General features: G+C 46.8%; 1 protein-coding gene across 6 annotated transcripts; it reads right to left on the bottom strand.

The window, feature by feature from the left end:
* Nucleotides 1-68,144: 68,144 nt before the first annotated feature.
* On the bottom strand, nt 68,145-200,049 carry IPO13 (importin 13). Of its 6 annotated transcripts, none has more exons than XM_063939367.1 (21): nt 199,858-199,943; nt 197,495-197,646; nt 180,764-181,500; nt 157,556-157,696; nt 156,515-156,656; nt 154,515-154,681; nt 118,046-118,166; nt 110,009-110,156; nt 106,795-106,976; nt 104,639-104,665; nt 102,816-102,950; nt 95,568-95,711; nt 95,331-95,411; nt 94,911-95,048; nt 88,996-89,092; nt 82,103-82,155; nt 73,755-73,821; nt 72,117-72,175; nt 70,898-70,987; nt 69,363-69,544; nt 68,145-69,142 (listed from the first exon to the last, which is right to left on the bottom strand). In XM_063939367.1, the coding sequence occupies exons 2-21, from the start codon at nt 197,549-197,551 to the stop codon at nt 69,046-69,048; spliced, it is 2,865 nt and encodes a 954-aa protein (XP_063795437.1). In that variant the 5' UTR covers nt 197,552-197,646; nt 199,858-199,943; the 3' UTR covers nt 68,145-69,045. The 6 variants fall into 6 exon arrangements, with proteins under 6 accessions (XP_063795437.1, XP_063795439.1, XP_063795438.1 ...); XM_063939369.1 differs by lacking the exon at nt 199,858-199,943 and adding an exon at nt 199,765-199,841; XM_063939368.1 differs by lacking the exon at nt 199,858-199,943 and adding an exon at nt 198,133-199,758.
* Between the last annotated feature and the right edge of the window lie 88,309 nt (nt 200,050-288,358).

Here is a 288,358-nt window from a genome sequence, read left to right as displayed (position 1 = left end):
AGTAAAATGGCCCCGAGTAGAATCGTTGGCCCTGACACATCACAATCTCAAGTTAACTCTCTCATCCCCACTAAGGGGTGTTTCCCATGCTCAAGGTGCATATGCTGTAAACATATGGAACGTAAACCTTTTGAACATAAGTTAGATACAGGAAGAACATATAAATTACATAATTTGGTTAATTGCAACACGGAATTTGTGATATACAGGATTACCTGTAGTTGCAATATGTCTTATGTAGGGAAGACTAAGAGAGCAGCCAAGATCAGGGCACAAGAACATATGAGAAATATAAAAAACAAGATGACCACTCACAGTCTGGCAAGACACTATGGAGAAAAACACAACTCTTTAGTCAATAGGGAGAATTTTTCTTTTACTGTTTTGGAGTTTATACCAGTGGATGTAAGAGGTAGTAGTCGAGAACTTACCTTGTCTAAACGCGAAACGTTCTGGATCTATACCCTAAATACACAGTCCCCCACCGGCCATAATGAGGGCATAGATATTGTTTCTTTCCTATAGTTCTTGACAGACCATCAATCACCATCTAAGTCCATGCTTATTATTTAAGGCACTTAAAAACTCTTTTTCTTCTCACTCCCCTTGATATTAAAGGGGTATGCTTTGGTAAAGAATTTAGGGTCCTTCACGACTCCTCAGTAAACTGTCAGGATTAGTGATTACTTGCACTACGAACCTTTGTATGTAAAATGCATTATATTGTAAATAATGGACCATGAGAATATGTGCCATGTTTTCTATAGGTATCTGTTTGTACTATCAATTTTTATATGTGAAATACAATGTGTTGTAAATGAAGGACCATAAGATTATATGCCAGGTACTCTATATGTATTTATTTTTATTGATTTATGTATATGCATATAAGCGCTCTAGAATATCAGTGCTTTATTTCCATGACTTTTGGATAAAATAGATTAAATTGAGTTGGGATAAGTTGGCCATCACAGGTTTAATAATAATGGTTAGGTTAGCACTTCCTATAGAACAGGGTCAGTAATGACCTTCACTAATAATTAGTTTTACACCTAGGAGTATAAAGGGGCGTAAAATGGATTTGAATACCCATTAGTCACGTTTAATGTTATGTACCAATGTAGGTGGTTAAGTATAGTGGTATAGGAGTATCACTACCACTTTTAGCCATTAACTCTACATATTTCACATTCTAGTCCATTTATGAGAATGTATTCACTTAATTGATCACATTTTTTAAAATCAGACATGTCAATATAAGGGGTTTAATAGAGTAGCATATGAGCTATCTTGGGCACTTTTGATATTTTCACTTTCGAGATAATTTATAAGGAAATATTCATAAAATGTGATTCATTTATCAATAATATATATAGGGTTTATTGCAATTTAATTAAATAATAATTTCATACGAGATTGGTACGAATAAATAGATTTAATAACAGTATATATAAAGGTCATTAATAGAATTGTGCAGATTCAGTTGGGCTAATATACAGTAGGTCCTAATACCATAACCAGTGCCTTGTAACTTTAGTCCGCCCCGCTCTTAGGGATAGTAGTTTGCTAATGCAAATAGTGGAATGCTAACATCATAGCTAGATATTATATGACATCTGCTCGTCGGATATGTGAAGTCCGCGAGCGTTGAAACGCATGATGTGACGGATGCAGGAAGTCCCAGAGCCCTGAGGCGCATGACGCGCCGGAAGGCGGAAGCGCGTCATGAAAATATGTGGTTGCTATGGCGCGTCGAGCATTGGAGCTGGGCCGGTGGGCGCGGTCTCCTAGGAGATTGTAAGGTAACAGGAAGCCCTAATGTGACGGTGGAACGCACGCCAATGGGGCTATGGAACGCAATTTTTAAATTAACTCCCTCACCATCCTGAACGTTCAGTGTTATAGGTTTAACCCCGCAGCAACAAGGGCCCAATTAAGCCCATGACACCTTTATATGTTTTATAAGAATTATAAGGATAAATAATTAGGTTAAATTCAATATTAAGGAAATTAATTCACAGGAAATGATGTCACTCACAGTGGGGTTTAAAAACCCTGTGGTTTCAGTTCCCAATTGACACAGCAGCCAGGAGTATTGCTAAATGTGGAGAGGTAAGCATATTGATCTTATGGTCTTTTATGTCTTCTTGGTGTGTAATCACTAATAATGTTAAGAATGGAAGCGGATTATTGATGGTAAAAATGTTTTGGGTTTAATACCAGCCCCAAAAAATCCATTTTTATGGATGATATGGTTACATATATATAAAAAAATCCCAATTTTTTCAGATAATAATTTTTTTCAGTTAATCTAGATTATTACTTTCCCATATAATAGATAGTTCTTAAATATCAATATAATAAATATATCTCATTATATCTTATGTCCATCAGGATTGCTAGTACCGATGTATTTTATGATCATTTATATCACCCTGTTATATCACCTACATTGCAGTGAGCCAAAGCAGTATAAATACAAAAAATATCTTATTACAACATATATGCGTGTGACATTATAGTTGTGAAATTGCCCTTGAGTATAAGACAGCCAATGTCCATCAGGAGTGTCAGTTTACTAAAATATTATCCCGGCTTGTTATTATTATTAATATTTTTAGTAAAAGTGTTTCTCTCCATCTCCAGCTTTATTAAAGCTAGGTAGTATAGATATTAATTATTGGCAAACCCTTATTTAATTTTAGTTATTGATATTATAGTGATGGACACCATCTAAAAACAGATTGTTTTTTATATATCTGTTAATGATTCTGACATAGCTAATTCTGACCAGAATTAGCAATATAATTGCACTAGTATTTATCATATATTTATATAATCTTTTCCATCATAGGTACTTTTACGATTATCTGCCCTGTGTTAATCCACGCTTTGATGTGATTTAGTGAAAAGCTGCTCTATGAGCCAGTTTCAATATAATTGGTATGTATGAAAAACAAAATATGGGCCAGAATTGACAATCTGTACTGTACCCATATAGTATTAGGAATTTATCTTCTATTATAGGTTTGAATTTAATTTACCTTTGGAAATCTCCAAACCAAGTTTGGCTTAGTGGGAAATCATAGAATGGGTTACATCCAATAAATGTGGATTCGGTATGTATAATTGGATTATTTACATATCATTACGAAATTATCATAATGAGTTTATTTATGTCCCTGATACCATCTAGATGTTTTGGTGTAAATATGATGTTCTGACGATGTGACCATGTGGCTATATATTAATAATAATGTTAATGGTAGTATAAATTGATTAAATTATTTTTTGGGTCCATCAAGGAAAACCTCACTATTTCTCAATCAGTTCTTTACTCCTCCATTCCTCCTCATACACTATATCCTGCCATAATATATGTTATAATTTTACAGATATCCCATGTGGTGAAATCTGGTTCGATATCACTTTTAAGTGTTTTTATTTGTCTTTTGAAGACACGCTAAGTTGCTTGTCCATATTGTGATTCCTTGGTATGTATACATTATATCTGCAATTGACATGAGCACATTGTAGACAGATAAAACAAGATGTTTATAAATGTTTTCCGCATTGTTTAGATTATAATAAACCCCTGATGAAGTTTGTAAGACGATACGCGTTGGGTTGAGACAGCGATTTTGTCATTCCTTCAAGGAGGATGAATCATCATGTCGATATGTGACTGAAATTAATTGTTATCAACATATGTATTTGTATGAAACATCATTTATTGTCATTTTGGACACATTGCAATACAGCCTTTTTTATTGTATTTTATAAAATAAATAAGTCTATCTCTTATGACTGTTTTATTGTACAATTGAAAACTTTTTGACATACCAAAGAACATCATTAGCTCCCTGGGGAAACCTTTCCTTTATTGTTCATAACCAGTGTACCCCGTCTAACAGGGGGTACTTCCCCTAAGGTGTAGCTTTATATATTATTAGCGCGAGAAAGGTCTTATATTTCTTCTATAATATATATATATATACAACAATAGGAGAATCGGCGCCAGTGGGTCGTATTATCACCCAATTTTTTAACCCTTGAATGGTTAACGATGTCTAAAACAAAGTAATAACATGTTCCAGATAGGGTTATCTGTATTGTGATGTTATCTCCGAACCAACTATGGGGGTGATTCCGAGTTGATCACTATTGTTTTTGCTCGCACAACATATTCGCAAAATTGCGAACACGTTGCACAATAGCGAATATCCGCCCCCAAAGTATTTTTGCTATTTCGTACGCAGTATTACACAAAGTAGGCATATGCCAAATGACATCGCACTAATGCGAACCCATCACATTACTACAAGCCTCATCGTAAAAATACAAACTTCTCGTAGATTTACACATTCTTCTTAACATTGCACACGCTTTTGCTGAAAAACGCACAGCAATGGGGTTTTATTCAAGTTATATTACACCTTTCAATTCAAACTCAACAAGCCTTCCTCAATTACGAATCCAATTAGTGTAATGAATGATTGTGGTCATGACCAATTAAGTCTTCAAAGAATACCTACAGAACACTTTGTAGGCATTATTGGCCATTACCATGTTTGTTTATAAATAAGTGAAATAGATGTGCAAACTGTGCCTGGGCTAATGTTAAATAGCATATTTTTGTGTGGAGGTGTAGTGTGTGAATATATGTGTTTACATGTTTTTCTAAACAATAAGCTCCTAACTGACATAATTTGTTTGTTTGTAAATAATAAGATTAATAATCGTAAGTTTGATGTGTGTTTTTTGTAAGGTAACCAATTTCTGCTAGGCAATATGCTGTTCCTTTATTGCATTAAAAAAACACAACAACCGCTTAACTGTAAACAATTTTTTTTTACATAATTTTTTTTTTAACAAATAAAAAATATTTTTCAATTAAAAAAATTGTTGCCGCCGGTCAACATCGGCCAGCATGGCCTGCAAATTTGCCTTTAGGCTGGCAAGGATGCCAGGCAGGCTTGTGGGATCTCCAACTGCACCATCTGAAATGAAGAGCAAAAATAAAAATAAAAAACTTACTCACATTACCTATTACACAAGCAAGCCACAAAGCACACTTTAATGGCAAAGGGACTACATCATGGATGTTTGAATGTTAAAACAGTAGCATACCAACACACAAGCATGCTCAGCAATGTTTGTTATTGTTAAAAGAAAAATTTAAAAAGTGTACCACACCATGATGTACATTTACTAAGATGGGAGTTCTATTTAAGATGGGACGTTGCCCATAGCTACCAATCAGATTCCACATATCTTCTAGAAGGTGCTAAATAAATGAGAAGTTGAATCTGATTGGTTGCTATGGGCAACATCCCATCTTGAATAAAACTCCCATCTTAGTAAATGTAACCCCATGCTGGGATTCATTCACATCTGGAGTGAAGCAGACTTGTCTTTTTTGGTGTTTGCCCTGCATCATCACACTGCATATCAACATCTTCAGAAGGACAACATATCCTAGCATACCCACACTCCCTGAAAGCCTGCCTTACTACATAAGGTGAAACAGGTTGTTGTTTTTTAAAAATAATCATTTTTTGAGTGTAACTTTCAAAACACAAATCATTGTGTCCTTAGCCTGGCTAACAAATAGACTCCTGCGACTTTAATGTGCAAATATTGCATTAACCAGGCACTATTCTAAAATTTTAACCACACAAAAAATTCCACTCAGGTCTAAATGTTTTCCATATAATGTTTCACATGCAAACCATGTTGTGCATGCAAACCTGTCCACATAAGCATTTAACCTTGTCAAAAGATTGGCCACAGTACAACAATGCAATTATTTTAATGTGTCGTTCAATACTATTTAACCATTTGTAAAAATGTGTTTGAACTTACTTTCCTCTGCCACTTCACCACCTCCCTGAAGTTGGTCCGGGGCCTCTGTTGCCCATTCAGATGGGGGTGAAGGGGTTTGGCTGGGGGATGGCGACTGGATGGGGGTGGTTGGCTGCATGGGGGATGGGGGCTGGATGGTGGAAGGAGTCAGGATGGGGGAAGGAGGGTCCATTTGGGAAAGAGGATGGAAGGGGGAGTAGGTTACAGAGGGTGTTTGTGAAAGATAGGGTGAGGGTGGTGGAGAGATGGTTTGGGACACAGAGGGGGAGGGGGGCAGAGAGGGGAATTGGGAATAGGAGGGGTATTGGGCCGGAGAGGGGGTTTGGGCTGGAGAGGGGGATTGGGACGGAGAGTGGGATTGGGCTGGAGAGGGGGATTGGGCCGGAGAGGGGGATTGGGCTGAAGAGGGGGATTGGGCCAGAGAGGGGGAGTGGGCTGGAGAGGGGGAGTGGGCTGGAGAGGGAGAGGTGGCCGGAGAGGGGGAGTGGGCTGGAGAGGGGGAGTGGGCTGGAGAGGGGGAGGTGGCTGGAGAGGGGGATTGGGCCGGAGAGGGGGAGTGGGCTGGAGAGGGGGAGTGGGCTGGAAAGGGGGAGGTGGCCGGAGAGGGGGATTGGGCTGGAGAGGGGGATTGGGTCGGAGAGGGGGATTGGGCTGAAGAGGGGGATTGGGCCAGAGAGGGGGAGTGGGCTGGAGAGGGGGAGTGGGGTGGAGAGGGGGAGGTGGCCGGAGAGGGGGAGTGGGCTGGAGAGGGGGAGTGGGCAGGAGAGGGGGAGGTGGCCGGAGAGGGGGAGTGGGCTGGAGAGGGGGAGTGGTCCGGAGAGGGGGAGTGGGCCGGAGAAGGGTGTTGTCCTCTTCTGCCAGCCACTGCTCGCCGTTGGGCTTGCCCTAGAATGACATATGTCATAATTAGTTTATTAGGTTGTATTGTTTTCAAAACATAATGTTTATCAAACATTGTTAGTGAGCATGTTAAATAGACATATAAAGTGATTAGGTCCAGCCGCTAGCATGTGTACCAACTCAGTAAACCGACATCAGTTTCACAAGCACTTTGCTACACAGTCAGTACTGCTTGCCATAACCACACACACTGTGTCATGTTTGCTCTACAATAGTACATTGACAGTCTGCTAATTTACACACTATGGCCCTCATTCCGAGTTGTTCGCTCGGTATTTTTCATCGCATCGCAATGAAAATTCGCTTAGTACGCATGCGCAATGTTCGCACTGCGACTGCGCCAAGTAACTTTGCTATGTTGAAAGTAATTTTACTCACGGCTTTTTCTTCGCTCCGGCGAACGTAATGTGATTGACAGGAAATGGGTGTTACTGGGCGGAAACACGGCGTTTCAGGGGCGTGTGGCTGAAAACGCTACCGTTTCCGGAAAAAACGCAGGAGTGGCCGGAGAAACGGTGGGAGTGCCCGGGCGAACGCTGGGTGTGTTTGTGACGTCAACCAGGAACGACAAGCACTGAACTGATCGCACAGGCAGAGTAAGTCTGGAGCTACTCTGAAACTGCTAAGTAGTTAGTAATCGCAATATTGCGAATACATCGGTCGCAATTTTAAGAAGCTAAGATTCACTCCCAGTAGGCGGCGGCTTAGCGTGTGTAACTCTGCTAAATTCGCCTTGCGACCGATCAACTCGGAATGAGGGCCTATATAACTTATTAGTGAAAATATGCAGTCTTTACATTAAAAGATTCTGCTAACATTCTCTGTTATTTAATGTAATGTGAAACTTACTGCGTCTTCGTCTATTGCGGATTTGTTGGCGTATCTCCACCAACAGGTCCGGCGTGCGCCTGCGGAGGTCGCTCCAGCGCCTCTCTAGCTGGATAATGCTCCTCCTGCTCCAGGCGCGGGTTCGCAATAAGCGGCAGACCTCCGCGTAGGCCTCGCGCTTTACCCTATTTGGGATAAAAGGCCCTACGCAGCCTACGCGGCCTACGCGGCAGTCCATTATCGCGACCAGCAGGCGCAGCTCCTGTCGGGTAAAAGCAGCTGCGCGCATGGTGCCAATGGCGTTTTCCATACATGGGCATATATTTATAGTGTATGCTGCCATTTGATTGGTTGTCAATTGATGGTGTCATCTGTAATAAACTTTATTGATATGTGTGCATTAATGTGAAATACAGTGGGTACAGTTCGCATTAGCGGTAATTCGCACCAGCGGAAGGGAAAAAAACACACACACACACACACAATCACACTCACACACACTCACACACACACAAACACACACTCACAATCACACTCACACACACTCACATGTATTATTGGGACAAAACAAGTTAATTATATAATGTTTAGTGTCAAAATGGTCAGGAGAATGTGTGGAATTTGATATCTATGGGTAAATTGTAGCACATTGCGACAATTAGTTATGATCAAATGTAGGATTATAAAGTCACATTCTATGAGAATAAAGGACTTCCTGCACAAGCATGTGGACAGAAACCCAGTGGTTAACACCTGTACCTGCATCTTAAAACTGGACATTGCTTTCATATGAACTGACCAATAACACACAATGAATGAGAAACCTCCCTCTCCTGGACCAATAGCAGAAGACCCAGCCCCAGACGTATATCTTCTCCAATACACAGTATATAATACTTTCCCTTGCCCAGGTATATCTTCTCCAATACACAGTATATAATACTTTCCCCTGCTGATTCTTACTGGCGATGACTATCCACTGAGCTAAGGGTGATGTATACTGGCTGTAACTGTTTCCCATGTAACTGTAACTCTGTACCACTTACTTAGGATTATATATGTTATACTGAATGATATACTGTACACATGTTATTTATTTTGTATGCATACCTTTTAATATCAAATACATATATATATATATATATATATATATGAGCATTGGACCTCAGTATACCATATGTGCGACTACTTGCTTTCTCTTAAGGGACATAGTGCTGCGACATTTAGCGCACTATTATCATATATGGTAATAAGACACAACTTGCGTCCGCAGTATATAATAACACTGCTATGTAAATGTTTATTTAAGTTAATGGAATTTCACAATATTTACTTTAGTATTGAGTGAGTTGTGGGCTAATCAGGACCTGGAGGCGTGGCTTCATGGGTGTTGGGGGGCGAGGCTATGCTCTCCCTGGAGTGAAAAATATATATATTCTATAACTCTTTATCGTCGATGGCGTGTAACCATTTTGTTCTCCCCCATCGATGGTAAAAGTAGTTACCATTGGTCATAGACCACATAGGCACCAATTCCTTGGGTGCTCCCGGGCCCAAGCACCCACAGACACTCAGGTGCACCAACGGAACCAGCCTTGCTGCCCCAGTTGCTGCTAGCCGCTGCAACCCCCGCAATGCATTGAGACGTGCTGGGGGCTGCGGAGTTCCGTACAGTCACAGTGCAGTGTAAAATTAATCCCCACCAAAAATGGCCACTGTCTTCCCGGCTGCAGGCATTTTAAGGTGTTTTTTTTTAAACTGCACTGTGACTGTACGGAACTCCACAGCCCCCAGCACTTCTCAATGCAGCAGCTAGTGGCATACTATCACCAAGGCCCCCCTCCCCCCAGGACTCAGTGTTTGTGACACCAGGCCCCCCCTCCCCCAGGACCCACTGTATGTATGCATGTGTGTGTGTGCGTATGACACCATGCCGCCCTCCCACAGGACCCACTGTATGTATGTGTGTGTGACACAAGGCCCCCTCCCCCAAGACCCATTGTGTGTGTTTGTGTCACCATGCATTATCACCTTCCACTTTATCACTTCTCCAGGCTAAATACATCTGCCCCAGAGCCCCGGGGTATATCGCTGTATCGCTTCGGAAAATCCATTCTCCCTAGGGGTCCACCAGTGTTATGCCAATACCGTGGAACGGGTTTGGGGATAGAGATCGGGAGACATGGGTGACTAAAATAGGGATGGACATTGGAAGGCCGGCATGGAATGGTTGTCTGGCCTCCAACATCAAATCCAGGGCTGTGATGGCTACTAGCATCGCAACTATAAGATGGTGTAACCATGGGCACATTAGTTGCCTGATGGCTGGCCGCTTCTGTGCAGCTGTGGCCACCCAGTGGAGCAGAGGTAATAATTGCCCGTGCCTCTTACCTGTCAGTGGTTTCTGTCTGTCAGCCCAGCACACAGCAGTCTTCTTTGGTTGTGCAGGGAAAATGATTGAGATTACGAACTGATTGCACCCTCACTAATCTTCTTCTGGCTGAGGGACACAATGGCTCTCCCTGTGGAGCTTGCAACGCCGCAAATACTATTTTTGTCTAAGGTTTTTATTTACATACATTTGCTCCCCCCCTTCATCCTTCAAGTACCTGGGTCCGGCTCCACTCTCTATATCACCCTGCGGAAACCCGGGAGTGGTGTCCGCAGCTGCACAGAAGCAGCCAGCTATCAGATGGGCATCAGACAGCTGTATCTGATGGCTGCCAACCATTGAATACACGCAATTCAATGGAGAAAAAGTATATCCATTGAATTGGGAACATTGATGTTTGTCAACCATCGGCTACCGATGTCCATCCCTCTTCAGAACCCTCTCTATCTTACAGGCATCTACTTTTCAATCACTGATTGATTTTTTTTCTTAAAAAAAGGAGTGATCAGTGCCCCTCATTCCGAGTTGTTCGCTCGCAAGCTGCTTTTAGCAGCTTTGCACACGCTAAGCCGTCGCCTACTGGGAGTGAATCTTAGTTTATCAAAATTGCGAACGAAAGATTAGCAGAATGGCGAATAGACAGTTCTTAGCAGTTTCTGAGTAGCTCCACACTTACTCGGCAACTGCGATCAGTTCAGTCAGTTTCGTTCCTGGTTTGACGTCACAAACACTCCCAGCGTTCGGCCAGACACTCCTCCGTTTCTCCAGCCACTCCCGCGTTTTTCCCAGAAACGGTAGCGTTTTTTTGCACACACCCATAAAACGGCCAGTTTCCGCCCAGAAACACCCACTTCCTGTCAATCACACTCCGATCACCAGAACAAAGAAAAAACCTCGTAATGCCGTGAGTAAAATACCTAACTGCATAGCAAATTTACTTGGCGCAGTCGCACTGCGGACATTGCGCATGCGCATTAGCGACTAATCACTCCGTTGCAAGAAAAATATAACGAACGAACAACTCGGAATGACCCCCAGTGTCTCTACCTGTTTAAGAAGAAGGGACCTGCATGTAAATCACAGATCTCTCCTGCGGTCCCTCTAATTGCGCATTGCATCACAGCTACATAGTCTGCTATGGAAACTTCAATGTAGAATTATTTTTTTAAGCAGCGATATACATAAAATCTGGGGAGGGCGGAGTTTGCAAGAGAGGGGTTTTCAAGATCCCTCTCCTGTGAGAATGCCTCTATGGCAGGGTTGGACTGGCCCACAGGAGCACAGGGGATACCCCCGGCCCTCCTCCTCCTCCTCCTCTAGGTATCAGGTTCCATACTGTGCACTTGTATTACATTATACATATGTTACCTCATGTTGCACAGGACTATGGTGTATTATCTACAGTGCATGGCTAGTATTAATCTGGTACATTATCATGCAAGCACTAGCAGTATTTACTGTATATATTTATCAAGGGGCCCTGGCCATGCACTCTCTAAAAGTTAGCCAAACCTCTGTGGTGGCTGGCCACACCCCCTCTGGACACTGGACACCCCCCCCCCCCCCCCCAAAAAAAAACATGGGCCTCTGTCACAGCATCCCCCCTAATACTAGAGGGTGCCGTGATTAAAAAAAAAAGATTGGGAACCATTTCTTTAAACGTTTGCCTGCACAGTCGCATATCGGAGCAGTTGTGAGTACTGTGAGGAGCTGAACCAAAACTGGACCCAAGTTACCACAAATGGCGATAATACATTTTGTTCTTTTAGTTTTGATGCATATCTCTGCTGTTTAATAAATATAAACCCAAGAGACGATAGGTGAGGGAAATAATGATGTGATAAGACAACCAAAGTGGGGAGGTGGAGACCCGGGTATGACGAACATAATGGGGGATGGGGGGGAACTGGAGGGGAGCAAAAGCCTAGGTGAAAGGAGATCCTCAATGTGGGATGAAGGGCAAGAGGGGGGGGGGGGTGTTTAAGAAGAGTGGACCCAGTGGCGTAAGTTCGTCCCAGACGCCCGGAGGCAAGATAAATATTGGTCCCCCCCACCCCTATATTTAGACAAATATATATATAGAGAGAGAGACAGAGAAGGTTAAAGGTGGCACCCAGGAGGCTGGATAATTCAGTATATTTTTAATGCATACAGTGCATTATAGGGGTGGGGAGCACCAATAGTGATCTTGCTAACTATATATATGTACCGCCATTCTTCGAGAGCATAACGGCGTATGATTGAAGAAAATTCCAAAGGGCAGTGGTAAGAGCTTTTCTTTGCGATGATAGGACTTCTGGGTTAATGACCCGGAATCCTATCTGCGTATGCATGGGCTGACGCACACTGCTGGGGGGTGCTGGGAGAGATCCAATTGGGCAGAAGGTCTGAGCAAAGGGGGGCAGATGGAGCAACGGAGGTCAGAGCAGTGGAGGCGGGGGGCAGGCCAGAGTGAAGAGGATGGGATGAGCAGAAAGGGGTTCATTGGTGAATAATGTGTATATGTATTTGCATACATACATATACTGTGTATACATATACATATACGGTATATCACATTGCAATTATTATAATCTTTAGTGACACCTCATTCCTCACCTCCTTCGACTTCTCCTCTCCCCTAGAGAAAGAAGGCTCTTCTCTCCCCAATTAGTGCAAATACAGTAGTGAGTGGAATCCGAGGCGAGCGCGGTCCCGCCTCTTCTAATCACACCACCTCCTCGCAGGGGCAAACGCAGGATTTTTATGTGTGTGATTATGTATGCAGTATATATACAGTACATACATACACACACACACACACACACACACACACACACACACACACACACACACACACCACACATGCATATGTCCCCCACATACATATGCACCACAGAAAATATAGGCTGCTGCAATAATTATAGCCCCCCCAGCAAACATTGGCCTGTGCAGTCATCTATTGTAGACCCCACCGCTCCATATACACACTTACCTAACCCACCCATACCCCCCCTTCCCCTAGCAAATAACGGCACCTCTGCATGTGCCATACACAGTGTGGGCGCCGTCTTACCTGTGGTGCGGGAGCAGCGGTTCCCGTCACAGAGCCCCCCGGTCCCGACAGGGAGACGCTATTTCCGCCATTGCGGTTCTTGGTGCAGGAGAGTGACCTCAGCCCCGTGTCCCGGGTAGTGAGGGGGGGACGCGGTGCAGCTGCGCACCTGGGAGCCACACTCTGCCAGGCGGCGGCTTCCCGGCACTGAGGTCCTGTCACTGCGTGCTGCCGCTTCGGCTCCCCCTGCAGTAGATTAACGGATCGGCGGCGGCGGGCGGGCGGAGGGGAGTGTTTGTAGGTACTCAAAACACCCCCTCCCTGCTTGCGCGTATGCCGCCTCACACGTGTGTGTCTCCCGCAGCAGCACCTTCTCTTGTAGGTGTTCTGCAATCACAGCAGTGCAGCCACACTCACTGGGTGGAGGGGCTTACAGGCACGGAACTGGAGACAAAGGAGGTGAGGTGCCCCCTTGAGGCCAGGAGCCCGGCGGCAGCCGACTCCGTTGCCTCCCAGAGTTCCGCCACTGAGTGGACCACTAAAGAGAAAAGAGGGGGGGGGGGGGGAGTGAATCAGATGGGTGACAGGGCGAAAGAAAACAGTGATGGATGGGTAACAAGTAGAGGAGATGAGAAAGGATAGACAGACACAATAATAGAAGTACCAATTTACACACCCCCTCCAATGGTCCAGGTGTGGTTTCCTGAAGGACTGTCTCAGTGTTCCAGATTTGCACATGTATGTTCGGGATGCAGTCAGTTTACCTCCAATCAAAATCCCGACGTTCAAAATCCCGACACCAATTGACCGATGGTCAAAATCCCGACAAGGTCAAAATCCCGACATGGACAAAATACCGACATTTAAAATACTGACAAGGTCAAAATACCGACATGTAAAATGCCGACAGGTCAAAATACCGACATGAGTTTTTCATGATTTTTTTCATTGAAACCGACTTGTTCATACTTTACCATCCCAGTGGACCTGGAGGGGGAATATAATAGTGTGCGCTCGGCAGCGAGCCATGCGAGGGGACGCGACCGCAGCGAGCCATGCGAGGGGACGCGGTACACTTTATATGGTGTCCATGTTGACTTATGTCGACATACACACAAAAAACAAAACGCATGTCGGTATTTTGACCTGTCGGCATTTTACATGTCGGTATTTTGACCTTGTCGGTATTTTAAATGTCGGTATTTTGTCCATGTCGGGATTTTGACCTTGTCGGGATTTTGACCATCGGTCAATTGGTGTCGGGATTTTGAACGTCGGGATTTTGATTGGAGGTATTTCATACCGATCCCGTATGTTCTATTCAGTTACTAGGCATACAAATGTGACAGAATGAGGCAAAAATTTACATAAGCGACACGGGGTAATTCCATACTTGCCTACCTGACCCTCTCCATGAGGGAGAAAATGCTCTGTTCCTGGACTTTCCTGGTAATGTATGATTGCCATCACCTGTGGTGAGCTAGTTAATTGATAAGAAAGGTGTTTCACCACAGGTGATGGCAATCATACATTACCAGGAAAGTCCAGGAACAGAGCGTTTTCTCCCTCATGGAGAGGGTCAGGTAGGCAAGTATGCGCCTAGCTGCTACTACCCGGGTCACTGAGCCCAGGGTTTTTTTTTTCAAGGAGCCATTTCCACTAACAAGAATCCGAGGCTGATGCGCGTTCACATGCAAAAACTCAGGATTTTGATATCAGTGGAAAAGGGGTATAAATGTTCATAGTGTGGAAGAGAACATGTCAAGAAATTGACAGTCACAGCCATTGTTGTCAGTGATATGTAGTGCGCCACAGCGGGGAAAAGAGAGCACAGTACACAAAATAAATGCACATAGAGGGTAATTCAGAGTTGATTGTAGATGCGCTAAATTTAGCACATCTACGATCATTTACTCTGACATGCGGGGGGACGCCCAGCACAGGGCTAGTCCGTCGCGCCCCGCCCCCTCCCCACAGTCCGGATACGCCTGCATTGTCCGGACCACGCCACCAAAACGGCGTCCGAACGCCGCAGGCCTGCCCCCTACCGCCCAGCGGACGCCTCTGCCTGTCATTCAGGCAGAGGGGATCGCTGGACTGAGATGCCGTACGCATCTCTGACATGCACATGTGCACTGTGGCGCATGCGCAGTTCAGACCGGATTGCCCGCTGTGCGAAAACGCACAGCAGCGATCAGGTCTGAATTAGCCCCATAGAGGATTATTTAGAGTTGTTATCAAACCAAACAAGTTAGCAGTTGGGCAAAACCATGTGCACTGCAGGGGGGGGGGCAGATGTAACATGTGCAGAGAGAGTTAGGTTTGGGCGGGGTGTGTTCAAACTGAAATCTAAATTGCAGTGTAAAAATAAAGCAGCCAGTATTTACCCTGCACAGAAACAATATAACCCACCCAAATCTAACTCTCTCTGCACATGTTATATCTGCCTCCCCTGCAGTGCACATGGTTTTACCCGATTGATAACTTTTTTGGTTTGCTAACAACTCAGAATAACCCCCATAGCCAGAGAGGAGGGAGAGAGACCTTACAGACTGCAGCCACTGCAGCAGAGTTGCCTACAGTCCCTCATTCTGCAGGAGACTCCCTGAAATAGCAGCAATCTCCCTCACTCCCTGAATAGACCAGCAATCTCCTTGATATTACCTTACCCTCATTATATAGCTGTTACATTCTTGGGGAAAAGATAAATTAGAGATATATACATATACATTCAAATGGGATCATCAGCGCCATTTCCCTGTATTGGTTATAAGGCACAATGATCCCTATGGCTACATTCATTTTAAATAAGGTTTCTCATGGCCACTTACAGTATATGTGTATACAGTATACTAACTTTGGAGCTCATTTACGTTTTGATGTAAGTAATTTTCATGACACGACTCTCAGATGTAGCCGTGCACGTCCGCGCTTATAGGTGTTAATTTCACAATCTCCCTGAAATGCTTTTTCAAAAGTAGGCAAGTATGCACTGCAGTGATTCTCTCAAGGCCCGTACACACTGGCCGATATATCGCGGGTCCATCGGCCAGTGTGTACGGCCGATACGTCTGTGAACTCCGTCGTTCACAGACGTATCGCGTCGGCCACGCAGCACAGCTGACGGTCAATATATCTACCGATATATTGGCGCGTCGCTGTGTGTGTACGGACGGTACGCCGACCGCCCGTACACATGCTGCGGCGGCCGGCGGTGATTGACAGCTGAACTGGGCGGGCGAGTGTACACGCCCGCCCAGTTCATGACGTCAGTCCCCCACGGATCGGGCAGTGTGTATGCTCAACACACTGCCCGATCCGTCCATAGATATATCTGCCGACCATTTGATCGGCAGATATATCTTCCAGTGTGTACCCACCTTTACTCACACCAGCAATAGATTTCCTATAGCACAATAAGATGTAGTGATCAGTGAGCTGTACTCGCCTCTGCACAGATCAGAGACAGATCAGATACTGTATCATCGCTGTAAAATGTCCTTAATTGTACTGACGTGATCACGCTAAGGGCCTAATTCAGAACTGATCGCTGTTATGCGAATTCGCACAGCGACCGATTATCGAATGACTGCGTATGCACCGCAATGCGCAGGCGTGAGCCCAAACAGCGACAGAGTGGTGCAAAAATTTCGATCACTAGGCGTACGTAAGGTGATTAACAGGAAGCAGGCATTGGGGGGTGGTAACTGGCCGTTTTCTGGGCGTGTCAGGTGTTCCTAAGCATTTTCTGGGCGGGTGTGTGACGTCAGCTCCGGCCCTGATCAGCCTGTTTGTATCGCACTGTAGGAGTAAGTCCTGGGCTACACACAGACTGCACAGACTGTAAAATCATTAAATGGTGACTGAGTTGCATACGGATTTGCAGCTGTCTGTCGCCGCCCACTGGGGAGTGTATATTTGCTAGAGATGAGCGCCGGAAATTTTTCGGGTTTTGTGTTTTGGTTTTGGGTTCGGTTCCGCGGCCGTGTTTTGGGTTCGAACGCGTTTTGGCAAAACCTCACCGAATTTTTTTTGTCGGATTCGGGTGTGTTTTGGATTCGGGTGTTTTTTTCAAAAAACCCTAAAAAACAGCTTAAATCATAGAATTTGGGGGTCATTTTGATCCCAAAGTATTATTAACCTCAAAAACCATAATTTACACTCATTTTCAGTCTATTCTGAATACCTCACACCTCACAATAGTATTTTTAGTCCTAAAATTTGCACCGAGGTAGCTGTGTGAGTAAGATAAGCGACCCTAGTGGCCGACACAAACACCGGGCCCATCTAGGAGTGGCACTGCAGTGTCACGCAGGATGGCCCTTCCAAAAAACCCTCCCCAAACAGCACATGACGCAAAGAAAAAAAGAGGCGCAATGAGGTAGCTGACTGTGTGAGTAAGATAAGCGACCCTAGTGGCCGACACAAACACCGGGCCCATCTAGGAGTGGCACTGCAGTGTCACGCAGGATGGCCCTTCCAAAAAACCCTCCCCAAACAGCACATGACGCAAAGAAAAAAAGAGGCGCAATGAGGTAGCTGACTGTGTGAGTAAGATAAGCGACCCTAGTGGCCGACACAAACACCGGGCCCATCTAGGAGTGGCACTGCAGTGTCACGCAGGATGGCCCTTCCAAAAAACCCTCCCCAAACAGCACATGACGCAAAGAAAAAAAGAGGCGCAATGAGGTAGCTGACTGTGTGAGTAAGATAAGCGACCCTAGTGGCCGACACAAACACCGGGCCCATCTAGGAGTGTCACTGCAGTGTCACGCAGGATGTCCCTTCCAAAAAACCCTCCCAAAACAGCACATGACGCAAAGAAAAAAAGAGGCGCAATGAGGTAGCTGACTGTGTGAGTAAGATAAGCGACCCTAGTGGCCGACACAAACACCGGGCCCATCTAGGAGTGTCACTGCAGTGTCACGCAGGATGGCCCTTCCAAAAAACCCTCCCCAAACAGCACATGACGCAAAGAAAAAAAGAGGCGCAATGAGGTAGCTGACTGTGTGAGTAAGATAAGCGACCCTAGTGGCCGACACAAACACCGGGCCCATCTAGGAGTGGCACTGCAGTGTCACGCAGGATGTCCCTTCCAAAAAACCCTCCCCAAACAGCACATGACGCAAAGAAAAAAAGAGGCGCAATGAGGTAGCTGACTGTGTGAGTAAGATAAGCGACCCTAGTGGCCGACACAAACACCGGGCCCATCTAGGAGTGGCACTGCAGTGTCACGCAGGATGGCCCTTTCAAAAAACCCTCCCCAAACAGCACATGACGCAAAGAAAAAAAGAGGCGCAATGAGGTAGCTGACTGTGTGAGTAAGATAAGCGACCCTAGTGGCCGACACAAACACCGGGCCCATCTAGGAGTGGACTGCCGAGTGCCGACACAGAGGTAGCTACAGCCGTGGACTACCGTACTGTGTCTGCTGCTAATATAGACTGGTTGATAATGAGATGTAGTATGTATAAAGAAGAAAGAAAAAAAAACCACGGGTAGGTGGTATACAATTATGGACGGACTGCCGAGTGCCGACACAGAGGTAGCTTCAGCCGTGGACTACCGTACTGTACTGTGTCTGCTGCTAATATAGACTGGATGATAATGAGATGTAGTATGTATAAAGAAGGAAAAAAAAACCACGGGTAGGTGGTATACAATTATGGACGGACTGCCGAGTGCCGACACAGAGGTAGCTACAGCCGTGGACTACCGTACTGTACTGTGTCTGCTGCTAATATAGACTGGATGATAATGAGATGTAGTATGTATAAAGAAGAAAGAAAAAAAAACCACGGGTAGGTGGTATACAATTATGGACGGACTGCCGAGTGCCGACACAGAGGTAGCTACAGCCGTGGACTACCGTACTGTACTGTGTCTGCTGCTAATATAGACTGGATGATAATGAGATGTAGTATGTATGTATAAAGAAGAAAGAAAAAAAAACCACGGGTAGGTGGTATACAATTATGGACGGACTGCCGAGTGCCGACACAGAGGTAGCTACAGCCGTGGACTACCGTACTGTACTGTGTCTGCTGCTAATATAGACTGGATGATAATGAGATGTAGTATGTATAAAGAAGAAAGAAAAAAAAAACACGGGTAGGTGGTATACAATTATGGACGGACTGCCGAGTGCCGACACAGAGGTAGCTACAGCCGTGGACTACCGTACTGTACTGTGTCTGCTGCTAATATAGACTGGATGATAATGAGATGTAGTATGTATGTATAAAGAAGAAAGAAAAAAAAACCACGGGTAGGTGGTATACAATTATGGATGGACTGCCGAGTGCCGACACAGAGGTAGCTACAGCCGTGGACTACCGTACTGTGTCTGCTGCTAATATAGACTGGTTGATAATGAGATGTAGTATGTATAAAGAAGAAAGGAAAAAAAAACCACGGGTAGGTGGTATACAATTATGGACGGACTGCCGAGTGCCGACACAGAGGTAGCTACAGCCGTGGACTACCGTACTGTACTGTGTCTGCTGCTAATATAGACTGGATGATAATGAGATGTAGTATGTATAAAGAAGAAAGAAAAAAAAAACCACGGGTAGGTGGTATACAATTATGGATGGACTGCCGAGTGCCGACACAGAGGTAGCTACAGCCGTGAACTACCGTACTGTGTCTGCTGCGACTGGATGATAAATAATGATATAAAAAATATATATATATCACTACTGCAGCCGGACAGGTATATATTATATAATGACGGACCTGCTGGACACTGTCTGTCAGCAGAATGAGTTTTTTATTTTATAGAATAAAAAAACACCACACAAGTCACACGACGTGTGTTTAACTTTTACAGGCAGACATTCTTTCACAATACAATATAGTATACTATATACTGGTGGTCAGGTCACTGGTCAGTCACACTGGCAGTGGCACTCCTGCAGAAAAAAAGTGTGCACTGTTTAATTTTAATATGTACTCCTGGCTCCTGCTATAACCTAACTGCTCCCCAGTCTCCCCCACAATTAAGCTGTGTGAGCACAGTCAGATATTATACATAGATGATGCAGCAGCACACTGGGCTGAGCACAGATATGGTATGTGACTGAGTCACTGTGTATCGTTTTTTCAGGCAGAGAACGGATTATATTAAATAATATAAAACTGCACTGGTGGTCACTGGTCAGTCACTAGTATAACTAACTAATACTATCAGCAAAATTCTGCACTCTCTGTCTGAGTACTCCTCCTAAGCTCCAGTAAATGAAGTGTCACTGTCTCACTCTGTCACTAGTATAACTAACTAATACTATCAGCAAAATTCTGCACTCTCTGTCTGAGTACTCCTCCTAAGCTCCAGTAAATGAAGTGTCACTGTCTCACTCTGTCACTAGTATAACTAACTAATACTATCAGCAAAATTCTGCACTCTCTGTCTGAGTACTCCTCCTAAGCTCCAGTAAATGAAGTGTCACTGTCTCACTCTCACTCTCCTATCTATTTCTTCTCTAAACGGAGAGGACGCCAGCCACGTCCTCTCACTATCAATCTCAATGCACGTGTAAAATGGCGGCGACGCGCGGCTCCTTATATAGAATCCGAGTCTCGCGATAGAATCCGAGCCTCGCGAGAATCCGACAGCGTCATGATGACGTTCGGGCGCGCTCGGGTTAACCGAGCAAGGCGGGAAGATCCGAGTTGCTCGGATCCGTGTAAAAAAAGCTGAAGTTCGGGCGGGTTCGGATTCCGAGGAACCGAACCCGCTCATCTCTAATATTTGCTGTGCAAGGGTGCGATCGTATGTACAGCTCAGAACTTACTCAGCCGCTGCGATCACTTCAGCCTGTCCGGTCCCGGAATTGACGTCAGGAACCCTCCCTGCAAGTGCATGGAAACGCCTGGGTTTTTCCAAACACTCCCAGACAACGGTCAGTTGACACCCACAAACACCTTCTTCCTGTCAATCACCTTGCAATCGGCTGTGCGAATGGATTCTTTGTTAAATCCATCGCACAGCAACTATCCGCTTTGTACCCGTATGACGTGCCTACGCATTGCGGTGCATACGCATGCGCAGTAGTGACCTGATTGCTGCACTGCGAAAAACGTCAGCTTGCGATCAGGTCGGAATGACCCCCTTTTTATCTTATTAAAGTGAAACTTTGGAAATTAAGTGTATGTGCAAAGTAGTACTAATATACCATTATTAATTACTGTAGGAACTTACACACTCCTTTTGCAAAATTGAGAGTATACCCATATTGGAAATCCTGCTCTAGAACCGGAGAACATTAACTATACTGTAGAAGATTCATCATGGGCTAGATGTAATGACGTCCAAGTTGGCCGGAGGTGCGGGTTCCCGGACAAACTCAGACATTTTTTTTAAAGCGGCAATTATTTAGAAGGCATGGTTTTGCCTTGTAAATGATTGCCGCGATTATCGTATGACCGCGTATGCGTCTGAGTTGCACTGTGCATGTGTCGCGATGGAGGTCGCAGAGAGGATTTATTCCCAAAATAATTGACAGCGACTATTTGGGGCGGTAATGGGAGAGGTGGCAAAAACTCAGGTGTGTCTTAGCCTACATCTGTGATCACATACACAGTCTCACTACCTGCGGACATGCTTTGCGCCCGTAGGCAGTGGCGGATTTGCCACTGCCATAAGCGGTTGCCTAGGGCCCGGCGGGTCGCAAGGGGCCCGAAGCGGGCCCCCCGCTTGTGTCACTGAGACACGCTGCCGCTCAGTCCGGCGGCAGCGTGTCTCAGCTATCAGGAGAGGAGAACGCGGGCGCGTGGCTATGTCTGGCGGCGTGTAGGGACTTCAAACCAGCCGCCGGTTCGTGAGTCAATCAGAGCTCGCGGACCGGCAGCCAATCAGGAGCCGCCGGTCCGCGAGCTCTGATTGGCTCACGAACCGGCGGCTAGTTTGAAGTCCCTACACGCCGCCAGACATAGCCGCACGCCCGCGTTCTGAGCAGCTTCAGCCCCAGCAGCAGCGCAGCAGCGGTAAGTAGCTGCAGCACTGCTGTGGGAGTATTTCTATACCTGGCACTGTGGGGGCAATTGGCTACCACTGTGGGGCATTTGTATACCTGTCACTGTGGGCATTTGTATACCTGGCACTGTGGGGGCAATTGGCTGGCACTGTGGGGCATTTGTATACCTGGCACTGTGGGGGCAATTGGCTGGCACTGTGGGGCATTTGTATACCTGCCACTGTGGGGGCAATTGTTCACCTGACACTGTGGGGGCATTTGTATACCTGGCACTGTGGGGGCATTTGTATACCTGTCAGGTATACAATTGCCCCCACAGTGCCAGATCCACAATTGCCCCCACAGTGTCAGGTATTACCTGACACTGTGGGGGCAATTGTGGATCTGGCACTGTGGGGGCATTCGTGGATCTGGCAATGTGGGGGCATTTGTAGATCTGGCACTGTGGGGGCATTTGTGGATCTGGCACTGTGGGGGCATTTGTGGATCTGGCACTGTGGGGGCATTTATGGATCTGGTACTGTGGGGGCATTTGTATACCTGGCACTGTGGGGGCATTTGTATACCTGGCACTGTGGGGGCATTTGTATACCTGGCACTGTGGGGGCACTGTGGGTGCAATTGTGGATCTGGCACTGTGGGTGCAATTGTGGATCTGGCACTGCACTATTGGGGGCATATGTCTGTGTATCACGTCCCAATTTAATTGGCCACACCCATTTTTTGGGGGGCACTCTCTGTCTGATTGGTCGCCACTTAGCCCCACCGGGAGTGCACACAGACGCTCTCATTCTAGTGAATGGGGCGCATGCGTGTCACGGATACGTGCGCACCCCAGACGCGGTGATAGGCCCAGGCACAGACGGAACTCCATCTGTAATGTATGGGGGCATAAGTCAGAACAAAAATATAGTGCTATGGATTGTTTGAGGTAGGGGGGGGCCCCAAATCGGTATTTCGCTTAGGGCCCCAAGAGGTCTAAATCCGCCTCTGCCCACAGGTCTGATCAGAAGTTGGATAATCGACTGATGTGCGGCTGATGCAGGCGCTGGAACTCACAAAGCCGCTGATAGGTGTCTCCATACAAATCCTGGCGGCTGCGGCATTTGCATATTTTCGCTCATTCCCACATTCGCAGCTGTGGCGACATTAGCTTACAACTCTGAATTGGGCACTCAGACAATAGATCAGTAAGTACTGCAACATCTAATATGTCATTTTCAAAGAGTTGCTTGGATTCTATGTAGGGACCAAAATGCCATAGTAACTACAGCAGATTATGGGAACCTGTGATACTCAGGAACACTTAGATAAGCACAAGAACGGTCATAAAACAGATTGCAGAAGACCAGGGAGAGAATTGGCACCAGGTAAATGGCACTAGACCAGCGCCTGGAAAGATTGCACCAGAAATGCGACCCGGCTGAGACCCCTTTCAGACTGGCGGTCCAACCCAGGTTATTACCGGGCTGGCGACGTCACCGCTGAGGCAACGTTGATGAGATGATGTCCAAGCACCACCTCTTCCTATGCAGTGAACGGTTTCCAGGTCGCATCGATCCGGCTTACCTGCTCACACTGCACTACGAGCCTCATTGAACCCATGTTCAACCCTGCTCGTTATCCGGGCTGACATATGGGGGGTCATTCCGAGCTGTTCGCTCATTGCCGATTTTCGTAATGGAGCGATTAAGGCAAAAATGCGCATGCGCATGGTTCGCAGTGCGCATGCTGTTAGTATTTTACCACAAAATTTAGTAGATTTACTCACGCGCGAATTAAGATTTTTCATCGTTGAAGTGATCGTAGTGTGATTGACAGGAAGTGGGTGTTTCTGGGCGGAAACTGGCCGTTTTCTGGGAGTGTGCGGAAAAACGCAGGCGTGCCAGGGAAAAACATGGGAGTGTCTGGAGAAACGGGGGAGTGGCTGGCCGGACGCTGGGCGTGTTTGTGACGTCAAACCAGGAACGAAACGGCCTGAGCTGATCGCTATTTGTGAGTAAGTCTGGAGCTACTCAGAAACTGCTAAGAAATTTCTATTCGCTATTCTGCGAATCTTTCGTTCGCAATTCTGCTATGCTAAGATACACTCCCAGAGGGCGGCGGCTTAGTGTGTACAATGCTGGTAAAAGCAGCTAGCGAGTGAACAACTCGGAATCACCCCCATAGGGACGCTCAACCCGGGTTATTTCAACTGGCCCCTTTAAGATTGCGCTGCAGCCCGGGTTGCTGCGCATTCACGTGTAATAACCCTGGTTATTGCTAGCGGTCTGAAAGGGGTATAAGTGTTTCTGAAGTCTATATTTTCTTTATTTCAGCGTCCAGAAAAACAACTGGGTTAAAGTTAAAATGTTTACATTTTTTTTTCTATTAAAAGAAAATGCTGTCGTCTCTTATCCCTGTACCTAACGTCCCGTGCCAAATAGCAGAAGTAAACACAAAGTGTAGTGGCGGCAATAGAACATATAGGGGAGGGGGGTTCCTACGCAGGAGCCATGCTGTCCCAGTGTTATGAGACGTACATCTGTTCCCTATTTGCTTAAAAAAAATGCATAGGCTAATTAACACATTTATGGGCAAGAAGCTTCTGGAATGTTTTTATGACATATACAACACCCGCATCGTGTACCCAGAAACCGGCTGCAGAAGCCACACAGTAAACACAAGCAATGGCTGGAAAGCAACATTATGGGCCCCATTTAACAACGAGACATAACCCCTTTAGCACTTGCTATAGGGATTACGTCCTCCTTACTAGGGTTTAAAGTGGTCCTGGATAGGTGGTGGAACTCATTATTTACCCCCCCCCCCCCCCCTCACATTAGGCGGGGCCAGGGCCAGTGCTAGTGTTTTCGGCAACACCTGCAGACTATGAATTAGTGCCCTACTTTCCATACTTTATAATGGGACCTTGATCTCGCAAAGATGCAGCACGGTCACATAATAGAACCCCCAAATTACATCACTCAGTAGCACAATCTCATTCACATTACACCGCATGTAGTGCCCCTGATTCATATTACACCCCATAGTAATGCCCTTCTATGCATGTTATGCCACACAGTAGTGCCCCTTATATCCAATGCTTACAGTAGTGCCCCTTATAAACAGTTCCCACAGAAATAGTGCCCCTTACACAGAATGCCCACATTTGTAGTTCCCCTTACACATAATGTTGTGCCGGAAAAGGAAGCCACTGGGCTCTGAGGAGGGGAGGAATACTGTCCAACAGCCACAGCGTGTGTGAGTACCAGGAGGGGTGAGCTGTAGATGGAGGAGGACCATGGAGCCCCAGGACCTGAGGAAGGGGGAGGTGGCTGCAGCTGATCAGTAACACTAGCGCCGCCTGCATCTTCTATTGATGTGGGTGATGGGGCAGGTTTTTCTGTTAGAATTATTGTGCAGGGCAATGGAGGTGGTGGAACTAGTTCCCCCTACCATTACAGGTGGTGGAACTCAGTTCCACCTCGTTCCCCCCCACTTTAACCCTTGCTCCTTACAGTAACAAACAGCTGTAAACTAAGATCACTGTACCGCTTATACCATCTACAGATGGCGATAGTGATACGGTCCCCACGCCGGCAACAGGGACCCAGTAACAGCCCTTTCAGATTCCTGGAGGCCTTCCGGGCATTACAGAGTCCCCGCTGGGTGTCGTGCGTATGTACAGATTGGCTGCCTCGCTGCGCATGACATGCCAGTGGTTGGCTACCAGCAACAGCGAGGAGGTTGCCACGAGGAGGGGGTGTTGCTGGACCTCACCGGATGGTAAGTAATGTTAAATACCAACGGCATATTCATTATGCCTGCATTACTAGTGTTAAGATTCATTGTTAAGTGTGGCCCTATGAGCTACAGAATGGGGTCTGAAAGGGGACATATGGCGAACGCAGCAAGCCCGCGAGAGGACTCGCTGAGATTCCACTATACTGACAACCAGCATCCCGTCTGCCGTTATCTTACCGGATCCTCTGTAAAGGTTATTTTTTTTTGTGTGTGATCCTGATAAACACTAATACAGTATGGGGGTCATTCCGAGTTGATCGCTCGCTGCCGTTTTTTGCAGTGCAGCGAACAGGTTACTACTGCGCATGCGTATGCACCGCAATGCGCAGGCGCGTCGTACGGGTACAAAGCGAATCGTTGCTGGGCGATGGATTTAACGAAGAATCCATTCGCACAGCCGATCGCAAGGAGATTGACAGGAAGAAAGCGTTTGTGGGTGTCAACTGACCGTTTTTGGAAAAACGCAGGCGTGTCCGGGCGTTTGCAGGGTGGGTGTCTGACGTAAATTCCGGGACCAAAACGACTGAAATGATCGCAGCGGCTGAGTAAGTCCAGAGCTACTCAGACACTGCACAAAACTTTTTCGTCCCGCTCGGCTGCACATGCGATCGCACACTTGCAAAGCGAAAATACACTCCCCCGTGGGCGGCGACTATGCATTTGCACGGCTGCTAAAAGTAGCTAGCGAGCGATCAACTCAGAATGACCCCCAATATACAGTGAGATTTTTAACGCAAAGTGATTGACAGGAAGGGACCGTTTGGGGAGGTTTCTTGCCCATTTTCGGGGGGAGTGTATCTGCTTTCAGCTGCGATCACGTACATAGAGAAAGATGGCGCCAGCGTCGCTACTGCCACGGACAATTTGTGTAGCGAGAGACTCACTCGATCAGTCGATGTTCCTCGTTACTACGTCGGTGCTGCGTATGCAGTTGCGATGGCTCCGGTAGGCATCTGTATCGTTTTCTGGGTGGCAGCTTCACCTTTGATGTTTAGCAAGTCTGCAGCCTGAAAATTCCCTTCATCTGAGAGGAACCTAATATATATGCTGTGGACCTGTCCACCGTGCACACCTGAGGCTGGTCACACATTTATTAGTGGTGAGCTATATAGCGTAAGTTCACCCCAGTCGCCCGGAGGCATGATAAATGTTGGTGCCCCCCCTACATACTGTATACATACACACCCTTCATATGTAGCTATCCGGCACTCATGTTGAACAGTAGTAGCGTGCTCAGGTGCCTTTCCAAATAGTAATATAGATACACATACAAAGTGGACGGCACTCCAAGTCAGTCATCACAATAAAATAGACACCAGAATACCTTTATAGCACACCTACAGTACTCCCTCACCCAACAGTGGGGTATATTTACTAAGGTCCCGATTTTGACCGAGATGCCGTTTTTTCTTCAAAGTGTCATCTCGGTAATTTACTAAACTCAAATCACAGCAGTGATGAGGGCATTCGTATTTTTTGGGTAGTCCATGAAAATAATTACGAATGAATACACCATCGGTCAAAATGCGGCTGTTTAAGTATGAATCTCGGTCATTTACTAAGAAGTGCAAAGCAAAAAAAATAAAAACACTGCCGTGAAAAATTACAACTCGTAAAAAAGTGCTAAAAAAAAACAGACCTGCTTTTTTAATCCATGATTGTATAGGCATGCAGGGATCCATGAGATCCGTGCATGTATATCAGTGGGAAGGGGTGGGAAAGTGGTTATTTTCTAAAAAAAAATTGCGTGGGGTCCCCCCTCCTAAGCATAACCAGCCTCGGGCTCTTTGAGCCGATCCTGGTTGCAGAAATATGGGAAAAAAATTGACAGGGGTTCCCCCATATTTAAGCAACCAGCATCGGGCTCTGCGCCTGGTCCTGGTTCCAAAAATACGGGGGACAAAAAGAGTAGGGGTCCCCCGTATTTTTAAAACCAGCACCGGGCTCCACTAGCTGGACAGATAATGCCACAGCCGGGGGTCACTTTTATATAGTGCCCTGCGGCCGTGGCATCAAATATCCAACTAGTCACCCCTGGCCGGGGTACCCTGGGGGAGTGGGGACCCCTTCAATCAAGGGGTCCCCCCCCCAGCCACCCAAGGGCCAGGGGTGAAGCCCGAGGCTGTCCCCCCCATCCAATTGGCTGCGGATGGGGGGCTGATAGCCTTTTGTGAAAATGAAAAGATATTGTTTTTAGTAGCAGTACTACAAGGCCCAGCAAGACTCCCCGCATGCTGGTACTTGGAGAACCACAAGTACCAGCATGCGGCGGAAAAACGGGCCCGCTGGTACCTGTAGTACTACTACTAAAAAAATACCCAAAAAAAGACAACACACACACACCTTGAAAGTAAAGATTTATTACATACATCCACACAAACATACAAACATACTTACCTATGGCCCCACGCAGGTCGGTCCTCTTCTCCAGTAGAATCCAAGGGGTACCTGTTGAATAAATTATACTCACCAGCTCCAGGGTCCCAGGCTCCTCGTAGCATCCATTTGTAATCCACGTACTTGAATAAAATAAAAAAACGGACACCCGAGCCACGCACTGAAAGGGGACCCATGTTTGCACATGGGTCCCCTTTCCCCGACTGCCAGAAACCCACTCTGACTTCTGTCTAAGTGGGTTTCTTCAGCCAATCAGGGAGCGCCACGTTGTAGCACCCTCCTGATCGGCTGTGTGCTCCTGTACTGACTGACAGGCGGCACACGGCAGTGTTACAATGTAGCGCCTATGCGCTCCATTGTAACCAATGGTGGGAACTTTCTGCTCAGCGGTGAGGTCACTTTCGGTCAACCGGTGTCCGTTTTTTTATTTTATTCAAGTACGTGGATTACAAATGGATGCTACGAGGACCCTGGGACCCTGGAGCTGGTGAGTATAATTTATTCAACAGGTACCCCTTGGATTCTACTGGAGAAGAGGACCGACCTGCGTGGGGCCATAGGTAAGTATGTTTGTATGTTTGTGTGGATGTATGTAATAAATCTTTACTTTCAAGGTGTGTGTGTCTTGTCTTTTTTTTGGTATTTTTTTAGTAGTAGTACTACAGGTACCAGCGGGCCCGTTTTTCCGCCGCATGCTGGTACTTGTGGTTCTCCAAGTACCAGCATGCGGGGGAGGCTTGCTGGGCCTTGTAGTACTGCTACTAAAAACAATATCTTTTCATTTTCACAAAAGGCTATCAGCCCCCCATCCGCAGCCATTTGGATGGGGGGGACAGCCTCGGGCTTCACCCCTGGCCCTTGGGTGGCTGGGGGGGGGACCCCTTGATTGAAGGGGTCCCCACTCCCCCAGGGTACCCCGGCCAGGGGTGACTAGTTGGATATTTGATGCCACGGCCGCAGGGCACTATATAAAAGTGACCCCCGGCTGTGGCATTATCTGTCCAGCTAGTGGAGCCCGGTGCTGGTTTTAAAAATACGGGGGACCCCTACTCTTTTTGTCCCCCGTATTTTTGGAACCAGGACCAGGCGCAGAGCCCGATGCTGGTTGCTTAAATATGGGGGAACCCCTGTCAATTTTTTCCCCATATTTCTGCAACCAGGATCGGCTCAAAGAGCCCGAGGCTGGTTATGCTTAGGAGGGGGGACCCCACGCAATTTTTTTTTAAGTTTTACAGTGTTTATTTAAAAAAAAAAAAAAAAAAATGAACCCCAGCACGGATCACACAGATCCGGCCGAGATTCATTTTGAAAAAGTCGGCAGTGTTTTGCTAATCACTGCCGTAAAAAACAGAAAAAAAACACGAATGACATCGACATCGGAAAACCCGAAAAGGCAAAATACGGCAGCTTAGTAAATTAGTCGTAATCAATTCAAAAAGTTGCAATTTTACTAGAGATGAGCGCCTGAAATTTTTCGGGTTTTGTGTTTTGGTTTTGGGTTCGGTTCCGCGGCCGTGTTTTGGGTTCGACCGCGTTTTGGCAAAACCTCACCGAATTTTTTTTGTCGGATTCGGGTGTGTTTTGGATTCGGGTGTTTTTTTTAAAAAACACTAAAAAACAGCTTAAATCATAGTATTTGGGGGTCATTTTGATCCCATATTATTATTAACCTCAAAAACCATAATTTCCACTAATTTTCAGTCTATTCTGAATACCTCACACCTCACAATATTATTTTTAGTCCTAAAATTTGCACCAAGGTCGCTGGATGACTAAGCTAAGCGACACTAGTGGCCGACACAAACACCTGGCCCATTTAGGAGTGGCACTGCAGTGTCACGCAGGATGTCCCTTCCAAAAAACCCTCCCCAATCAGCACATGACGCAAAGAAAAAAAGAGGCGCAATGAGGTAGCTGACTGTGTGAGTAAGATTAGCGACCCTAGTGGCCGACACAAACACCGGGCCCATTTAGGAGTGGCACTGCGGATACCGGACGCACGTCTAACACCAACATAGTTGTCAAGGCCTCAGTTATCCGCTTTGCAGCAGGATGACTGCTGTGATATTTCATCTTCCTCGCAAAGGACTGTTGAACAGTCAATTGCTTACTGGAAGTAGTACAAGTGGGCTTACGACTTCACCTCTGGGATGACCATCGACTCCCAGCAGCAACAACAGCAGCAGTAGGCGTTACACGCAAGGATGCATCGGAGGAAACCCAGGCAGGAGAGGACTCGTCAGAATTGCCAGTGACATTGCCTGCAGGACTATTGGCATTCCTGGGGAAGGAGGAAATTGACACTGAGGGAGTTGGTGGGGTGGTTTGCGTGAGCTTGGTTACAAGAGGAAGGGATTTACTGGTCAGTGGACTGCTTCCGCTGTCACCCAAAGTTTTTGAACTTGTCACTGACTTATTATGAATGCGCTGCAGGTGACGTATAAGGGAGGATGTTCCGAGGTGGTTAACGTCCTTACCCCTACTTATTACAGCTTGACAAAGGGAACACACGGCTTGACACCTGTTGTCCGCATTTCTGTTTAAATAGTTCCACACCGAAGAGCTGATTTTTTTGGTATTTTCACCAGGCATGTCAACGGCCATATTCCTCCCACGGACAACAGGTGTCTCCCCGGGTGCCTGACTTAAACAAACCACCTCACCATCAGAATCCTCCTGGTCAATTTCCTCCCCAGCGCCAGCAACACCCATATCCTCCTCATCCTGGTGTACTTCAACACTGACATCTTCAATCTGACTATCAGGAACTGGACTGCGGGTGCTCCTTCCAGCACTTGCAGGGGGCGTGCAAATGGTGGAAGGCGCATGCTCTTCACGTCCAGTGTTGGGAAGGTCAGGCATCGCAACCGACACAATTGGACTCTCCTTGTGGATTTGGGATTTCGAAGAACGCACAGTTCTTTGCGGTGCTACTGCTTTTGCCAGCTTGAGTCTTTTCATTTTTCTAGCGAGAGGCTGAGTGCCTCCATCCTCATGTGAAGCTGAACCACTAGCCATGAACATAGGCCAGGGCCTCAGCCGTTCCTTGCCACTCCGTGTGGTAAATGGCATATTGGCAAGTTTACGCTTCTCCTCCGACAATTTTATTTTAGGTTTTGGAGTCCTTTTTTTACTGATATTTGGTGTTTTGGATTTGACATGCTCTGTACTATGACATTGGGCATCGGCCTTGGCAGACGACGTTGCTGGCATTTCATCGTCTCGGCCATGACTAGTGGCAGCAGCTTCAGCACGAAGTGGAAGTGGATCTTGATCTTTCCCTAATTTTGGAACCTCAACATTTTTGTTCTCCATATTTTAATAGGCACAACTAAAAGGCACCTCAGGTAAACAATGGAGATGGATGGATACTAGTATACAATTATGGACGGACTGCCGAGTGCCGACACAGAGGTAGCTACAGCCGTGAACTACCGTACTGTGTCTGCTGCTAATATAGACTGGTTGATAAAGAGATGTCGTAGTATGTATGTATGAAGAAGAAAGAAAAAAAAACCACGGTTAGGTGGTATACAATTATGGACGGACTGCCGAGTGCCGACACAGAGGTAGCCACAGCCGTGAACTACCGTACTGTACTGTGTCTGCTGCTAATATAGACTGGTTGATAAAGAGATGTCGTAGTATGTATGTATGAAGAAGAAAGAAAAAAAAACCACGGTTAGGTGGTATGCAATTATGGATGGACTGCCAAGTGCCGACACAGAGGTAGCCACAGCCGTGAACTACCGTACTGTACTGTGTCTGCTGCTAATATAGACTGGTTGATAAAGAGATGTCGTAGTATGTATGTATAAAGAAGAAAGAAAAAAAAACACGGGTAGGTGGTATACAATTATGGACGGACTGCCGAGTGCCGACACAGAGGTAGCTACAGCCGTGAACTACCGTACTGTACTGTGTCTGCTGCTAATATAGACTGGTTGATAAAGAGATGTCGTAGTATGTATGTATGAAGAAGAAAGAAAAAAAAACCACGGTTAGGTGGTATACAATTATGGACGGACTGCCGAGTGCCGACACAGAGGTAGCCACAGCCGTGAACTACCGTACTGTACTGTGTCTGCTGCTAATATAGACTGGTTGATAAAGAGATGTCGTAGTATGTATGTATAAAGAAGAAAGAAAAAAAAACCACGGTTAGGTGGTATACAATTATGGACGGACTGCCGAGTGCCGACACAGAGGTAGCCACAGCCGTGAACTACCGTACTGTACTGTGTCTGCTGCTAATATAGACTGGTTGATAAAGAGATGTCGTAGTATGTATGTATGAAGAAGAAAGAAAAAAAAACCACGGTTAGGTGGTATACAATTATGGACGGACTGCCGAGTGCCGACACAGAGGTAGCCACAGCCGTGAACTACCGTACTGTACTGTGTCTGCTGCTAATATAGACTGGTTGATAAAGAGATGTCGTAGTATGTATGTATAAAGAAGAAAGAAAAAAAAACCACGGTTAGGTGGTATACAATTATGGACGGACTGCCGAGTGCCGACACAGAGGTAGCCACAGCCGTGAACTACCGTACTGTACTGTGTCTGCTGCTAATATAGACTGGTTGATAAAGAGATGTAGTAGTATGTATGTATAAAGAAGAAAGAAAAAAAAACCACGGGTAGGTGGTATACAATTATGGATGGACTGCCGAGTGCCGACACAGAGGTAGCTACAGCCGTGAACTACCGTACTGTGTCTGCTGCGACTGGATGATAAATAATGATATAAAAAATATATATATATCACTACTGCAGCCGGACAGGTATATATATTATATAATGACGGACCTGCTGGACACTGTCTGTCAGCAGAATTAGTTTTTTATAGAATAAAAAAAAAAACACCACACAAGTGAAGTCACACGACGAGTGTTTAACTTTTTCAGGCAATCACAATATAGTATACTACTAACTATACTGGTGGTCAGTGTGGTCAGGTCACTGGTCAGTCACACTGGCAGTGGCACTCCTGCAGCAAAAGTGTGCACTGTTTAATTTTAATATAATATGTACTCCTGGCTCCTGCTATAACCTATAACTGGCACTGCAGTGCTCCCCAGTCTCCCCCACAATTATAAGCTGTGTGAGCTGAGCACAGTCAGATATATAATATATACATAGATGATGCAGCACACTGGGCTGAGCAGTGCACACAGATATGGTATGTGACTGTCTTGTACTCCTGGCTCCTGCTATAACCTATAACTGGCACTGCAGTGCTCCCCAGTCTCCCCCACAATTATAAGCTGTGTGAGCTGAGCACAGTCAGATATATAATATATACATAGATGATGCAGCACACTGGGCTGAGCAGTGCACACAGATATGGTATGTGACTGAGTCACTGTGTGTACCGTTTTTTTCAGGCAGAGAACGGATATATTAAATAAAACAACTGCACTGCTGGTGGTCACTGTGGTCAGTCACTAAACTCTGCACTCTCTTCTACAGTATCAGCCTCAGGTCAATCTCTCTCTCTCTCTCCTAATCTAAATGGAGAGGACGCCAGCCACGTCCTCTCCCTATCAATCTCAATGCACGTGTGAAAATGGCGGCGACGCGCGGCTCCTTATATAGAATCCGAGTCTCGCGAGAATCCGACAGCGTCATGATGACGTTCGGGCGCGCTCAGGTTAACCGAGCAAGGCGGGAAGATCCGAGTCGCTCGGACCCGTGAAAAAAAACATGAAGTTCGTGCGGGTTCGGATTCAGAGAAACCGAACCCGCTCATCTCTAAATTTTACACTGTCGATGTCATTCGTGATTGAACTTTGACCTTTTTCCGAAAATTACGAATGTTAGTAAATATACCCCAGTGTGTCACAATGTAGATGCTTTGGCGCAGTGGTGTGCCGATATACAGTATATATATATATATATATATATATATATATATATATATAAACAACACACAAACGCCTCTTTCACTTAAACACACACACCTCTCACTTACACTCACACCTCTTACTTACACACGCCTCCTTAGCTTAAACACACACATGCCTCCTTCGCTTAAACACACACAATCCTCACTTACACACACGCCTCTCACTTACACACACACCCGCTCACACACACGCCTCTCACTTACACATGCTTCCTTCACTTAAAATCACACACACGCCTCCTTCATTTAAACACACACACACTTCCTTCACTTAAACACACAAACATGCCTCTTTCACTTACACACACATGCCTCTCTCACACATACACATACACACACACGTCTCCCTTACACGTACACATGCCTCTTTCACTTAAAAACACACACACACAAAAACAAACACATGCTTCCTTCACTTACACACACACACACACACACACACACACACACACACACACACACACACACACACACACACCTCGCTTAAACATGCACACATAAAACACAGTGCTGCCAACATTCACTAAAGACCCCCCAGCACCCCTCCCCTTTCCAACTACACACACCCCCACAGTGCAGCTTGAGGCAAGTGCTGCCAGTGCCTACCTGCTGCTATCAGCCCAACGGAAGAACAGAGAGCATCACTTGGCCAGCTCATCTGGAAGGGCCTGGCAGGAGCTGCGTTCTGGAGCTCCCCCTAGCTGTAGCCACAGCCAGCTCTCTGTATATACTAGGACAGGGGTGGCCAACCAGTCAGATGCAAAGAGCCAGAAAAGATCTGTAGTCAAGGGCAAGAGCCAGTATTATGCGCGCGCCGAAGGCGTGTGTGCAAAAATGGGGGCATGATCTAGTTTTCACAAAGCCACACCCCATTTTGTGCGCACACCTTTCGTTATAACGTTTGTAGGAGTATGACCTTGTGTCATAACTCCGTTTTTAGTCATGTTGTACAGTGCCAAATACATATAATGCCCGGGTGAGGTATGGTATGCCGGCGGCCGGGCTCCAGGCGACCAGCATACCGGCGCCGGAAGCCCGACCGCCGGCATACCGACAGCATGGCGAGCGCAAATGAGCCCCTTGCGGGCTCGCTACGCGCGCCATGCTATTTATTCTCCCTCCAGGGGGGTCGTGGACCCCCACGAGGGAGAAAAACTGTCGGTATGCCGGCTGTCAGGATTCCGGCGCCGGTATACTGTGCGCCGGGATCCCGACAGTTGGCAACCTGAAGACCACCCATAATGCCCCTGTACAGTGCCACATACATATAAAAATGTCAAAAAATGGGTGCCTCCACACTGCCAGAAACATATGTCCTCACAGTGCCAGATACATATATGCCTCAGTGCCAGATACATATATGCCTCACAGTGCCAGATACACATGACCCCCCAGTGCCAGATATACATGTCCCCCCAGTGCCAGATATGCCCCCAGTGCCAGATATATATGTCCCCACAGTGCCAGCTATGCCCCTAGTGCCAGATATATATGCCCCCACAGTGCCAGCTATGCCCCTAGTGCCAGATATATATGTCCCCAAAGTGCCAGCTATGCCCCCAGTGCCAGATATGCCCCCAGTGCCAAATATATATGTCCCCACAGTGCCAGCTATGCCCCCAATGCCAGTGTTCCCAGTGCCAGATATGCCCCCCAGTGCCAGATATATATGTCCCCACAGTGCAAGCTATGCCCCCAATGCCAGTGTCCCCACAGTGCCAGATATGCCCCCCAGTGCCAGATATATATGTCCCCACAGTGCCAGCTATGCCCCCAATGCCAGTGTCCCCACAGTACCAGATATGCCCCCCAGTGCCAGATATATATGTCCCCACAGTGCCAGCTATGCCCCCAATGCAGTGTCCCCACAGTGCCAGCAATGCCCCCAGTGCCAGGTATACATGTCCCCACAGTGCCAGCAATGCCCCCAGTGCCAGATATACATGACCCCCCCCCCCCCCATCCCTTGTGCTGCTCACCGCGCTGCTGTTGTCTGTGAGGGGAGGAGAGTGCAGCGTGCGCCTCTCCTGCCCCTCACTCTCCGGCGGCTGTGTCACTCTTCAATTATGCACCGGTCCATGAGCCAATCAAAGCTCGCGGACCGGCAGCCTTAGCTGTCGGTCCGCGAGCTCTGAATGGCTCACGGATCGGCGCTGAATTGAAGCGCGCCGCCGCTGGAGAGTGAGGGGCAGAGGAGGCGCACGCTGCGCTCTCCTCCACTCACAGACAGCAGCAGCAGCGCAGTGAGCGGCAGTGGGAGACAGTGGAGGAGATGTGCCCCCTTGAGGCCAGGAGCCCGGCGGCAGCCGACTCCACTGCCTCCCAGAGTTCTGCCCCTGAGCGTACACATATTCCGCAGTCGCTCACATCAGTCCCTGCACCAGTGGAGCTTACAGTCTATACTCCCTATCACATACACGCTAGGGGGTACATTTACTTAGATGGGAGTTCTATTAAAGATGGGATGTTGTCCATAGCAACCAATCAGATTCTACTTCTCATTTATCTAGCAGCTTCTAGAAGATAATACCTGGAATCTTATTGGTTGCTATAGGCAACATCCCATCTCAAATAGAACTCACATCTTAGTAAATTTACCCCTAAGAATCATTTTTGCCAGAAGCTAATTAAGCTATGGGGGGGGGGGGGGGGGGAGGAGGGAGGGGGGGAGGGGGGGGAGGTTATTGCGGGAGGAAATCAGAGCAACCAAATGAAAACCCAAGCAAGCACTGGGAGAAAATACAAACTCCACACAGATACTGCCTTTTCATGATGTGGACTCATGACATGAGCACTGCAAACTGGTAATGCTAACCACAACACCAACCGCGTGGTATTTGTGATAGTCTGTCCAGTGAGACCTACATTCAGTTTGCACACATATTACCTGGAGTCAACAGAAGGAAAAAAAAATGTCTGGCTATATTTCTTCTTAGTATTGAATGTATTAACAAATCATGGACGGCGTTAAACCCAAAGAGCTTATTTATCCACAAGTGATAAAACTCGCTGTGCATGATTTTTTTGTTGTTGCGTATGATAAATGGTTCTCCAGCCAATCAGCTCACCACTGTCATTTTTCAAACACGATAGGAGACAAACACATGACAATTTAGAGCTGATTAGCTGGGACATCATTCATCATACAAAACAAGTTTTATCATTCACAGTGAGTTTTATCACTCGTTGATAAATGAGCCCCCAAATCTGTTTAATCTGCAGTTCATCGCAGCATACTATAAAGAGGAAATATGAAGTTTCCATAATAAGATAAAGGCATAAGTGGTTACCACTAGCTGCAGATGTGTATGGCGGAGCAGGGAGTATTGTCCAAGAATCAGCCATATCATTGGGCCTAATTCAGATCTTTTCGCTCGCTAGCTATTTTTTGCAGCGCTGCGAACAGATAGTCGCCACCTATAGGGGAGTGTATTTTCGCTTTGCAAGTGTGCGAACGCGTGTGCAGCCACCCTGTACAAAAACAGCTTGTGCAGTTTCTGAGTAGCTCTGACCTTACTCAGCCGCTGCGATCACTTCAGCCTATTCGAGCCCGGAATTGACGTCAGACATCCGCCCTGCAAACGCTTTGACACGTCTGCGTTTTTCCAACCACTCCCAGAATGTGGTCAGTTGCCACCCACTAACGCCCTCTTTCTGTCAATCTCCTTGCGAATGGCTGTGCGAATGGTTTCTTCGCTATGAACCAGTGCAAAACAACAATACGCTTTGTAACCGTACGGCGCGCCTGCACATTGCAATGCATACGCATGCGCAGAAGTTACCTGATCGCGAACAGATCTGAATTAGGCCCATTGTCCGGAGGAGAAGCTTCTGTGGCGGCATTTCACCAAATGGTTTAGTTCACAGCGTTATCTTTCAACACATAAAATATATGGAAAATTTCATAAGTGTGGTTTTCATACGCCCTGCAAATATCCAGCGATTTGCTGCAGAATTAATATGGCGAACTGGAGGCTGAATATGCAAATTCGCTGGCATTTTGCGGCGGGTTTAAAGGCTAAACCGGCAATTTATGCCAAAAAAGTGTCCTGCCCACATGCAGACTGAGCTGTCTGCCTAGCCAGAGTATGTTTCCCGTGCCTCTTACAGTGTGTTCTGGCTGGACAGCTCAAACGACCTCTTTTTGGCAAAGTTAGTGCGGTTTGGGAAACTGCAGTTGAATCAAATGACTTGTATTCAGAACATTGAAAAAACGGAGATGACTAGTTGTGTTGGGAAAAATAAATGTGGATTTGACCAGATCGCACTCTATTAAATTTCCTGTTGAGTTAAATTTCCCCTTGTGTTAGTGTAATAATTGGTGAAGAAGCAGCAGACACGGCTGTCTCAGACTTCAGAGATCTGGGAAAATATTTAATCAAGGAGAGAATTGAAATTGCAGAATTACAGGGACGGCAATTTGGGGAAATTCAAATTCTCAGTAATGTGTTAAATGCAATGTCACCTTTTCTTTAAAACAATTGAAAGAGCAGTAATTAAGTTCATAGAAATACATTTCTGGAAATCTGTAATGTAAAATTTTATTTTTTGGATATTTCAGTCGCTCTTCTATGAAAATCTGAAACAACAGCGCCATCTAGTGGATGTTTCACTTATCAACCTTGACAATCGTCTATGCACCGTTTTGTCTTAAATTGTAAGTAGCATCAGAGCCGTCTTAACAGCAGTGTAGTCCCCTGGGCAAAGCAATGCACTGGGGCCCCTACCGATCCGTCAGCAGTTGGGGTGGGGGGTGCTATCAGTGGCAGCTTTGATGCCCTCAGGCGGTAGGGGGTATTCTATCTTCCGCTCAGCATGTAGGATCTGGTGCAGTCATTTCTGCTAATTACTCCTTTACTGCACAGAAGGTGGGAGATGGGGCGGGAGGGAGAACACCAAACTGCAGAAGGGGGCATTGGGCTAAATGAAGGGGGCTTGATACATGACTTCCAGGGTGGTAGGGGGTGTTTAATATGCAGGGAAGGGGTGGATAGTGGAGTGGGCTTAATATTCATCATTTTCCGGTGGGAGGACAGCTTGCTTGACTGCAGATATCTCCTGTTCCTGGAAATAGATTTCTTAGCTTTCAATGGGATAAAAAAAAAAAAAAGTGTGTCCAACTTTTCAGGAGATACTGGAGACCCCTTTAAGGAGGTACTGGGGACTTGGGGATCAGAGTTCAGGAGAGAGAGTAATCCTCCAATGAAAGTATAAAACTGTATACCAGGCGTGTGGAGCTGGAGCAGGGACCAGCTGCTGGAAGGCTGATATCTCTGGTTCTGGGCATAGTAGAGACAAGCTGCCAGTATCCACCGAAAGGGGAGAGTCCCAGCTTTTAGGACTCTGATACCCCTTTTCCATCTACGATGCGGGTCGCAGCCAGGAGTCTGACACGGGTGCTACCCAGCTGCGACCCGCATCGGCCCCTTTCCCATCAGCAGTCACCATCCCGGCATACTGACGGGTTGGTGACGCTGCTGGTGATGCGGCAGGGGTGGCGCTGGGAGATCCATACAGTGTAAACGGGAGCCGTGTCGCATCAACACAGCTTCCGTTTACACTACACCTTACCCGGAACATTCCCGTGTCCTACCCAGGTAGCTACCTGGGTAGGATTCCCGGGTCACTTGATCTGGGTTTTTCCTGAGGGAGCCGGTTCCACTAGCAAAAAAGACAGGTAAATGTGCGCCCCTGTGCATTTACCCATGTTTTTTGAGTTAGTGGAAAAGGGGAATAAGTCAGACAGAACCTGAGATACCAGACTGGGAAGAGCAATTAACAGTCTCGGATGGGGACCATTGCTTTGAAGTCAGATATCTCCGGTTCCCAGGGCCGATTTTCACAAATCTGGTACCCCTAAAAAAAGGGGACCATCAGCTATCAGCCTAGGGCCCTTATACTCCTGGGGCCCTTGGGCAACTGCCCATTGAGTTCATAGGAAAAGACGGCCCTGAATACCATGGGGATATTTTTTTTTACAATGACGCGGCTGTGACTGATGGATTTATGGCTAAGTATTTATTTATTTTGCCGTTTTAAAACATCTAGCCAAAGTTGCCAATGATCGGTGGCTTTGACAATCCTTAGTAAGTATACTCAAGGACTTTATTTGTACAAAGCCTATGCACCTTGTGGATCTGCAGTTACTGCAAATGTACAAGTCCCTGGCTCAGTCCTGCAGGATATGCTTGGGGTTTAATGACAGCCACGGTGTTGCCCAATTAAAATCTACAGAACTAGTACCACAGTGATGAGGTGTTGCTATCAGACTTCAATTTCAGCTTTTTTTTTTGTCAATTTTTGGAAAGTAAAATCCAAAACCACGGGCAGAATCCAAAACCGGCGTCCCGCACTTGTTTTGAATTCGGACAGTGAATTAGAACCAAAACCAGCTAAATGATCCAGCGCATATCTCCAATAGTAATGTGCAAGCATCCAATGTTAAAGAGGTAATCCATTTTTGGTGAAACTCCCTAGCCTAATATAAACCCAAACGCAACCCCATTGTCACGTGACGCCCAGATGCATTTCAGTTTAGCTACATTTTCCATGCAGAACAAGCAGAGAACTATAGTCCATCCACGTATCTTCAGAGCAGCTCTGTGGGGGTAGGGATCTGGACAAAATGAGTTTCTCCACTGATAGGAGGGGCAGCACTATGAAACGTGGGGACACTGCATGGACGTTTAATACTAGAATACTGTATTTTTCACTGGAATATGGGATAAAGAGCTGGCTGTAGTAGCCTGGACATGTTAATATGTTCTCATTGTAATCCTGGTTCCTCTCCCTCTATATCCTATTGTCTGGAGTCAGTCAGTGCCCATAGGAGCAGGCCTCTTATTGTGTTGTCTACTGCATCAATTATTATTATAGCATGTTATTTACTTAACGTCTGCCACTGTTACAGCTGCTGACAGGCAGCGGAGTGCACACACTGGGGCAGATGTATTAACCTGGAGACGGCATAAGGAAGTGATAAACCAGTGATATGTGCAAGGTGATAAACGCACCAGCCAATCAGCTCCTAACTGTTAATTTACATATTGGAGCCGATTGGTTGGTGTGTTTATCACCTTGCACCTATCACTGGTTTATCACTTCCTTATGCCTTCTCCAGGTTACTACATCTGCCCCACTGTGAGGGGAATGGGTGGTCTTCTGTATGCCGGCGGTCGGGCTCCCGGCGCTCAGTATACCGGCGCCGGGAGCCCGACAGCCGGCATACCGACACTTATTTTCCCTCGTGGGGGTCCACGACCCCCATAGAGGGAGAATAAAATAGTGTGGCGCGCGTAGCGCGCCACCGTGCCCGTAGCGTGGCGAGCGCAGCGAGCCCGCAAGGGGCTCATTTGCGCTCGCCACGCTGTCGGTAAGCCGGCGGTCGGGCTCCCGGCGCCGGGATGCTGGTCGCCGGAAGCCCGACCGCCGGCCAGCCGTAGTGAACCCGAGGGGAATAGCTGATGGAACGCACCTAATACTGCCAACCACCGTTCCTGCGCTGATCAGTGACCCGGCCACTACCACCACATGCAATGATGAGCATAGTCCCTGTACGGCTTTCTGCATGAGGCCACGCTCCTCTCACCCCACACTGGAGGTAGAGACTGGCAAGCTGAGGTTTGTGGCCGGACAGACAGAAGTATCCAATATCAAGCACCGGCTATGAAGTGGTGATGGGTGGTTCCAGTCAGCTCCCTCTCTAGGCATTGGTAGGAAGCCATTCATTGTACGGCTGTAGCCTAATTCCTTTCAGAGTCCACAGTATAGTCAGTATTGGTGCTGAGGAGGAGCCTCATTTCTGCCATTGGGCCTGAATCAGATGTGGACGGAGTGCTGCCCTGCGCCACAAAGTGCCAATTGTTGATACATTACGCATGTGCGAACGGGTTCTGTGACACAGGGCGGTAGCAGACTGTCACTGAGTGATGGTCTGCTGTCATTTGGGGGGTGGGGAGAGGGCGGCGATGGCCTCCATTTCCCACAAGGAAGGTGTGTCAATGCTGTCCGGGGAAGGGAAGATGCCAGACATAGGCGGATCCAGGGGGAGGGCACTTGGGCCCGTGCCCCCCCCCCCCCCTCCCCCACTGTCGTTTCTGACTTCTTTTTTTCAAAAGGAGAACAGCAGCAGCACTACTGCTATTTCTGTCATTCAGATTTGATAAAAGAGCCAGTAGGCACTAGGACCCGCCGCGGCTCTAACAGCAAGTCTGTGTGGTAACCAATGGGGAGGCTGGAGCTGCAGCTGCTCCAGCTCACACCACAACCTACCTCCCCCACTGCCAGCCAGCCAGAGTCCAGCCCAGGCGCGGGGTTCAAATGCCAGCATCGAGTTAGACTGTTACTTATGAAGGCGCAGAAGGCTTCATCAGCCCTCACTGCACCACACAATAATCCCAGCGCTTCCTCCTCCACTTCCTTTACCACCATGCTAGGTGCAGTCAAACTCAGCTCAGCTTTGAGAAGGCGGCCCGTGTGATTGTGACAGGGCTGTCCTGCAGATGTCTTATGCTGCTTGTTGGAGGTCCAGCAGGCTGCTGCTGCTGCTAATCAAAGATGGGCAGTTCCTGTCCTGCAGTCTGAGTCTCAAAACAAGGTATGCTGCACCTGCCACCACTAACTAAAAACTTTAATAATTATATTGTGCTGGGGTGCCTTCCAGGCTCCCATAACTAATGGAACAGGTGACTAACATTTCAAGGCCCAATCAGCCTTTTCATCAGGGTGAAACATTGGCAATAAGCCAGGGTGCGCTCCTACAGCCAATCATTACCTGATGGTGTATTCTGTGAGGCCACGCCCCCTGTGATACCACACCCCTTATCTGGGTGCACACGTGCCTTAGGTGCATGTAAATATAACTATTACCGTTCCCCTATCATGGTGCACCCCCTTTCATTTTCTTCTGGATCCGCCCATGATGCCAGATATCTCCGTGGTTGCACAGAGTTTTGCTGGCATCTGCGAAGGCCAGCTTGTTCGTCCCCTTGGGTGCCCCAAGCCACCCAATGGTAAATGATCCGATGCTGCTTCCAAGGATGCATCTCGGATCACTACTGCAGCAGGAGGCGCCTGCTTTTAATAGACACCTCCTGCTGCATTACCAATCAGAGCTAGCAGCAGATAGCTACTCCACATCTGAATTATCCCTATTGCTTGTAGTATAGTCAGTGCTGGCGCCGAGGGGTGGAGCCTAATTCCTGTCATTGCTTGTAGTATAGCCAGTGCTGGGCCTGAAGAAGGGGAGGATCCTAATTCCTGCCATTGCTTTTAGTATAGTCAGTGCTGGGCCTGTGGAGGGGATAGAGCCTAATTCCTGCAATTGCTTGTAGTATAGTTAGGCGGGGCCCGAGGAAGGGGAGGAGCCTAATTCCTGTCAATGCTTGTAGTATAGTCTGCGCTGGGCCTGAGGAAGGGGAGAAGCCTAATTCCTGTCATTGCTTGTAGTATAGTCAGTGCTGGGCCTGTGGAGGGGATAGAGCCTAATTCCTGCAATTGCTTGTAGTATAGTTAGGCGGGGCCTGAGGAAGGGGAGGAGCCTAATTCCTGTCAATGCTTGTAGTATAGTCTGCGCTGGGCCTGAGGAAGGGGAGAAGCCTAATTCCTGTCATTGCTTGTAGTATAGTCAGTGCTGGGCCTGTGGAGGGGAAGGAGCCTATTTCCTGTCATTGCTTGTAGTATAGCATATCTCCCAACTGTCCCGACTTTCGCGGGACAGTCCCGTTTTTTTGGGACTGTCCCGCTGTCCCACCCGCGGGCCTCAGTGTCCCGCGGTGGGGGAAGGGGCAGTTGGGAGGCCCTGTCTCTCGCTGCCCTGCTTAGCAGAGCAGCGGTGAATAGACGCTGTGCGCACGTCTATTCACTGGAGTCAGAGGGAGAGGGGGCATGCCAGCGTCTCACAGAGTGCTGGGCATGCCCCCTCCGTGACGAAAACAGGGGCGTGGCTTGTGATCGCGGGTCCCCCCGCGAAGCCACACCCCTTTTTCTTAGGTCACACCCCTTTGCGGGAGCGCGCAGCTTCGCCGCGCATGTGTCCCTCTTCATAGAAGTTAAAAGTTGGGAGGTATGGTATAGTCTGTGCTGGTGCTGAGGGGTGGAGCCTAATTCCTTCTATTGCTTGTAGGCTAATCAGTGCTGGGCCTGATGAGGGGTTAGGAACCTAATTCCTGCCAGAGGTTGAATCTCCTCCATAAAGGTGAGATTTTCCCCTCACAGTGAAGCTGCCTTTAGCTGCCAGGCACAGTAATGTCTATCTCTCGGTCTCCTAAACAAAGGAAGTCATATAGTGCAAGAAAGGAAGTAATAGTAGTTTGGTGTTATTCCTTATTTATGTTATGAGGTACTTTTGGTGGGATACAGCAATGCTAAAACTGCGGCAAACCCTCAGAAAATGCAATTTTCTGAAGTTTGGCCACTTTTCTCATGTGCACCATGCATCCGGAATGCGATAAATTCTGGGGCTTGGATGCGATGTTGCCCAATAGAAGCCTATGGGCTTCTTTTCATGTTTCCCCCTGAGAGTGAGCCAGTTGGTTCCCTCCCAGCACTCCTCGTGATACACGAGTCACTCGATGAATGCGCAGAAGGACTCCAGGGTCCTAAATCCAGAGGTCCTTACATCGCAAAGGACAATTGTGATTTTCTTCAAGCATACAGCGTTAATAAACAGCATTATGCTTGCAATGAGTGGTGGGATGCATCATATTCATGCATCCCCCTCTTTGTCTCTGTTGTATGGGTTGTACTCGACTTTGCTCTCACTTTGTTCTCTCATGTCGGACACAAGGAGCAGTACCAGATCCTCCTTTGACAGTTTTGACAGGAAAATATACGTTATGGTAAGAACATACCGTTGATAACAGTATTTCTCCTATGTCCACAGGTTCCACAGGATAACAATGGGATATGATAGAGCGATAGCGGATTGGCACCAAACATTCACAAGCTTTCAGTCCTCCCAGGATGCAACAGGCCCGTCCATATATCCCCGCCCACTGGCTTAGGCAAATCAGTTGGATTCCAAAGCATTTAGGCAGGAGCATCATGTAGAGCCCTATTCAGGCGAGAAGAACACACATGCACACCCTTCCATACAAGAAGGAAGAGGTTTAGTGAGTAGAAAGATCCTCAAATCAGGTGCGTCAGGGTGGGATCCCTGTGGAACCTGTGGACATAGAAGAAATACTGTTATCAACGGTAAGTTCTTACCATAACGTATATTTCTCCGGCTGGGTCCACAGGTTATCCACAGGATAACAATGGGATTTCCCAAAGCAATTTTTTGTGATGGGGACGCTCCTGATTGGACAGGAAAACCTTACGCCCGAATTCAGTGTCATGAGAAGCAAAAGTATCCAAGGCATAATGTCTAATGAATGATTTAATGGAAGACCATGTGGCTGCCTTACATATCTGTTCTGCTGAAGCACCATGTTGTGCTGCCCATGAAGGACCTACCTTACGTGTAGAGTGAGCAGAGACATTAGCCGGAGCAGGGAGATCAGCTCGAGAATATGCTTCTGAAATCGTCATTCGAAGCCATCTTGCCAGCGTCTGTTTAGTAGCAGGCCATCCTCTCTTGTGAAATCCGTAGAGAATGAAGAATCTGTCTTTCTGATGGCACTGGTATGATCCACGTAGATCCTTAATACCCGGACTACATCCAGCGATACTTCTCCCGTAGAAAGTCCCGATACCTGAAGAACCGGGACTACAATTTCTTCATTAAGGTGGAATTTAGATAGTCGTAGTTCTGAGAACTGCTTTATCTGGATAAAAAATCAGAAAAGGAGATTTACATGACCGCGCTGACACTCTTCTAGCTGATGCCATAGTCAGTAGAAAGAGAACTTTAGCTGTCAACCATTTAAGATCCACTTTATTAAGTGGTTCAAACGGAGCAACTTGAAGAGCTTTGAGAACTAGACTTAAGTCCCAAGGCACTATAGGAGGAACAAAAGGCGGTTGGAAAAAAGTAGAGATGAGCGGGTTTGGTTCGTCGAGATCCGAACCCCCCCGAACTTCACCTATTTTACACGGGTCCAAGGCAGCCTCGGTTCTTCCCGCCTTGTTCGGTTAACCCGAACGCGGCCGAACGTCATCATCCCGCTGTCGGATTCTCGCGAGATTCATATTCTATATATAGAGCCGCGCGTCGCCGCCATTTTCACGTGTGCATTGGAGATTGAATGGAGAGGACGTGGCTACGTTCTCTGCCTGAAAAGCTCCATATCTGTGCTCAGTGTGCTGCAAATATAAGTGCACAGTATAGTTGCACAGTACAGTAGGCCATTGCTGTATCTTGCAGCTCCGTGTCACTGCAAGTATCCATTCCATATCTGTGCTGCATTTTTGTGAGCAGTATATATAGTAGTACAGTGCAGCATTTTGGTGACCAACAGTATATAGTTGTACAGTACAGTAGGCCACTGCTATTGATATAGTAATATTACTGGCATATAATTCCACACATTAAAAAATGGAGAACAAAAATGTGGAGGGTGAAATAGGGAAAGATCAAGATCCACTTCCACCTAGTGCTGAAGCTGCTGCCACTAGTCATGGCAGAGACGATTCAATGCCATCAACGTCGTCTGCCAAGGCCGATGCCCAATGTCATAGTAGAGAGCATGTAAAATCCAAAAAACTAAAGTTCAGTAAAATGACCCAAAAATCTAAATTAAAAGCGTCTGAGGAGAAGCGTAAACTTGCCAATATGCCATTTACGACACGGAGTGGCAAGGAACGGCTGAGGCCCTGGCCTATGTTCATGGCTAGTGGTTCAGCTTCACATGAGGATGGAAGCACTCATCCTCCCGCTAGAAAACTGAAAAGAGTTAAGATGGCAAAAGCACAGCAAAGAACTGTGTGTTCTTCTAAATCACAAATCCCCAAGGAGAGTCCAATTGTGTCGGTTGCGATGCCTGACCTTCCCAACACTGGACGGGAAGAGGTGGCTCCTTCCACCATTTGCACGCCCCCTGCAAGTGCTGGAAGGAGCACCCACAGTCCAGTTCCTGATAGTCAAATTGAAGATGTCACTGTTGAAGTACACCAGGATGAGGATATGGGTGTTGCTGGCGCTGAGGAGGAAATTGACAAGGAGGATTCTGATGATGAGGTGGTTTGTTTAAGTCAGGCACCCGGGGAGACACCTGTTGTCCGTGGGATGAATAAGGCCATTGACATGCCTGGTCAAAATACCCCAAAAAATCACCTCTTCGGAATTATTTCAACAGAAATGCGGACAACTGGTGTCAAGCCGTGTGTTGCCTTTGTCAAGCTGTAATAAGTAGGGGTAAGGATGTTAACCACCTAAAAACATCATCCCTTATACGTCACCTGGAGCGCATTCATCTGCAGTCATTGACAAGTTCAAAAACTTTGGGTGACAGCGGAAGCAGTCCACTGACAACTAAATCCCTTCCTCTTGTACACAAGCTCCTGCAGACCACACCACCAACTCCCTCAGTGTCAATTTCCTCCTTAGACAGGAAAGCCAATAGTCCTGCAGGCCATGTCACTGGCAAGTCTGACGAGTCCTCTCCTGACTGGGATTCCTCCGATGGATCCTTGAGTGTAACGTCTACTGCTGCTGGCGCTGGTGCTGCTGGGAGTCGATCATCATCCCAGAGGGGAAGTCGAAAGACCACTTGTACTACTTCCAGTAAGCAATTGACTGTCCAACAGTCCTTTGCGAGGAAGATGAAATATCACAGCAGTCATCCTGTTGCAAAGCGGATAACTCTGACCTTGGCAGCTGTGTTGGTGTTAGACGTGCATCCGGTATCCGGCGTCAGTTCACAGGGACTTAGAGAATTTCTTGAGGTAGTGTGTCCCCGGTACCAAATACCATCTAGGTTCCACTTCTCTAGGCAGGCGATACCAAGAATGTACGCAGACGTCAGAAAAAGACTCACCAGTATCCTAAAAAATGCAGTTGTACCCAATGTCCACTTAACCACGGACATGTGGACAAGTGGAGCAGGGCAGACTCAGGACTATATGACTGTGACAGCCCACTGGGTAGATGTATTGCCTCCCGCAGCAAGAACAGCAGCGGCAGCACCAGTAGCAGCATCTCACAAATGCCAACTCGTTCCTAGGCCTGCTACGCTTTGTATCACCGCTTTCCATAAGAGGCACACAGCTGACAACCTCTTACGGAAACTGAGGAACATCATCGCAGAATGGCTTACCCCAATTGGACTCTCCTGGGGATTTGTGACATCGGACAACGCCAGCAATATTGTGCGTGCATTACATCTGGGCAAATTCCATCACGTCCCATGTTTTGCACATACCTTGAATTTGGTGGTGCAGAATTATTTAAAAAACGACAGGGGCGTGCAAGAGATGCTGTCGGTGGCCCGAAGAATTGTGGGCCACTTTCGGCATTCAGCCACCACGTGCCGAAGACTGGAGCACCAGCAAACACTCCTGAACCTGCCCCGCCATCATCTGAAGCAAGAAGTGGTAACGAGGTGGAATTCAACCCTCTATATGCTTCAGAGGATGGAGGAGCAGCAAAAGGCCATTCAAGCCTACACATCTGCCTACGATATAGGCAAAGGAGGGGGAATGCACCTGACTCAAGCGCAGTGGAGAATGATTTCAACGTTGTGCAAGGTTCTGCAACCCTTTGAACTTTCCACACGTGAAGGCAGTTCAGACAAGCCTGAGTCAGGTCATTCCTCTCATCAGGCTTTTGCAGAAGCAGCTGGAGAGATTGAAGGAGTAAAATGGAGCGATTCCGCTAGGCATGTGGGACTTGTGGATGGAGCCCTTCATTCGCTTAACCAGGATTCACGGGTGGTCAATCTGTTGAAATCAGAGCACTACATTTTGGCCACCGTGCTCGATCCTAGGTTTAAAGCCTACGTTGTATCTCTCTTTCCGGCAGACAAGTCTGCAGAGGTTCAAAGGCCTGCTGGTGAGAAAATTGTCAAGTCAAGCGGAACGTGACCCGTCAACAGCTCCTCCTTCACATTCTCCCGCAACTGGGGCTGCGAGGAAAAGGCTAAGAATTCCGAGCCCACCCGCTGGCGGTGATGCAGGGCAGTCTGGAGCGAGTGCTGACATCTGGTCCGGACTGAAGGACCTGCCAACGATTACTGACATGTTGTCTACTGTCACTGCATGATTCTGTCACCATTGAAAGAATGGTGGAGGATTATATGTTTAACAGCATCCAAGTAGGCACGTCAGACAGTCCGTACCTATACTGGCAGGAAAAGAGGCAATTTGGAGGCCATTGCACAAACTGGCTTTATTTTACCTAAGTTGCCCCCCGTCCAGTGTGTACTCCGAAAGAGTGTTTAGTGCAGCCGGTCACCTTGTCAGCGATCGGCGTACGAGGATACTTCCACAAAATGTGGAGAAGATGATGTTCATCAAAATTAATTATAATCAATTCCTCCGTGGAGACATTCACCATCAATTGCCTCCAGAAAGTACACAGGGACCTGAGATGGTGGATTCCAGTGGGGACGAATTAATACTCTGCGAGGAGGGGGATGTACACAGTGAAAGGGCTGAGGAACCGGAGGATGATGAGGTGGACATCTTGCCTCTATAGAGCCAGTTTGAGCAAGGAGAGATTGACTGCTTCTTTTTTTGGTGGGGGCCCAAACCAACCAGTCATTTCAGCCACAGTCGTGTGGCAGACCCTGTGGCTGAAATGATGGGTTTGTTAAAGTGTGCATGTCCTGTTTATACAACATAAGGGTGGGTGGGAGGGCCCAAGGACAATTCCATCTTGCACCTCTTTTTTATTTTTTTTATTTATATTTGCATCACGTGATGTTTGGGGCCAATTTTTATAAGTGCCATCTTGTCTGCCACTGCAGTGCCACTCCTAGATGGGCCAGGTGTTTGTGCCGGCCACTTGGGTCGCTTAGCTTAGTCATCCAGCGACCTCGGTGCAAATTTTAGGACTAAAAATAATATTGTGAGGTGTGAGGTGTTCAGAATAGACTGGAAATGAGTGGAAATTATGGTTATTGAGGTTAATAATACTGTAGGATCAAAATTACCCCCAAATTCTATGATTTAAGCTGTTTAAAAAAAAACCCACCAGAATCCAAAACACACCCGAATCAGACAAAAAAATTTCAGGGAGATTTTGCCAAAACGCGTCCGAATCCAAAACACGGCCGCGGAACCGAATCCAAAACACAAAACCCGAAAAATTTCCGGTGCACATCTCTAGAAAAAATACGCACATCCTGTAAATTGGCAGTTTTCTTTTGGAACCACACAGTTAATGCTGATATTTGCACTCTCAAGGAAGCCACCTTCAAACCCTTATCCATTCCTGCTTGAAGGAAATCTAAGACCCTGGAAACTTGGAAAGATTTTGGGTCTATATTTATTTCACTGCACCAATGAATATAGGCCTGCCATATTCAGTGATAAATGCAAGCTGAGGAAGGTTTCCTTGCTCTGAGCATAGTTTGAATTACCTGTTGTGAGAATCCTCTTGAGTTCAGGATAGAGGTTTCAAGAGCCACGCCGTCAATGACAGTCGATCCAGATGCCTGTGATAACAAGGACCCTGCATCAGTAGATCTGGACGTTGAGGGAGCAGAATTGGAGCATCCATCGACATCCTCTGCGGATCTATGTACCAATGCCTTCTGGGCCAAGCCGGAGCTATTAGAATCAAGGCACCCTTTGTTTGTTTTAATTTTCCTCACCACCCTGGGTAGCAGGATGAAAGTCCCATTTCACTGACAAGGCGTACACAAAGATCGCTCCGGAATCCTTTGTTCAGATCTATCTCTGGCAAACCCCACTTGTCTACCAGAGTCTGAAATACTTCCGGGTGTAGAGCCCATCCTTGCTTGAATGGTGTGTCGACTGAGAAAGTCCACTTCCCAGTTTAGGACTCCTGGAACGAACACTGCGGAAAAGGCTGGAAGATAGAGTTTTGCCCACTTTAGTATGTGACTTACCTCCTTCATTGCTTTTTGGCTGCAAGTTTCTCCCTAATGGTTGAGGTACGCTACTGCCGTTGCATTGTCCGAGCGGATCTGGACTGGTTTTCCTTGCAGAGTGTCCTTTGCCTGAATTAGTGCCATGTATATGGCCTGAAGTTCCAACAGGTTTATTGGCAGACAACTTTCTTCTTTGGTCCATTGTCCCTGGAACCATAATTTTCCGGAGACTGCTCCCCAGCCCTGAAGACTGGCATCTGTTGTCAGGATCTCCCAATCTGATATCCAAAAGGGTCTCCCTTTGTCTAGATGGGATGTCTGCAGCCACCAGACTAATGACTTTCTTACCTTTTCTGAAAGTACTATGGTCTGTTTCTTTATTGTCTGATGGACTACATTCCATCTGGCCAGAATCAGACGCTGCAGAGGTCTTGAGTGGAATTGTGCATACTCCACCATATCGAATGTTGACACCATCAAACCCATCATTCGCATTGCTGCATGAATTGATATTGTTTGACTGTGTAACAACTCCTGAATCCTTAACTGCACTTTGGATATCTTGTTCCGAGGTAAAAATATTTTCTGCCGACTTGAATCTAATACAGCCCCCAAGTGAATCATCCGTTGTGACGGAATCAGAGATGACTTTGTCCAATTTATGAGCCATCCGTGCTCCTGTAGACAAGTTATTGTCTGTTGGAGATGGCCCAAGAGCAATTCCTGGGATTGTCCTAGGATTAAAAGGTCGTCGATGTATGGAAAAATTCTTATCCCCTGCTTGCGAAGATAAGCTGCCATAACCACCATAATCTTGGTAAATACTCTGGGAGCCGTGGCTAACCCAACGGGTAAGGCCTGGAACTGAAAATGTTGCTGGAAGATGGTGAATCTGAGATAACACTGATGAGACATTGCTATAGGAACATGTAGGTAAGCATCCTGTATATCCAGGGATACCATATAATCCCCTGGTTCCATGGCCAAAACTATGGAGCGTAATGTCTCCATGTGGAACCGTGGTACCCAAATGTATTTGTTTAGCATTTTGAGATTGAGAATGGGCTGAAACGACCCATTTGGCTTCTGAACCAAAAACAGGTTGGAGTAAAAACCCTGTCCCCGCTGTGCAGGGGGTACTGGAATAATTACTCCTGACTGAAGCAGTTTCTGAACTGCTTCTTGCAGGGCTCTGGCCTTTGCCCCTACCCGAGATGGGCTGGTGCAGAAGAACCTTCGAGGAGGCTGCTTCTTGAAAGGGAAACCATAACCCAGAGATACCGCTTCTTGCACCCAGGCATCTGTTGTAGACTGCTGCCATATCTGTGCAAAATGAAGAAGTCGGCCCCCTACCCTGGGGTCCCCCAGGCGGAGGCCCGCACTATCAGGCTCATGGCTTATCTTCTGGTTTGGAAGCTGGCCCTCTGGTTGCCCAGTGCTTCTTTGCCTTACCAAACTTATTGTATTGGGGCTGCTTACGATCACTTTTTCCTTTTGTTTTTCCTCGTGACCGAAATGGCCGAAAAACCGGACCCTTAGGCATGGGGTTATATGTGGCAGGAAATCTGACCTTTTTGGATACTGTTTCCTATTCCAGAATATTTGTCAATTCCTTACCAAACAGAATATTCCCAGCAAAAGGCAAAGATTCCAGAACCTTTTTTGATTCTGAATCAGCTTTCCATGTACGTAACCAAACTGCTCTGCGAGCAGCTACTGTTAAGGCTGATGCTTTAGAAGCAATAGTACCCATATCTATTGCCGCTTCTTCCAAGAATATTGCAGCCTGTTTCATGTGAGCTATATGGGATTCTTGGAGCTGCCCCCGACAGAGAAAATATGGTTTTCAAAAACCCATCCACTCTCCCGTCTGTGACATCATCTAAGGACGTTGACAGCGAAGGCAATATAGATTTTCGCACTAATCAAATGACATGCTTATCTACTTTAGGAAGCATTTCCCTTTTTAAACAGTCACCAGTTGGAAAAGGATAACTGGAATCCCATTTTCTGGGAATTCTGCATTTTTTATTGGGTGTAGCCCAAGCTTCTTCCATGATATCCATCAGCTGATCTGATCCTGGAAACTCTATCCTAACTGTTTTGGGACGTTTAAACACAGGTGCCTTAGTTTTTAACACCGGCTCTGCTGAATCCTCTAAGGACAGAATAGCCTTCATTGCTCTAATTAATTCAGCTACATCCACTGAGCTGATACCTTCTACCTGTTCTGTGTACGCTGAAGCAGAGTATATAGAGCTATCATCATCTGATGTATCATCCTGTGTAGCCTGTGAATTTGATGATTTATTTACACTCGGTTTATCAGCGGTTTATCAGCTTGTTTCATTGGAGAAGCTGTTGGGGCTATACCGTAGGAAGGGAGCTGCATGTATGGGTTAATAGTGTACCCTGCTCCTGGTATTGAAGCTGTAGGAATTACCCGTTCAGCTATACTGGACAAGGTCTGTGCAAACATTGCCCAAGGTGGATCTACCGGACGTTGAACAGGGACTTGCCTTGTAATCTGCTGAAAAGCAAAACAATTTGCACATAAACCATCCTGTACCAGATCCTGGGAGGATAATACCGTTTTGCAGGACAAACATGATGATATGAGTGTTGGTGCTACTGTCAGTGTCGTCACTTGTGCCGCTCTTAGACACGATAAATAATCAGCACTTGCACAGTGTACTACACAATTTGTGACTGTAATCACTTTACTTTTTCAAAGTGATATCAGTCTGACCCTACCCATGCACCAGCATTGAGGCTCAGAAGAAACCACTGACAAACATATATAAAGTCAGCAATCACACTAGCAGTCAGTCACATGTTATATATTAGTCATATGAGCATATTATTAACTACAAACACATTTCAAAGTATGTAGGAGTACATATTACTGAATTCTGTTCTATACAGATCTTAACGTATTCAGATGCAAATGCCAAGAAAACAACAGTAATGTACACAGACTCATATGCAATGGGCACTAAACTTAACTATTTACCTCACTTCCAAGATCGATCAATATTAGTGAACGCTGAGTGGATCCAGACGCTACTAGTGTACACTGTCGCTCCGGGAACTATTAGTGAACACAGACGCTCCGGTCACACAGACGCCTGTACTGCGACTGGGTCTCCTCACGGTAGCTTTTTAGTGAACACAGACACAGCGGCCTATGCTGCGACTGAGACACCTCGTGGTAACGTCTGAGACGGAAGTGAGGCAACAGTTCATGGCGGGAGACCGACGGAAACTGGTCATGAACTGAGGGGAGCGGCGACCAGGAGAGCGTCTGACTCCCCACCGCTGACATCAACCCTAGGGATCGCAGCCTCATACTATTCCTGGTGCCTTATGATCCCTAAGGCCTAGCGCTGGAGCACCCGCGGCGGCGGCACGCCAGCTACTCTTTGGCAGTCTCCTCCCAAAACAGTTTAGCTGTGTCCGTATTCCCCTTCTAAGTGGAACCGAAGCCTTACCTTCTCCCCGTGCTCGGGCTACAGCCTGGTAACATCTGCTGGACCTGCTAGTATATCCGACACAGACGCAAGCACTGTACCGTGGGTAAGCATTATTGCGACCCGGCGAAGAGTTGTTGGAGCGACTCTTTCCAATATGCGTATATGACGCTGTTAGGAAAGATCACTCAAAAACATAGTAAGACTATAAAAATAAAATAAGAAAGCTTAGGGCTGCCAAAAACAGCAGCCATGTGACCATGGTCCGGCTGCTGCCACACCAAACGAAAAACTGATTTGCCTAAGCCAGTGGGCGGGGATATATGGACGGGCCCGTTTTATCCTGGGAGGACTGAAAGCTTGTGATCGTTTGGTGCCAATCCGCTGTCGCTCCATCATATCCCATTGTTATCCTGTCGATAACCTGTGGACCCAGCCGAAGAAAGTATCACATAATATTGTGTCACCTCAGCATCATAAGATATCACTATATTGTGCCCAACAAAGTTATGGCTGCAAGAAACTTCAAACCCCACAATGCATTGGGGCAATAAGGCAGAGAATGCCATGGCAGCTGAGTAGCAACTAGATCCTCTTCGCAGAAAGGACCTTTCCTGTCAGGCTCTGGGGCAATTCATAATCTACCGGGAATCTCATAAGGCCTCGTAAGGCCTATCGTAACCCACATTATAACAGCACCCCTGGATGGGTGTTTCTTCACCACACATTGCAAGACTGTGAGTGCCGCCTTTTCTTCTGTTTGTATCATGGTGGGACAGCTTCCACAAGGAAGGCACCACAGCTGGTAAAGAGCCGCTCGAGTGCCGGAGCTCACTATTGGCATATTTGGCACAGAGCACCGCTGCGGTGGATAAGTTCGTTGAGCCAGCCCAGGGCACCCAGCATTGGACTATTTATCTCCTCCCAAAGATTGTCACTTTGGTCACAGCACTTTAGCACTTTGCACCTGACAGTACACGTGGCCATATAGCCAGTGACATTGGCAGAACTTTGCACAGCAGATTGTTCCCAGAGGGCTGCTGCGGAGAGAGAAGGTGAGTTTACAGCATTCTTATTTGAGTGTGACAATTATGAGATCCTTAGCTTCTCCGATATTGATGCTGAGAAAATATTACACAAAGATTCAGCTTTATCAGATGACCCTATCGACTCATGTGCAGACATTTATCGGGAGCTGTTTAAATTAAAGAAAAGGGAATTGGATTTCCTCTACCACAGCAGAACCTTATCAGATTACTACTGAGCAAAACAGATACCAAGGGGCTTCCGTGTGCATAACACACCGACCATCGGCCGTCACAACACCGCATTCTGTAAACGCTGGATTTCCATCTTAAACAAATGCTCCATGGACCTTATTCTACTGGTCATCGAGGAGTTTACAAGAGAGCTAAATCTTACTACAGAGAACATCAACTGGTTTGAAAGTGAACACCACACAACTATCAGGGCTGATCTATCAACTGATTGGCTAGCCAAACTCCAGGAACAAGTTTGTATTTACAAAAACGACTTGTTGAAATACAAAAGGGAAAAGCACAAAAAGGTCGTATCTGATTATGCGCAACATCGGGTATACACTTGGTTAAACCAGACGGCCTCCTCTAACAGGAGAGGTCGAGGTGCATACATATACAGACGCCCTTAAAGAGTCCGCTTTTCCAGTACGTCCGCAAGTGAAAATGAGGACCCTGCTGAAACGAAACTTGAAACCAGACACGCAACAACCCCTTTAGGGGTGAGCACCCGGGCTGGCCTCGCCGCCCGGGGACGAGGAAAACGAGACGTGGAGGCCAAGCGAGGAGGAAGAACAGCAGGAAGACCTCCCAAAAGCAGGACAACCTAATTTTCAATTTGTCTTCTTACACACTTAGTGACCCAGAAAAGCAATTGTTAAGTAAGGGTCTTTCCTTTATACCTACAAATTATCCAGAAAAGTTTAAATGGAAGGTTGATACTTTCAAATTGTCCCGTTCACTTAAAATTAAAAAACACTTTGCCAAATAACCGGTGATGTCCACCACTCCGGGGTTACCCCCTAGGATAGCTAAACTTGGAGCTCGATCCAGGTTTGATCCACCATCTACAAATGCTACTCTGAAAACCTTCCATCGTCTAATGGAGAACTCCATCAATAAGACTGTTGGACCTGTCAGACACAACTTATCCCAGGATGAACGACAGGCCTTACGAGATTTATAAAATAGGAGCGACATCATCATAAAAGCAGCAGATAAGGGGGGTTCTATAGTCATCCGGGATACTGAGGCTTACATTGAGGAATGTGAGAGACTGCTGAGTGATACAGCAACCTACTGTGCACTGGATCAGGATCCAACCTTTGTGTATAAACAAAAGTTGGATTCTATACTGAAACATGCTGTGAGGGATTTATTTCACAGACCATATGTGATAAATTGACCACTTTGTGGCCGGTAGTACCTCTCATGTACACTCTTCCAAAGATCCACAAGGACGCACAGAGGCCCCCGGGGAGACCGATTATCTCGGCCCGGGGGTCCCTCTGTGAGCCTATTGCTATATTCCTGGATCACTATTTACAACCTTGCGTCAGGACACGTTCACGTACCTTAAGGACACCGGCATGTTGTTGGAGAAATTGGCTCTTGTAGGGCAGGTTCCCAGTGATGCGTCGATGGTAACTTTAAATGTTACCAGCCTCTATACCTGCATTCCTCATCAAGCAGGGCTGGCAGCAGTTGGGACGGCTCTTCACTGGTAACAAGCTATATGAGGGGCCGGATGTTGGTTTTTCATGGATTTATTGGCATTCACATTGGAGCACAATTTCTTTCTGTTCAATGGTCGTTTCTTTAAACAACTAACTGGCTGCTCTATGGGATCGCCAGTAGCGCCGTCTTTTGCTAACTGTTATATGTGGGGGGTGGAGAGGGGCCTGTTTTTTGAAAATGCTGGCATAACTGGAGCCATGTTATTGTGTTACAGGTACATTGATGATCTCCTGATACTATGGACTGATGATCTGTCCAGGTTGACGGAGATCATCAATGGTCAGAATAGCTCATCCAGCACGATCAAACTCACCCTAACAGTGAGTAAGACAGAAGTGTGTTATCTTGATGTTCCAATCCAATTAAGGGATGGTAGAATATTCACTTCTCTATATAAAAAGCCCACAGACAGGAACACCATTCTCCACTCAGATAGTTTTCACCCTAAGGCCATGATACGCAGTTTGCCATACTCACAGCTTTTAAGGGTATGCAGAAACAATTCAGACCCAGTCATGAGGGACACACAATGAAATGGTGAACAAATTCTGTGAAAGAGGATATTCCCTGGCTGAGTTAAATAAAGCACGTGAGAAAGCCAAGAACACCACTGCACGCAAAGAAAGGAGGAAAGCGAAGGTTTTAGCCAAGGAAGTCATGCCTTGGGTTAATGAGTACAACACAAGCAGCCCTGAGACATCTAGACAAGCCAGGAATCTGTGGCAGATGGTGACCTCAGATCCAGATCTGAAGTGTTTCCATAATCATAAACTGATGCCCAGCTACACCCGTGGCAGAAATAATAAGAATTTACTCACCGGTAATTCTATTTCTCGTAGTCCGTAGTGGATGCTGGGAACTCCGTAAGGACCATGGGGAATAGACGGGCTCCGCAGGAGACTGGGCACTCTTAAAAGAAAGATTAGGTACTATATCTGGTGTGCACTGGCTCCTCCCTCTATGCCCCTCCTCCAGACCTCAGTTAGGGAAACTGTGCCCGGAAGAGCTGACATTACCAGGAAAGGATTTGGAATCCAGGGTAAGACTCATACCAGCCACACCAATCACACTGTACAACTTGTGATAACCATACCCAGTTAACAGTATGAACAAACAACTGAGCCTCAGTAACAGATTTAGTTAAGCAATAACTATATACATGTATTGCAGAGAGTCCGCACTTGGGACGGGCACCCAGCATCCACTACGGACTACGAGAAATAGAATTACTGGTGAGTAAATTTTTATTTTCTCTGACGTCCTAGTGGATGCTGGGAACTTTGTAAGGACCATGGGGATTATACCAAAGCTCCCAAACGGGCGGGAGAGTGCGGATGACTCTGCAGCACCGAATGAGCAAAGGCAAGGTCCTCCTCAGCCAGGGTATCAAACTTGTAGAATTTAGCAAATGTGTTTGAACCCGACCAAGTAGCAGCTCGGCAAAGCTGTAAAGCCGAGACCCCTCGGGCAGCCGCCCAAGAAGAGCCCACCTTCCTTGTGGAATGGGCTTTTACTGATTTAGGATGCGGCAATCCTGCAGAATGAACTTGCTGAATCGTGCTACAGATCCAGCGCGCAATAGTTTGCTTTGAAGCAGCAGCACCCAGCTTGTTGGGCGCATGCAGGATAAACAGCGAGTCAGTTTTCCTGACTCCAGCCGTCCTGGCTACATAGATTTTCAAAGCCCTGACTACATCTAGTAACTTGGAGTCCTCCAAGTCCCTAGTAGCCGCAGGCACCACAATAGGTTGGTTCAAAGGAAACGCTGATACCACCTTAGAGAGAAATTGGGGACGAGTCCTCAATTCTGCCCTGTCCATATGGAAGATCAGATAAGGGCTTTTACACGACAAAGCCGCCAATTCTGACACACGCCTAGCCGAAGCTAAGGCCAATAGCATGACCACTTTCCACGTGAGATATTTTAGCTCCACGGTCTTAAGTGGGTCAAACCAGTGGGATTTCAGGAAATCCAACACAACGTCAAGATCCCAAGGTGCCACTGGAGGCACAAAAGGGGGCTGAATATGCAGCACTCCCTTAACAAACGTCTGAACTTCAGGCAGTGAAGCCAGTTCTTTTTGAAAGAAAATAGATAGGGCCGAAATCTGGACCTTTATGGATCCTAATTTTAGGCCCATAGTCACTCCTGACTGTAGGAAGTGCAGGAATCGACCCAGCTGGAATTCCTCAGTAGGGGCCTTCCTGGCCTCACACCAAGCAACATATTTTCGCCATATACGGTGATAATGCTGTGCTGTCACGTCTTTCCTAGCCTTTATCAGCGTAGGAATCACTTCATCTGGAATGCCCTTTTCCGTAAGGATCCGGCGTTCAACCGCCATGCCGTCAAACGCAGCCGCGGTAAGTCTTGGAACAGACAGGGCCCCTGCTGTAACAGGTCCTGTCTGAGAGGCTATGGGTCCTCTGAGATCATTTCTTGTAGTTCTGGGTACCAAGATCTTCTTGGCCAATCCGGAACGATGAGTATAGTTCTTACTCCTCTCTTTCTTACAATCCTCAGTACCTTGGGTATGAGAGGAAGAGGAGGGAACACATAAACCGACTGGTACACCCACGGTGTCACTAGTGCGTCCACAGCTATCGCCTGAGGGTCCCTTGACCTGGCGCAATATTTTTTTAGCTTTTTGTTGAGACGGGACGCCATCATATCTACCTGTGGCCGTTCCCAACGATTTACAATCAGCGTGAAGACTTCTGGATGAAGTCCCCACTCTCCCGGAAGGAAGTCTGCTGAGGAAGTCTGCTTCCCAGTTGTCCACTCCCGGAATGAACACTGCTGACAGTGCTAGCACGTGATTCTCCGCCCATCGAAGAATCCTTGTGGCTTCTGCTTGACTCAGGGCATTGTAAATGGCCCTTAGTTCCAGAATATTTATGTGAAGGGAAGTCTCCTGACTTGACCACTGTCCTTGGAAGTTCCTTCCCTGAGTGACTGCCCCCCAACCTCGTAGGCTTGCATCCGTGGTCACCAGGACCCAGTCCTGTATGCCGAATCTGCGGCCCTCGAGAAGATGAGCACTCTGCAGCCACCACAGCAGAGACACCCTGGCCCTCGGGGACAGGGTGATCAGCCGATGCATCTGAAGATGCGATCCGGACCACTTGTCTAACAGATCCCACTGAAAGATCCTTGCATGGAACCTGCCGAAGCGAATTGCCTCGTAAGAAGCTACCATCTTTCCCAGGACTCGCGTGCAGTGATGCACCGACACCTGTTTTGGTTTCAGGAGGTCCCTGACCAGAGATGACAATTCCTGGGCCTTCTCCACCGGGAGAAACACCTTCTTCTGTTCTGTGTCCAGAATCATGCCCAAGAACAGCAGACGCATCGCAGGAATCAGCTGCGACTTTTGGATATTCAGAATCCAGCCGTGCTGTTGCAGCACTTCCCGAGATAGTGCTACGTTGACTAACAACTGCTCCTTGGACCTCGCCTTTATAGGGAGATCGTCCAAGTACGGGATAATTATAACTCCCTTCTTCCGAAGGAGTATCATAATTTCGGCCATTACCTTGGTAAATACCCTCGGTGCCGTGGAAAGACCAAACGGCAACTTCTGGAATTGGTAATGACAGTCCTGTACCACAAACCTGAGGTACTCCTGGTGAGGTGGGTAAATGCGGACATGCAGATAGGCGTCCTTGATGTCTAGCGACACCATAAAATCCCCCTCTTCCAGGCTTGCAATAACCTCCCTGAGCGATTCCATTTTGAACTTGAACTTCCTTACATAAGTGTTCAAGGATTTTAAATTTAGAATGGGTCTCACCGAACAGTCTGGTTTCGGTACCACAAACATTGTGGAATAGTAACCCCGTCCCTGTTGAAGGAGGGGAACCTTGATTATCACCTGCTGAAGGTACAGCTTGTGAATAGCCGCCAGCACTACCTCCCTTTCCCTGGGAGCCGCTGGCAAGGCTGATTTGAGGTAACGGCGAGGGGGAGTCGCCTCGAACTCCAGCATGTATCCCTGAGATACCACTTGTAGAACCCAGAGATCCACCTGTGAGCGAACCCACTGGTCGCTGAAGTTCCGGAGACCCGCCCCCACCGCACCTGGCTCCACCGGTGGAGCTCCAGCATCATGCGGTGGACTTAGTGGAAGCAGGGGAGGATTTTTTTCCTGGGAACTGGCTGTCTGGTGCAGCTTTTTTCCTCTACCCCTGCCTCTGGGCAGAAAGGATGTGCCTCTGACCCGCTTGCCTTTCTGAGGCCGAAAGGACTGTACTTGATAATACGGTGCTTTCTTAGGCTGTGAGGGAACCTGAGGTAAAAAAGTCGACTTCCCAGCTGTTGCTGTGGATACGAGGTCCGAGAGACCGTCCCCAAACAATTCCTCACCCTTATAAGGCAAAACCTCCATGTGCCTTTTAGAATCAGCATCACCTGTCCACTGCAGAGTCCATAATACTCTCCTGGCAGAAATGGACATTGCATTAATTCTAGATGCCAGCCGGCAAATGTCCCTCTGTGCATCCCTCATATACAAGACTACGTCCTTTATATGCTCTATGGTTAGCAAAATAGCATCCCTGTCGAGGGTATCAATGTTGTCTGACAGGGTATCAGACCATGCTGCTGCAGCACTACACATCCATGCTGAAGCAATAGCAGGTCTCAGTATAGTACCTGAGTGTGTATATACAGACTTCAGGATAGCCTCCTGCTTTCTATCTGCAGGTTCCTTTAGGGCGGCCGTATCCTGAGACGGCAGTGCCACCCTTTTAGATAATCGTGTGAGCGCCTTGTCCACCCTAGGGGATGTCTCCCAGCGTAACCTATCCGTTGGCGGGAAAGGGTACGCCGTCAGTAACCTCTTAGAAATCACTAGTTTCTTATCAGGGGAACACCACGCTTCTTCACACAATTCATTTAATTCATCAGATGGGGGAAAAGTCACTGGCTGCTTTTTCTCCCCAAACATAATACCCTTTTTAGTGGTAACCGGGTTAATGTCAGAAATGTGCAACACATTTTTCATTGCCGTAATCATGCATCGGATGGCCCTTGTGGACTGTACATTTGTCTCATCCTCATCTACACTGGAGTCAGACTCCGTGTCGACATCTGTGTCTGCCATCTGAGCTAGCGGGCGTTTTTGAGCCCCTGATGGCCTCTGAGACGCCTGGGCAGGCGCGGGCTGAGATGCCGGCTGTCCCAAGGCTGTTACGTCATCAAACCTTTTATGTAAAGAGTTGACACTGTCGGTTAATACCTTCCACATATCCATCCACTCCGGTGTCGGCCCTGTAGGGGGCGACATCACACTTATCGGCTCCTGCTCCGCCTCCACGTAGCCCTCCACATCAAACATGTCGACACAGCCGTACCGACACACCGCGCACACACAGGGAATGCTCTGACTGAGGACAAGACCCCACAAAGTCCTTTGGGGAGACAGAGAGAGAGTATGCCAGCACACACCACAGCGCTATATAACACAGGGATTTTCACTATACTGAGTGATTTTCCCCAATAGCTGCTTATTAACACCAATTTGCGCCTAAATTTATGTGCCCCCCCCTCTCTTTTTTACCCTTGTTGTACTGTATACTGCAGGGGAGAGCCTGGGGAGCGTCCTTCCAGCGGAGCTGTGAAGAGAAAATGGCGCTGGCTGTGCTGAGGAAGATAGCCCCGCCCCCTCAGCGGCGGGCTTCTCCCGCTTTTTATAATGTTAATGGCGGGGGTTTTTGCACATATACAGTGTTATACACTGTATTATGTGCTATTTGTGCCAAAAGGTATTATAATTGCTGCCCAGGGCGCACCCCCCAGCGCCCTGCACCCAACAGTGACCGGAGTGTGTGGTGTGCTATGGGAGCAATGGCGCACAGCTGCAGTGCTGTGCGCTACCTTAATGAAGACAGGAGTCTTCAGCCGCCGTTTTTCATCTTTATCTTCCGTCTTCTGGCTCTGCAAGGGGGACGGTGGCGCGGCTCCGGGAACGGACGATCGAGGTCAGGCCCTGTGTTCGATCCCTCTGGAGCTAATGGTGTCCAGTAGCCTTAGAAGCACAAGCTAGCTGCAAGCAGGTAGGTTTGCTTCTCTCCCCTCAGTCCCTCGTAGCAGTGAGTCTGTTGCCAGCAGATCTCACTGAAAATAAAAAACCTAACAAATACTTTCTTTTTTAGTGAGCTCAGGAGAGCCCACTAGGTGCATCCAGCTCTGGCCGGGCACAGATTCTAACTGAGGTCTGGAGGAGGGGCATAGAGGGAGGAGCCAGTGCACACCAGATATAGTACCTAATCTTTCTTTTAAGAGTGCCCAGTCTCCTGCGGAGCCCGTCTATTCCCCATGGTCCTTACGGAGTTCCCAGCATCCACTAGGACGTCAGAGAAATTAAGGATTTGATTGTTAAAACCGATGTAACCGGTTTTTGCCATAGGACAGCACCCAGAAATTTTCTAAGTAGAAAAAATGGGTGCTTCAAATGCCTGGGGTGTACGACATGTTCCTACATGCTTACTGGCGATACAATACCACATCCACAGATGGGCCAGAGGTTAAAAATTAAATGGCTATTAACATGCACTACAAGGTTCGTGATTTATGTAATGGTTTGCCCTTGCGGGCTGTACTACGTAGGCAAAACTGAGTGCCAGCTTAAGGTGAGGCTGACACAACACAGGTCGGCCATATGGGCAGCGTTAGGTTCGGGCATGTAGCCCGTCACTTTGCCATCCAGCGGCACAACCTGGCTAGCCTCAGATATAAGGCCATTGACCATGTCCCGGCCTCCATCCGTGGAGGTGAAAGGGGCAAGAGACTGCTCCAGCTAGAGTCTAAATGGATTTTTCAACTCGATTGCATGACACCAAGGGGATTGAATGAATCCTTAGGATTGATCAATATTCTGTGAAAAATGCTTCTATTGAGGCTTGGGTAGGTCTATGGTTGGAAACGATAAGGGATGTGTGTCTCTAATTGTGGTTCAGGGTCCTATTTACACATACTAGTAAGATTTGCTCCCTCATTAAGCAGGTCATGGACTTTGGTGCTGGTTAGCAGTGTAAAGGGGGGTACTCACGGAGCGATATTCTAAGCAATCTGACTAGATTGCTTAGAATATAAACCTGATCGCTCCGTGTGTATCCCTTACAGCGATAGCGATCGCTGCTGCTAAATTGGCCTGCCGTGCAGGCCAATCTAGCGGGTCGCTCACTTCACCCGCTGGGTGAAATGAGCGGCCCCCCGTCTCCCCCCGCACGCTCAGCACACATCGCGCTGTGCTGAGCGGCGGGAGAGATGTGTGCTGAGCGGTTCGCTCAGCACACATCTCTCCCCGCATCGGCCCATCTATATGGGCCTTAAGATATTTCCACATTTAAAATAGTGGTTTATCAATCCACAAGATGGTTATCGTTAACAGGTTCTTAGAGTATAGATACTAAAATGGATTTAGACACTATGTTGTGTCTCCTGCTTATGAATCACATTGGCTATTTTTAATTATGGATTCAGCACATTGCACTTTAGTTCATAGTTGTAGTTTTTCACTCAGCATACTCTAGCTTGTATAAAGCGCCGTATGCATGTCGTCTTGGATTTGTGTCACAGATTTGTTTTTAGCAATGTGTATTGCACACCTATATAACTTATAAATTTTTTTCCACTGATTCATTGAACAATTAATGTTGTTACTTTGTGTTTACGTGACAGCTCACAGCACGTTGCCATGGCAACCGACCAGCCTATGCACATCACTTCCTGGCCGGCTGTGACGCCGAAACCGTAAGTGCGGGACGGGGAAGGTTCGGGAACACCGTGGTGTACGCAGCTGAGAGTCATGAAGGGGGGGGGGGGGGGGGGGAGTGGCGCCAGTTTGCTGGTATATATATTTGTATTGTCTCACTGTATCACTGTCTGAGGAAGGGGATACGTCCACGAAACGTAACCCACATTAAAACAGCACCCCTGGACGGGTGTTTCTTCACCACACATTGCAAGACTGTGAGTGCCGCCTTTTCTTCTGTATGTATGTATATGTATGTACGTTTCAGTGCTTTTATTGTAGCAATTTCGTCAGGTCAGCCAAAGTGCTACAATAAAAGCACTGAAACGTTGTCTTTCATTATGCTGCTATAAGACTGAATTATTTAGACGCTTGGAGTGCCGTACCATCCCTTGCTGTTGCTGTCACTTCCTCGTTCGGGCGCCCGGCGCACAGTTACCATCGACAGGAGAGCCGGACCATCCTCTGTATGTATATATATATATATATATATATATATATATATTTATATATATTAAATTGAACCCATCATAATTAATTTTTTATAAAGTTGGTGGCACAGTGGAAATTGGTGGGGCAGTGGGTGAAAAAAAACAATCGACTCCCCCTTCTACAGCCCTGCCCACACACCCAGAAATGCCTCCCCAACATTAAAATATGTAAAAAAGGTGCCAATTCCAAAGATATCTTTCAAATTGTTTGAAAAATTGCTTAGTGTGTACACCCAATTTCGTTTGTCAGGAATCTGGGAAGTTCAAGGGAAATTGCTTATCTTCCACACTGTTCATCTTTCACATTGGTCATGTCTTCTAGTGTGTAGGGCCCTTAAAGGGCCCTACACACTGCACTCCCCCCGCCGCCGGGTCGCCCGTCGGCCGTATCCGCCATCGGGCAGCTTGGCGGCGGACCTGCCAGTGTGTAGGGCCCATAACACTGAAGGCGTGCCCAATTTATGCGCTGGTCTGTCCTGTAACTAAAGCCGTATGTTGTTGGAGGATAATGTCCCCTTAGCTTCTCTCTCTTTTTCCATTATATAGAGTTTGGAGCAGAGAAGAGAAAGGGGGGACATGATAGAAACTTTCAAATATATCAAGGGTTTTAACAAAGTCCAGAAGGGGAACATTCTCCAAGTGAAGAGTAGCGATAGGACATGAGGACATGCACTGAGACTGGAGGGGGGAGAGGTTCAGGGGAAATTTGAGGAAAAATTACTTCACAGAAAGGGTAGTGGACAAGTGGAATAGTTTCCCATCAGAGGTGGTAGAGGCTAAGACAGTAGAGCAATTTAAACATGCATGGGATAGACATAACGATACCCTTATAAAGAAATAAGGAACAAATAAAGGTTTGAGATAAAAAAAAAATATGGTAAAAAAACTCCCCAAACGGACAGACTAGATGGGCCAAGTGGTTCTTATCTGCCGTCAAATTCTATGTTTCTAGAGGCACTTGGGGCATATTCAAATGATATATCAAGCCCAATCTCCTTTCTAAAGTGATCCGTGTTATCGCATATATCGCGCCCATAGTAATCAGGTTTAGCTGCGTAAAGGGTTAGGGCGCCTTGCTACACCATGGGTAGCGAGCTAAAATAATGATACCACGCCAGTCAGCAGAAACAGAATGGCTGTGGAAGGGGGGCAGAAAGAATTGAATACCGCCCTGGAGACAGAAAGTACCAACCAATCCGCTCCTGTCATTTTTCAAACCCAGCATATAACATGGCAGTTAGGAGCTGATTGGTTGGAAGTTAATCTCTCTCCAATTTATCACTCTCCAAGTGTTGTTTCATATGCCTCAAAGATTTTTGTTTTGCATTATAAAAATGTAGCTTTATGTTACTGCAGCTTTATTTATTATATCAAAGGCAAATACTTCACTTTTTGTTATATTCTTATACTATATAAATATAGGATTTAGTATTTCCCATTTGCAGAAATAAAATAATAATTTAAAATATGGTGTCTTTATTTTGTCTAGTCCTTCTATTGCAACACTCCTTCGTTATATACACAGTGGTTATTATAGCAAATAAGGATACCATAAAAATATTTAAATTATATATAACTTATTTTGTTTTTATTTTAAACAAGCCAGGGAAGAGGGGACATTAACTCAGGGGCGGGAGGGTAATTAATGTAGTACCAATGAATTTCTATCTACCACTGTAATATTCCATCACCTCTTGGATATGTTTCTGTGCCTCCACTTTGAGGAAGCAGCAGATAAGCACAGCGTAGGCTTACGGCTGCGTTGTGTGTGTGTGTGTGTGTGTGTGTGTGTGTGGGGGGGGGGGGGGGGGGGGGCTCCAGTCGCTTCATCATACATGGCTATTTTCAAGACAGAAAAAAGCTGCTTCAGTAACTAATAGCTGATGGACAGCTGGTAATGACACACAACTGTTCCCCTCACACAAGGCACTGTATAAAATAATAGCTAAAACATAAAGCATAGGAGCGGCCAGCATGACCCTCTCCCCAAATGTGCAGCAAATCCCAGTGCTAGACAGTGTGGTCTTTTCCTATTAGTAACCAAAACTAGGTCCGGCCTTCCATGAGCACTAGACTAATGCCTTTATATTGGAGCAAAGCAAAGTCTACCAGCCTGACAGTGGAAGTGCTGCAGATCTTCCAGACACCTGCCCTGGGCTGCCACCCCAGTGACGCACTATGCATTGTACCAATGACCTTCATAAATTATCACATAGATTGCACTTTTATATTGGTCATGGACCTCTGGCAAGAACATCTGTCAACTTTATAAACAGGCCTCAATAAATTGCTCTAAGAGGTACTGTAACAGTCAGCAATTATACAACCAATCTACATGTCACACATCTGCGTATAAGGTTGTGCAATGTACACATTTTAAAACGTTGTGCTTGTTATTGCCCCACCCCCGGCTCCTCCCCCTTCAACGATGCAATTGTTAGGGACCATTAGAACCTCTTCCACGTGATGCTGTTACAGAAGTTAGAGGTGCTCAAAGTCAGACGCCCCTTTAAGAAAAATCTCTTCCCCCTAATGTCACATGACATTTTTGATGTGTTCCAGTGTAGCGTAATGGTCAGGGAAGGCAAACGCAGCTGGATAGAAGGATTGCCTCTTTACAAGAAGGTTATTACAAAAAACATAAACAACCTCTTTATTGTGGACTTTAGCAAGATCATTAGTCTTCATTATGGTGTAACTGTACTGGTAGCCACATGCTTTGCTTTTACACAAGGACATAGACTAGCCAAACCGCTAAGGTCATATACCCAGGTTCTGACGGGTGGAGATGCATTAACCCTAGAAATGTACAGATGGTCGGAGTTCTTCTCTAAAATATACAAAGCAGCTTTAATCTCAGCCAGCTATCATTGCTGTAGGGCGACAACAGACCAGACCCTTCCCAGAAGTCTGTGCGCGGAACGAACATAAGAGGCTGGTTTAAAAGTGGTTAGGGCAGCATGCTTTTGCTAGTTCTCTTGTGTAATGAGAAACATTTGTAAATGGAAATCCCTGGGTTCAGACACAGAGAGGAAATGTAAAACCATTGCCCCTTTCTTCCATATCCTGGAGGTAAACGGATCTAGGACTCTTTGAGAACAGCATACATTGTACCAGTTCAGTGTAAGTATTAAAATCTGCAGACATGCTTCTTCAACGTTAAAAGTCAGAGCGGAAGCAACAGTGTTGACTGTACATATCCTACAAGCAGCAATCGTTCTTATTCAACCACGCAATCCGTGTTAGAGGTGTCCTCTGGACTGTCGCATCCTGCAAGTGTTTCATGGAAGTTTTGATAAGCATCTGGCAAGGGAGTACTTTCCAAATGCTTTAATCTCCATCCAAACCCCTGAAGATCTGGACACAACAGGCGGACAAAAGGTTAACGGAGAGAGGCTCCAGGCAGTTCACTCTCAAAGATGGGTGAGGACACAGCAACAGCTCTGAATGTGGACGGGATGGAGGTGGGCAGAGCAGAGTGGCTTGGAATTGCAGGTGGGTGTGCCAGCCAATGCCCGTTCTCGTCATCAGTATTCAGCAGTGTACTCTGTCCCATGTAAACCGCGGCACAGCAACGTGAATTCCTTCACCATGTCTCTTATCCGTCGCTTGTTGACACGCTCCCTGCTTGGAGAATTACAGATTAGTATAGCGTCACCTTGGTCAGGATTTCTTACAGTGTTACCTGCTGCCGTGCTCTTTCTAAACATCCATTAAACCATCATGCACATACCAATCTTATAATTTATTACTTCTTTCTCACTAGATCTCCTATTAGGTCTTTCCCACTAGATCTCCTACCTGCTAATGGGATCATTTCAACCCAACTTTCCCAGTCACTCACCGCAGGATGTGTTGTACGAAGTTATCTTTCTGCTCTCGCGTCACACGTGGGGACGGGAAACCGGTCTCCTGCATCGCCTCCTTCAGCCACACCACCAGGTAGGAGAAGCAGTTTTTATTGAGCGAGAAGAGGATATCTGCAAAGGGCTCCATCAAATTGCGTGATGCCTGGCCACCTATTCCCTGCAGACAGATGGACAGACATGTGCTGAATAAATACAATGCTAAAAGCATGACTTACTGGTGCTTTATGCAGTGACGACAAGGACGACACCTGTGTGGAGGCTGGACATCTCAGTAAATAAGAATAAACAGAGCCAGCAGATTGGATACAAATGAGCAGATGTTCGTAGTGAAGCTTCATATCTGTGTTAATAGTCAGATCCAGCTTGGCTAGCAGTAATTCTAAAGTAGATTTGTAAATGGAGTAATAGGGGAGAGTTTAAATCAATAACATCTCTTTTAGGCAGAGAGACTCAATCCCCTTTATAATCCCATATCACTGTCAGGCACTTTCACCGCAATTAAATCAGGAGCAGTCTTTTAGTTGAAACAATTTCGCAGCACAATCTCACCGCTCCTTTAGACCAGTAGACAAATCACAGTTTAAAACAAATTGCGGCCACGAGGATCCATTCCTAGTAATGTAAATAAACACCACATGCCATGCACCCAGTGTCGGACTGCGGCAGGAAAGGTTGACCGGGGAAACGCAGTGCTTGTGGCTCATACTTGAGGGGTGTGGGCAACCACCATAGACACTTGGCTAACCATTATGTGATGCTTAGTGTAGTTTCTATAGAAGAAAACCAAGCACCATGTGTATCAGTGTCCTGCTCCTCCAGGTAACTGACCCTCTAACTGTATAAATTGACTGCACAGTCTGGAACCTGAATCCTAGAGAAAGGGGCAGGGATTTCCCCTGTATCACCGTGGTGCAGTCTGGCCCTGCATGCATCATATACAAAGGACGAACCTTTATGCATTTTTACACCTTTAACATCAGCCTGAGAATCTAACAACATTTTAGTTTATAACTAAATAAAATAAAATATCTATAAATCATCAAGGACAGGAGGCTTCCTGAATGTTTACAAATGTCTACTAGCCTCAGTAATTTACTCAGAGTCCTTTTAAATGGCAATGGATAAAAAGAGCTTATTCCGAGCAAGGGTGAACATTCCATTGTGATACATGACTGGCATCCGCCCTTCTTCTATTTGTTGGACAAACGAGTTTGAACTTAGTCTGCTGACACCTGGGCATTACGTATTACCAAATCTTTTTCAAGCGATGAAAATAAGCCACTGCGAGGTTTCCATAGTAACCCCAAAGCTTCTCATGCGACAGGAAACCAGTGGTTCCCCCGGATCATTATGCATCCCTACAGAAACTGCTGAGCACCACGTTTGCCAGACTGGAGAAGTGCTCATTCCTAGAGTGTACATATGGCACCAGCCGAAGATACATGGAGGCCACCACATGATATCTCACCAAACTAGCAAGAGAAAACGGACAGCAGAATTGTGGTCTCACCTCCAGTGTGCCTTGAAGAAGCAGCTTTCCATCTTGGTGAATCACTTGTCCTACAGGAGCAAGTTCTCCACATCTCGGTAAAAACTCCATCTGTGATAAAACATTTATCAAACAATCAACGCTTTGCTGGATTCATGGAGACCCCAAAAGAAAGCTCCTAGTAGTACTGATGGTTTTGACTCCTTGCCATGGAAGTTTTATTATTAGTTAATACGATTAACCAACTGGTTTAAGGTGGGTTTCTGACTTATAATCTCCAGAACAGTCCATCACATGAGACACTGGATAATTTACAACCCCTTAAAACTTCAAAACTGGTTTGAGAAATCTCAGTCAAGACTAGGAATGTATCACGGCAGCAACACCTTGTGTTACATATAACATGTAACTTAAGTATGGATTTTAACTTTTCCAGTTAGGAGCTTCATAGCATGTAAAGGGCCGTACAGACATGCTGATCCGCCGCCGAGCTGCCCGACGGCGGATACGTCCGACGGGCGACCCGGCGGCGGGGGGGCAGTGACGTGGGGAGTGAAGTTTCTTCACTCCCCCCGTCACGCGGCTCCATTGAAGTGCAGGCAAATATGGACGAGATCGTCCATATTGGCCTGCATGCACAGCGATGAACGAGCGCGGGGCCGCGCATCGTTCATCGCTGGAGCCTCCACACTGAAAGATATGAACGAGTTCTCGTTCATTTATGAATGAGATCGTTCATATCTTTCAAACAAATCGGTATGTGTGTAGGGCCTATTAGACAGATGTAAGATTAGTTCAGTAGCTGAATACAAATAACTTTCAGTACTGAGATAATTTCATGGCTGATCCAGACAGGACTGGAGAATGTTTCAGTGTATGGAACGAGTTAGCTGAAATGTAATATCCTATGTGAAACCCTACTGTACACATACATAGGGTCTGGCATTTATCCTGCCAGGTCCCTAACATCTCCTGCTGCTTTCTGGGCTCTCATATGGTAAGGGGCAGTTCAGTCTTAGCACAGAGAATGCATCAGACATTCCTGGACTTTAAAAAGGTATTATTTGAATTTTGATTGGTTTCTAGTACGAAGTGAAAATACATTTCAAGCTGACAGAATACCCTCCTCCTCCAAAATGACAGCTGCGGGTTTTGCCCTTTTTGTCTGTATTATGTGCAGATAGGGCACCTGATAGTCTCCTCTATAACAGACACTGTGTAGATGAGCCCATATACTCACAAAAAACCCACAGCTGGACTTGACAGTCGTTGGCTCTGGGAACTTTAATGAGAGCACACCTGCATGAAGTATAAGAGATTCAACAAATTAACCACTGTATAAAGGGCTGGTGCATTCGCACTTGTAACAAACTTCTATTTGGCAGTAGAAAAAAAACAAAACACCCCCAAAACTCAAATTGAACTGAAAAGCCAAGCTGAATGCAGCCCGGTAGTTCTCTAGTAACGACACTGAGACACAAGGCACAGATCTGGTCACAGCCGTCAATGTGAAAAGCAGAGAAGGTTTAACACAAATGTATGTTTAAAGGTTTAAAGCAGAGGTTCCCAAACTCGGTCCTCGGGGGCCCACACAGTGCATGTTTTGCAGGTCTCCTCACAGAATCGCAAGTGAAATAATTAGCTCCACCTGTGGACCTTTTAAAATGTGTCAGTGAGTAATTAATACACCTGTGCACCTGCTGGGTTACCTGCAAAACATGCACTGTGTGGGCCCACGAGGACCGAGTTTGAGAACCTCTGGTTTAAAGTGTGCTACTGTACTGGGACACTGAAACACAGAGGTGTTTAATATTGAAAGGTCCACTAAGCAAAATGTATGTCAATGACAGTGAAGTCTGGGGGAACGGACGAATGTGTATTTCGCCACTCCTTATCTATTACCTGACAGTCAGAACCAGCCTATTCCCGCACAGAGAAAGGAAGCACAGCTATTTTCCAAAGGACATGGGGTATGGCTTGTGATAAAGCAGACTGCCGGTAACAGATGGTCAACATAAAGGTGGCGTGTTTGGGCATATGGATTACACCTTATAATGAGAAACTTGCTTATAGTGAGGATGGTATTGTTGCTGAATTATCCCTCATCAGTTGAAGGTTCATAGAGGGGCCTGGGTACTCAGACCAGTGTCAAGAAGCACTTTTACCAATGCACTAACACTGAAACATACAACATTCACAGAAGTAATACACAGGGGGTGATTCAGATCTGATCGCTGGGCTGCTAACTTTGCTGTCCTGCGTTCAGATGGTCGCCGCCCAAGGGGAGTGTAAATTCGCCCGTGCAAGTGTGCGTTCGCACGTGTACGCAGACCTGCAAAAATCCACTGTGTGCAGTCTCTGCACAGCCCAGGACTTACTCCTACAGTGCGATGAGGACAGGCTAATCAGGGCCGGAGCGGACGTCACACACCCTCCCTGAAAACGCTTGAGAACGCCTGCGTTTTCCCAGACACTCCCAGTAAACGGTCAGTTACCACCCACAAATGGCCTCTTCCTGTCAATCACCTTGCGAACGCTCGTGCAATCGGAATTTTCGCACCATCCTGTTGCTGGTCGGCGATGCCTGTTTGGCAACACGCGTGCGCATTGCGGTGCATACGCAGTCTATTGCTAAACGCACAGCAGCGATCAGATCTGACTCACCCCCACAGTCCCAATGTATACATTAACACAGATACGTACTGATGAGAGGAAACCAAAGATGCGTAGTAAGTATAAGTCACTAAAAGACAGCATGGAATGTTTAGGCTTAACTGAATTTACCATATACTTTACAGCGCTCTGAGAAGACATGTCTAAGCAGAAAGGACTAATAAGCGTTGTGTGGATTGTCAGATGTAAGAATGTGACACCTTACCGCACTGAAAAACCGCTTTAACATCCAGCTCATTGGACAAGAAGAGACACGGCTTGCGTTTCAGGGCCTGTGAAGTGTAACAGACACAGGAATAAACACATTTTGTGGATAGTTTCAGGTACCCGCCTTCAGTCACTTACCTGCCCCCAGGCTGCGGACAAGCTGTGTGGATTCCTGTTGGAGGCTGGGAACTGGTGCGTTTTTCTTCAGAACCACAGTGAAAGTGTTTATGCAATACAGACAGGTCTGCTTCCATTGATTGGTCCAGTAACCATGTCGCCTGCACACACGGTGGTGGAAGCATTTTCTGACCCGAATCAATATTTACTTGTCAAATTCACTAGGAATTGGTGCTAGGTCATTAGTGACTTTGGCGGGGCATGAGGCACTTCATGCCTCAGTGAACCACGGCCTGCATTCTCACGATTCTTGATTCAAGCCACAAAATAGCTACAGCCAAATGTAAGGTCCACTTTAAAGATATTCAGTCTAGATCTAGGAATCACCTGTATGCACATGTAGTCCACGGACATGGGCATATTGTGTATAAATAGATAGGTTATTGTATCACGTAGATAAATTGCCCCCACGGTATATGCACCTTTACTGCAAAGCACTAATTTCACAATCACAGCATCTTAACGAAACCCTTTCAATATCCTAGTTAAAAGGCACAACAATGCCCTTTGTCTCACATCTGTACCGAATTCATCATCATTCTACGTCCTATTAGAGATTTGTGCTGCTGACTGTTCGTGTTTTGTGCACCTTACAATCATACGTATATGACACTGATAAATGAGAGGGGACTACAGAAGATATTCATGTGGAAAGGCTTGAGCTTACAGGTAGAAACACAGTTAAGGTGGGGGATTCAATGGATTCAATTAGCAGCGGTAAATTACAGTGGCTAATTGATCCCCAGGGGCTAATTCAATTAGGCCCAACTGCCGGCAGTATCGTGGATTTTTTTTTTCACCTGCCCAATGTAGGAGAAAAATAACATCTGCAATAACAAACCCGTTATCAATTATAACATTGAAAAAAAACAGGCCGCAATTGAATTGCCTGATGACACCATCCAGCAATAAATGCCCTTTTTTTTTTTTTGGTGCGGTAATTTACCGTGATCAATTCAATTCCCCCCTTAGTATGTTGGTGGAGACTACCATTTACTAGAGTACCACCGTCTGTCACAGTCATGTCATTTGTATTAATGTGTAACATTCTGTAACTTTTTGTATTAATGTGTAACTTTCTCAATAAAAGGCTTTGAAAGCACGGCCTACTAAGTAGGAACATGGGTGACATCATGAGACATCATGTTATGACATCATTGGGTCCACAGCCAAGCTCAGAATAGACCAAAAACGAGAGACAAGCTAGAAAATTACTACTCCCTAAGTATGCTCATAAACCGTATTAAAGGATAAGAAAACTATGTCTAGCATAGGTAACCCCTGTGCCAACACAATTAAGAACATTTTTTGGAAGACCAGCACCTAAACCAGCACTGCAGCCATGATGCTCCATCTTGTATGTACTTCTGTTTCCATGGGTATCCCTGTCCCACACCTTCATAGTACGTGCAGATTCAGGGATCTCTATTTTCAATTTATACGTTATGGTAAGAACTTTTTCTCCTAAGTCCACAGGATAACAATGGGATATGATGAAGCAACAGCGGATTTGCACCAATCGGTCAAAGCTTTTCCTGCCTCCCAGCATGCAACGGGCCCGTCCATATATCCCCACCTCTTTGCTCAGACAAATCAGTTGTATTCCAGAGCTCAAGGCAGGAGCATCATAGTTAGCCCTAATCCAACGATAAGAACACACATGCACACCCTTCCGTACAGAAGGAAGAGGTTAGTGAGTAAAAGGATCCTCAAATCAGGTACGTCAGGGTAGGATTCCTGTGGACTTGGGAGAAATACCATTATCAATGATAAATTCTTACCATAACGTATATTTCTCCGACAGGGTCCACAGGTTATCCACAGGATAACAATGGGATTTCCCAAAGCAATTTAGTGGTGGGGACGCTCCTGATTGGGCAGAATACTTTGCCCGAATTCAGCATCATGAGAGGCAAGGGTATCCAAGGCTTAATGTCTAATGAATGTGTTAATGGAAGACCATGGTGCTGCCTTACATATCTGTTCTGCTGAAGCACCATGTTGTGCTGCCCATGATGGACCTACCTTACGAGTAGAGTGAGCAGAGACATTAGCCGGAACAGGGAGATCAGCCTGAGAATATGCTTCTGAAATTGTCATCCGAAGCCACCTTGCCAGTGTCTGCTTAGCAGCTCATCCTCTCTTTTGAAATCCGTAGAGAATGAAGAGAGAATCTGTCTTTCTGATGGCACTGGTACGATCCACGTAGATCCTTAATGCACGGACTACATCCAGCGATGCATCTCCCGCAGAAAGGCCCGGTACCTGGAAAGCCGGGACTACAATTTCTTCATTAAGGTGGAATTTAGACACCACCTTCGGAAGATACCCAGATCTAGTTCTGAGAACTTCTTTATCTGGATAAAAAAAAATCATAAATGGGGAACGACATGATAATGCCCCTAAATATGATACTCTACTAGCTGACACCACAGCCAGTAGAAAGAACTTTAGCTGTCAACCATTTAAGATCCACTTTATTAAGTGGTTCAAACAGGGCAATTTGAAGGGCTTTCAGGACTAGACTTAAGTCCCATGGCACTGTAGGAGGAACAAAAGGAGGTTGAATGCGCAGCATTCCCTGGAAAAAAGTACGCACATCCTGTAAATTGGCAATTTTCTTTTGGAACCATACAGTCAATGCCAACACTTGCACTCTCAAGGAAGCCACCTTCAAACCTTTATCCATTCCTACCTGAAGGAATGCTAAGACCCTGGAAATTCTGAAAGACTTAGGGTCCATTTTCTGTTCACGGCACCAATGAATACAGGGTTTGCCATATTCGGTGATAAATGCGAGCCGAGGAAGGTTTACAATTACCTGTTGTGAGAATCCTCTTGACTTAAAGGATAGAGGTTTCAAGAGCCACACTGTCAAAGACAGTCGATCCAGATGTCTGTGATAACAAGGACCCTGCATCAGTAGATCTGGACATTGAGGGAGCAGAAGTGGAACATCCATCACCATCCTCTGCAGATCTATGTACCAATGTCTTCTGAGCCAAGCCAAAGCTATTAGTATCACGGCACCTTTTCCTTGCTTTATCTTTCTCACCACCCTGGGTAATAGGGTGATTGGAATAAACACATAAGCCAGATGAAAATCCCATCTCACCAACAGGGCATCCACAAAGATCGCTCTGGGATCCTTTGTTCTTGACCCGTATGCGAGCACTTTGTTATTCAGCCGGAACGCCATGAGATCTATCTCTGGCAACCCCCACTTGTCTACTAGAGTCTGGAAGACCTCCGGGTGTAGATCCCATTCGCTTGCCTGAATGGCGTATCGACTGAGAAAGTCCGCTTCCCAGTTTAGTACTCCGGGAATGAACACTGCGGACAAGACTGGATGATGAAGTTCTGCCCAATTTAGTATGTGACTTACCTCCATCGCTTTTCAGCTGCAAGTTCCTCCCTGATGGTTGAGGTACGCTACTGCCATTGCATTGTCCGAGCAGATCCGGACTGGTTTTCCACGAAGAATGTCCTTTGCCTGAATCAGTACCATGTATATGGCCCAAAGTTCCAATATATTTATTGGCAGGCAACTTTCTTCCTTGGTCCATTGCCCCTGAAAACACAACCTTCCTGACACTGCTCCCCAGCCCCGGAGACTGGCATCTGTCATCAGAATTTCCCAATCTGATATTCAAAAGGGTCTCCCCTTGTCCAGATAGGATGTCTGTAGCCACCAGGATTATGACCTTTTTACTTCTATAGAAGAACCATAGTCTGTTTTTTTATCGTCTGACGCAACCAACCATTTGGCAAGAATCAGACGCTGCAGAGGCCTCAAGTGGAATTGTGCATACTCCACCATGTTGAATGTTGACACCATCAAACCCATCACGCGCATTGCTGCGTGAATGGATACCTTTTGACTGTGTAACAAGTCCTGAATCCTTGACTGAACCTTGGATATCTTGTTCAGAGGTAAAATTACTCTCTGAAGACTTGAATCCAGTACAGCCCCCAAGTGAGTCATCCGCTGTGACAGAACCAGAGACGATTTTGCCCAATATATGAGCCACCCGTGGTTCTGCAGACACGTTATTGTCTGTTGCAGATGACATAAGAGCAATTCCTGCATCTGTGCCAGGATTAAAAGATTGTCAAGGTATGGAAATACTCTTATCCCTTGCTGGCGGAGATAAGCTGCCATTACCACCATAATCTTGGTAAATACTCTGGGAGCTGTGGCTAACCCAAAAGGTAGGGCCTGGAACTGAAAATACTGTTGGAGGATAGCGAACCTGAGATAGCACTGATGGGACAGTGCTATAGGAACATGTAGGTAAGCATCCTGTATATCCAGGGATACCATATAACCCCCTGGCTCCATGGCCACAATGATGGAACGTAACGTCTCCATGTGAAACCGAGGTACCCAAATGTATTTGTTCAGTGCTTTGAGATTGAGAATGGGACGAAATTACCCATTCGACTTCTGAACTAAAAACAGGTTGAAGTAATAACCCTGTCCTCGTTGTGCAGGAGGAACTGTAAAGACTACTCCTCAGTGAAGCAATTTCTGAACTGCCTCTAACAAAGCCCTGGCCTTCGTCTCTACCTGAGGTGGGCTGGTACAAAAAAACCTTCAAGGAGGGTGCTTCTTGAAGGCAAAAGCCTAACCTAGAGATACCGCTTCCTGCACCCAGGCATCTGTTGTAGACTGCTGCCCGATCTGTGCAAACTGAAGAAGTCGGACCCCCACCCTGGGGTGCCCCAGGTGGAGGCCCGCACCATCAGGCTGATGGCTTATTATCTGTTTTCCCAACCGGTCCTCTGGTAGCCCAATACTTTTTAGTCTTACCAGACTTGTTGTATTGGGGCTGCTTGCCATCACTTTTTCCTTTAGCTTTTCCTGGAGACCGAAAAGGGACGAAAAGCCGGAACTTTAGGTTTGAAATTTTATGTGGAAGGAAACTTGACCTTCTTGGAGTCTGCTTCTGACTCCAGAATATCTGCCAATTCTTTACCAAAAAGAATATCTCCAGAAAAGGGCAAAGATTCCAAAACCTTCTTAGATTCTGAATCAGCCTTCCACGTACGTAGCCAAACTGCTCTGCGACCAGCTATTGTGGAAGCTGATGCCCTGGAGGCAATAGTACCCATATCCAATGCTGCTTCTTCCAAGAACATTGCAGCCTGATTTATATGAGCTATATGGGATTTTTGCTCTCTAGAAGCTATTGCAAAATTACCCTCCAATGCATCAGCCCAGGCAGCCACTGCCTTTGCCATCCAAGATGTAGCCATGGCTGGCCTTATGACTGCCCCAGAGAGGGAAAAAGTTTTTTTAGAAAACCATCCACTCTCCTATCCGTGACATCATTTAATGATGTTGAAGGCAAAGGTAATGTAAATTTTCGCACTAATCGAATTACATGCGCATCTACTTTAGGAGCCACCTCCCTTTTTAAACAATCCCCAGTTGGAAGAGGATAATTGGAATTCCATTTCTTAGGAATTCTAAACTTCATATTGGGCGTAGCCCAAGACTCTTCCATAATTTCCGTCAGCTGATCTGACCCTGGAAACTCAGTCTTAACTGTTTTGGGACGTTTAAACACAGGTGCCTTGGTTTTTAACACAGGCTCTGCTGAATCCTCTAAGGATAGAATGGCTTTCATTGCTTTAATTAACTCAGCTATATCCACTGAGCCGAGACCTTCCTCCTCCTCCTCTTCGTATGCCGAAGTAGAATTTATTGAGCTTTCATCTTCCGATGAATCCTCATCTGAATCATGTGTAGCCTGTGAGGGTGAAGATTTACTTACCACCGTCTTATCAGCTTGTTTCTTTTGATAAATAATCAATACTTCCACAGTGTACTGCACAATTTGTGACTGTAATCACTTTAAACTTCTTAAAATGACATACAATCCGACCCTACCCATGCACCAGCATTGAGGATCGGAATAAACAAACTGACAGAAATATAGTAAAATCAGCAATCACACTAGCAGTCAGTCACGTTATACATTAGTATAATAAGCAATATGAGCATATCATCAACTACAACTACATTTTAAGTATGTAGGAGAACATATTACTGCATCATGTTTAAACAGATCTAACGTACTCAGACGCAATTGCGAAAGAAACAACAGTAAATGTATACAGACTCATATGCAATAGGCACTTATCTAACTATTCGTACTCAAAAGGGTAGAGACTTAGGGGCAGATGTATTAACCTGGAGAAGGCATAAGGAAGTGATAAACCAGTGATATGTGCAAGGTGATAAAGGCACCAGCCAATCAGATCCTAACTGTTAATTTACATATTGGAGCTGATTGGCTGGTGCCTTTGTCACCTTGCACATATCACTGGTTTATCACTTCCTTATGCCTTCTCCAGGTTAATACATCTGCCCCTTAGTGCTGTATTACCCGTACTCAGTAGAGTGGGATACAGGGAGGACTCACCTCGCTTCTAGGACCGATCAATACATTAGCGAACGCTGAGTGGATCCAGACGCTACTAGTGTACACTGCCGCTCCATAAACCTATAGTGAACACAGACGCTCCGTGAACACCGACGCACCAGTCACACAGCCGCCTATGCTGCGACTGGGTCCCCTTCGTGTACAGCGTCTGAGACGGAAGAGGGAAACAGTTCATGGCGGGAGACTCGGAGGAAACTGGTCATGAACCGGGGGGAGGGGCGACCAGGAGAGCGTCTGACTCCCCATTGCTGACATCAACCCTAGGGATTGCGGCCTCATACTATTCTTGGAGCCTCTGATCCCTAAGGCCTAGCGCTGGTGCACCCGTGGTGGCAGCCGCGTCAGCGACTATTTGGTAGTCTCCTCCCAACACAATGCGGCTCTGTCCGTATTCCCCTTCTAAGCGGAACTGATGCCTTACCTTCTCCCCGTGCACCAGCAACAGCCTGGTAACGTCTGCAGAATCTGCTAGTATAGCAGACACAAATGCCCGCAGAAACAGAACTGTACTCGTGTGTACGCGTACGTATAAGACGCTGTTTAGAAAGATCACTCAAGAAAAAATAGTAAGACTATAAAAATAAAGTAATAAACCTTAGGGCTGCTAAAAACCAGCAGCCCTCTGACCATGTTCCGGCTCCTGCGCACCAAACAAAAAACGGATTTGCCTGAGCAAGGAGGCGGAGATATATGGACGGGCCCGTTGCATGCTGGGAGGCCGGAAAAGCTTTGACCGATTGGTGTAAATCCGCTGTCGCTCCATCATATCACATTGTTATCCTGTCGATAACCTGTGGACCCTGCCGGAGAAAATTAGCTTACATTCGCTTTTATAAATCCCTCAACACACACTTTTATTTTTTATTTTTAGGACTTCTATAGACAGGCTCTTTGGTAGAAAATGTTTCTGATCTCTTAATGCCCAACCTCGGCCCTCAAGGCATACTTAAGATTCAGGTTTTAAAGATAGCCACACTTGAGTAGAGGGGACTTAATTAGAACCTGAGCTATTATGATTTAACCATCTGTGCAAGGATATCTTGAAAACCTGGACTGTTAGTGTGGCTTGTGGACTGAGGCTGGCGTAATGGAAGAACATAATATTAGCTCCTTCACTTAACATGTAATACTGTAAACTGTAATTTCTGTATGTACAATGAAACAATCTTTTTCTCCATAATCCATCGTTACACTGGTCATACAACCGATCCGGGTGGCATGACTGGCGTGTAGCAGTTGCAATACGGTGCAGAGAATACAATGCTGAACCAATAGGACATTTACATTGATAATATGATGACGTGTGTGGCGTCCATGTTGTACCTAAGCAACCAGAACGTTGAACCACAATCATCCCAGCAGCCCCGTGGTCTTAAAGGCAGATGGTTTGTTACAGCCTGGTCAGAGAGCAACCGCCTGACAAGTGAGAATAGTTTGCAATGGACCAGATTCCTAACCCCCCTCTCTATTTAAACAGTCCCAGCTCTTTGGACACCTAGATCGCATCAGCTTTGTGACTTTTGCTTTCCGTAAGGCCATCTCAAAGAAAGAACAGGTGCAAAACTTGATGGAGAAAGGCTACGGAACTAAAATAAATCATATTAAGAAAAAAAGGGAGAAAGAACAGAAAGCCAAATTGAATCAACTAAGGAAGAAAGAAATCGAAGGAGGAATAGAGAGAGAAAGAAAAGTGAATGAAATAAAACCCAAAACACACCTGTGCCAGGAGTTGCATAAATGAATCAACAATATCAGGATGGTCCCTGGGTCCTAAAAATATAATAAAGATGTAACTTAAGAGAAAATTATACAAACAGCAACTTAATCTCATATAAGTCATGTGATACAGAAAGAGTTCACAGGGGAAGGTGGGAGAGGTGCGGATGGGAAGGCGGGGGATGGAAGGGAGGAGTGAGGTGCAGGGGAAAAGACATGAACAACTTGAAATTAGTCAAAGAAACAAAATTATGAGACTTGAAGAACCCAAAAAACAGAACGAACAAATTAAAAAAAAAGATGCCTTTGACCCTGACCATCCCGCACACTCAGACATCGGTGATGGAATGCGGTAGGACGATGCCATTGTGTCAGAGCCAATGACTGCTTGTCCCCGTGTAAGTCTGGGAGACGAGGAGCTTTCGGAAAGACCCACAGTCACCCTGAGATGTCACCATACTGTCTACCTTCCATTAGTCTGAAAGCTTTGATTTCTCTACGTAATATGAGGAGCTGGTACCATTTTGCCTCTTATCTCAGGTCTTGGAATGATTACTCGTCTGTGCAAAACCCTGGTGGCTTGCGCTGTAACCTAGGCTCTTAAAGTCTTCAAAAGACAAAGGGTGGAAATGTACAGAGCAAACAAGAAAGAAGAAGCAGAATGGTGAAAAGCAGTGAGGAAAGCAGTTACTACAGTAAATTAAAATAAAAAAATCATTTGAATGTAATATAAAATAAAGCTCTCTCATAACATCCCATTATTACTATGTAGTGTATATTTTGTATTGTCCTCACCATAACAGCACAGTGTCTGGACTGTATGGGACCTTCTACTATACTGTGTATGACCAAACTCACCACTACAACATGCTCCGTGCAGACCAGTCCCCAGAAGCCAACATTCCCGGAACTGGACAACTTTACAAACTAATGCTGATCTACACAGGACTGGGAGAACTGCCATTTAAATGCACAAAACAAACAAGAGGCCTGGAATGGATTGATTTCTTCATAAACTTGATTTATTCCTTCTAAATTCAGAAACAACTTGACTGGAGTGATGAAATGCTGTGACGCTGTACACAAGCACAATGCTTTCCAATAGTGCAGCCTTTGCAGAATGTGGCAGCCATTTTTTGGATATACTAATACTTTTGATAAGCAGCCTTTATACTTATACATTAAATCCTTTTGTCAGAGTCCATTGCGGAACACTGGGATAGTACACTCCGGACTTTGAGACCTGCCTTGACCACATCAAGAGTCCTCCTCTTACGGAGAGGCCCACCACAGTTCTAAAGGGTAAATTTGGTGGTGGGAGTTAAACAAAAGTGACATTGCTGCAATGCAAACCAATCATTTTCTAGAGTGCACCAGAATTTGATTGGCTGCTTTGGGCACACCCATTTTGTAACCTGTACTTAGGTGGAACTGGGAGACCACTTTGTAATGAAAGGGAGGTTTAGGCAGATTAGGTGCCCTGTCCTCATGAAAGATGGAATATGGAGATATACCAGACAATGCCAGATAAGGAACTCAAACTCCACCTAATTCCAACAGATTAACAAGGAGGACATAGTGGGTTGAGATTTTCACCCTCTTTAGGACATGTGGACGCATTACTACTGGAGGGAACAGGCAAATCCAAGCGCACGACAGGGCTTCTAACAACGGGTTACGGTTGTTAGGTCAACCACTGAAGGTCGACAATGCCATCAGATAGACATGCATTAGGTCGACATGGCCGTTAGGTCTACATGTACTAGGTCGACAGGTCAAAAGGTCGACATGAGTTTTTCACACACAAAAATAATAAATTTTTGGTATTTTTTCATACTTGACGATCCACGTGGACTACGACTGGAACAGTAACCTGTTGCCCAAAGCATGGCGAGCGAAGCAAGCAATTGCAAGGGGACACGGTGCACTAATTGGGGTTCCCCATCACTTTACGGAGAAAACAACACCAAAAACCTCATGTCGACCTTTTGACCTAGTACACGTCGACCTAACGCCCATGTCTACCTAATGGCAATGTCGACCTTCAGTGGTCGACCTAATGAGTGTCGACCTAAGTTGGGTCGACCCAACGACCCATACCCCTAACAACAATGCCTTTGGATCCCTTGTCCTAGAGCAGAAGCACTTACACCTTGACGTATTGTACACACCTTATCCAACACAACAGGACAATGAGAATTGTGGGCTTGTTTCATAATGTAACCACACCAAGGAAAAGGCATGAGATAGAGACAGGTCCTCATTCACATTCCAGTACTCTAGAATGGCTACCATCCAGCTAGGTAGCTTCCACCTGACCCCCACCAAAACAATGGAAGCAAAGCACTTTCTGTGCTGGTCTCGACAGCCATCTCTATAGCCGAGTGTTCCAGTGTACAACATAAGGATGAGAGAGAGAATCAATTATATCAGTCAAGAAGAAATAAGTGACCCACTGAGGCACATAATTAAATACACTGATGTGGTATGGGTACCTGAATATTTGGTTGCCCTGATATCAAACGATGCTGTGCAACCTATGTGACGGTGTCAAGGGAGGTGGAGGACAGTTAATGGAAGCCATTCAGTGAGGTTTATTTAAAGAATAGTCGTTGGCCCAGCAACAAAGCAATGTCTGCCGTGGATAGATATTAAGATAGAAATCTGAAATAAGCTTGAGTCTAGTGTAGCTATGGTTTATACTACATAATACAATTACAGTATGTAATACAAAGAGCACCAGAGTATAAACTGATGTACACAACGTACAGTTCTAAGACCAGATTACCCAGTGGTAAACACCTTCTAAGACCTGTGCATTACAACACTGAGTCGCCTTTTTGTGCACTAACTACAAACTTTATTAACGAGAGCCACAAGGAAACACGAGCCAGGTTCACGGACAACACAATGCGTTGGTGCAACCTGTAATCCATGTGATCTGCATGTAGTCTTCATTATATTCAATGTTTAGCCCCCATGCTACTCTTCTTTTATATTTTGCCATTACCCAGCATAAACTTCTTTATTTATCACTATAATAATATTCAAAAATATAATGGCCGGAATGTGATGAAGTCAGAGTTCGGCGGCCACACTGGATGCTGGCCGAAGGCGGACGTTTTTTTTTTTAAATTGGGAAATCACGTAAAACGCTAAACCATGCATTGTACACGATTGTCTATTTAAAAAAAACATCTGAGTTGGGCCGATATCCCGCAGGCCGCTGAATTTGGACTTCATTACATCCCGGCAAATATGTATACATAAAAAAAAAATTCTGTTTGACCGAAAAACAAAATTTCAGCTATCTGTAATTTAACATGTGGGGTATATTTAAAGAAACACAAATATTATAAAAGTGGCAGCATACAAGTCGCCGCTTGGTATAAATACCTCGTCGTATTAAACCATATAGAGCTTGATTCAGAGATGGTAGCACATTTAAAAAAAAAACGTGTCACAAAATAACGAAAAAAATGTATGTGTGTATGTATATTATATAAAAAAGCAATTTGCACCTTGGTTATACCATGTTGCACTGCAGGTGGGGCAGATGTAAATAAATGTGGAGAGAGATTTATCGTTGGGTAAGGGCATGTCCGTTATTCTGAATTTCTGTGTAAAAACAAAGCTGCCCCGCATTTGGTTCACTACATACAGAAGCAGCCAGCATTCTCCCTGCATGCACAACACAAATGCATTTGCACCCCTGCAGTTTCATTTATTTGCTGCTAACTCTGGATAAGGATAATATATCTCACTGAAACCACTAGTGGCCAATTACAAAATATATAAAAACACGAGGCTCAGCGAGATGTATTACATGTGAAAGCTTGCAATATGCGTCCCCAATGTCGATATGTTTTAGGCTGAGAAGAAAGTCTAAAGTCTGTACCAGCTCAGTGCAGAAGACAAGGGGCATGATTCAGGTGTGGAAGTAGTAGTGTGTACCGATGTTCAGTACACTATGCATGTGCAGTATGGGTCGCCCCTTCCTGCCCCAAAAACGGATGCAGACTGTCAATCACCTGACGTCTGCAGCCATTTGAGGGCAGGGAGGGGGCGGCAAGTGTCCCATTTCACAAAACGAAGGTGCATCGCCTCTGTTTTGTGGGAGTGTCGCGTCCAGGGTCTCCCCTTCCAACAGAGATTTCCTGGCTTCAGCGATGGCGCTGTGGCACCCAGTCTGCATAACCTCAGGGTTACTCAGCCAGCCGATGGTGTCACAAGGTTGATCTGCAGCAGAGGATCACACATGAATTCAGGAAGCGTCTATTTATACCAGACGCCTCCTGCTGCATTATCATATGAAAGATATGGCGGTGTTCACTCTAGGGGACGGGCAGGGCGCGGGTCCGTGAGGGGCACAAGCGCGCGCACAAAAAAGGGGTGTGACCATGCAAATAGGGGGCGTGGCCACTTGCACGTAATACAAGTGGGAGGTTCAGTCCACAGACGGGGGCGTGGGCGGCCGGCGGCGTCACTGTTGGGGGCGTGCCCAGCACCTACGGAGGTGCTGGGCTTCCCCCAAGCTCTCTGACAGCGTGAATGGATGCCGTGCGCATGCGCCCGGCATCTTTACACGCTGAGAGGGCAGAAAGAGCACGGCTGTTTTAGCAGGACGCCGCAGAAAGGGCAGGGCGGGTTTTGCCCTTAAAAAAATCGGGCAGGGCGCGGCGCCCTGCTAAAACAGCCTAGCGTGAACACTATATGGTATGTGTTAGATACCGCGCAGCCCCCCAACTGTCGTAGAACTACAAACCTCAGTAGTAACTAACTCAACAACAGACAAACATGTTGGTCACTACAGCTCAGGAAAACTGTGAGGGGGGGGGGGGGGGGGGACATAGGGCTTTCTCAATGACCATATGACCTGCACTCTAACAGGACACGGTAGCAGGAACCAACAGGCCGATAGATCTGCCTTCTCATGCAGATTTGCCAGGGCACGCGGCACCACAAAGCCAAGACGCAGCAAGGGCACATGCCGCCACAAATGCAGGGACACAACAAGAGCACGCGCCGCCACAAATGCAGGGACGCAACAAGAGCACGCAGCGCCTCCAAAGCCAAGACAGAGCAAGGGCACGTGGTGCAACCAAAACCGGGACGCAGCAAGGGCACGCGTTACCACAGAGCTGGGACGCAACAAAGGCATGCATTGCCACAGAGCTGGGACGCAACAAAGGCAAGCGGCGCCACAGAGCTGGGACGCAACAAAGGCACGCGGCGCCACAGAGCTGGGACGCAACAAAGGCACGCGGCGCCACAGAGCTGGGACGCAACAAAGGCACGCGGCGCCACAGAGCTGGGACGCAACAAAGGCACGCGGCGCCACAGAGCTGGGACGCAACAAAGGCACGCGGAGCCACAAAGCAGGGACGCAACAAAGGCACGCGGCGCCACAGAGCAGGGACGCAACAAAGGCATGCGGCGCCACAAAGCAGGGACGCAACAAAGGCACGAGGCGCCACAGAGCAGGGACGCAACAAAGGCACGCGGCGCCACAAAGCAGGGACGCAGCAAAGGCACGCGGCGCCACAAAGCAGGGACGCAACAAAGGCACGCGGCGCCACAAAGCAGGGACGCAACAAAGGCACGAGGCGCCACAAAGCAGGGATGCAACAAAGGCACGCGGCACCACAAAGCAGGGACACAAGAAAGGCACGCTGCGCCACAAAGCAGGGACGCAACAAAGTCACGCAGCATACCAAGCAGGGACGCAACAAGGGCACGAGGCTCCACAAAGCAGAGCGCAAAGGGTTTTTTGCTGCATCTCTGTGTACTAGCCCTTATGTACAAATATCTTTAACAGACAATGAATGAGTCATTTAAAGAGCTCTACAAGTAACTAAAGCAGTAGTAAGAGTCTATTCTGAAACCTAAATCTAAAACAAATCATTTATTAAGTTTACAGACTTCCATGGTTCATCTGATCATGGAGAGCTGGGAATACATATATAAATAGAAATTATATAAGATACATATTAACCACTTACATTACCAAATTACTCCACAAATGTTCTGTTATTGCAATTTATAATCTAAACTGGAGAGACCCCCCTATTACCGGATGTTTCTCGGTCTTCGACATGAGTTGAGGCCGACACAATCGTAGCCTCTGTGCTTACATTTCATATGGATATCAAGGACTGACAAATGTGCACTGCACACACATCGGGTGGTCTTCAGTATGCCGGCGGTCGGGCTCCCGGCGACCAGCATACCGGCGCCGGGAGCCTGACAGCCGGCATACCGACACTTATTCTCCCTCGTGGGGGTCCACGACCCCCCTGGTGGGAGAATAAAATAGTGTGGCGCGCGTATCGCGCCACCGTGCCCGTAGCGTGGCGAGCGCAGCGAGCCCGCAAGGAGCTCATTTGCGCTCGCCACACTGTCGGTAAGCCGGCGGTCGGGCTCCCGGCACCGGTATGCTGGTCGCCGGAAGCCCGACCGCCGGCATATCGTAGTGAACCCCACACATCTGAAGTGGAACCATTTGCACTAAATTACAGCAATTTAACCACAGATGACAGGGCAAGCTTCTTCTTAATAGGAGAATCATTTTCTAGCTGAGAGCACTGGGTGGAATTATATTCTTAGTTTCTTATATTGGTACTGAACTAGCAGCTTGTAAGAATCTATATACATCTACTGTATAACACAAATTATTCTAACAGCCTCGGAACAATATTGCAATCAAACATACATAGCACTGAACTTGGTTTTCTGCTTATCTATATATTTTCCCTTGAGATGGTAGAATCCTGATACAGTAACATCCCTTCAATATATGCCGAATCAGTCACGTTCAGAGTCCCAGCAGGCCCCTTTGGAACAGCGAAGAGCAGGGGGCAGTGCTGAGAATGCACCAGCCCAGGAAGTACTAACCTTGCTGAAAGAGGGAGAGCGTCAGCGAGGTGACCAGCAGGAAAAGTGCTTTGATTGGAGGAAAGTGAGCCGGCTCATGTGCGAAGATATGAACCATCTGTCGGAGAATGGAACAATAAATGTATTAAAACATCCTTAATGTGTTCCTTAGAGGTATTCATTTGCCGTACAATTCAAAATATTACATCTATTACTTGGAGTACTAGGGAGTTGAGGGTTTTTTTGCATAAGGTATTTTTCTTTTAATAAACAATGTCATTTAAATAGGACTTCAATCTTTCCATAAACAGCATTTGCTTCATTATAATAGGATTTTAATTACCTACCGGTAAATCCTTTTCTCGTAGTCCGTAGAGGATACTGGGGTTCCATTTAGTACCTTGAGGTATAGACGGGTCAACTATGAGCCATGGGCACTTTAAGAATTTGATAGTGTGGGCTGGCTCCTCCCTCTATGCCCCTCCTACCAGACTCAGTCTAGGAAACTGTGCCCAAGGAGACGGGAGACGGACATACTTTGAGAGAAGGATATAAAAGGATAGTGGTGAGATTCCGAACTAGCACACACAACAAGAGGAAAGCTATGCTAACCCAACTTTAAACAGGAACCGCAACAGCTGAACCAACAATACCTAACCAAGTAACAGTGCAGAAAAACGAAGCACCGAGCGGGCGCCCAGAAAACTTTACGGACTACGAAAAAAAGGATATACCAGTAGGTAATTAAAATCCTATTTTCTCTTATGTCCTAGAGGATACTGGGTTCCATTTAGCACCATGGGGATGTAACAAAGCTCCCAAACCGGTGGGAGAGTGCAGAGGTTCCTGCAGAACTGATTGACCAAACTGAAGGTCCTCAGAGGCCAAAGTATCGAACATGTAGAACTTATCAAACGTGTTTGAACCTGACCAAGTAGCTGCTCGATAGAGCTGTAAAGCCGGGACACCCCGGGCAGCCGCCCATGAAGAACCCACCGGCCTAATAGAGTGGGCCTGTACAGATTTTGGAACCGGCAAACCTGCCGTGGAATAAGCATGCTGGATAGTGAGCCTGATCCAGCGTGCAATAGACTGCTTTGAAGCAGGACACCCAATTTTATTGGGATCATAAAGAACAAACAGCGAGTCCGATTTTCTGTGACGAGCTGTTTGCTTTACATACACCTTCAAAGCCCTCACAACATCCAAAGACCTTGAAGTAGCAGAGGTGTCGGTGACAACCGGAACTACAATAGGTTGGTTGATGTGAAATGCAGACACCACTTTAGGAAGAGATTGCTGTTGAGTTCTGAGTTCAGCTCTGTCCTCATGGAAAATTAAAAAGGGGCTTTTGTGAGACACAGCCCCCAGCTCCGACACACGTCTTGTTGAAGCCAAGGCCAACACTGTGACGGTCTTCCACGTAAGATATTTTATGTCTACCTCCTGTAACGGTTCAAACCAGTCCGATCGGAGGAACTGCAGAAACAAGTTGAGATCCCAAGGTGCCGTGGGAGGCACAAAGGGAGTATGGATGTGCAGAACACCTCTCAGGAACGTCTGGACCTCAGCCAATTGTTTTTGAAAGAAAACGGACAAGGACGAAATCTGGACTTTTATGGAGCCCAGACGGAGGCCCACATCCACACCTGCCTGCAGAAAAAGCAGGAAACGTCCCAGATGAAATTCCACCGCAGAATAATTTCTGCACTCACACCAAGAAATGTATGTTTTCTAAATACGGTGGAAATGTTTAGACGTTAGCCCTTTCCTGGCTTGGATCATAGTCGGGATAACCTTGTCAGGGATCCCTCTTCGAACTAGAATCAGCCGTTCAACTTCCATGCCATCAAACGTAGCTGTGGTAAGTCTTGATAGACGAACAGGCCCTGTTTCAGAAGATCCTCGCAAAGAGGTAGAGGCCACGGATCGTCGAGGAGCATCTACAGAAGGTCCCTCTTGGCCAGTCCGGAGCAGTAAGTATTGCTTGAACCTTTTCCCTTTCTATTCTTTTTCGAATCCTTGGGATCAGAGGAAATGGAGGAAACACGTACACCGTCTGATAGACCCGTGTTGTCAGAGCATCTATCACCACTGCCTGTGGGTCTCTCGATCTGGAACAATACCGCTTGAGCTTCTTGTTGAGACGAGTGGCCATGTCGATTTGTGGATAACCCCATCGACTTGTCAAGCACCTGAACACTTCCGGGTGAAGGTCCCACTCCCCCTGGTGCAGGTTGTGTCTGCTGAGGAAGTCCGCTTCCCAGTTTCCAGAATGTTGATTGGAAGGATGACTTCCTGACTTGACCATCTTCCTTGAAACTGCACACCCTGAGCGACTGCTCCCCAACCTCTGAGGCTTGCGTCTGTGGTCAACAGAATCCAGTTCTGAATTCCAAACCTTCGACCCTCGACGAGGTGAGAAGTCTGTAGCCACCACAGAAGGGAGATCCTGGCTTTTGGAGACAGACGGATCCTCTGGTGCATGTAAAGATGCGATCCGGACCATTTTTCCAACAGATCGAGCTGGAAGGGTCTTGCGTGAAACCTTCCGTATTGAAGCGCCTCGTAAGCGGCCACCATTTTCCCCAGAAGGCGAATGCATAGATAAGAAAAAGATAAAAAAAAGAATGCATAGATGCACCGATATTCGGGTTGGCTTCAGGATATCCCGAACCATCGACTGGATTACCAATGCCTTTTCCAACGGAAGGAACACATTCTGCGCCTTTATCAGAAGATCGTCCAGGTACGGAATTAAGGGCCTCATTCCAAGTTGATCGCTCGCTGCAGTTTTTCGCAGCGCAGCATTCAAGTGAAAAAGTGGCAATTCTGCGCATGCGCATGTTTTGCAGCGTGCATGCGCTAAGTACTTTCACACAAAACTTTGTACTTTTACCCAAACTCGAGCGACGTTTTTCAGTCGCTCGAGTGATCGTAGTATGATTGACAGGAAGTGGGTGTTTCTGGGCGGCAACTTGGCGTTTTCAGGGAGTGTGCTAAAAAACGCAGGCGTGCCAGGCAAAAACGCAGGAGTGGCAGGAGAAACGGGGGAGTGGCTGGCCGAGCGCAGGGCGTGTTTGTGACGTCAAACCAGGAACTAAACAGACTGCACTCATCGCAAGATAGAAGTAGGTCTGGAGCTACTCAGAAACAGCATGAAATGTTTCCTGTGCAGTTCTGCTAATCTTTCGTTCGCACTTCTGCTAAGTTAAGATAAACTCCCAAAGGGCGGCGGCTTAGTGTTTGCACTGCTGCTAAAAGCAGCTAGCGAGCGAGCAACTCGGAATGAGGGCCTATATTCACTCCCTGTTTACGGAATAGAAACATCATCTCTGCCATCACTTTGGTGAACACCCTCGGTGTAATGGAGAGACCAAATGGCAGGGCCTGGAACTGGTAGTGACAGTCCTGCAGTGCAAACCGTAGATAAGCCTGATGAGGCGGCCAGATCGGAATGTGAAGGTACACATCCTTGATATCCAGAAACACTAAGAATTCCCCCTCATCCAGACCTGAGATCACCGCTCTCAGAGACTCCATCTTGAATTTGAACACTCGTAAGTACGGGTTCAACGACTTGAGGTTCAAAACCGGTCGTACCGAACCGTCCGTCTTCGGTACTACAAACAAGTTGGAATAATATCCCTTGATTTGCAGATGAGGTGGAACTGGAACAATGACTTGAGTCCGTACCAGTTTTTGGATTGCATGCAATAAAGTTATACTTGCCTCTTGTGAGCTGGTAAACCTGATCTGAAGAATCTGTGAGGTGATAGCTCTTAGAACTCCAGTCTGTAGCCCTGGGAAATAAGATTTATGACCCAGGGATCCCAGCACAAACTTGACCAGATGTGACTGAAGAATTGTAGTCGGGCTCCCACCTGACAGCCCTGCAGGCATCGCGGTCCACGGTCATGCTGAAGGCTTTGAGGAAGCAGAACCTGTGCTCTGTTCCTGAGCGGAGGTAAACTGGAGTCACTCCGGAGGAGCTGCGCATCCCTGTCAGTCAGCGTCTGTGTTCACTGCAGTGGGAAAATGGCGCTGGTGAGCTGCTGGATCCGTTCATAGTGAAGGCCCCGCCCCCTCAATGGCGCGCGGTCTTCCTGCTTTTTTATACTGGCTGAGGTAATCTGGTACTTAATATGGAGAGAAACCGTTTAAGGCGGTTTTTGCCAGTGTGGGCACTGTGTACAGAGTACTGAGACGCAGCTGTGTACTGTGTCTGGAGACGCATTCCGCCCAGGTTAGAAGCCGTGCTTCTCCGAACCCTCATGCCGCCATGATGGCCAGCGACACGCTAACCGGGACGCTGGCTTAGTACTCACCACTCTTAATTCTTCTGGCTCTGTTAGGGGTGGCGGCATGCTGCGGGAATGTACGCTCGCCGTGGTGGGGCTTGCGAATAGTTCTCTCAGGAGCTCAGTGTCCTGTCAGCGGGGAACGGGACCATTAACCCTTCAAGAGGTAGGGCCCCCCTCTCGAAGCAGGCAGGCTGGTGCCATCCAGCCCTGCCTGAAGATAACAAACATATCAAATAAATGCAGAACACTCTTCAGGAGCTTCCATAAGCGTGACCGGCTCCTCCGGGCACATTTTCTAAACCGAGTCTGGTAGGAGGAGCAAGCGCACACTATCAAATTCTTAAAGTGCCCATGGCTCCTAGTGGACCAGTCTATACCCCATGGTACTAATTGGAACCACAGTATCCTCTAGGATGTTAAGAGAAATATGATTTTGCAGAGCTCTCAAAGTGCTGTACTGCTTTACACTACATATTACCTTGAGAAGCAGTGCTCCTAATAGTGACAAATACATTAAATCAAGTCTGTGAATAAGATTCCACCCAATACCTTGTGTTGCAGAGCTCCTCACAGTGATACAGGAGGAGCTCACTGATCAGGCCTTTGTATGACATTCCTCTCATTACCCTGTGTAGCAGAGCTCCTCGCAGTGAATGTAGGAGGAACTCAGTGATGACATTTAGGAGTAGTACATTCCTCAGCTGGTTATCTTTATGTAGCATAGCTCTTTACGGTGACTGTAGGAGGAGCTCAGTAATCACATCCTTGTGCATGACATTCCTACGATTAGCCTGTGTCGCAGAGCTCCTCGCAGTGACTGTGGGAGGAACTCAGTGATGATGTCTAGATGTAGTACATTCCTCAGCAGACCTCCTTACTGTGACTGCAGGAAGAGGCAGTTATCCACGTCTGTATGTGGCATTAACACCATACAGCAGCAATTACTGTATTTACGGATTTCCTCTGTTTCCACATAAAGATACCAAATACCTGTCTTATATTAGATGCAATTCCATACTTCCTTCCTATATACTATCACAGGAATAGGAAACTGCTTAAGATGTGCTAGCACCCTACATATGTGGCTGTAATCGATGTGGAAAGCTGCGATATTGCCATTATCAAGTATGCCTGCATAATCTACAATTCCTGGTGTTTATATCCTGACCAACTGTGTGCGAGAGGTTATTCATTATGGCTAAATAGAAGTACTAATATTTGCTGAATGGGGTCAATACATGGAAGTGATAGATCTCCAATAGTGTTGAACTAACTTTCTGGTATTTTTCTTAATATAGTCTTTATTTTGTGGTAATGTTTTGGCAAATTTGTGATTCATTCTGCCTATTACCAGCAGCTACCAGCGATTACACAATGCACACTGTGTGGTGTTGTTATTATTAATAGGTTTCATACAACATGCTTTCCCATGACCCAAATGTCTAAATACAGTATGAAGCAGCCAATAGGAGCACAGAAGAGGAACAGGGAGAAGATGATGGTGACGCCCATGTCCAGTCTCGAGTCCCCTGACATACCATCTACCATGTATAAAACAAGATATTCTATGTCTTTTCGAGCTGCTTATTCTCGGTATAGAAGCATCTGTTTCTCACACAACAAGCCACCTACTTGTCGAGTAAGATCAATGGCGGAAGCCTGTGGAATCGTGCTGTACATTTGTCCCAACATCTCACACAGCTGAGGCACCATAGGAGCAAAGTCATCCAGTAACGTCTTCACAGACTTCTCAAATATGGCGCACACCGCCTGTAATAGACTCAGAAAGCTCAGGGAGGCAGACGATGAAGACGGAGATCAATAAAACACTTGAGTGCAACATGACTAACTCCATTTAAGAAATAAAACGTTATTTTATCAACATAAAACGAGAGTACAACATACAGACTGTCTCCTCTGGGATGATATAAAGAGTACTGGGATAGAGACACTTGATATAAAAGACAGCAATTATTCCTGCTAGAGATACAGGTGCAGTGAGAAAGAAGAAAGAGGACAGGGACAGTTTATCTCCTAGTACGCCGCACTCACCTCTACAACCTGTGCGTCGTTCAGCCATGTGCTCAGAACCTTTCTGATCAGTTGGAAAACCTGCTGCAGAACCAGCACCACCTGCAGCAGACACAGCAATGTCCAAGGGTGAGAACAGTGCTATACAGTATAAAGGGATTGCCCACCTACCAATGCCTGAGTTTTGTACAGGGTGACGCAGATGACTGCATAACAGATTAATGCGGTTAAACCAACAGGCCAAATCTTGTAACTCACCGGGTTCGGTCCTTGCACAACAGGTAACTTCTTCACCTCTGCCGTTTCACGCTCGTCATCATGACAGCTGATGTCCAGCGTTGTGAACAGGTTGGAGAGAAGCCCCAGGATGTGGATTATTGCTAATTTATTTGAGGGGTTTGGCTGCAAAGAAGAGGAAATAAATGATATGCTACAAGGTGGTTTCTCATTATTTATATAGTTATCATTTATAATTAGGAGACATGCTACTAACATCCAATACCATGTAGTGTACGGAGGTCCTTATTACTGAACAGCCATATATATTTTTAGAAAATGGATGTAAAGAGAAGTCACGGAAAGAAAGAGTAATTAGGGAGCATGGTTATACAGCAGCAGCAATAGTGATGATTAGTGGGCGTGGCTATACAGCAGCACCTGGCAGACCTCAGCTTCCCGCTGTTCTGTAAAATGGAATGTCAAGTTACATATATGTGCTCTTCCTTTTCACATTCAAAAGAGAGAAAAAAAGAGGATTTTGGTACTTACCGATAAATCCATTTCTCTGAATCCTCTAGGGGACACTGGAGTCCTATACAGTAGGGGTGTGAAGCCTTGAACCGGAGGTGTGGCACAATCTTAAATTAGCATTGTCTGCACAGCCGGCTCCTCCCCCTTCACATCCCTCATCCCTCAGTCTGAAAAATTTGACTGAGAGAATAGGACATGACACTATAGCCCATGGCGAGGAACCGAACCGTACAACATATCAAACAGCGGCCAAGAACTCTTAACCGAATAACTAACGCTGTTTGCACGAACCGTTTAAAACAAGAACTTTGAACACAGCAGGTTGACAGCACCGAGGCGGGCGTCCAGTGTCCCCTAGAGGATTCAGAGAAATGGATTTATCGGTAAGTACCAAAATCCTCTTTTCTCTTTCATCCACTAGGGGACACTGGAGTCCTATACAGTAGGGGACGTCCCAAAGTTTTCCCCCAGGGAGGGAGTGCTGTCGGTGGCCTGCAAAACTAAACGTCCGAACTTAGATTCTCCGGACGCAAAAGTATCAAACTTGTAAAATTTCGCGAACGTGTGGGCTGAAGACCACGTTGCCGCTCTGCAAAGTTGAGTAGTGGAAGCACCCCTGGCAGCCGCCCACGAGGCACCCACTGATCGGGTAGTATGAGCACCCGTCTGAACCGGCACCTGTTTGCCACAGGAAATATAAGCCTGCCGAATGGCAAGTCTAATCCATCTGGACAAAGTCTGCTTAGAGGCCGGCCAACCCATCTTTGGCCCATCATAAAGAACAAACAAATGGTCTGACTTTCTGAAAGATGACGTAACCTGTACGTATACCCGTAAAGCTCGGACAACATCCAATGACACGTCCTCATCTGTGAGACTCTGGAAAGATGGGACCACTATTGGTTGGTTTACATGAAACCCCGACACCACCTTCGGAAGGAAGTCTGCTCTTGTACGGAGTTCCGCCCTATCCTCATGAAAAACTAAGAAAGGACTCTTACAGGATAAGGCTCCCAACTCGGAAACCCGCCTAGCCGAAGCCAAGGCAAGTAATAACGTGACCTTCCAAGAAAGATATTTCAGGTCTGTACGTGTCAACGGCTCAAAAATCGGTGACTTCAAATATTCTAACACCAAACCTAAGTCCCATGGTGCCGTGGGAGGACGAAAAGGGGGTTGAATCCTCAGAACCCCCTGTAAAAAGGTTTGAATCTCTGGCAAGGATGCTAGCCGCTGTTGAAAAAGAATGGAGAGAGCCGAAATCTGAACCTTCAAAGAGCCCAATCTGAGTCCTCCCTCTAGACCGGCCTGAAGGAACAGTAGAAGTCGCGATAAATGGAAGTTTGATGAATTCCATCCTCGTTCCTGACACCAAGCCATGTACCGTCTCCAGATCCTGTAGTAGTGCCTGGCTGTGACCGGCTTCCTAGCGGCAATCATTGTAGGAATGGCCGTTCGTGGGATCCCTCTGTTTCTTAAGATCCGGGTTTCAATAGCCACGCCGTCAAACGCAGCCTGTTTAGGTCGGGGTGCAGGAACGGTCCCTGAGATAGCAGGTCCGCTCTCTGAGGTAACCTCCAAGGATCTTCCGCAAGTAACCCTCGCAGGTCGGTGTACCAACTCCTGCGGGGCCAATCTGGTGCGATTAGAATAACCCACACTCGTTCCCGCTTTACTCTTTTCAGAACCCTGGGTATGAGTGGGAATGGTGGAAATATGTAAACCCTTCTGTAACACCACGGAAGTGTTAATGCGTCCACTCCTTCTGCTGCTGGGTCTCGAGTTCTTGACACATATCTGGGCAGTTGATGGTTTTGTCGAGACGCCATTAGGTCCACCTGAGGTAGACCCCATCTTCTCACAATCATGTTGAAAATCCGTGGATGAAGGCACCACTCCCCCGGATGCATGTCCTGGCGACTGAGGTAATCTGCTTCCCAGTTCTCCACACCTGGAATGAACACTGCGGAGAGAATGATGTCTCTTCTTTCTGCCCACAACAAGATCTTTGTGGCCTCCTTTAACGCCATCCTGCTCTTTGTTCCTCCTTGACGGTTTGTAAGCCGTCGTCGTGACATTGTCTGACTGAACCCTGATGTGCTGATTCACGACTAGGTCTTCTGCTAGGAGAAGTGCATTGTAAACTGCTCTTAGTTCGAGGATGTTTATGGGTAGTTTGCTCTCCTGTAGCGTCCACCGGTCCTTGAAACTGATGGTCCTCTAGGACGGCTCCCCAACCTCTGAGACTGGCATCCGTCGTCAGGATCCTCCAATCCCAAATGCCGCATTTCTTGCCGGCTGCAAGGTTCTTTTGTAGTGACCACCATATCAGGGAGATCCGTACTTGTGGGTGAAGTCGAATTCTCCGATGGAGATGCCAGTGTGAGCCTGCTCCTTGAGCAATGAGGTTCATCTGGAATGGTCGTGAATGAAGTCTGCCGTACTGGAGAGCTTCGAACGACGCCACCATCTTCCTGACAAGTTTGACACAGAGGTGCAGAGAAACGGTTTGCGTCCTCATTACCTGAGCCACTAATCTCTGTAGGTCCTGGACCTTGTTCTCTGGTAAGAACACCCGCAATAGGACCGTGTCCAAGATGAGACCGAGGAATTGAATCCGTTGAGTCGGTATGAGGTTGGATTTTTGGAAATTGACAATCCATCCATGTTGAATTAGGAATTGATGGGATGTCTGAACATCCTTGAGCAGTCGATTTTGAGATGGAGCCTTGATCAATAAATCGTCCAGATAAGGTATAATCGTGACCCCCAACAGTCTCAGTCCTGCAACCATGATCGCCATGATCTTTGTGAAAATTCTTGGGGCTGATGCTAGGCCGAACGGCAATGCCCGGAATTGGTAGTGATCTGCCACCAGTGCGAACCTTAAGTAAGCCTGGTGAGGAGTCCAGATTGGAATATGCAGATATGCATCCTTTATGTCCATGGATACCATGAACTCGCCCTGTTCTAAGCCTGCAATGACTGATTGGATTGATTCCATCTTGAATTTGTAGACTCTTAAAAACTGGTTGAAAACTTTTAAATTGAGTATTGGTCTGACCGTCCCGTCTGGCTTTGGCACGACAAAAAGATTGGAATAGAATCCCGTTCCTCTCTGAGAAGTGGGAACGGGAATAATGGCCTCTGCATGTAGCAATTTGAGAATTGCTGCCCGTAGTGCCCTTGCTTTCTGAGGACACTGAGGCAATCCTGTTGTAAAAAACTGACTGTGAGGCCTCTGCTGAAATTCCAGTTTGTATCCTTGAGAGATCAAGTTGTTCACCCAGAGTTCTGGTGAGGTTTTGGCCCAGATGTCTTGAAAACCCTCCAGTCGGCCGCCCACCAAGGGGGACCCCAGGTGAGTCGGGAGGCCGTCATGCCACGGTCTTGTCAGCAGGTTTATCCTGCTTTCTGGTTGCTGTTTGTGAGCGGCCTCTACCTCTGCCCCCACGTGCTTGTGTACCGAAACCCCTTCCTCTGGCTCGAAAGGACTGAGATCTAAATGAAGTAAATGCTGGTCCCGAATAACCTCTCCTAGTCTGTGGAGCGGTTCTCGTATAAGGAGTAGGTAGAAAAGTGGACTTCCCCGCTGTAGCCTGCGAAATCCACTTGTCCAACTCTGGTCCGAACAGCATATCACCCCCAAAGGGGATGGATTCTACTGCCTTCTTGGTGTCAGAGTCTCCTTGCCATTCTCTGAGCCATAAAATCCGTCTAGCCGATATGGCCGATGCAGATATGCGTGATGCGATTCTGCTAATATCCTTCGAAGCCTGACACAAGTAGGAAGCCGATTCTCGAATGTGTTCCGCCAGTTGGGTAATCTCTTCTAAGCTATTTTCCTCTTCAATAGCTTGTACAATACGTCCAGACCATGCACCCATGGCCTTGTTAACCCAAGCACAGACGATCGCAGGTCTCTGCGCTGCACCAGCTGCTACGAAAATTGACTTTAACGCTGTGTCAACCTTACGGTCTGACGCATCCTTTAAAGTAGTAACGTTAGGAATCGGTAAGATTGTCTTCTTTGACAACCTTCCTAGGGAAGCATCCACTACCGGCGGATTTTCCCACTTGTCCATTACACCCCTAGGTAGGGGATAAGTTATCTGAAACCGTTTCAGAAATTGAAATCGTTTGTCTGGTTGTTTCCAAGCCTCCTCCATCTGAGACTGGAGGGATTTAGGTACGGGAAACGCTGCTGAACGCGGCTTTTGGGATTCGAACAACTAGAATTCTTCCGGCTCCCGTATTTCTTCCACCTGAAAGTTTAGGATCTCCTTTACCGCGTCAATCAAGGAGTCCAGACCAGATATTGCTGTGTCTTCTTCCGGAAAATCGGCATCTAGGTTGGGTTCAATTAACTCACCTTCCTCCGTATCAAGAAGAAAAACCTCTTCCTCCTCTGATTCCGGTATAATAGGAGACGTTCTTTTAACTGCCTTGCGCACAGTTGTTTCTACTTGTGCGGGCGGCGTTAACTTGATGAGAAATTCCTCCATCGTCTTTGAGAATCCCGCAGCCCATTCTGATTGCTGCTTGCGCGATTCTGCCATCTCCTTGGAGATTCTATTAGCAAGGTTGTCTTCCCATGCCTTAGCCAGAGCACTGCTTCCACGTGGTGCGTCCTTGTCTAAGCAGGAGTCGCACACCCCGGAGCTGCCAACCCGCGTGCTCTTCTTGTTACATTTCGTACAGACATAACAGGTCTTTGAGGTCTTGGTTGCCTTAGACATGTTGTTTCTAAAACCCTCTACTGGGTTATTACGCAGCGCTTTCACCCTTTAAACTAGGAAGAGAAAGACTGGGAGATGACGGAAGCGAAGGTATTGGATCCGGCTGGAAATGTTCTTTTTACCAGCCCTCTCTTATGGAGAAGGGGCAGGTCAATTATTTTTAGAGAAAAAAAATAATAATTAAATAAATAAAAGAAAATAAAAACACCAGCCGACTCTCAACTCCCACACCCCAACCGTATAGCAGCTACGATGCTAGAGTTGGTATCCGCCTGCTTCCGTGTGTTTTCTTCAGGATCTTTGAAATAGAAGTCCCTTGAAAATATAAATTGTAAAGCATGATCACTTTTCAGGAGATCCTCATAGATATTTATTTTCACCAGCAGAGGGAACTGTTTAGGAGAATATCCCTACTGTTATTATCTATGCACTATTTAAACAGTGCAGCAGAGGGAGCTGTTTTAGTAGAATGTATCTCTGAATAATGCATGCACTATCCAAACAGTGCAGCAGGGGGAGCCATTTGTAATAAAAAACCAAATCCCTTCATTACTGAGGGGGAAAGAGGGGGGGGGGGTAGAAGGAGGTACCTTCTTCCTGTAACTAAACATGGCCCCCACTAAACTGTAAAACATACAGCTCTCAGTTAACACAATATTTTTTTTTGTAGTCTACTCCCAACGCCGCGCGCTTGTTTAGCCGCGCGGCGTCTAACTGAGGCTCCCACTCCCTCCCGCTGGCCGGCGCGCGCGCCGTTGCCCCTGGCTGACGCGCGCCGAACCCGCTGGTCAGTGCGCGTCGGGGTTGGTTCCCGAAGCGGTGTCTGTGCACCGCTTCGTCTGTTGTTCAGCGCTCCGCTCAGCCGTCTCTCCCTGCACGCAGGGAAGACACGCTGAGTCCCGCGCCGCACCTGGCGCCGGCCGCTGAACCCTTTAGAGAGAGAGAGTGAGAGCGTTTCTAATGAGCCTCCTAGAGAGGAGAGTGTAGGGAAGGGGAGAAAGGGAAAAAAAATAATATAATAATAATAATAATTATACCTAAAAAGGCCCTATCTTTTGCTAACAGTACTCACTTTTGAGGACTCTGGAGGATCTCCTGTGGAGAGCTGCAGGTCCCTTCAATAGGGATCTTTGTCTCTCTGCTATCAGGCAGCTTTGTCCCCCCTTTATTAGGGTTACGCAGCCCCTTTTAGATTTTTTATCAGGAGCTCAAGTGCTCCACGTATTGTGCCTCCAGCACAATTTTTCAAACTGAGGGATGAGGGATGTGAAGGGGGAGGAGCCGGCTGTGCAGACAATGCTAATTTAAGATTGTGCCACACCTCCGGTTCTAGGCTTCACACCCCTACTGTATAGGACTCCAGTGTCCCCTAGTGGATGAAAGAGAAAAATGGTTATCTTTACAAACTGAAAAGTAATAAGGAGTTCAGGCGGTTTTTCCCTAATACACTTTGACCCCGCTGAACGCTTCCTTGCACAGTGCCGATTCACTACAACGCACATGCTCCATTTTCTTATTTACGGCCACTCATTTGCACTGAATGCTTGATTCACACTCTGCACCACCGCATGCTGTGTCAGTAAATATTCTTACTTGCTCCCTCGCTGTCGGGTTGATGTCGGCACCTCCCCTGCACTGATGTACAGCTTATCGATAATTCATATAGCCCTCTACTACTGAAGAACATATCCTCAGAGTTAAGCTGGGTTTCCCTGTATAAATAGCCTTTAAAACAATAGCCAATTTGGCACGGCATAACGATGAATGGAAACAGGAAAAGCCGCTGCTGTTAGAACACGATCAGGACACATGAAAGTAACCTATGTATAGTGTGCAGTAAAGGTTAGTACAGTCCTCCTCAGATTAGGGGCCCAGGAGAAAACAATAATAAAAAATAAATAGATAAATAAAATGAAAACGCAATGCTGTTATTTAAATATGTTTGTAGACTCTTCTAGAGAATAACGAGCACACCATGCAGAGATAGAGTTCAGAGAGCGCTGCAAGTGCCACTTACTGTCTCATCGGCCAGTTTCTCCAGCTGCTGTATATACGGGGTGATGAGCGAATGTAGATTGCGAAGAATCTCTTCCACCTGCAGCGCAGACAGCAGGAATCCCAGCGCCTGCATCAGCCACATACACTGACTGGTCTGTAAGAGAAGATCTGGTTCTTATAGACCCTGGGCCTGATGCACAGTTGAACAAAAATCAATTGCATTGCATGTACAGAAATAAAAGTGGATATTCATATGCAAAGTTTAATGCATCTATCACTGCGCCCACCACCTATCGCTTGGTTTGGTAGTAGCCATCATCATGAGGAAGCACTTATACTAGCTTCTAATTACTGCAAATTACACTGGAGTGCCAAAAGTCATGGTATAGGTGCCTAGTATCATGTGTGATCTCCTTAGCCCGGCGAAGTGTAACGACTCAACATGGCATCTTTCCACAAATGGACGTAACACCTCTGGAGAGATGTTGACCAATGCTGTCTGGATAGCATCCCACAGGTGCAGGATCTTGGGTGAGAATGGAGCTCTCCACCACGTCCCATAAATGCTAAACTGGGTTCATATCAGGCGAACTTGGTGGTCACACCATTTGTCAGAACTCTCCAGAATACTCCTCGAACCAATTTTGGTAAACTTGGGGCAGCTGACACAGTGCGTTATCCTGCTGGAATATTCCATCATTGTGGGGGGTGCATGAATTCCATGAAAGGCTGCAAATGGTCACCAAGCACTGCAATGTAACGTTTGCCGGTCAATGATGTGTTCATGCTGACCAGCAGACCCAACCCATGCCACGTGAACACACCTAACACCATTATAGAACCACCACCAGCCTACACGGTGCTTTGTTGACAACTGGGGTCCATGCCACACCAGAATCCCACCATCAGGCCTACTGCAAGTGACTCATCTGACCACGCTAACTGTTGCCAGTCCTCCAGGGTCCAATTAGCGACCTCACGAGCCTAGGTGAGGCACTATGTCTGGTGTTGTAGTGTTAACAGGGGCACTCTGGTGGGCCTTCTTCTCCCATATCCCATGGAAGCTAAAGAACGCTGCACTGACCTGGTGGATATGCGTCTGGTACCTCCTGCATTGAATGTGGATGTGATTTGTGCCAGTTTGCTTGCCTTTTACCACGTCTGTATGTGGCAATTCTGGCCAGACCCTGCTGATCATGATCATTAAGCACCCGTGGTCGGCCACTGTGCTGCCTGCGGTGGGTGGTAATGCCTTCCAGGAGGTAATCCCAGTACACCGTAGATTGAGGAATGTTGAATATCCGCACAACTTCGAAAATGGAATGTCCCATCTGTCGGGCACCCACTATCATGCCCCGTTTCAAGTCCAGCAATTCACGTCATCTTGCCATGAGCAGTCTATTCGGTGTTCAAACGGGTGCCAGATTACAACTGATGCAGGTCTGGCCATTTCCAAGACGTCACAGAACGCTGTCGCCATCTACCATTACATACTGCAATCCCATGACTTTTGGCACTTCATTGTATATGCCTGGAAACAGTATTCATGCTGTTCAGTTGACATGCCCTTACTAAACATTGAGTATGTTGGGACACCCGGTTTAGTCCAGTTACAACACTCAGAGAGTGAAATGCGTATGACTCGGTCACCCATGCTTGTTTATACTCCATAACACAGCACCCACAGTGTAAAAACATGCAAGCTGTACTCTACAAACAGTACGTTAAACCATGCATTAGGTCACCGCTTCCAGACTGGAAACAAACCAAATCCAAAGAACCCCCCATACAGTCGATTAATACTATTTTACAAATACCAAAAATATAAATGATCAATATTACCTTGTGGATTTGTTTCAGCAGCACATCCTGAAAAGAGAGAAGCATTACACAATGATTATGTTACAGTCTCACCGCAGATCACCGTATAAGAGGAACCCTACCATATATCTGTAGTGCACTGTTACGGTTAGAAATTTTAGGGTCAATTCAATCATGTTTGGGAAACTCGTGATGTGCCGTTAGAATGCCTGAAACAGCCTCTACATCGCCCCAATTTAGTGGCAAAATACATGCATTTTTGTTTGCGGTCCCATAGGGTTGTGAAGAAAAATATGCGATCCCTGGGCTACCATATGTGTGGGTTATGTGCGCACTGCTTTTCGCTGAATTGACCCCAAAGATGAACACTCACGTAATATTTAAAAATGAAATATCATAAAAAGTACAGATCCAAGATTTTATGGAGCTTAAAACGTTCTTAATTTTTATAATAAGAATGTTTTTTTTTTGTTTGTTTTATTTTACAGCAATCCTTTAAAAGTTCCTGTCTACAGGTCCATACACACTTAACGATAAAATGAGCGACGTCGCTCATTTCCCCCCTCCTTGAGCGACGTCGCACATTTTATCGTCAAGTGTGTATACCACCAGCGACGACCGATGCGCAGCCCCGCGGGTCGGCAACGATCGTCGCTGTCGGTAGGGCATGCATAAAGGATGTGGACTGTCGTCCACGACCGTTATGTAGGGCTGGCGGGGGCGTGACGTCACTGAGCGATATAAGCGGTCATACCGCTCAGTGTGTACAGTCGGCAGCCGACCGGCCGGCCCGGGAGGGGGAAACATTAGACGATGTCGCTCACAGAGCGACATCGTCTAATGTGTATGGACCTTACGAGCTTCAACACAGCACCCAGAGTTATTTATTTATAAATACTTACACAGCACCAGCATTTTACACTGCGTTTTTTAATATTGATATTCTATATATAATACATTTTTTAATGTTTTTCATTTGAACGATATTAAATGAGCTCTGTGTGTTCTATTTTTCTTTTGGTTTTTTGTGGCTTAGCTATCCCCTTCTTTTTTAAGGAGCGGCATTCAGATTGGAATGGTTAATTAGAAGGTTAAGGCATCTGATTTTTCTCCCTTTTTCTACCAGTAATAAAACAGACAGACAGACAGACGGACGAATAGGTAAGAGGACCTTGCTCAACTGAAAGATGCTTTGCAGAAATGTAAGGCAAGGGTTGGTAGAATAATGCATGGGATGAGACCATCGACAACTCCGGGGACTACATTTTCAGCTTTTTGATCTGCATAAGACCCCATCAGGACACTGCCTCAAACATATGGGAGAAGCTCCCCTGTCTGCTCAGCTGGTGTAGGAGTCATTCTCCAATCCTAACTATGGGCCTAATTCAGATCTGATCGCTGCGATCAGATAGTCGCCGCCTACAGTGGGAGTGTATTTTAGCTGTGAAAGTGTGCGATCGCACGTGTAGGTGAGCTGCTTGTGCAGTCTCTGCGCAGCCCAGGACTTACTCTTCCAGTGCGATTGAATCCTGGTGATAGGGGCCGGAGATGACGTCGGACACCCTCCCTGAAAACGCTTGAGCCCGCCTGCGTTTTTACGGACACACCCTGAAGAGAGTCAGTTGCCACCTACAAACGGCCTCTTCCTGTCAATCACCTTGCGAATGCCTGTGCAAATGGATCCTTTGCACCATCCCGTCGCTGACCACTGATGCCCGTTGTAGCCAACCGACGCACCTGCGCATTGCGGCTCAGCTGCATGCACAGTTCGGATTTGATCGCCCGCTGTGCAAAAACGCACAGCAGCGATCAGATCTGAATAACACACTATGCTGTTTGCGTTCCCATAATGAATGCACAGCTGTATGATTTGGAACACTCACTTGTATCAGTCACAAGTAGTTTTCCATACGTCAGTTTACGGATTCAGGATCCTATGATCCAGGGTAAGTTGATAATTATCCTTGTAGAAGCATTAAAAGCTGGATAAAACATCAATTGTACCCATAGTTGTTGCGTAGATCCACCATATACAGTTATACGAGTGATATAGTTAAAAATAGTGCAAAGACAACTATCTGTATTAAACTAATTATCATTCCTGTTCAAAAGCTACATCATCCAAGGGGGTGAGTGACAAGTGTGAACACATTTCTGGAACATACAGATGTAATTACCTGTGACACGGCGACGATGTTGGCAGCATACGGAAGGAGATCGTACTTGCACTCTCTGCAGATTTTCTTCAAGGTAGATACACTAGACACTGACAGTTCAGGGTTCCCCAAAGCATGAAGAACTAAGGGTAACACCTTGCTGATCATTACTGGGTGGTCTGCCAACCATTCAGCCAATGCCCCTATTAGCACACACAAAGAACAGCACTTGATGCATTTATACGGCTTCTAAACACCTGTCTAGAAGGCAGTCAGTGGGATAAATAGACATAGCAACAAGTTTCTCAAGGTGACTAACTCAGGGTCTGATTATTCCATACATATATTAGACTTACGTCACAGTTCACTGCAAGGTGATTGTTGACCAATACTGCTGCATAATGTCTTTCCCATTGAGCTGTGATTTTACATTAATCTACTTTTCTACACCAGTCATCGCTCCATAAAGATACCTCCATTAATCTGTACACTGTAGGCTGACCACTATCTCAGGCTCAACCCACAAATTGCTGTCCCAAACTGACCTCTACATAATAGTTCCTGGCACGGGATGCAGCTCTGATGTCTGTATATTACAAAAACAGTAACTCATCTACTGCCCCCTCATTTCCTGCGTACAAAAGTGAAGATTTATTGGGACCAAGAGAATTGTGGCGCGCACCACCTTCTGGTCGACTAAAGCAATTGGTGTCTATCAGAGCTATTAAATTGTTGCTCCAATAGACACCCATTAGCTGTGGAAGTCAAAAAAAATTCTCGCTGCCTCAGGAGGTGCAAGAAAAAAAAACGTGTTAAAAAGTCTGTAGTTTGGGCGCCCAAAGCTGGACTTTGGACATCCATTCAATCGCTTTAGACGAGTTTAGCGGCTTTGCACAGCTAAACCTGGAGCGGATTAGCCGTGCACAGCTAAACCCGGAGCGTGCCTTAACCTGTAACTGGCAGCTGATCGGAGCAAAAATTAAAAAGCTCTGATAGAGGCCCATTGCTAAAGATGCCCAGCAGGGGGTGCAGGAAACAATTGAATCTCCCCCTCCCACCTTTAATCCATAACAGTACAAAATGTTTACTTCTTTGTCTAACTTCTCAATATAAATTCTCAGACGTCTTCATCCGTTCACTTTTGGATTACCACCAAATCCTCCTTTCCATTGCAATGTGCACCCTCTATCATCACCATTTATCAATCCATCTCTTCATCGTTACCTCCTTCAATAATACTGCAGTTCCTCTCCCTCTTCTGTATATACTTTTATGGATCTACTTTAGTCTTCTGATACTGCCTCCTCTCTGCCCCGTCCATCCCCACTGCTCATTCACACCACATGACGCTGTATTGACCCATGGGCTACTATGTCTATTCCATGAGTTGGGTAACACTGAAGAACATTTGTAAAGTGGGTTTGATACGAGCTCTCTAGATACAAATATCAAACGGAGTGAAGCGCTATCATTATCGATAAAATAATTTATTTTTATTTTTTTTTAAATCAAAATATATTATTAAACATCCTGTGACTAAAAACATGTAAAATTTCTTTGAAACATACAAAAAAACACGGTAACAATTTACTGTAACTTACTAGCAAAATGCTCCTACTGATAGTGTATTCATTTAATGTTTAAAATGACATGATGTGACACTCTGCAATGGACCAATTAATTCAGCATAAATCTCCACCCGTATATCCACTAGACATAAAGGTCCATGTATTACTTTTTTAGGTGTACGTGAGAGTCCCTCAATAGTGGAATAATAAGCAAAGTCCACAATTAGTAATTCCACTTTTCCAGTGCTCCGGTATTATTAAACACAACTTAAGCGGCTTGGCAGGGGGTATTTAATTTGTATATTTGTTGTATATAGCACATTAACAGTTTTAAGCAGAGATGCTATTTGGCAGTCTGTTAATTATGCTTACCCCAGCCACTAGCGGTGCAGATGGTCGTGTGATAATTTGTGGGCGCCGGCTACCCACTTGACGGCACTGATGCCAAAACCAATCTAACGGAGCTGTGGATAACTGAAGAGTCTTTAATCCATATTGTGGACGAAGCTGACCGCTCTTTCGTTATGTTTGTAAAGCGGCTGAAGCTGACCGTTCTCTCACTGAAGTTATGAAGCGGCTGAGGCTGACCGCTCTTTCTCTGTGATTGTGAAACGGCTGTCGGAAACAGCCTGGATCTAGTATCTCCGTGGCGGTCAGCAGTATGCTGTGCAGAGTGCCGGGCAGTGCAATTGCCGTAGAAAACGTCCGAGCCGTGCTGCCGGATATAAGTCGTGCATCTAACGGTAGTCAGCAGGATGATAGGCAAATTGCCAGGCGGGGAACTTGACGCATTTCTCAGCCTCAATCCTGGGGCTGTTTCATCAGACTTCTGATGGCTGGTGGCTGGGGTAAGCATAATTAACAGACTGCCAAATAGCATCTCTGCTTAAAACTGTTAATGTGCTATATACAACAAATATACAAATTAAATACCCCCTGCCAAGCCGCTTAAGTTGTGTTTAATAATACCGGAGCACTGGAAAAGTGGAATTACTAATTGTGGACTTTGCTTATTATTCCACTATTGAGGGACTCTCACATACACCTAAAAAAGTAATACATGGACCTTTATGTCTAGTGGATATACGGGTGGAGATTTATGCTGAATTAATTGGTCCATTGCAGAGTGTCACATCATGTAATTTTAAACATTAAATGAATACACTATCAGTAGGAGCATTTTGCTAGTAAGTTACAGTAAATTGTTACCGTGTTTTTTTGTATGTTTCAAAGAAATTTTACATGTTTTTAGTCACAGGATGTTTAATAATATATTTTGATTTTTAAAAAAATAAATAAATTATTTTATCGATAATGATAGCGCTTCACTCCGTTTGATATTTCAGTTTCTGTTTTTTTTGAGGCTCAGCACCTCAATTTGTGAAGCAGCAGTCATTCTCGATTTGTTGTCTCATAGCCAGCCGACTAGCGCCCCCTCGTTTTTGTGATTTTGGATTTTTCTCTAGATACAAGTACGTTGAGAAATTTATTCTATAATCAATAGAAGAAACAGTTGCTCACTAACATGTTACACTATTCTTTCCCATGCTCTACACGCACTATACTGGAAATCAGTGACTGACAGAGTGGTGGGTTTCCCTCAAAGGGAATGTGTCCAATTCATACAGAAGTTGGTAGCCCAACAAACCATCTATCTGATTTCTTACCGATAGTGAACATGACGGTGTCGGCAAGCTGCACATTATTGATGTTGATTCGTGGGAAAAGGCCGATGAGTCCAGGGACGACATCAGAATAGTTGACATCAACAGTCTCTGCGATGGACTGAAAGCCGTACAGCAAAGCTTCTGTGTGCTGGAGGCAACAAAGACTTTCATAAATACTGGTTCCGTGCTCCAAATATACACTCAGCTCACCAGAATATGAAATATTATAGAACTAACCAAATTCTTGATTAAGGATAACACAAGGAAGGGAAATCACACTTCACGTTAGTGCTCTGATGCAGTCCGGTATTCCGGTGAGGAGTCATGCACTTAGTCCCAGGTGTATTCTACAGTCAACTGTCTTAAACTCTTGAACCGTTCCCCTCTTTAGAATGGTAAATGTTTACCAAGTACCTTCTTTCATGTATCAATTTAATTTGGGTACTTTAATTACTAAACCACCTTAAAATGTGTAATCAATCAAAATCACTTAAAATATTGGTCTTAAATGTTTTCTTCAAATAAAATAAAAAAATGTAGTGTTCCTAATCTGTTTACAACATTTTTTCAATGATGTGTTTATTGTAACAGTTGCAAGTAAACGAGACTAAACTATACAGGTGCAGCTGCTAGAGGGAAGGGGGGGGGGGGGGGTTCCCCCCTCCCCAGCTTACAAGTTCTCTACTATTATGAAGGCATGGAGGCCAGAGCGTTTCAAATTCTGCTCTGAAGCCCAGTAACGCACTGTTCCACCCTCTGCGAGTAATCCTATAGTGCGACACTGACTGAGAAACACATAATTAAGCGGATGTTATAACAGAAGAAAAACTATAAACCTAATAATCCTGCTGGAGAGCAACAGTCATCTACAGTATCAGTAGAGGCCATTCACCTACTGAAAACCACCGTAAGTCCAGCACTGCTCGTTCCAGTTACCCTCACTACATAGGATTTCTTTGTTTTCTGGCATATCTGCAATTGTAACATGCTACAGAAAATCACTAGGTTGTTCCATGTGGTCTACTATGTTTTGCCTGCGCTTGGAATCTCGCCGCCCAGCATACCGGCGCCGGGATGCCGACCGCCAGCATGCAGGCAGCGGGACGAGCACAAAAGAGTCCCTTGCGATCGCCACACTGCGGGCACGGTGGCCAGGGGTGTCGTGGACACCCCAAGAGGGAGAATATTTGTCGGCATACCGGCCGTCGGGATCCCGGCACCGGTACGGTGTGCGCCGGGATCCCAACAGCAGGCATATCAAATGCCTCCCGTTCCATGAGTCAGCATTTCTAGGACATAGAAAAGGTTCAGAGACAGGCGACCAAATTGATTAAGGGGAAGGAAAGGCTTGCTAGGCTAGGCATGTTTACATTGGAAAAGAGGAGATTAAGAGGAGACATGATTAACATTTACAAATATAAAAGGGGTCAATACACAGAGCTAGCAGGGGATCTGTTTTTGGTAAGATCATCACAAAGGACACGTGGACACCCGCTTAGGTTAGAGAAGAGGAGATTTCTCACACTGAGATGAAAGGTTTCTTCACAGTAAGGACAATACGTATTTGGAATTCCCTGCCTAAGAGAGTAATAATGACGGACTCGGTCACTACTTTTAAGAATGGGCTAGATAAATTCCTAATGGATAAGGATATACAGGGTTATGGTGGGTAAATCATGCACTCTAGTAATAATATGAAACACCAAAAAAAAAAATAATAAGATTTTACTCACCGGTAAATCTATTTCTCGTAGTCCGTAGTGGATGCTGAGACTCCATAAGGACCGTGGGGAATAGCGGCTCCGCAGGAGACTGGGCACAACTAAAGAAAGCTTTAGGACTACCTGGTGTGCACTGGCTCCTCCCACTATGACCCTCCTCCAGACCTCAGTTAGGATACTGTGCCCGGAAGAGCTGACACAATAAGGAAGGATTTTGAATCCCGGGTAAGACTCATACCAGCCACACCAATCACACCGTATAACTCGTGATACTATACCCAGTTAACAGTATGAACAATAACTGAGCCTCTCAACAGATGGCTCAACAATAACCCTTTAGTTAAACAATAACTATATACAAGTATTGCAGACAATCCGCACTTGGGATGGGCGCCCAGCATCCACTACGGACTACGAGAAATAGATTTACCGGTGAGTAAAATCTTATTTTCTCTGACGTCCTAAGTGGATGCTGGGACTCCGTAAGGACCATGGGGATTATACCAAAGCTCCCAAACGGGCGGGAGAGTGCGGATGACTCTGCAGCAGCGAATGAGCAAACTCTAGGTCCTCCTCAGCCAGGGTATCAAACTTGTAGAATTTTGCAAATGTGTTTGACCCCGACCAAGTAGCTGCTCGGCAAAGTTGTAAAGCCGAGACCCCTCGGGCAGCCGCCCAAGAAGAGCCCACCTTCCTCGTGGAATGGGTTTTCACTGATCTAGGATGCGACAGTCCAGCCGCAGAATGTGCAAGCTGAATCGTACTACAGATCCAGCGAGCAATAGTCTGCTTTGAAGCAGGAGCACCCAGCTTGTTGGATGCATACAGGATAAATAGCGAGTCAGTTTTCCTGACACTAGCTGTCCTGGAACATAATTTTTTAGGGCCCTGACTACGTCCAACAACTTGGAATCCTCCAAGTCTTTAGTAGCCGCAGGCACTACAATAGGTTGGTTCAAATGAAAAGCTGATACCACCTTAGGGAGAAACTGGGAACGAGTCCTCAATTCTGCCCTATCCATATGGAAAATCAGATAAGGGCTTTTACATGACAAAGCCGCCAATTCTGACACACCCCTGGCCGAAGCCAAGGCCAACAGCATGACCACTTTCCACGTGAGATATTTCAAATCCACGGTTTTAAGTGGCTCAAACCAATGCGACTTTAGGAAATCCAACACCACGTTGAGATCCCAAGGTGCCACTGGAGGCACAAAAGGGGGCTGAATATGCAGCACTCCCTTAACAAATGTCTGAACTTCAGGCAGTGAAGCCAGTTCTATTTTGGAAGAAAATCGACAGAGCCGAAATCTGGACCTTAATGGAACCCAATTTTAGGCCCATAGTCACCCCTGACTGTAGGAAGTGCAGAAAACGGCCCAGCTGAAATTCCTCCGTTGGGGCCTTCCTGGCCTCACACCACGCAACATATTTTCGCCATTTGCGGTCACTTCTTTCCTAGCTTTAATCAGCGTAGGGATGACTTCCTCCGGAATGCCCTTTTCCTTCAGGATCCGGCGTTCAACCGCCATGCCGTCAAACGCAGCCGCGGTAAGTCTTGGAACAGACAGGGCCCCTGCTGCAGCAGGTCTTGTCTGAGCGGCAGAGGCCATGGGTCCTCTGAGATCAGTTCTTGAAGTTCCGGGTACCAAGCTCTTCTTGGCCAATCCGGAACAATGAGTATAGTTCTTACTCCTCTTTTTCTTATTATCCTCAGTACCTTGGGTATGAGAGGAAGAGGAGGGAACACATAAACCGACTGGTACACCCACGGTGTCACCAGAGCGTCCACAGCTATCGCCTGAGGGTCCCTTGACCTGGCGCAATATCTTTTTAGCTTTTTGTTGAGGCGGGACGCCATCATGTCCACCTGTGGCCTCTCCCAATGGTGTACAATCATTTGGAAGACTTCTGGATGAAATCCCCACTCTCCCGGGTGGAAGTCGTGCCAGCTGAGAAAGTCTGCTTCCCAGTTGTCCACTCCGGAAATGAACACTGCTGACAGTGCTAACACATGATTTTCCGCCCATCGGAAAATCCTTGTGGCTTCTGCCATCGCCATCCTGCTTCTTGTGCCGCCCTGTTGGTATACATGGGCGACCGCCGTGATGTTGTCTGACTGGATCAGCACCGGCTGGTGTTGAAGCAGGGGTCTAGCCTAACTTAGGGCATTGTAAATGGCCCTTAGTTCCAGAATATTTATGTGTAGGGAAGTCTCCTGACTCGACCATAGTCCTTGGAAGTTTCTTCCCTGTGTGACTGCCCCCCAGCCTCGAAGGCTGGCATCCGTGGTCACCAGGACCCAGTCCTGTATGCCGAATCTGCGGCCCTCTAGAAGATGAGCACTCTGCAGCCACCACAACAGCGACACCCTGGTCCTTGGAGACAGGGTTATCAGCCGATGCATCTGAAGATGCGACCCGGACTACTTGTCCAACAGATCCCCCTGGAAGATCCTTGCATGGAACCTGCCGAATGGAATTTCTTTGTAAGAAGCTACCATCTTTCCCAGGACTCGCGTGCATTGATGCACCGACACCTGTATTTGTTTTAGGAGGACTCTGACTAGAGATGACAACTCCTTGGCCTTCTCCTCCGGGAGAAACACTTTTTCCTGTTCTGTGTCCAGAACCATACCCAGGAACAGTAGACGCGTCGTAGGAACCAGCTGCGACTTTGGAATATTCAGAATCCAGCCGTGCTGTTGTAGCACTTCCCGAGATAGTGCTACTCCGACCAACAACAGCTCCCAGGACCTCGCCTTTATAAGGAGATCGTCCAAGTAGGGATAATTATAACTCCCTTTTTTTGAAGGAGTATCATCATTTCGGTCATTACCTTGGTAAATACCCTCGGTGCCGGGGACAGACCAACGGCAACGTCTGGAATTGGTAATGACAGTCCTGTACCACAATTTTGAGGTACTCCTGGTGAGGAGGGTAAGGGTAAATGGGGACTTGATGTCCAGTGATACCATGTAATCCCCTTCGTCCAGGCTTGCAATAACCGCCCTGAGCGATTCCATTTTGAACTTGAACCTTCGTATATAAGTGTTCAAGGATTTCACTTTTAGAATGGGTCTCACCGAACCGTCTGGTTTCGGTACCACAAACATTGTGGAATAGTAACCCCGGCCTTGTTGAAGGAGGGGTACCCTGATTATCACCTGCTGGAAGTACAGCTTGTGAATTGCCGCCAGTACTACCTCCCTTTTCTCCGAGGGCAGCAGGCAAGGCTGATTTGAGGTAACGGCGAGGGGGAGTCGCCTCGAACTCCAGCTTGTAACCCTGTGATACTACTTGCAGAACCCAGGGATCCACCTGTGAGCGAGCCCACTGGTCGCTGAAGTTCCCGAGACGCGCCCCCACCGCACCTGGCTCCACCTGTGGAGCCCCAGCGTCATGCGGTGGACTCAGAGGAAGCGGGGGAAGATTTTTGATCCTGGGAACTGGCTGTCTGGTGCAGCTTTTTCCCTCTTCCCTTGTCTCTGTGCAGAAAGGAAGCGCCTTTGACCCGCTTGCTTTTCTGAAGCCGTGCTTTCTTAGGCTGTGAGGAAACCTGAGGTAAAAAAATTTCTTCCCAGCTGTTGCTGTGGATATGAGGTCCGAGAGACCATCCCCAACAATTCCTCACCCTTATAAGGCAGATGTGCCTTTTAAAGTCAGCATCACCTGTCCACTGCCGGGTCCCTAATACCCACCTGGCAGAATGGACATTGCATTAATTCTGGATGCCAGCCGGCAAATATCCCTCTGTGCATCCCTCATATATAAGACTACGTCTTTAATATGCTCTATGGTTAGCAAAATAGTATCCCTGTCCTGACAGGGTAACAGTGCAGCAGCACTATCCATGCTGAGGCAATTGCAGGTCTCAGTATAGTACCTGAGTGTGTATATACAGACTTCAGAATAGCCTCCTGCTTTTTATCAGCAGGCTCCTTCAAAGTGGCCGTATCCTAAGACGGCAGTGCCACCTTTTTTGACAAACGTGTGAGCGCCTTATCCACCCTAGGGGATATCTCCCAACGTGACCTATCCTCTTGCGGGAAAGGGTACGCCATCAGTAACTTTTTTAGAAATTACCAGTTTCTTATCGGGGGAACCCACGCTTCTTCACAGACTTCATTCACTCATCTGATGGGGGAACAAAACACTGGCTGCTTTTTCTCCCCAAACATAAAACCCCTTTTTTTTGTGGTACTTGGGTTAATGTCAGAAATGTGTAACACATTTTTCATTGCCGAGATCATGCAACGGATGTTCCTAGTGGATTGTGTATATGTCTCAACCTCGTCGACACTGGAGTCAGACTCCGTGTCGACATCTGTGTCTGCCATCTGAGGTAGCGGGCGTTTTTTGAGCCCCTGATGGCCTTTGAGACGCCTGGGCAGGCGCGGGCTGAGAAGCCGGCTGTCCCACAGCTGTTACGTCATCCAGCCTTTTATGTAAGGAGTTGACACTGTCGGTTAATACCTTCCACCTATCCATCCACTCTGGTGTCGGCCCCACAGGGGGCGACATCACATTTATCGGCTCCTGCTCAGCCTCCACGTAACCTTCCTCATCAAACATGTCGACACAGCCGTACCGACACACCGCACACACACAGGGAATGCTTTGACTGAGGACAGGACCCCACAAAGTCCTTTGGGGAGACAGAGAGAGAGTATGCCAGCACACACCAAAGCGCTATATAATACAGTGATTCACACTACCCACAGTGATTTTCCCCTTATAGCTGCTATAATACACAATTCTGCGCCTAAATTTAGTGCCCCCCCTCTCTTTTTAACCCTTTGAGCCTGAAAACTACAGGGGAGAGCCTGGGGAGCTGTCTTCCAACTGCACTGTGAAGAGAAAATGGCGCCAGTGTGCTGAGGGAGATAGCCCCGCCCCTTTTTCGGCTGACTTTCTCCCGCTTTTTTATGGATCTCTGGCAGGGGTATTTTTCACATATATAGCCTCTAGGACTATATATTGTGATTTTTTTGCCAGCCAAGGTGTTAATATTGCTGCTCAGGGCGCCCCCCCCCCAGCGCCCTGCACCCATCAGTGACCGGAGTGTGAGGTGTGCATGAGGAGCAATGGCGCACAGCTGCAGTGCTGTGCGCTACCTTGTTGAAGACCGAAGTCTTCTGCCGCCGATTTTCAGGACCATCTTCTTGCTTCTGGCTCTGTAAGGGGGACGGCGGCGCGGCTCCGGGACCGGACGATTGAGGTCGGCCCTGTGTTTGATCCCTCTGGAGCTAATGGTGTCCAGTAGCCTAAGAAGCCCAAGCTAGCTGCAAGCAGGTAGGTTCGCTTCTTCTCCCCTTAGTCCCTCGTAGCAGTGAGTCTGTTGCCAGCAGATCTCACTGAAAATAAAAAAACCTAAAAGTATACTTTCTTTTCTAGGAGCTCAGGAGAGCCCCTAGTGTGCATCCAGCTCAGCCGGGCACAAGATTCTAACTGAGGTCTGGAGGAGGGTCATAGTGGGAGGAGCCAGTGCACACCAGGTAGTCCTAAAGCTTTCTTTAGTTGTGCCCAGTCTCCTGCGGAGCCGCTATTCCCCATGGTCCTTACGGAGTCCCAGCATCCACTTAGGACGTCAGAGAAAAGTAGTTGACATAACGGCCAAGAATTCACCACAGTTAAAACTAGCCTTAAAAATATCACAGTGTAGGAGATCACTAACAGGCTGAACTCGATGGACAAATTATCTTTTTTCAACCTCAGCAACTATGTTACTATGTTACATGGATGACTATTTTATTTAGTACGTTTATGACACTCCTTGCACAAGGCGACATTTTCTCTGAACTCTAAACACACTGACGCAGGTTTGTTACCAGAATGTCTACAATAAACATAGCAATTACAATTTCCCCATATGGTGTTATCAAGCCAGGGGCCTAATTCAGACCAGATCATAGATGTGCTACTTTTACGATCAGGCACACTGACATGTGGGGGGAAGCCCAGCACAGGGCTAGTCCGCCCCGCATGTCAGGCCCTAACCCGTCGCACAAGTACAAAAGCATCGCACAGCGGCAATGCTTTTGTACGTGAAGGGTAGCTCCCTGGCAGTGCAGCTCCTGCCCGCTGGCAGGGAGCTACCCGTCGCTGTGCTGTGGATGGGCCGCAACGGCTGCGTGACGTCACATGCAGCCGCTGCGGCCCGTCCCCGCACAGTTCGGGCACGCTTGCCTCCCGCCCAGCGACCACCTCTGACTGTCAATCAGACAGAGGCAATCGCAGGGCTAAGACAGCACAGCACCGACCAGGTCTGAATTAAGCCCCAAGTCCGCTCTGACCCAGAGATCTTAAAAACGTACCTGCCACGAAGGGGGGTGCTCCGAAGAAGTCAGGAGGCGTCCAAGTTTATCATACAAGTTACTGAGCAGCTCAGCACCCAGCATTTCATACACGTACATGAGCGTGTCAGAGATGTCCACTCTGCAAGGGAGGATTAAACAAGGGATTATTTCACATCTGCCAATCTGACAGTATAAAAGGCTCGGCCACACAAGTGCCGTTTCTCCATAAAAAGTTACCAATTCAACTTGTGGAGAACAAAACAGTAATAGGCAGAATATAGATTCCACTGATCCCTATGCTGAATGGACCTTCAAAGTACAGAAGATTATTAGGAAACAGAAATGTCGACCAGAACGAGAAGTGCCGCGTATGATCCAGCCTTAGATTCTGCAATCTCTTGTGAAGGCTGAATGTCCATTTAATATTGGAATCAATGATCCCTTCACGTTCCTGTCTTAGTGTGTTTGATGGGTGTTTGTGACCCAGCAACAAGAGGAATAACAGACAAGTACTGTATATATCACTGTAACAGCCATACAGGATGCATTCGATATTCCAGCTGTCAGGATCCCGGGGCGCTCAGCATACCGGTGCCGGGATCCTGACCGCCGAAATACCGACAACTATCCTCCTTCTTGGGGTGTCCATGACACCCCTGGAGGGAAAATAAATAGCGTGGCGCGCATAGCGTGCCCTGCAGGGGGCTCTTTTGCACTTGCAACGCTGCCGGTGGTTAGGATATCGGCGCCGGGATATCAATACCAACCCCAGCCACACAGATTCTCCATGACTAATTTATTTATTTTAAATTGGCTTCATTGAGAAAGATTTATTTTACAACAATATAAGAACAAAAAGATTAGTTTGCCTTACTGTGCATCTCAGATTACCATAAATTTCAGTTACTTAGTCCAGAGGATCGATAAAACAACATAGTGCATGGCGGTAAAAAAGAAGAGAGGGTATTTTTGAAAATGCTTCTCTTGTAGTCCATTGGGGGGAACTGGAAACATATAACTGTAGTATATAGGTGTGGGCAAGGGTTCAGATACTTTAAGAAGAAGCTTGAGCTCCTACACCTCTATGTCCCCTAACCAGAAACCAAGCAGTTATTTGACCACTACAGACATAAAGCAGGTGAAATAAAATAAAAAAAATTAGAAGAGGAAGAGAACAAACAAATCAGATAATGTCCTTCAACCACAGATAACATGTCAAACTAAAAAACAAAGTCAGAACATAATACATTGTTCCCCAATGATCTATGAGAAAATAAGAATTTACTTACCGATAATTCTATTTCTCGGAGTCCGTAGTGGATGCTGGGGTTCCTGAAAGGACCATGGGGAATAGCGGCTCCGCAGGAGACAGGGCACAAAAGTAAAGCTTTCCGATCAGGTGGTGTGCACTGGCTCCTCCCCCTATGACCCTCCTCCAAGCCAGTTAGGTACTGTGCCCGGACGAGCGTACACAATAAGGGAGGAATTTTGAATCCCGGGTAAGACTCATACCAGCCACACCAATCACACCGTACAACTTGTGATCAAACCCAGTTAACAGTATGATAACAGAGGAGCCTCTGAAAGATGGCTTCCTAAACAATAACCCGAATTAGTTAACAATAACTATGTACAATTATTGCAGATAATCCGCACTTGGGATGGGCGCCCAGCATCCACTACGGACTCCGAGAAATAGAATTATCGGTAAGTAAATTCTTATTTTCTCTATCGTCCTAGTGGATGCTGGGGTTCCTGAAAGGACCATGGGGATTATACCAAAGCTCCCAAACGGGCGGGAGAGTGCGGATGACTCTGCAGCACCGAATGAGAGAACTCCAGGTCCTCCTTAGCCAGAGTATCAAATTTGTAAAATTTTACAAACGTGTTCTCCCCTGACCACGTAGCTGCTCGGCAAAGTTGTAATGCCGAGACCCCTCGGGCAGCCGCCCAAGATGAGCCCACCTTCCTTGTGGAGTGGGCATTTACAGATTTAGGCTGTGGCAGGCCTGCCACAGAATGTGCAAGTTGGATTGTGCTACAGATCCAACGAGCAATCGTCTGCTTAGACGCAGGAGCACCCATCTTGTTGGGTGCATACAATATAAACAACGAGTCAGATTTTCTGACTCCAGCTGTCCTTGCAATATATATTTTTAATGCTCTGACAACGTCCAGTAACTTGGAGTCCTCCAAGTCACTTGTAGCCGCAGGCACTACAATAGGCTGGTTCAGATGAAATGCTGACACCACCTTAGGGAGAAAATGCGGACGAGTCCGCAGTTCTGCCCTGTCCGAATGGAAAATCAGATATGGGCTTTTGTAAGATAAAGCTGCCAGTTCTGACACTCTCCTGGCCGAAGCCAGGGCTAGTAACATGGTCACTTTCCATGTGAGATATTTTAAATCCACCTTTTTTAGTGGTTCAAACCAATGAGATTTTAGAAATTCCAAAACCACATTGAGATCCCACGGTGCCACTGGAGGCACCACAGGAGGCTGTATATGCAGCACTCCCTTAACAAAAGTCTGGACTTCAGGAACTGAAGCCAATTCTTTTTGAAAGAAAATCGACAGGGCCGAAATTTGAACCTTAATAGATCCCAATTTGAGACCCATAGACAATCCTGATTGCAGGAAATGTAGGAATCGACCCAGTTGAAATTCCTCCGTCGGAGCACTCCGATCCTCGCACCACGCAACATATCTTCGCCAAATGCGGTGATAGTGTTGCACGGTTACTTCCTTCCTTGCTTTAATCAAAGTAGGAATGACTTCTTCCGGCATGCCTTTTTCCTTTAGGATCCGGCGTTCAACCGCCATGCCGTCAAACGCAGCCGCGGTAAGTCTTGAAACAGACAGGGACCCTGCTGCAGCAAGTCCCTCCTTAGAGATAGAGGCCACGGATCTTCCGTGATCATCTCTTGAAGTTCCGGGTACCAAGTCCTTCTTGGCCAATCCGGAACCACTAGTATCGTTCTTACGCCTCTTTGCCGTATAATTCTCAATACTTTTGGTATGAGAGGCAGAGGAGGAAACACATACACCGACTGGTACACCCAAGGCGTTACCAGCGCGTCCACAGCTATTGCCTGCGGATCTCTTGACCTGGCGCAATACCTGTCCAGTTTTTTGTTGAGGCGAGACGCCATCATGTCCACCATTGGTCTTTCCCAACGGGTTACCAGCATGTGGAAGACTTCCGGATGAAGTCCCCACTCTCCCGGGTGAAGGTCGTGTCTGCTGAGGAAGTCTGCTTCCCAGTTGTCCACTCCCGGGATGAACACTGCTGACAGTGCTATCACATGATTCTCTGCCCAGCGAAGAATCCTTGCAGCTTCTGCCATTGCACTCCTGCTTCTTGTGCCGCCCTGTCTGTTTACATGGGCGACTGCCGTGATGTTGTCCGACTGGATCAACACCGGTTTTCCTTGAAGCAGAGGTTCTGCCTGGCTTAGAGCATTGTAGATTGCTCTTAGTTTCAGAATGTTTATGTGAAGAGACGTTTCCAGGCTCGTCCACACTCCCTGGAAGTTTCTTCCTTGTGTGACTGCTCCCCAGCCTCTCAGGCTGGCGTCCGTGGTCACCAGGATCCAATCCTGTATGCCGAATCTGCGGCCCTCCAATAGATGAGCACTCTGCAACCACCACAGAAGAGATACCCTTGTCCTTGGAGACAGGGTTATCCGCTGGTGCATCTGAAGATGCGACCCTGACCATTTGTCCAACAGATCCCTCTGGAAAATTCGTGCATGGAATCTGCCGAATGGAATTGCTTCGTAAGAAGCCACCATTTTTCCCAGGACTCTTGTGCATTGATGTACAGACACCTTTCCTGGTTTTAGGAGGTTCCTGACAAGCTCGGATAACTCCTTGGCTTTTTCCTCCGGGAGAAAAACCTTTTTCTGAACCGTGTCCAGAATCATCCCTAGGAACAGCAGACGAGTTGTCGGCATTAACTGGGATTTTGGAATATTCAGAATCCAGCCGTGCTGTTTTAGCACTTCTTGAGATAGTGCTAATCCCCTCTCTAGCTGTTCTCTGGACCTTGCCCTTATTAGGAGATCGTCCAAGTATGGGATAATTAATACGCCTTTTCTTCGAAGAAGAATCATCATCTCGGCCATTACCTTTGTAAAGACCCGAGGTGCCGTGGACAATCCGAACGGCAGCGTCTGAAACTGATAGTGACAGTTTTGTACAACGAACCTGAGGTACCCCTGGTGTGAGGGGTAAATTGGAACGTGGAGGTACGCATCCTTGATGTCCAAGGACACCATAAAGTCCCCTTCTTCCAGGTTCGCTATCACTGCTCTGAGTGACTCCATTTTGAACTTGAACTTCTTTATGTACAGGTTCAAGGACTTCAGATTTAGAATAGGTCTTACCGAGCCGTCCGGCTTCGGTACCACAAATAGAGTGGAATAATACCCCTTTCCCTGTTGTAGAAGAGGTACCTTGACTATCACCTGCTGAGAGTACAGCTTGTGAATGGCTTCCAAAACCGTCTCCCTTTCGGAGGGGGACGTTGGTAAAGCAGACTTCAGGAAACGGCGAGGCGGATCTGTCTCTAGTTCCAACCTGTACCCCTGAGATATTATCTGCAGGATCCAGGGATCTACCTGCGAGTGAGCCCACTGCGCGCTGAAATTCTTGAGACGACCGCCCACCGCCCCCGAGTCCGCTTGAGAAGCCCCAGCGTCATGCTGAGGCTTTTGTAGAAGCGGGGGAGGGCTTCTGTTCCTGGGAAGGAGCTGCCTGTTGGTGTCTCTTCCCCTTTCCTCTGCCTCGTGGCAGATATGAATATCCCTTTGCTCTCTTGCTTTTAAAGGAACGAAAGGGCTGCGGTTGAAAAGTCGGTGTCTTTTTCTGTTGGGGAGTAGCTTGAGGTAAAAAGGTGGATTTCCCGGCTGTAGCCGTGGCCACCAAATCTGATAGACCGACTCCAAATAACTCCTCCCCTTTATACGGCAAAACTTCCATATGCCGTTTTGAGTCCGCATCGCCTGACCACTGTCGCGTCCATAAACTTCTTCTGGCCGAAATGGACATAGCACTTACCCGTGATGCCAGTGTGCAGATATCCCTCTGTGCATCACGCATATAAAGAAATGCATCCTTTATTTGCTCTAAAGACAGTAAAACATTGTCCCTATCCAGGGTATCAATATTTTCAATCAGGGACTCTGACCAAGCTACTCCAGCACTGCACATCCAGGCTGTCGCTATAGCTGGTCGTAGTATAACACCTGTATGTGTGTATATACTTTTTTGGATATTTTCCATCCTCCTATCTGCTGGATCTTTAAGTGCGGCCGTCTCAGGAGAGGGTAACGCCACTTGTTTAGATAAGCGTGTGAGCGCCTTATCCACCCTAGGAGGTGTTTCCCAGCGCGCCCTAACCTCTGACGGGAAAGGGTATAAAGCTAATAACTTCTTTGAAATTAGCATCTTTTTATCGGGGGCAACCCACGCTTCATCACATACATCATTTAGTTCTTCTGATTCAGGAAAAACTATAGGTAGTTTTTTCACACCCCACATAATACCCTGTTTAGTGGTACCTGTAGTATCAGCTAAATGTAACGCCTCCTTCATTGCCAAAATCATATAACGTGTGGCCCTACTGGAAAATACGGTTGATTCGTCACCGTCGCCACTGGAATCAGTGCCTGTGTCTGGGTCTGTGTCGACCGACTGAGGCAAAGGGCGTTTTACAGCCCCTGACGGTGTTTGAGGCGCCTGGACAGGCACTAACTGATTGTCCGGCCGTCTCATGTCGTCAAACGACTGCTTTAGCGTGTTGACACTATCCCGTAATTCCATAAATAAAGGCATCCATTCTGGTGTCGACCCCCTAGGAGGTGACATCCCCATATTTGGCAATTGCTCCGCCTCCACACCAATATCGTCCTCATACATGTCGACACACACGTACCGACACACAGCAGACACACAGGGAATGCTCTTAACGAAGACAGGACCCCACTAGCCCTTTGGGGAGACAGAGGGAGAGTTTGCCAGCACACACCAAAAGCACTATATATGACAGGGATAGCCTTATAATAAGTGCTCCCTGTATAGCTGCTTTTATAATATAATTTTTGCCACTATTTTGCCCCCCCTCTCTTGTTTTACCCTGTTTCTGTAGTGCAGTGCAGGGGAGAGACCTGGGAGCCGTCCTGACCAGCGGAGCTGTGTAAGGAAAATGGCGCTGTGTGCTGAGGAGATAGGCCCCGCCCCTTTTCCGGCGGGCTCGTCTCCCGCTCTTTAGTGTATTCTGGCAGGGGTTAAATATCTCCATATAGCCCCCGGAGGCTATATGTGAGGTATTTTTTAGCCAAATAGGTTTTCATTTGCCTCCCAGGGCGCTCCCCTCCCAGCGCCCTGCACCCTCAGTGACTGCCGTGTGAAGTGTGCTGAGAGGAAAATGGCGCACAGCTGCAGTGCTGTGCGCTACCTTTAGAAGACTGAGGAGTCTTCTGCCGCCGATTCTGGACCTCTTCATGTTTCAGCATCTGCAAGGGGGCCGGCGGCGAGGCTCCGGTGACCATCCAGGCTGTACCTGTGATCGTCCCTCTGGAGCTGATGTCCAGTAGCCAAGAAGCCAATCCATCCTGCACGCAGGTGAGTTCACTTCTTCTCCCCTAAGTCCCTCGTTGCAGTGATCCTGTTGCCAGCAGGACTCACTGTAAAATAAAAAACCTAAGCTAAACTTTCTCTAAGCAGCTCTTTAGGAGAGCCACCTAGATTGCACCCTTCTCGGCCGGGCACAAAAATCTAACTGGCTTGGAGGAGGGTCATAGGGGGAGGAGCCAGTGCACACCACCTGATCGGAAAGCTTTACTTTTGTGCCCTGTCTCCTGCGGAGCCGCAATTCCCCATGGTCCTTTCAGGAACCCCAGCATCCACTAGGACGATAGAGAAAAGGATTTACTGTAAGTACAAACATTTTTCCCCATTACCATTGGCGTACTCTGGAACCATGGGGAGTTCCCATGTATTCTCCTATGGAAGGGATATTTTAAAGTTGCATATTGCAAAACCTTTTGTTCTAAATTGTTATCCTTAGATGCAACAGCACTGAACCCATAGGAGGTTCCATGTTCTGTAATAGGAGTGCCTGCTCCAATGAAACAGAGGATACACATCTGGCAATTGTTTGTTCAAATAGATCTTAAGGGATAGAACACTTGTTTGAAGGCAGTTCAGGAACAACCATGTCCTTATTTCTAGATATTAGCTCTGGATGAACCAACGGCTTTATTCGAATAATCAACCTGCCTTCATAACAAATTATATATGAGGATCTGCAAGACTTAACTCGGAAATCCTTCCTACAATGGAAATTGCTAAAAGAAAATAGGATTTTAATACCTACCGGTAAATCATTTTCTATGAGTCCGTAGAGGATGTTGGGGACACCAAAAGAACCATGGGGTATAGACGGGATCCGCAGGGGACATGGGCACTTTAAGACTTTCAAAGGGGCGTGACCTGGCTCCTCCCTCTATATCCCTCCCCAGACTCAGTTTGGAACTGTGCCCGGAGAGACGGACATTTCGAGGAAAGGAATTAACAAACAAGGTGAGCATTATACCAGCTCACGCCATAAACCTGCCGAATAACATGGCATTCAACTGAACACATGCCAACGGACATGAACAAAATTCAGCAACAAGCTGAAGAAACCATAACACAACCTGTGTGTAACCAGAACTAAACTGCAGATACAGTACGCACTGGGACGGGCGCCCAACATCCTCTACGGACTTATAGAAAAGGATTTACCGGTAGGTATTAAAATCCTATTTTCTATTTCGTCCTAGAGGATGTTGGGGACACCAAAAGAACCATGGGGTTTATACCAAAGCTCTATAGCGGGCGGGAGAGTGCGGATGACTCTGCAGCACCGATTGACCAAACTTAAGGTCCTCATCGGCCAAGGTATCAAACTTGTAAAATTTAGCAAACGTGTTTGACCCCGACCAAGTGGAAGCTCGGCAAAGTTGTAATGCCGAGACACCCCGGGCAGCCGCCCAGGACGAGCCCACCTTCCTAGTGGAATGGGCCTTCACCGATTTCGGCAACGGCAAACCTGCCGTGGAATGAGCCTGCTGAATCGTTTGACATTTCCAGCGGGCAATGGTCTGCTTGGAAGCAGGATACCCAATCTTATTGGGAGCATACAGGACAAACAGAGACTCTGTTTTCCTAACTGGAGCCGTTCTGGCGACATAAATTTTCAAAGCTCTGACCACATCTAGAGACTTTTCCTCAGCCAAAGCGCCAGTAGCCACTGGCACCACAATAGGTTGGTTAATATGAAAAGAGGAAACCACCTTCGGCAGAAATTGTTGCCGAGTTCTCAACTCTGCTCTATCTTCATAGAAGATCAAATAAGGGCTCTTGTGAGACAAGGCCACTAACTCAGACACCCGCCTTGCGGATGCCAATGCCAACAAAATGACAACCTTCCAAGTGAGGAATTTCAATTCCACTTTACGTAAAGGTTCAAACCAATGTGATTGAAGGAATGTCAATACCTCATTAAGGTGCCACAGAGGGCACAAAGGGAGGTTGGATGTGCAGGACCCCTTTTACAAAAGGTCTGCACCTCAGGAAATGAGGCCAATTGTTTCTGAAAGAAAATTGACAAGGCAGAAATCTGCACCTTAATGGAGCCTAATTTAAGGCCCGCATCCACTCCATTTTGTAGAAAATGGAGAAACCGTCCAAGGTCAAACTTCTCCACAGGAGCTTTCTTGGACTCGCACCAGGAAACAAATTTCCTCCAAATACGGTGATAGTACTTTGACGTCACACCCTTCCTAGCAAGAATAAGGGTAGGGATGACTTCACTGGGAATACCCTTTCGGCCTAAAATCTGGCGTTCAACCGCCATGCCGTCAAACGTAGCCGCTGTAAGTCCTGATAGACGAACGGCCCCTGTCGTAGCAGATCCTCGCGAAGAGGAAGAGGCAAGGGATCTTCGACCAGTAACGCCTGAAGATCCGGGTACCAAATTCTCCTTGGCCAGTCTAGAACTACAAGGAGCGCTGGAATCTTTGTTTTTCTTAGAATTTTCAGAACCTTTGGGATGAGAGGAAGCGGAGGGAAAATGTATACCGACGGAAACACCCAAGGTGACGTCAGTGCATCAACTGCCGCCACCTGAGGGTCCCTGGACCTGGAACAATACTTCAGAAGTTTTCTGTTGAGGCGAGACGCCATCATATCTATGTGGGGAACCCCCCAAAGACTTGTCACTAGTGTGAAGACCTCTTGTTGGAGGCTCCACTCTCCTGGATGTAGATCGTGTCTGCTGAGGAAGTCTGCTTCCCAGTTGTCCACCCCCGGAAGGAATATTGCTGACAGAGCGCTTGTATGTGTCTCTGCCCAGCGGAGAATCTTTGTGGCTTCTGCCATGGCTGTCCTGCTCTTTGTGCCGCCTTGGCGGTTTATGTATGCTACTGCTGTCACATTGTCCGACTGGATCAGGACAGGCCGGTTTCGAAGAAGATGCTCCGCTTGCAGAAGGCCGTTGTAAATGGCCCTTAGCTCCAGAACGTTTATGTGAAGATGAGTCTCTGGACCTGACCATCTTCCTTGGAAGGTCACCCCTTGTGTGACTGCTCCCCAACCTTGGAGACTTGCATCCGTGGTCACTAGGATCTCGCCTTTATCATGAGATCGTCCAAGTATGGGATAATTGTAACTCCTCGCTTGCGGAGGAGAACCATCATCTCTACCATGACTTTTGTGAAAATCCTCGGAGCCGTGGACAGGCCAAACGGCAACGTCTGAAACTGGTAATGAGTATCCTGGATTGCAAACCTGAGGTACCTTTGATGAGGGGGATAGATGGGGACATGAAGGTATGCATCCTTTTTTTCCAATGATACCATGAATTCCCCCTCCTCCACACTGGAGATCACCGCTCTGAGAGACTCCATCTTGAATTTGAATTTCTTCAGGAAAAAATTTAGAGATTTCAGGTTGAGGATTGGTCTTACCGAGCCATCCGGCTTTGGTACCACAAACAGGCTTGAATAAAAGCCCTCCCCTTGCTGTGCCAGGGGAACCGGGACCACAACCTGATTTTGACACAATTTTTGTATTGCTCCACAGACTAGAACTCTGTCTGGAAGCGAAGCTGGTAAGGTCGATTTGAAAAAACGGCGAGGGGGAACGTCTTGAAACTCCAGTTTGTACCCTTGGGTCACAATTTGCAACACCCAAGGGTCTAGGTCCGAGCGAACCCAGACCTGACTGAAGAGCTTTATACGTGCCCCCACCGGTGCAGTCTCCTGTAGGGGAGACCCGGCGCCATGCGGTGGATTTGGCAGAAGCCGGGGAGGACTTCTGCTCCTGGGAACCCGAGGAGGCGGGTGTTCTTTTGCCCCTTCCTCTACCTCTGGTAGCAAGGAAGAAATTACCTCGGACTCTTTTATACTTGTTGGGCCGAAAGGACTGCATTTGATAGTGTGGTTTCTTTTGTTGCGCAGGAACATAAGGTAAATAGGTTGACTTTACCCGTGGTGGCCGCCGATACCAAATCAGTAAGGCCATCCCCAAAAAGTTCACCTCCCTTAAATGGAAGGGACTCTATATTTTTCTTGGAATCGGCATCAGCATTCCACTGGTGAGTCCAAAGCGCTCGCCTAGCCGCAAGTGACATAGCATTAGCCTTAGCACACAGGAGGCCAGCATCACTTGCAGTCTCTTTCAAGTACGCAGCCGCGTCCCTGATATAACCAAGCATCACTAGGATGCTATCCCTATCAAGATTATCCAAATCAGAAGACAAACTTTCAGCCCATTTTTCAATAGCGCTACTTACCCACGCTGACGCAATAAGAGGCCTAAGCTGCGTCCCCGTGGTTGTAAAAATAGCTTTCAAAGTAGCCTCCTGCTTACGATCAGCCGGCTCCTTGAGGGTCGTCGACTGAGCCGCAGGGAGGGCTACCCGTTTAGACAAGCGCGCTAGGGCCTTGTCAACTCTGGGTGGTGTTTCCCACTTTTCCCTATCAGCCGCGGGAAAGGGGTACGCCACCTTGATCCGGTTAGGAATTTTTTATCAGGGTTGTACCAAATGCCATCAAAGAGGTCATTTAGTTCAAAACATGGAGGAAAAGCAACTGAGCGGCTCTTTTCCTTGTAAATAAGGACCCTCGTTTCAGGTGTAATAGGGTCCTCATCAATATGTAATAATAAGATTTTACTCACCGGTAAATCTATTTCTCGTAGTCCGTAGTGGATGCTGGGAACTCCGTAAGGACCAAGGGGAATAGACGGCTCCGCAGGAGACTGGGCACATCTAAAGAAAGATTTAGGACTATCTGGTGTGCACTGGCTCCTCCGCCTATGACCCTCCTCCAAGCCTCAGTTAGGACACTGTGCCCGGAAGAGCTGACACAATAAGGAAGGATTTTGAATCCCGGGTAAGACTCATACCAGCCACACCAATCACACCATATAACTCGTGATAGGAACCCCGGTTAACAGTATGATTACAAATGGAGCCTCTGAACAGATGGCTCGCCATAACAACCCGATTTTTGTAACAATAACTTTGTACAAGTATTGCAGACAATCCGCACTAGGGATGGGCGCCCAGCATCCACTACGGACTACGAGAAATAGATTTACCGGTGAGTAAAATCTTATTTTCTCTGACGTCCTAGTGGATGCTGGGAACTCCGTAAGGACCATGGGGATTATACCAAAGCTCCCAAACGGGCGGGAGAGTGCGGATGACTCTGCAGCACCGAATGAGAGAACTCAAGGTCCTCCACAGCCAGGGTATCAATTTTGTAGAATTTTGCAAACGTGTTTGCCCCTGACCAAGTAGCAGCTCGGCCAAGTTGTAAAGCCGAGACCCCTCGGGCAGCCGCCCAAGATGAGCCCCCTTCCTTGTGGAATGGGCTTTTACAGATTTAGGCTGCGGTAGTCCACCGCAGAATGCGCAAGCTGAATAGTGCTACAAATCCAGCGCGCTATAGTCTGCTTAGAAGCAGGAGCACCCAGCTTGTTGGGTGCATCCAGGATAAACAGCGAGTCAGTCTTCCTGACTCCAGCCGTCCTGGAAATATAAATTTTCAGGGCCCTGACTACGTCCAGTAACTTGGAATCTTCCAAGTCCCTAGTAGCCGCAGGCACCACAATAGGTTGGTTCAAGTGAAAGACTGATACCACCTTCGGGAGAAAGTGAGGACGAGTCCTCAACTCTGCCCTATCCATATGGAAAGTCAGGTAAGGGCTTTTTCATGACAAAGCCGCCAATTCTGACACATGCCTGGCCGAAGCCAGAGCCAACACATGACCACTTTTCATGTGAGATATTTCAAATCCACGGTTTTAAGTGGCTCAAACCAATGTGATTCCAGGAACTCCAAAACCACATTGAGATCCCAAGGTGCCACTAGGGCACAAAAAGGGGCTGAATATGCTGCACTCCCTTACAACGTCTGAACTTCAGGCTGACATCCTTCCTGGCTTTGATCAGGATAAGAATGACTTCCTCCGGAATGCCTTTTTCACTCAGGATCCGGCGTTCAACCGCCATGCCGTCAACGCAGCCGCGGTAAGTCTTTTAACAGACAGGGCCCCTGCTGCAGCAGATCCTGTCTGAGTGGCAGAGGCCATGGGTCCTCTGAGATCATCTCTTGAAGTTCCTGGTACCAAGCCCTTCTTGGCCAATCCGGAACAATGAGTATAGTTCTTACTCCTCTTTTTCTTATTATCCTCAGTACCTTGGGTATGAGAGGGAGAGGAGGGAACACATAAACCGACTGGTACACCCGTGGTGTCACTAGAGCGTCCACAGCAATCGCCTGAGGTTCTCTTGACCTGGCGCAATATCTTTTTTATTGAGGCGGGACGCCATCATGTCCACCTGTGGTCTTTCCCAACGGTTTACCAGCATTTGGAAAACTTCTGGATGAAGTCCCTATTCTCCCGGGTGGAGTCTGCTGCGGAAGTCTGCTTCCCAGTTGTCCACTCCCGGAATGAACACTGCTGCCAGTGCTACCCCATGATTTTCCGCCCAACGGGGAATCCTTGTGGCTTCTGCATTGCCCTCCTGCTTCTTGTGCCGCCCTGCCTGTTTACATGGGCGAGCACCGTGATGTTGTCTGATTGGATCAGTACGGCTGGTTTTGAAGCAGGGGCCTTGTTTGGGTTAGGGCCTTGTAAATGGCTCTTAGCTCCAGAAAATTTATGTGAAGTGAAATCTCCTGTTTTGACCACAGTCCTTGGAATTTCACTCCCTGTGTGACTGCACCCCAGCCCCGAAGGCTGGCATCAGTGGTCACCAGGACCCAGTCCTGTATTCCGAATCTGCGGCTCTCTAGTAGATGAGCCCTCTGCAGCCACCACCGCAGCGACACCCTGGTTCTTGCCGACCGGGTTAACCGCTGCTGTATCTGGAGATGGGACCCGGACCATTTGTACAACAGGTCCCACTGGAAATTCCTTGCGTGGAACTTTCCTAATGGAATTGCTTCGTAGGAAGCTACCATTTTTCCCAGGACTCGTGTGCATTGATGTACCGACACCTGTCCCGGTCTTAGGAGGTTTCTGACTAGAGTTGACAACTCCTCGGCTTTTTCCATTGGAAGAAACACTTTTTTCTGGTCTGTTTCCAGAATCATTCCCAGGAACAGAAGGCGTGTCGTCGGGACCAGCTGTGACTTTGGAATTGAGAATCCAGCCCTGCTGTTGCAGCACTTCCCGAGAAAGTGCAACCCCCTTACCAACTGTTCCTTGGACCTCGCCTTTATCAGGAGATCGTCCAAGTACGGGATAATTAAACTCCTTTCTTGCGAAGGAGTATCATCATTTCGGTCATTACCCTGGTAAAGACCCTCGGTGCCGTGGATAATCCAAACGGCAGCGTCTGGAACTGATAGTGACAGTCCTGTACCACAACCATCAGGTACTCCTGGTGAGGAGGGCAAATGGGGACATGCAGGTAAGTATCCTTGATGTCCAGAGAGACCCTGTAATCCCCCTCGTCCAGGTTCGCAATAATCGCCCTGAGCGATTCCATCTTGAACTTGAATCTTTTGTTATATGAGTTCAAGGATTTTAAATTTAAGATGGGTCTTACCGAACCGTCTGGTTTCGGTACCACAAACATTGTGGAAAAGTAACCCTTTTCCTGTTGAAGGAGGGGTACCTTGATAATCACTTGCTGTGAATACCGTTTTTTTTTGGATAGCCACCAACACTGCCTCCCTGGCAGAGGGAGTTGCCGGTAAGGCAGATTTTAGGAAACGGCGGGGGGGGGGGGGAGACGTCTCGAATTTCAGCCTGTACCCCTGAGACACTGTTTGAAGAACCCAGGGATCCACCTGTGAGAGAGCCCAATGTGCGCTGAATCTCTGAGAGGGGCCCTCACCGTACCCGGGTCCGCCTGAGCAGCCCCAGCGTCATGCTGTGGACTTACCGGACGCAGGGGAGGACTTCTGCTCTTGGGAACTAGCTGTGTGCTGCAGCTTTTTCCCTCTACCTTTTCCTCTTGGCAGAAAAGATGAGCCTCTAGTCCTCTACTTTTCTGGGGCCGAAGGGACTGTACCTGATACTACAGTGCTTACTTTTGCTGTGGGGTAGCTTGTGGCAAAAGTTTTGATTTCCCAGCCGTAGCTGTGGAAACGAGGTCTGAAAGACCATCCCCAAACAGTTCCACCCCCTTATAGGGCAAACTGCCATGTGCCGTTTTGAATCGGCATCGCCCGACCATTGCCGAGTCCATAACCCCCGTCTGGCGGCAATGGTTTTACATATCGCTTATTAGTGATGCCAGTCGGCAAATATCCCTCTGTGCATCACGCATGTATAAGACAGCGTCTTTTATATGCTCTATTTTCAGCAAAATATTGTCCCTATCTATAGTATAAATATTATCCGACAGGGAATCTGACCACGCAGCTGCCGCACTGCACATCCATGCCGAGGCAATAGCAGGTCTCAATATAATGCCCGTGTGTGTGTATATAGCTTTAAGGGTAGTTTTCTGCTTTCTATCAGCAGGTACTTCAGGGCGGCCGTATCCGGAGACGGTAGTGCCACCTTTTTTTAAGCGTGTAACCGCTTTATCTACCCTAGGGGGTATTTCCCAACGTGACCTATCCTCTGGCGGAAAAGGGTACGCTGCTTAGAAATTATCAATTTCTTATCGGGGGAAGTCCACGCTTCCTCACACACCTCATATCAATTCCTCAGATGCAGGAAAACTACTGGTAGTTTTCTGTCACCAAACATAATACCCTTTTTTGTGGTACCTGGGGTATTATCAGAAATGTGTAATACATTTTTCATTGCCTCAATCATGTAACGGGTGGCCCTATTGGAAGGTACACTAGTCTCATCGTCGTCGACACTGGAGTCGGTATCCGTGTCAACATCTGTGTCTGCCATCTGAGGTAGCGGGCGTTTTAGAGCCCCTGATGACATTTGAGACGCTTGGACAGGCACAAGCTGAGCAGCCGGCTGTCCTATGTCGTCAAACCTTTTATGTAAGGAGTTGACACTGTCACGTAATTCCTTCCATAAGTCCATCCACACCGGTGTCGACCCCGCAAAGGGGTGACATCCCATTCACAGGCATTTGCTCCGCCTCCACATCATTATCCTCATCATACATGTCGACACAGCAGTACCGACACACAGCACACACACAGGGAATGCTCTGACAGAGGACAGGACCCCACAAAGCCCTTTGGGGAGACAGAGGGAGAGTATGCCAGCACACACCAGAGCGCTATATACCACAGGGATATCACTATACAGAGTGTTTTTCCCATATAGCTGCATAATATATTTATACTGCGCCTAATTTGTGCCCCCCCCTCTCTTTTTAACCCTTTTCTGTAGTGCAGGACTGCAGGGGAGAGCCAGGGAGCGATCCCTCCAGCGGGGCTGTGAGGGAAAATGGCGCCAGTGTGCTGAGGGAGATGGCTCCGCCCCTTTTTCGGCGGGCTTTCTCCCGCTATTGTAAAAGTTCTGGCAGGGGTTAATAAACACCTATATAGCCCCTGGGGCTATATATGGTGTCAGTTCGCCAGCCAAGGTGTTAATATTGCTGCTCAGGGCGCCCCCCCCCCCAGCGCCCTGCACCCATCAGTGACCGCAGTGTGTGGTGTGCATGAGGAGCAATGGCGCACAGCTGCAGTGCTGTGCGCTACCTTGGAGAAGACAGAAGTCTTCAGCCGCCGATTTTCCGGACCACCTTCTTGCTTCTGGCTCTGTAAGGGGGACGGCGGCGCGGCTCCGGGAACGGACGACGAGGTCGGGTCCTGTGTTCGATCCCTCTGGAGTTAATGGTGTCCAGTAGCCTAAGAAGCCCAAGCTACCACCACTTAGGTAGGTTCGCTTCTTCTCCCCTTAGTCCCTCGGTGCAGTGAGCCTGTTGCCAGCAGGTCTCACTGAAAATAAAAAACCTAACATATACTTTCTTCCTAGGAGCTTAGGAGAGCCCCTAGTGTGCATCCAGCTCAGCCGGGCACAGAAATCTAACTGATGCTTGGAGGAGGGTCATAGGGGGAGGAGCCAGTGCACACCAGATAGTCCTAAATCTTTCTTTAGATGTGCCCAGTCTCCTGCGGAGCCGTCTATTCCCCTTGGTCCTTACGGAGTTCTCAGCATCCACTAGGACGTCAGAGAAATGTCTTTAACAGCTACAATCATATACTGAATACTCTTAGCTAATTTAGGATCTAATCTGGAATCAGCATAGTCGACATCAGCCTCAGAGTCTGTGTCGGTATCTGTGTCAACTAATTGGTCAACACCACGTTTGAGCGACCCCGGAGGGCCCTGGACCTGCAATAAAGCGTCCTCCATTGATCTCTTCCACACCTGGATTTGAGATTCAGACTGATCAAACTTTTGATTTAAAAGAGTGACATTAGCATTTAAAGCATTCAAAGTAGATAACCAGTCAGCAGTCGGCGGTGCCGACAGGGCCACCTCCAAAACATTTGGTGTCCCCAATAAATTATCCCCCTGAGAGGAATAATCTGCCTCAGACATGTCGTCCACTGAAAACAGCACCCAAATCAAAGCCGGTCAGGGAACACAAAGGGAAAAAGCCAGCTCACACCCCAGCGCCAAAATGCAGGTCTGAAAACACCCTCAAGTGCCCCAGAGCTGCAGCGCTATATTTATCTATTAATTCTGCCCCCCCCCCCCCTCGTTTTCTTATGCCCCTGGTACTTGCTGCTTGTGAGGAAGGACCAGCGCTGCTTGTGTGGAGGAGGAAATGGCACCGAGTGAGCAGTGAGGAAGAAGCTCCGCCCCCATAATGGCGCGCTTCGTCCCGCTTAAATATACATTTATTTATCCTGGCGGGGGCTTTGGACTGTGCCTAGGCACTGTCAGTCCCAATAGCCAGCTTTTCTGAGGTAAAAAGGCTCCCCAGGGCGCGCGCGCCCCCTCCCCCCCCCCCCCCCCCCAGCGGTGTGTACTGTATGGGAGCCCGGCGCGCACTGTGCACTCGCTGTGCGGTACCTCTGTAATGTCGTCTTAGTGAAGCGAAGTCTTCTTTTCTTCTACATACTCACCTGTCTTCTGACTTCTGGCTCTGAAAGGAGGTGACGGCAGGCTGTGGGAGCGAGCATCCGAGAGTACCCGGCGTTCATCTCCCCTCAGGTGCGGAGGCATCCTGTCAGCAGCAGCAGAGCCCTGAAACTCATTAGAAGAGGGTCTAGACTGCTCTCCCCTCAGTCCCACGAAGCAGGGAGGCTGTATCCAGCAGACCTCCCTGAAAATAAAAAACCTAACATAAGTCTTTTCAGAGAAACTCAGTAGAGCTCCCCCGAGTGCCTCCGTCTCGCAGGGCACATTTTCTAAACTGAGTCTGGGGAGGGATATAGAGGGAGGAGCCAGGTCACGCCCCTTTGAAAGTCTTAAAGTGCCCATGTCTCCTGCGGATCCAGTCTATACCCCATGGTTCTTTTGGTGTCCCCAACATCCTCTAGGACGAAATAGAAAGGCCATTTTCCAAGTTAGAAATTTCAGTTAAATGACTCAAAAGGGGGAATGTAATGCCACCAACACCACTGTTAGTTCCCACGCAGTTACCAGACGAATATCTAATAGCTGAATGTGTAATAGTCACAGTAAGAAAGCCTGTATTCCCACAACCAATACCAATATTCTTAGGGTGGAATTCAAATGTTTGAAAAGTCGGTTGGGTGTCTGTTTCTTCCTATCTATTAGATAGGAAAAAACAGACTCCTAACTGACTTTCTCATACGTCCTAGAGGATACTGGGGATGCTTCAAGAACCATGGGGTATAGACGGGATCCGCAGGAGACATGGGCACTTTAAGACTTTAAAAGGGGTGTGAACTGGCTCCTCCCTCTATGCCCCTCCTCCAGACTTCAGTTAGATTCTGTGCCCAGAGAGACTGGTCACACACTGAGAAGCTCTACTGAGTTTCTCGGAAAAGACTTTATGTTAGGTGTATTATTTTCAGGGAGCACTGCTGGCAACAGGCTCCCTGCTTCGTGGGAGTGAGGGGAGAGAAGCAGACCTACTTCTGTGAGTTTCAAGGCTCTGCTTCTTAGGCTACTGGACACCATTAGCTCCAGAGGGTCTGATCACTTGGTACGCCTAGCTGCTTGCTCCCGGAGCCACGCCGTCACCCCCCTTGCAGAGCCAGAAGAAAGAAGCCGGGGGAGTAAATGAAGAACAGAAGACTTCAGTGACGGCAGAAGACTTTGTGACTCTGAGGTACCGTGCAGCGGCTGCGCTGCGCGCCATTGCTCCCACGCACAAGCGGCACTACAAGGGTGCAGGGGGGGAGGCGCCCTGAGCAGCATGTATACCTCAGATAGAGACTGGCAAGAGAGATATTAAGTGCCTGGGCACTAAATACAGACCCCCGCCGGTATAAATATATAGAAAATAGCGGGACTGTAGCGCACCATTAAGGGGGCGTGGCTTAGCCCTCACAACTCTATCCAGCGCCATTTTCTCCTCAAAAACGCTGGCCCTGCCAAAGCACTGCTGAACAGTTCACAGTGAAAAACAGTTGTTTAGTGCAGGATATGTTAAAAATAAAGCACAATATATAATGAGTGTGGTGTAAAAGAGCTGGTAAATGTCTGCTGTGTTTCCCTGACAGAAAGTACTGGGTCTATCACTTATAATCGGCATGTCTGAGGCTGAGGGCTCTGCCGGCACCGCCGACTCCTGATGGTACTTGGTTCATGTAAATATGTGTCAACATGTCAGTAAATGTATGTTTTTTCAATGAGAAACTATATGGGAGACACAGACGTGTGTAGGTGACCCTGTCGGCACCAACTAATCTGACTGTATAGAAATTGACATGATAATGTGATGCATTTCAGAAAGCTATACCTGTATGTATATATATGTATGGTACGGTTGCATAGATCTGTGGCTCGAACACAGACGTAGTAATTTTTGTGGAGGGCGTAATATTAATAATATGTTATTTTGCCCAGTTACTATTTCTTATGTCGATCATGATGTTTCCTGATTAGATCCACAACATCGGTATTCAGTACATGTTTCATACACATTAAGTACGTATTAACGTCACTAGGGACCCTGCTGCTCCTGACAAAAAAATAAGATTTTACTCACCGGTAAATCTATTTCTCGTAGTCCGTAGTGGATGCTGGGAACTCCGTAAGGACCATGGGGAATAGCGGCTCCGCAGGAGACTGGGCACAACTAAAAGAAAGCTTTTAGACTACCTGGTGTGCACTGGCTCCTCCCACTATGACCCTCCTCCAAGCCTCAGTTAGGATACTGTGCCCGGAAGAGCTGACACAATAAGGAAGGATTTTGAATCCCGGGTAAGACTCATACCAGCCACACCAATCACACCGTATAACTTGTGATACTTACCCAGTTAACAGTATGAAATATAACTGAGCCTCTCAACAGATGGCTCAACAATAACCCTTAGTTAGGCAATAACTACATACAAGTATTGCAGACAATCCGCACTTGGGATGGGCGCCCAGCATCCACTACGGACTACGAGAAATAGATTTACCGGTGAGTAAAATCTTATTTTCTCTGACGTCCTAGTGGATGCTGGGAACTCCGTAAGGACCATGGGGATTATACAAAAGCTCCCAAACGAGCGGGAGAGTGCGGATGACTCTGCAGCACCGAATGAGAGAACTCAAGGTCCTCCTCAGCCAGGGTATCAAATTTGTAGAATTTTGCAAACGTGTTTGCCCCTGACCAAGTTGCAGCTCGGCAAAGTTATAAAGCCGAGACCCCTCGGGCAGCCGCCCAAGACGAGTCCACTTTCCTCGTGGAATGGGCTTTTACTGATTTAGGATGCGGCAATCCAGCCGCAGAATGCTCCAGCTGAATTGTGCTACAAATTCAGCGAGCAATAGTCTGCTTAGAAGCAGGAGCACCTATTTTGTTGGGTGCCTACAGGATAAAAAGCGAGTCAGTTTTCCTGACTCCAGCCGTCCTGGAAATATACATTTTTAAGGCCCTGACTACGTCCAGTAACTTGGAATCTTCCAAGTCCCTAGTAGCCGCAGGCACTACAATAGGTTGGTTTAAGTGAAAAGCTGATACCACCTTAGGGAGAAACTGGGGACGAATCCTCAATTCTGCCCTATCCATATGGAAAATCAGATAAGGGCTTTTACATGACAAAGCCGCCAATTCTGACACACGCCTGGCCGAAGCCAAGGCCAATAACATGACCACTTTCCACGTGAGATATTTCAAATCCACAGTTTTAAGTGGCTCAAACCAATGTGATTTTAGGAAACTCAACACCACGTTGAGATCCCAAGGTGCCACAGGAGGCACAAAATGGGGCTGAATGTGTAGCACTCCCTTTACAAATGTCTGAACTCCAGGCAGTGAAGCCAGTTCTTTCTGGAAGAAAATCGACAGAGCCGAAATCTGGACCTTAATGGAACCCAAGTTTAGGCCCATAGTCACTCCTGACTGTAGGAAGTGCAGAAAACGACCCAGCTGAAATTCCTCTGTTGGGGCCTTCCTGGCCTCACACCACGCAACATATTTTCGCCAAATACGGTGATAATGGTTTGCGGTTACTTCTTTCCTGGCTTTTATCAGCGTAGGAATGACTTCCTCCGGAATGCCTTTTTCCTTTAGGATCCGGAATTCAACCGCCATGCCGTCAAACGCAGCCGCGGTAAGTCTTGGAACAGACAGGGCCCCTGCTGTAGCAGATCCTGTCTGAGCGGTAGAGGCCATGGGTCCTCTGATATCATTTCTTGAAGTTCTGGGTACCAAGCTCTTCTTGGCCCATCCGGAACCACGAGTATCGTTCTTACTCCTCGTTTTCTTATTATTCTCAGTACCTTTGGTATGAGAGGCAGAGGAGGGAATACATAAACCGACTGGTACACCCACGGTGTCACTAGAGCGTCCACAGCTATTGCCTGAGGGTCCCTTGACCTGGCGCAATATCTAGTTTTTTGTTTAGGCGGGACGCCATCATGTCCACCTGTGGCCTTTCCCAACGGTTTACCAACAGTTGGAAGACTTCTGGATGAAGTCCCCACTCTCCCGGGTGTAGGTCGTGTCTGCTGAGGAAGTCTGCTTCCCAGTTGTCCACTCCCGGAATGAACACTGCTGACAGTGCTAAGACGTGATTCTCCGCCCATCGGAGAATCCTTGTGGCTTCTGCCATCGCCATCCTGCTTCTTGTGCCGCCCTGTCGGTTTACAAGGGCGACTGCCGTGATGTTGTCTGATTGGATCAGTACCGGCTGGTTTTGAAGCAGAGGCCTTGCCAGACTTAGGGCATTGTAAATGGCCCTCAGTTCCAGAATATTTATGTGTAGGGACGACTCCTGACTTGACCAAAGTCCTTGGAAATTTCTTCCCTGTGTGACTGCCCCCCAGCCTCGAAGGCTGGCATCCGTGGTTACCAGGACCCAGTCCTGTATGCCGAATCTGCGGCCCTCTTGAAGATGAGCACTCTGCAGCCACCACAGTAGAGATACCCTGGTCCTTGGAGACAGGGTTATCAGCCGATGCATCTGAAGATGCGATCCCGACCACTTATCCAAGAGGTCCCACTGAAAGGTTCTTGCATGGAACCTGCCGAATGGAATTTTGCTTCGTAAGAAGCTACCATTTTTCCCAGGACTCGTGTGCAGTGATGCACCGATACCGGTTTTGGTTTCAAGAGGTCTCTGACTAGAGATGACAGCTCCTTGGCATTCTCCTGCGGGAGAAACACTTTTTTCTGTTCTGTGTCCAGAACCATCCCCAGGAACAGTAGGCGTGTGGTAGGAGCCAGCTGTGACTTTGGAATGTATAGAATCCATCCGTGCTGTTGTAGCACTTCCCGAGATAGTGCTACTCCGACCAACAACTGCTCCTTGGACCTCGCCTTTATAAGGAGATCGTCCAAGTACGGGATAATTAAAACTCCCTTTTTTCGAAGGAGTATCATCATTTCTGCCATTACCTTGGTAAAGACCCTCGGTGCCGTGGACAGTCCAAACGGCAGTGTTTGGAATTGGTAATGGCAATCCTGTACCACAAATCTGAGGCACTCCTGGTGAGGATGGTAAATGGGGACATGTAGGTAAGCATCCTTGATGTCCAGGGATACCATGTAATCCCCCTCCTCCAGGCTTGCAATAACCGCCCTGAGCGATTCCATCTTGAACTTGAATTTTTTTATGTATGTGTTCAAGGGTTTCAAATTTAAAATGGGTCTCACCGAACCGTCCGGTTTCGGTACCACAAACAGTTTGGAATAGTAACCCCGTCCTTGTTGAAGTAGGGGCACCTTGACTATCACCTGCTGGGAATACAGCTTGTGAATTGCCTCTAGCACAGCCTCCCTGCCTGAGGGAGTTGTCGGCAAGGCAGATTTGAGGAAACGGCGGGGGGGAGACGCCTCGAATTCCATCTTGTACCCCTGAGATATTACTTGAAGGATCCAGGGATCCACCTGTGAGCGAGCCCACTGATCGCTGAAATTTTTGAGGCGGCCCACCACCGTACCTGGCTACGCCTGTGGAGCCCCCGCGTCATGCGGTGGACTCAGAGGAAGCGGGGGAAGAATTTTGATTCTGGGAACTGGCTGACTGGTGCAGCTTTTTCCCTCTTCCCTCGTCTCTGTGCAGAAAGGAAGGCGCCTTTGACCCGCTTGCTTTTCTGAAGTCGAAAGGACTGTACCTGATAATACAGTGCTTTCTTAGGCTGTGAGGAAACCTGAGGTAAAAAATTTTCTTCCAAGCTGTTGCTGTGGATACGAGGTCCCAGAGACTATCCCCAAACAATTCCTCACCCTTTAAAAGGCACCCTATGTGCCTTTTAAAGTCAGCATCACCTGTCCAGTGTCGGGTCTCTAATACCCTCCTGACAGAATGGACATTGCATTAATTCTGGATGCCAGCCGGCAAAATATCCCTCTGTGCATCCCTCATATATAAGACGACGTCTTATGTTCGCAAAATAGTATCCCTGTTTGACAGGGTTACAGACCACGCTGCAGCAGCACTATCTGCAGGTCTCAGTCTAGTACCTGAGTGTGTAAATACAGACTTCAGGATAGCCTCCTGCTTTTTATCAGCAGGTACCTTCAAAGTGGCCGTATCCTAAGACGGCAGTGCCACCTTTTTTGACAAACGTGTGAGCGCCTTATCCACCCTAGGGGATATCTCCCAGCGTAACTTATCCTCTGGCGGGAAAGGGTACGCCATCAGTAACTTTTTAGAAATTACCAGTTTCTTATCGGGGGAACCCACGCTTTTTCACACTTCATTCACTCATTTGATGGGGGAACAAAACACTGCCTGCTTTTTCTCCCCAAACATAAAACCCTTTTTTAGTGGTACTTGGGTTAATGTCAGAAATGTGTAACACATTTTTTATTGCCGGGATCATGTAACGGATGTTCCTAGTGGATTGTGTATATGTCTCAACCTCGTCGACACTGGAGTCAGACTCCGTGTCGACATCTGTGCCTGCCATCTGAGGGAGCGGGCGTTTTTGAGCCCCTGATGGCCTTTGAGACGCCTGGGCAGGCGCGGGCTGAGAAACCGGCTGTCCCATAGCTGTTACGTCATCCAGCCTTTTATGTAAGGAGTTGACACTGTCGGTTTATACCTTCCACCTATCCATCCACTCTGGTGTCGGCCCCACAGGGGGCGACATCACATTTATCGGCATCTGCTCTGCCATCACATAAGCCTCCTCATCAAACGTGTCGACACAGCCGTACCGACACACCGCACACACACAGGGAATGCTCTGACTGAGGACAGGACCCCACACAGCCCTTTGGGTAGACAGAGAGAGAGTATGCCAGCACACACCAGAGCGCTATATAATTTAGGGATTAACACTATATTGAGTGAATTTTTCCCAATAGCTGCTTGTATATACAATATTGCGCCTAAATTTAGTGCCCCCCCCCCCCCCCCCTCTCTTTTTAACCCTTTGAGCCTGCAAACTACAGGGGAGAGCCTGGGGAGCTGTCTTCCAGCTGCGCTGTGAAGAGAAAATGGCGCCAGTGTGCTGAGGGAGATAGCTCCGCCCCTTTTTCGCTGACTTTTCTCCCGCTTTTCTATGGATTCTGGCAGGGGTATTTATCACATATATAGCCTCTGGGGCTATATATTGTGATATATTTGCCAGCCAAGGTGTTTTTATTGCTGCTCAGGGCGCCCCCCTCCAGCGCCCTGCACCCTCAGTGACCGGAGTGTGAAGTGTGCATGAGGAGCAATGGCGCACAGCTGCAGTGCTGTGCGCTACCTTGATGAAGACTGATGTCTTCTGCCGCCGATTTTCCGGACCTCTTCTTGCTTCTGGCTCTGTAAGGGGGACGGCGGCACGGCTCCGGGAACGAACACCAAGGCCAGTTCCATGCGGTCGATCCCTCTGGAGCTAATGGTGTCCAGTAGCCTAAGAAGCCCAAGCTAGCTGCAAGCAGGTAGGTTCGCTTCTTCTCCCCTTAGTCCCTCGATGCAGTGAGCCTGTTGCCAGCAGGTCTCACTGTAAAATAAAAAACCTAAAATAAACTCTTTCTAGGAGCTCAGGAGAGCCCCTAGTGTGCATCCAGCTCGGCCGGGCACAGAAATCTAACTGAGGCTTGGAGGAGGGTCATAGTGGGAGGAGCCAGTGCACACCAGGTAGTCTAAAAGCTTTCTTTTAGTTGTGCCCAGTCTCCTGCGGAGCCGCTATTCCCCATGGTCCTTACGGAGTTCCCAGCATCCACTAGGACGTCAGAGGAAAAAAATAATAATAATATATATATATATATATATATATATATATATATATATATATATATGTGTATGTATATATATATATATATATATAAAAGAAGAGAGAGAGAGAGAGAGAGAGAGAGAGAGAGAGAGAGAGAGAGAGAGAGAGAGAGAGGTGTGTATGTGTGTATTTAAATGTGTATATTCATATTAAAATTTATAATGAATGCTGAAGTGATGTTATTCCCTCTCATGTGCTGGTCGCTCTGTTGAAAAAGCTCTAGGTCAGCAGTGACAAGATGGTCTCAAATCCTCACGAGGAGTCCGTATGTTTATTCTTTTCCCGCCGTGGATAGAATAAAGTGAGAGTCAACCCCTGTTCTGCACGGAGCCCTGTCACAAAGGATCGTATACAGGAAGCTAAGTGATATTTTAATTATATGCTTTGATTATATTTGCATTACATGCGCATGGGGGAGTGCTTGTATTCAGAAATGGTCGGTTACCTTGTCATCCGATATAATTACCCTGGCAAGAGATGGGATACTCCTTAAGTTGGGTCATATCTAGAACATTGCAGCATACTGCCGGGGCAACTACAAGAGGTATGGGACTCTTGGGTTTGCGGGCCAATTCCATGGCGGTCTCGGCTAGGAGGGCGTTGTGGATTCACCAATGGAATGCTGAGGCTGACTCCGAGAAGTACTGGAGTATCTTCCCTATGAAGGTGAAACCTGATTTGGGGATGTCTTTTTTAAGTTGATCTCGGCAGATACCACTGGTAAGTCTATCTTCTTGAGCTATGTTCCTACACGGTTGGTGACGCATTTTTGTAGGATGCAGTAATTTCGACCGGATGGATACTGTTTTTCCCCTTTTTGGCAGGTAGAGGAAGGTGAAAAGGTAAGAGGTCAGCAGCCTTTTCAAGTTCGCAGAAGCAGAAATCATCCTCTGTTTCTACTACATCCATCGCATGTCGCTGGGTCTATCTTGCGGGAGCCCACACCGGTGGGATCACGTCTAATACTCTTCAGTCAGTCCTGGAATGGACATGGACCAGAGAGTTAAGAATAGAGTCCCAAGGAGGACATACTGGAGTTTCCAGATGATTCCCCTCACTGATTTTTCAAATAGATCTTACCGATTCTCCTCTGGACGGGGAGGTAGTATGCAACGCCATACAAGAGTTGGGTCGGGATCAGGACATTGTCCTGCTGTCCCTGTCACACACACAAAAAAAAAGCTGTTATTCAAGCTTTTTTGTGCTTCTGAGCCCGGACAGCTCGGTCAGAACAATCCCAAAAATTTCTACTTAAGAAGTTGAACTACAAGATGGAATCTCTCAGGGCAGGGATCTCCAATCTGTAAAAGGAGAGAGAGGGTTTAAGTACGGTTTCTTCCGCGTTAGGCTTACCTGGGTTTGCTATTCAGGATTGTCATTGCCAATTCACCGGAGTGATGGCAGTATGATGGTTTTCCTTCAATAGTAAAAGCCATTATTATTCTGTACTGGGAGGCTCTCCTGGCTACGGCGAGGTCAAGTAACAAGTGGTGCAAATCGTTGTATTCTCTCTGACAGTTTCTTCAACACAGTGGTTGGCTCCTGAACTTGCCAGAATCACTGTTGATCCCAACAACGCGGATGTCGGACTTGGGAATAAGGTTAGATACAGAACTGTTGAGAGTTTGTTTTTTCCAGTGGAAAGAGATCTGAGGATCCAGAGTCGGATCAGATTTGCAACAGTGTAAATCCATCAATACGTTCCGTTGATGAAGATGATGGTTGCGGCCTACGAGGCCATTTGGTGAGCAGGTTAAATGCCAGAGTGGTTTTAGCGGGACCAGTTGGACATGTGGTCCAGGTCTCACCTGCACATGCACTGGAAAATAATCCTATTTTCCCGGACCAGAATATCTCTCCAGTGGTGGCTGCACAGTTCTCACCTCCTAGAGGGACGAAGGTTCGGGATCCAGGATTAGATCCTGGTGTCCATTGATACAAGTCTCCGAGGCTGGGGAGCAGTCTTTCCAGGGGGAGAATTTCCAGGGAAAAAGGTCAAGCCGGGAAGCTTGTCTGCAATGAGCATTCTGGAATTAAGGGCTATTTACAACGGCCTTCTGCAAGCGGAACATCTTTTTCGCGATCTGCCCGTCTTAATTCAGTCGGACAACTTAACAGCAGTGGCGTAAGTAAACCGATAGGGCGGAACGAAGAACAATGCGGCAATGGCAGAAGCCACAAGAGTTTTTTGCTGGGCGGAAAGGCATGTAAACGCTGTATTAGCGGTCTTCATTTCGGGTGTAGACAACTGGGAAACAGACTTCCTCAGCAGACACGATCTCCATCCAGGAGAGTGGGGTTTTCATCAAGTGGTTTTCACAAAAGTAACAAATCTTTGGGGAATTCCTCAAATAGATATGATGGCGTCTCGCCTCAACAAGAAACTTCAGAGATATGGTTCCAGGTCGGGGGACCCTCAAGCAATAGCATCAGAAGTGATGCTTCAAGGGCCACGCCAGGCTGGCCAAGTCTGGGTAAAGACCAGGTCCGGGCGCTGCGGAAGTAGAAGGGGTCTCTCTGTCGATAGACCCTGCAGGTCTGAGAACTAATTCCTTCGAGGCCACGCTGGAGCGAATAGAAGTAGTATTCCTCCTTCTTGTTTGAACTTCCACAATAGTCTGGGCAGGAGTGACACTGGGGGGGAACAAGTAGGGCAGCCGAAAGTTCCATGGAATCACCAGTGCATCCACGAACGCTGCTTGAGGATCCCTGGTCCTTGATCCAAAGATCGGTACCTTGTGATTGTGTCAAGACGCCATGAGGTCTACGTCCGGTAGGCCCCATCCGTCTACTAGGAGTTGAAAGACTTCCGGATGAAGACTCCACTCACCGGCGTGCACGTCCTGGCGACTGAGGAAGTTCACTTCCCTGTTTAGGACACCTGGAATGCACTGCCGATATAGCAGGCAAATGATGTTCTGCACAACAAAGGATTTTGACACTTCCATCATTGCCATGCGGCTTCAAGTGCCACCTTGATGGTTTATGTATGCCACCGTGGTGGCGTTGTCTGACCGTACTTGAACAGGCCTGTTCTGTACCAGAGGCAGGGCGAGAGATAGTGCATTGAACACTGCCCTCAACTCCAAAATGTTTGTTGGGAGGAGTGATTCCTCCTTGGTCCAACGACCCTGAAATGACTGTTGCTCCAACACCGCACCCCATCCCCTGAGACTGGCGTCTGTTGTCAGCAGGACCCAGTCGGGGATCCAGAAGAGATGGCCCCTGTTTAAATCGCTGGTCCTGTAGACAGGTCAGTGACAGACAAACCTCCGGAGTTAAAGTGATCATCTGAGATCTGATCTGATGAGGTTGGCCATCCCATTTGGAAAGAATTAACCTCTGTTATGGGCGAGAATTAAATTGAGCATACTCTACTATGTCGAATGCCGACAGTCAGGCCAAGTACTTGCATTGCCGAGTTTATCGGCACTCTGGGGCGATAAAGGAAGGATCTTATCCTGTCCTGAAGCTTCAGGACCTTTTCTGAAGACAGAAACAGCCTTTGACTGTGTGCATCCAGAAGTGCCCCTCGGTGCACCATGCTCTGAGCTGGGACCAGTGAGGACTTTTTCCAACTGATAAGCCACACGTGGGCTTGCAGGAAGTTTACCGTCATTTGCAGATGACTGAGAAGGACATCGTGAGAATTTGCCAGAATCAGCAGGTCGTCCAGATACGGCAGGATTCTGATCCCCTGGCAACGGAGATAGGCCGTCATAACAGCCATGACCTTGGTGAAGATCAGAGGAGCCGTTGGCCAGTCCAAATGGTAGAGCCTGTAATTGATAATGTAGGTTGCCAATAGTAAACCGCAGAAACTGCTGGTGATACAGGGTAAATAGGTATATGCAGGAATGCATCCTCTATATACAGGGATACCATATAGTCTCTGGGTTCCATAGCCAGTACAATTGAGTGCAGTGTTTCCATACGAAACCTGGGCACTCTCACAAACTTGTTCAGGAATTTGAGGTTGAGTATAAGCCGGAATTACCCATTTGGTTTCGGAACTAGAAACAGGGTCGAGTAATAACCTCGGACTCTCTGGGACTGAGGTACCGGCACAACCACTCCTGTACTCAGGAGATAACTGACACTTGTTTGCAAAGCTTGAGCTTTCAACGGATCCGAAGGTAGGACCGCAGTGCAAAACTGTCGAGGGGGACGTCTCTTGAAAGAGACAGCGTACCCGTGAGACAACTTCCAGCACCCATGCGTCTGAAGTGGTCTTTAACCAGACCTGGGTGAACTGTAGAAATCGGCCTCCCAACCTGGGGTCCCCCAGGGGGAAGCCCACCCTGTCATGCAGCAGGCTTGTCTTGTTTGGAAGCAGGCTGACGGGTTGCCCAGGATTGTTTGGCCTTGGGCTTTGTGGTTTTGGGAGCACGAGACAGACTCGGGTATGCCTGACCTTTTGCTTTCCCTTGAGGCCGGAAGGAATGAAAAGTGGTACTTTTTACTTTCTGTGCAGAAGGATTAGTATTTGGGAGAAAAGCAGTCTTAGCAGCTGCTAACTCAGACACAATTTTATTCAGGTCGTTTTCAAACAAAATGTCCCCAGTAAAGGGGAGTACCTCCAACGTCTTTTTGGAGTCTAGGTCCACTTTCCATGACCTCAATCACAGAATCCGGAGAGCCAGGATAGACGTAGTCGACGCCTTGGATGCCAACACACCCGCCTCAGAGAACGCCTCCTGAATGTAGAATACTCAAGTGTTTGTAAAGTCACAGTGCTGTATACAGGAGGCTTTACAAAGGAGACCTTGCCCTGCAGTCCTGGAGACCAGCCGCAGCTATGCTCAGAAGATGGCGCCCAGCGTCTCGGGGTCTCAGTCAGGGAGTGAGGGATAGTGTAAAGCAGCACCAGGGTGGGAAAAATCTGCTCAGAGATGGGCTGGGGGAGGGGCTACAGGTCATGCGCCAGCTCCCCAATGCTGGACTTCCACCCCGGGTACTGCGAGTCTTAGTAAATGGGGTGTTAGTACACCCGACCTGTACTCGGATGCCTCGGTGGTCTAGTGGGAACCCTGCTCGGAGACAGTGTCCACGCCAGCGTCACGACCCGCCTCCCTAGGTCGCGGACGGAACCAGATTTAATGGCGGGTCCCGCCTGGGGAATCCTCTTACCTCCTCCCCGTAGCAGCCATGCAAACCAGGAGAGCGTCTGCGACCGTGTGCCTAAGCTGGAGCGTCTCCACCGCAAGTTCCCGGGAACTGAGCCGTGGAAGTATGCGACGCCGCTGCAGCGCTGAAGTGTCACACTGACATACAGCGCTGACAGCCTGGCAAAGAAGTCTTCTTAGCAAGCTTTTTCAGGGCTGCCCAGTGCAGCCCTCCTGTTAGGTGAACTGCTACTGTAGGCACCAACTCGAAAACGGAGCTCCAGTGCCTGGAGGCGGGGTATATAGAGGAGGCTCCAATGCATCCTGGGACAGCTTGTTGGTGCCTCTGGTTCAAGAGCCACTCTACACCTCAATGTTTTCCTGTGGAAACCAATGTATCTTGCTGCAGAAACTGACGTTTTTCCGACAAGTCAGAAATTCCGACTTGTCGGAAAACACATCGATCGGCAGATTTGCCACGGATCCACATGTTTTGTCGGATTAGCGGCCAAATACGACAGGTTTTAGCCCCATTTCCGACAATGTAAATCCGACTTTAAAAAAAGTCGGATTGGCATTGTCGGAAACGCAAAAACCTGTCGGATTTAGCCGCTAATTGAATAGTGAACTGTCGGAGAGGACACGACAGCAATTGAATAGACCTGTAAGAGGGTAATTCAGATCTGATCGCTGCTGTGCGTTTTTGCGCATGCACCGCAATGCACACCGGTCAGTGACGGGATGGTGCGAAAAATCCAATCGCATAGGCGTTCGCAAGGTGATTGACAGTAGGAGGCCGTTTGTGCCTGGCAACTGAGCGTTTACAGAGTGTCCGGAAAAACGCAGGCATTACCAAATGTTTTCAGGGAGGGTTTGGGACGTCAGCTCCAGGCTGATTGGGGCCGTTCTCATAGCACTGGAGAAGTAAGTCCTGGGTTGCGCACAGACTGCACAAAGTGGATTTCAACTCGGCGTACACATGCGATTGCACACTTGCACAGCGAATTTACACTCCCGCTGGAGGCGGAGACTATCTGATCGCAGGACAGCAAAATTAGCAGCCCAGCGAACAGATCTGAATCACCCCCTAAATCTGTCCAAGTGAAGAGACTATTCCCTGGCATGAAGCATATTACTGCTGAGAAAGTCCCAGCTTTCTACTCCAAGAATAAACACAGCAGAGATCACTGAAACGGGATCCGGTCTGAAGGTCGACAATGTTTAGGTCGACCACTATAGGTCGACAGTCACTAGGTCGACAGGGTTTCTAGGTCGACATGTGCTAGGTCGACAGGTCTAAAGGTCGACATGAGTTTTTCACATTTTTTTTCTTTTTTTGAATTTTTTCATACTTAACGATCCACGTGGACTACGATTGGAACGGTAAAGTGTGCCGAGCGAAGCGAAGGCACCATGCCCGAAGCATGGCGAGCGAAGCGAGCCATGCGAGGGGACGCAGTGCACTAATTTGGGATCCCGGTCACTCTACGAAGAAAACGACACCAGAAAAAAAAAAAAAAATCCTCATGTCGACCTTTAGACCTGTCGACCTAGAAACCCTGACGACCTTCCATCCATGTCGACCTAGTGACTGTCGACCTATAGTGGTCGACCTAAACATTGTCGACCTAGACACTGTCGATTTGATGAACCACACCCCACTGAAACACCAAGGCCCTCATTCCGAGTTGTTCGCTCGGAGTTTTTCATCGCATCGCAGTGAGAATTCTCTTAGTGCGCATGCGCAATGTTCGCACTGCGACTGCGCCAAGTAACTTTACTATGAAGAAAGTAAGTTTACTCACGGCATTTTCATCGCTCCGACGTTCGCATTGTGATTGACAGGAAATGGATGTTACTGGGCGGATGCACGGCGTTTTAGGGGCGTGTGGCTGAAAACGCTACCGTTTCCGGAAAAAACGCAGGAGTGGCCGGAGAAACGGGGGGAGTGCCTGGGCGAACGCTGGGTGTGTTTATGACGTCAGCCAGGAACGAAAAGCACTGAACTGATCGCACAGGCAGAGTAAGTCTGAAGCTACTCAGAAACTGCTAACTCGTTTGTAATCGCAATATTGCGCGTACGTCGGTCGCAATTTTAAGAAGCTAAGATTCACTCCCAGTAGGCGGCGGCTTAGCGTGTGTAACTCTGCTACATTCGCCTTGCGAGCGAACAACTCGGAATGAGGGCCCAAGTTCACTCCACTCCATGATTCCTCTGATCTCATTTATCAACTAAGAACTCTTGGTTCTACCTTGATGACTGATATACTGTATATTTCTGCTGTTGCACAGTCATACTGATCTTCCACCTAGAAGAGGTTGCGCTATTACAAGTCCGTTTAAGACACTGATTAGTGACTTTGATTCTTGTTGTGATCAAATCCCCTGAAAGTGGCCCTGATGGATTACAGTCTCTCACCCTAAAGACTGGCATCTGCTGTTAAAAATGTCCAAGTTGAGACTGTACCTTTTGAGCCACCATAGGACAATCGCGTCATCGTGGAGACTACGATGCGATTGTACCATTACCCTGCACATTCCATGTGAAATTCGAGTGGAACTGCGTAAACGGCTCCTGTTGAAAAGGAGTCCCGGGAAACTGTCGACTAAGCAGAATACAGGCTGTGCTTTTAATTGAGGAGTAAAACTCTAACATCTGGACAGTTGAGTGTGAACCTGGAGACTAAAAATCCCCACTGCCTTGATTAAAAGATTATCTATATAAGGAGTGACCGTTATGCATGTGGATCTCAAGAGAGTGACTGTGGCCATGATCTTTGGAAAGACCCTTGGCACAGTCACAAGGACAAAGGGAAGAGCATTAAACCGAAAGTGCAGAGATCATGCTGCAAACCTAAGAAGACACAAATACTGTTCCCGAACTGAAATATGTAAATATATGTCCTCCATGCCTATGAGCACCAGGAACTCGTTTCATTCTATACCGCGTATTGTGGATCTCAGAGGTGACTTCGCTAAGTTGTCAACTTAGGTCTTTCCAATTCTAAATTGGATGGAAAATACCATCTGGATTTCAGTCTACAAAAAAGTGTGAATACAATTCCTACATATCCTGGTGCTCTTGAACAGGAATTACACTGCTGAGGAATATGCAGTACATGTTGAGTTACTTTTGTCAATGCTTGTTTTATCCTGATTATGAGAAGACCAGTGCCTGCGGTTAAAAAAAAAAAAAGTCCAGAAAGTAGCTCAGATTCCAGAATTCCTTTTTTACAGTTGATTTAACTGGACCAATGGTTCCAGCAAATGGGCCACCTGCAGGGGACATCAGGGGTGGGCAAAGTACTAATTTGTCTGATTGTGTTTCCGTAGGTTTTGCAGTCTGTCACTTACCACACCAAGCCTGTCCTCTGTTTTTCGGTCCTCTGCAAAAAGCGGAGATCTGACTCCTTGAATAAAAGCCTCTTGCCCTTCCATACAGTCTTAAAGACAGAAATCTCGAAGGCCGGATTTTGGGCCACTGGGACAAAAAAAAAAAAAACCCTCTTTCCTTACATGGACTAAGTTAAACAGACATTACTATAAAAAATGTTCTTACTTAACCATCTTTTGTATTGCATTGTATGGTCATTTCCCGAATTTCGCACAAAAATCTGAAAACTTCTCAAAAGAAAATTTTAACCAATTTGGCTGAAATCTAAACCTTGGGTGGGTATCAATGTGGACACGGCAGGAAAGCTGGCTAGTTACCCACTTGCCCAGTTACTATACAGGAAAAACAGAATATTCTCCCCTGTCAAAATACAAAATAGAAAAAAAATCCTAAGACAGCACTAGGTGAAGGAACAGAACTGAACAGCCACAGACAATGGGGGGTTATTCAGAGTTGATCGTAGCTGTGCTAAATTTAGCACAGCTACGATCATCTTCCCTGACATGCGGGGGGACGCCCAGCACAGCGCTTTGGTACTTGTTGAGTAACTCCCGGCCAGCGCAGCTACTGCGGCTGGCGGGAGTTGCTTGTCCCTGGTCGCAGCGGCTGCGTGTGACGTCAAGCAGCCGCTGCGGCCCGCCCCCCGCACGGTCCGGACATGCCTGCGTTGGCCAGACCGCGCCCCCAAAACGGCAGCCAAACGCAGCCGTGCCGCCCCCTTCCGCCCAGCTAGGAAACGTCGCTAGGAAACGTTGGCCTTCGGCCATCTGGCATGCGCCGGCGCATGCGCAGTTCCAACCCGATTGCTGCGCTGCGATAAACTGCAGAGAGCGATCGGGTCGAATGACCCCCAATACTCATAACACTGCAACCTGAGCATCTGCAGAGACCCAGTGGTGGTAATAATTGGTCAGCAGAACTTCTCTGCGACCAGTGCAGGAGGAGGGGAGTCTGCTAGAGGGGCCAGCCACTGTGCTGCAGTGCTGTGTCCAAGAATAGACTGCAGCCCCACGCTGACCACTGGGGTGTACATCTGAGTGAGTGAGCCTGAATCTGTGTAAAAAGGCTCCAATGCGAATAGCTGCGGCTTTCACCACCCCAGGTTCCGTTGTGCTTAATCTGCGACTTTGTATTTGTGTAAAACCAATTCCTGAGCCATTCAAGTCGCAGCTTGGCGTCTCTGGGGCACTGTGGAGGCTGTATGCTGCGCCTGCGATGCGACTAAGAACCAAATATTAAAAAAATATTCTGTAAGCTGCTCGTATTGGAACAACTTAGTCGCGCTAGTCGCCTCACGCCGTTTGGCGTACGGACAATCTGTAAGTAAGTACACAGTAGCATTTGCTGCCCGCATGAAGAACACTTGCATATACTCAGATTCATGGTCTGGATTATTTAGTGCCCCTTATAATTAAAATTTGTTGGTGATTCGCACCACTCTACCCAAGAGTAGTGTATCCTTGCCAAAACTAAATGTGGCAGGCCCCCCTTCCCCAACACACATTCTGTGTGTCAAAATGTATACTGTATGTGACCACTGCGGTGCAGTGTGTATTTGAGAATGTATTTTAAGCTCCATGGGGCAGGGACTAATGTGAATCAATACCTCCTAAAGAGCTCCATGTCATACGCTGCCACTATATCAAAATCATTATTAATATGAAATAAAAAAGGATGACAAGTACAGTAAACACCCATAATAAATTTAGCAGAAAAAATACTGCAGATCATCCAGAAAAAACGCACAGTATTTTATACAGTAACACTGGGAATGCTGGGATTGTCGGCCAGCACATCCAATAGCTGCACAAATATGCTTCGGTGTACAGCGAGAGTACCACCTTTAAGGGGGGGAATTAATTGTCGGCAAAAATCCCTGTGGTGCGGGAAAAAGGCTACTGAACTAAATAGCCTTTTTTTCACGTGTCTAAACATAAGCTGCATAATCAATATTTTTTTTCCTGTGCACGAAACAGATTTTGCAGTTTTTATGCGGACTGCTAGGTTCAGTCCGACTTCAGGGATTCATGCGCAGGGTAATCCCTGCGGCTAACTGAATACCCTCCTAAGAATTCTCAAATCAGATGAAAACACTCCACAAAGAACCTAATGAAACAGATCAGAATACTGAGCGCAATCTCCTAGTACTACAATTTAGGTGGAGAATCAGGTCACATTTAGACCATCTCGTGTTATTTGTCCTTTTAAAGTGTATTCACAGAGATCATCATACAGATTTAATTCCTATTACATTAACACGAATAATTATGAATTAAAAAAAATGATATGTAAAGTGTAAATGAAACCATTAAGGTGCAAAAATCAAACATGTAGGAACCACATTAGTGCTTGGCTTCACAATATAAACACTGGATAGGAAACATTGGGGCAGATGTATTTACCCGGGGAAGGCATAAGGAAGTGATAAAACCAGTGATATGTGCAAGGTGATGAATGCACCAGCCAATCCGATCCTAACTGTTCATTTACATATTGGAGCTGATTGGCTGGTGCATTTCTCCCTGGTTTATCACTTCCTTATGCCTTCTCCAGGTTAATACATCTGCCCCAATGTGCCTATCGTGTTCTATTTGACAGCCATTATATCCGCATTATCCTGGTAGAAGCCTTATGAATTGTTACAGGCATACCATGTGAATTTATGTCTCACAGAAGACCTGCATGTATCATGAGACAGTCTCCGTACCTGTAAATTCGGAACTGTTCTTTCTCATCAGACGACCAGGACGCATATTCCTCATCAGCAGGAAACTGAGCTTTCTGGAGCAACACCTCAACCAGCTGGAAATAGACCGGGCGGTAAATCTGCAGGTACACAGACTGCTTCTCCGTATCAAAGGACAGGATGTCATCCTAGGAAGAAAAGCGACAAGTGTAACATGTAAGTTCCGCATTAATCTTTTAGAATGATGCGGGGATCAACAAGCGTGCCTTTAATGAAGATGATCAGTAAAATAGTATTGATCGCCTCTAAGAAGTGTGCATCGTTAAGAGTCAAGGGTCCCATACACTTACACGACATGACGATCCGTCATGTCGTATAAGATTTCCTCCAACCTCCCGGCAGCCTCCCCGTTGGCAGGATAGTATTAGATATATCGTATGCAGTTTTTTTTTTTGCATACGATGTATCTTTTACTTTCTCATCCATTACTACAGGATCCGACATATCACGAGTGCAGCACTCGTGATATGTCGGATCTAGGGGGATCCGATACGATGCTCACGGGAACGCGCATCGGATCGGATCAGGGGAAAAGCACACCGAAAATGCCCAATTTCACCCAATATATCGGGCCGAATGCCCGAATTGGGCTGAAATCGGGCATTATCGGTCTAGTGTATGGGGCCCTTCAGAGTAGTCTTGCTCAGTAAAAAACAAGAAAGCATACACATGCGCAACTGAGCAAGAGATGCTGGGAACCAAGTAAGTACATATATTGCTGCTGCAGTATTGGGGTCTTTGGATTAATACTATAAAAAAAAAAAAGATAGTCTCCAGATTCGATCCAAAAAATCATGATCAATGCCCATCCCTATTGACAGGTGCAAGAAACAAATCCAACTACATTCACAATGCCAACATTACACTTTATTAAAGAAAAAACATTACTTGTACGTAGTTAGATTTACAGGCTCTGCCCTGCAGAACAAGAATATATTTTTTGTATCTGTTAAAGTTATAGTTTCAAGTACTGACTCCTGTTCTTACTAACAAGCAATGCAATACAATATACGTGGCCAACTGCTGTGTCATCAATGGCTGTATACAGTAATAGATAAGGGATATTAATATATGTACACACGGATATACGTTCAAATAATATCTGTATCAACAGCGAGTTCTTTGCTTCAGTGTCCATTAGTAAATATTGATCCCCTTGCTGTAAATTATTTTGGATATATTATAAGTCACCTGCAATATCTGCCAAATGTATAAAAGTACTTGACCAGCAGCCCTGACTGCAGAATTACTTGCTGACTCGTAATATTTTGCAATTTGAGAGAGTGCATTATCCCATATGTAATACAGCACGCTATTTGCAGCAACTGCTTAAATTGCAGCAAGTGCCTGAAACCGTAACACTTTTCTTGTAGGTTTCAATAGGGGCCTTGAATTGCGAGATACAGCTATTGGCAACAGTCACGAATTTCATAATGTAAACAAATCATGTGACATACAGGTGTGGCTCTTAAGGTGGGTACATCTGCAGATCAATTGATCTGCAGATATATCTATGGACGGATCGGGCAGTGTGCTGTGCATACACACTGCCCGATCCGTCGGGGACTGACGTCATGAACTGGGCGGGCGTGTACACACGCCCGCCCAGTTCAGCTGTCAATCACCGCCGGCCGCCGCAGCATGTGTACGGGCGGCCATACACACACAGCGACGCGCCAATATATCGGTAGATATATTGGCCGCCGGCTGTGCTGCGCGTCGACGCGATACGTCTGTGAACGACGGAGTTCACAGACGTATCGGCCATACACACTGCCCGACGGTCCCGCGATATATCGGCCGCTCAAGAGAACGCCCGATATATCGACCAGTGTGTACGGGCCTTTACTTTATACCGATGTCTATCCCCTGTAATTCTGTAAGTCCAGTAAATCAAACAACTAGCTGAAACGAGCCCCAGCATCTGGGGAGATAGATGTGCACAAGGTAAATGGGCTTACCTGCAGAGTGTACCAGAACGTCAGTGTCAGAGAACTGGTGGTTTCATTGACTGGATAATGTCCAGGAATCCCAGTGCAGAACATGATCATGTTAACCAGGGCGAGAAAGCTTTGCCAGCGGTCCACTTGATCCAAGAGTGCCCTGTAAGAGAAGTCAAAACTCCTCTGAGCGATAAGAATATCTATTGTTAGCGGAAACCAATGTCTTATGTGTCCTCACAGTCACCTAAACTTAAATCAAACAGGAACATGTATGCAGGGCCGGCCCGCCCATTACGCGGAGTACACAGCCCCGTAGAGCGCCGAGCCACGGACACAGACCGCAACGCCGAGCCCCGGAACTGGGCACCTGCATCTGGAGTCACCAACTACCCGTCACCCCTACCTCACCAGTCACCCACTATCTACCTGTTACCCCTGATTCCCCAGTCGCCCACTATCCCCCCGTCATCCCTGCCTCTCCAGTCATCCACTCTCTCCCTGGACCCTTGGGGGTACAATTGTGTGACCACGTCCCTGTCTTGTGACACCATACCCTTTTTTGCGGCCCAGTACCTTTAAAAAGTTCACCCCATTAAGAGGCGCCAAAATTTATATTTTCTTACAAAAAAAAACCCAGGCCGGCCCCACATGTATGGCAGGAGACACACAGCTATGAATGAGCTTTTGTGTCACCCTAAAAACTGCTGCAGGAAACCTTAATGGAAGGTGGCCAGTCCTAAATCAAACAGTTCTGTTCACATTTTGCACTCTTTTGTACTAAAGAATAGGGTAGTGGTTGCCAAACACGATCCTCAAGGCACCCCAACTGTCCAGGTTTTAGTGATATCCAGACTTCAGCACAGATGTTTAAATCAAATTGACTGAGGTACTAATTAAGTCACTTGTGGCCAACCATGGATATACTTAAAACCTGGACTGTTACGTGCCTTGAGGATAGAGTTTGGGAACCTCTGGATTAGTGAATTCGCCACCAGAAGCGAAACACACAGTGATCACAGGAAACTATCATTGAGACTGATCTATATCACCAGAACATACCGAGAATGGTTTTCACCAAGCGCAACCACGATCCGGCATATTCCATGGGAAGTCTCGATGTCTCCGTTCTGCACGGCCTGATGGAGCTGGTCTTGCAAGCTGAGGGCCTCAGGGATCAGTTTCAGGAGTGTGTTCACATACCTGAGCCAATGGCAGAGAGAATATTTCACAGACATATACACACAGGAAGATAAAAGATTTATGGTAAACTTACCATGGTTAAATCTCTTTCTGCAAGGTACACTGGGATTCCACAGGGAATACATCGGGTGTAGAGTTGGATCTTGATCCGAGTCACCAACAGGCTAAAGCTTTGACTGTTCCAGGATGCACTGCACCGCCTCCTCTATAGCCCCGCCTCCAGGCACTGGAGCTCAGTTTCGTTAACCAGTCCAATGCAGGAGCAGGTAAAAGATGGCAGATGTTCGTCACATAGAACCACATTCTCATGACAGGAGAAGGGACCAGCGGCTAATGCCATACAAACCCAAAGAAGCCAAGTGCGTCACTGTGGGCGCCCTGTGGAATCCAGTGTACCTCGCAGAAAGAGATTTAACTATGGTAAGGCTACCATAAATCTCCTTTTCTGCAGCGGGGTACACTGGGATTCCACAGGGAATAACATCGGGGATGACCTAAAGCAGTTCCTCATGTGAAGGGACGCACTGTAGCAAGCACAAGAACCCGGCGTCCAAAGGAGGCATCCTGGCAGGCGGAGGTATCAAAGGCATAGAACCTGATGAACGTGTTCACTGAGGACCACGTAGCAGCCTTGCACAATTGTTCAGCGGATGCACCTTGGCGGGTCACCCAAGACGGTCCAACAGACAGAGTAGAATGGGCGTTGATAGCAGTAGGAACTGGGAGACCAGCATGCGCATAGGCTTGTGCAATCACCATTCTAATCCATCTGGCCAAGGTTTGCTTATTCGCAGGCCAGCCACGTTTGTGAAAACCAAAATGTAAAAAAAGGGTATCTGACCTGCTGATAGAGGCAGTCCTCTCCACATAAATACGGAGAGCCCTTACCACATCCAAAGACTGCTCTTTGGAGGACAAACCAGAAGAGATAAAAGCCGGAACCACAATCTCTTGGTTAAGATGGAAAGATGACACCACCTTAGGTAAATAACCGGGGTGAGTTTTAAGAACTGCTCCGGTCACGGTGAAAAATCAGAAAGAATGGACGACAGGACAAAGCGCCCAAGTCCGACACCCTTCTAGCAGAGGCAATAGCCAGCAGAAACACGACCTTAAGCGTAAAGGTATTTAAGGTCCACAGACTAAAGAGGTTCAAATGGGGACTCTTGTAGGGCATTTAAGACAACAGACAGATCCCATGGAGACACAGGTTTTGCTCTGAAACCACACCGACAAGGCAGATATATGAACCTTGAGGGAGGCCAGACGAAGGCCAAAATCCAGGCCTTGTTGCAGAAAAGCCAAAAGCCTGGAAGTTCTGAACGAATAGGCATCATAATTCTTAGCAGCACACCATGTGAAGTAAGAGTTCCAGACCCTGTAATAAATCCGTGCAGAAGCCGGTTTGCAGGCCTTCAACATAGTTTGAATAACCGCCTCAGAGAATCCCTTGGCCCTCAGGAGTGAAGCTTCAAGAGCCACGCCGTCAAAGCCAGGCTGGCCAGGTCCGGATAGACACAAGGGCCCTGAACGAGGTGGTCTGGGCGTTGAGGATTCAGGGAATGAACATTGCAGATATTGCCGGCAGATGGCGTTCCGCCCATTGGAGGTTTTTTGGATACTTCCAGCATTGCCATGCAGCTTCGAGTGCCGCCTTGATGATTTATGTATGCCACCGTGGTGGCATTGTCTGATTGAACTTGAACAGGCCTGTTCTGTACCAGAAGCAGGACCAGTGTCAACGCATTGAACACTGCCCACAATTCTAGAATGTTTATCGGGAGCAGAGATTCCTCCTTGGTCCACCGACACTGGAGAGAGTGTTGCTTCAACACTGCGCCCCAACCTCGCAGACTGGCGTCCGCTGTCAGCAGGGCCCAGTTGGAGATCCAGAAGGGACGGCCCCTGTTCAAAGGTTGGTCCTGTAGCCACCAACTCAGTGACAGACGGACCTCCGGAGTCAAGGAGATCATTTGAGACCTGATCCGATGAGGCAGGCCGTCCCACTTGGAAAGGATTAACCTCTGCAGAGGGCGGGAATGAAATTGAGTGTACTCTACCATGTCGAACGCCGACACCAATACTTGCATTGCCGAGTGTATCAACACTCTTGGACGAGAGAGGAAGTATCTGATCCTGTCCTGAAGTTTCAAGACTTTCTCTTGAGACAGAAACGATCGCTGGCTGTGTGTGTCCAGCAGTGCCCCCAGGTGCACCATGCTCCGAGCAGGGACCAGCGAGGACTTTTTCCAGTTGATGAGCCACCCGTGGGCTTGTAGGAATTAGACAGTCAGTTCCATATGACTGAGGAGAACATCTTGGGAGTTTGCCAGGATCAGCAAGCCGTCCAGATACGGAAGGATCCCGATTCCCTGATGGCGGAGAAGGGCTGTCAACATGGCCATAACCTTGGTGAAGATCCGAGGGGCCGTGGCAAGGGGCCTGGAATTGATAATGTAGGTTGCCAATAGCAAATCGCAGATATTGCTGACGCGATATGGCAATAGGTATGTGCAAGTAAGCATCCTGTATTTCCAGGGATACCATATAGTCTTCGGGTTCCATGGCCAGTACAATAGAGCGCAGAGTTTCCATACGGAATTTGGACACACTCACAAATTTTTTCAATAATTTGAGGTTGAGTATAGGCTGGAAGGAACCATTTGGCTTTGGAACCAGAAACAGGGTCGAATAGTATCCCCTGCCTCTCTGGGACAGAGGTACCGGCACTACCGCTACTGTGGCCAGGAGGGATTGTACAACCAAGTGTAGAGCTTGCTCTTTCAATGGATCCGAGGGAATCACCGTTGAGCAGAACTGGCGAGGAGGATGTCTCTTGAAAGAGATTGCGTACCCTTGGGAAACAAACTTACCGCACCCAGGCGTCCGAAGTGGTCTTTGACCAGGCCTGGGCGAACTGCAGAAGTCGGCCTCCCACACTGGGGTCCCCCAGGGGGAGGCCCGCCCCGTCATGCAGCAGGCTTGCCTTGTTTGGAAGCAGGCTGACAGGCGGCCCATGATTGTTTAGGTCTGACCTTTTCCTTTCCCTGGAGGTTGAAAGGAACGAAAAGTGGTACGCTTAGCCTTCGGAGCAGAAGGATTAGTACTTGGGAGAAATGCAGTCTTAGCAGTCGCCAAGTCAGTCACAATCTTGTTCAGATCCTTCCCAAATAGGATGTCTCCCTTAAAAGGGAGCACCTCCAAGGTCTTTTTGGAGTCCAGGTCCACCTTCCAGGACCTCAACCACAGAATTCGGTGAGCCAGGATAGACGTAGTAGAAGCCTTGGCCGCCATAAGACCTGCCTCAGAGACCGCCTCCTGAATATAGTGAAAGGCTGTGGTAATATGAGACAGATATTGTCTGGCAGTGTCAAAAAAATCCTGAGTCAGCTCATCCTCAATTGCCTGAACCCATGCTTCAATACCTTTTGCAGCCCAGGAGGCTACCATAGTGGGTCTATGTACAGCACCGGTAAGAGAGTAAATAGACTTCAGGCAACCCTCGACACGCTTATCCGTCGGTTCCTTCAGTGAGGTGACAGTGGTGACAGGCAGAGTAGATGACACCACTAGACAGGCGACATGAGAATCCACCGGCGGTGGATTTTCCCACTTGTTACTCAACTCCGCAGGGATAGGATAACGAGCTAGCATCTTTTTAGACAGGGAAAATTTATTTCCTGGAGACGACCAGGATTCCTGACGTATGTCAATTAAATGGTCAGAATGTGGTAAGACTACTTTAGTAACCTTCTGACGTTTGAACTGATCAGGTTTCTTAGACGCAGTAGTGGGCTCGATCTCATCATCTATTTGGAGAATCAGCTTAAAAGCCTCCACTAGGTCAGGAACATCAACCTGGGTTGTAGATTCCTCATCAGAAGCAACTGTGTCAGTGTCTGACGGATCAGTATATTCCCCATCCTCATCAGAAGAATTATCCGAAATATTAGTGGATTGTGAGTAAGAAATGGCCCGCTTAGATAACCCCTTGGCCCCAGAGGGGCGTGGGGTAGACTTTTGTCTAACCAAAGATTGATTTCATTGTTGTAACTGGGTAGACAGAGTGTCCGCCCAGGCCAGATTAACTACAGGGACAATATATGGCTGTAATGGCACAGGAGGTCCCACAGGGGGTGTAAGATGTGTCACAAGCGTACTCAGCATACTTGAGAATGCTGCCCAAGGTGGGTCCTGATTTGTCACAGGTGCTGCGGGTTGACTGTGAGGTGTAAGGCACCCAGTGCCTGAACCATCAGCTAAAACTTCCCCCTCAGGTAAATCCTTGGTGCCAGCACTGCATGATGCTGAAGCGTCTGCAGATTTCCCGCCCTGTGTGTGGCAAACACTTTAGGGTATGTAGCCTTAGAGCAGTGTTTTTCAACAGGTGTGCCGCGGCACACTAGTGTGCCGCGAGGGATTGCCAGGTGTGCCGCCATCGCCCGACCCACCAGGGACACTCCGCGCCGCTAGAGACCCGCCACTGCCGCCAGCCAGAGGTGCCCTCCGCGCCGCTAGAGACCTGCCGCTGCCGCCAGATGACTTCCGACTTTACTAACCCAGTGCACGGGTAGTACAGCGCTATACTTCCGTGAGAGCAAGCCTGTTTTCACGGAAGTGCAGCGCAATGCTACCCAGGCCGTCACATTCATGTCTGCCCGCCCACTGCTGCTCCTCGCTCCGTGCTGCCTGCTGTCACTTCTCCCCACTGAGGGGGAAATATTTCAGGTTCCCTTTGTACAGGTACTGTGTATCTGTATATCAAAATATATATATTATTAATCTGTGTAATTACAGTGGGTGGGGGCAGGCAGGCAATGTGTGGAATTATGGGGGGGGCAGGTGTGTAGCATTACTATGGAGGGCAGGTGTGTGGTGTGTGGCATTACTGGGGGGCAGGTGTGTGTCATTATTATGGGGGCAGGTGTGTATAAGTACTATGGGGCGGGTGTGTATAATTACTATGGGGCAGGCGTGTATAATTACTATGGGGGCAGGTGTGTATAATTAATATGGGGGTAGGTGTGTGGCATTACTATAAATCTGTATTATTACAGTGGGAGCTAATGTGTGGTATTACTGTGGGGGCAAATGTGTGGCACTACTGGGGGGGGCAATGTGTTCAATTACTGCAGGAACCAATGTGTGTGTTTTATCCCCGTGTAGACCAATGTGTGGGGTTTTTTTGTGGGGGGGGAGTGTTACTGGTGGTGTGCCTTGGCAATTTTAAGATCTTGGCTGGTGTGCCGCAACTTGAAAAAGGTTGAAAATCACTGCCTTAGAGTGTAACAGTACAATGTTACTCCTCCCCCCGCCGCGCTGATAGCTCTCAGCTGAAGGTGGAGACAGGGTCAGCATGCAGCGGAGAGGAGCAGCCAATCAGAGCCTGCGGTGACATGGGCTCCTCCGTCAGCATCAAGAGACTGGCCCCGCTGACCCGGCACAGCGCCCTCCTCCGCAACGGTGAGTGCCGCTCTGCATCCCGTCCTCCCCTCCCAGTGCTCTCTACTGGGTGCAGTGTGCCTCAGTGCTCTCTCCTTGGTGCAGTGTGTCTCAGTGCTCTCTCCCTGGTGCAGTGTGCCTCAGTGCTCTCTCCCTGGTGCAGTGTGCCTCAGTGCTCTCTCCCTGGTGCAGTGTGCCTCAGTGCTCTCTCCCTGGTGCAGTGTGCCTCAGTGCTCTCTCCCTGGTGCAGTGTGCCTCAGTGCTCTCTAACCTGGTGCAGTGTGCCTCAGTGCTCTCTAACCTGGTGCAGTGTGCCTCAGTGCTCTCTAACCTGGTGCAGTGTGCCTCAGTGCTCTCTACCTGGTGCAGTGTGCCTCAGTGCTCTCTCCCTGATGCAGTGTGCCTCAGTGCTCTCTAACCTAGTGCAGTGTGCCTCAGTGTTCTCTACCTGGTGCAGTGTGCCTCCGTGCTCTCTCCCTGGTGCAGTGTGCCTCAGTGCTCTCTCCCTGGTGCAGTGTGCCTCAGTGCTCTCTCCCTGGTGCAGTGTGCCTCAGTGCTCTCTAACCTGGTGCAGTGTGCCTCAGTGTTCTCTACCTGGTGCAGTGTGCCTCAGTGCTCTCTAACCTGGTGCAGTGTGCCTCAGTGTTCTCTACCTGGTGCAGTGTGCCTCAGTGCTCTCTCCCTGGTGCAGTGTAACATAGTATCTGAGGTTGAAAAAAGACAATTGTCCATCGAGTTCAACCTATTTGTGGTGTTCTATGCATGATGATTTGACTAAAATTTCTGACTGATGCTGCTGTCAGCCATTGCATTTTATCCCTATTTATAGTAACTATAATGCATGACTATGCACCATACCCCTGGATATCCTTTTCCAATAGGAATTTATCTAACCGATTCTTAAAGGTGTTGACAGATTCCGCCATTACAACTCCCTCGGGCAGGGAATTCCAAACACGTATTGTCCTTACCGTGAAAAAGCCTTTACGCCGTATTGTGCGGAATCTCCTCTCCTCTAACCTGAGCGAGTGTCCACGAGTCCTCTGTGTTGATCTAACCAAAAACAGGTCCCGCGCAAGCTCTGTGTATTGTCCCCTTATATATTTGTAGATGTTGATCATATCCCCTCTTAGTCTCCGCTTTTGCAATGTAAACATGCCTAGTCTTTCAAGCCTTTCCTTGTATTCCATCGTCTCCATGCCCTTAATTAGTTTGGTCGCCCTCCTCTGTACCTTTTCAAGCTCCAGGATATCCTTTTTGTAGTACGGTGCCCAGAACTGTACACAGTATTCAAGGTGTGGCCTCACTAGTGATTTATATAACGGGAGTATAATACTCTCGTCCCTAGCATCAATACCCCGTTTTATGCATGCTAATATCTTATTAGCCTTCTTTGCTGCAGTCCTACTTTGGATACTACTTCTTAGCTTGCTATCTATGAGGACACCTAAGTCCTTTTCCAGTACAGAATCCCCTAATTTTACCCCATTTAGTAGGTAGGTGTAATTTTTGTTCTTGTTACCACAGTGCATTACCTTACACTTGTCTGTGTTGAAGCGCATTCTCCATTTGGCTGCCCATGCTTCTAATTTAACTAAGTCGTTCTGAAGAGACTCGGCATCCTCCTCTGTATTTATAGCCTTACATAATTTGGTATCATCTGCAAAAATTGACACCATGCTCTCTAGACCTTCTGTTAGGTCGTTAATGAAAATATTGAACAATAGCGGTCCTAATACTGAGCCTTGCGGCACACCACTTAGCACTTCAGTCCAAGTTGAAAAAGATCCATTAACCACAACGCGCTGCTTCCTATTATCTAACCAGTTTTTGACCCAAGTGCATATTGTGCTTCCTAGCCCTGATTCTTGTAGCTTGTATATAAGTCTCATGTGTGGTACAGTATCGAACGCTTTGGCAAAGTCTAAAAAGATTACATCCACGTCTTTATCCTGATCTAGGTTTGCGCTTACTGTTTCATAGAAGCCAAGTAAGTTGGTTTGACAGGATCTGTCCTTCATAAACCCATGTTGATTCCTTTCAATGACCTTATTGACTTCAAGGAACTTCTGAATACTATCTCTTAGAATACCTTCCAATACTTTCCCCACTATAGATGTAAGTGGTCTATAATTACCTTGTTCAGCTTTACTTCCCTTTTTGAATATAGGCACTACTTCCGCTATACGCCAGTCTTTGGGAACCATACCTGATATAACTGAATCCTCAAAGATCAAAGATAGCGGTTTTGCCAGTTCAGAGTGAAGCTCCATTAGAACCCTTGGATGAATACCATCGGGCCCTGGTGATTTATTAATCTTTAAATGTTTTAATCGGTCACAGACTACTTCCTCGCTTAAATAAGTACCTATCAGTGTGATATTGTCATTATTGAGATTGTGTGTCAGTCCCTGAATTGGGTCCTCTCTAGTGAATACTGTTGAAAAAAACTCATTTAGTGTGTCCGCTATGTCATTATCATTTTTGCTTAAGACTCCCAACTTGTCTTTCAAAGGGCCTATACTCTCCTTTTTTAATCTCTTGCTATTAATGTATTTAAAGAATTTTTTGGGATTCGCTTTGCTTTCCTTTGCTACTAGTTTTTCAGTTTCTACTTTAGCCGCTCTTATTTCCTTTTTGCAATTTTTGTTACATTCCTTATAGTGCTGAAATGACTCTGCATCCGCGTCAGATTTGTATTTTTTAAATGCTCGCCTTTTCTTGCCCATAAGTTCCTTAATCTTTTTGTTAAGCCACATCGGTTTATGATTTTTATTCCCTTTTTTGCTACTCATAGGAATATATTTGAGTGTATATTTAGCTAGCAGGAATTTTAGTACCTCCCATTTCTCCGTAGTATTTTTTCCTAAAAACAAACCTTCCCATTCAATATCCCTGAAAAATACCCTCATCATTTCAAAGTTGGCTTTGCTAAAGTTTAAAGTCCTAGTTGAGCCAGTATAGGGCTGTTTGTAGAAACTGATATTGAATGTGACCATATTGTGGTCGCTGTTTCCTATGGGTTCCCCTACTATAATACCCGATACCAAATCCTGATTGTTTGTTAATACCAGGTCTAAGATTGCATTGTACCTAGTTGGTTCCTCAATTAGTTGGACTAGGTAGTTATCATTTAGTGTGTTTAAAAACATACTGCCCCTAGCAGTATCACATGAATCGTTTTTCCAGTTTATCTCTGGATAGTTAAAATCTCCCATCACTACTATGTCTCCTACTCCTGCTGCTTTTTCAATTTTCTTTAGTAACAATTCATCATCAGATGCGTTGATACCAGGCGGCCTATAGCATACACCCAATACTAACTTTTTTGTTCCTTTTTCCCCGCATGCAATTTCTACCCATAATGTCTCAACAGTGTCTACAGTCCCCTCCTGAAGATCTTCCCATATATTAGGTTTTAAAAACGGCTTTACGTACAGACACACCCCTCCACCCTTTTTATTTAGTCTGTCTCTCCTAAACAGTGTATAGCCCTCTAGATTGACTGTCCAATCATGAGATTCATCCCACCAAGTTTCAGTAATGCCTATAATATCATACTGTTTGCTTGCTGCAAGTATTTCTAGTTCACCCTTTTTACCAGTAATGCTTCTGGCGTTTACATACATACAACTAAGATAAGTATTTTCCCTTGCGTTAGGGACATCTTTCACCTTATGTGGCAAGGATGACCTGTAATCGTCATTGGTTAGTGCTTTGGTAAAATCCCTTTTAGTACCCATGTTAGTAACCTTACTGCCTGCTCTTACCCTCCCCCCAACTTCTCCCCCATTTCGTTTACTACCGCCGTCCCCACTATTCTCACTGCATGACCCGTAGTTTCTAGCTAAACCCTCCCCCCAGGCTCCTAGTTTAAAATCTCCTCCAACCTTCTAACCATCCTTCCCCCCAGCACCGCTGCCCCCTCCTCAGTCAGGTGCAATCCGTCACGACAAAAGAGATGGCGCCTGACTGAGAAGTCCGCCCAGTGTTCCAGGAACACAAACCCCTCTTTCCTGCACCAATCCCTAAGCCACACATTTACCTCCCTAATCTCCCTCTGCCTCCCTGGACTAGCGCGTGACACGGGTAATAATTCCGAGAATATTACCTTAGATGTCCTTGCCTTCAGTTTCTTTCCTAAGTCCCTATAGTCTTTCTTAAGGACATCCCACCTTCCGCTAACTTTGTCATTGGTGTCAACGTGCACCAAGACCGCCGTGTCTCAGTGCTCTCTCCCTGGTGCAGTGTGTCTCAGTGCTCTCTACCTGGTGCAATGTGTATAACGTGCTCTATCTGGCGCAATATGTATAACGTGCTCTACCTGTCGCAGTGTGTATAGGAGGTTCTACCTGGTGCAATGTGTATTAGGTGCACTACTGTGTGGTGTAATGTGAATTGCCACTATTATGTGGCCACGCCCCTTCCCCACGAAACAACGCCCCTAAATTTTAGCTTCGGCGCGCACTGTCCGTGCTTTGACCTATAGGAATGGGAGCACCAAGCATTATAGTATGTACCTAATTTTGCCCTTCTAACTTAAAAATGTGCCCTCCCCGTGATCAGCACCCTGCCCTAAAACAATCCTAGCATGAACACTATATCACAGAATACTTGTACTAAATGTTCAGATAGCAGTACACTTGTTCTTAACTAACACTGTCTAAAATGACATGTAGAATACTTAAGTGTCTGTAAATGCACAGCGCTGATGAGACAGGTGGATTTACAGAGGAGACCGTGCCCAGCAGTCCCAGAGATCAGCTCAGCTAGTAGCGAAGATTTCGCCAAAATCTCTGTCAGGGAGTGAGGGAGAGAGAGATGCAGCTCCAGGGCAGGAACACCTGCTGTAGATGGCGCCCGGAGCTGGGGGAGGGGCTACAGGTCAGCGCCTTATCCCCTCTGCTGGTCCTCACCACCGGGTACTGTGGAGCCTATCTAAAATGGATTTTAGTAAATCCGACCCGTGCACCCTGCCCTGGTGGATATAGTGGGGTCCCTGTGCAGTACAGTGTCCATGCCAGCGGCACGGTCCGTCTCCTGGGACCACGATTTATTGGCGGGTCCCACCTGCGGGACCCTCTTACCTCCTCCCTGATGTGCAGTCATGCAATCCTGGAGAGCGTCAGCAGTGGTGTGCCTGATGACCGGTGTGCCTCCCTGCAAGTACCCGGGAACCCGGCCGCGGGAGTATGCAGCGCTGCTGGGGAGGTGATGGAGCCGCAGCACAGAATGTCAGACTGACAAACAGTGCTGCAGCCCTGAAGTCTTCTTAAAAAGCTCTTTTCAGGGCTGCTTAGCGTAGCCCCCCTGTTAGTGACCTGCTCTCTAGGTACCAACTTACAAACTGAGCTCCAGTGCCTGGAGGCGGGGTTATAGAGGAGGCGGAGCTGTGCATCCTGGGAACATACAAAGCTTTAGCCTGTTGGTGCCTCGGATCAAGATCCAACTCTACAACTGATTTATTCCCTGTGGAATCCCAGTGTACCCCGCTGCAGAAATATACAATACACAGAAGAGGCAAGTGAAGCACATTAGATCATTCTCAGGCACCTCTTCCAAAGGAACGCCAGCTCTCACTGTTAAAAATCACCAGGTAAATAATATTCTACCTTAAAAGTTATACACTGGGATGCAACCAAAACAATTAGTTCTACAGACACCCCATGGTGGGGGGGATGCGTTTAATTTGCCGGCTGTCGGGATACCGACGCCGGAATTCCAGCGCACCAGCTATTCCCACTCGTAGGTGTAAGCGCAGCGAGCCCGCAAGGGGACTCTTAGCGCTCGCCCCACTGCCTACATTCTGGTGGGTGGCCTCTCGCTGTTGGGATATTGACAGCCGGCATCCCGTCCGTCGGTAAACCATACTGAATAGTGAACACAATTCTATGAATATATATGGCTTTTGAGCTGGTATAAAGTTGTTGTAGCATAAACAGAGTCTTATAAAACAGATGTATAGCTGTACAGTGATGTTGGGTAACCACTGTCTGCAAATCAGATAAATTCCCCAGATCCTTTGAGCAATTATCTGACCAGTGTGCACCCCCGTAAAGATGGAGATATATTTTAGCTCAGTGTGCACTTTCCTCAACGGGGTCGGTAGGTCGGTATCTCAATTCTTAAGCAGCTCATAATATACAACCTCCCACTCTGACTGTTTCAGGAGCATTTGAAGCAGTTTCTCCGGTTAGTGCTCCTGCATACACACCTATACAAATACCGGCCGATCAGGCGATTGCCCTGATTATTACATAGGTGTGTACCCAGCTTTTGCCAAAGTTTGTCACAGATTATAAAGACTGTGTGGCATTGTGTTTACTGGCAGATTGGCAGCTAGAAAGCGATATCCAAGCAAAAAAGGCTGTTCTAGTTACCAAAATAGAGACAGCACAGGGCACTATTACAGAAGACACCTTTTAACTTTGATTCAAAATGGATTACTATTTATGTATAAATAAAAAAAAAAGAAGAATGTCTCCCAGCGCTATTGTTGTTAGGTGTTTAGTAGTTAATTAATGGTGATATTAGCACAATATGTGCTAATATCACCATTAATTAACTACTAAACACCTAACAACAATAGCGCTGGGAGACATTCTTCTTTTTTCTATCAGTAATCTTGTGGGGATAGTGGATATCCTCATTTACACTCCCTAGCTGCTTTAGTCGATTAGGAGTAGCTTACGAGCGCAGTCCTCTACTTTTGCTTTTTAGATACGATTTATGTATAAATGACTTAAAGTGCAGCAACTAGCTATCACTCATTTTAGTATTTACACTCAAGTGATAAGTCAAATGATAAACACGGCAGAACCCAATACTGCTGCTGTGATCCCATCCACACGGAGCAGCCAGACCACGGTCTATATGATCATTCACTACAAACAAGCAGCATCACTCACACACAAGTGTCTGTGTCATTAGTGAACTGAAAGGCACATAATACTGCAGAGTTTAAATGTCATCACATTTACATAGCGCCAGCAATTACGCAGTTAAGTGCTGTAATATTACGGAGCACCGGGAGGAAATCCACACAAATGTCACTCAGATAAAGACCCAGTCAGGAGGACCCCAGGGTTAAGGCATCAAGGGTTATTCCACACCAACTCAACACAGTTTTCAGACTGACCATTTCAGATTGTGATGAAATTTGGTATAATAAATGTTGCCATAGGTGTAAAGAAAACCCCCAATCGTAAGGCGTGTACACACAGTGAGATCCCTGCTATGCCCGATTTTGACTATGCAATTTCCCTTGAACTCCCCCAGAGCCCAGATAGCACAGATTCTGACTATCTGTACTTTCGATTTTGTTGAAGTACGATTTTGACTAAGCGCCAATTTTGACTATACTTTGTACTAGATTGAACACTATATAGTCTAGATTGACTTGCCTGCAGAGTCTATTTAGCCTTACGATACCAACCCCCCGGGAGCGCGCATCGGGATCGAATCTGTATCGGAAGCTGCCTAACACCTTGAGATATGAACTAACTTTCCTTAAGATTGTGACTATATAGTCTAAATCTTACAGATTTATCTCACCGTGCGTACATACCTTTAGGCTGATATGTTCAAAGGTTTTGAAGTTATATGCCCTTAAAGCTGCAATTTGTTTATGAAAAATGTGCTAACAACATTTTTTTAAATTGTATTTGCTGCTCACCCAATTGAGCTACAGAGTTTGGCAAGGCCTCATTTTAAACCTCTTTTTCTGGGCTTTCATGTTTATATATAACACAGCAGTATGTTTCCATAAAAATGTCAAAATTTAAAAAAATTTTCAAACAACAAAAAGTCAATATTTAAAAATTTTGAAAAAATTTAAAAAATTGCTCATACTGTTGCTAAAGAATCCCCAAAGTTTACAAATATTATTTGTTGATTTTTAAATACAATTTTCATGAATAACTCAAAAATTGAAGCTCTTATAGCGTGTGATCCCATCATGATCCTAAAATAAAACTTTGGGGATTTATTAACAACAGTATGAAAAATGTTGAGGTTTTTTTTTTTTTTGTATATTTTAAATATTGTCTTTTTTTTAATCAAAATTTCGTTTTTGTTTTTTCAATTATAATTTTTTTATAATTTTTACGGAAACATTCCGCTGTGTTATAGATCATATAAAAGTCCATAAAAATATGTTTAAAATGAGACCTTGCCCAACTCTCTAGCTCAATTAGGTGAGCTGCAAGTGCAATTTAAAAAAAAGTTAATAGCACATTTTCCATTAAAAAAATTGTAGCTTTAAAAAGGCATATACCTTCAAAACCGTTGAACATAACAGCCTAAAATTTGTTTTTTTTTTGTTTTTTTTTTACACCCATGGCAGCACTTATTATACCAAATTTCATCATAATCTGAAATGGTTGGTCTGAAAAACTGTATTGAGTTGGTGTGGAATAACCCTCAATGGGGTCGATTCAATTCTCCGACAGTTGAATGGCGTCGGGAATTAGCTCCCGTTGCTATTCAATACAGCGCCAAGTGACACTCAGTTGTCGGGAATTCTTCTCTCACCCCCGTGGATGCGAGAGGAAATCCGACAAAAGTGCTGCCGCGCGGCCAGCGCAAGGCTGATTCTGTCGGGAATCAGCATCGCGCCAGGGGGTCAAGTCAGAGAATGCCCGTTCTCCCGACAAATCAACCTGTTAAGTCCGGGAGAACGGGCATTCGCCGACTTAACATGAGCTGAATTGAATAGCGACGGGAGCTAATTCCCGGCGCTATTCAACTGTCGGAGAATTGAATCGACCACAATGCTAACCATTGCGCCACCATTTTAACATTATAATTGAACATTGGGCACGATTCATTTCAGTGACAGTTAAATAGCGCTGGTATTTAGCGTCCAGCACTATTCAATACAGCGCAGTGGTAAGTCGGAGAATGCCAGTTCTCCCGGACTAAACAGTGTTTTGTCGGTAGAACGGGCATTCTCAGACTTAAGTGCCCGGCGCGACACTGTTTTCACCTCGCTAAGGGTAGAGATAAGCATCACACAGGCACATTTTTCTGGTTTCTGCTCGCACCCCCTGGGGATGTGAGAAGAAATTCCGTCATTGGGTGTCGCATGGCGCCGTATTGAACAGCGCCGGGAGCTAATTCCTGGCACTATTCAACTGTCACTGAATTGAATCGTGACCACTGTCTTAAAAACAATGTATATTTTAACGAGGTTACTCCCATTTCAGAATGGCTACTGCCTGTTTTCTCAAAGCATGGTACATAGTAAGGTGTGCTGTAGGGGCAATGTTCAGTAAGGGTACGCAAGCAATTTAATACAAACCCCCCAATACTCTTACCTAAGCAGCTTATATTTTCATGTTATTCACTCGCTTGTGAAGCTCAATGCCATAAAAAGTGCATAATTATGAAATCAGAGATGGTCTCCAGAGTGATGTTTAAAATAGAATGATTATGGCATTTATTCTCACTATGTAATCTGCAATGCCATGGGGAGGCATGGCATATAATGGTTTATCTATAGTACAAGCTGGCACTGGGGTCTATAAAAACCCTTGCCCTTTCCATGACCTTGCCAGACATTTTTTAGTATGCTCAGTTTTAGTTAACCAAGCATTCATGCGAATACGTCTCCCAGCAGCCAGTGCGCTGTTGTCTGGGAACGTCTGTGATGCACCATACATGCACTAATACCCTGCAACATCACCATACGATGTCTCTAATATCTGTCCAGCAGCAAATAGGTTAATTATGCTGCATTCCCCAGATGTGGAGAAAAGTACAGCATCTCAGGGCTGCAATTAAGTCCCTTTATTATTACTGGTGCGAACATGCAGGGAGGAGGGAAGGAGAGGATAAGTGGTTGCTAAGCGACTGGAAGGTTAAGCGGCCAATCAGAAAGCTGTGTGCAGTCATTATGGGTATCAATTCCCAGGGATGGCTGAAGCTGCTGCTAGATTACAGCAGGAACAGCACCTTCCCCCAATAACACACACCTTCAAATGGTGCAATAATTCCACAGCTATCCTGCCAGCAAGTTCACTGATAGGGACCTTCGAGCAGGGATGCCGACAGAATAGCATCTATCCAGCCCCTATATTAAATGCTAAATCTGTGCGCACTTATGACACTCTGGGGGAAGGAGGAGTGCAAACAGCATGTGCACTGATAGGTACTTCCGCACAGGGAGACGAAGAATGGGTTGGATTGGAGAGGGGTCTATGAAGTCAGCACTAAAATCATTTATGGAGGTGGGGTGGGGGATAGGGGAGGGTGTCAGTTCATTATAGCAATAATATCTGTGTACAGGAAGGTTACTGCAGTTATACTTAAGTCTTCACTCCAGGAAGCCGGCAGGGCGCCGTGGCACGCCCGAATAGAGGGCGCGGTCCCGTGGACGCCACTATTCGGGGACGGCCAGCCCCCCTCGAAGTCACTAATTGGAGCGTGCCACAGCGTCGGCATCACTGAGGGAGTGTGCGGTGCAGTTTCCCCTTTACCGTGAATAGATGCTGTGCACGTGAGTGGAGGATGCTTTAGAAGGGCGATGCTAAAGGGGCAGGGCGCGTTTTGACCTTTAAAAATCAGGGAGGGCGCGGCACACGTCTTAAGCAGCCTAGCGTGAACACTATAATATACTGTACTGTGCACAGAGAGGGGGTTGGGGTTGTTTCATCGGCGGCCGGACTGCCGGCAGCAACCATCCCGACGCCGGTATCCCGGTCACAGAATGCCGGCAGGGTGAAGGCCAGCACAGCAAAGTCCCTTGTGGGCTTGCTGCACTGCAGGCTCGGTGGCTTGCCACAGGTGCTATTCCCACTCTATGGGTGTCGTGGACACCAACAGAGTGGGAAGAGTCCCTGCTAGCCGGCATGCCGACCGTCGGGGTGTTCAGGGGGCGGGATGGAGACCACCGGTCACATAACTACATCCACCGAGAGGGACCTCCAACCAAGGATCACAGAACAGATTATGGTGGAGGGGGGGTTTGTAATTCACATATAGCCACAATTTCTAGTATTGGCTTGAAATGGTGTATTGCTGTACCCAGTGATAAAGACGGTATACAGCGCCTTCTGGTACATATACAAGCCTGTGAAATACCACAGACACAGGCTAGAAAAAGTAAAGCCGTGTAATCAGGTAGAGTTGCAGGAATAAATGCACCAGCCAACAACGTTGTCTGAAAGTGGGAAACTTAAATCATTTTACCAAATAACTTTCCCCATTCATGTCATAACGCAGGGGCAACTGGATTCAGCCGACACCAAGTGACTGACATGAATCAGAACACGTTATATAAATGAAACATTTATTACCAATTATTTATATAGCGTACAAGTATTTTGCAGCGCTTTAGAGAGAATATTTGGCCATTCAGATCAGTCCCTGCCCCAGTTTATTTTATAATCTATATTCCCTACCACATGGTCACGCACACACAATCACGCTAGGGTTAATTTTGTTGGGAGCCAATTAAGCTACCGGTATATTTTTGGATTGTGGGAGGAAACCCACGCAAGCACTGGGAAAATATACAAACTGCACACAGTTAGGGCCATAGTGGGAATTGAACCCATGACCTCAGTGCGGAGACAGAAATGCTAACCATAACACCATCCGTGCTGTCCCACTTTTCTAGCATAAAACATACAGTAAATAGAATGTAAGGCCTAAAACAGCTGCCACCCTCAACCTGGGAGGTTCCACATCAGAAAACAGCCCAGGGACAACTATCTAGACAATATATTGCATTGAATAAAAAGAATGGGGTATATAAAGGGATGGTGAAACAGACTCATCGCGCCCGACAGGAGCAACAATTGAATAGCTGTCAGGCACGCAGGATGGACAGCTGCCGTCACAAACAACTGAATTCCCCCCATTTATTTCTGGCTTAACACCACATGTAAATGGAGATCGCACCAGTCTCTTCCCAGCAATACAGATCTCATGCTATTTACTTTGAATAGTAGCAATTCCAGTCACAGATTGTAATGGATATAAAGCTCCATACACATTAGACGATGTCGCTCTATGAGCGACGTCGTCTAATGTTTCCCCTCCCGGGCCGGCCGGTTGGCGGCTGACTGTACACACTGCGCGATATGACCGCTCATATCGCTCAGTGACGTCACGCCTCCGCCAGCCCTGCATGCAGGTCCTGGACGTCCAGACCCTGCATGCATGCACTGCCGACAGCGACGATCATTGCCGACCTGCGGGGCGGCGCATCGGTCGTCGCTGGCGGCATACACACTTGTCGATAAAATGAGCGACGTCGCTCATTTTATCGGCAAGCGTGTATGGGCCTTAAGTGAAGTTCCTCCAACATTGTGGCCAGGAAACAGGTAAAGCTAGCAGAACACTTGGCTGCATTAGCAGAGGAATATTTAAATTCTCTTGTAAATAGCTTTAGTTACATTAGACTTCTATGTCCATCTAAGCAGGCTCTAAAACTGGGTTCAGGAGGAAATACTGTCTACAATACATAACACGTGAGGTGTCATTTAAGAGAGATGTTCCAAAATATTTTTACGCTGAAGGTGATAGATAGATTTTATATATATATATATATATATATATATATATATATATATATATATATATATATATATATATATATATATATATAAAGAGAGAGAATTTTTTTTAACAAATATGTGCAATGGCCAGAATATGGCGTCAAAACTAATCCGTTTCTATAAACTTTAGAAAGTATGATTGAATTAATAAACAAGTTGAGTATCCCTTATCCAGAATCACACATTTTTTGTTCCCCCTACTGAGATAATGACAGATATATATGTATACCTGTATTATAATATACTAGGTGATTCATCGCGCCCTACGAGTGCTCTTCACACCGTCGTAAGGGGCTACACCCCCTTAACCATTGCACACCCTTGTGGCGTGCAATATTTTTATTATATGGAGTATTACATCCAATCACAATTGTGTGAGTGGTTAAATATTGCACAGACAAATGGCGTGCAATGGTTAAGGGGTCGAAGCCCCTTGCAACGGCGTGAACTGCGCACGCAGGGACTGATGAATCACCTAGTAGGTGCTGTGGTTGGGGGAGTGGCGGGTGCGGGGGTGACGCGGATGGGGGAGGGGTTGTGCTGCGGGTGGGGGAGGGGGTGGTGCCGCGGGTGGGGGTCCGGAGCCACCGCGGGTGGGGGAGGAGCGGTTGCGGGGTTGTAGTGGGTGCAGTAGAGGGTCCGGAGCCACCGAGGGTGCTGGAGTAGGGGTGCCGCAGATGGGGCCTGGAGGTACTCCAAGTGGTGGAGGGGCGGGTAATGCTTCTCCTCCTGGAAGCAGCTAAGCTGCTGTCCTCCCTTTGGCAGTGGCTCTCCCGGAGAATCGCACAGCAACCAAGCAGCCAGTCACTGTTGTTAGCGCCGGTGTCCCAGCGCACCTTATTACAGGGAAGAAGATGCACTCAAACTACAGCTCATAGCAGCCCTAAGGGCTGGAATAATTCGGCGCTAAGGGCTGCTGGGAGCTGTAGTTTATTTAGTGCGTCTACTTCCCTGTAATGCGGCACGTTGGGACACCGGCGCTAACAATAGTGACTGGCTGGCAGAACGGACTGACTGCCTGAATCTGTGTAAAAGGTGAAAAGATTCAGCGTCCAGACATTACCCTCCACGATATCACCCACTCTATCTGTTACATTAGCCATCTCGGAGCTTCCAGGCCGGCAGCCCAGGTGCTGTGTTGCGGAGTCAGGGACTCTGGGGATCTGGGCACGGCTGTGGCGGGGAGGCACTTCTGTGACATCACGCGCAGAGGAGGCTCCAGGGCTTAGAGTATGCGGCGCAGGGAGGGCTATGAAAGCCTTCCGCTGTGCCGCTATCATACACATCTATGCCGGTGGCCGCAGCAGTTTTTGTTCCATCTGCGCCGCGGCTAGGGAGTGGGGATTGTTGATGCCGGAGGGGGCAGGCAGACTGGCAGCAGGACATAGGTGGGGGGAATCCTTTTACTGCAACATCCTATCTACAGCGCGGAGACTTGCTGCAGATGCAGTGGCATACCCTCCAGCTGTACCTGTTTGGCAGGTACAGAAACTTTTTTTATGGTCTGTACTGATTTTTGGCTCTCCAAATGTCCATTTAAAGTATAGGAAAAGGGGCGTGGCCACACCACTTTACCCGTGGCCACATCCCCTTTTCGAATTTGTAGCGATTTTTATGTGTAAATTGTTGGAGGGTGTGTTGCTGCAGATGCAGTGGGACTATTTTGGGGTGTGGACCTGGAGCTGCAGCTCCATCAGCCCCATTGTTAATCCTGCTCTGGGAACACAACACACAGCAACCAAAGGGCAGAGCCTCCCATTGGATGTAAACTGTGTGGGAGGGCATTTCTTGCCCAATCAGCTGTGGGCTGGGTGTGATAGACCTGCCGCTAACCCAATGAGAGATCCTAGTCACGCCCAGCGTTAGACACATAGGCACAGAGTCACAGATCTGGGCTATTATATAGGAGATTTCTAAATAATATATCTACATATACACATAATACATAATATATGTGTCATTATCTCAGTAGGGGACCCAAAAATGTGGGAGTTTGAATTTTGGATAAGGGATACTCAACCTGTATCATCTAGAACATCTTTCTAGCGGAATGGGTTATGCCAGAGGTTTCAAAACTTCTTCCTCAAGGCACCCTAACCGTCCAGGTTTTACAGATAACCGTGCTTGAGCACAGGTGACTTAACTGGGACTTCAGTCCAATTGATTTAACTACCTGTTCTCAGCCATGGATATCCTGCATGAACCAAGTTTGTGAACCACTGAGTTATGTGCATTATATAGCCCCATATCCAAACTGCTTGGGACCAGAAGTGCTTTGTGTTTCGTATTTGTCTGTATTTTGGAATATTTGCATACCATAATGACATAATGAGATATCTTGAGGATGGGACCAGAGTCTAAATACAAAATGCATTAATGTTTTTTTATACACAACCTGAAGGTCATTTTGTACAATGGGGCAGATGTACAGTATTAAGACCGGAGAAGTGATAAAGCAGTGATAAGTACAAGGTGATAACGGATCAGCCAGTCAGCTCCTGTCAATATACATATTGCAGCTGACTGGCTGGTGCGTTATCACCTTGCACTTATCCTTGCTTTATCACTTCCCCAGGCTTAATACATCTGCCCCAATATTCTTAATAACGAGTGCATGAAACGGGATGCGGTCATGTGACCACCGCTCGGGATCCCAGTGGTCACCATGCCGATGTCAGAATCCAAAGCACTCGGAATGCCGACCAACAGGCTCTATTCCAACAACAATGGAGAAAAAATGTTAAAGAACTGCGCTATTCCGTCATGCAACCTAACAAACTGGTAGCTGCTATGAACTGTTTGTGGGTGCACTACACGGACCCACTAGAAGGAAGATACATGTTAAAAAATAGTTCAGCGCTCACCAATGTTTGTATGGGTGAAAGAATTCTATGTGTGCTACAACTTAGATATTCACATTATAAGGGATAAATATAATAACACTTCAGTTGTAATTTCAGTAAACTCTGTGATTTATTTAATTTAAAAAGGGTAGATTAATAAAATATTAAAAGGCTTAATTGATTAATACCGGTATTAAATGGACAGACAAAACATATAAGACAAGACAAACATGTAAAGCAAACCCTGTGGGTACACTTGCTTGCGGTTTACCCCACCGGGAAACGAATTCCTCTGAATAAGAACAATGTCTCTGTAGGGTGCACTATTAAATAAGTGCTCGTTAATGGCAGTCTGGTGAATGCAGGGGTTAACAGTGGTGTGATAAGGCCAGGATCTCTCCTACCGTATTCAAAACACAGTCCTGTAATCTTGATCCCTGTTTTGGAAGTGTAGTAACGTCCTTGCTGAACGATGTAGCGATGGTGCTGTCTGCCGGCAGACACCCGTCCGTTTGGCTCCGTTGTATCTTCCTTCCGGGCGCTGTACGGAGCGGGATCGTTTGCTCCGCGATCTACGCGTTTCACCTGACGAAGCCTTACTAGGTGAAACGCGTAGATCGCGGAGCAATCTATCCCGCTCCGTACAGCGCCCGAAAGGAAGATACAACGGAGCCAAACGGACGGGTGTCTGCCGGCAGACAGCACCATCGCTACATCGTTCAGCAAGGACGTTACTACACTTCCAAAACAGGGATCAAGATTACAGGACTGTGTTTTGAATACGGTAGGAGAGATCCTGGCCTTATCACACCACTGTTAACCCCTGCATTCACCAGACTGCCATTAACGAGCACTTATTTAATAGTGCACCCTACAGAGACATTGTTCTTATTCAGAGGAATTCGTTTCCCGGTGGGCTAAACCGCAAGCAAGTGTACCCACAGGGTTTGCTTTACATGTTTGTCTTGTCTTATATGTTTTGTCTGTCCATTTAATACCGGTATTAATCAATTAAGCCTTTTAATATTTTATTAATCTACCCTTTTTAAATTAAATAAATCACAGAGTTTACTGAAATTACAACTGAAGTGTTATTATATTTATCCCTTATAATGTGAATATCTAAGTTGTAGCACACATAGAATTCTTTCACCCATACAAACTTTGGTGAGCGCTGAACTATTTTTTAATATCTATTCCAACAACACCCATAGTGTGTGAATAGAACCTGTGGTGAGCACAGTGAGCCACCGAGCCTGCTTTGTTGCACTCGACACCCCCCCCCCCAATATCCCTCCCCGCCCCCACCCCCGGCCGCCATTCTGCTGCCGGGATCACAGGCTCAGTATGCTGAGCTCCGGGATCCCGGACGCCAGTCTCCCAGCCCCAACCCCATGAAACAAGGTGGTCGATTCAATTCAGCGACAGTTGAATAGCGCCGGGAATTAGCTCCTGTCGCTATTCAATTCAGCTCAAGTTAAGTCGGCGAAGGCCCGTTCTCGCGGACTTAACAGGTTGAATTGTCGGGAGAACGGGCATTCTCAGACTTAACTCCCCGCCGCGATGCCGATTCCCAACAGAATCAGCCTCGTGCCGGCCACGCAGCAGCACTTTTGTTGAATTTCCTCTCTCATCCCCCGGGGGAGAGAGAAGAATTCCCGACAACTGGTGTCACTTGTCGCTGTATTGAATAGCGCCGGGCTATTCAATTGTTGCTGAATTGAATCGACCCCAAAGTTTGTGTTCACTGAACCATCAGAAAGCAAAGGATTTAATTTCAGAATAATTTGAATAAGGAAGACTCAACCTGTATGTATGTACGTACATTTTTTTTGTATATCTATCTATACACACACACACACACACACACACACACACACACACACACACAAATGGATGCTACCGACACCGGACAACTAATATGCAGTTTTAAGTCTCCTTTACACCTGGAAAACCTCATGAAAATTTGAACTCAATGGTCCATGACTGAGGTGCCACCCCAGCACCAATGCTACAAGCAGACAGGATGGACCGAAGCTTGCTACACCCATGGTGCCTTTACCAGTAAACACAACACTGTAGGTGTCTGGTAGTAGAAACTGTATTTCCCACACAAATGGTGCACATACCCAACTCAAAGAGAAATAAATGTAAGAGAATCATATAAAACATCCGGAGAAAACAGCACTACAGCTTAGAAACACAATGAAAAGTCTGACCTTTGTGCGTCCGGCTGCGAGATGGTGTTTACCAAGGCCTCCACTGCCGCGTCAAACAGTTCAGGATTGCGCAGAGCAGAGAACGCAGCCAGTGTCAACCCCTCGCACTCCGTCAGTGGGATGCCCAACTGTGCCCAACTTGAAAAACACTTCAACACCTTCTGCTTGACAAAACCCGGAGAGTCGCTCTGCTGTAGCAGCTGGCGCAGTAAAGGAAAGACACATGCGCACTCTTGGGCCAGACAACTGCGTACTTGTCCTTTGCGATAAGGTGGGAGGCGGCTCGTCTGGAACTCCTCCGGCAACACAGTCAACAACTCCAAAAGTGCTAGACAGCGGGCTCCGCAATCGGAATGCCCGACCTCTGTCTGAAACACCCGAACCATGTCTGGAACAGCATGCGGCCATGCATCAGGCATCATGTTAAGTGCCAAAGAAGCCAATGCCACACAGAGCCGCGTGAGCACTATTTTGGAGCCACTGGCAAAGGCAGAGATCTGTGTGAACAGTTGCGACTTGAGGCTTTCATACTGGTCCGAGGGTATATCCCCCCAATAGCGGGATATCTTAATGTGTAGGGCGCTGGCCCCAAAGTACTGGATTTCTGGCACTTTTCCACCATTTAGAAGCTGCCAGCTGAACTGCCATGCCTGCGGAGACACCTGTGCTTGCATTAACCACTTCTGTGCAAGGTTCTTGTTATCAATGTTGGGATCGTAATATAACTGGTGAAGAGCCTAGAGAACAAGAAACAAAATGAGGCAGGAAACCATGTAATGTGCAGTCAATAAAGTAAAGAATAACACTATGGAATTAAAGTGAGTATTTACAGTATATATGATCAACGTGCTCCAAAACACAAATGACTGAGGATAATTTTGAAGAAATTAGGCAATTTTAAGACAAGTTCTTCTCGAGTACCCGAGCGCAGGTAAAAAGTCACAATATCACCCACCTAACACTTGTACAATTACCTCCTGTCCCTGGAGCCTGTACAGTACATGACATCATATATGTAAATTAGGCGCTCCTGCAAACACACCAAGACTGTTAAAATTATTAAGCAAGGCAATTCTGCAGCCAGTACACTTGTATGTACAGAAACCGCACTTTCCATTAAATATGTGACAGTTTACTTGTTCCTCATGAAGGTGGTGACACACCTGCACTGTTCCATGGTGTGATATTTACATTCCAGACCCTTCTCCCTAGGGATCCGGTCTCTAGGTCGACAAGACTATTTGTCGACAGTAAGTAGGTCGACACAGTTTCTAGGTCGACATGACAACAGGTCGACACGAGTTTTTCAAAAAAAATTATTTCATTTTTATAATTTTTCATACTTTACGATCCACGTGGACTACAATTGGGAACAGTAACCTGTGCCGAGCGCAGCGGTAGCGGAGCGAGGCACCTTGCCCGAAGCATGGCGAGTGAAGGGTATCCGTTCAGATGGTCGACCATGTTATGGTCGACAGTCATTAGGTCGACCACTATTGGTCCACATTGACATGGTCGACATGGACACATGGTCGACACATGAAAATGGTCGACACATGAAAAGGTCGACATGGTTTTTTTTTACTTTTTTTTTCTTTTGGGGGAACTTTTCCATACTTTACGATCCACGTGGACTACAATTGGAAAGGTAATCTGTGCCGAGCGAAGCGGTAGCGGAGCAAAGGCACCATGCCCGAAGCATGGCGAGCGAAGCGAGCCATGCGAGGGGACGCGGTGCACTAATTGGGGTTCCCAGTCACTTTACGCAAAAAACGACACCCAAAAGTTTTAAAAAAACCTCATGTCGACCTTTTCATGTGTCGACCATTTTTGTGTCGACCATGTGTCCATGTCGACCATGTCAATGTCGACCAATAGTGGTCGACCTAATGACTGTTGACCATAACATGGTCGACCATTCATACCGGAACCCAAGTGAAGCGAGCCATGCAAGGGGACACGGTGCACTAATTGGGGTTCCCTGTCACTCTACGAAGAAAACGACACCAATTTTTTTTTTTTTAAACTCATGTCGACCTAGAAACCATGTCGACCTGCTTACTGTCGACCAATAGTGGTCGCCCTAGACCCTGTCGACCTAAGTCTATTCTATCTAACATACCACACCCTCTCCCTATGACACAAACGGTAAGTAATTCCAGGGAGGGGCAGGAGTTATGGTATTCATTCTCACGTTTAACGAGACTTGAACAGACCTATGACCCCACTTCACAGATTCAATGAGAGCACATCACCTATCGATTCACTGGGGTAAGGATGGCGGCACAGAAGTGCCATCATTACAATTCAAACAAACTATAATAAAATCAATAGCTGATCCAAAAATACAAATTGCCATCAAGATCTGAACAAATCTCAGCCACCAGGTAGTCATCGAGCCTGAAAAATAACTACTGACGTCTAATTAGAAAAAACAGAAACAAACCAAAACCCACTCCGTTTAGTGGCGGCCGGGGAGACCAACAATTTAATTGGCCCCAAAGAGTCTAAAAGGAGGGTGCGAGCAGAAATAAGTGGCGCAACTCCTAAAAAAAATACATAGGACTGGAGGTATTTTTAGTTGTTTATTAATAATTAGTGGAAAAATGTTAAGTTACTGATAAGTTACACAGATGCTCAGCGCTTGCCATCTCATCACTCTGCTCAGTGGGGCTCATACGGATATGACCGTGAAAGTATTTTTTGGCCTTTTGCTTAGAAAATAATAATTGTTCTCTGGGATGTGTACTGAATCACTGTACAGTGTTCACTCTAGGATTTTTTTTAGGGCAGGGTACTGGGCATTGAAGAGAGCACATTTTTATTTTGAAGGGCACATTTTTGATGTGACGCTTTGCGCACAAAGCATAGCGCATATGTTTATAGTTTTGTTACATATATTTTGCCCTTAGTAAATCATATACCCATGCATACATATAAGACACCTAACATCTGTACTGATGTATATGTCCAGTCTTCTTGAAAGATCGGCTGTAGCATATACATAAGTAGATAACTATACAGGTTGAGTATCCCATATCCATATATTCCGAAATACGGAATATTCCGAAATACGGACTTTTTTGAGTGAGAGTGAGATAGTGAATTCTTTGTTTTTTTATGTCTCAATGTACACAAACTTTGTTTAATACACAAAGTTATTAAAAATATTGTATTAAATGACCTACAGGCTGTGTGTATAAGGTGTATATGAAACATTAATGAATTGTGTGAATGTAGACACACTTTGTTTAATGCACAAAGTTCTAAAAAAATAAGAATTTACTTACCGATAATTCTATTTCTCGGAGTCCGTAGTGGATGCTGGGGTTCCTGAAAGGACCATGGGGAATAGCGGCTCCGCAGGAGACAGGGCACAAAAAGTAAAGCTTTTACAGGTCAGGTGGTGTGCACTGGCTCCTCCCCCTATGACCCTCCTCCAGACTCCAGTTAGGTACTGTGCCCGGACGAGCGTACACAATAAGGGAGGATTTTGAATCCCGGGTAAGACTCATACCAGCCACACCAATCACACCGTACAACTTGTGATCTAAACCCAGTTAACAGTATGATAACAGAGGAGCCTCTGAAAGATGGCTCCCTAAACAAAATAACCCGAAATAGTTAACAATAACTATGTACAAGTCTTGCAGATAATCCGCACTTGGGATGGGCGCCCAGCATCCACTACGGACTCCGAGAAATAGAATTATCGGTAAGTAAATTCTTATTTTCTCTATCGTCCTAAGTGGATGCTGGGGTTCCTGAAAGGACCATGGGGATTATACCAAAGCTCCCAAACGGGCGGGAAAGTGCGGATGACTCTGCAGCACCGAATGAGAGAACTCCAGGTCCTCTTTTGCCAGGGTATCAAATTTGTAAAATTTTACAAACGTGTTCTCCCCTGACCACGTAGCTGCTCGGCAGAGTTGTAATGCCGAGACCCCTCGGGCAGCCGCCCAGGATGAGCCCACCTTCCTTGTGGAATGGGCCTTAACAGAATTAGGCTGTGGTAGGCCTGCCACAGAATGTGCAAGTTGAATCGTGTTACAAATCCAACGAGCAATCGACTGCTTAGAAGCAGGTGCACCCAACTTGTTGGGTGCATACAGTATAAACAGCGAGTCAGATTTTCTGACTCCAGCCGTCCTTGAAATGTATATCTTTAAAGCTCTGACAACGTCCAACAACTTGGAGTCTTCCAAGTCGTTTGTAGCCGCAGGCACTACAATAGGCTGGTTCAGGTGAAACGCTGACACCACCTTCGGGAGAAAATGCGGACGCGTCCGCAGCTCTGCCCTATCTGAATGGAAACTTAAATAAGGACTTTTATAAGATAAAGCCGCCAGTTCTGATACTCTCCTGGCCGAAGCCAGGGCCAGTAACATAGTCACTTTCCATGTGAGATATTTCAAATCCACCTTCTTAAGTGGTTCAAACCAATGGGATTTGAGGAAATCTAAAACTACATTTAGATCCCACGGTGCCACCGGAGGCACCACAGGAGGCTGTATATGCAGTACTCCTTTGACAAAAGTCTGGACCTCAGGAACTGAGGCCAATTCTTTTTGGAAGAATATAGACAGGGCCGAAATTTGAACCTTAATAGATCCCAATTTGAGACCCATAGACAATCCTGATTGCAGGAAATGTAGGAAACGACCCAGTTGAAATTCCTTCGTCGGAGCATTCCGACCCTCGCACCATGCCACATATTTCCGCCAAATGCGGTGATAATGCTTTGCGGTGACTTCTTTCCTTGCCTTAATCAAGGTAGGAATGACTTCTTCAGGAATGCCTTTTTCTTTTAGAATCTGGCGTTCAACCGCCATGCCGTCAAACGCAGCCGCGGTAAGTCTTGAAAAAGACAAGGACCCTGCTGAGGCAGGTCCCTTCTCAGAGGTAGAGGCCACGGATCGTCCGTGACCATCTCTTGAAGTTCCGGGTACCAAGTCCTTCTTGGCCAATCCGGAGCCACTAGTATCGTTCTTACTCCTCTTTGCCGTATAATCCTCAATACCTTTGGTATGAGAGGCAGAGGAGGAAACACATATACCGACTGGTACACCCAAGGTGTTACCAGCGCATCCACAGCTATTGCCTGCGGATCTCTTGACCTGGCGCAATACCTGTCCAGTTTTTTGTTGAGGCGAGACGCCATCATGTCCACCATTGGTTTTTCCCAACGGTTTATTATCATGAGGAAAACTTCTGAATGAAGTCCCCACTCTCCCGGGTGAAGATCGTGTCTGCTGAGGAAGTCTGCTTCCCAGTTGTCCACGTCCGGGATGAATACTGCTGACAATGCTATCACGTGATTCTCCGCCCAGCGAAGGATCCTGGCAGCTTCTGCCATTGCACTCCTGCTCCTTGTGCCGCCCTGTCTGTTTACATGGGCGACTGCCGTGATGTTGTCCGACTGGATCAACACCGGTCTTCCTTGAAGCAGAGGTTCCGCCTGGTTTAGAGCATTGTAGATTGCTCTTAGTTCCAGAATGTTTATGTGAAGAGACTTTTCCAGGCTCGTCCACACTCCCTGGAAGTTTCTTCCCTGTGTGACTGCTCCCCAGCCTCTCAGGCTGGCGTCCGTGGTCACCAGGATCCAATCCTGTATGCCGAATCTGCGGCCCTCCAGTAGATGAGCCTCCTGCAACCACCACAGAAGAGATACCCTTGTCCTTGGAGACAGGGTTATCCGCTGATGCATCTGAAGATGCGATCCGGACCATTCGTCCAGCAAATCTCCCTGAAAATGTTTTGCGTGAGATCTGCCGAATGGAATCGCTTCGTAAGAAGCCACCATTTTTCCCAGGCCTCCTGTGCATAAATGCACTGATACTTGGCCTGGTTTTAGGAGGTTTCTGACTAGGTCGGATAACTCCCTGGCTTTCCCCTCCAGGAGAAATACCATTTTCTGGACTATGCCCAGAATCATTCCTGGGAACAGCAGACGTATCATCGGAAAACACAGCTGCGATTTTTGGAATATTTAGAATCCACTCGTGCTATCGTAGAACTACTTTAGATAGTTCTTTTCCGACCTCCAACTGTTCTCTGGAACTTGCCCCTTTCAGGATATCGTCCAAGTAAGGGATAATTAAGATGCCCTTTTCTTTGAAGAGAGTCATCTTTTCGGCCATTACCTTGGTAAAGGCCCGGGGTGCCGTGGATAATTCAACGGCAACTTTTGAAACTGATATTGACAGTTCTGTATCACGAACCCGATGTACCCTTGTTGAGAAGGGCAAATTTGGACATGGAGGTAATCCTTGATGTCCAGGGACACCATATAGTCCCCTTCTTTCCGGTTCGCTATCACTGCTCTGAGTGACTCCATCTTGATTTGAACCTTTATGTAAGTGTTCAAAGATTTCAGATTTAGACTATGTCTCACCAAGCCGTCTGGCTTCAGTACCACCATATAGTGTGGAAGACTAATACCCTTTTCCTTGTTGTAGGAGGGGTACTTTGATTATCACCTGCTGGAAATACAGCTTGTGAATTTTTCCCAATACTGCCTCCCTGTTGGAGGGAGCCGTTGGTAACGCAGACTTCAGGAACCTGCGAGGAAAAGATGTCTCGACTCTCCAATCTGTACCCCTGGGATAATACTAGTACGATCCAGGGGTCAACTTGCGAGTGATCCCACTGCGCGTTGAGACTCTTGAGACTACACCCCCACCTAACCTGAGTCCGCTTACACGGCCCCAGCGTCATGCTGGGGACTTGGCAGACGCGGTGGAAGGCTTCCTTTCCTGGGAAGGAGCTGTCTGCTGCAGTCTACTTCCCTTTCCTCTATGTCTGGGCAGATATGACTGGCCTTTTGCCCGCTTGCCCTCATGGGAACGGAAGGATTGAGGCTGAAAAGATGGTGTCTGTTTCTGCTGAGATGTAACTTGGGGTAAAAAGGTTGGATTTCCAGCTGTTGCCGAGACCCCCAGGTCCGTTGGACCGACCCCAAATAACTCTTTCCCTTTATACGGCCATACTTCCATGTGTCGTATGGGATATGTATCACCTGACCACTGTCGTGTCCATGACATCTTCTGGGAGATATGGATCACGCACTTATTTTGATGCCAGAGTGCACATATCCCTCTGTGCATCTCGCATACATAAATATATAATGCATCCTATTAAATGCTCTATATCAATCAAATATTTTCAGTCAGGGAAACCGACCAAGCCAACCCAGCACTGCATCTCCAGGCTGATGGCGATCGCTGGTCGCAGTATAACCACCTTATGTGTGTATATACTTTTTAGGATATTTTTCCAGCTGCCTATCAGCTGGCTCCTTGAGGGCGGCCGTATCTGGCGACGGTAACGCCACTTGATAAGCGTGTGAGCGCCTTATTCATTCCCAACGCGCCCTAACTTCTGGCGGGAAAGGGTATAACGCCAATATTTGCTATCGGGGTAAACCCACGCATCATCACACACTTTATTTTATTTTATCTGATTCAGGAAAAACTACAGGTAGTTTTTTCACTCCCACATAATACCCTTTTTTGTGGTACTTGTAGTATCAGAAATATGTAACACCTCCTTCATTGCCCTTAACGTGTGGCCCTAATAAGGAATACGTTTGTTTATTCACCGTCGACACTGGATTCAGTGTCGGTGTCTGTGTCTGTGTCTGTGTCGACCGACTGAGGTAAATGGGCGTTATTAAAAACCCCTGACGGTGTTTCTGAGACGCCTGGACCGGTACTAATTGTTTGTCGGCCGTCTCATGTCGTCAACCGACCTTGCAGCGTGTTGACATTCTCACGTAATTCCCTAAATAAGCCATCCATACCGGTGTCGACTCCCTAGAGAGTGACATCACCATCATAGGCAATTGCTCCGTCTCCTCCAACATCGTCCTCATACATGTCGACACACACGTACCGACACACAGCACACACACCGGGAATGCTCTGACAGAGGACAGGACCCCACTAGCCCTTTGGAGAGACAGAGGGAGAGTTTGCCAGCACACACCAAAAAAACGCTATAATTACATAGGGACAACCTTATATAAGTGTTTCTCCCTTATAGCATCTTTAATATATTTATGTCGCCAATTTAGTGCCCCCCCTCTCTGTTTAAACCCTGTTTCTGTAGTGCAGTGCAGGGGAGAGCCTGGGAGCCTTCTCTCCAGCCTTTCTGTGAGAGAAAATGGCGCTGTGTGCTGAGGAGATAGGCCCCGCCCCTTTTTCGGCGGGCTCGTCTCCCGCTATTTATTGTATTTAGGCAGGGGTTAAATATCTCCATATAGCCTCTGGGGGCTATATGTGAGGTATTTTTAGCCTTATATAGGTTTACATTTGCCTCCCAGGGCGCCCCCCCCCAGCGCCCTGCACCCTCAGTGACTGCCGTGTGAAGTGTGCTGAGAGGAAAATGGCGCACAGCTGCAGTGCTGTGCGCTACCTTTAGAAGACTGCAGGAGTCTTCAGCCGCCGATTCTGGACCTCTTCTTGCTTCAGCATCTGCGAGGGGGCCGGCGGCGAGGCTCCGGTGACCATCCAGGCTGTACCTGTGATCGTCCCTCTGGAGCTTCATGTCCAGTAGCCAAGAAGCCAATCCATCCTGCACGCAGGTGAGTTCACTTCTTCTCCCCTCTGTCCCTCGTTGCAGTGATCCTGTTGCCAGCAGGAATCACTGTAAAATAAAAAACCTAAGCTAAACTTCTCTAAGCAGCTCTTTATGAGAGCCACCTAGAATTGCACCCTTCTCGGCCGGGCACAAAAATCTAACTGGAGTCTGGAGGAGGGTCATAGGGGGAGGAGCCAGTGCACACCACCTGACCTGTAAAAGCTTTACTTTTTGTGCCCTGTCTCCTGCGGAGCCGCTATTCCCCATGGTCCTTTCAGGAACCCCAGCATCCACTTAGGACGATAGAGAAATATTGGCTAAAATGACCTTCAGGCTGTGTGTATAAGGTGTATATGTAACATAAATGCATTCTGTGCTTAGATTTAGGTCCCATCACCATGATATCTCATTATGGTATGCAATTATTCCAAAATACGGAAAAATCCCATATCCAAAGTACCTCTGGTCCAAAGCATTTTGGATAAGGGAGACTCAACCTGTAATGTCTTTTCCAGTGCTGAAGTAGTTATAATCCGTATGTGTTATAAAACAGAAAAGTTAAACAATGGGTTAAAATATATAGGAAAAAAATAAGTCTGTTCTACTAGGGAAATTCTGTAAGCAGTACATGCTCACTGCTTACCCTGTTCTTTCCCTCTTTATCAGAGTGCTGTGTTATTTACAGTGCCTCCTCTGCCATCCAGTTGGCTAAGGATAGAAATTGTGTTCCAAGGAGTAGACAACAACATTGTAACATGCACTCTGACTGTTGCATTCTGTATACAAGGGGGCGATTTATGGTCCTGCAGGGTGCACTGAAAAAGGGCAGTGTGCTTTTTCACATTTCAAAAATGGGCAGGGTGCAAGACCCTGCTGAAACAGCCTAGAAGGAACACTAACTGTATGCATGCTGACCGGTAGTGGAAGTGTAGACATGTGTTCCCAGAAAACGCTTCTCATGCTGCATAATAAACAGGCGCATATGCATCCGTGTAGAAACGGATCATGAGCAGGTGCTCGACCCTTGGTGCAAGTTGCAAACTGATGATGACAATCTGTGGACACATCTGATTGGCTGAAAGCATCCAACTTCCTCCCACTCATCCAAATATTATCATAATAATGCTGTAGTCTATTCGCAGGATTATGGTTAAAAGCGCAATCGTTTTTGATCCTCCGGCCATGTACTGTAATGCTAGCCATACCAGCCGCAGGGCATGCGATAGATTGTAAAGGTGCTTTTTGCACCGTACAATCTATCGTACCTCCACAATTGCCGGGGGAAGGGATCGGCTGATCACATATGATCAGCTGATGCGATGTGTATGCAATAGGTCGAAGTTTTGACCTATCGACCTAGTGTATAGCCAGCGTAATGCTTATGCATGGTGTACTGGCTTTCAAACATTTATTATTTCAGTTGCATTCTGTTCCTGTTGTCTGCAGGGAAGTAAGGAGGGGCATTAAGCAAGGCATTCCAAGCTGGATGCAACTCATGTCTGCAGGTATCTCTGCATGGGTAGCAAAATTACTTTCTGTTTTTTTCAAAGCGCATTTTATGCATGCAAATAATCACAACTTGAACCCAACTCAGAACGAGCTTCATTTCAGTATACAATGATATTTCTTCAATAAAAACCATGACAAAAATAGTCTACTGCCAACCACAAACTGAATAACTTACTGTTGCATAGCACAAATGGCCTGATTCATAAATGTAGCTATTCCGGTATTTACGCCGTTGGGTGATGTTTTTATTAATGCGCATGGATCTCAGTCACACAGCGCTCTGCAATGACACTCAGAGAGGATTTGGATGCAGATTGATTGAGTTAGGGACCATTTGTGGGTGGTACCAGGGGGTGTGGCTAGAAATATGTAGGTGTGTCGCAATGCTTTTCTAGGCATGTTGGACCCAGCGACTGCATCCTTGTATGCAGTGTCACTGGTTACTCATAGGGGTATTCAGAAGGCAGATAATCGACTGATCTGCATCCATTGCTGTACGTTTGCATGCAGTCACTCGGATTTGCAAAGCCTCTGGTGGGCGTCTCCATGCAAATCACGGCAACTGCAACGTTTGCATATTTTCGCACAGTATCTGCATACAAATATGCAGCAACAGCATTAGGTCACATCTCTGAATCAGGTCCAAAGACAGCTATTGCACTATGGGAGTCATTCTGACCTGACAACTGCACATGCGTATGCACCACACTGCGCAGGCACGTCGCACGGATACAAAGCGGATCGTTGCTGGGCGATGGATTTAACAACGAATCCATTCGCACAGCCGATCGCAAGAAGTTTGACAGGAAGAAGGCGTTCATGGGTGTCAACTGACTGTTTTCTGGGAGTGGTTGGAAAAAACGCAGGCGTGTCCATGCGTTTGCAGGGCAGGTGTCCGACGTCAATTCCGGGACCGGACAGGCTGAAGTGATCGCAGCGGCTGAGTAAGTTCAGACCTACTCAGAAACTGGACAAACTGTTTTTGCAGAGCTCGGCCGCACAGGCGTTCGCACACTTGCAAAGTGAAAATACACTCCCCCGTGGGCGGCGACTATCTGATCACAGCGCTGCAAAAAGTAGCTAGCGAGCGAGCAACTCGGAATGACCCCCTATGTTAGCAGCCACTTCAGACCCAGACATCCTCCCTACAGTGCCCCAAAAATTGATTAAATACAGGACATCTGCTGGTAATAGGAAAGACCGATTCCCTCTCCAACACTCACACCATCAGTTCTGATAAACACCAGAAACCTTCAGCTATATCTGTGACTTATGACCTTTGGTCAGGCCGAATCCCTCGTTAGCTTTAGTACTCCTTTAAACACAACGGTAAACGTTTAAAGTCATGTGCAATCGTTCTAACAGGAGCGTCTTAGAGTAGCCAGACCCCACCTGTTGTCAGATTCCTTAAAGCCCAAAAATAACCCAAGTGATCTGGTACACAGCATTAAGGTGCATTCGGTAATACGTAGTACTGTATTCATTTTCTAGTGAGAGCATCTGAAGTCTCTTACTGCCTTACCCTGTTTATGTGTCACTCCTACTCACGTCAGGGAGATCCTATCACTGGGTGCGGGCAGCTGCTGCAGTCCCTGGAGTGGCAAGCAACGTCATGGGATGTTGCATCAGGAAAGTCACCAAGGCTTGACAGGATAGTATGTGCCACATATTGCACGTGTCCCAGCAAGAGAAGAACCTGCAGCTGTCAACTGGGGGGGCCTGACCGCCTGGGCATTGAAACACTGCAGGAATTACAGATATGCCAGCGGGTACGGGCAACAGCCCAGCTTGTAGCCAGGAGACAACTCATTCTCCCCATTATAGGTAGGAACACAAGATAGATAGATAGATAGATAGATAGATAGATAGATAGATAGATAGATAGATAGATAGATAGATAGATAGATAGGATAGGATAGAATAGCTGCGGTATGTATGTATGTATGTATATTTTATATTTAGCATTTGACTAAATGTAGATTGAGAAAAATATACAGCATGCAGCCATCTTATTAACACCTCTGGCAGGTCAAGTAAATAACACTGATTATCTTGTTACAGTGGCATCTGTCGAGGGCTGGAATATCTTATGCTGGGTATACACTGACAGATATATCGCCCGTTCCATTGAATGGACAATACGTCTGTAGTGCATCAGCGTTTGTGGACAATATGGGGTCGATTCAATTCGGCAACAGATGAATAGCGCCGGGAATTAGCTCAATTCAGCTAAAGTTAAGTTTTGTCAGGAGAACGGGCAGCTCTTTTGTCTGTTTTCTTCTCTCACCCCCCGGGAGTGAGAGAAGAATTCCCGACAATTGCGGGTAACTAGTTGCCGATTTGAATAGCGTCGGGAGCTAATTCCCGGAGCTACTCATCTGTTGCCGAATTGAATCGACCCCCATGTCTTGTGAATGACACCGTTCAGATATATTGCGTCGACCTTGCAGCACAACTGATGCCCGATATATCTGCATATACTGTATATCGGTGCATTTGGCTATGTCTACGGGCAGTCTGCCAACCACCCATACACTTGCTGCAGGGATCGCTGGTGAATGACACCTCGGCTTGGCGGGAACATTTAAATGCCCATCCAGTTGCGACGTCAGGCACGACACATTAGGCGCAAGATTGGCAAGTGTATGTGCACTTACCAACAATTAGATAGGTCAGTGGGACGGCCCAGCCTAAGCAGCAAGTGAACACTAAGTTCTTTAAACTTATGTGTTGGAAGCAGGAAAAAGTTTAATTTATCTGAGCGATTTTGACAAGAGCCAAATTGATGACTATACGGACTGAATATTTACAGAATGACAGGTCTTGTTGGGTGCTCTTGGTATGCAAGGTTATTCCCTACCAAAAGTGGTCCAAGCAAGGACAATCTGCAAACCGGCGACAGGGTAATGGGTGCCCAATTCTTACTTGATGCAGAGTGAAGGCTAGCCCGTCTGGTCTTATCTAACAGAAGAGCTACTGTAGCACAAATTGCTGAAAAAGTGAATGCTATGATAGAAAGGGATAGGGTGGGCTGGTTTAAACGAAAAAAAATTTTTATTATGCTGTGACTACTGGAACAGCGCCGCTACTTCTTAAAATAAAGCCTATTATACTACCAAAAAAAAGTGTTTTTTATTCAAAATGTTTAACGCCAGAGGCATGCCCAGTGCTAATGCTTAACTCTGCGTGTGTTTCTATGAAGTGTTTTTTGCATTTTCAATTTTTTATTTCATTATAATAAGTAGGACTAATGCTTAACATTAACTTGTTGTTATTTTCAATTTCATCTGAGTGAACTTTGTATGTATTTATATGTTTAGTCTATCTACATATATTCAGACGTTATAGGAACAATAAGCTGTAAAAATTGGTTTATTGAAAGATGTAAAATAAGTCAAATCAAAGCCTAATATTAATAATGTTAGAAAGCATTAAAACATGGTTTATCAAGATTTCTTATAGATGATTCAATTATTTTTTTTCCATTAAAACACAGAAAAGAAAAAAAAAACACCAGGTTTAAAAAAAAATAATATATATATATTTTTTTTTATTTCTTTTTTCTTTCTTCAAAATTGAAAAGGGTTCAGAACACACAGTACATCGCAGGTGCTGCATATGGGGCTGTGTAGCAGCAGACCGGACAGAGGCCCTCATTCCGAGTTGATCGCTCGCAAGGCGAATTTAGCAGAGTTGCTCAGGCTAAGCCTACGCCTACTGGGAGTGTATCTTAGCTTCTTAAAATTGCGACCGATGTATTCGCAATATTGCGATTACAAACTACTTAGCAGTTTCAGAGTAGGTTCAGACTTACTCGGCATCTGCGATCAGTTCAGTGCTTGTCGTTCCTGGTTTGACGTCATAAACACACCCAGCGTTCGCCCAGACACTCCCCCGTTTCTCCGGCCACTCCTGCGTTTTTTCCGGAAACGGTAGCGTTTTTATCCACACGCCCCGAAAACGCCGTGTTTCCGCCCAGTAACACCCATTTCCTGTCAATCACACTACGATCGCCGGAGCGAGGAAAAAGCCGTGAGTAAAAATACTATCTTCATTGTAAAATTACTTGGCGCAGTCGCAGTGCGATTATTGCGCATGCGTACTAAGCGGAATTTCACTGCGATGCGATGAAAATTACCGAGCGAACGACTCGGAATGAGGGCCAGAGGCCCTCATTCCGAGTTGTTCGCTCGCTAGCTGCTTTTAGCAGCATTGCACACACTAAGCCGCCGCCCTCTGGGAGTGTATCTTAGCTTAGCAGAATTGCGAACGTAAGATTAGCAGAATTGCGAATAGAAATTTCTTAGCAGTTTCTGAGTAGCTCGAGACTTACTCCTACACTGCGATCAGTTCAGTCAGATTCGTTCCTGGTTTGACGTCACACACACGCCCAGCGTTCGGCCAGCCACTCCCCCGTTTCTCCAGCCACTCCCGCGTTTTTCCCAGAAACGCCAGTGTTTTTTCGCACACTCCCAGAAAACGGCCAGTTTCCGCCCAGAAACACCCACTTCCTGTCAATCACACTACGATCACCAGAACGATGAAAATTCCTCGTTAGGCCGTGAGTAAAATACCTAACTTTTGTGTAAAATAACTAAGCGCATGCGCTCTGCGAACCTTGCGCATGCGCAGTAAGCGACTAATCGCAGTATAGCGAAAATCGGCAACGAGTGAACAACTCGGAATGACCCCCAGAGTGTCCATGCTGACCCCTGTCCACTGCTGAAAGAGCCTACAATGGGCACAGGAGAATCGGAACTGGACAATCGAGCAATGAGAAAAGGTGGTCTGATCAGATGAATAACTTTTTTCGTTACACCATGTGCACGGTCGGGTATGTGTGCGTCGTTTACCTGGGGAAGAGATGGCACCAGGATGCACTATGGGAAGAAGGCAAGCCGGCGGAGGCAGTGTGATGCTTTGAGCAAATGTTCTGCCGAGAAACCTTGGGTCCTGGCTTTCTCTTGGATGTTAAGGGGGGTACACACGGAGAGATCCGTGTTTAAAATCTAAGCAATCTGGCTAGATTGCTCAGATTTTAAGCAAGGATCTGCCGTGTGTATGTCCCCTAGCGATAGTGATGCGCAGCCCTGCACATCGCTATCGCCGGTGCTAGATTGAGCCTGCATGCAGGCTCAATCTAGCGGGTTGCTCACTTCAGCGGTGTGTGAAGTGAGCGGCCCCCCGTCATCCCCCCACCTCGCGCTGTGCTGAGCGTGGGGAGAGATGTGTGCTGACCGGACTGTGTTAAGATCGCTCAGCACACATCTCTCCCGTCAGTACTGGCCTTAAAGGCCAATACACAATAGGAGATTTTCATTTCAAAAGACTGTGACAACATCTCTGAAAGATATATCTTTTACCCAAAGGGTACCACCTACCTAAAAATTGTTGCGGACCAAGTACACCTCTTCATGGCAGTGGATTCTTTCAGCAAAATCATTAAACCTGCCACACTGCAAAAATTGTTCCGGAATAGTTTGAGGAACATGACAGAGTTCAAGGCGTTGACTTGGCCTCCAAATTCCCCAGATCTGAATCCGATCGAGCATCTTAAATAACTAAGTGGGTTTATGCAGCTGATTCAGGTCTGTAGTGCCGTATGAACATACGTAAATGGATTCGGGTCACCTCAGATGCTCCGCCCCATCCCGCCCACAGCACACGCAGTGGGAGCTGGAATGCGCGCCATGCACTCTAGGTGTGACATGCATGTGCGGTACTGCAAACGTGATGACCTTGTTTGTTTACTTTTCTTTAATCAGGGACCAATTTTATAATAGACTGATACAATATTAACATTTATGGCTAAGTAATGGTATTAGTGGAATATAAATGCTCTATATTAAAATGACAGTTGTTCAGGCTATGGGTAAATATACTGGCGATATTTCCAGGCTTATTGAAGAAATATAAAAAAAAGATAATAAAATGACATCATTCTCTGCGGACAGATACGACTCCTAAATGTACAGGAATGCTTATTGACATACCACTTGAAATATTGCGCTGCAGCTGCTCCGATCATGAAATATAGGTCCAATAACAGAGGCTGCTTACACAAATAAGATCCCCGCTGTGACATACTGTACGTTGCTATAAGGAGAACGTGCAGAATTCTGTTTTCCATCTCCAGGCTCAGTGCTGCTTCACAGCTCACAACAAAGCAGAATGCACACAGCACATCAAATATGACATGAAACCCATCCCCCCCCACTCCTCTCTGACAGTGGCAGAGCCAGGCACAGCTGTACACAACATCTATCCGCAGGCTACTTCTGCTGCAACGAGATGTACAAGCCAATGCAAAATCTTCTAGCAGACAGGTTAAACACGGATATGCCTGTACCTTGTGTGCAATCCAGATGTAAGGGTGCTACATCGTTGCTGCGTGACCTTAGGGGAATGTGGTGCTGTGAAGGGAGGCATGCAGCATAACAGAAAGATGAGTTATTGATTTGGATTGCATGCTCTTCGTAGCATCAGTTTGATTTTGTTACTGTCAAAGCAAATTCCCTGGGATAAAGCAGTTTTTCCCTCTCTGTCATCTTGTCAGTGGCTACATACACTGCTGGCACAATATGAACTGCAGACAGACTCTGATACCTGTTATGACAGCCAACACAATAGAGCGTCACTTACTTTCTCCACATTGTCCATGGTGAAGTCCAGACTTTGCTGCTCCGGTCTTCGTTCCATCTCTGGAAGGTGTGGAGGTGATGGAGGGGTCCTGTGTATCCGGATGGGAGTGATGGTGAATCAGCACATCTCAGAGCCTTCTCATTTCTGTGCAGCTGTGAAGGGGAGGGGGCACTTACAGTCACCTCCCAGCTGATTACAGTGTCCCCCCCACCTCTCTACAAACTGAATGACAATGCTGTTACTGTGTCCTCTTCCTCACATCTGCATTCACGCCAGGCTTTTCAGTGAGTGCGCACTCAGCTATGCAAAGTCTCTCCCTCCTTAGTGTGCACTCAGCTCTGCAATAATGCAGTCTACACATCACAAGATTACACGCAGCTCTGCTATCAGTCTTGCCCTCCTGAGTGTACACTCAGCTCTGCAGTCTCTACCTCCTCAGTGTGCAGTCAGCTCTGCAGGAATGCAGTCTACACATCACGAGATTACACTCACCTCTGCTATCAGTCTTGCCCTCCTGAGTGTACACTCAGCTCTGCAGTGTCACTCTACAATGTACACTCAGCTCTGCTGTCATTCTCAACCTCCTGAGTGTGAACTCAGATGTCACTCCTCAGTGTACAGAAAGCCGTCAGCCTTACCCTCTTGAGTGTCCTCTCAAATCAGCATTAGCTTTATCCGCAGTATGTCTCTCCTCAGGGTGTACCCAGCACTGCAGTCAATCTTTTCCTAATGAGTGTGCACTCAGGTCATCAGTGAGTCTCTCCTCAGGGTGTACTAAGTTTCCAATAAGTATCTCATAAGTGTGCACTCAGCTATGCAGTCTCTTACTGTCCTGAGAGTGCACTCTGCTTTGCTGAGCCTCGCTCTCCTGTGAACCTCTTGCAGTCATAAGTGTACACTCAGTTCTACAGTGAGTCTCTCCGTCCTGAGTGTCCAGTCAGCTCTGCTGTCTCTCCAGAGTGTGTAGTCTGCTGAGTCTCTCGCCTGAGTGTTCATTAAGCCATACAATGTGTCTCTCCCTCCTTAGTGTACACTCAGCTATGTGACTCTCCCTCCTCAACATACACTCAGTTCTGTCGTCACTCCCTCTTCAGTGTACAGTCAGCTGTGTGACTCTCCCTCCTTACTGTACACTCAAGTTATGATGTCTCTCCCTCCTTGGTGCACGCTCACTTTCCTTCCTCAGTGTACACTCAGCTATGTGTCTCTCCCTCATCAGTGTACACTCAGCTATGTGACTCTCCCTCCTCAATGAACACTCAGTTCTGTTGTCACTCCCTCCTTATTGTACGCTCAGTTACGTTGTCCCTCCCTCCTTAGTGTACGCTCACTCTCCTTCCTCAGTGTACACTCAGCTATGTGTCTCTCCCTCCTCGGTGTACACTCAGCTATGTGACTCTCCTTTAGTGTACTCACCTATATGTGACTCTCCCTTAGTGTACACTCAGCTATATTGTGACACTCCCTTAATGTACACTCAGCTATGTGACGCTCCCTTAGTGTACACTCAGCTCTGTGACTCTCCCTTAATGTACACATCTATATGGGACGCTCCCTTAGTGAACACTCTATTATGTGACTCTCCCTTAGTGTACACTCAGCTATGTGACTCTCCCTTAGTGTACACTCAGCTATGTGACTCTCCCTTAGTGTACACTCAGCTATGTGACTCTCCCTTAGTGTACACTCAGCTACATGTGACTCTCCTTTAGTGTACACTCAGCTACATGTGACACTCCCTTAATGTACACTCAGCTATATGTGACACTCCCTTAATGTACACTCAGCTATGTGACTCTCCCTTAGTGTACACTCAGCTCTGTGTCTCTCCCTTAGTGTACACTCAGCTCTGTGACTCTCCCTTAGTGTACACATCTATATGGGACGCTCCCTTAGTGAACACTCAGTTATGTTCCTCTCCCTTAGTGTACACTCAGCTATGCGACTCTCCCTTAGTGTACACTCAGCTGTGACTCTCCCTTAGTGTAGACTCAGCTATGTGACTCTCCCTTAGTGTACACTCAGCTACATGTGACTCTCCCTTAGTGTACACTCAGCTATATGTGACACTCCCTTAGTGTACACTCAGCTATATGTGACACTCAGTGTACACTCAGCTATATGTGACACTCACTTAGTGTACACTCAGTTTTGTTGTCTCTCCCTCTTGAGTGTACCCCCAGCCTGTGCACCCTAGCTGTGTGCAAGCGGCGGGCCCCGGGGCCGTCCTTTGCCATACACTACGTGTGACTACCGCGCTCTCCCCTCACCTCAGCCAGAGAGACACACACCAGCACAGGAGGAGAACCGGGGGCCTGGCGCGGCGACAGCCTGCCCACACACATGCCTGCTGTGATACTTACACACTGGCGGCAGGGAAATAATCCGCGCCGGGCACAGGAGATCTACCCCGCTGCCTAATTACCTCGGTGTTCTTTGTATGGAAACGCCCAGCTAAGTTATTTTTGGAGACGTTATTAAAAACTGTCACTTTAAAGGGCATCTGTGCAAGGACCCGCCCGATGACCGAAGAGGTAGCGTCTAGTTACCCTTCGTGGAGAGGACCTTTCCCATAATGCACTGGGTCCACGTCAACAAGTATTTGGAGTAGTACGGTTATTTCGGGGAAGGGGTTATAGGCGATACGGTAGAATCTATATCCCCTTCGCTGAAAGAACACGGATGTGACATAAGGTGAGGGCGGAAGTTGTTTTATGCCCTTACAGCATTTTTATTTATTCCTCCACTCTGGGGTTTTTGTAGTACCTGTCAAAATGACCCTCTCCAGGAGGGACACAATGCTCTGCTCCTGGACTTTGCTTTTCATTTATGATTGCCGACACCTGTGTTGAACAGGTGAATGGATAAGAAAAGTGTTTCAGCACAGGTGATGGCAATCATAAATTTAGAGGGAAGTCCAGGAACAGAGCATTCTGTCCCTCCTGGAGAGGGTCATGTTGGGAGGTATGCAAGTTGTACCATACTTGCCTACCTGACCCTCTCCATGAGGGAGAAAATGCTCTGTTCCTGGACTTTTCCTGGAAATGTATGATTGCCATCACCTGTGGTGAAACACCTTTCTTATCAATTAACTAGCTCACCATAGGTGATGGCAATCATACATTACCAGGAAAGTCCAGGAACAGAGCATTTTCTCCCTCATGGAGAAGGTCAGGTAGGCAAGTATGAGTTGTACTGTAGGTTATTTTCTTGTATTTAGGCTCCTTTGTACCCTCACAGGGTCACTTCACTCGCCATGTTTCAGTCCCGGTGTCTCGCCCCGTTTGGCACACATTTGTGCCAAACTTGGTCCTCAGGAGCCCACACGGCTCATGTTTTGCAGGTCACCTGTAGATTTTTAAAATGTGACAGTTGGTGATGTTGGAAAACGTGAACCGTGTGGGGTACTGAGGACCGAGTTTGAGAACCACTGAGATAGATTCTACCACGTGTCACTCATGAGTGTTCCATTTTAAAGGGATAGTATGGAAAGTCTGCAGTAAAGCAGCACCCACCAGCAGGGCAAACCTCAAACCTATTGAAGCAAAAGTGAAGACCTGCAGGACATACCAAGAATGTTGTGATTGAGACGTCACTTCATTTCAGGCTCTCACTCCTCTGCTTATTGACGTTTGGCTCGCGTCCGGCGCCAAATTCAAAAGGCCACCACTTTTTTTGATTGTCTGTTGGTCGGTGAACCACAATTGGCTCGTGGCCGGCACTAAGTGTAACTGCCATCAACATCTGCGCTACTGATACAATTACAGCAGTTTTACCATGGACACCAGCGGCACCCCGGCTGCACCCCTGTGCTGTCACCATCTCAGGATGACGATAGTGTATGCGGGAACAAAGAAAATGCTTTATTATGCAAATAAAGCATTTTTTCTTATTCTGAGTATGGTAAAATATTTCTTTATATATTTAATGTTGATTGGGGTTTTCACAGAATCTGTAAGTAGAGGCCTAAGCCTGGACTCCTACTGCATTGTGCATGTGTGACATAGAAATGCCAGGTCATCCCTGTGCCCAGTGAGCCCCAATGTGGTCAGGGGTGGTTTAAGAGAGAAGAGGGCCTGTGTGCAGGTTCCGCGTGACCCCCTCCTCTCTGTAGACTCTGGGGACGGGGAAACATAATGCAGGATAATTTGGCACCTTCAGCACAGTGCTCCTTGCTCATACGACAGAGATTGCTGAACTAGTCAGTTCGGTAGTAAATAGTAATGTGCATTCATTTCAGTTTGGTAATAGCACGCATGTGGCAAGAATCTGATTGGTCCATTTATGCGATTGAAGTTAATCTTATGTAGTTAGTGGTATCCAAAACAAGGGTCCACCAGGGAATGCCGTTATAGAGGCCTATGTTTGGGGGGGTGGCTAGTCTTCAGAGGGGGCATGGCCAGCTGCCACAAAGGTTTGGCTGATCATTAGAGAGTAAATAGTATAGTAAATACTGCTAGTGCATGCATGATAGTGTACAAGATTAATAATGGCAATGCACTGTAGAAAATACACTATAGTCCTGTACAATATCAGGTTAATATATGTATAATATATAATTAGAGATGAGCGGGTTCGGTTCGTCGAGATCCGAACCCCCCGAACTTCACGTGGTTTACACGGGTCCGAGGCAGCCTCGGTTCTTGCAGCTCCGTGTCAGACTCAGTTCTATTCTCCTGATCAGTGCTCAATATCTGCTGCATTGTTGTGACCAGTATATAGTAGTACAGTGCTGCATTGTGGTGACCACCAGTATATAGTAGTACAGTACAGTAGGCCATTGCTGTATCTTGCAGCTCTGTGTCAGACTCAGTTCTAGTATCCTGATCAGTGCTCAATCTGTGCTGCATTGTTGTGACCAAAACACATTGTTGTACATATAGTAGTACAGTGCTGCATTGTGGTGACCACCAGTATATAGTAGTACAGTACAGTAGGCCATTGCTGTATCTTGCTGCTGTGTCACTTCTATTCTGATCAGTGCTCAATATCTGTGCTGTATTGTGGTGACCACCAGTATATAGTAGTACAGTGCTGCATTATGGTGACCACCAGTATATAGTAATACAGTACAGTAGTCCATTGCTGTATCTTGCAGCTCTGTGTCACACTCAGTTCTATTCTCCTGATCAGTGCTCAATATCTGCTGCATTGTTGTGACCAGTATATAGTAGTACAGTGCTGCATTGTGGTGACCACCAGTATATAGTAGTACAGTACAGTAGTCCATTGCTGTATCTTGCAGCTCCGTGTCAGACTCAGTTCTATTCTCCTGATCAGTGCTCAATATCTGCTGCATTGTTGTGACCAGTATATAGTAGTACAGTGCTGCATTGTGGTGACCACCAGTATATAGTAGTACAGTACAGTAGTCCATTGCTGTATCTTGCAGCTCTGTGTCAGACTCGGTTCTATTCTCCTGATCAGTGCTCAATATCTGCTGCATTGTTGTGATTAGTATATAGTAGTACAGTGCTGCATTGTGGTGACCACCAGTAAATAGTAGTACAGTACAGTAGTCCATTGCTGTATCTTGCAGCTCCGTGTCACTTCTAGTATCCTGAACAGTGCTTAATATCTGTGCTCAGTGTCAGTGCTGCATTGTGGTGACTAAAAGTCCAGTGTCTTGTGCTGCATCTTGCTGCTGTAGGGTACTGTGGTAGTGTCCTGTCACTGTGCATAGGTCATCATCATTCCAGTCACAGTGGTATCTGGTATCTATCTGGTGGAATCTAATTCCAGATATTACTGCCGTCTAATTCCAGATATATTACTGGCATATAATTCCACACATTAAAAAATGGAGAACAAAAATGTGGAGGGTAAAATAGGGAAAGATCAAGATCCACTTCCACCTAGTGCTGAAGCTGCTGCCACTAGTCATGGCCGAGACGATGAAATGCCATCAACGTCGTCTGCCAAGGCAGATGCCCAATGTCATAGTAGAGAGCATGTAAAATCCAAAAAACAAAAGTTCAGTCAAATGACCCAAAAATCTAAATTAAAAGCGTCTGAGGAGAAGCGTTAACTTGCCAATATGCCATTTATGACACGGAGTGGCAAGGAACGGCTAAGGCCCTCTCCTATGTTCCTCATGACTAGTGGGTCAGCTTTACATGAGGATGGAAGCACTCATCTTCCCGCTAGAAAAATGAAAAGCTTTAAGCTGGCAAAAACACAAATCCCCAAGGAGAGTCCAATTGTGTCGGTTGCGATGCCTGACCTTCCCAACACTGGACGGGAAGAGGTGGCTCCTTCCACCATTTGCACGCCCCCTGCAAGTGCTGGAAGGAGCACCCACAGTCCAGTTCCTGATATTCAAATTGAAGATGTCACTGTTGAAGTACACCAGGATGAGGATATGGGTGTTGCTGGCGCTGAGGGGGAAATTGACCAGGAGGATTCTGATGGAGAGGTGGTTTGTTTAAGTCAGGCCCCGGGGAGACACCTGTTGTCCGTGGGATGAATAAGGCCATTGACATGCCTGGTCAAAATACCAAAAAAAATCACCTCTTCAGTGTGGAATTATTTCAACAGAAATGCGGACAACTGGTGTCAAGCCGTGTGTTGCCTTTGTTAAGCTGTAATACTGTAAGTAGGTGTAAGGACGTTAACCACCTAGGAACATCCTCCCTTATACGTCACCTGGAGCGCATTAATCAGAAGTCATTGACAAGTTCAAAAACTTTGGGTGACAGCGGAAGCAGTCCACTGACAACTAAATCCTTTCTTCCTCTTGTACCCAAGCTCCAAACCACACCACCAACTCCCTCAGTGTCAATTTCCTCCTTAGACAGGAAAGCCAGTAGTCCTGCAGGCCATGTCACTGATAAAGTTTTGAAGGGAAGGGAAAGAATTGGACTAAGGGTGGCGCACTAGAGCAAAATAATTACACAAATAAAATGTAACTTTTATTACCATATAATTTAAAAAAGCCAGTAACTGTGAAATATTAAAATAAAAACATACAAGTGCAAGACATAGTGCAGCATATATTTAAAAAAACACACTCCTTTGATCCAATGTGTTGTGCAATGTCATATATAATTTATATAATTATCTTATGTTCTATGACCTTATACATAAATTAAGTTGGTGTTGTCAGGAATAAATCCTAATAATCCTGGGTATATAAAGTGCGAGCCTCAGGTAAGTATCCTATAAATGGTAAAAAAATTCTAAATAATGAAGTGGATTGAGGATTTATATAAATCACAAAAATTAGTAAATATGTTGTGACATATCTCACTGTACCTAATGGAATAGCGTTTCCAATTTCTGTGGTCAATGCCACTATGTTAATAATTATATCTGACAGGTTATTCCGGAGGTAAGCCTATTGTGGCCAGTATTCAGAACATATTGTTCGTTAGAGCATAAGTGTATTATTACATATGTATGAGGTTGGCAGCCAAAGGTTGAAAATTTCAGGCGTTGACAGCATAGACTGAGAACGCTAAGTGCTACTACACACATATGAGGCTGGCAGCCAAAGGGACAAAAAGTTTTAGGCGTTGACAGCATAGACTGAGAACGCTAATTGTCACCATATGTATAATAATACACTTATGCTCTAACGAATATGTCTTGCACTTGTATGTTTTTATTTTAATATTTCACAGTTACTGGCTTTTTTAAATTATATGGAAATAAAAGTTACATTTTATTTGTGTAATTATTTTGCTCTAGTGCGCCACCCTTAGTCCAATTCTTTCCCTTCCCTTCAAAACTTTCTCATATGTAGGCAACAATATATGGTGTGGCAGCACCCCCACAATTGGTGACCAGATACATGGTGGCACAATATCAAATGGGGTATCTTTCTTATAACTGATTCATTATTTAGTTCTAGTGCAGTAGTTTTTCTCCCTTTTCCCTTCCCCTAAACTTACATGTCACTGATAAGTCTGACGAGTCCTCTCCTGACTGGGATTCCTCCGATGGGTCCTTGAGTGTAACGCCTACTGCTGCTGGCGCTGCTGTTGTTGCTGCTGGGAGTCGTTCATCCTCCCAGAGGGGAAGTCGGAAAGACCACTTGTACTACTTCCAATAAGCAATTGACTGTCCAACAGTCCTTTGCAAGGAAGATGAAATATCACAGCAGTCATCCTGTTGCAAAGCGGATAACTCAGGCCTTGACAGCTGTGTTGGTGTTAGACGTGCATCCTGTATCCGCCATTAGTTCACAGAGACTTAGAGAATTTCTTGAGGTAGTGTGACCCCGGAACCAAATACCATCTAGGTTCCAGTTCTCTAGGCAGGCGATACCGAGAATGTACACAGACATCAGAAAAAGAGTCACCAGTGTCCTAAAAAATACAGTTGTATCCATTGTCCACTTAACCACGGACATGTGGACAAGTGGAGCAGGGCAGACTAAGGACTATATGACTGTGACAGCCCACTGGGTAGATGTATTGCCTCCCGCAGCAACAACAGCAGCGGCGACACCAGTAGCAGCATCTCGAAAACGCCAACTCGTTCCTAGGCAGGCTACGCTTTGTATCACCGCTTTCTATAAGAGGCACACAGCTGACAACCTCTTACGGAAACTGAGAAACATCATCGCAGATTGGCTTACCCCAATTGGACTCTCCTGGGGATTTGTGACATCGGACAACACCACCAATATTGTGCATGCATTCCATGTGGGCAAATTCCAGCACGTCCCATGTTTTGCACATACATTGAATTTGGTGGTACAGAATATTTTTTAAAACTACAGGGGCGTGCAAGAGATGCTGTCGGTGGCCCGAAGAATTGCGGGCCACTTTCGGCATTCAGCCACCGCGTGCCGAAGACTGGAGCACCACCAAACACTCCTGAACATTCTCCGCCATCAGCTGAAGTAAGAGGTGGTAACGAGGTGGATTTCAACCCTCTATATTCTTCAGAGGATGGAGGAGCAGCAAAAGGCCATTCAAGCCTATACATCTGCCTACGATATAGGCAAAGGAGGGGGAATGCACCTGACTCAAGCGCAGTGGAGAATGATTTCAACGTTGTGCAAGGTTCTGCAACCCTTTGAACTTGCCACACGTGAAGATCAGTTCAGACACTGCCAGCCTGAGTCAGGTCATTCCCCTCATCAGGCTTTTGCAGAAGCAGCTGGAGAGATTGAAAGAGGAGCTAAAACGGAGCGATTCCGCTAGGCATGTGGGACTTGTGGATGGAGCCCTTCATTCGCTTAACCAGGATTCACGGGTGATCAATCTGTTGAAATCAGAGCACTACATTTTGGCCACCGTGCTCGATCCTAGGTTTAAAGCCTACGTTGTATCTCTCTTTCCGGCAGACACAAGTGTGCAGATGTTCAAAGACCTGCTGGTGAGACACTTGTCAAGTCAATCGGAACGTGACCCGCCAACAGCTCCTCCTTCATTTTCTACCGCCACTGGAGCTGCCAGGAAAAGGATCAAATTTCTAAAACCACCCACTGGCGGTGATGCAGGGCAGTCAGGAGCGAAAACTGACATCTGGTCCGGACTGAAGGACCTGCCAACGATTACTGACATGTCGTCTACTGTCACTGCACATGATTCTGTCACCATTGAAAGAATGGTGGAGGATTATATGAGTGACAGCATCCAAGTAGGCACGTCAGACAGTCCGTACGTATACTGGCAGCAAAAAGAGGCAATTTGGAGGCCCTTGCACAAACTGGCTTTATTTTACCTAAGTTGCCCCCTCTCCAGTGTGTACTCCGAAAGAGTGTTTAGTGCAGCCGGTCCCCTTGTCAGCGATCGGCGTACGAGGTTACTTCCACAAAATGTGGAGAAGATGATGTTCATCAAAATGAATTATAATCAATTCCTCAGTGGAGACATGTACCAGCAATTGCCTCCAGAAAGTACACAGGGACCTGTGATGGTGAATTCCAGTGGGGACGAGTTAATACTCTGTGAGGAGGAGGATGTACACAGTGAAAGGGGTGAGGAATCGGAGGATGATGGTGAGGTCGACATTTTGCCTCTGTAGAGCCAGTTTGTGCAAGGAGAGATTGATTGCTTCTTTTTGGTGGGGGCCCAAACCAACCAGTCATTTCAGCCACAGTCGTGTGGCAGACCCTGTGGCTGAAATTATGGGTTTGTTAAAGTGTGCATGTCCTGTTTATACAACATAAGGGTGGGTGGGAGGGCCCAAGGACAATTCCATCTTGCACCTCTTTTTTTTTTAAATTTATCTTTGCATCATGTGATGTTTGGGGCCAATTTTTTTAAGTGCCATCCAATCTGACACTGAAGTGCCACTCCTAGATGGGCCAGGTGTTTGTGCCGGCCACTTGGGTTGCTTAGCTTAGTCATCCAGCGACCTCGGTGAAAATTTTAGGACTGCACTTGCACCCTTTGTTCCTATGTTGTAGTATTACAGTACTTAGTCCCAGCAAGGTAGCACATCCCATTATAATAAGCTAGGGTGTGCAGTCCAGGCCCCGTTTCCACTCCTAGATGGGCCAGGTGTTTGTGCCGGCCACTTGGGTCGCTTAGCTTAGTCATCCAGCGACCTCGGTGCAAATTTTAGGACTAAAAATAATATTGTAAGGTGTGAGGTGTTCAGAATAGACTGGAAATGAGTGGAAATTATGGATATTGAGGTTAATAATACTATGGGATCAAAATTACCCCCAAATTCTATGATTTAAGCTATTTTTGAGGGGTTTTTGAAAAAAAACACCCGAATCCGACAACATTTTTTAAGGGAGGTTTTGCCAAAACGCGTCCGAATCCAAAACACGGCCGCGGAACCGAATCCAAAACCAAGACACAAAACCCGAAAAATTTCCAGTGCACATCTCTATGTATAATACAAGTGCACAGTATGGAACCTAATCCCTAGAAGAGGCTGTGGGGCCCCAGGCAGTGGGGCCTACCGGGGGGTTCCCCTGTACCCCTGTGGGCCAGTCCAACCCTGTATGTGTAAATATATGAAGGACTTCCTGATAAACTAATTAGACTTACAACAGGACATGCTCCATCCGCCACTGCCAATCTTTGTCAGGCTGCACCTCCGGGCGGGCCTACCCCGGATTGATGCTATCAAAAGGCTACCGCTGAGGAGAATAATCCGCCTCCTTCTCTGCCCCATCCTAACTCTGATCCTGCCCTGCTCAGTGCTGTAAATGCTGGGACGATAGGCCAAGCTCCACCCGCTGTATGTTAAATATGTAAGATTTGCAGGGATAGGCTGACTCTATTCCAAAGGGCCCTAGGTCTCCTTGCTTAGTTTCTCACTCTGCTTAGTGCTCCTTTTTTGAGGTAAAAGCGTAAAGATTTTCGCATAACACGTAAGGTCACTGGGAGAGCTCTCGGCAGCCTTTACACAACTGATAAGCAGTTTCTGACTGTCAAGCTTTCCTTTAATGCATTTAAGAGTCAAAATATGTATGTCATCTTTCCTCCTATTGCTCTCTGAGAGGTTCGGCAATGTTTAGTTCAAAGGACAGGTTAACCTCTGATAATTGAGACACTATCCTCTCCTGACTGGAAGTAGGTTAGTTAAGTACTTATATCTGAAACTAAATATATATAAAGGGCAAATACCACTGACTCATCACAAAATCTCCCGAACCATAAGGCTGCACTTCCTTGCCAGTGGCAGTATTAGAGCAGTCCATTATTCAAATAGGGGAGCCACACCCAGCAATGTTTGACAATGTTTAGGGCTGGCAATTACTGTGGCTCCCCTATTAGAATAATGGGGTACTCTGCCACTCCAAGTAAGTCCAGGAACAGAGAGAGCATTGTGTCCTCCCTCCTCCGTGACTTGGTATCACCAGCACCATGCATTCTTTATAGCCCCAGCTGGGTGGGCTATCTGAACTCTCCACTGTGGAGGCGGGGGTTCAGGAGATTATGTGATGAGTCAGTGGTATTTGCTATATATATATATATATATATATATATAGGAAAAGCGCAGGTGCGGCACTCGGATTCACAGCAGCATAAAAACAGACGGAGACTGTATTCTTCAATCAATCACCGTTTCAATATAGAAATATTGTCATCAGGATTACAATAGTTAGTCAAAACCATACCTTTATAGGTGCTCACCAAACAGGAAGACGCCGGCTCCCGGGCTGGGACTGCACACCTGCCCCGTCGCCGCACCAGTGACAGTGCCAATAACGTGCTACTAGTGAAAATTGGGAAGTGCAAAAATGCTCAAAAGTGCTTGGTGTGATCCATACAAACGCACTAATGATACCAGGTACCGCTGTTCATGCAAATCAGCCGGCAAAAAGGATCCTGTTAAATGAGACAATCAATGTTGCTGGGTGCCTTGACTAAGTGAACATTCCGTTTTGTTCACTTCATATAGTAGTGTCCAAGGTCCGACACTCCCATCCACCAAATAGCAACTTAAGCCGGTGCCCTCACATTAAACATGTAGGAAAAGCGCAGGTGCGGCACTCGGATGTTATGCACACCAGTGCCTGCAGGAATGTACTGGTGTCTGAACGGAGAGGGATGCAAAACAAATGAACTCACAGACAGACTGGGGAATATGACATTACGTACACAGAAGGTGATAGGGTAACAAAATAAACACAAAGTGAACAGAGAAGCCCAGAGGCTAAGAAACTGGGTGTCTCCCTAGTATTAGGAATGCTCAGATGGAAAGAAGCGAGATGTTGTGTTTTAATACGTAGAGAACCCGAAATGCTGTTGCTAAGGGCAACAGCAAAACCCTAAAGGGTTACCAACGGGTGTGGCAGTAAACTCCTTGGTCAGAGATGGAATAATAGACACAAGGAGAGTCTCCACAATCCTAATCCTCACTTGCAGTGCACTGGTTCAGCTTACTGCCACTAAACTGACACCTGAACACCTTGCACAGTGAGAAAGGATTTTTGGAGGCAAGTCTGAGAATACAGCCGCAAACTTGCTAAGTTCACAGAGTAGCAAAAGAACCCCAGCAAGTTAAACAACTGACTCCAGTCTTACTGCTAGGTCTGGAGTGGCAGAGTGTAGTACCAAATCCCAAGGCCTATTTGCAGTAAGCAACAAACAAATACAAAGTTACACAGTACTGGCTAACTTTCAGGAACTGACTAACCAACAAAGATTCAGCAGCATCTGCTTAACCTGAGAAGAGGGTTTATATAGCAGGTGCTGTCCACGCCCCACTCAGACCTCACAGACTGTGAGCACAAAAACCAGCACCGGATCCCCTGCCGTGCACAAAGCCTGTAACCACTGCACAGCAAAAGACCCGAACCGGAGTATCAGCTGCGCTCAGGTTACTCCGCTAGCACTTGTCTCCCGGTTGCCATGACGACGTGGCAGCACAGGGCAGGAGACCCTAACAGTACCCCCCCTCTGACGAGGGGTTAAAGAACCCCTACCACCGGGTTTATCGGGGAACTGCGAGAAGAAAGAGCGTATCAGTCTGGGGGCATGAAGATCACAACTGCGCACCCACGACCGCTCCTCCGGGCCATACCCCTTCCAGTGCACCAAAAATGACAGCCGACCCCGAACCATCTTGGAGTCAAGAATCCTTTCAACAACAAACTCCCTCTGGCCACGTATCAGAAGAGGAGAAGGTCTTCCACTGGAAGAAGGATTACTAATCGCCCGTTTTAAAAGGGAACAATGAAATGTTTTATTGATACCCAAAGAACGGGGCAGATCTAACTGAAATGCCACCGGATTGATAACCCTAGTGATCTTATAAGGGCCGATGAACCGGGGGCCTAACTTATGAGATGGCTGTCTCAATTTCAAATTCTTGGTAGACAACCAGACTCTCCTAATTTGAAGCTGCAGGGTCTTTTCCGCTTATCAAAAACCTTTTTGGTCACTAATGACACAGACACAAGGGCTTTCTTCACTTTCCTCCAAATACCCCAAAGGACCGAAACCACAGAGGAACCACCAGGCGTGGAGTCCAGGGGGTCAAAAGAATTGGCCTTAGGATGATGCCCATACACACAAAGGAAGGGAGAGATCCCTGTAGCAGAGTGAGCCGCGTTGTTATAGGCAAACTCCGCCATGGACAGATGAGCAACCCAGTCAGTCTGACACTTGGAGACATAACACCTGAGGAACTGCTCCAAGGACTGGTTCACCCTTCCAGTCTGCCCATTAGACTGCGGATGGTAGCCTGACGACAAGCTGACAGAAATCTGGAGATCGGAACAAAATGCCCTCCAGAATTTGGCCACAAACTGGGATCCGCGGTCAGAGACCACATCAAGTGGCAACCCGTGGAGGCGCACAACATGCAGCATAAATAATTCAGACAGGCGTCTGGCCGATGGCAGCCCAACCAGTGGAACGAAGTGCGCCATCTTCGAAAACCTGTCAACGACAACCCAGATGGCTGTCATCCCCGAGGATTTGGGCAAGTCCACCACAAAATCCATTGAAATGTGGGTCCATGGCTTAGATGGAATAGAGAGTGGATGTAATGGGCCAACAGGAACCCGTCTAGGAGTCTTATTTCGGGCACAGATGTCACATGCCCGAACCCACTGATCCACATCCTTAGCCACCGAGGGCCACCACACCGCCCTAGATAGCAACTCCCGAGTTCTGGCAATACCCGGGTGACCTGCCGACTTCTTGGCATGGAATTCCAGGAACACTCGCTGTCTTAACTTAGGAGGCACAAACAAAAGACCTACCGGAAGGTCTGGAGGAGCCTGCTCCTGTGCTCTAAGGACTAATGACAAGAGGTCCTGGGTAATGCCCACTTTAATACATGATGGGGACACAATGGGCAATGGCTCCTCGTGGTCTCCTGGATTGGAGCAAAACTCCGCGAGAGCGCATCAGCCTTGATGTTTTTTGACCCAGGGCGATATGTTATCAAAAAATTAAAGCGAGCAAAAAACAAAGCCCATCGTGCCTGCCTGGCATTGAGACGCTTCGCTGACTCTAAATATGCCAAATTCTTATGGTCGGTGAGAATTGAGACCACAAACTTAGCCCCCTCAAGCCAGTGTCTCCACTCCTCGAGTGCATCCTTAATAGCCAACAATTCCCGGTTACCCACGTCATAATTCATCTCGGCAGGCGAAAATTTACGGGAAAAGTAAGCACAGGGATGAAGGCGATTATCAGACACTCCCATCTGAGAGAGCACTGCCCCAATACCCATCTCAGAGGCATCCACCTCCACCACAAAAGGACGCTCTGGATCTGGGTGTCGCAGCACCTTGGCCGAGACAAATGCCCTTTTGAGACGGGCAAAAGCCGCTTTGGCCTCACAAGACCAGTGAGCAACATCCGCCCCTTTCTTAGTGAGTGCCACCAAGGGCGCCACTATAGACGAAAATCCAGCAATAAATCATCTATAAAAATTCGCAAAGCCCAGGAAACGCTGAAGCGCCTTCAAACTAGTGGGCTGCACCCAATCCAGGACTGCCTGTACCTTGGAACCCTCCATTTGGAAACCTTCTGGGGAGATAATATATCCTAGAAATGCGATTTGCTGAACTTCAAATTCGCACTTCTCCAGCTTCGCCCCAAGCCGGTGGTCTCTGAGTTTCTGGAGGACTAAGCGTACATGCTTCCGATGTTCCTCCAGGGAATGGGAGAAGATTAGGATGTCATCTAAGTATACAACTAAGAATCTATCCAAATATTCCCTGAGCACATCGTTCATGAAATCCTGGAAGACTGCCGGGGCATTACAGAGCACAAAAGGCATCACCAAATATTCATAATGCCCTGAGTGGGTATTAAAGGCAGTCTTCCATTCATCCCCCTCTCTTATTCGGATTAGATTGTACGCACCGCGTAGGTCAATCTTAGAAAAAATGGTGGCAGTACGAAGCTGGTCAAACAAGACCGAAATGAGAGGCAGTGGGTATGAGTTTTTAATCGTGATACGGTTCAATTCCCTGAAGTCGATGCAGGGTCGCAACGAACCGTCCTTTTTACCCACGAAGTAGAACCCCGACCCAACTGGAGACTGTGAAGGTCTGATAAATCCCTTAGCCAAGTTCTCCTGAATGTACTCTGCCATAGCCTGAGTCTCAGGACGTGACAGGGAGTACAACCTGCTCTTGGGAAGCTTAGCATTCGGCAACAAATCAATGGCACAGTCATAGGGGCGATGGGGAGGTAGTACCTCTGCAACTTTTTTGGAGAACACGTCCGCAAAATCTGCATAACATCCTGGCAATCCTGGCAAACTTAGCTGCGAAAGCCTGACTGGAAGGCTCAAGCAACTCCTGAAACAATCAGTACCCCAACTAAGAATCTCCCCAGAGACCCAGTCAAATTGAGGATTGTGGGCCCTTAACCAGGGTAACCCCAACACCAATGGGGCAAAAGTACAGACAGTCACATAAAAGGACAATTTTTCAGAGTGTGTGGCTCCAATAAACAAAGAAATCTGGCTAGTGCAAGAGGTAATTTTACCCTGGGATAATGGTTCCCCGTTTAACCCACAGATCTCAATTTCCGATGCCAAGGGTACTAAGGGAACAGAGTGTTTCAGGGCGCATTGGCGGTCCATAAAAACCCCGTCGGCCCCACTGTCCACAAAGGCCTCAGTCTTGACAGTTTGACCGAGGATCTTCAAGGTCACCGGAATGATAAAAGTCTTCTTGGGAAATTCTGACTTCTGGCCTGACAGGATATTTCCCATCACCCTCAGGCCCTGAAGTTTTCCGGCTTTTCTGGGCATGATACTACCACATGGCCTTTATTCCCACAGTACAAACACAACCCCTGCTGTCTCCTCCGCGTCTTCTCACGCGAGGAGAGGCGGGTAGCCCCAATCTGCATAGGCTCCTCGGAAAATTCCTCAGAGTCTGAGGTTCCCTTGGGAAAGAAGGAAACCTCGGTCTCCCTTTCAAGCCTACGCTCTCTCAGCCGTCTATCCACCCGGATGGATAACTGCATGAGCTGATCCAAGCTATCAGGCAAGGGATATTGTACCAGTTGGTCTTTTATCTGGTTACAAAGACCTCTTCGGTACTGGTGTCTCAGGGCTGGGTCATTCCACTGGGTATCATGGGCCAACCTCCGAAACTCCGTACAGTAAACCTCAACTTGCCTTCGCCCTTGCTTAAGGATCGAAATCTGAGCCTCGGCTAAGGCCGTCTTGTCAGGGTCATCATACAACATGCCCAGTACCGTAAAAAAAAGCATCAACACTTTTAAGTGACGGACAGTCAGGCTGCAACCCATATGCCCAGACCTGTGGGTCTCCTTGTAGCAAGGAAATCACTATGCCCACCCGCTGAATCTCCGACCAAGAAGACTGAGGCCTAAGCTGAAAATATAGCTTGCAGCTCTCCTTGAAACAAAAGAACTGCGAGCGATCTCCAGAAAAACGATCCGGGAGATTTACTTTTGGCTCCTTAACCCCTGATGGTGCTGCTGCTGCTGCGGGAGCTCCGCCAGCGGCCTGGGAGGTGTGCATTTTAATGGACAAATCATTAAATTGTCGAGTCAAGACCTGCACCTGATCGACCACCTGTTGCAAAGTATTTTGAGGGGTATGCTCCATATTGCCACAAAATTTCAACAGGAGTATTGGGCTGCTGAATATGTTATGCACACCAGTGCCTGCAGGAATGTACTGGTGTCTGAACGGAGAGGGATGCAAAACAAATGAACTCACAGACAGACTGGGGAATATGACATTACGTACACAGAAAGTGATAGGGTAACAAAATAAACACAAAGTGAACAGAGTAGCCCAGAGGCTAAGAAACTGGGTGTCTCCCTAGTATTAGGAATGCTCAGATGGAAAGAAGCGAGATGTTGTGTTTTAATACGTAGAGAACCCGAAATGCTGTTGCTAAGGGCAACAGCAAAACCCTAAAGGGTTACCAACGGGTGTGGCAGTAAACTCCTTGGTCAGAGATGGAATAATAGACACAAGGAGAGTCTCCACAATCCTAGTGCTCACTTGCAGTGCACTGGTTCAGCTTACTGCCACTAAACTGACACCTGAACACCTTGCACAGTGAGAAAGGATTTTTGCAGGCAAGTCTGAGAATACAGCCGCAAACTTGCTAAGTTCACAGAGTAGCAAAAGAACCCCAGCAAGTTAAACGACTGACTCCAGTCTTACTGCTAGGTCTGGATTGGCAGAGTGTAGTACCAAATCCCAAGGCCTATTTGCAGTAAGCAACAAACAAATACAAAGTTACACAGTACTGGCTAACTTTCAGGAACTGACTAACCAACAAAGATTCAGCAGCATCTGCTTAACCTGAGAAGAGGGTTTATATAGCAGGTGCTGTCCACGCCCCACTCAGACCTCACAGACTGTGAGCACAAAAACCAGCACCGGATCCCCTGCCGTGCACAAAGCCTATAACCACTGCACAGCAAAAGACCCGAACCGGAGTATCAGCTGCGCTCAGGTTACTCCGCTAGCACTTGTCTCCCGGTTGCCATGACGACGTGGCAGCACAGGGCAGGAGACCCTAACATCGGATTCACAGCAGCATAAAAACAAAACAGACGGACTCTGTATTCTTCAATCAATCAACGTTTCAATATAGAAATATTGTCATCAGGATTACAATAGATAGTCAAAACCATACTTTTATAGGTGCTCACCAAACAGGAAGACGCCGGCTCCCGGGCTGGGACTGCACACCCGCCCCGTCGCCGCACCAGTGATGACATCATAATAGACGCACAGAGAAATGTGTACCGTTACTATGGCACCAAAAACACAGAAGGTAATGAAAAAACCAAGCAATGTAGTCTACAAAATAACAATACAGAGTGTTACATAATACAGATACTATATAACAACCTGAAAGCTTAAGTTAATGGAGACACAGTTTCATCGTAAACTTGCAAAAGAAATGCTTTCATTTAACCCATAAGGGGAAATAACATTTAACCTATAGATCCACCGTGCCTCACATTTCAACAGACGTGTAGAACGGTCACCTCCCCTAACAGAAACAGGGACAGTATCAATCATTCTATACCTCAGGCTAGAAATGGGATGATGGAATTCCGCAAAATGACAGGCCACCAGTTGCTCACTCACACCGGATTTTAGGGCAGCCCGGATGGCACTTCTGTGAATCCCCATACGTTCCTTAAATTTACTTACGGTTTTACCGATATAACTCATACCACACGGGCAAATAATTTGGTAAACAACGTATGAGGAATTACAAGTAAAATGATGAAGGATCTTATAAGTTTTTCCTGAGTGAGGATGTTGAAACGTGTCGCCTGTAAGGAGAAACTGGCACGTAGTGCATGTACATTTAAAACAACCCCTACGGTAACCTCCAAAAATGGAGGGACCGCTGTTGATAATAGGAGATGTGTCCGTTTTTACCAAGATATCTTTCAAATTACGACCCCTCGTATAGCAGGACATCACTTCATGATCACCTAAGTTAAGCTTAACATCATTTTTCACTATAGGCCATAGTTGTTTAATTGTCCTATTAATTAGCGGGGAAGCTACATTAAAGTTGTTAACCCATCTTAATCTATTACTAGATGCCTCTGATGAAATCGATACCTGGAGTAACAAAACTCTGTCTATAGAGAGAACTTTACTTTTGCAAGCTAACAGCAAATCCTTGCTGTAGCCACGTTCTAAAAACTTCTTGATCAATAAATCGATCTGGATCTTTGACCTCTCTCTCTATCACTATTGATACGGTGAATGTGGAGCATCTGTGAATAAGGCAAATCGTTAATTAGCGGTTTAGGATGAAAACTCTGGGCTTTTAATAACATATTTCTGTCAGTAGGTTTGGTGAATAAACTCGTATGAATTTTTTGATCGATGATGGAGATCTCTACGTCAAGAAAATTAATTACTTCCCTACTAGTAGTATAGGTAAATTTGATGGGGTGAGCTGTGTTATTATGATCATCAATTAACTTGCTTAGAACCTCAATGTCACCACACCAAAATAATAACAAGTCGTCTATATAGCGTAAAAATAACACAATTTTAGAAGAGATTAATTCCTCAGAAAAAAATAGCAGACGTTCGACAAAAAACATAACAATGTTGGCATATGCCGGGGCCATAGAACTGCCCATGGCACAGCCTTTTACTTGCAAATAAAATTTACCTTTATAGAGAAAAAAATTGTTATGTAAAATGAGTGTACATAAATCAAGCAGAATGCCAATCTTATCTGAGGAAAAATCACCTCTTTCGACCAAAAATCGGCGTAATGATTGTAAACCTAGGTTATGCGGGATGGAAGTGTATAAATTAACTACGTCTATAGTTACCAGCCAACAATTAGCTGGCACTAAAGACAATTCATCCAATTTATGTAACAAAGTAGAGGTATCAAGCAAAAAGGTAGGTTCAGTCTGTATTAATGGTTGCAGGAGGGAATCTAAGAAGGTGGCAACAGGCTGCAATAAAGAGCCGCGTGCTGATCCAATGGGGCGTCCCAGAGGGGGGTCAACCCCTTTATGAATTTTCGGGATGGTGTAAAAGATTGGGGTTATAGGAGACTGAGGCAATAGTGCCTCCTTAATTTTCTCTGTAATTAAACCCATATCAACAGCCTGTAGCAACACTTGAGTTAATTCCCTCTTACAAACTCTCGTTGGATCACCCGGGAGAAGGCGATAAACCGTAGGATCCAATAACTGTCACATGACCTCTTGGTCATAGTTCACAAAGTCCTGAAGGACAATAGCGCCCCCTTTGTCTGCTTGTCGAATAATCAAATTGCGATTACCAGCTAAGTTCCTCAAAGCCTGTCGTTCACTAGGAGTCAAATTGGAATGATGATCCTTATTATCTTTATTCTGTTTCCCCTCATGAACTTCATGATCCAAAAGTCTCATTACAGTTTTAATAGTAGAATTATTTGAGGAAGGGTCAAAGCTAGAGCGAGGCATAAATTTATTGAGAGATGCTGGCACTTGGTCCGTGCGTGTATCATTACTTGGACCAAACCATTCCTTTAAACGTAAGGAACGCGCTAACTCATATTTCTCCAGCCCCCATTCCAATTCATCGAAGCGTACTGTGGGGACAAAGGAAAGCCCTTTTGACAACAGACTCAGTTCTCCTGTAGTTAATTCATGAGAAGATAGGTTGAAGATGAATTCTTTTTGTACAGAGGGGGGCGGCCGACCCTTCCCCTGCCTCTTTGCTTGTTGTCCCCTTCTCGTGAATTTCCTTTGTCTCCCTCTCCCACCATAGGGACTGCCACCTTGGCACGTGTGCCCAAAGGGGCCCTTGATGTTTTAGATTTCTCAACCTCGCTATTGGAGCTAGTATTATCATGAGACGATTCAGTGTCAAATTGAGAAGTTGGACGGTGAAACTGACGCTTATTTCTTCTGAAGAACGGTTGTTTACAATCCATATTAGAACTGCCCGAAAGCCACCTATACACCATGTGCTTTTCATAGTCTCCTTCAACTTTCATAAATTTTTCTCTCTTGAATTGAAGCAGGTCCCTTTTATAGGTGGCTAGTTGTTGCTTCAACCGGTCCAGCCAATCAGTATTCTGGTCCGCGCACCAACGTTGGTAAATTAACGTGTTCAAATTGAGCAATTTTCTCTTTTATAACTTGAAGCTCTTTCGTTGACTGCTCAATAACTAGAATCATTAAGTCAAAAGAACAACGGTTAAGTATTCCAACCCAACGCCTACAAAACTGGGGGTCAAACCAGTGCCGTAACTAGGCATTTTAGTGCTGTGTGCAAGAAATGACATTGGCGCCCCCCCCCCCCCCCCCATGTAAGATAAGGGCAGTGCGCGCCGTAGGCGCGCAAAAACATATATAGGGGCATGGCTTCATGGGGAAGGGGCGTGGCCACAAAATAATAGCAATTCATACTACGGTGCACAGTAGTCTACATTATTCAAATTACGCTGCACAGTAGCTCCACTACACCAGGTAGAGCCCCTATTATACATTACAGCAGACAGCGTCCCCCTTTTTACACATTACAGCAGACAGTCTCCCTTTTAACACATTGCGGCAGCCAGTCCCCCTTTTTACACATTGCGGCAGACAGCGTCCCCTTTTTTACACATTACAGCAGACAGCGTCCCCTTTTTTAACATTACGGCAGACAGCGTCCCCTTTTTACACATTACAGCAGACAGCGTCCCCGTTTTTACACATTATGGCAGATGGTGTCACCCTTTTTACACATTACGGCAGCCAGGCCCCCTTTTTACACATTGCGGCAGCCAGGCCCCCTTTTTACACATTGCGGTAGCCAGGCCCCCTTTTTACACATTGCGGCAGCCAGGCCCCCTTTTTACACATTGCGGCAGCCATGCCCCCTTTTTACACATTGCGGCAGCCATGCCCCCTTTTTACACATTGCGGCAGCCAGGCCCCCTTTTTACACATTGCGGCAGCCAGTCCCCCTTTTTACACATTGCGGCAGCCAGGCCCCCTTTTTACACATTATGGCAGACGGTGTCCCCCTGAGAGAGAGAGAGAGATACATACTTACCATCTCCCCGCGGACAGGCTCCTCGTGCAGCTCCCTCGGTGCAGGCAGGTGAGAAGGAGGAGGACGGAGGGGGACTGGAGCCGCAGCAGCGCTATTTCATTGGTAGTAGGTGCCGCTGCAGCATCCCCCTCTCCTTCCGTATTGGCTGCCCGGCGCTGCTGTGGATGCTGGGATGGAGGAACCGCATCCCAGCATCCACAGCAGCGCCGGGCAGCCAATACGGAAGGAGAGGGGGCTGCTGCAGCGGCGCTTACTACCAATGAAATAGAGCTGCTGCGGCTCCAGTCTCCCTCCCTCCTCCTCCTTCTCACCTGCCCGGCGCTGTAGCTCTCCTCCACAGCGCGGCGGTGGCGCACGGCGCAGACTTCAGAGGCATGTAATGAGTCAATTTGACTCATTACATGCCGCTGGCCGTGCGCCCTCAGGGCAACTGCGCTGTGTGCCAAGCCCACTTGGCACACACGTAGTTACGGCCCTGGGTCAAACCTTCCAATTGTTGGACAGTTGCGGACCCTAAATCCACGTGGGATCTTCTTAGACTTATAATAGTCACTAAGTGACAAGCCGTGTAAATAGAAGTCCGTTTCTTTCTTTTTTAATCGCAAAAGGTCCCTATAGATGATTTCAGGTGCAGTAGCTTCCGCCTCATCTTTCATACCTGTGCCATACAGGATTGCCTCTACCTCCGACTCAGAAAAGGTATGGGTGTCCCCTACAGGGAATTGAAACTGTGCAATCGTACCATCGATATCCTCACCCCCTTCCGCCATTATGGTACCAGCAAAAGATTCAAAAAGTTAAAGTGACAGTGCCAATAACGTGCTACTAGTGAAAATTGGGAAGTGCAAAAATGCTCAAAAGTGCTTGGTGTGATCCATACAAACGCACTAATGATACCAGGTACCGCTGTTCATGCAAATCAGCCGGCAAAAAGGATCCTGTTAAATGAGACAATCAATGTTGCTGGGTGCCTTGACTAAGTGAACATTCCGTTTTGTTCACTTCATATAGTAGTGTCCAAGGTCCGGCACTCCCATCCACCAAATAGCAACTTAAGCCGGTGCCCTCACATTAAACATGTAGGAAAAGCGCAGGTGCGGCACTCGGATTCACAGCAGCATAAAAACAAAACAGACGGACTCTGTATTCTTCAATCAATCAACGTTTCAATATAGAAATATTGGCCCTCATTCCGAGTTGATCGGTCGCAAGGCGAATTTAGCAGAGTTACACACGCTAAGCCGCCGCCTACTGGGAGTGAATCTTAGCTTCTTAAAATTGCGACCGATGTATTCGCAATAATGCGATTACTAACTACTTAGCAGTTTCAGAGTAGCTCCAGACTTACTCTGCCTGTGAGATCATTTCAGTGCTTGTCGTTCCTGGTTGACGTCACAAACACACCCAGCGTTCGCCCAGGCACTCCCACCGTTTCTCCGGCCACTCCTGCGTTTTTTCCGGAAACGGTAGCGTTTTCAGCCACACGCCCCTGAAACGCCGTGTTTCCGCCCAGTAACACCCATTTCCTGTCAATCACATTACGATCGCCGGAGCGAAGAAAAAGCCGTGAGTAAAAATACTTTCTTCATAGTAAAGTTACTTGGCGCAGTCGCAGTGCGAACATTGCGCATGCGTACTAAGCGGATTTTCACTGCGATGCGATGAAAAATACCGAGCGAACAACTCGGAATGAGGGCCCTTGTCATCAGGATTACAATAGATAGTCAAAACCATACTTTTATAGGTGCTCACCAAACAGGAAGACGCCGGCTCCCGGGCTGGGACTGCACACCCGCCCCGTCGCCGCACCAGTGATGACATCATAATAGACGCACAGAGAAATGTGTACCGTTACCATGGCACCAAAAACATGGAAGGTAATGAAAAAACCAAGCAATGTAGTCTACAAAATAACAATACAGAGTGTTACATAATACAGATACTATATAACAACCTGAAAGCTTAAGTTAATGGAGACACAGTTTCATCGTAAACTTGCAAAAGAAATGCTTTCATTTAACCCATAAGGGGAAATAACATTTAACCTATAGATCCACCGTGCCTCACATTTCAACAGACGTTTAGAACGGTCACCTCCCCTAACAGAAACAGGGACAGTATCAATCATTCTATACCTCAGGCTAGAAATGGGATGATGGAATTCCGCAAAATGACGGGCCACCGGTTGCTCACTCACACCGGATTTTAGGGCAGCCCGGATGGCACTTCTGTGAATCCCCATACGTTCCTTAAATTTACTTACGGTTTTACCGATATAACTCATACCACACGGGCAAATATTTTGGTAAACAACGTATGAGGAATTACAGGTAAAATGATGAAGGATCTTATAAGTTTTTCCTGAGTGAGGATGTTGAAACGTGTCGCCTGTAAGGAGGAACTGGCACGTAGTGCATGTAAATTTAAAACAACCCCTACGGTAACCTCCAAAAATGGAGGGACCGCTGTTGATAATAGGAGATGTGTCCGTTTTTACCAAGATATCTTTCAAATTACGACCCCTCGTATAGCAGGACATCACTTCATGATCACCTAAGTTAAGCTTAACATAATTTTTCACTATAGGCCATAGTTGTTTAATTGTCCTATTAATTAGCGGGGAAGCTACATTAAAGTTGTTAACCCATCTTAATCTATTACTAGATGCCTCTGATGAAATCGATACCTGGAGTAACGAAACTCTGTCTATAGAGAGAACTTTACTTTTGCAAGCTAACAGCAAATCCTTGCTGTAGCCACGTTCTAAAAACTTCTTGATCAATAAATCGATCTGGATCTCTGACCTCTCTCTATCACTATTGATACAGTGAATGCGGAGCATCTGTGAATAAGGCAAACCGTTAATTAGCGGTTTAGGATGACAACTCTGGGCTTTTAATAACATATTTCTGTCAGTAGGTTTGGTGAATAAACTCGTATGAATTTTTTGATCGATGATGGAGATCTCTACGTCAAGAAAATTAATTACTTCCCTACTAGTAGTATAGGTAAATTTGATGGGGTGATCTGTGTTATTATGATCATCAATTAACTTGCTTAGAACCTCAATGTCACCACACCATAATAATAACAAGTCGTCTATATAGCGTAAAAATAACACAATTTTAGAAGAGATTAATTCCTCAGAAAAAAATAGCAAATCTGACAAATATTTATTTTTATTATTTCCCCTCTCTTTTCACTTTCTACAGATGGTTTACTTCACACAACTGATAATACATAACAGTTAAACACATTGAAATGGAAGATTTATGTTCCCTACAGAAAGGTCGCTGACCCTGAGAGAACCCGTGACAAAGAGCAGAGTGCAGAGAACATCGTATCACTGGAGTGTCTGTTCCGGGAAGGTTGAGAGGCAGGACTGTTGAGACGGCACCTGAGTGCGGAGAACAACAAGACCAGAGGCGGTTGTCGCACCAGTTTTTTTTATTATTATTTTCTCCATCTCCCACTACCCTCCTTCTCTCCTTCTCTTTCTCCCCCTTCTCGTTTCCCTTCTCTTCCCTTAACAAGATGGACTTACCCCAAGAGACTGCGTTCCGGGTTTTCCTGTTAATCCTGTTGTTGACCAGGACAGTCTGTTTCGGTGAGGGTCCCAGAGAGGTCGAGAAGGGATCTGGAATGTATTCTGATGGCGAGGACGGATATGTAGAATCTCAAGAACAACACATCACTCGAACAAAGGCGAGTATCAGAAAGCGCTCTGGCAGTCAAGGAGCTCGGAGGCACTGTGAAGGGTTATTGTCTGAGGAAAATTGCATTTGTAGGAATTGTGAGAACATAGTCGAGGATGGGTGCATCCAAAGATGTCAGTCCAGCCTTAATATCAACATGGACCGTCATCCATTGAGTGATTACCACTCACTAGTGGGTAAGGTCTTAAACCAGACAGAATGCTGGGTGTGCTCACAAGTACCTCAAGGTCAGAGCAAGTCAGGATTAGTACCATACCCTTTAGCAATAGATGAGGTATTCGAATTATGGGGTGGGAGACCTGTGGACAAGACATTTAATATTTCTAGGCCCCCTAGCTTGAAGCTCCCAGCAATATCATGTAGATAGATCCTTAGTGTGTTTCAACATTTCCAATTACCGAAAACCGGGAAATTGGGAAGTGACCTGGAATAACCAAACAATGACCTTTTCACACAGAGCTGATAGCATACCCATAGACTCTCAACTTGTACGCCAAATAGCAATCAGTGGAAGGTATTTCCGGTATAGGTATACTCGAGGAAGCAAGACCATGTGGGTTGGAAAAGTATCACCAGGGTACTGTGCTCATATCATCCAGCCCGATACTTATACAGAGCAGATGGGAGGACTAGGGATTGGGTTTTTCACTTAGAAAGTTTGTAATATGGTGATGTCATATTTTGTCCCCTATGTTCTCCCCGATGATTCCTATTTCATATGTGGGAGGAAGGCGTATAAGTGGCTTGCCCCGAACTCAGAAGGATTGTGTTATATCGGAAGAGTGTTGCCAGAGGTCATGACCATAACCCATGATAAGATGAAAGACGTTCACCGCAGTGCTCAGGCTCCTTATACTCATACTCAATATGAAAACATCGTCAAGAGACACCTCATAGAGAGGACAGAGCACATAGCCTGTGATTTGATCCACAAATCCACCGGGATTCAAATCCTTCTCGCATTAGACATCAACCGTACTGCCAGAGGAATTATAAATTAAGCGAACTTGATAGATAATATCACTGAGATGTATGACGACACCTTCAGGTATACAGGAAGGGAGTTACAAGCTTACAAGAAGGAACTGATCCAGAACAGGATGGTCCTTAATTATATCACAGCCGTGACGGGTGGGTACTGTGTCACTTTGGCAACTCAAGATGGTGTGAAGTGCTGCACGTATATTACAAACAGCACTGATGACCCAACCGAGATCATCGATCAAAAGATGGACGATATCTTGCAGTTGAAGTGGGAGTTCCGGAGGAGACACAAACTTACCCTGACTGCTGTGAGTAATAAACTGACCGGCTGGGTCTCATGGTTGAACCCACGCAATTGGTTCTCAGGTTTAGGAGAGTGGGCTCAAAATGTTATTATGAGTGTAGGGAAGTTTCTCCTTTGTATCCTGGGAGTCGTCCTAATTATTGGCTTGATATTTAGGTGTGTTCGAATTCTAACGCGGTGCAAACACGGCACAAAATTGATGAGTCTAAGGAGCGGGGGCACTGTTACAGCAGCAGATTTAATTTACGACCCATCCATAGAGACAGTGTTGTGATAAGGATTGCAAATGAATTCCATGGCCTGTTTCTTTCACCCGTTTTTCCTTTGTCTCCCCCTCTGCCCAGATACAGCCATCCGGAAAAGACATCGACCATACCCAAGAATGTTTATGAAAATGTTATGTGAATGTATTTTAGATATGTGTCTTATCTTCATCTCTACTACCTTCAGTTAATGACACACATAGTCGACAGGTGATATCCACATATACTAGCACTTACATATGTTCCCCCTCCATGTATCATCAACTAAATGTGCACCCCATTTGTTGGAACAAGAAGCCGAAAAGAGCTCGGTAGTGTTTGTTGGCCCACTTACAGACCCTTAATACGGGATAAGAAGGATTTAATGTATACTTTGCAATACCTTGAAGCTTATCTAGAACATATACGGCACGATGATACATGCCCCTCAGACATGGATTCATACATACATACTTTTTACTGTCCCACTAGGTCATACATTTCCCACCTACAACTCTCCCCCGATCATCATCGTCTGTAAATATTGCTTTAATATTTTTCTGTTTAGTGATTAGATAGTGGCAGTTATTGGTGACTGCCAAAGGGTGGACTGTCAAAGTCGAAAAATATTGCAGTACACACATCACGCACAAATTACATACAGATGGCCTGCTGCGCGTGTACTTGTTCTGCCGTATGTGCACATATCCGCAATTTGCGTACGGTCGCTCCTGCGGTCCTGCGCGTGGTGTGGGTATTTACGGCAGAATTTGTGAACGCATGGAGGGCTATCAAAACATTCTTATTTAATCCAAATAGTGCACATTGTACACATAGTCCCCTTGCACCACATCAGAAAATTATAGCTGTTTAAATGGTAACAGAACAAAGAGATTCACCTTAACAGGATAGGAGGGGACAGAACAAGGTTACAAGGTGGTGTTTGGTATCCAGCTGTAGGGTATTTTAAGGGAAACATTCTGGTGTTGGTTTGCGGAAGATCGCATGTTCCTGAGGATAGTTATGTGCAGAAGCAGAATATAGATATATACTGTATTTACTGTACATTATGTATGCAGCGGGAATCCAGAGGAGACCACCTAGAAGAGCAGTGAAAATAGACATCGCCCACCTATTCAAACAGACCTATGACCTCTCCTGTACTGTAAATGACCATCCCTGTGTCCAATGGACAAAGAGGTTACAGTATCCATTGTGTTATGTTTTGGATGAAGTGAATAAAGAGAGCCTGCAGCAGGCTTGGTCACACAAGACTCTCAACGCAATCAACCTGATTGCGGAGGACCGGGCCGGGTTGCGCAAGCGAATCTACTCACGTATGTACATTGACTGTAGCCATTTACTCTGTTGTATTGTAGTGCATAATTTGTATTGTTAACCCCCTTTCAGAAATATTACTCTGTGGTGTCGGAACCCAGTGATTAACTACAAATCGGTGTTGTGTCCTCTTTTCCCTGCTAAGGTTTAAAGTGTAATAGCACCACACTGCATTGCTGCATAAGGTTTAAAGCAGGGCCGGATTAAGCCATGGGGGGGCCCGGGGAACTTAAGATAGGGGGGCCCATCCGTACTCCTTCGCCCCCAATTGTAAACTTAATAAATTATATTGGGGGGGGGGGATATGTAACACCCATTACAATCACCTTAAAAGCAGCCTGCCCTGTGCCTTTCCCACCCACAGGCCGCAGTAACGCGGCACTTGGGTAATGCAAATACACCAGAATGTATGAGAGCAACTGTCGAAGGCACTGGGCACCTAAAACGTGTTTACTGTGAGTGACGTCCGACCTACATTGTGTGTGTACACATATATATATATATATATATATATATATAACTAACATATACACTTTTTACACGAGTAAAAGCTCACATACATCTTAATAAAAGATCACGGCTCAGTGTTCTCCGTTAAAGCCGCCTCCAGACAGCGCACATCAACAGGTCACAGTGCCACATGTATCAGGTGCCGATGGTCAAAACTCCTGGGCACAGGGACAAACAGATTGACCTTCACCGCAAATGCTGCTTCACTGCCCTCCTACTCACATCTGGCCTGGCCACTGTGGCACCAGGTGTCACATCATGCTTTGTTTACTTGATATCAATTTTTATTTTATATATATATATATATCAGGGGGCCAGGCAGCCAGTGCTTGCTTACACTTCCTACCTCACACAAATACAGACTGGCCCCCTAGCTCCTCAATGCAATCCTCACTCATGGCACACGTAAGTCTGTACAGTGCAGGGTGAGAAGATAGAGCCACTAACCAGTGCCGCTCACGTCTGCCGCTTACTGTAGCAGCCCTGTCTCTTAATCTCCCCTCCTCCTGTCTCCACTCTCTTCCGTACCGTTTGGGCACTGCTGCTGCCTATGTGGATCTCCTGCTCCTGGCTCCAACACAGCGCACACACAATCCACCTGTTTTGGCGGCTCTACAATCCAAAGTAGCAGTGGCCGGTCACCAGGGGCAGTGACGATGCTGCAGGTACGGGGAAAGGGGGGGAGAGGCCACACAGCCGCACAGTCTCCTCTAGTATTGCGGGACCTGTCGGGGGACACATAAAAAAAAAAACTTAATTGGTGAGCCATATGTGTACTTTGGCTGGGGGCCCCCATGGTAGGGGGGCCCGGGGTACTGAACCCCCGAGCCCCCCCCCCCCTTAATCCGGCTCTGGTTTAAAGTGTAATAGCATCACACTGCATTGCTGCATAAGGTTTAAAGTGTAATAGCATCACACTGCATTGCTGCATAAGGTTTAAAGCGTAATAGCATCACACTGCATTGCTGCATAAGGTTTAAAGTGTAATATCATTGCATTGCATTACTGCGAAGGTTTAAAGTGTATCTAAGTGTGTGCAAGGTATAGCTTTCATTCCTGCATATCCTTTTTAATAACAAATATATACATCAATGAGCTTTGGAACTCAGATAATGTTTGGGTGTATTGTTTTGTCTTAAGGGATACAGCGTTTGCGATGTACAGCGCACTTTTATCGTATATGGTAATAAGATGTGCCTGGCGTCTGCAATATATATTAGAGCGGGCATTTTAAATATTTGTGAGAAATCTAAAAATGGCATTCGTAGAGTTAAATGAAAGCATTTCTTTTGCAAGTTTACAATGAAACTGTGTCTCCATTAAGTTAAGCTTTCAGGTTGTTATATAGTATCTGTATTATGTAACACTCTGTATTGTTATTTTGTAGACTACATTGCTTGGTTTTTTCATTACCTTCCGTGTTTTTGGTGCCATGGTAACGGTACACATTTCTCTGTGCGTCTATTATGATGTCATCACTGGTGCGACGACGGGGCGGGTGTGCAGTCCCAGCCCGGGAGCCGGCGTCTTCCTGTTTGGTGAGCACCTATAAAGGTATGGTTTTGACTATCTATTGTAATCCTGATGACAATATTTCTATATTGAAACGTTGATTGATTGAAGAATACAGTCTCCGTCTATTTTTATGCTGCTGTGAATCCGAGTGCCGCACCTGCGCTTTTCCTACATGTTTAATGTGAGGGCACCGGCTTAAGTTGCTGTTTGGTGGATGGGAGTGCCGGACCTTGGACACTACTATATATATATATATATATATATATATATATATATAATGCACAAAATGGAAAGCTGCTCAATCAGATTGTAATGTCACTCAGGTGCTTAAAGGGAGGGGTAATTCTGTGTAGGAAAAAACAATGTGTTCCCTAATGCACACCGAGTGAAAAATATTACTACATAATAGTCAGATAATACGGAGATATATATATATATATATATATATGTATACACATAACAAAATGTGGGAAGGGGCATAATAGCATAGGCTTTCTGTGCAATAAAATTTGTCATGTCCCTTCCCCACGAGACATGCGTTTTATGTCCCTTTTGGAAAAATGGGGGAGGGGGGAACAATTCTCTTTCTGGCACAGGGCACCAAAAAAAGTCTAAAAGGCTCTGATTGCCAATGCCTTCCCCAGCTGGTATCAACTCTTTTATTTTATTGTAATATTGTTCCCTTATCAATCCAATGTAATCCAGACATTGGCACTCACAGGTAGGGGGTGTCGTACGGTATGCCGGCGCTCGGGCTCCCGGCGCCCAGCATACCGGCGCTGGGAGCCCGACCGCCGGCATACCGACAGCGTGGCGAGCGCAAAGGAGCCCCTTGCGGGCTCGCTGCGCTCGCCACGTTGCGGGCACGGTGACGCGCTACACGCGCCACACTATTTTATTCTCCCTCCAGGGGGGTCGTGGACCCCCACGAGGGAGAATAGTTGTCGGTATGCCGGGTGTCGGGATTCCGGCGCCGGTATACTGTGCGGCGGCATCCCGACATTCGGCATACAGAAGACCACCCCAGGTAGGAACTTGTCTGCATGTAATGATGTAAGGCGATAGCTCCATGCATGTCACCCTTCCAGTTTATGGAGTAATGTCAAAAAGTTGAGTGTGTGAGGAAGCAAACAAGATGTGTAAAATAGTATATTTCTACTCCATTCACATCAGCTTTTTCTTTAAACAGAGCAGCACATACTGATAAATCTGTAGGACAATGTACAATACACATCTTTGTGGATCCTAGCATATATCTACATACCTCCCAACTTCTCACCTGTCTAAAGAGGGACACGCGCGGCTCCCAAAAGGGGTGTGACCTAAGAATGGGGCGTGGCTTTGCGACAGGACCCGCGATCACCATACACCATAATGGCGAATGATAGGTCTAGAGATAAAAAGCTCAAAGTAAGTTCAGATTTAGGAGGTGTAGTAAGGTCTATGGGCCTAATTCAGATCTGATCGCTGGGCTGCGTTTTTTGCTGCCCTGCGATCAGATAGTCGCCGTCTACAGGGGGAGTGTATTTTTCGCTGTGCAAGTGTGTGATCGCATGTGTAGCAGAGCTGTACAAACTGATTTTGTGCAGTCTCTGAGCAGCCCAGGACTTACTCTTCCAGTGCGATTGAATTGTTGAATTGTTGATCGGGGCCGGAGCTGACGTCAGACACCCTCCCTGAAAACGCTTGAGACCGCCTGCATTTTTCCGGACACTCCCTGAAAACGGTCAGTTGCCACCCACAAATGGCCTCTTCTTGTCAATCTCCTTGGAAACGCCTGTATGAATGGATCCCTCGCACCATCCCGTCGCTGATCAGCGAAGCCCGTTGTAGCTGTCCAACACGCCGGCGCATTGCGATGCATAGGCATGCGCAGTTCAGATCTGATCGCCTGCTGTGCGAAAGTGCACAGCAGCGATCAGATCTGAATTAGGCCCTATATCAAAGTTACAGATACATGTTAGTTTTCTTTTGTGGTATAATTATTTGAAACAGCAGTTCTCTTAGAATGACCTTGGTAAAACATTTTTATAGAAAGAGAAGCTTCTGCTCTCTGAAACTAGACAATTTGTGTTCCTATAGGCCAGGGGTGGGGAACGTCCGGCCTGCAGGCCATATAAGGCCCGCAAAGCCAATTGATCCGGCCCGGCCAGGCTCACCTTACCGAGGGAGATGTTGGGCGCCCACTGAGATTGTGTTACCAGCGGGCACCGGCTCCTTCCCCTCAGTGGCAGCCGAAAGCCGGAGCTCACTCCTGAGCTCTGGCTTTCGACTCTGACAGTGTGCGGATGTGCGCTATGAAGGCGTCATGACGTCTCTCCCAGCGGTCCGGAAGTAGGAATAGGGCTGGTGAGTATTGTGGTTTTTTTTTTTTATGTGTGTGTAAGTGGCGCTACTAGAGGGGGCACATCTAATGGGGCATAACAAGTGACTGGGGGCATATCTAATGGGGCATAACAAGTGACTGGGGGCATAGCTAATGGGGCATAACAAGTGACTGGGGGCATATCTAATGGGGCATAACAAGTGACTGGGGGCATAGCTAATGGGGCATAACAAGTGACTGGGGGCATATCTAATGGGGCATAACAAGTGACTGGGGGCATAGCTAATGGGGCATAACGTGATTGGGGCATATCTAATGGGGCATAACAACTGATTGGGGGCGTATGTACTGGGGTATAACAACTGACTGGGGGCATATCTACTGGGGGCACATATACTGGGGGCATAATTACTGGGACCATAACTACTGACTGTGGGCATAATTACTCGGGGCATAACTACTGACTGGGGGCATAATTACTGGGGGCAGGCTAATTTTTAAGTTGATAATTTTTGTATGGCCCCCGAAGGATTTTATAAATAGTAGAAAAAAGGTTCCCCACCCCTGTTATAGGGGCTGCTTCAGTAAGGCTTAGCACTGGTTTTGCCTATTATATTGACATAAATAATTTGAATTGGTCCTAGACCACCAACCCAGGACACCACTACAAGTGCCTAAAGAAAACCCAGTTTGGGAACCACTGAGGGAATAGATGTTTGTATGAAGCTCATTTTGCAATAATCCTTCTGCTGTTCCGGGACTTTAGCGCTGATTTCTTTTTTGGTCCAGTCATGTGCCGCGGCTCTCAGGACTCTGCAGGTCAGTCGTTGGTCAAGTCCTAGGAAGCAGGTCAGATTCTGTACCGCAGATCACATCCAGCAGTTTCATCACTTTTTCTTTATTGATATTGGTTTTTAAGTGAAAATAGATTAAAACTGTATGATATTATCTCCATTGTAGCTGTTTAGAATGTACTTAACATTTGTTTAGGTGGTCTCATAGCGCTTGTATTTGTCTATTTTGCACAGAAACAAAGTCTGTGTCATTGGAACCCTTACCACAGCCCAGAGTTATCACATACCTCCTGAGGTGTCAGTAATCCTGGTGGGCTTCATATAAATATTTTATTCAATTCACAATATGAGCTTACTATCTTGGGAGTGTTAGAGAATTAATATAACTTTTTATTTTTTTCTTATATTTTGGTTAGATAATTATTATTTTTTGTAAATTATTTCAAAATCTTACTGGAACCTTTTTTGTTATTTTCCCCTTAGCTCACTTTACATTTTTTATAAAGGAGAACATTTTCTGAAAGCAATTACAGAGCAAGACCATTTTCCTTACTATGTAAGCTGCAGAACTAGGGGGGGTCATTCCGAGTTGATCGCTCGCTAACGATTTTTTGCAACGCTGCAATCAGATAGTTGCTGCCTATGGGGGAGTGTTTTTTCGCTTTGCAAGTGTGCGAACGCTTGTGCAGCCGAGCGGTACATAAAAGTTTTGTGCAGTTTTTGAGTAGCTCTGAACTTACTCAGCCGTTGCTATCACTTCAGCCTGTCCGGTCCTGGAATTGACGTCAGAGACCCGCCCTGCAAACGCTTGGACATGCCTGCATTTTTCCAACCACTCCCTGAAAACTGACAGTTGACACCCATAAACGCCCTCTTTCCGTCAATCTTCTTGCGATCAGCTGTGCGAATGGATTCTTCATTAAATCCATCGTCCAGCACCGATCCGCTTTGTACCCGTACAACGCGCCTGCGCATTGCGGTGCATATGCATCCACAGTTTTGCCGAGTTCTGACCTGATCGCAGCGCTGCAAAAAATAGCTAGCGTGCGACCATGTTGTAATGACCCCCTAGGTGTCCTGTTAGTTGCTTTTCTTTGTACCCTTGTTTGCTTTACTGCCATGTTTTGCTAATCGCACAGTGTAACCTATGTAGTGCGTCCAACATGGCTGCCTCGCCTGGTACTGTCTTAGGATAAACAATACATGGTTCTGAACTCTCCTAATAATTTTGTCTTCCCAAATATGTGTCATTTCTTCACCTTTTGAGAGGATTCATTAATAAAATAAAGACAACTTCAATCAAAATATATTTAAAAAATAAATGTTTATTTTTATTTTAAGTAAAATGCTGCCTGTTTTTTCTTCATCTTCTTCTTCGTCTTCTTCTTACTATTATTTGTTGTTGTTGTTGTTGTTGTTGTTATTATTATTATTATTATTATTATTATTATTATTTACTCTGCATAATAAAATAGGGAATGTTGGACTAACATTAGTCCAGTAATCTTACAAACTTGTCCTATAAGAGGAACAAGATGACGTAAGCCTCATGACTCATGAAGTCATCCTTCAGCACTCAGGAGAGGAAAAACCCCCTTGTGGAGGAAACCTCTGGGGACCCATGGCTGAAGGACTGCCCGTCCCTCTAGGCATTAAGAGACTATGCAGAGTTTGCCCAGACCACTCGCCCACCCACTAACCTTGCATAACCCAGTCATCCCTTCTGTCACCTCAAATCTGCTATTATGACCTTTTACCCGGCCGCACCTACACGTCAATGGTGTTAGAGTGAAAAAAGAGCAAGAGATGAATGGGAGTGAGGGGGGTGGGAGGGGGACAGTCATAACCACCATAGCATTCATTTCTGACTCTAACAGGAATTACAACTGTACAAATGTAGCCATTCTCGTCGTGACTACATCATATCGCGATTGCGCCTTATTAGGCGCGACCGCATCGTGTACGTCTGGACGTCTAAGACATGTGTGTGCCACATACGCATGGATGGGAGCGGCAAATGCAGCAGCTCGGCACAGCTAGGCACAGGTCCCAGCAAGCCCGCCTTAGCATGCCGGCACTTGGAGAACCACAAGTGCCAGCATGCCAGGACATTAAGGGGCCTGCTGGCACCTGTAGTCCACCTGTAAAGAAAATATTAAAATAAATACAAGACAGTTTTAAAATAAAATTTATTATTCAGGGTCTTCACCTGGGAGGCGGCGGCCTTTAAGCTCTTTTGCATAGCTGCCGCCTGCCAGGGCTTCCGACGTCTTCCTCCGGCGTCTTCACCTGGGAGGTGGCGGCCTATAAGCTCTTTTGCATAGCCGCCCTTCGAGGACTTCCATGGCGTCTTCTATCTTCAGGAGCTCTTCGCTGCTCCTCCTCCACCGTCGGTCTGACAGCCGCTGCCTCGCGCTGACTTATATAAGTCAGCCTGAGGGTGCGTGACGATGATGCGGCGAGCTGTGATTGGCTCGCGGCGGCCATCTTTAATTAAAAAAATGACGCTGTGGCTCCATTTTTTAAATGGGTACCGATCCGCTGCCAAACTCTGCAGAATGGCAGGCAGGGATCTCGGATCGATGCCTGCCGACACTGACACCCGCCACCGCTTCACATCGTGCCCCGCCGCCCGCATCTCCGCCCCGTTCCGCCGCATTCGCCTGCAGCCAGTGAGTGATGGCAGTGGATCCAGTGACGGATCCGCTAGCCAATCACATCTGGCATCACTGACAGAGGCGTGCTTTCATGGGTTGAAAGCACGTTCCTATATGAAAGCGGCACTTTAGTAGGTGCCGCTTTCCATTATATTTTCAATGGGCTTTTACTGCCCAAGGCTTGGCCCGCCCCCGCCCCTGCCAGCCCCCCGTTCCCATTATCAACGGGAGGCACCACTGTCAGTGCCTCCCAAACCCATTCTAGTTGTAAAAATGATTTGATTAATATAAAGGAGATACTTATGACAGAATATGTGTCATAAGCAGGCTCGGACTGGCCCACAGGGGTACAGGGGAAACCACCGGTAGGCCCCACTGCCTGGGGGTCCTCCTCCTCTAGGGATCAGGTTCTAGACTGTGCACTTGAATTATATATTATACATATGTTACCTTATACTGCACAGGATTATGATGTATTCTCTACAGTGCATTGCTGTCATTAATCTGGCACATTATCCTGCATGCACTAGCATTAATTACTATATAAATTATCAAGGAGTCCAAGCCAGATACTCTATAATGGTTAGCCAAACCTCGGAGGTGGCTGGCGACACCCCCTTTGGATGCTGGCCACACCTCTAATCATGGGCCCCTACCACTGCATACCCCCGGTGGTACCTTCATGCTCCAGTCCAGCACTGGTCATAAGGATCTTCTTTGTATTATTTTAATCATGAATGACAGGGGAGGCACTGCCTCCTACCTCCCCTGCCTCCCTGACTGCACATCCCTGGTGCGCATAGCCGTGTTGAGGGTGCACGTTTACCTCAGATGTAGCCATGACCAGCGTGGCTACATCTGTATATAGTATTGGATAAAAACAAAAGTAATGATTAAAGCACAATATAATTCTCTTACACCTCTGCACATTAATAAAAATGGATCAGCCTGCAATACTGGCATACTGGGATTTAGGCAGGCAGAGAGAGCGTAAAGGATTTAATTTGCAACATTACAGGCTCACCAAACAACTCCAAGGAGATGTCATAGGTGCGGCTGCACATAAAGGATTTACCTGTAATTAGGAACATTATAGGCCCATCTAGACAGCGCGCTGCAAATTTCTCCAGTGACCCATTTGCAGGCGCTTGTGGTTGTTAAGTAACGGTGCTGTCCCAGTAGGTGTGAGATTTTGTTTTAATCCAATACTATGCTATCCCCAAGGTCATAAGTCATATATTATAATAGTCATGCTAAAAGTCTGCCGACTATTGGAACTAAGCTGCCCTAATCTTTGTCCAGTCACTAACCTTCTGCCAGTGTGCTATGCTGTCCCAGGCCTCTGAAGGCATATGTGAGAGATAGCAACAGCACAGCGCTGATATAGGCAGTTGCCATTATGACATCAGCATGACCTCACACACCCCACCAGACCGACCAAAACTGGTTATTTCTGGTTTGAGGCCCCTGTTATCTTTTACTTGACTGACCTAAGGGAAGTGTTTAAATTGTTAAACAATCATTGTATCACAATATTGGAATGGTGTCATTGATTTAGCGCCCTCAGATCTGTATGTTATATAGATATAGATATATTGAGGGGTGTATCTACCCATTGGCCAGGATGGATAAGAAAAGTGTTTCAGCACAGGTGATGGCAATCATAAATTAAGAGGGAAGTCCAGGAGCAGAACATTCTGTCCCTCCTGGAGAGGGTCATGTTGGGAGGTATGCAAGTTGTACCATACTTGCCTACCTGACCCTCTCCATGAGGGAGAAAATGCTCTGTTCCTGGACTTTCCTGGAAATGTATGATTGCCATCACCTGTGGTGAAACACCTTTCTTATCAATTAACTAGCTCACCACAGGTGATGGCAATCTTACATTACCAGGAAAGTCCAGGAACAGAGCATTTTCTCCCTCATGGAGAGGGTCAGGTAGGCAAGTATGAGTTGTACTGTAGGTTATTTTCTTGTATTTAGGCTCCTTTGTACCCTCACAGGGTCACTTCACTCGCCATGTTTCAGTCCCGGTGTCTCGCCCCGTTTGGCACACATTTTTGCCAATAGATAGATCACAGATAATCAAATTCAGTCCTCAGGAGCCCACATGGTTCATGTTTTGCAGGTCACCTGTAGATTTTTAAAATGTGACAGTTGGTTATACACAGTGCAGGTGTTGAGTGACATGGAAAACGTGAACCGTGTGGGGACCGAGTTTGAGAACCACTTAGATAGATTCTACCACGTGTCACTCATGAGTGTTCCATTTTAAAGGGATAGTATGGAAAGTCTGCACTAAAGCAGCACCCACCAGCAGTGCAAACCCATATTTGCCTACCTGACCCTCTCCATGAGGGAGAAAATGCTCTGTTCCTGGACTTTCCTGGTAATGTATGATTGCCATCACCTGTGGTGAGCTAGTTAATTGATAAGAAAGGTGTTTCACCACAGGTGATGGTAATCATACATTACCAGGAAAGTCCAGGAACAGATAATTTTCTCCCTCATGGAGAGGGTCAGGTAGGCAAGTATGGTGCAAACCTCAAACTTATTGAAGCAAAAGTGAAGACCTGCAGGCCATACCAAGAATGTTGTGATTGAGACGTCACTTCATTTCATGCTCTCACTCCTCTGCTTATTAACGTTTGGCTCGCGTCCGGCGCCAAATTCAAGAGGCCACCACTTTTTTTGATTGTCTGTTGGTCCGTGAACCACAATTGGCACGTGGCCGGCACTAAGTGTAACTGCCATCAACATCTGCGCTACTGATACAATTACAGCAGTTTTACCATGGACACCAGCGGCACCCCGGCTGCACCCCTGTGCTGTCACCATCTCAGGATGACGATAGTGTATGCGAGAACAAAGAAAATGCTTTATTATGCAAATAAAGCATTTTTTCTTATTATGAGTATGGTAAAATATATATATATTTTTTTTTTCAAGATTCAATTTTATTAGTTTTCAAATAGATGGGGGGGAGGATTACAGAAATAAAAAAGGAAGGGGAAAGGGAGCAGACATTGCAGTATGACAAAACAGACAAATAGAGTTCTTAGCAATAATTCAGTACTTCATAACAGTTTACCCACAATGGGCAATTGTGTACAATATAGGGGGTAATTCCAAGTTGATTGCAGCAGGAAATTTTTTAGCAGTTGGGCAAAACCATGTGCACTGCAGGGGAGGCAGATATAACATGTGCAGAGAGAGTTATATTTGGGTGTGGTGTGTTCAATCTGCAATCTAATTTGCAGTGTAAAAATAAAGCAGCCAGTATTTACCCTGCACAGAAATAAAATAACCCACCCAAATCTAACTCCTTCTGCACGTTATATCTGCCTCCCCTGCAGTGCACATGGGGGGTAATTCCAAGTTGATCGCAGCAGGATTTTTGATAGCAACTGGGCAAAACCATGTGTACTGCAGGGGAGGCAGATATAACGTGCAGAAAGAGTTAGATTTGGGTGTGGTGTGTTCAATCTGCAATCTAATTTGCAGTGTAAAAATAAAGCAGCCAGTTTTTACCCTGCACAGAAACAATATAACCCACCCAAATCTAACTCTTTCTGCACATGTTATATCTGCCTCCCCTGCAGTGCACATGGTTTTGCCCAGTTGCTATCAAAAATCCTGCTGCGATCAACTTGGAATTACCCCCATGGTTTTGCCCAACTGCTAAAAAAATTCCTGATGCGATCAACTTGGAATTACCCCCATACATCGGACATTATTTCCTAAAGGAGATACCTTATCTGGGAATAACAAAGGCTAACTGTCCCAAAATTGACAAATCAAAACACTCTAGGGGGTCTCTCCAAAGCATAATGTTACTATAAACAAAGATGGTATGACAAGAGACTTACAACTTCCAGATTGTAAGTATACTATCGAGGTAGGGTAAATGGTATCAAGGGGGCCATGTCTTCCTATATTCACACCATACTGCCCATTTTCCGGTTTGCTTGGCGTTTCCTGGAGTAAAAGTTACGCCCGCCATCTCAAACTCAAAATGAGACTGAACAGCGGCTTCAATAGCAGGAACCGTAGGCAACACCAGGGAAGGGCCAATTGCGTGCCAATAGCGATTTTGTGGTGGATAAAATGTGTCCCCAGACATATCTAGTGTGATGAGGGATATACCCGGGAAAGAGGTGTAGTAGGGCTAATGTAGGTTGGGGAGATATTGGAAAGCCCACTATCTTAGAGATGAGGTCAAAAACATGATACCAGAGGGTCGAGGCCAAAGGGCATAACCAAAACACGTGCATGAGCGTCCCAACCTTATCACATAGGCGCCAGCAATCGTTAGAGGTAGTTGGCCGTATGGAGTGGAGGAAGGCCGGAGTGAAATATTGGCGGTGTATTAATTTATAAAGCTGTTCTATGGGGGTAATTCCAAGTTGATCGCAGCAGGATTTTTGTTAGCAGTTGGGCAAAACCATGGCCCTCATTCCGAGTTGATCGGTCGCAAGGCGAATTTAGCAGAGTTACACACGCTAAGCCGCCGCCTACTGGGAGTGTATCTTAGCATCTTAAAATTGCGACCGATGTATTCGCAATATTGCGATCACAAACTACTTAGCAGTTTTAGAGTAGCTCCACACTTACTCTGCCTGTGCGATCAGTTCAGTGCTTGTCGTTCCTGGTTTGACGTCACAAACACACCCAGCGTTCGCCCAACCACTCCCCCGTTTCTCCGGCCACTCCTGCGTTTTTTCCGGAAACGGTAGCGTTTTCAGCCACACGCCCATAAAACGCCATGTTTCCGCCCAGTAACACCCATTTCCTGTCAATCACATTACGATCACCGGAGCGATGAAAAAGCCGTGAGTAAAAATACTATCTTCATAGCAAAGATACTTGGCGCAGTCGCAGTGCGAATATTGCGCATGCGCACTAAGCGGAATTTCACTGCGATGCGATGAAAAATACAGAGCGAACGACTCGGAATGAGGGCCCATGTGCACTGCAGGGGGGGCAGATTTAACATGTGCAGAGAGAGTTAGATTTGGGTGTGGTGTGTTCAATCTGCAATCTAATTTGCAGTATAAAAATAAAGCAGCCAGTATTTACCCTGCACAGAAATAAAATAACCCACCCAAATCTAACTCTCTCTGCACATGTTATATCTGCCTCCCCTGCAGTGCATATGGTTTTGCCCAACTGCTAACAAAAATCCTGCTGCGATCAACTTGGAATTACCCCCTATGTGCGATACACATTTAGACAAATGAACACAGGAGGCAAATATCAAACGCCATTCCTCCTCTGTCAGGACACTATTCAGGTTGGATTCCCATTTCACCTGAGACTTAAGTTTAGTCTGAGAGGGGGGGCAGTTGAGAAGGGCATACCATCTGGAGACTGTACTTTTGCGGTCAGTTCTCACAATCAGGGAGTGAATATATTTGGGGATCGGTAGTAATCTGTCATGTGGTATAGGTACACTCTGCTCTGCAACCAGTGTCGGAGCTGAAGATATTTATAGAAATCACCCTTGGGGAGAGAAAATTTAGATTGTAGTTGGGCATAGGACATTAAAATACCCCCTTCCGTTTAGAGATGAGCGGGTTCGGTTCCTCGAGATCCGAACCCCCCCCCTGAACTTCACGTGGTTTACATGGGTCCGAGCCAGCCTCGGATCTTCCCGCCTTGCTTGGTTAACACGAACGCGCCCGAACGTCATCATCCTGCTGTCGTATTCTCACGAGATTCGTATTGCATATAAAGAGCCGCGCGTGCCGCCATTTTCACTCGTGCATTGGAGATGATAGCGAGAGGACGTGGCTGCGTTCTCTCAGTTTCTGTGTTCCGTGTGCTGCAAATATCTGTGCTCAGTGTGCAGCAAATATCTATGTTCTCTGCCTGAAAACGCTCCATATCTGTGCTGCATTGTAGTTGTGCGCAGTATATAGTAGGAGGACAGTGCAGAATTTTGCTGACCACCAGTATATATATATATATATATATATATATATATATATATATATACTAGGCGATTCATCGCGCCATACAGGCGCTCTTCACACCGTCGTTTCTGGCTACGCCCCGTTAACCCCTGCACGCCTTTGAACATACGCAGGCCGGTAGAGAACAGATGCAGAAATGCAGGGCAGTATAGAGGGCATACAGAAATGGGGTCCGGTTGAGAAAAGATAGAGAGGTGTAGGGGGGGGGGGGGGGGGGGAATGTACAGAAACACTGTGCGATGAATAACATAGTGTAGTATATACTAGAGATGAGCGGGTTCGGTTCCTCGGAATCCGAACCCGCCCGAACTTCAGCTTTTTTTACACGGATCCGAGCGACTCGGATCTTCCCGCCTTGCTCGGTTAACCCGAGCGCGCCCGAACGTCATCATGACGCTGTCGGATTCTCGCGAGGCTCGGATTCTATCGCGAGACTCGGATTCTATATAAGGAGCCGCGCGTCGCCGCCATTTTCACACGTGCATTGAGATTGATAGGGAGAGGACGTGGCTGGCGTCCTCTCCATTTAGATTAGAAGAGAGAGAGTGAGATTGAGACAGAGACACTTGATTTACTGGAGCTTAGGAGTACTAGAGAGTGCAGAGTTTACTAGTGACTGACCACTGACCAGTGACCACCAGTGCAGTTTTATTTAATATGATCCGTTCTCTGCCTGAAAAAAACGATACACAGTGACTCAGTCACATACCATATCTGTGCTCAGCCCAGTGTGCTGCATCATCTATGTATAATATCTGACTGTGCTCACACAGCTTAATTGTGGGGGAGACTGGGGAGCAGTTATAGGTTATAGCAGGAGCCAGGAGTACATATTATTAAAATTAAACAGTGCACACTTTTGCTGCAGGAGTGCCACTGCCAGTGTGACTGACCAGTGACCTGACCACACTGACCACCAGTATAGTATACTATATTGTGATTGCCTGAAAAAGTTAAACACTCGTCGTGTGACTTGTGTGGTGTTTTTTTATTCTATAAAAAACTCATTCTGCTGACAGACAGTGTCCAGCAGGTCCGTCATTATATAATATATACCTGTCCGGCTGCAGTAGTGATATATATATATTTTTTATATCATTATTTATCATCCAGTCGCAGCAGACACAGTACGGTAGTTCACGGCTGTAGCTACCTCTGTGTCGGCACTCGGCAGTCCATCCATAATTGTATACCACCTACCCGTGGGTTTTTTTTCTTTCTTCTTTATACATACTACATCTCATTATCATCCAGTCTATATTAGCAGCAGACACAGTACAGTACGGTAGTCCACGGCTGTAGCTACCTCTGTGTCGGCACTCGGCAGTCCATCCATAATTGTATACCACCTACCCGTGGTTTTTTTTTTCCTCTTTATACATACTACATCTCATTATCATCCAGTCTATATTAGCAGCAGACACAGTACAGTACGGTAGTCCACGGCTGTAGCTACCTCTGTGTCGGCACTCGGCAGTCCATCCATAATTGTATACCACCTACCCGTGGTTTTTTTTTCTTTCTTCTTTATACATACTACATCTCATTATCAACCAGTCTATATTAGCAGCAGACACAGTACAGTACGGTAGTCCACGGCTGTAGCTACCTCTGTGTCGGCACTCGGCAGTCCGTCCATAATTGTATACCACCTACCCGTGGTTTTTTTTTCTTTCTTCTTTATACATACTACATCTCATTATCATCCAGTCTATATTAGCAGCAGACACAGTACAGTACGGTAGTCCACGGCTGTAGCTACCTCTGTGTCGGCACTCGGCAGTCCATCCATAATTGTATACCACCTACCCGTGGTTTTTTTTTCTTTCTTCTTTATACATACTACATCTCATTATCATCCAGTCTATATTAGCAGCAGACACAGTACAGTACGGTAGTCCACGGCTGTAGCTACCTCTGTGTCGGCACTCGGCAGTCCGTCCATAATTGTATACCACCTACCCGTGGTTTTTTTTTCTTTCTTCTTTATACATACTACATCTCATTATCATCCAGTCTATATTAGCAGCAGACACAGTACAGTACGGTAGTCCACGGCTGTAGCTACCTCTGTGTCGGCACTCGGCAGTCCGTCCATAATTGTATACCACCTACCCGTGTTTTTTTTTCCTTTCTTCTTTATACATACATACTACATCTCATTATCAACCAGTCTATATTAGCAGCAGACACAGTACAGTACGGTAGTCCACGGCTGTAGCTACCTCTGTGTCGGCACTCGGCAGTCCATCCATAATTGTATACCACCTACCCGTGGTTTTTTTTTTCTTCTTTATACATACTACATCTCATTATCATCCAGTCTATATTAGCAGCAGACACAGTACAGTACGGTAGTCCACGGCTGTAGCTACCTCTGTGTCAGCACTCGGCAGTCCGTCCATAATTGTATACCACCTACCCGTGGTTTTTTTTTCTTTCTTCTTTATACATACTACATCTCATTATCATCCAGTCTATATTAGCAGCAGACACAGTACAGTACGGTAGTCCACGGCTGTAGCTACCTCTGTGTCGGCACTCGGCAGTCCATCCATAATTGTATACCACCTACCCGTGGTTTTTTTTTCTTTCTTCTTTATACATACTACATCTCATTATCATCCAGTCTATATTAGCAGCAGACACAGTACAGTACGGTAGTCCACGGCTGTAGCTACCTCTGTGTCGGCACTCGGCAGTCCGTCCATAATTGTATACCACCTACCCGTGGTTTTTTTTTTCTTTCTTCTTTATACATACTACATCTCATTATCATCCAGTCTATATTAGCAGCAGACACAGTACAGTACGGTAGTCCACGGCTGTAGCTACCTCTGTGTCGGCACTCGGCAGTCCGTCCATAATTGTATACCACCTACCCGTGGTTTTTTTTTCTTTCTTCTTTATACATACATACTACATCTCATTATCAACCAGTCTATATTAGCAGCAGACACAGTACAGTACGGTAGTCCACGGCTGTAGCTACCTCTGTGTCGGCACTCGGCAGTCCATCCATAATTGTATACTAGTATCCATCCATCTCCATTGTTTACCTGAGGTGCCTTTTAGTTGTGCCTATTAAAATATGGAGAACAAAAATGTTGAGGTTCCAAAATTAGGGAAAGATCAAGATCCACTTCCACCTCGTGCTGAAGCTGCTGCCACTAGTCATGGCCGAGACGATGAAATGCCAGCAACGTCGTCTGCCAAGGCCGATGCCCAATGTCATAGTACAGAGCATGTCAAATCCAAAACACCAAATATCAGTAAAAAAAGGACTCCAAAACCTAAAATAAAATTGTCGGAGGAGAAGCGTAAACTTGCCAATATGCCATTTACCACACGGAGTGGCAAGGAACGGCTGAGGCCCTGGCCTATGTTCATGGCTAGTGGTTCAGCTTCACATGAGGATGGAAGCACTCAGCCTCTCGCTAGAAAAATGAAAAGACTCAAGCTGGAAAAAGCACAGCAAAGAACTGTGCGTTCTTCGAAATCCCAAATCCACAAGGAGAGTCCAATTGTGTCGGTTGCGATGCCTGACCTTCCCAACACTGGACGTGAAGAGCATGCGCCTTCCACCATTTGCACGCCCCCTGCAAGTGCTGGAAGGAGCACCCGCAGTCCAGTTCCTGATAGTCAGATTGAAGATGTCAGTGTTGAAGTACACCAGGATGAGGAGGATATGGGTGTTGCTGGCGCTGGGGAGGAAATTGACCAGGAGGATTCTGATGGTGAGGTGGTTTGTTTAAGTCAGGCACCCGGGGAGACACCTGTTGTCCGTGGGAGGAATATGGCCGTTGACATGCCTGGTGAAAATACCAAAAAAATCAGCTCTTCGGTGTGGAAGTATTTCACCAGAAATGCGGACAACATTTGTCAAGCCGTGTGTTCCCTTTGTCAAGCTGTAATAAGTAGGGGTAAGGACGTTAACCACCTCGGAACATCCTCCCTTATACGTCACCTGCAGCGCATTCATAATAAGTCAGTGACAAGTTCAAAAACTTTGGCCGACAGCGGAAGCAGTCCACTGACCAGTAAATCCCTTCCTCTTGTAACCAAGCTCACGCAAACCACCCCACCAACTCCCTCAGTGTCAATTTCCTCCTTCCCCAGGAATGCCAATAGTCCTGCAGGCCATGTCACTGGCAATTCTGATGATTCCTCTCCTGCCTGGGATTCCTCCGATGCATCCTTGCGTGTAACGCCTACTGCTGCTGGCGCTGCTGTTGTTGCTGCTGGGAGTCGATGGTCATCCCAGAGGGGAAGTCGTAAGCCCACTTGTACTACTTCCAGTAAGCAATTGACTGTTCAACAGTCCTTTGCGAGGAAGATGAAATATCACAGCAGTCATCCTGCTGCAAAGCGGATAACTGAGGCCTTGACAACTATGTTGGTGTTAGACGTGCGTCCGGTATCCGCCGTTAGTTCACAGGGAACTAGACAATTTATTGAGGTAGTGTGCCCCCGTTACCAAATACCATCTAGGTTCCACTTCTCTAGGCAGGCGATACCGAGAATGTACACGGACGTCAGAAAAAGACTCACCAGTGTCCTAAAAAATGCAGTTGTACCCAATGTCCACTTAACCACGGACATGTGGACAAGTGGAGCAGGGCAGGGTCAGGACTATATGACTGTGACAGCCCACTGGGTAGATGTATGGACTCCCGCCGCAAGAACAGCAGCGGCGGCACCAGTAGCAGCATCTCGCAAATGCCAACTCTTTCCTAGGCAGGCTACGCTTTGTATCACCGGTTTCCAGAATACGCACACAGCTGAAAACCTCTTACAGCAACTGAGGAAGATCATCGCGGAATGGCTTACCCCAATTGGACTCTCCTGTGGATTTGTGGCATCGGACAACGCCAGCAATATTGTGTGTGCATTAAATATGGGCAAATTCCAGCACGTCCCATGTTTTGCACATACCTTGAATTTGGTGGTGCAGAATTTTTTAAAAAACGACAGGGGCGTGCAAGAGATGCTGTCGGTGGCCAGAAGAATTGCGGGACACTTTCGGCGTACAGGCACCACGTACAGAAGACTGGAGCACCACCAAAAACTACTGAACCTGCCCTGCCATCATCTGAAGCAAGAAGTGGTAACGAGGTGGAATTCAACCCTCTATATGCTTCAGAGGTTGGAGGAGCAGCAAAAGGCCATTCAAGCCTATACAATTGAGCACGATATAGGAGGTGGAATGCACCTGTCTCAAGCGCAGTGGAGAATGATTTCAACGTTGTGCAAGGTTCTGATGCCCTTTGAACTTGCCACACGTGAAGTCAGTTCAGACACTGCCAGCCTGAGTCAGGTCATTCCCCTCATCAGGCTTTTGCAGAAGAAGCTGGAGACATTGAAGGAGGAGCTAACACGGAGCGATTCCGCTAGGCATGTGGGACTTGTGGATGGAGCCCTTAATTCGCTTAACAAGGATTCACAGGTGGTCAATCTGTTGAAATCAGAGCACTAAATTTTGGCCACTGTGCTCGATCCTAGATTTAAAGCCTACCTTGGATCTCTCTTTCCGGCAGACACAAGTCTGCTGGGGTTGAAAGACCTGCTGGTGAGAAAATTGTCAAGTCAAGCGGAACGCGACCTGTCAACATCTCCTCCTTCACATTCTCCCGCAACTGGGGGTGCGAGGAAAAGGCTCAGAATTCCGAGCCCACCCGCTGGCGGTGATGCAGGGCAGTCTGGAGCGACTGCTGATGCTGACATCTGGTCCGGACTGAAGGACCTGACAACGATTACGGATACGGACATGTCGTCTACTGGCACTGCATATGATTCTCTCCCCATTGAAAGAATGGTGGAGGATTATATGAGTGACCGCATCCAAGTAGGCACGTCACACAGTCCGTACTTATACTGGCAGGAAAAAGAGGCAATTTGGAGGCCCTTGCACAAACTGGCTTTATTCTACCTAAGTTGCCCTCCCACAAGTGTGTACTCCGAAAGAGTGTTTAGTGCCGCCGCTCACCTTGTCAGCAATCGGCGTACGAGGTTACATCCAGAAAATGTGGAGAAGATGATGTTCATTAAAATGAATTATAATCAATTCCTCCGCGGAGACATTGACCAGCAGCAATTGCCTCCACAAAGTACACAGGGAGCTGAGATGGTGGATTCCAGTGGGGACGAATTGATAATCTGTGAGGAGGGGGATGTACACGGTGATATATCGGAGGATGATGATGAGGTGGACATCTTGCCTCTGTAGAGCCAGTTTGTGCAAGGAGAGATTAATTGCTTCTTTTTTGGGGGGGGGTCCAAACCAACCCGTCATATCAGTCACAGTCGTGTGGCAGACTCTGTCACTGAAATGATGGGTTGGTTAAAGTGTGCATGTCCTGTTTTGTTTATACAACATAAGGGTGGGTGGGAGGGCCCAAGGACAATTCCATCTTGCACCTCTTTTTTCTTTTATTTTTCTTTGCGTCATGTGCTGTTTGGGGAGGGTTTTTTGGAAGGGCCATCCTGCGTGACACTGCAGTGCCACTCCTAGATGGGCCCGGTGTTTGTGTCGGCCACTAGGGTCGCTTATCTTACTCACACAGTCAGCTACCTCATTGCGCCTCTTTTTTTCTTTGCGTCATGTGCTGTTTGGGGAGGGTTTTTTGGAAGGGACATCCTGCGTGACACTGCAGTGCCACTCCTAGATGGGCCCGGTGTTTGTGTCGGCCACTAGGGTCGCTTATCTTACTCACACAGTCAGCTACCTCATTGCGCCTCTTTTTTTCTTTGCGTCATGTGCTGTTTGGGGAGGGTTTTTTGGAAGGGACATCCTGCGTGACACTGCAGTGCCACTCCTAGATGGGCCCGGTGTTTGTGTCGGCCACTAGGGTCGCTTATCTTACTCACACAGCTACCTCATTGCGCCTCTTTTTTTCTTTGCGTCATGTGCTGTTTGGGGAGGGTTTTTTGGAAGGGACATCCTGCGTGACACTGCAGTGCCACTCCTAGATGGGCCCGGTGTTTGTGTCGGCCACTAGGGTCGCTTATCTTACTCACACAGCGACCTCGGTGCAAATTTTAGGACTAAAAATAATATTGTGAGGTGTGAGGTATTCAGAATAGACTGAAAATTAATGGAAATTATGGTTTTTGAGGTTAATAATACTTTGGGATCAAAATGACCCCCAAATTCTATGATTTAAGCTGTTTTTTAGGGTTTTTTGAAAAAAACACCCGAATCCAAAACACACCCGAATCCGACAAAAAAAATTCGGTGAGGTTTTGCCAAAACGCGGTCGAACCCAAAACACGGCCGCGGAACCGAACCCAAAACCAAAACACAAAACCCGAAAAATTTCCGGCGCTCATCTCTAGTATATACTGCTAGTGTATGCAGTGCAGCTTATACACACAGTGGCCACAGGTAATGGAGCCGCGTATACACACAATGGACACAGGTAGCAGCGCAGCTTATACACACAGTGGCCACAGTTAATGGATCCGCGTATCCACACAGTGGGCAGAGGTAGCAGCCCAGCTTATACACACAATACCCACAGGTAGCAGAGCCGCTTATACACACAGTAGCCACAGGTAATGGAGCCGCGTATCCACACAGTGGGCAGAGGTATCAGCCCAGCTTATACACACAATACCCACAGGTAGCAGAGGCACTTATACACACAATACCCACAGGTAGCAGAGCCGCTTATACACACAATACCCACAGGTAGCAGAGCCGCTTATACACACAATACCCACAGGTAGCAGAGCCGCTTATACACACAGTAGCCACAGTTAATGGATCCGCGTATCCACACAGTCGGCAGAGGTAGCAGCCCAGCTTATACACACAATACCCACAGGTAGCAGAGCCGCTTATACACACAGTAGCCACAGGTAATGGAGCCGCATATCCACACAGTGGGCAGAGGTAGCAGCCCAGCTTATACACACAATACCCACAGGTAGCAGAGGCGCTTATACACACAATACCCACAGGTAGCAGAGTTGCTTATACACACACAGTGACCAAAAAGAAATTAGAGTGGTAGTGTGACAGATTGCGCAGAAATAGGCAGCTCAATCAGCAGATACCCAAATAAGTGTCTCTCCAGTACACTCAGTAGGACAAATAGTGCAGAATGGGTGGTATCAATTTACACAGAGCGCCACATGAGGACCAACATACCCAAAACACTAAATGGGGGGTGGTACAATGCAATTATATAGAATACTTAAGTACACATCCTTTTTTCCACGGAGATTAAATCTTCACAATATTCTCCTCTTCTCCCGTGTATTCAATATATGGGGAGGAAACAAATAGTGCAAAATGTGTAGTACAGTACTTTTAATTCCACAAAAACATACACACATAAAAATTAATTTGTTTGTGCAAATAGCAAAAGACTTCAGAGCAGTAATATCCAGAGTATTTGGAGGCAAAAGTGGATAAATTGTACAATTACCAGAAATAATTGAGAACCGGTGGAAAACAGTTCTCAATATACGTTCTTAATTAATCACCAGTACGTTCCTCCCGGGTGGGTCGTCAGGGATAAGTTTCTGGTAGTGGTTAAATCCTCCACCTCTCTCCAGCCAAACTGCAGGATGTACTGTTCCCAACAGGAGCCAACGCGTTTCAACCCTGTACCTAGGGTCTTTCTCAAGGCAATGAACAATATCTTAATGTTCCTTCCTTTTAACTAACATTATAACCAATCATAAAGTCTAATAAGTCCACATCATTGGTTTAACCAATTGAAAATGTCCATCTTCGGTTGCTGAGCAACATCCCATTCTTGACGTGGCCATCTCCGGCCCGCCGTGACGTCACTTCCGCAATCCCGCGGATGCACGTCATCGGCGCCGTTACCATGGTGATCCTGGGGCTTCCGTGGTCGTCTTCGGCTCTCCGCGACGTCACTTCCGCAATTGAGCGGAAGTATGTCATCGGAGCCGTTTCCATAGCAATCTCCATTGCTTCGTGGTTCTCTCGGCCACTACGTTGTTGCTATGGTTTCCCCTTGTTGTCAGAACGATCGTCTAGGGGACCGGGGCGCCGTCATAAGTGTATACTTCTGGCGTTTCCCGTCTCCCTCCGATCTCATCTCTCCACACGGATTCTCCTTTAGCCATGGTGGCCACGTCCTTGGTTTTTATTTCTTAACCTTAAAGTGACATATAAAAATATCATATAAGTATCACAATTTTAATACAGAAGTCAAAACTCCATTTTATGCATAAAAGATACCTAATAAAATCCAAAATGTATATTAACTGAGGATAGATTGAATCTAAGTGGTATTTTAATATAAAAACATGTTCTTTGAGCTGGAAGGGTTTTTTTTTTTATAAATCTTAGTTCTAATGTAAAATACATGAAAAAACCTGAAATAATCTTTCCACTAAAATTTATTATTGTACTATAAAAACCATTTTAACTCGAAGTCATTGTTGAGTCCATAGGGATGCAATGTATTAAAATCATAAATACATTGCATTTCGCATTTAGCGAGGAGGGAGGCTAGATCTCTCTGTCTAGAATTACCCCTCACTAGCCGCAGTCCTGCAAATCGTACAATGTCCTTTACTGAACTATTGTGACATTTCTTAAAATGGTTGGACAAAGCGTGTGTTTCCAACCCTTTGCGAATATTGCGGCAATGCTCTCCGATCCTGATTTTCAGAGTTCGGGATGTACGTCCAATATAAAAGAGGTGACATGTACATTCAATAAAATAGACCACATTGGTCATATTGCATGTAATAAAATCAGTAAGTTAAAACTTTTCCCATTTATTATTATGCTTTCTAATTTTTTGGTGCCATCACTTTTTATCTCTCTGCACCCCACACATGAGCCACAACGGTGAAAACCAGTGGTGGCAATTCTTCCTTCTCGTTTTTTTGGTTTTAAAAAACTGTTGACTAACTTTTGTTTAATGTTGGGTGCTTTTTTATAAATAAATATTGGACGATCTGGAATTTCTTTGCCAATAACTGGATCTTTTTTTAGAAGACTCCAGTTTTTTTTGATTGATCTCTCTAATATGCGATACTGAGAGTTAAAACTTGTGATAAAGGCCCACTCATATTTATTCTGTTTGGGTCTTTTATCTATTTGTGGACCTAAGAGGTCTTTTCTCTCTATTTCATTTGTTTTCTGAAAGGCTAATTCCACCTTCTCCTTTTTATATCCGTTATTACTAAACCTATTTTTTAATTCTATTGCCTGTTGTTTATAGACTGATTCTTCCGTACAATTTCGCTTCAGTCTTTTTAATTGGCCATAAGGAATAGAATCCAACCAATTCATATGGTGGCAACTGTCGTACTCTATGTATGACCTTGAATCGGTTTGTTTAGTAAAGGTTTTAGTTTGTATTGAATTGTCCTTTATGAAAACCGTAATGTCTAAAAAGTCCACACTTGTGTCATCAATATTAAAAGTAAAATTGATATTTAAACAGTTACTATTCAAATACACACAGAAATCATCTAAAAGGGGTTTGCTTCCCTTCCATATAAAAAATACATCATCTATATATCTACGCCATGACACCAGGTTCGCTCCAAATGGGTTGTTTGTCCAGATTGTATCCTGTTCCCATTGGCCCATGAAAATATTGGCATAGCTCGGAGCGACCCTGGTGCCCATGGCTATACCCATTTTTTGGATATAAAAATCTCCATTGAATAAAAAATAATTGTTATGAAGAATAAAATGAACACCTTCAATAATAAAACTTTGAATCCATTCTTCTAAAGTACTTTTTCTGAGATAAGATGTTAATGCTTTTATGCCTGCTTCATGTTGGATTATAGAATATAATGACCTGACATCAGCAGTGACCATTATCATCCCCTCTTCCCATTGAACAGATGTTAAAAATTATTTCGTGTCCCTTAAATGTGATACATTTTCTAACACCAATGGTTGCAAAAAATGATCGATATATTCTGATAGATTGGCCGTTACCGACCCAATCCCAGATACTATGGGCCTGCCCGGAGGGTTAGAGGCATCTTTGTGTACTTTAGGCAACAAATATATTGTGGGTACTACTGGATGGGAATTAAACAAAAATTTTTTTGCCTCCTTCTGTTCTAATTTCCCTGAGTCCTCATATTTTTCAATAAGTACTTTTAATTCTGAGAGAATTCTTTCAGTGGGATCTGATCGAAGTTTGAAATAAGTGTCCCTATCATTTATATGATCTTCTACTCCTTTAATGTAACGATCAGTGTTCATTAGAACGACTCCTCCACCCTTATCTGTCGGCTTTATAGTGATCTCTTGGTTCTTACTTAGATTTTTAAGAGCAGCTCTTTCTTTGAAGCTGAGATTAAATCTCAGGCCTGTAGGCTTAATTTTCCGTAGGTCATCTTGTACTAACTCACAAAAAGTGTCTATAAATTTGCCTTTAACATGTGCGGGGAAAAATATGGACTTTGGTTTAAAGGGGGTTATTGTGATAGAATTTATGGTTTCTTGATTGTTTTCCTCCTCTTTTGAGAGGAAGAATTTCTTAAGGCATAATTTTCTCATGAATTTATGGATATCAACAAATGTCTCGAATTTGTTGATTGTAGTTGCAGGAGCATATTTTAAACCCTTCTCCAAGACCCTCTTCTCAGGTTCTGTTAATATGTGTGAGCTTAAATTAAAAATCTTTACCCCCTTATCAGGGATGTTGGTGGGGATCTGGATCTGAGTATCCCCCTCATTTTGTCCTATTGTCACTTGTTTGTCCCCTGCAATTTTCTTTGGTCCTCGTTTTTTTCTGGGTGGTCTTTTTCTTTGTTTCCTTTTCTTCCCTCCCCCTCTTTTTCCTCTATGTGTTCTTCTTCTTATCTCCATCGTGAGTCCCTTCTCCCATTCTCTAAAAAATGTACATTGTTTCTGTTTTCCTCCAATGTTTCATATCTATTATTGGTCCGTATGGGTGTTCTATATGTTCTTCTATCCCTTGGGCTTATTCCCTGTGCATCTCTATTGAATCTATCACCTCCATATCTATTCTCCCTCTGTCCTTCAGTTCTATATGTATTATTATATTCCTTGTTCCCCATTCTCCTCCTATTTGTATATTGAGGTGTTCTATCCCTATATTCAATCTTCTCTAATTTTTCAAATCTCCAATTCTGTCTCCCTTCTGTGTTATCAAAACCTCTTCTTCTTTTATTTTCCCTCTGTACTGGTCTATATCTATTATTTGGGGGTGTCTTCTCTCGTCTGATGGGTGTTTTAATTGATGGAATTGTATCTTCATCTGCCTCCTTTTTATCTCTGATAAATTTCCTCATTTTCCTATCTACTATTGCTTTTTCATTCCTTTTGATATTAGATTCAATTCTATCCTCTAGTTGTTTATAATCAGCCATATTTGTGAAGGGGACAACCAAATCCTTATATTTCTTTATCTCTTCATCTAAATCTGCTAACTCCCTCCTTCTTTCATTGACGATTAAATTCATCAACGAAAAGGAACATTCATTGATCATCCTTTCCCATTCATCTTTAAAGGAGTCAGATGCGGTATCAAATGAGGGTTTTTCATTTATTTTTAAACCTCTGGGAATGATTTCATGGGTTACATATTTTTCTAGCGTAACCATTTCCCACCATATTTTGTTTTCTTTTATAAGTGTATTCTCTAATTTTCGCATTACATTTTCTAAGCTTTCATCTAGCAAGTCAATGCAGTTGCCATCATCCTTAAATAAATTCTCTAATACTGATTTTCTCTGATCTCTATATTTGAACATGATTATGCAGCAAAATATCAAGGTATCACTCAAAAGGAGAGGACAAGACTTGTGACCAAAAAGAAATTAGAGTGATAGTGTGACAGATTGCGCAGAAATAGGCAGCTCAATCAACAGATACCCAAATAAGTGTCTCTCCAGTACACTCAGTAGGACAAATAGTGCAGAATGGGTGGTATCAATTTACACAGAGCGCCACATGAGGACCAACATACCCAAAACACTAAATGGGGGGTGGTACAATGCAATTATATAGAATACTTAAGTACACATCCTTTTTTCCACGGAGATTAAATCTTCACAATATTCTCCTCTTCTCCCGTGTATTCAATATATGGGGAGGAAACAAATAGTGCAAAATGTGTAGTACAGTACTTTTAATTCCACAAAAACATACACACATAAAAATTAATTTGTTTGTGCAAATAGCAAAAGACTTCAGAGCAGTAATATCCAGAGTATTTGGAGGCAAAAGTGGATAAATTGTACAATTACCAGAAATAATTGAGAACCGGTGGAAAACAGTTCTCAATATACGTTCTTAATTAATCACCAGTACGTTCCTCCCGGGTGGGTCGTCAGGGATAAGTTTCTGGTAGTGGTTAAATCCTCCACCTCTCTCCAGCCAAACTGCAGGATGTACTGTTCCCAACAGGAGCCAACGCGTTTCAACCCTGTACCTAGGGTCTTTCTCAAGGCAATGAACAATATCTTAATGTTCCTTCCTTTTAACTAACATTATAACCAATCATAAAGTCTAATAAGTCCACATCATTGGTTTAACCAATTGAAAATGTCCATCTTCGGTTGCTGAGCAACATCCCATTCTTGACGTGGCCATCTCCGGCCCGCCGTGACGTCACTTCCGCAATCTCGCGGATGCACGTCATCGGCGCCATTACCATGGTGATCCTGGGGCTTCCGTGGTCGTCTTCGGCTCTCCGCGACGTCACTTCCGCAATTGAGCGGAAGTATGTCATCGGAGCCGTTTCCATAGCAATCTCCATTGCTTCGTGGTTCTCTCGGCCACTACGTTGTTGCTATGGTTTCCCCTTGTTGTCAGAACGATCGTCTAGGGGACCGGGGCGCCGTCATAAGTGTATACTTCTGGCGTTTCCCGTCTCCCTCCGATCTCATCTCTCCACACGGATTCTCCTTTAGCCATGGTGGCCACGTCCTTGGTTTTTATTTCTTAACCTTAAAGTGACATATAAAAATATCATATAAGTATCACAATTTTAATACAGAAGTCAAAACTCCATTTTATGCATAAAAGATACCTAATAAAATCCAAAATGTATATTAACTGAGGATAGATTGAATCTAAGTGGTATTTTAATATAAAAACATGTTCTTTGAGCTGGAAGGGTTTTTTTTGTGATAAATCTTAGTTCTAATGTAAAATACATGAAAAAACCTGAAATAATCTTTCCACTAAAATTTATTATTGTACTATAAAAACCATTTTAACTCGAAGTCATTGTTGAGTCCATAGGGATGCAATGTATTAAAATCATAAATACATTGCATTTCGCATTTAGCGAGGAGGGAGGCTAGATCTCTCTGTCTAGAATTACCCCTCACTAGCCGCAGTCCTGCAAATCGTACAATGTCCTTTACTGAACTATTGTGACATTTCTTAAAATGGTTGGACAAAGCGTGTGTTTCCAACCCTTTGCGAATATTGCGGCAATGCTCTCCGATCCTCATTTTCAGTGTTCGGGATGTACGTCCAATATAAAAGAGGTGACATGTACATTCAATAAAATAGACCACATTGGTCATATTGCATGTAATAAAATCAGTAAGTTTAAAACTTTTCCCATTTATTATTATGCTTTCTAATTTTTTGGTGCCATCACTTTTTATCTCTCTGCACCCCACACATGAGCCACAACGGTGAAAACCAGTGGTGGCAATTCTTCCTTCTCGTTTTTTTGGTTTTAAAAAACTGTTGACTAACTTTTGTTTAATGTTGGGTGCTTTTTTATAAATAAATATTGGACGATCTGGAATTTCTTTGCCAATAACTGGATCTTTTTTTAGAAGACTCCAGTTTTTTTTGATTGATCTCTCTAATATGCGATACTGAGAGTTAAAACTTGTGATAAAGGCCCACTCATATTTATTCTGTTTGGGTCTTTTATCTATTTGTGGACCTAAGAGGTCTTTTCTCTCTATTTCATTTGTTTTCTGAAAGGCTAATTCCACCTTCTCCTTTTTATATCCGTTATTACTAAACCTATTTTTTAATTCTATTGCCTGTTGTTTATAGACTGATTCTTCCGTACAATTTCGCTTCAGTCTTTTTAATTGGCCATAAGGAATAGAATCCAACCAATTCATATGGTGGCAACTGTCGTACTCTATGTATGACCTTGAATCGGTTTGTTTAGTAAAGGTTTTAGTTTGTATTGAATTGTCCTTTATGAAAACCGTAATGTCTAAAAAGTCCACACTTGTGTCATCAATATTAAAAGTAAAATTGATATTTAAACAGTTACTATTCAAATACACACAGAAATCATCTAAAAGGGGTTTGCTTCCCTTCCATATAAAAAATACATCATCTATATATCTACGCCATGACACCAGGTTCGCTCCAAATGGGTTGTTTGTCCAGATTGTATCCTGTTCCCATTGGCCCATGAAAATATTGGCATAGCTCGGAGCGAACCTGGTGCCCATGGCTGTACCCATTTTTTGGATATAAAAATCTCCATTGAATAAAAAATAATTGTTATGAAGAATAAAATGAACACCTTCAATAATAAAACTTTGAATCCATTCTTCTAAAGTACTTTTTCTGAGATAAGATGTTAATGCTTTTATGCCTGCTTCATGTTGGATTATAGAATATAATGACCTGACATCAGCAGTGACCATTATCATCCCCTCTTCCCATTGAACAGATGTTAAAAAATTTAAAAATTCTTTCGTGTCCCTTAAATGTGATACATTTTCTAACACCAATGGTTGCAAAAAATGATCGATATATTCTGATAGATTGGCCGTTACCGACCCAATCCCAGATACTATGGGCCTGCCCGGAGGGTTAGAGGCATCTTTGTGTACTTTAGGCAACAAATATATTGTGGGTACTACTGGATGGGAATTAAACAAAAATTTTGCCTCCTTCTGTTCTAATTTCCCTGAGTCCTCATATTTTTCAATAAGTACTTTTAATTCTGAGAGAATTCTTTCAGTGGGATCTGATCGAAGTTTGAAATAAGTGTCCCTATCATTTATATGATCTTCTACTCCTTTAATGTAACGATCAGTGTTCATTAGAACGACTCCTCCACCCTTATCTGTCGGCTTTATAGTGATCTCTTGGTTCTTACTTAGATTTTTAAGAGCAGCTCTTTCTTTGAAGCTGAGATTAAATCTCAGGCCTGTAGGCTTAATTTTCCGTAGGTCATCTTGTACTAACTCACAAAAAGTGTCTATAAATTTGCCTTTAACATGTGCGGGGAAAAATATGGACTTTGGTTTAAAGGGGGTTCTTGTGATAGAATTTATGGTTTCTTGATTGTTTTCCTCCTCTTTTGAGAGGAAGAATTTCTTAAGGCATTGATAAATTGATACCACCCATTCTGCACTATTTATACACACACAGTGCCCACAGGTAGCAGAGCCGCTTATACACACACAGTGCCCAAAGGTAGCAGAGGCACTTATACACACAGTGCCCACAGGTAGCAGAGGCGCTTATACACACAATACCCACAGGTAGCAGAGGCGCTTATACACACAATACCCACAGGTAGCAGATGCACTTATACACACAATACCCACAGGTAGCAGAGTTGCTTATACACACACAGTGCCCACAGGTAGCAGAGCCGCTTATACACACACAGTGCCCACAGGTAGCAGAGGCGCTTATACACACAGTGCCCACAGGTAGCAGAGCCGCTTATACACACATAGTGCCCACAGGTAGCAGAGGCGCTTATACCCACAGTGCCCACAGGTAGCAGAGCCACTTATACACACACAGTGACCACAGGTAGCAGAGCCGCTTATACACACAGAGTGGCCACAGGTAGCAGAGGCGCTTATACACACAGTGCCACAGGTAGCAGAGGCGCTTATACACACAGTGCCCACAGGTAGCAGTGGTGCTTATACACACAATGACCCCCGGTAGCAGCGTCACTTCTACACACAATTCCCATAGGTAACAGAGGTGCTTATACACACAGTGGCCACAGGTAGCAGAGACCTTTATACACACAATGACCACAGGTAGCAGTGGTGCTTATACACACAATGGCCCTCGGTAGCAGCGTCACTTCTACACACAATTCCCATAGGTAACAGAGGCGCTTATACACACAGTGGCCACAGGTAGCTGAGCCACTTATACACACAATGCCCACTGGTAGCAGTGTCACTTATACACACAATGGCCACAGGTAGCAGTGGCGTTTATACACACAGTGGCCACAGGTAGCAGCGCCACTTATACACAACGGCCACAGGTAGCAGTGTCGCTTAGACACATAATGGCCACAGTATTAGTGTTTCTTATTAATCCAATGTCCATTAATAGCAACTATACTCACAGAAGTTCAGTGTGTGTGTGGGGGGGTTTGGAAAGGGGGTGGGTTCAATGAGGTGGAGGTGCGTATCCATGCCGCTGATCACAGCGATTCAGGGAATCACTTGTAGCGGCTGCGGATGGTGTCCAAGGTGCTATGTGTGGTGGTGGGGTGGGTGCGGGAGGGGGTCCAGAGGTGTTGCGGGTGGTGGAGGGGTGGGTGCAGTGGAACAGATGGCAGAAAGGGTGCAGAGGTGCTGTGGGTGGGGGAGGGGTAGGTGTGGAGGGGGAGTGTAGATGCTGTTGGTGGGGGAGGGGTGGGTGCGGGGGGCTGTGGATGAAGGAGGGGATCTGGAGGTGATGTGTGTGTGGGAGGGGGGATGTAGGGGGGGTGCGTTTGGACGTGCAGGGGGTGAGCTTAGGTGATGGGTTTCAGAAGTGCTGTGGGTGGGGGAGGTGTGGGATGGCACGGATGGGGTATGTAGATGCTGTCATGTCGCGGGTGGGGCGCGGATGTGGTGGATGCTGTGGGTGGCGCGGGTGTGGGAGGGCTGGGTGGGATGGAGCATGTGGGGGTGTAGCGGGGGGGGGGGAGAGGTGGGTATGGGGGTGGGATAGGTGTGGGGGCGCAGCGGGCGGGGGAGGGGCATCTGACGCAGATGTGGTGGATGCTGTGTGTGCCACGGGTGGGGGAGGGGCGGATGGGTTGGAGGGTGCAGGGGCAAGAAGTGGGTATAAGGGTGGTGTGGGGGTGCCGCAGGTGGGGTGGAGGGTGCGTGGGTGTAGGAGGGGTGGGGGAGATGGGGGTGGGGGAGGATCAGGGGTGCCGCGGGTGGGGGAGGGTGGGGGGGGTTGCGGGTTGTAGGTGCTACGGGTGGGGGAGGGGGCGTGTCCCGCGGGTGAGGGATGGATGTGGGTGCTGTGGGTGCCACGGGTGGGGAAGGGGTAGGGGGGTGCTCGGTTGGGGGAGGGAGTGCAGCGGGTGGGGGAGGGGCGGGGGTGCTGAGGGTGTGGGTGCTATGGGTGGGGGAGGGGGCAGGAGTGCCGCGGGTGGGGGAGGGACGTGTGTCGCGGGAGGGGAGCGGATGTGGAGGATGCTGTGGGTGCCGTGGGTGTTTGGGTGGGGGAGGGGCATGTGCCAAGGGTGGGGGGCGTATGTGGTGGATGCCGCGGGTAGGGTGGTGGGTGCGGGGGGGAGAGGTGGGTATGGGGGTGGTTGGGGGTGGTGCGGGGGTTTTGGGGGTGGGCCAGGGTTTTTTTCGGGTTGTGGGTGTTACGGGTGGGGGAGGTGGCGGGAGTGCTGCGGGTGGGGGAGGGGTGTGTGCCGCAGGTGGTGGACGAATGTGGTGGGCGCTGTGGGAGCCACGGGTGGGGGAGGGGCGGGGGGTGCGGATGTGGTGGATGCTGTGGGTGGGGGGGTAGGTAGAGGTGCAGGGGGGGTGGGTAGAGGTAGGTGTGGGCTGGGGGAGGTGTGGGGGTGCTGCGGGTGGGGTGGAGGGTGTGGGTGTGTAGCGGGGGGAGAGGTTGGTATAGGGGTGAGGGAGGTACGGGGGTAGTGCGGGTGGGGGAGGGGCATGGGGTTTTGCGGGTTGTGGGTGTTACGGGTGGGGGAGGGGGCGGGAGTGCCGCGGGTGGGGGAGGGGTGCTGCGGGTGGGGGAGGGAGTGCCGGGGGTGGGGGAGGGAGTGCCGCGGGTGGGGGAGGAAGTGCCGTGGGTGGGGGAGGGAGTGCCACTGGTGGGGTGGATGTGGTGGATGCCGCGGGTGGGAGGGTGCGGGTTGCCACGGCCCGTGTGCCGTGGGTGGGGGGGTGGATTCTGTGGGTGGCGCGGCCCGTGTGCGGTGGGTGGAGGTGTTGGATGATGTCTGTGCCGCGGGTGGGAGGGGGGCGGGTGCGGCTGTCAGCGTTCGTCCACAATTCTCCTCCACACTGTGCACCAGCGGTTAGTGAGAGCGCCGCTTACAGTCCCCGGCTGCACTGTCACCAGGGTGCAGGGACTGGAGGAGAGAGAGAGGGGAGTGGACGGAGATGGGGAGGGGACTGTGCGGGGATGTAGGGGTAGAGGGAGGGGAGTGTTCCTGCCCTGCATCCAGCCACCCAGATCTGTGCCTGTGACTCCGCCCAGGGTTAGAACGCCAGGCACCGAGTCACAAGGCTAATATATAGGAAATATATATATATATATATATATATATATATATATAGCAGTACGGTACAGTATCCATTGCTCTACCTCTGTGTTGTCAAGTATGCTATCCATATCTGTGCTGCATTGTAGTTGTGCGCAGTATATAGTAGGAGGACTGCGCAGAATTTTGCTGACCACCAGTATATATATATATATATATATATATATAGCAGTACGGTACAGCAGTCCATTGCTCTACCTCTGTATCATCAAGTATACTATCCATATCTGTGCTGCATTGTAGTTGTGCGCAGTATATAGTAGGACAGTGCAGAATTTTGCTGACCACCAGTATATATATATATATATATATAGAGAGAGAGAGAGAGAGAGAGCAGTACGGTACAGTAGGCCATTGCTATTGATATATTACTGGCATATAATTCCACACATTAAAAGATGGAGAACAAAAATGTGGAGGGTAAAATAGGGAAAGATCAAGATCCACTTACACCTCGTGCTGAAGCTGCTGCCACTAGTCATGGCCGAGACGATGAAATGCCATCAACGTCGTCTGCCAAGGCCGATGCCCAATGTCATAGTACAGAGCATGTAAAATCCAAAAAACAAAAGTTCAGTAAAATGACCCAAAAATTTAAATTAAAAGCGTCTGAGGAGAAGCGTAAACTTGCCAATATGCCATTTACGACACGGAGTGGCAAGGAATGGCTGAGGCCCTGACCTATGTTCATGGCTAGTGGTTCAGCTTCACATGAGGATGGAAGCACTCATCCTCCCACTAGAAAAATGAAAAGACTTAAGCTGGCAAAAGCACAGCAAAGAACTGTGCATTCTTCTAAATCACAAATCCCCAAGGAGAGTCCAATTGTGTCGGTTGCGATGCCTGACCTTCCCAACACTGGACGGGGAGAGGTGTCGCCTTCCACTGTTTGCACGCCCCCTGCAAGTGCTGGAAGGAGCACCCACAGTCCAGTTCCTAATATTGAAATTGAAGATGTCACTGTTGAAGTACATTAGGATGCAGTGGCGGAACTAGCGAGCGGTGGGCCCAGGTGCGACAAAATGCTTTGGGATTCCCCATTTTTACACATTGCGGCAGGCAAATTCCCCAGTTTTACACATTGCGGCAGGCAGATTCCCCAGTTTACACATTGCGGCAGGCAGATTCCCCATTTTTACACATGGCGGCAGGCAGATTCCCCATTTTTACACATTACGTCAGGCAGTCCCCCCTTTTTACACATTGCGGCAGGCAGATTCCCCCTTTTTACACATTACGTCAGGCAATCCCCCCTTTTTACACATTGCGGCAGGCAGATTCCCCCTTTTTACACATTACAGCAGGCAGATTCCCCATTTTTACACATTGCGGCAGGCAGATTCCCCAGTTTTACACATTGCGGCAGACAGATTACCCCTTTTTACACATTGCGGCAGGCAGATTCCCCCTTTTTACACATAGCGGCAGGCAGTCCCCCATTTTTACACATAGCGGCAGGCAGTCCCAACAAAGAAAGAAAGAGACAGAAAGAAAGAAAGAGACAGAAAGAAAGAAAGAAAGAAAGAAAGAAAGAAAGAAAGAAAGAAAGAAAGAAAGAAAGAAGAATTATACTTACCCTCTCCGCTGGCTCCGGCTCCTCGGTGCAGCGTCAGAGACGATTCCCGGGTAGTAGAGGAGGTGGAGGAGGGAAGTGAAGGAGGGAGCCGCAGCAGCGCTGTGTCATTGGTGGAGGCGCTGCTGCTGCTGCCCCTCTGCTTCACTATAGGCTGTTCTTGGAAAACCAACAACAAAGCGCTGCTGCGGCTCCCTCCTCCACCTCCCTCCTCCTCCTTCCCCCGTCCGTGCCGCTGCTCCTCTCCTCTGTGGGCGGCTGTGCGCTGCGCGCAGCGGTTGCCCGCAGCGCACAGCGGCATGTAATGAGTCAATTTGACTCATTACATGCTTGGGCCCCTGGACAGAGGCGGGCCCCAGTGCAACACACTGCTTGCACTGCCGGTAGTTCCGCCTCTGTCAGGATGAGGATATGGGTGTTGCTGGCGCTGAGGAGGAAATTGACAAGTAGGAATCTGATGGTGAAGTGGTTTGTTTAAGTCAGGCACCCGGGGAGACACCTGTTGTCCGTGGGATGAATATGGCCATTGACATGCCTGGTCAAATTACCAAAAAAATCACCTCTTCGGTGTGGAATTATTTTAACAGAAATGCGGACAACAGGTGTCAAGCCGTGTGTTGCCTTTGTCACACTGTAATAAGTAGAGGTAAGGACGTTAACCACCTAGGAACATCCTCCCTTAAAGGTCACCTGGAGCGCATTCATCAGAAGTCATTGACAGTTTCAAAAACTTTGGGTGACAGCGGAAGCAGTCCACTGACAACTAAATCCCTTCTTCATCTTGTACCCAAGCTCCTGCAAACCACACCACCAACTCCCTCAATGTCAATTTCCCCCTTAGACAGGAACGCCAATAGTCCTGCAGGCCATGTCACTGGCAAGTCTGACGAGTCCTCTCCTGACTGGGATTCCTCCGATGGATCCTTGAGTGGAACGCCTACTGCTGCTGTTGTTACTGCTGGCGCTGCTGTTGTTGCTGCTGGGAGTCGATCGTCATCCCAGAGGGGAAATCGGAAGACCACTTGTACTACTTCCAGTAAGCAATTGACTGTCCAACAGTCCTTTGCGAGGAAGATTAAATATCACAGCAGTCATCCTATTGCAAAGCGACTCAGGCCTTGGCAGCTGTGTTGGTGTTAGACGTGCGTCCGGTATCCGCCGTTAGTTCACAGGCAATTAGAGAATTTCTTGAGGTAGTGTGTCCCCGGTACCACTTCCCTAGGCAGGCGATACCGAGAATTTACACAGACGTCAGAAAAAGACTCACCAGTGTCCTAAAAAATGCAGTTGTACCCAGTGTCCACTTAAACACTGACATGTGGACAAGTGGAGCAGGGCAGACTCAGGACTATATGACTGTGACAGCCCACTGGGTAGATGTATTGCCTCCCGCAGCAACAACAGCAGCGGCGGCACCAGTAGCAGCATCTCGCAAACGCCAACTCGTTCCTAGGCATTCTACGCTTTGTATCACTGCTTTCCATAAGAGGCACACAGCTGACAACCTCTTACGGAAACTGAGGAACATCATCGCAGATTGGCTTACCCCAATTGGACTCTCCTGGGGATTTGTGACATCGGACAACGCCACTAATATTGTGCGTGCATTACAGTTGGGCAAATTCCAGCACGTCCCATGTTTTGCACATACACTGAATTTGGTTGTGCAGAATTATTTAAAAAATGACAGGGGCGTTCAAGAGATGCTATCGGTGGCCAGAAGAATTGCGGGCCACTTTTGGTATTCAGCCACCGCGTGCCGAAGACTGGAGCAGCAGCAAACACTCCTGAACCTGCCCCACCATCAGCTGAAGCAAGAGGTGGTAATAAGGTGGAATTCAACCCTCTATATGCTTCAGAGGATGGAGGAGCAGCAAAAGGCCATTCAAGCCTATACATCCGCCTACGATATAGGCAAAGGAGGGGGAATGCACCTGACTCAAGCACAGTGGAGAATGATTTCAACGTTGTGCAAGGTTCTGCAACCCTTTCAACTTGCCACACGTGAAGTCAGTTCAGACACTGCCAGCCTGAGTCAGGTCATTCCCCTCATCAGGCTTTTGCAGAAGCAGCTGGAGAGATTGAAGGAGGAGCTAAAATGGAGCGATTCCGCTAGGCATTCGCTTAACCAGGATTCACGGGTGGTCAATCTGTTGAAATCAGAGCACTACATTTTGGCCACCGTGCTCGATCCTAGGTTTAAAGCCTATGTTGTATCTCTCTTTCCAGCAGACACAAGTCTGCAGATGTTCAAAGACCTGCTGGTGAGACACTTGTCAAGTCAAGCGGAATGTGACCCGCCAACAGCTCCTCCTTCATTTTCTACCGCCACTGGAGCAGCCAGGATAAGGATCACATTTCTAAAACCACCCACTGGCGGTGATGCAGGGCAGTCCGGAGCGAAAACGGACATCTGGTCCGGACTGAAGGACCTGCCAACGATTACTGACATGTCGTCTACTGTCACTGCACATGATTCTGTCACCATTGAAAGAATGGTGGAGGATTATATGAGTGACAGCATCCAAGTAGGCACGTCTGACAGTCCGTACGTATACTGGCAGGATAAAGAGGAAATTTGGAGGCCCTTGCACAAACTGGCTTTATTTTACCTAGGTTGCCCCCCCTCCAGTGTGTACTCCGAAAGAGTGTTTAGTGCAGCTGGTCACCTTGTCAGCGATCGGCGTACGAGGTTACTTCCACAAAATGTGGAGAAGATGATGTTCATCAAAATGAATTATAATCAATTCCTCTGTGGAGACATGTACCAGCAATTGCCTCCAGAAAGTACACAGGGACCTGTGATGGTGAATTCCAGTGGGGCCGAGTTAATACTCTGTGAGGAGGGGGATGTACACAGTGAAAGGGGTGAGGAATCAGAGGATGATGATGAGGTCGACATCTTGCCTCTGTAGAGCCAGTTTGTGCAAGGAGAGATTGATTGCTTCTTTTTTGGTGGTGGCCCAAACCAACCAGTCATTTCAGTCACAGTCGTGTGGCAGACCCTGTCGCTGAAATGATGGGTTTGTTAAAGTGTGTATGTCCTGTTTATACAACATAAGGGTGGGTGGGAGGGGTGGGTGGGACGGCCCAAGGACAATTTCATCTTTCACCTCTTTTTTTTATTATTTATCTTTGCATCATGTGATGTTTGGGGCCAATTTTTTTAAGTGCCATCCTGTCTGACACTTCAGTGCCACTCCTAGATTGGCCAGGTGTTTGTGCCGCCCACTTGGGCCGCTTAGCTTAGTCATCCAGCGACCTCGTGAAAATTTTAGGACTGCACCTGCACCCTTTGTTCCTATGTTGTAGTATTACAGTACTTAGTCCCAGCAAGGTAGCACATCCCATTATAATAAGCTAGGGTGTGCAGTCCAGGCCCCGTTTCCATATAGTCTATATTATGTGTGTGTATACACACCTGAGGGATTGGGACAGCCCTCATCTCTGGATTAGCACCCCACCCACTGCCTCTCAGGCTTTTAAACAGGGAATCGGCACATTCTGACTGCACAAAAGACATAGGTATGATCCTTTTAATTATATACAAAGTCAGTTTGGGGGGGAGCTTTTGGGGCGTGGGGCTCCCTATATTGCTCTGGCTGGGCCACCTTGGGGCATCACCACCTTACATTTACTTTTAACACTTATATCACATTGTGTTTGTTTTATATTTATGTAGCTTTTTTCACATATTTTTTACACTTCTAACACTGCTCAGCTAAACTTCACATTCTAGCACTCTGACACTTTACTGCTGTCCTCTTCTTTTCTTTTACATTCAGCAGCCTCTTTCATTTGCTTAACACTGATCTTTCACTCCTATCCTTTTTCTGTGTGATGCCCTGGGGTGGTTTGGCTGGGGTGGTCTGGGGGTGCTCTGTGTCCCGGAGGGGAACCCCTATAGTGTTAGGGACCTGTCCGATGAGGTCACCGTGAAGCAGGTGGGCAGGCTCATATACTGGCCAATATATGCCAAGAACCTCAAATATTTTTTTGTATAATCTGTTTTTATTTAGAAAAGTATAAAGATTACATCCAAATAAACAAAATAACTTCAAGACACATAATTAACGTCAATTGCAGATTAGGCATAAGAAGCAGGATAACTTGCCGCCCTGCACAACTGGTATTAGAGTGAAAACAGAGCGTAATACGGTGTTCAATGAAGTCATAACAATGCCTACTAGTTATTTGTCAAAACAGTGAATGTAATCACAGTAACAAAAGAAACGAACTAGAAGAATTATAGGAAAGAGCAAGATATGAAAAGAAAGAGAGGGTAAAGGAAAAATATAGTGTGACCAAGCCCGGGGGATCAGCAAGTAGAAGGAAAGAGGATAGCATCCTCACTAATCAATCAACTGCTAAACTCAGATCCTTTAGAAGCGTATATGTAGTCTTTGTACTCTTTTGAGGATGTATATTCTATCCAAGGAAACCAAGTGGTTGTGAATTCGGAAAGTTTATCCCTGGATACTAGGAGAATGTGCTCGATGTTCATATAATAATCGATTCTAGTGAACCAATTTTTCCTTGTGGGCGGGGACGGGGATCTCCATAGTGTAGGAATAACCGCTCGTGCTGCATTAGACAAATGGCGGAGTAGAGATGTTTTATATTGAACCAACGACATGGAGGAATGGGATAACAACCAGAAGGCCGGGTCAGAAGGGACGGGGGTGTGGAATATATCTTGGGAAATAGAGATTACATTATCCCAATATGGCCGAAGCAGGGAGCAATTCCACCAGATGTGTAACAAGGAACCAGTGGTATTAAGACATCTCCAACACTTATCAGTCACTCCGGGGTACATGGAGTGGAGAAGGGAGGGGTGTCTGTACCATCTCATTAAAAGTTTGTATTGGGTTTCTCTCACTTGTATACAGACAGAGCTGTTATGAGATTTAAGAAATATCATCTCCCAATCTCTTTCTGAAAATTGAAACCCGAGGTCTCTCTCCCAAGCTAATTGGAAAGGTGGAGATGTCTGGGCACTGGGACTCAGTAGTAATTTGTAAAGTGTGGAAACTGTATGTTGGGGATCACACGTAGAGACACACAATCTCTCAAATGATGTTAGTTCCCTAGAGGCTAGAAGGTATCTGTGTTTAGAGTACAGAAAATGTCTAAGCTGTAAATATTTCCAAAAGTCGTGTTGTGGAATATCCCATTTAGATCGTATTTCTGAGAACTGCTTAACTCCCGAGGAGATCGCCAGCTGGCCCACCCTAAAGAGCCCCCTCAACGCCCAGTTACGAAAATGAGAAAGCGTTAAGGCAGGCAGAAAGTCGGGATTAGCTAGAAAAGAGGTCAACGGGCCGAAGTCAGAAGTGAGGAAGGACCAGTGGCGCGCTTTTTTCCAAAAGGAAAGGGTGGTAGTGATAGTTGGGTGGGGAGGAGGCTTGGGAAGGGAAGGAAGCCAAGGGATGATCTCAGGGTATTGTTGCATATAAAGCCCCTCAAGGACCACCCACTGCTTAGTCTCCCGACTCCTCGTCCAGTCCAGAACCCTAGTAAGCAAAATTGCCCAATAGTAGCTTTTAATATCAGGTAGTTGAAAACCACCGCATCTAGTGGAGCGAATCATAGTGGACCGGCTAATTCTAGGCCGTTTCCGGGACCAAACAAATTGTTGTATCAAGAGCTGAATGGACCTGAACCAGGAGTCTGGGATCTGTATGGGAAGAGCCTGAAGTTTATAGAGTAATTTAGGGAGAGTATTCATCTTCACAACATTCACCCTTCCCAGCCAGGAAAGTGGTTTGAGATACCATCTACTGTAATCATCCCTAAGAGTTCGAAGAAGGGGCATAAAATTCAATGAAACTAGACGGGAGAGATCGCTCGGTAGTTGTATTCCTAGGTAAGAAATATGGGAGGTATTCTAAGTAAAGGGGAAAGATTGTTTGAGCCTGTCCACTATATTCGGGAGGGGTGGAAATGTTCAAGGCACATGATTTGGACATGTTGATCTTAAAATTAGAAAGTGAACCGAAAGTGGACAGCTCTTTCATAAGATGGGGAAGGGAGGAAACCGGGTGCGTTATTGTAGCCAATAAATCGTCTGCAAATAGGGCCAGTTTGTGCTCTGTATCACCAACTCTCAGACCAGTTATAAAATCATTGGCCCTAATGGCCCTAGCAAGAGCTTCGATACAGAGGACAAAGAGTAAGGGAGACAGTGGGCAACCCTGTCGTGTCCCATTACCAATGGAGAAGGGATCGGATAAGGAACCATTAACTCGAACCCGGGCTGTAGGCGATCTATAAAGTCCCATAATCCTATCAAGTGCTCGGGGACCCAGTCCGATGTGCCCCAGTACAGACCTCATAAAACCCCAGCTGACTCTATCAAAAGCCTTTTCGGCATCAGTGGATAGCAACACAGTGGGGGAGTTACCACGAGAAGCTATGTGGATTAAGTTCAGGACCTTGGTGGTGTTATCTTTAGCTTCACGGTTTGGAATAAAGCCCACCTGGTCGCTGTGAATAAGAGAAGGCAGGAATGTATTCAGTAATATTCGCCATCAATTTTGCAAAAAGTTTGACATCAACATTAAGAAGAGATATGGGCCTATAGCTGGAGCACACCGAGGGGTCCTTACCGGGCTTGGGGAGAAGAGTAATGTGGGCTTCTAAGGATTGACCTGAAAAATGAGTATCAGCGGAAATGGAGTTAAAGGCCTGGAGGAGATAAGGGGATAGGAAACTTTTAAATTGTTTATAGTAGGAGGACGAGAAACCATCCGTCCCGGACTCTTACCGGAGGGTGTCGAAATCAAAGCGAGTTCCAACTCTTGCGGGGTAAAAGGCAACTCCAAAGCTTCCCTGTCTGATGAAGGAAGAACGGGATAAGACACCTTTTCTAAATACGCCTTAGCCTTTAAAATATCAAAAAGAGGAGTGGCACCATCGGGATGGTTCTCCAAGTTATATAAAAGAGAATAATACTGTTTGAAGCAGGCTGCTATTTCAGGAGTTTTGAAATGTAAGGCACCCTTGTGGTCCTTCACGTTATTAATGAACAATGAAGTGCGCTGGGCCCTAAGTGCCTGAGCTAGGAGGCGTCCCGGTTTATTACCCCACTGATAATACTTGGAGTTACTTTTACGGATTGAAGGCTGAATACTATCGTTGAGGGTCTTCTTTAGTTGTGCCCGCGTGTCAAGTAAATCTAAGTAATTGGCCTCCGACAGGGACGTTTTATGAGAGGACTCCAGAAAGTGGAGTCGTTGCAGTAATTTGGTGATAAGTGCTGACCTCTGTTTTTTCATAAATGTACCCAACTGTATAAGTTTACCCCGTATAGTGCATTTATGCGCTTCCCACAGGATAACCTTAGAGACCTTGTCGGTATCATTTATGGAGAAAAATTCAATCAAGGCCTTCTCAATTTCTCCCTTGCAATATTGATCCTGTAATAGGGATTCATTAAGACGCCAAGTATATTGGCCCGGGGTAGTTTGAGGGATTGAGAGAGTTATGGACACCGGAGCATGGTCAGACCAGGTCACCAAGCCAATAGAAGAGTCTATCAGTAAGGGGAGATGTCTATGACTGAGAAATAGATAATCAAGACGAGAGTAAGCCTTATGAGGTGTAGAATAGAAGGAGTAATCCCGGTCAGAAGGGTGAAGAACCCTCCAGGAGTCAGCCAGCTGGAGATCATGGAACAATCTTCTAACTTGGCGGTATTTACGTTGGGAGGCTCGGGGAGCACTGGAAGAAGAATCTAGGGATGGATCCATTATCCAATTCAAATCACCCCCCAAAACAACAACACCTGATAGAAGAGATTCTATTTGGGAAAGTGCGGACCGAAAAAATGAGACCTGATCCTTATTAGGGGCATAAAGTGCAACAAATGTGTAAGGGCACATACATATTTTACAACGAACCACTAAAAGCCGACCAGGAATTAGCTTATACACTGATATATCAGACAGCTGAAGGGTCCTAGAGAACAGTATCGCTACACCTTTTGATTTAGAATCTGGGTTGTTACTATAAAAGGCCTGGGGAAAACGGTGGTTAGTCAGAGAGGGGCAACGCTCTGAGATTCTAAAATGCGTTTCTTGAACCAAAGCAACATCTACTCTATCGGCCCAGAGAGACTGTAGAAGGGAGGCCCTTTTCTCCGGTACATTAAGGCCCTTCGCATTAATCGATGATATTTTGAGTCTACCAGGTGACGTCATGGGAGGCATATGTCATGAGAGAGTGCGGTGGGCCTGGAATGGTCAAGAAGAGGAAAGAAAGAAAAACAAGGAGGAAAAAGAAAGAGGAGAATCGAGTAGAAAAAACAACAATAACAGTCAAAAAACCCGCAGTGGGGCAGCTGATCCATCTGAGAATCAGAAACCCAAGAGGCATAGCAGCCAGGTGCGGGTAAGGGGCGAATGGGGGAGCCACCGCCAAAGACATATTGAATAACGGGAAAGAGTATCAGAACAAACTATACACATAAGTAGTTAAAATTAACTGTAAACCTCGCTGAGACGGAGAAATCTTCAAATGGTAGGAAAAAAGAAATCTCACAATCAGAAAACAGGAGCCGGCAATGAACGTCCTAATACATAATAGGAGGGACCTAGTCCCGATGACCATAGGATATTAGATTAAATCTCACCAGTAGTTAGAAAAAATTACACGCCTAAACCTAGAGAGATAATTTGAGAAAAACCCAAACAGATGGTAACAAGTCATCAATCAGGTAGCAGTAGAGTCGTGGTCAGAGGGGGAATCATCAGCTCTTTTCCTCCCGGTGTTCCGCACTTCCTGCCAAGGGAAGCCAGTACTCTGGGATCGGAGAGGTGGTAATGCAGGAATAGGGAAGTCCCAATCGCGTAAATCAAGTTTTGGTAATCCAAGACCATTACAGAACATCGGAAGATCAGAGTGGGAGCTAAGAGTGTGAGTTTTCCCAGAGAAAGAAACTTGGAGATTGAAGGGGAAGCCCCAACGGTATTTCAATTGGCGTTTTCGGAGCTCATCTGTTAGGGGTTTGATAGCTTTCCGCTGTTGAAGGGTATGCCAGGACAAGTCTTGGTAGATATGTATCATGGAACCATTAAAATCGACCCCATCGAGCTGGCGTACTTTGCGCATGATGTCATCCTTTTGAGAAAAATAGTGCAATCTGCAGATGACATCACGTGGTCTGTCAGCGGAGAGACCTCTTGGCTTCAGAGCACGATGGGCCCTATCGAAGGTGATAGTGTCGTTAGGATCATTACCCAATATCTCGTTAAAGATTTTTGTAAGAGCATCCATCAAGCCTGTTTGAGGGACATTTTCCGGCAAGCCCCGCACTCGGATGTTATTTCTCCTCCCTCTGTTATCCAAATCCGTTAACCGTGTTTGGAGAGAGCGGATCTCGGTCGACTGAGCTTCAATAACATTCGTCAATGACTGCAGGAACGTATCAGAAGAGGCATGATGGTCCTCCAGATTTGACATCCGATCGGAGAGATGGGAAATGTCCTGTCTCATAGTAGCCAATTCACGTCTCACAGTATCTCGTAGATCTTGTTTAGTGGGAAGATTTTTCATGTAGGCCAAGATGTCCCGTAAGTCCCTGTCGCCTGGAGGGCAGTTATGTGGCGCATCAGCACCTGGAGAGGATGAGTGAGAGGCAGACGGGGAGAGTGAGGGGTTTGAAGCAGAAGAATTTTCTGTAAGTGCGGGCGGGGTAGGTTGTAGGAATGGTCTCATATCGGACTGCGACATGGTTCCCCGTGGAGGAGGCGTACCGGTCTTTTGAGAAGATTTCTTATTTCTAGGCATCGCTCATTCAGCTTCAAGAAGCATAAATTCACTGAGGGCAGAGTGTCGAGGCAGACTGTAATTACATAACTCACGGAAGGATGACTTTGGCAGAGTGGCTCCCAGTGGGATGGCGTCAGCAGATCATCACGGTATCAATGGCAGTTTCAGCCCAGTAAAGCTCATATCCACAGCATAAAGCCACTTAGACGCCATGGCATAATAGAAAAGCATTCAGCAGCAGACAGCGAAGTGGCACCAGACGTCTGACAAGAATGGAGAACAGCTTCAATATACAGCTCAAGTGAATTTCCCCAGAATAACCACCAGGGGGGGTTTCTTTAAAAGCTGCAGCACAGAGTTTATGATTGATTCTGTCCTGTGTAGTGTGTGTATGTTGTCAACAGGCTGTAGCACACTGTGGCATTATAAAACTGCCAGAGCAGGGTTTAGGCTGCGGCAGCTCCACTCCCCTGAAGCTTCCTTTATTATGGCAGTCAGAAGGGAGTCAGCAGCTTAGAGGGGGTGAAGCAAGATGGCCACCGCAATGAGGAGCTGGAGCACCCAGAGAGGATGCAGTGAGTACCTGCTTATCCCGGCGTGTACAGGGGCTCCCCGAGGTGCTGTCCAGCCACACTGCCGTCCGCAGGGTCTGAGTGGTCCGTCCGCTGAGTAGGGCGCCAGCGGCACAGTCCGATGCGGCGTACGCGCCACGGAGCCCGCCGTCCGGCCACAGCTGAAACTCGAGGCCCAGGCTTCTGGAGATAGCCTAGGCCGTAGTCCGCAGTGAGAGGCGGCCGCCTCCACCAGCTCAGCGGCAACTCGGGGCACCCGGCCAGGTCAGAGGGGCAGTCACAGGAGCCTACTGGGACAGGGGAGAGCCGTGGTATACACAATAATGAGGGCATATAATACCGATTCACAGAGGAGCACTTTCAGAGCACGTCCTCTATTCAGCTCGCCAGGCCACGCCCCAGAACCTCAAATATTATATTATGGTTATAATAATTTTAATGGTGTATGGTGCACCGGCACCCTTTGTTCCTAATTGTTGTAGTATTACAGTACTTAGTCCCAGCAAGGTAGCACATCCCATTATAATAAGCTAGGGTGTGCAGTCCAGGCCCCGTTTCCACTCCTAGATGGGCCAGGTGTTTGTGCCGGCCACTTGGGTCGCTTAGCTTAGTCATCCAGCGACCTTGGTGCAAATTTTAGGACTAAAAATAATATTGTGAGGTGTGAGGTGTTCAGAATAGACTGGAAATGAGTGGAAATTATGGTTATTGAGGTTAATAATACTATGGGATCAAAATTACCCCCAAATTCTATGATTTAAGCTGTTTTTGAGGGGTTTTTGAAAAAAACCCACCAGAATCCGACAAAAAATTTTAAGGGAGGTTTTGCCAAAATGCGTCCGAATCCAAAACACGGCCGTGGAACCGAATCCAAAACCAAAACACAAAACCCGAAAAATTTCCGGTGCACATCTCTATGTATAATACAAGTGCACAGTATGGAACCTGATCCCTAGAATAGGCGGTGTGGCCCCAGGCAGTGGGGCCTACCGGGGGTTTCCCCTGTACCCATGTGGGCCAGTCCAACCCTGTATGTGTATATATATATGAAGGACTTCCTGATAAACTAATTAGACTTACAACAGGACATGCTCCATCCGCCACTGCCAATCTTTGTCAGGCTGCACCTCCGGACGAGCCTACCCCGGATTGATGCTATCAAAAGGCTAGCGCTGAGGAGAATAATCCGCCTCCTTCTCTGCCCCGTCCTAACTCTGATCCTGCCCTGCTCAGTGCTGTAAATGCTGGGACAACAGGCCAATCTCCACCCGCTGTATGTTAAATATGTAATATTTGCAGGGATAGGCTGACTCTATTCCAAAGGGCTTTAAGTCTCCTTGCTTAGCTTCTCACTCTCCTTAGTGCTCCTTCTTTGAGGTAAAAGCGTAAAGATTTTCGCATAACACGTAAGGTCAGTGGGAGAGCTCTCGGCAGCCTTTACACAGCTGATAAGCAGTTGCTGACTGTCAAGCTTTCCTTTAATGCATATGTATGTCCCCTTTCCTCCTATTGCTCTCTGAGAGGTTCGGCAATGTTTAGTTCAAATGACAGGTTAACCTCTGATAATAGAGACACTATCCTCTCCTGACTGGAAGTAGGTTAGTTAAGTACTTAAATCTGAATCTATATATATATATATATATATATATACAGAACGAAAGGAAAGGCTGCGGCACTCCAGTTGCAAAAAAACAGTGTATTGGTTAAAAGATCATAACAGCAGTACAGATGGCAGCGACGTTTCGGTACTCGCAGGTACCGTTTTCAAGCTACATACTGCTGAAAAGAAAACAGAATAAACAAGAATAACATGTATGTACTTACTTAAATACCCCCCGCCGCTGAGAGAAGCCGGGTCGCAGCAGCGTCCCGCATGGTGTCCATCCACGACGGGCGCTTGCCGATGACGTCATGCCGCACAGCGCCGGAGTATTCCAGGGGAGCGTGATGCGTTGCCTGGCAACCGGACGCTGAGGACTGAGATCTCTCCCCGGCCTCCCACAGCAGCTAAAGGAAACACAAAATGAAAACTAAACACTAGTAGGAATCGTACATCAACCTAAGATAGTAAAGGTCAATAGTAAATTATACAAAATACATATTTGCAATGTAGTGTGGGCGCAAGCAGATAAAATTGCGCACACGCTGATCAGAGCAACAGATAATCATGAAAACAAAAGAGATGCCCAAAATTAGTTAAATAATATGAGTATTGCTACACCATAGAAAAAACATAAAGAGAGACATCTTCACATTTGCTGAGGGCACCCTCTATTTATTTTGACTTATCAGCATCTGAGTGCGGGTTCAATTTTTGGACTATATATATATATATATATATATATATATATATATATATATATCTCCTATATATTAGGCTACATCTGTGACTCTGTGCCTGGCCGTAACGCTGGGCGGAGTCAGAGTCACAGATCGGATCCGGCTGCCAAAACAAATCACGTGCCTGCCTCCCTTTCCCCCAGGTTACTGTGCAGCTGCGGCCAGTAATAACGACACCCGCTGGAGATTACACTGTGCCCTGACATCCACCACCCAGGATACACTGAGCCGTGGCCAGCTATGTCCAATCCCCCCACTCCTGCCCCCGCCAACGGAGTCCCCCCCCCCCCCGGGCGCCCGCTAGCTGATCCAGTGAACCCCATCCCGCTCCCTATCCCTCGCCGCCAGAGTTGCAGGGACTTCAACGCCCCCGTATCCCCCGCCAGCGGAGCTGCATGGACTTCCACCCCCCACCCCCCCGGGCGCCGCCAGCCGATCCAGTGCCACAGCGCACCTTTTCCCCGGCAGCTCGGACTCTGAGCTGCAGCTGCTGCTCCCGCACACAGCTACAGCGTTTGCAGAGCAGGGCAGCAGGAGAGCAGGCAGCTCACCTACAATGCTCCTGTGCGTGCCACTCACTGCACAGTGCACGCCTCCTCCGCTCCACTGCCGACTCCACACAGCTGCTCAGCTGCCAATGGGTGCGGGGAAAGCAAAGTTTTGTGTGTGGGAGGGGGGCATTCCGCAGTGTGTGTGTGTGTGTGTGTGTGTGTGTGTGTGTGTGTGTGTGTGTGGCAGTGTGTGTGTGTGTGGCAGTGTGTGTGTGTGTGTGTGTGTGTGTGTGTGTGCGTGTGGGGGGGGGGGGGCATTCTGCAGGCCATGTGTGTTTGTGTGATGTGCAGTGTAAGTGTGTGTGAGGGAGGGAGCAGTTTGCAGCCAGTGTGTGTGCGTGTGGAGGGGGTGGGGGGGCATTCTGCAGGCCATGTGTGTTTGTGTGCTGTGCAGTCCCTGTGTCTGTAATCTGCAGTCCGTGTGTTGGGGGAGGGGGGGTTGTTAGGCTGCAGGCAGTGTGCGTGTGTGGGTGGGGGGGGCATTCTGCAGGCCATGTGTGTTTGTGTGATGTGCAGTGTAAGTGTGTGAGGGAGGGAGCAGTTTGCAGCCAGTGCGTGTGTAGGGAGAGGGGACAGAGTCTGCACAGGGCCTTAACTAGCTGTGGGCGAATGGTGCTTCACACACACCGTGCATTTGCACTATTGGCACACCATCCGCATCCACCCCGATTGGCTACTGCCAGCTGCAGCGCTGCCCACTACAACATATAAAAGTAGCGTTGTGCCCGGCTCCTCTGCCAGACGCACAGCTGCTGCCCGCTGATATATATTATAGCTGCCAGCGCTGCGCACACTATCTCTGTCTCCCTGTCCCGTGTACTGCAGCTCTGCCCCGCTCATCCCCCCTCCTCGACTGGTGTAGTAGTGTCCTGGCACCATACAGGCCGGTCCCGATCCGCGCCTCCTCCTGGCAGTGAGCCACGCAGGGGATGCCAAGAGAACGGAATGGCAGCACCTGCAGCAGCTCCCATTCCATAGTGTACTGCAGCTACAGTCGTCACCAGTGCACGGACATTCCCCCGCCGCAGCCATGGCTGCCTGCACTCCAGCCATCATCACATAGGTGCTGCTGTGTGTGTGTGTGTGTGTGTGTGTGTGTGTGTCTCTCCTCCCCACCACTCTTTCTGTCTCTCTACTTGCCACCTTTCTTTCCCTCTCAACCCTGTCTCTCTCTCCCTCCCTCTCTCTCTTTCATGACTCTACCATCTGTAATCTGTAAAAGGAGACACTACGTGGCATTATGTGTAAAAGAGAGCTCTACCTGGTGTAATGTGTGATAGTGGCTCTACCTGGAGTAATGTGTAAAAGGGCCTCTACCTGGCGTAATGTGTGACGGGGACTCTACCTGCCGTCATGTGTAAAAGGGGCTCTACCTGGTGTAATGTGTGACGGACTCTACCGGGCATAATGTGTGATGGGCTCTACCTGGTGTAACGTGTGTAAGTGGCGCTACTGTGCGGCGTCATTTGAATAATGGAGACTACTGTGCACCATAATATAACTTGGATTTATTTTGTGTCCATGCCCATTCCCCATGAAGCCACATCCCTATATTTTTAACACACACTGGCTTTTTTTTACACATGGAGAGAGAGAGGGGGGGTTGCTGCTGCTGTTTCTTGCACACAGCCCTAAAATATATAGTTATGGCACTGCTGATGGGTATAAGGAGAGTCCTCACCAGTACAGACAGTGGCGTGTTCCCGGGATCATCCTCTCCCTGCCTCGTGCTGGAAGAAAGGTCACTGGCCTTATCTGACAAGAGCCACCAACTCCTGCAGGATGTCCCGGCCACAGGGCTCACGAGCGTGGGCTGGCCGGGGCGGCAGCGCAGGAAGCGGCCCAGGTGAGTGCCGGACTCCGGCTGCCTTTCCGCAAGCCCGGGGACTTCTCGGGCACCCAGCACCGGTCTCTCCTCCCCATGGCGGGCCCAGACGTCAGCAGCAAGATAGCGGCCGCTCAGCAGCCTTGGGACCGGACAGCAGCTCCGGCCATGGAGGGGAAAGCAGCTCAGCAGCAGCGCCAGCAGCAACAACATTGCAGTGATCACTGGGATCCAGAGGCCGAGGCTCCCCGTACTCCCCGCTCACATTGCTCTCTACATTGCCACACTTCAGCGGCTACTGCCTTACAGCACTACATTAACCCACACACGCCTGCCCTGTCTGTCATCTGTCATCACCAGGTGCATGTATATAATTTGTGTGTGTGTGTATTTATATGTGTGTACACCCGCCCCTCTCCCACCTCCGGCTCCCCTGCACCCGCCCCTCCCACACCTGCAGCATTAAAATTAAGGGTTAAGGGGGCGTAGCCCCTTGCGATGGTGTGAAGAGCGCCCGTAGGGCGCGATGAATCACCTAGTATATATATATATATATATATATATATATATATAGGGCAAATACCACTGACTCATCACAAAATCTCCCGAACCACAAGGCTGCACTTCCTTGCCAGTGGCAGTATTAGAGCAGTCCATTATTCAAATAGGGGAGCCACACCCAGCAATGTTTGACAATGTTTAGGGCTGGCAATTAATGTTGCTCCCCTATTTGAATAATGGGGTACTCTGCCACTCCAAGGAAGTCCAGGAACAGAGAGAGCATTGTGTCCTCCTCCTCCGTGACTTGGTATCACCAGCACGATGCATTCTTCAGAGCCCCAGCTGGGTGGGCTATCTTAACTCTCCACTGTGGAGGCGGGGGGGGGGGGGGTGCTGGAATTAGCTCAACCCTTTTAACCCCTGAGTGGGTGGAGTTTAGAAAAATTCCTGCCTGCATCACAAAAGCAAGCTGCTTGTCCAGATGTCAAGTTCTCAGTCCTTATGGTTCAGCAGATTATGTGATGAGTCACTGGTATTTGCTATATATATATATATATATATATATATATACACACACACATACACATAACAAAATGTGGGAAGGGGCATCATAGCATGGGCTTTCTGTGCAATAAAATTTGTCATGCCCCTTCCCCACGAGACATGCGTTTTATGTCCCTTTTGTAAAAATGGGGGAGGGGGGAACAATTCTCTTTCTGGCACGGGGCACCAAAAAAGTCTAAAAGGCTCTGATTGCCAGTGCCTTCCCCAGCTGGTATCAACTCTTTTATTTTATTGTAATATTGTTCCCTTATCAATCCAGTGTAATCCAGACATTGGCTCTCACAGGCAGGTAGGAACTTGTCTGCATGTAATGATGTAAGGCAATAGCTCCATGCATGTCACCCTTCCAGTTTATGGAGTAATGTCAAAAAGTTGAGTGTGTGAGGAAGCAAACAAGACATTTAAAATAGTATATTTCTTCTACATTCACATCAGCTTTTTTTTTTTAAACAGAGCAGCACATAGTGATAAATCTGTAGGACAATGGGGGTCATTCCGAGTTGTTCGCTCTGTATTTTTTTCTCGCAGCGGAGCGATTAGTCGCTAATGCGCATGCGCAATGCCCGCAGTGCGACTGCGCCAAGTAAATTTGCTATGCAGTTAGGTATTTTACTCACGGCATTACAAGGTTTTTTCTTCGTTCTGGTGATCGTAATGTGATTGACAGGAAGTGGGTGTTTCTGGGCGGAAACAGGCCGTTTTATGGGTGTGTGCGAAAAAACGCTACCGTTTCTGGGAAAAACGCGGGAGTGGCTGGAGAAACGGAGGAGTGTCTGGGCGAACGCTGGGTGTGTTTGTGACGTCAAACCAGGAACGACAAGCACTGAACTGATCGCAGATGCCGAGTAAGTCTGGAGCTACTCAGAAACTGCTAAGAAGTGTCTATTCGCAATTCTGCTAATCTTTCGTTCGCAATTTTGATAAGCTAAGATTCACTCCCAGTAGGCGGCGGCTTAGCATGTGCAAAGCTGCTAAAAGCAGCATGCGAGCGAACAACTCGGAATGACCCCCAATGTACAATACACATCTTTGTGGATCCTAGCATGTATCTATAGGATATCAGCATGGGCATTATGATGGAACACCATAATGGCGAATGATAGGTCTAGAGATAAAAAGCTCAAAGTAATACCCCTTTCACATCGCACAAATAACCCGGTATTGACACGGCATATTGCCGTGTCGAAACAGGTCAGTGTGCGATGTGAAAGCACTTTTGCCGAATTAGCGGGTCGCCTGACCTGGTAATTCAACCCGGTTAAAAAGAAGGGTTATTACCGGGTTGAATACCGGGTCAGGTGCAGTGTGAATGGGAGCCGTTTCGATGCGACACGGCTCCCATTCACAACATAGGGAGAGGCGGCGCAGGAGATGAGCTTATCTCCCGGCGCCGCCTCCACCCCTGCCCCTGCTGCTGCTGCGCCCCCCGCTGCTATGGCAACCGACCCGGTATATTGCCGGGTCGGAAAGCCAGCAAAGAAGAGCAAATGCCGGATCCCACCCGGTAAGGACACGTTTCTCTTACCGGGAGGGATCCGGCATTTGCGATCTGAAAGCAGCATAAGTTCAGATTTAGGAGGTGCAGTAAGGTCTATGGGCCTAATTCAGATCTGATCGCTGGGCTGCGTTTTTTGCTGCCCTGCGATCAGATAGTCGCCGCCTACAGGGGGAGTGTATTTTTGCTGTGTAGGTGTGTGATCGCATGTGTAGCAGAGCTGTACAATCTGATTTTGTGCAGTCTCTGAGCAGCCCAGGACTTACTCTTCCAGTATGATTGAATCCTGTTGATCGGGGCCGGAGCTGACGTCAGACACCCTCCCTGAAAACGCTTGAGCCCGCCTGCGTTTTTCCGGACACTCCCTGAAAACGGTCAGTTGCCACCCACAAACGGCCTCTTCCTGTCAATCTCCTTGCGAACGCCTGTATGAATGGATTCTTCGCACCATCCCGTCGCTGATCGGCGAAGCCCGTTGTAGCTGTCTGACGCGCCGGCGCTAGGCATGCGCAGCTCAGATCTGATCGCCCACTGTGAGATAGCGCACAGCAGCGATCAGATCTGAATTAGGCCCTATATCAAGGTTACAGATACATGTTAGTTTTCTTTTGTGGTATAATTATATGAAATAGCAGTTCTCTTAGAATGACCTTGGTAAAACACTTTTATAGAAAGAGAAGCTTCTGCTCTCTGAAACTAGACAATTTGTGTTCCTATAGGTTCCTATAGGGCAGGGGTGGGGAACGTCCGGCTCGCGGGCTGTATAAGACCCACAAAGCCAATTGATCCAATTGAGATGTTGGGCCCCCGCTATAATTGTGTTACCAGCGGGCACCGCTCCTTCGCCTCAGTGGCAGCTGAAAGCCAGAGCTCACTCCTGAGCTCTGGCTTCCGACTCTGACAGTGTGCGGATGTGCGCTATGAAGGTGTCATGACATCTCTCCCATAGTTCCGAGGAGCGGACTGCCAGGCGGTGTTCAGCGGTCCGGAAGTAGGAACAGGGCTGGTGAGTATTGTGTTTTCTTGTTTTTTTTTATGTGTGTGTAAGTGGCGCTACTAGAGGGGGCACATCTAATGGGACATAACAAGTGACTGGGGGCATATCTAATGGGGCATAACAAGTGACTGGGAGCATATCTAATGGGGCATCACAAGTGACTGGGGGTATATCTAATGGGACATAACAAGTGACTGGGGGCATATCTAATGGGGGCATAACAAGTGACTGGGGGCATATCTAATGGGGCATCACAAGTGACTGGGGGCATATCTAATGGGGCATAACATGTGACTGGGGGCATAGCAAGTGACTGGGGGCATATCTAATGGGGCATAACAAGTGACTGGGGGCATATCTAATGGGGCATAACATGTGACTGGGGGCATATCTAATGGGACATAACAAGTGACTGGGGGCATAACATGTGACTGGGGGCATATCTAATGGGGCATAACAAGTGACTGGGGGCATATCTAATGGGGCATAGCAAGTGACTGGGGGCACATCTAATGGGGGCATAACAAGTGACTGGGGGCATATCTAATGGGACATAACAAGTGACTGGGGGCATATCTAATGGGGCATAACATGTGACTGGGGCATATCTAATGGGGCATAACATGTGACTGGGGGCATATCTAATGGGGCATAACATGTGACTGGGGCATATCTAATGGGGCATAACAAGTGACTGGGGGTATATCTAATGGGGCATAACAAGTGACTGGAGGCATATCTAATGGGGCATAACAAGTGACTGGGGGCATATCTAATGGGGCATAACAAGTGACTGGGGGCATATCTAATGGGGCATAGCAAGTGACTGGGGGCACATCTAATGGGGGCATAACAAGTGACTGGGGGCATATCTAATGGGACATAACAAGTGACTGGGGGCATATCTAATGGGGCATAACATGTGACTGGGGCATATCTAATGGGGCATAACATGTGACTGGGGCATATCTAATGGGGCATAACATGTGACTTGGGGCATATCTAATGGGGCATAACAAGTGACTGGGGGCATATCTAATGGGGCATAACAAGTGACTGGGGGCATATCTAATGGGGCATAACAAGTGACTGGGGGCATATCTAATGGGGCATAACAAGTGACTGGGGGCATATCTAATGGGGCATAACAAGTGACTGGGGGCATATCTAATGGGGCATAACATGTGACTGGGGGCATATCTAATGGGGCATAGCAAGTGACTGGGGCATATCTAATGGGGCATAACAAGTGACTGGGGGCATATCTAATGGGGCATAACAAGTGACTGGGGGCATATCTAATGGGGCATAACATGTGACTGGGGCATATCTAATGGGGCATAACATGTGACTGGGGCATATCTAATGGGACATAACAAGTGACTGTTGGCATATCTAATGGGGCATAACAAGTGACTGTGGGCGTATCTAATGGGGCATAACAAGTGACTGTGGGCATATCTAATAGGGCATAACAAGTGACTGGGGGCATATCTAATGGGGCATAACATGTGACTGGGTCATATCTAATGGGGCATAACAACTGATTAGAGGCGTATATGTACTGGGGGCACATTACTGGAGGCATGTCTACTGGGACCATAACTACTGACTGGGGGCATAATTACTGACTGGGGGCATAACTACTGGGGGTAGGCTAATTTTTAAGTTGATAATTTTTGTATGGCACCCGAAGGATTTTATAAATATCCAAATGGCCCTTGGTAGAAAAAAGGTTCTCCCCCCCCCCTCCCCCCCGCTATAGGGGCTGCTTCAGTACTGGTTTTGCCTATTATATTGACCATAAATAATTTGAATTGGACCTAGACCAGCAACCCAGGACACCACTACAAGTGCCTAGAGACAACCACTGAGGGAATAGATGTTTGTATGAAGCTCATTTTGCAATAATCCTTCTGCTGTTCCGGGACTTTAGCGCTGATTTCTTTTTTGGTCCAGTCATGTGCCGCGGCTCTCAGGACTCTGCAGGTCAGTCGTTGGTCAAGTCCTAGGAAGCAGGTCAGATTCTGTACCGCAGATCACATCCAGCACTGTTCATCACTTTTTCTTTATTGATACTGGTTTTTAAGTGAAAATAGATTAAATCTGTATGATACTATCTCCACTGTAGTTGTTAGAATGTAAGTAACATTTGTTTAGGTGGTCTCACAGCACTTGTATTTGTCTATTTTGCACAGAAACAAAGTCTGTGTCATTGGAACCCTTACCACAGCCCAGAGTTATCACATACCTCCTGAGGTGTCAGTAATCCTTGTGGGCTTCATATAAATATTTTATGCAATTCACAATATGAGCATACTATCTTCGGAGTGTCAGAGAATTAATATAACTTTTAATTTTTTTCTTATATTTTGGTCAGATAATTATTATTTTTTGTAAATTATTTCAAAATCTAACTGGAACCTTTTTTGCTATTTTCCACTTAGCTCATTTTACATTTTTTATAAAGGAGAACATTTTCTGAAAGCAATTACAGAGCAAGACCATTTCCCTTACTATGTAAGCTGCAGAACCAGGGGGGGTCATTCCGAGTTGATCGCTCGCTAGCTATTTTTTGCAACACTGCGATCGGATAGTTGCTGCCTATGGGGGAGTGTATTTTCGCTTTGCAAGTGTGCTAACGCTTGTGCAGCCGGGCGGTACATTAAAGTTCTGTGCAGTTTCTGAGTAGCTCTGAACTTACTCAGCCGTTGCTATCACTTCAGCCTGTCCGGTCCTGGAATTGACGTCAGAGACCCGCCCTGCAAACGCTTGGACACGCCTGCGTTTTTCCAACCACTCCCTGAAAATGGACAGTTGACACCCATAAACGCCCTCTTTCCGTCAATCTTCTTGCGATCAGCTGTGCGAATGGATTCTTCATTAAATCCATCGTCCAGCACCGATCCGCTTTGTACCCGTACAACGCGCCTGCGCATTGCGGTGCATATGCATGCACAGTTTTGCCGAGTTTTGACCTGATCGCAGCGCTGCAAAAAATAGCTAGCGTGCGATCAGGTTGTAATGACCCCCTAGGTGTCCTGTTAGTTGCTTTTCTTTGTACCCTTGTATGCTTTACTGCCATGTTGTGCTAATCGCACAGTGTAACCTATGTAGTGCGTCCAACATGGCTGCCTCGCCTGGTACTGTCTTAGGATAAACAATACATGGTTCTGAACTCTCCTAATATTTATGTCTCCCCAAATAATGTGTAATTTCTTTACCTTTTGAGAGGATTTATCAATAAAATAAAGACAACTTCAATCAAAATATATTTAAAAAATAAATGTTTATTTTTATTTTAAGTAAAATGCTGCCTGTTTTTTCTCCATCTTCTTCTTCATCTTCTTATTATTACTATTATTTGTTGTTGTTGTTGTTATTATTATTATTATTATTTACTCTGCACAATAAAATAGGGAATTTCGGACTAAGATTGGTCCAGTAATCTTACAAACTTGTCCTATAAGAGGAACAAGATGACGTAAGCCTCATGACTCATGAAGAGTCATCCTTCAGCACTCAGGAGAGGAAAAACCCCCTTGTGGAGGAAACCTCTGGGGACCCATGGCTGAAGGACTGCCCGTCCCTCTAGGCATTAAGAGACTATGCAGAGTTTGCCCAGACCACTCGCCCACACACTAACCTTGCCTAACCCAGTCATCCCTTCTGTCACCTCAAATCTGCTATTTTGACCTTTTACCCGGCCGCAGAAGAACACACCTACACGTCAATGGTGAGAGAGTGAAAAAAGAGAGCAAGAGATGAATGGGAGTGAGGGGGGTGAAAGGAGGACAGTCATAACCACCATAGCATTCATTTCTGACTCTAACAAGGATTACAACTGTACAAATGTAGCCATTCTCGTCGTGGCTACATCATATCGCGATTGTGCCTTATTAGGCACGACCGCACCGCGTACGTTTGGACGTCTAAGACGTGTGTGTGCCCCATACGCATGGATGGGAGCGGCAAATGCTGCAGCTTGGCACAGCTAGGCACAGGTCCCAGCAAGCCCGCCTCAGCATGCCGGCACTTGGAGAACCACAAGTGCCAGCATGCCCGGACATTAAGGGGCCCGCTGGCACCTGTAGTCCACCTGTAAAGAAAATATTAACATAAATACAAGACACAGTTTTAAAATAAAATTTATTATTCAGGGTCTTCACCTGGTGGGCGGTGGCCTTTAAGCTCTTTTGCATAGCCGCCGCCCATCCAGTACTTCCACGGCGTCTTCTATCTTCAGGAGCTCTTCACTGCTCCTCCTCCGCCGTCGGACTGACAGCCGCTGCCTCGCGCTGACTTATATAAGTCAGCCTGAGGGGGCATGGTGATGATGCGGCGAGCTGTGATTGGCTCGCGGCGGCCATCTTGAATTAAAAAAATTACGCTGTGGCACCATTTTTTAAATGGGTACCGCTCCGCTGCCAAACTTTGCAGAATGGCAGGCAGGGATCTCGGATCCCTGCCTGCTGCCGCTGACACCAGCCTCCGCTTCACGCCGCATCCCGCCACCTGCATTTCCGCCCCGTCCCACCGCACTCGCCTGCAGCCAGTGATTGATGGCAGTGGATCCAGTGACGGATCCGCTGGCCAATCACATCTGGCATCACTGACGGGGCGTGCTTTCATGGGTTGAAAGCACGTCACTATATGAAAGCGGCACTTTAGTAGGTTCCGCTTTCCATTATATTTTCAATGGGCTTTTACTGCCCAAGGCTTGGCCCACCCCCGCCCCTGCCCGCCCCCCATTCCCATTAACAACGGGAGGCACCACTGTCAGTGCCTCCCAAACCCATTCAAGTATAAAAATGATTAGATTAATATAAAGGAGATACTTATGACACAGAATATGTGTCATAAGCAGGCTCGGACTGGCCCACAGGGGTACAGGGGAAACCACCAGTAGGCCCCACTGCCTGGGGGGCCCTCCTCCTCTAGGGATCAGGTTCCATACTGTGCACTTGAATTATATATTATACATATGTTACCTTATACTGCACAGGACTATGATGTATTCTCTACAGTACATTGCTGTCATTAATCTGGCACATTATCATGCATGCACTAGCATTAATTACTATATAAATTATCAAGGAGTCCAGACCAGGTACTCTATAATGGTTAGCCAAACCTCTGTGGTGGCTGGCCTCACCTCTAATCATGGGCCCCTAACACTGCATACCCCGGTGGGCCCTTCATGCTCCAGTCCGACACTGATCATAAGTGTCTTCTTTGTATTATTTTAATCATTAATGACAGGGGAGGCACTGCCTGCTACCTCCCCTGCCGCCCCTGACTGCACGTCCCTGGTGCGCATAGCCGCGTTGAGGGTGCACGTTTACCTCAGATGTAGCCATGACCAGCGTGGCTACATCTGTATACAGTATTGGATAAAAACAAACGTAATGATTAAAGCACAATATAATTCTCTTACACCTCTGCACATTAATAAAACTGGATCAGCCTGCAATACTGGCACACTGGGATTTAGGCAGGCAGAGAGAGAGTAAAGGATTTAATTTGCAATATTACAGGCTCACCAAACAACTCCAAGGAGATGTCATAGGTGCGGCTGCACATAAAGGATTTACCTGTAATTAGGAACATTATAGGCCCATCTAGACAGCACGCTGCAAATTTCTCCAATGGCCCATTTGCAGGCGCTTGTGGTTGTTAAGTAACGGTGCTGTCCCAGTAGGTGTGTGATTTTGTTTTAGTCCAATACTATGCTATCCCCAAGGTCATAAGTCATATATTATAATAGTCATGCTAAAAGTCTGCCGACGATTGGACCTAAGCTGCCCTAATCTTTGTCCAGTCACTAACCTTCTGCCAGTGTGCTATGCCGTCCCAGGCCTCTGAAGGCATATGTGAGAGACAGCAACAGCACAGCGCTGATATAGGCAGTTGCCATTATGACATCAGCATGACCTCACACATCCCACCAGACATAGGCGTGCGCAGCACATTTTATTAGGGGGTGCACGACTGGAGTTGTGTGCATAGCCCCGCCTACTGGGCGTGACTAGCCCCGCCTACTGGGCGTGACTAGCCCCGCCTACTGGGCATGACTAGCACCATATATTAGCAGTTAATGCAATCTAAATAATACAGGGAATTTGATTAAATAGAGTGTACAGTGAGGGCTGACAGAGGTTTATTAAACCTAACAATCTGTAAGCCTGGGACCTCGCTGACATCTGGCAGTGTATATTAGCTTTGCAATAGTGCGAACGCTTTCATCGCAGAACGACTACAGAAAAATATTGTGCAGTTTTAGAGCAGCTCAAAACCTACTCAGCGCTTGAGATCACTTCAGACCATTCAGTTCCGGATTTGACGTCACAAACACGCCCTGCGTTCTCCCAGCCACGCCTGCGTTTTTCCGCACACTCCCTGAAAACAGTCAGTGGCCACCCAGAAACGCCCACCTCATGTCAATCACTCTACAGCAGCCTGTGCAACTGAAATGCATTGCTAGACCTTGTGTGAAACTACATTGGCCATTGTGAAAGTATGTCGCGCATGCACATTGCGCCGCATACGTACCGATTGTTTGCCTCAGCGAACAATTTCAGCTAGCGATCAACTCGGAATGACCCCCGTAGTGAGTGCCGACCACCAACTATCTGTATATATACATACACAAAACTTGCGAGGAAAAAACAGATGCACTCGGAGGCTTTTAAAAGTGCAACTAATGTGTTAAAACATAATAGCATAAAACTCCCAACGTTTCGGGGAAATTTCCGCCCCTTTGTCAAGGTAAACTGTTAACCTTTTATTCGCAAGTTTTGTATCTGTCCAGTCAGAGGGCACCGGAGTGCTCACCGCGCTTTTTTACTTGTATTCAGCATTGAAGCTGTCGCTGACAAGCGGTAACGTAAAAACACCCATCAGCGCTGTATGTCAAGGCCAAACAGCGCCGAGGAATGCTCTTTTTCGCCGGCGTCCCTAACTACTGTGCATGCGCCGTTGTATGCATACTCCCGACACATGCGCGGTAGTGATTTTCTGGACGCGGCGCCCATTTTGGTGTTCATGCTGACTGGTTTTGTTGCAGCGGAGTCCTGTCTCTATAGCAACCCGGCTGCTGTGATGTATGCCAGGATTGCTGCGGGAGGGGGGAATTGGAGCACAGGACAGACACTGCTGTGCATAATGTCTGCCCGGAGCAAACAAAGCCATTTTAGGTAAGCGAGCGCTATTTCAGTAATAGCGCTTGTTGTTAAATAGACTTTAGTGTGCAGCAGTATAGGGAAAATGAAAGGCTAATAGTGCTGATAGTTAGCAGCGCTATTAGCCTTGTTAAATAGAAATTGGTCCCATTTACCAGCTAAAACGAGTTTCCAGCAAGGAAACTTGTTGATAAATGGGGTCTTTATGTATCTATCTTTCTGAGCAAGTTGTGCTTTTATGGGAGTGATTATATACATAGATATATATATATATATATATATGCATATATATGTATATAGATATACACATACATATACCTGTATGCTCGTGCTCAAATAATATAATCCCCCATTGCCGTATTCTGCAATGTGTACGTCACTCCAGGATTGGTAGAAAAAAGTTGATGTTTAGTCCATGTTAAATGAGTATCATACTACAAAAGTGCCGAGTGCAACTATAAGCAGGCTGCACTCAGCACTTTTGTAGTATGATGCTCATTTAACATGGACTAAACATCAACTTTTTTCTACCAATCCTGGAGTGACGTGCATATTGCAGAATACGGCAATGAGATATATTTATAATATATATTAATAATAACCCTATATTTTCTAAGTTTTATCCCACCCCCACACCCTGTCTGGCCTGAACTTTGCCCTGGACCTTGGTGCACACAGACAGTGACTGAGTGAGTCTATCACTCACATTCTGAAGGCTCAGGCAGCAGGCACCGACTCCTCTCCTGCAGCGGTAGAAAACGGCAGGGCAGCAGGGCAGGCACACAATACTAACTGCCAATGCCACTGCAAATGAGCACGGGCGGGAGCCTGGAAAACAGCCCACAGCGCAGAGCGGGAAAGGAGGAAGGTAGAAGAGGGGAGGGCGCGCGGTGTGACGTCAGCACGTCACACCGCGAGGCAGTCGGATGATGACGGTGGGTGGGCTGGGCTGTGCGGCCAGCCCACCCATCCACGAAGACGTCGTTTAGGTTCACACAGCTGACAGGGAGCTGTCAGCTGTCACTGTGTGAGTGGTGTGACCGGCGGCGGCGCAGCGGGAGGGGGGTGAAAGCATGCTGTAAGGGCAGCACCAGCGAGCGATGCAGGAGCCAGGAGGACTAGGTTATATCCGATCATCGCTATCAGTGTGCTGCTGTAGTAGCAGTAGCACACACACTGCTACAACAGCAGCACACAGACAGCAATGAGTGGAGCGCAGGCGTAACGTGCGGGGGGTGCCGGACATTAGGGGGTGCC

The sequence above is a fragment of the Pseudophryne corroboree genome, chromosome 9 (genome assembly GCF_028390025.1).
Source record: "Pseudophryne corroboree isolate aPseCor3 chromosome 9, aPseCor3.hap2, whole genome shotgun sequence".
NCBI lineage: Eukaryota > Metazoa > Chordata > Amphibia > Anura > Myobatrachidae > Pseudophryne > Pseudophryne corroboree.
The sequence above is the reverse complement of the archived record's forward strand: the minus strand, read 5'-3'. Positions and strand labels throughout refer to the sequence as shown.

Excerpts from the sequence above, each read along its gene's own strand:
- IPO13 (XM_063939367.1), bottom strand. The coding sequence starts at position 197,551 with ATGGAACGAAGACCGGAGCAGCAAAGTCTGGACTTCACCATGGACAAT. Across the intron at positions 106,977-110,008 it reads CACCGTCATGTTCACTATCG|GGGCATTGGCTGAATGGTTG; the intron begins GTAAGAAATCAG and ends GTGTGCTAATAG. Across the intron at positions 102,951-104,638 it reads TGCTGAAACAAATCCACAAG|ACCAGTCAGTGTATGTGGCT; the intron begins GTAATATTGATC and ends CTTCTCTTACAG.